General features: G+C 44.7%; 5 protein-coding genes and 1 long non-coding RNA gene across 13 annotated transcripts; 3 read left to right on the top strand and 3 right to left on the bottom strand.

The window, feature by feature from the left end:
• Nucleotides 1-54,042: 54,042 nt before the first annotated feature.
• Nucleotides 54,043-97,739, bottom strand: LOC121004449. Its single transcript, XR_005779714.1, has 3 exons — nucleotides 97,660-97,739; nucleotides 54,423-54,555; nucleotides 54,043-54,109 (listed from the first exon to the last, which is right to left on the bottom strand). It is a non-coding gene; the product is annotated as an uncharacterized LOC121004449 (long non-coding RNA).
• Nucleotides 97,740-130,731: 32,992 nt separating this feature from the next.
• Nucleotides 130,732-155,859, top strand: LOC121005328 (beta-microseminoprotein-like). The gene is made up of 4 exons (XM_040437987.1): nucleotides 130,732-130,818; nucleotides 135,168-135,276; nucleotides 148,109-148,214; nucleotides 155,635-155,859. The coding sequence occupies exons 1-4, from the start codon at nucleotides 130,798-130,800 to the stop codon at nucleotides 155,756-155,758; spliced, it is 360 nt and encodes a 119-aa protein (XP_040293921.1). The 5' UTR covers nucleotides 130,732-130,797; the 3' UTR covers nucleotides 155,759-155,859.
• A 15,232-nt stretch (nucleotides 155,860-171,091) lies between these two features.
• On the bottom strand, nucleotides 171,092-173,687 carry AP5Z1 (adaptor related protein complex 5 subunit zeta 1). Its single transcript, XM_040437174.1, has one exon. It carries the CDS (start codon nucleotides 173,635-173,637, stop codon nucleotides 171,235-171,237), a length of 2,403 nt encoding a protein of 800 aa, XP_040293108.1. The 5' UTR covers nucleotides 173,638-173,687; the 3' UTR covers nucleotides 171,092-171,234.
• Nucleotides 173,688-173,752: 65 nt separating this feature from the next.
• DNAJC9 (DnaJ heat shock protein family (Hsp40) member C9) lies at nucleotides 173,753-190,626 on the top strand. 2 transcript variants are annotated; one of them, XR_005779698.1, is made up of 6 exons: nucleotides 173,753-174,021; nucleotides 182,155-182,295; nucleotides 182,761-183,015; nucleotides 186,269-186,355; nucleotides 186,743-187,796; nucleotides 190,615-190,626. XR_005779698.1 is itself a non-coding variant. In XM_040436546.1 (5 exons), the coding sequence occupies exons 1-5, from the start codon at nucleotides 173,839-173,841 to the stop codon at nucleotides 186,863-186,865; spliced, it is 789 nt and encodes a 262-aa protein (XP_040292480.1). In that variant the 5' UTR covers nucleotides 173,753-173,838; the 3' UTR covers nucleotides 186,866-188,133. The 2 variants fall into 2 exon arrangements, 1 of the variants encoding a protein (XP_040292480.1); XM_040436546.1 differs by lacking the exon at nucleotides 190,615-190,626 and having other exon boundaries at nucleotides 186,743-188,133.
• Nucleotides 190,627-195,388: 4,762 nt separating this feature from the next.
• Nucleotides 195,389-241,243, bottom strand: FAM149B1 (family with sequence similarity 149 member B1). Of its 6 annotated transcripts, none has more exons than XM_040436983.1 (16): nucleotides 241,161-241,243; nucleotides 234,299-234,383; nucleotides 234,100-234,210; nucleotides 231,987-232,110; nucleotides 230,512-230,654; nucleotides 228,540-228,656; nucleotides 227,745-227,909; nucleotides 221,466-221,653; nucleotides 219,519-219,649; nucleotides 217,598-217,651; nucleotides 216,856-216,968; nucleotides 213,834-214,052; nucleotides 209,705-209,825; nucleotides 201,613-201,691; nucleotides 197,024-197,143; nucleotides 195,389-196,901 (listed from the first exon to the last, which is right to left on the bottom strand). In XM_040436983.1, the coding sequence occupies exons 2-16, from the start codon at nucleotides 234,343-234,345 to the stop codon at nucleotides 196,828-196,830; spliced, it is 1,806 nt and encodes a 601-aa protein (XP_040292917.1). In that variant the 5' UTR covers nucleotides 234,346-234,383; nucleotides 241,161-241,243; the 3' UTR covers nucleotides 195,389-196,827. The 6 variants fall into 6 exon arrangements, 5 of the variants coding, with proteins under 5 accessions (XP_040292917.1, XP_040292916.1, XP_040292918.1 ...); XM_040436982.1 differs by having other exon boundaries at nucleotides 241,026-241,215; XM_040436984.1 differs by having other exon boundaries at nucleotides 241,074-241,195.
• Nucleotides 241,244-241,291: 48 nt separating this feature from the next.
• ECD (ecdysoneless cell cycle regulator) lies at nucleotides 241,292-268,620 on the top strand. 2 transcript variants are annotated; one of them, XM_040436535.1, is made up of 14 exons: nucleotides 241,292-241,386; nucleotides 242,906-243,126; nucleotides 246,912-247,029; nucleotides 249,122-249,209; nucleotides 249,384-249,559; nucleotides 250,013-250,205; nucleotides 250,339-250,467; nucleotides 251,943-252,068; nucleotides 253,472-253,557; nucleotides 254,361-254,467; nucleotides 258,579-258,753; nucleotides 266,703-266,770; nucleotides 267,428-267,633; nucleotides 267,745-268,620. In XM_040436535.1, exons 2-14 carry the CDS (start codon nucleotides 242,925-242,927, stop codon nucleotides 267,982-267,984), a joined length of 1,914 nt encoding a protein of 637 aa, XP_040292469.1. In that variant the 5' UTR covers nucleotides 241,292-241,386; nucleotides 242,906-242,924; the 3' UTR covers nucleotides 267,985-268,620. The 2 variants fall into 2 exon arrangements, with proteins under 2 accessions (XP_040292469.1, XP_040292468.1); XM_040436534.1 differs by having other exon boundaries at nucleotides 267,742-268,620.
• Nucleotides 268,621-288,358: the final 19,738 nt, after the last annotated feature.

Below are 288,358 nucleotides of genomic sequence, written 5' to 3'. Positions count from 1 at the left end.
TTTGCTTCTAAACTTCTAAGCCTTGTAACATCTCCAAAAAATAAAATATCATTCCCAAAATGATCCAAACATGAAGTAGACATATGGGGAATGTAAAGTAATACCCAGGCCGTTCTGAGATATAAGGTGTCCTTTATACTGTTAGATAGAGCAGATGATTGTTGGGAAGGAAGCATCCCTTCTTGACAATCACCTGCTCGTCAGTGGAGATGACTGCTGCATTTATATATAGAGAGCTCCTCCACAGTATGGGAAGGAGTGGTCTCTAATGCCATCGCTTGTTCCCATGCAGAATCATTGTTTGACAGAAGCAGAGTACTGTTTAAATGTCATGATAAGCTGTTGGCAAATGATGATTTAGTTGACCGAACAAACGATCTTATTACACGACGATTGTTGATGATCATCGGGTAATCTGTACCTTTACACTGACAAATAATCGCTAATGCGCAATCCTTCAAATGATTGTTAATGATTATCTGGGGAGTGTAAAGGGGCTTAAAGGACTTGGAGAGTTGTAAAGCCCAAGAGCCGGTGCTTGCCATGCAGGAATTAATTCACCAACATCCACTAGGGTAAATTTTTAGGAAGCAAATTTAGGGCTCTTTCACACCTGCGTTATTGTCTTCCGGCATAGAGTTCCGTCGTCGGGGCTCTATGCCGGAAGAATCCTGATCAGGATTATCCTAATGCATTCTGAATGGAGAGTAATCCGTTCAGGATGCATCAGGATGTCTTCAGTTCCGGTACGGAACGTTTGTTGGCCGGAGAAAATACCGCAGCATGCTGCGCTTTTTGCTCCGGCCAAAAATCCGGAACACTTGCCGCAAGGCCGGATCCGGAATTAATGCCCATTGGAAGGCATTGATCCGGATCCGGCCTTAAGCTAACCGTCGTTTCGGCGCATTGCCGGAGCCGACATTTAGCTTTTTCAGAGTGGTTACCATGGCTGCCGGGACGCTAAAGTCCTGACAGCCATGGTAAGTGTAGTGGGGAGCGGGGGAGCAGTATACTTACCGTCCGTGCGGCTCCCCGGGCACTCCAGAGTGACGTCAGGGCGCCCCAAGCGCATGGATCACGTGATCCATGTGATCACGTCATCCATGCGCATGGGGCGCTCTGACGTCATTCTGGAGCGCCCCGGGAGCCGCACGGACTGTAAGTATACTGCTCCCCCGCTCCCCACTACTACTATGGCAGCCAGGACTTTAATAGCGTCCTGGGTGCCATAGTAACACTGAAAGCATTTGGAAGACGGTTCCGTCTTCAAATGCTTTCAGTACACTTGCGTTTTTCCGGATCCGGCAGGCACCTCCGGCAACGGAAGTGCATGCCGGATCCCAACAACGCAAGTGTGAAAGAGGCCTAACCTCTCTGTATTTTTTGGGGGAGAAAACCAAAGAAAACACAGGGAGAACATACAAACTCTATGCAGATTTTTTTTTCTTGGTCAGATTCAAAGCCAGGGCCTTAGTACTGCAGACAACAATGATAACCACTGAGTCACCATGCTATATAGATACAGATGCAGCAACCATCTGTAATCGAATAGATGCTCCCATCTCAGCCTTTCGTGGCACTGAATGGGAGCTACGCAAGCTGTTCCAGGGAACTCTAGACTTCCAATGGCTTTTATTAATAGTTAATTTAAAGGGATAGTCCCATGAAAAATATTCTACCGTTTTCAAACCAGCACCTGGATCTGAATACTTTTGTAATTGCATGTCATTAAAAATTTAGTATAACTGCTGAGTTATTCAATAAAATGTATCTGTATAGCGCCACCTGCTCTTTTTAATTATTTTTTTGACCTGCTCACTAAGAAGACCGCACATGATCAGTTTCATCCTTCAACCTTCTCCTGAACTGTGATAGGGAGAGCTGAGACACGCCCCTTAGCTGTGGCAGAAAAAGACACTCCCCTTGAGCTGTCAGCTGGATATAAATCTAGCAGAGCAATGAATGGGAAGATCTCTGGATCCATGTGAGGTACAGGGCTGGGTCTAACTTTGTTAGATAGAGATTGTCGTGTACTATATGATGTCTGATTTTCATTTTTTACATTAGTCATGGGATTACCCCTTTAAGGCTAGTCAGAGTAGGTTGGGTAAGGTTTGTTCCAGCTTGTAATGCAGCCAATTTTATGTTGTAGGGTTACAATGGGCAGGTACTAGTCAACGAGCGTTTCAGCATGGAGCGCAAGCCATTACTTATGACATTACATCCATTGGCTTGGCCCAGTTGTATGATCTTTATATGTAACAATGGAGAGGCCTTTCATACAAAGGCACAGCTGCGCAGATGTGTAGATGTGCGTTCCACATTGGAATGCATGTCAGGAGATCATAATAGTGCGAACGGCTCAACATGATGATCTGCTGAAATGCCTTTCCGACCTAAATAGCGCAGATGTTCTAGTAATCGGATGAGAGGTGGGTTCCAAATGGATTTAATTGTCTTATAATCAGTGGGGTATAAATACATTTATACCCCACTTAACATTTACATTTCCAAAACGCAATTTGTGACTATTAACCCCTTAGTGACCAGCCTGTTTTGGGCCTTACTGACCAAGCTTTTTTTTCCCTTTTTTTCATCGTCGACTTCCAAGAACTATAGCTTTTTTATCCTTTTGTCTATATTTCTGTATGAGGGCTTGTTTTTTGCGGGACAAGTTGTAGTTTTTAATGGTGCCATTTTGGGGTACAGATAACTTTCTGATTAACTTTAATTAATTATTTTTGGGAGAGAGATGGGAAAAACAGCAACACTGCCACTGAGTTTTTACGTTATAAATTTTGCGCATAAAATAATATCTTTATTCTCTGGGTCAGTACACTTACAATGATACCAAATGCATATATATTTTTTTTAAGTGTTACTACTTTTGTGCCATAAAACCTCCTTTTTAAAAATAAATAAATAAATAAATCTTTTTGCATTTGTGGGGTGCCAATGGGAGTCACATCCCTCTGTCACTACTTACATGTGTCTGGGGCCATTGCCTGCAGCATTTAAGGAATTAAACAGCCCAGATCGTCACTCCTGCTGGTCCAGGCAGTTAGAGCAGGAGTACGGCTCTCATATGAGCCCCCGCACTCTGCTGCATGGGGGACTGGTACAACGCTTAGACCGGGCCGCCGTAAAAAGGCAACGGGCCAGCCTAAGGCCCCTTAGTGACTTCCGTAAAAAGGAGTATGGGTGGTCACTGAGGGGTTAATATCCAAACCGACTTATAATCTTGTTGGAAATGTGCATTAATCCACATAATAAAGCAATCGTACCGATGTACCAATATCCCAAACATGATGCCATCCAATGTAGTCAAATATACTTATAAAGTACATATCATAAATTAAAACAAATATTATATATGTCTTTCAAATATGTCCCTAATTTATATAAGCCTCATTTATATACCCCTGATTCATCCTTTAATCAGAGTGTGAGATATAACATGTATACAAACAGACCAAAGTGAAAGGGCCAGTGCAAAGGGCTCAAGTGCCACACCGTGAAACACAAAACAGACACATATACAAATCATTGATCAATTACTTATTCCATAAACTAGATGACTACATGATTCAATAAATACATCCTCCTCAAATGAATATAAAATGGCTAAAATAATTACCATAACAATTACAAATTCAATCCTATATTATTATACCCCAAAGTGTTTATGTACAAAAATGTCCCATACGATCTTCATCCTATAAAGTGCTACAGGTAAATATACAAGAATAATCCAATCTCATATCTTGTTGATTGGAAATATGTATATACAAAGGGATGTGGATGTTCTTCATTACATAAGGTACTAGAAGTATGTTGGTGTCCAATTCACCATTTATTCCCGAGCTGGATGAGTTCGATGACGTCATTGCGCTTGTTCTCCTGATGTTACCGTCACAAGTGGGGCTGAATGTTGCTAGGAAACATCTACAGTTTACATCAAGCTCTCTACAGTTTATAAAACTGTTACTTGAAGAGGGAAAGGGAAACCTAAACAGTCTTGATACAAGATTGAAAGAACACATTTAAATCACCCAGACATTCTCCCAAGAAACAGATTTCACAAAGAGAAACAATTACAGAACAATGTTGAAAAATGTCAATAGTATGTAACAGAACGCAATCATAGACAATTCTATAGAGATTTAGTGGAATTCAAAGAGGACAAGGTTTATTCAGTCATCAAAGAGAGGCTATCTATCAGGGAGACATACTGAATTGTCCACAACTGAGACATAACTCTTGGACACAGAAAGGAAACAATCTAATAGCTCTCAAAAAAAAATAACTCAAGCAAAAGAGGTAGAGGGAAAGGCACATATATCAGAGGATGATTTTTAGAGCAAGGGATCAATTTTTAGAGCAAGGGATCAATTATCCCCTGAGGAATGGCACGCAGGGTGCCAATGGGAGTCAAATCAAAATCAGAAATAATCTAATCAAAAACGCTGCTTACTCCTAAAGAAATGGCAGTTCTTAGCAAAGATCTTTCATTTGTTCCTACACACAGCTTTGAACTTTTTAATTGGATCAAAGATTTGCATCTCTTTCCATGAAAATGAAGGTGGTACAAGCACCAGAATTTTGAGGAAAGGGAATGCCAGGATTTTGGGATTCCCCATGATATGTTGACAGATGTTAAACTCCTGAAAGACCTTGCGGATAGTGGCAATAAAATAAAGGAAGAAGGGCCATTTACCTCATTACACAATGAAAGCTATAAAATGCCCCCACAAGGAGATGTGTCATATATAGACGTCTTCCTGCAGGTCACATTGGAGGAACTAACACAACTGACAACCTCTAAAATGCACCATAACTAACCAAACAATAATGCGAGGTGATTACCTCCCTTAAACAAGACTCCACAATCACAATCAAACCCTCTGACAAAGGAGGAAATACCATGATCATGGACTCCAGACACTATCACAGTATTTGCGTTAACCTCTCACAAGATTGGGAGTGTTACAATATTCTCACTTTCAACCCAAGACCCAAGTGATATTTACCTGAATGAGCTAAAATGAATTTTATCTGTTGCTATATGTAAGAATTTGATTTCTGAAGAGGAATATCATTTTTTTATATCCTCAATATCTAGCATTAGCATCACTTTACTGTCTTCCCAAAATACATAAACGGCTTAACCAAGTCAAAGAAAGACTAATATAATTGTCTCCGGTATAGGTAGTATAAAAGTCAAAATCTGGGTATTTACATTGACCGTATTCTGGCTACTTTTGTCTCTTCCCTCCCCTTGTACACATGGGATACCATGGATTTGTTGAAGAGATTGGAGGAGATCACAATTGACAAAAAGGCCATACTAGGTAGCACTGACATCAAAGCTCTATTTCCATCAATACCCCATGAGTGGGGCTTGAGGGCAGTTCAATACTATTGCAGCATGTGAGGCCAACGGCACACAATGCATTTGTAATCCGCCTACTTGAGTATATATTAACACATAACTTGTTGCTTTTCAATGGCAAAATATCCCACCATATCAGGGGCACACTGATGGGCTGTTCTTGTGCGCCATCTTACGCTAACCTCTCCTGGGATGGTGGGAAGTCACTATGATATTCAGGGATGTGCCATCTGAAGGTGATAATGCTCTTCCCTTTCTGGACTTGTACACATGTAAAACTGTGTCAGACGAACTGGCCACTACAATATATCACAAGCCCACAGCAACCAACTCCTAAGGTTACTTTAACACTGGGGTTTTGGTTTCCGTTTATGAGATCCATTCAGGGCTCCTCACAAGCGGTCCTAAACGGATCAGTTTTGCCCTTAATGCATTCTGAATGGATAAGGATCCGCTCAGAATGCATCAGTTTGCCTCCGTTCAGCCTCCATTCTGCTTTGGAGGCGGACACCAAAACGCTGCTTGCAGCGTTTTGGTGTCCGTCTGACGAAACTGAGCCAAACTGATCCGTTCTGACACACAATGTAAGTCAATGGGGATGGATCCGTTTTCTATGACACAATAGAAAACGGAGCTGTCCTCCATTGACTTTCAATGGTGTTCAACACGGATCCGTCTTGGCTATGTTAAAGATAATACAAACTGATCCGTTCTGAACGGATGCAGATGTTTGTATTATCTGAACGGATCCGTCTGTGCAGATCCATGACGGATCCGCACCAAACGCGAGTGTGAAAGTAGCCTTACTCTGTTAGGAAAGCAGTCACCCATTGCCACTGAGGAGAGGGATCTCCCATGGACAGTATTTGCGATTATGTCACAAATGTTCAGAGAAAAGGGAATTCATCAAACAAGCAGAGAACCTCAGGGAACAGTTTAGATCTAGGGGATACCCTGACTATACCTTAAAATATGCATTTCAATGGACACTGAGCAGGAACTGCACAGAACTGCTAACAACTAAGGTTAAGGAGATAGGTGATTCTAAAATTCGCCTCATCACCATCTTTCATGGGGCTGCTAACCGGGCTACAGAGATACCCGCTCTATCTAATGGAACATGGTTGGATAGAGAAATTAGGGGTTGCTACAGATGTAGCGTACAGTAAAGATGTACAAAGTGGCAAGTTCTTCCAGAGCACCAATCTCAAAAAGATGTTTGAGATCAAATACTTTATTAGTTGCCGTGCACGAGGACTAGTATACAAGAGAACATGTGACTGTAACTTGGAGTACATAGTGAAGAATCACAATGAAGGATGATTATGGTGATACACGTTTTATATATATATATATATATATATATATACAGTACAGACCAAAAGTTTGGACACACCTTCTCATTCAAAGAGTTTTCTTTATTTTCATGACTATGAAAATTGTAGATTCACACTGAAGGCATCAAAACTATGAATTAACATGTGGAATTATATACATAACAAACAAGTGTGAAACAACTGAAAATATGTCATATTCTAGGTTCTTCAAAGTAGCCACCTTTTGCTTTGATTACTGCTTTGCACACTCTTGGCATTCTCTTGATGAGAATTCAAGGTGTGGACTAAGTCCTGTGATGTGGATCACTAATAATCAAATATCGTGAATAGCAGGGTTAGTGATTTGTTGATTACAATTAAAACATAACTTTTATTATAGATAATTTAGAATAATAGGCCCAAAGATACAATGATAAATAATTAATAATCAGTATAGCGGTATAACGGGTAGTTGTGCACGGCGGCGGCATCCAAAAATAAACCGTACTCCTACCACAGAGTGGTAGGAGTACGGTTTATTTTTGGATGCCGCCGAGCATTTTCTCAATTATATTTTGGGTGCCGCCGTGCACAACTACCCGTTATACCGCCACTCTGATTATTAATTATTTATCATTGTATCTTTGGGCCTATTATTCTAAATTATCTATAATAAAAGTTATGTTTTAATTGTAATCAACAAATCACTAACCCTGCCATTCTCTTGATGAGCTTCAAGAGGTAGTCCCCTGAAATGGTTTTCACTTCATAGGTGTGCTCTGTCAGGTTTAATAAGTGGGATTTCTTGCCTTATAAATGGGGTTGGGACCATCAGTGGCGTTGAGGAGAAGTCAGGTGGATACACAGCTGATAGTTCTACTGAATAGACTGTTATAATTTGTATTATGGCAAGAAAAAAGCAGCTAAGTAAAGAAAAACGAGTGGCCATCATTACTTTAAGAAATGAAGGTCAGTCAATCAGCCTAAAAATTGGGAAAACTTTTAAAGTAAGGGCTATTTGACCATGAAGGAGAGTGATGGGGTGCTGCGCCAGATGACCTGGCCTCCACAGTCACCGGACCTGAACCCAATCGAGATGGTTTGGGGTGAGCTGGACCGCAGAGTGAAGGCAAAAGGGCCAACAAGTGCTAAGCATCTCTGGGAACTCCTTCAAGACTGTTGGAAGACCATTTCAGGTGACTACCTCTTGAAGCTCATCAAGAGAATGCCAAGAGTGTGCAAAGCAGTAATCAAAGCAAAAGGTGGTGTAGGAAGGCGCAAGGGTCCGTCATTGACAGAAGGTACGTGTCACCGAGGTTCCTGGCCTCGGTGAGATAAGAACCGGTTATTTAATGTGTCAGCCGCAGCTAGTGCTTGCTGACACTGTTTATTCTTAGTTTGGCTGAAAAGCCGATCCGGGCCGGTTCTTATTGGGAGCAGCCAAAGAGCAGGGTGGGTGGCTGTTCCCCACGTCCAGGCCAGGTTTTGGGCTGGGGTTTAAAAACCCAGCCAGCAGCTCAGCTGGGTGTGGATTATCCTCCATTGCAGAGGAGCTGAGGAGTCTGTGGTTTGAGACACTGAGACATTTATTTGTGAGAGCCATAGGCTGGGGAAACAGGCCTCTAAAGCCTGCTGCGGACTGTGGGTGAAAATCATCTGCTGACCAGGTGAAGTCTTTTTGCACTGTGAACTTTGTGTGGTGTGAACAGGCACCAAAAAATGAACACTTACTTTTGGCTTGTTTCCTTTCTGTGTGAGAATAAACACTGAACTTTGGTTTACAACCTTGTTTTTGCCTCTGTACTGCGTCCGCTTACCCTGCCTACCAGAGCGAATCCCCACAATTGGTGGAGGATGCGGGCAAGCGCAGTGAGGCTGGCGTGAACGCCGAAATTTTATTTTTTCTCTCACGGTCGTATGTCATTTATCGAACCGGCTAGATTCAAACCGGTGTCAAGAGACGAAATGGAGGCTGTTATGAAGGCCCTTGTGGAGGCTAACCTGCAACAACGCGAGGCTAATAAGCAGCAGCAGGAGACCAACCAGTTGCTGCTACAACATGTAATGGCGTTACAGTCAGCAGGAGCAACCCCAAGCGTACACGATGCCCGGAAAGCAGTACGTGCAGCGATCCCTAAAATGACCCCCGCAGACGACATCGAGACCTACCTGGCGATGTATGAAAAAGTGGCCACCAGAAAAAAGCTGCCCCAAGACCAGTGGGCTGAGATCGTCGCTCCTTTTCTGACATCAGAGTCCCAGCGGGTGTTTTTCGACTTGCCTGATGATTAAGCGGCCGACTACCCAAAGGTAAAGGGGGAGATTTTGGCAAGACTGGGGGTGAATGTGCTGGTCCAGGCCCAGCGGGTGCATCAGTGGGGGTTCAACCCGGCGGAGCCCGTGAGACCCCAGTATTATGACCTGCTAAACCTGTTACAAAAGTGGCTACAACCTGACGTGTTGAGCCCCACGGCTATGTTGGACCGGTTATTAGCAGACAGGTTCTGGAGGGCTCTGCCACCCCCTCTCCAGCAATGGATTGGCCAGGTCTCCCCAGGGAATGCGCTGGAGATGGTCGACCTGGTGGAGCGCTATGAGGCTACCCGGAACTTACAGGGGGGTTCTGTTGGGAGGGGGGCAGTCAGATTCCGTAACTCTCCACCCCGGACCCATCAAACCTGCCCGGGATATAACCCCTGTGGACCCCGCTCCAATAATATGCTGGCGGTGTCGAGAGCCAGGCCATGTTCGAGCGGACTGTCCACGTCAGGGGGAACCCATGGACACAAACTGTGGCTTCCGTCAGTCATTATATGCCAGGAAACTGTGTGCAGTGGGTGCTCCGGAGTCTCTGAACCACCTGTGCCAGGTTGAGGTGGGAGACACTCCAGCGGAGGCTCTGTTGGACTCAGGAAGTTTGGTGACCCTGGTAAGGGCTTCCCTAGTACGCTCCACTGAGTACACCGGCCGTAAGGTTGGAGTCATGTGTATCCATGGGGACTTGAAAGACTATCCTACTGCTATAGTGTCTCTGTCTACGGTTTCCGGCAGGTGGATCCACGAGGTGGCTGTTGCAACCCACCTCCACTATGAACTTATAGTAGGGAGAGACTTCCCGGGTTTCACGGCACTGTGGCCGGTTCCGAGAGTGACTGATACGCATGATACAGGTGTAACCCTAGCAGAATGGCCCGGCTCAGGGGGGAGACCAGAACCCTGGGAACCTGAGTCCGAAGGTCCCGCGGTAGGGGTGACCGCCACTTCGGTGGAAGAGGGGGAAACAACCCCGCTAAGTGTAATGGTGGGAGACATGGAAGACTCGCCACCGGGGCCTGAGCTGGCAGACCTCAATGTCTCAGGGGATAATTTTGGTACCGCACAACACCGGGATCCAACCTTATCCCGAGCCTGGGAAAATGTACTAATAATAGATGGTGAACCACAACAACCAGGGGCAGAATCAGTGTTTCCCCGTTTTGTGGTTCATCAGGATATGTTGTATCGGGTAAATCAGCTGCGAGGTGAATCCGTTGAACAGTTGGTGGTGCCCCAGGCTTATCGCAAACTCGTGTTAGAGTTAGCCCACCAGCATGTTCTTGGGGGTCATCTGGGAATGCAGAAAACACAGGACCGCATACTACAACGGTTTTACTGGCCCAGTGTGTTTAAAGAGGTGGACGAGTTCTGTAAGTCTTGCCCGACCTGCCAGGCAACTAGCCCCCAGCACCTTTTCCGCAGTCCCTTGGTACCCCTCCCGATCATTGAGGTACCGTTTGAGCGAATCGCTATGGACCTAGTAGGTCCTGTACCAAAGTCCGCTAGGGGACACTAACACATCTTGGTTGTCCTTGATTACGCTACTCGGTACCCGGAGGCAGTGCCACTGCGACATACTTCAGCAAAACTTATAGCTAAAGAGCTAATGGAGATGTTCTCCCGAGTGGGGCTACCTAAAGAGGTCCTGACTGATCAGGGGACCCCTTTTATGTCCAAGGTCATGAGGGAACTCTGCAAGTTGCTGTGTATAAAACAGTTACGGACGTCCGTGTATCATCCACAAACGGACGGACTGGTGGAAAGGTTTAATAAAACTCTAAAAACCATGTTAAAAAGGGTGGTGACCAAAGATGGGAAGGATTGGGACCTTCTTCTGCCCTATCTCATGTTCGCAGTGCGAGAGGTGCCCCAGGCCTCTACTGGGTTCTCGCCCTTCGAATTGCTATATGGCAGACATCCTCGTGGCTTGTTGGATGTAGCCAAAGAGGCGTGGGAACAACAACCCACTCCGCATAAAAGCGTCCTGGAATATGTTACTAAGATGCAACAGCGGATAGAGACCGTTTTGCCTCTTGTCAAGGAACATATGGAGGCCGCTCAGCGAGCCCAGAGTCGGATCTATAATCGGCAGGCTCGGGTCCGGAACTTTAACCCGGGTGATCGGGTTTTGGTTCTGGTGCCGACAGTGGACAGTAAGTTCCTAGCCAGGTGGCAGGGGCCCTACGAGGTACGTGAAAAAATAGGAGAAGTAAATTACAAAGTACACCAGCCGGGGAGGCGAAAACCGGAGCAGGTTTACCATGTTAATTTGCTAAAACCTTGGAAGGATAGGGAAACCTGTACGGAAGACAGTCCGCGGCCGGGCTTTCTTGGACAAGAGATTCCGGCTCCTAGGTCTGATGTGAGGGAAGCGGTTGCCAACATAAAAATTGCTGACAGCCTCTCCTCTAAACAGGCTCAGGAAACCAGGGAGTTTGTTAGTCGGAACACGGATGTGTTCTCAGACCTCCCTGGACGCACTTCCTTAATCCAACATGACATTGTCACTGAGCCTCAGGCAAAAATCCGGTTAAAGCCATACCGAGTACCCGAGGCTCGGCGAAAAGCCATCTCGGAGGAAGTGCAACTCATGTTGCGGCTGGATGTCATTGAGGAGTCTAAAAGTGAGTGGGCTAGTCCTATAGTCTTAATTCCCAAGCCAGACGGGTCGTTACGATTTTGTAACGATTTTCGGAAATTAAACGAGATATCAAAGTTCGATGCATATCCAATGCCTCGGGTGGATGAACTAATTGAGAAATTAGGTCAAGCCAGGTATTTTTCTGTTCTGGACCTCACCAAAGGGTACTGGCAGGTACCCTTGACGGAGGCTGCCAAAGAGAAAATCTGCCTTCATTACACCAGAGGGGCTGTACCAGTATAAAGTGTTACCCTTTGGCCTGCATGGCGCCCCCGCCACTTTCCAACGTCTAATGGACATTGTACTTCGTCCACATCGGCGGTACGCCTCGGCTTACCTGGACGATATTATCATCCACAGTACAGACTGGGAAAGTCACCTGCCCAAAGTACAGGCCGTAGTGGACTCCCTTCGAAAGGCGGGGCTAACGGCTAACCCAAAGAAATGTGCGATAGGGTTAGAGGAGACTAAATACCTTGGGTATGTCATTGGGCGCGGAGTCATCAAACCCCAAGTGAGCAAGATAGAGGCGATACGGAATTGGCCCCGACCTGCCACCTCTAGACAAATAAAGTCGTTCCTGGGAATGGTGGGCTATTACATGAGGTTTGTCCCCCATTTTGCCACTTTAGCGGCTCCGTTGACAGGGCTCTTAAAGGGACGTAAGTCCGTGATAGTCCGCTGGAATGACCAGGCGGAAGAGGCTTTCTCCGCTTTGAAGTCGGCACTGTGTGGGTCCCCGGTTTTGGTGACGCCCGACTTCAAGAGGGAATTTGTGGTACAGACTGATGCCTCCGAAGTGGGCCTCGGTGCGGTACTGTCTCAGGAAGTCAATGGGGAGGAGCATCCCGTTGTCTTCCTCAGCCGTAAGCTCACTCCAGCGGAGACCCGGTACAGTATAGTGGAGAGAGAGTGCCTGGCCATCAAGTGGGCACTCGAGTCTCTCCGCTATTATCTGTTGGGGAGGAAATTCCGTCTGGTGACCGATCACTCCCCTCTCAAGTGGATGAGCCAGGCCAAAGAGAGGAATGCTCGGGTCACCAGGTGGTTCTTGTCGCTGCAAAACTTTAAGTTCACAGTAGAACACAGGGCAGGCCGGTTACAGGGAAACGCGGATGCCCTGTCCTGAGTACACTGTCTGGCGTGTGTTCACCCCCTCAGGGTTGAACAAAGGGGGGAGGTATGATGAAAGGCGGAAGGGTCCGTCATTGACGGAAGGTACGTGTCACCGAGGTTCCTGGCCTCGGTGAGATAAGAACCGGTTATTTAATGTGTCAGCCGCAGCTAGTGCTTGCTGACACTGTTTATTCTTAGTGTGGCTGAAAAGCCGATCCGGGCCGGTTCTTATTGGGAGCAGCCAAAGAGCAGGGTGGGTGGCTGTTCCCCACGTCCAGGCCAGGTTTTGGGCTGGGGTTTAAAAACCCAGCCAGCAGCTCAGCTGGGTGTGGATTATCCTCCATGGCAGAGGAGCTGAGGAGTCTGTGGTTTGAGACACTGAGACATTTATTTGTGAGAGCCATAGGCTGGGGAAACAGGCCTCTAAAGCCTGCTGCGGACTGTGGGTGAAAATCATCTGCTGACCAGGTGAAGTCTTTTTGCACTGTGAACTTTGTGTGGTGTGAACAGGCACCAAAAAATGAACACTTACTTTTGGCTTGTTTCCTTTCTGTGTGAGAATAAACACTGAACTTTGGTTTACAACCTTGTTTTTGCCTCTGTACTGCGTCCGCTTACCCTGCCTACCAGAGCGAATCCCCACAGTGGCTACTTTGAAGAACCTAGAATATGACATATTTTCAGTTGTTTCACACTTGTTTGTTATGTATATAATTCCACATGTGTTAATTCATAGTTTTGATGCCTTCATAGTCATGAAAATAAAGAAAACTCTTTGAATGAGAAGGTGTGTCCAAACTTTTGGTCTGTACTGTAGACAAGAAAGGAAGGTTGGGCAGCACAGCTGTATGACATGTACAAGCGGAGTGCCAGCGGCTGTGGAGGCGATCCCCCTCCAAATAATAAGCTGAAGAAATTCCACGGCACTTCCAAGGCATAAAAATTAATTCTCTATACCCCCCTTTTTCAATTGATTCTAATAAAATCTTTATTATTTTCATTTTTAACGTTCTTTCAGGCTGAGATGCAGTACATAGTGAAGACCAAAATTGAACTACGTTGGAGAATAAGTGAGCATTTAGGAGACAGTGAACACCAAAGAGACACAACTGTGTCTAGGCATGTTCAAGATCGGCATAATGGTGATCCCAGATGCTTAAAATTTATGGGCATTGAACTGGTGAAACCCCCGAACAGGGAAGGTGACTGGAATCGTGTCATCTTATAACGCGAAGACTGCTGGATCTTTCAACTCAAAACAGTAGCTCTAATAGGTCTGAATGAACAACTTAATTACAGCTGTTTATTTAAGTGTTACTTTTTGCCCCAGGTGACTTTTTCCACTGAGTTTTATACTGTACTGCTCATAACTACTTTTTACCTTAACTACACCATTGTTTGGTGGCTTACCTGTCCGAAAATATGTTAATGTATCAGGAATTCTATGAGTCTACCGTCAATGTGTTTAGTAGTTTAGCCACATCAATGATCACATCTTTAAGTAAAGCATCTTTAATTAAAGTAATAATACTTTAATTATTGCCCACCCCCCTTTATCTAATTTGCCTATAATGCCCATTTCCTTTCATACACTGTTTTAAATACCATACAGTGCAGCTCATTGTGCTGTAGAAGCGTCCCCGATCTCAGCCCCACTCGCGCTGGTAACATAGTGAGAACAAGCGCAATGACGTCAGTACACTCGTCCAGTGCGGAAATGAGGACTGCAGCCAGTAGGGTTTAAAGACATTGAAACGGTAAGCGTTTGCTGCCAAGTCCACATAGGTTCTACCCAGCCTGTGAAGGAAGGGACTATTCATTAGCTCCCACCTTCAATCCTAGCTAATCTCGCTGACAACTATTACAGCGATATTAAGCTGAGCCCTGGAACAGTGATTATTATGTATATTGGTCTCTGTGCCACTATTTTCATCCACAGATATTGATTGTTTTATTGCAAGATACCCCTGATGAGCAGCAGGAGAAACATGCATGTCTGAATTCAGCAATAGGGCCATACAGGGGGATTTACTATAAGGTCAGGCAGGGCCGGCTCCAGGTTCATGTGGGCCCTTAGGCGATAAATCCCAGTGGGCCCCCATGAGGCATTTTTTTACATGTCACCCTGTGGCTCCCACACGGTATAATGACCCCCAGAGGCCCCTATACAGTATAATGACCACTAATGGCCCTTCACACAGTATAATGAACCCCCAATTCCCCCCCCGACTGTATAATGACCGCCAGTGGCCCTGCATTCAGAATAATAACCCCCAGTCGCCCCCATTCAGAATAATGACCGCCAGTAGCCCCCACACTGGGGGAATACTGTATGGAGGGGGCTCTGGGGTCATTATAATTAATGGAGGGTCATTGGGGATCGTTATACTAAATGGGGGACACTGGGGGTCATTATACTATGTAAAGGGCCCTCACAGTATAATGGCCCCACAGTGGCCGTCCATTCAGAATAATGACCCCCAGTCGCCCCCACACTAGGGGTTATACTGTATGGAGGGGGCACTCGGGGTCATTATATTGAATGGGAGCTCTGGTGGTCATTATACTAAATGGAGGGTCAATGGGGATAATTATACTAAATGGGGTCACTGGGGGTCATTATACTGTGTAAGGGGCCCTCACAGTGTAATGACCCCCCCAGTGGCCCCCTCACATACCTATCATTGCTGGAGTGCAGGGGAGCCGACGGTCCTATCATTCACTAACCGTAGCTCCCTGCGCTCCTTCTCTCCTCCGGCCCGTTGCAGCAGTGGGCCAGGCCTGGAGGAGAGAAGGAGATGTGCAGTGATGTAGCTAGAACTGACTGGGCCCCACAGAAAATTTTAGTACGCGCCCCCCCCCATGTGTGTTCACATCACGTTTTTCCTATCGGTTTGATGTATACAAATGTGCAGCACTCCATGTTTTTGTATCCTGCAGAGTCAAGTAAAAAATGCATACGTTAACGTATATGTTTTTTTACAGTGGAACTGTATGGTGAACGGACGCCACTGTACGGCATCAGTCTGAGGCATCTGTTAACGCATACATTTTTGGTATACATTAAATGGATGGCACAAATGGGATGTGAACCCAGCCCTAGTGTCAGAATAAGCACCAGTACACAGCGGAGCAGCGTGGCGGAGAGGGGAGGCAGCCATGTACTGACAGAGCGCTAACTGGTCCTAATGGTCAGGGATTAGGACTGTGCTTCCCAAGGATCATTTTCTACTGGGAAATACAGGGCACTGTATAATACACTAGAATCTATATAATATAAAGATATTAACCCTACCCCCGAATAATAATACAATTAGGGGGTCATTTATTATATAGAAATACGTCTATATTAGGCGTATTTCTGACACAGATTGTGGCGCAAAGGTCCTTAGCACCGCAATCTGTATCTTTTCTCACTCGTGCCAGGTCTAAAAAAAAGTGGTGTGGGCAGGGAAGGGGATACAGTTATGGCTATGCAGTTATTGGATACCACCGCCATATAGTGATAACACCGCCATACAATGATAAAACCACCATACAGTGACCCGAATAAAAGGGTATAAGAGGGCACAGTACAGGGAATGACTATGGGCACTGCACAGAGTGTGGTAAGAGGGCACAATGCAGGGTATAAAGGGGCACAGTACGGGGTGGGGGGCACAGTACAGGGTGGGGGGCACAGTACAGGGTGGGGGGCACAGTCACATGACCCTGTGACGTTAGAAGGTCCTTATGGTGAATGCGGTTCAGATGCCACCATAATGAGAGGCAGAGGAGTGAGACAGGGGCCCTGGATGGACAAGAGGGGTGGACACAGCAAGTAGGTGGAAGGGGCTCTGAGGGGGATTCATACAAGTAGTGGCAGGAGGTCTGTGCAGGGCAGCAATAGGATATAGGAGGGTGGAACAGGAGCTCTGGATACATGAGGGAGGAAAGGAGACAGCAGGGGCTCCATGAGGATGAGATAGGACAGGATATGGGGGGGGGGCAGGTGTCATGGAGACAAACTGCTTAATGAAATAGTAAAACCACTAAATAGAATGAAGCAGCATCCAGCAGCAGATCGAAGAGTCCCCCCCCTTCTGTCCCACAGAGAAGAGACAGTCAAAGTGCAGACTTACTCACAGACTGTCTTCACACTTCTCTGCTCCAGCCCTGCGGTCTCTCTCCTCAGGCAGCATGTCCTGTGTAGAAGGGGCGTGTCTGAGTCTCTGCAGCAGCCGGACCCATGTGACTCAGAGGGTCCACCAAAGGGGTACTGCGTAAGTGAAATGACAGCAGTGAGAGCTTCCATCTGTATTGATGGAAGTGCTCATAGCAGCTCAGTGGGCCACCCCCCAGGAGCATTGGGCCCTGGCACTTGCCCGGGGATGCCGGGTTATGATGCCGGCCCTGAGGTCAGGTTCTGGACGGGGTCACCCTTCTCAGGGCCGTTGCTCCGTAGTTAGGTCCCTAAGGCCAGCACAGCACCCCCTATTAGGGCAATAACAGGGACCGATTTTATTCCCTGAATGGTGACTCTTCCTTTTTTATAGCAATTGAAGGTACCCATACCAGATCCAGCGGATACCAGATCAACACTACAGTACTTAGGACCCAGTAGGACTTTAAGAAAATGAAAATACTTAAATATTACTTTATTATAAATATATTCCTAAATACCTTTCAGTAGTTACAGTATAATGGCTTGCTTTGTCTAAGGAGCCCTATTAATCACACAGCAGGACAAGTTACTTCACAACACTGAGGTAAAGAGCTGCCTCATCCTCCTCTCTGATCTACTTAATAATAATAATAATAATAATAATAATAATAGTAAAATGTATTTATATAGCGCCACCATATTCCACAGCGCTTTACAAATTCATAGGGTTCATGTAAAAAACAAAAGTAACTGGCTAATATGCAACTGAAACACTAGGAGTCAGGGTCCTCCTCGCAAGAGCTTACAATCTATGAGGAATTCGGGGTGACACATAAGGTAGTTGATTGTAATAAGTAGGATTTGAGCCATTATTGAACTGACAGGAGTGGTGCCGGCCGATCTGCTTCGTGTTTGGGACAACTAGAGGATCGAGTTTAGGCCAGAGGAGTTGGTGGGGGAAAGGTTTAGTCAGGGAAAAGTCGTTTTAGGTAGCTTGATAAGCCTGCCTGAAAAGATGTGTTTTTAAGGCACATTTAAAGGTGGAGAAGTTGTGAATTGACCTAGTATTCCGGGGCAGAGTATTCCAGAGAGTAAGTGCAGCTCGAGAAAAGTCTTGAAGACGGGAGTGAGAGGTACGAATTATAGAGGTTATTAATCTTAGGTCGCTAACAGAACGGATTACTTGTCAGGGATTATGATTCTGAATACAGTTTAACATGATGTGTAGCTGAATCTCTGTAGGAATGGAGTTCATGAGAAGACATGAAGTGCAGAGAGGACGGACAGGACAGACTGTGGTAATGGAGACTGCATACAAGTGCTGCTGCTCATCAGCCACATCCCAACCCTCCTTTCTGTACTTCATGTCTCCTCTTATCAGCTGTATTCAAGATCATAACACCGGACAAGTAGGAGAGTAGGATGAGACAAATCTTTAACTCAGTGTTGTGAAGTAACTTGTCCTGCTGTGTGATTAGGACAGGTTTTTGTGTGTGCTAATAAGACGGCAGGCATTTTATTTCCCTTGATGATTGACAAAAGAGCAAGCCATGAAATTGTCACAAGGGCAGCAGCCCCCTCTAGGGTCATTAGATCCGAAAACCTTTTTGGGTCTGGTCCCTTTATGGTGGCTCAGAACAAGCATGTCTCTCAAATTCCTTGTGCATCTGTACATAATAGATATTGTTTCAAGACACCATCCAGAGAATGTTCCAATGTTTTTTGAGGATATTTGCTACCTCCTGATGTCCCGAATTATAGGAGGTAATAAATCTTACTGTCTTATCCATTTTTTTATCTTTTATTTATGGTTGTAGCAGTCTCTCAAGTCTTGAGTTTTTTTCTCTACAGTAACCTCTCTGCATTGGCTCATCACCATATCCTCTATTCTTAAATCTATTGCCCAAATCCCCAGCTCGTACCTCAAAAACTCTTTCATTGAAGCAGATGCGTCTCATTCATAAAATGTATCCAGTGGGGATGCTTTTAATAAGTTTCTTAAGGTGAGATAACTTGTTAGGAGGAGACTATTCACCAATGTAGTTTTCGGAAGATATCCGTCTGAATAAAACCATCTTGTTCAACCTGTAAAAGAACAACTTAAAAGTCCATGTTGCTTATTCATGCTTTGTATGTCAATGTAACGACTCCACAATTGGACCTTCTTGATCGAATCGACTGGCTCTGTAAGGAAAATGCATCTTTCCCACAGCCCCAGAAACAGACTGTCAAAGATGCCCCCATAGCTGTGCCCTGGAGCTGTAGGTAAAAGGACTCCCTAAAAATTAAACAAAATTATGACTTAATGTAAAATCCAATAACTCCAAAATAAATCAGCCAAACTCACCATCCAGGAATGATGTTCTATTGAAGTGGAGTTCCGCTTCCTTGGCATCTTCATGGTGAATAGATGTATAAAGTGACTCATCACAAGTCACCAAAATCATGTCATCTTCCTGTATACCATCGATTTTTCTCAGGACCTCACCTGTATCCTTTAAATAAGAGTGCAAATTTTCAACCAATTGTCTCAGTACATGGTCAATCAATTTGTATATTGATGCCCATCTCGACAATATATTGACGCCTATCTCGTTTATCACAAAGCCATAGGAGGGGAACACTTGGACCCTTAAGCCCGGAGAAATTAAGTCTTCAAGTACATACTGTTCCATAGAAGCCTTATTCCACCACACTTATAAACTTCTATGAAGTAGATTCTTGAAGGTGGATTTGAGCTGGGACATCAAGAGGTAGCAAATATCCTGAAAAAACATTGGAACATTCTCTGTTTGGATGGTGTGTTGAAACAATATCTACCTATTTATCCATCTATTACGTACAGATGCACAAGGAATTTGAGAGTTATGCTTGTTCACCATGTAGGGACCAGACCTAAAATGGCTTTCAGATCTAATGTCCCTATATGGGGCTGCCACCTTTTTGGCAATTGCGTGGCTTGCCCTAATGTAGTAAGGACCACATCCTTCCCAGATGATATTGGCCAAAGAGAATATCAAATTACCCACTCCAATTACATGTGGAACAGTGGGGGGTGGTGTATGTGACAAGTTGCCCATGTAATTTATTGTACGCAGGTATGACTCACGGGAATTATGGAGGTGAACTAGGGAACATGTATTGGGCATCACTGCCACTAATGAAGAAGAAGCAAACAAAAACTGTTATACATGCAAACAAAAGAACTAGGGATTATTCTGGATTAAAGTAGCACTATACCTACTATACATGAAAAATGGAAGTTCTTTGTGCACATTTTTGATCCTGTTAACCGCTGCTGTCTATGGCAAAGCAGCGGTGAACAGGAAGAGAGAGAAGGGAGACGGCACATGCACACAGGGCGCGCCGTCTCCTCATAAAACTGATTGGCGGGGGTGCCGGGTGTCAGACCCTCGCCGATCTGATATTGATGACCTATCCTGAGGAAAAGTGGAACACAAAAGCAAGTATTGGAAACTTGCTTTTATAATTCTCCAAGTTCTCAGAAATTCAGGATAGCTCTCTAAAAGTGGGTCTTCAGAACTCTACTTCCTACTTGGGGTCGACACAGGTCAAGATATCCTCTTTTGACACGTGTCCTGTGCTGGGTGTACTGGGTGACTTGACTCATTTCAATAGCTATGCCAGTCTGTACATATGTCCTGGGCTGGTGGGAAGATACCATGGTTTTTCGTGGATGAACTTGATCAGTTTACATCTCATGTTGTGGGCGTTATATTGACGACATTTTGATCTTATGGGATGGTGACGTGGAAACTTTTTAAGACCTTTGTTCAATGTTTGAATATTAACACCATTGGCCTTGGATTTACATATGAGATTGAACGACAGAGCATTGCGTTTCTTGACATCCGGATTTCTAAGACCATCCCCAAGGGACAATATTTGAGAACTCGAAGAAATTGTTCATCCAACAAATCTTTACGTATTCAGGCAAGAGATATGTGGGATAGGTTTATCCAAAGAGGTTACCCAACTGAAGTCCTTAGGGATACGTTTCAGCATTCTCTTTATAGAGACAGGCAATCCCTACTTATTCCACATACAGATTCTGCAGCTGGGGATAACACAATGAGGATTGTCAGTACTTTTGATGCCCAGAATCAAAAAATTCTAGGCATTCTGAGAAGGTACTGGGGTATATTTTTGTCAGACCCAGACCTAAGGGATTGTGTTCCTCCTAGACCACTTATCACATATAGTAGAGGTAGGTCCCTTAGGGACCGATTAGTACATAGTCACTATCAAGCACCTTCCCAGACTGGCAGTTGGCTTAATAATAAAAAACCGTGTGGGACTTTTAGGTGTGGTAAAGACTGTATTTGTTGCCCCTTGATTCTTAAATACACTAGTTTTGTGAGCGTATCCACCAATATAACCTATGTGATGAGGGATTTAGCAAATTGCAAAACTGAAGGTGTCGTCTATTTGTGCACCTGCCCATGCCCACTTAATTACGTGGGAAAGACCAAGCGAGAACTAAGGCGGACGGTGGGGGACCACATTGGTGACATAAAGAATCGGAGGGATAAACCTATAGCGAGACATGTTTTAGAATATCATTCTGGTGATTTCAGAGTCTTACGATTCCAGGTTATTGAAGTGGTGCGTGGATCTCCAAGGGGTGGGGACTGGGACAAAAGGATTCTGCGTAAGGAGGCCCAGTGGATTCACAGTCTTAGAACTGTGGATCTGCTAGGTCTCAACGAACAGATCTCCTTCTCTTGCTCTCTGTAGCTATATCTCTAGTCCTGTGTTTTCTACATGATGTTTCTATTGGGGGACCCTAGTAAATGTATAGGCCGGGAACCCTGCCTACATATCATGGCCATTCTATACATGATTATCAGTCTGGACTCCCTGGGCTCCTATAATCTTATTAGGGATATGCCCCGGAGTATATATATTAAGTGTCCCCTTTTTTGAGTGACTCTATATGTATCCTGTTGCGCGCTCCCTTTTGGGAACTGCCCAGCACACCGTGCACTCCGGGGCCGGGTTCCCTCTGCAGCTGCGGGGTACTTCCGGCATTTGGAGCGCATGATACGTTCCACCCTCTGGGCGTTTCACCTGTACGTTCCACGGGACGCCGATATGCCCTTTCCGCTTCGGATCCTCTATGGCCATTATAGGCTTTTTTCGCAAATGGATTACTGCATTGACTTATCGATGCATGTATCTAGGTACATTTAATTTCGATTTGAATATTAAGCACTGAGACTGTGTACCATGTGACCGGAAGTGGCTAAATGATGTCAGACGCCCGCAATTGTTTGAGCTATAAAAGAGGCACCAATTTAAATGTAGGTGCGCTCTTTTTATCTAGGTGCGCACTTGTATCATGTGCTTTTTCCATCAGACCAGCATTCATATTATTTAGCAGTTTAGCAGTTTATCCTGCTCATGCTGCTTGCTGATTCCCCTGATGAACCACGTGGATACCGCCATTTGGGGAACCGCATCGGGAAGTGACTATTTCAGCAGGGACAACCAGGGTGCTTCAGGGTTTAGCCACCGATAAGTGGAGTCACCCCTTTCGGGGCGGGGGGGTGCTCTGCTTTTAGGCCGGGACAGCGGTAGGGTCACCTCAGGGACAGAAGATCTTCCCCGCCCCCTCTCATCCGCTTTTACCCCTGAAGACCGACTGGTTTCAAGTGACTGGTATCAAGTAACCGTGAGTTATTGATTACAACTAACGGTGTGGCTCTGCATGATTACGAGTTATCTTTATATGCAGGTTTTGTCGCCCTATTGTCCTGCTGATCTTTGATTATACAGGTGCACCATATGAACACATATCTCAGTGTGGGCACGAGAAAATGGTTTTATATTATCTATGTACAATTGATTTTGGGGTTTTTATTCTACTCTTAAACGTATTTAGTAAAAGTTAAATTTTAGGGGTATATATTTTTTGCCTTCTGTGATATTATTTTTGATTTCTCCTATTGTGAACATATTTCTATACTCTGTGAGCAGTCTGTACGTCAGCAGACAGAAAAGGGAGCTGGCTTAGCTATTTAAATGATCCGGTCCTCTTCACACACAGCACAGGTCACTCGCTGACAGGAAACAATTTCCTGTGTGAAGCACAAGTAGGAAGTGGAGCTCCCTGGAACTGGGGCTGGAAGTTATACCTGAGGTATACCTGAGAATCAGGGCACCATGGAGAATTCAAATATATTAGTATATTCTATAATTTTATTTTCTTGTTATATTTATGCAGATTTCTTTTCCTAGAAAACCCTGTTTAATAGTTAGATTTTTTGGGGTGGGTAATGCAAAGGAAAATTATTCCAATAGTGTTTTTTCATGCTGATCACCATACAGTACAAATAATATTAAAAAAAACATTTAACTTAAAATTTATGTTGATAAATTGATAAAGGCGCCCAAAGTGTCTTCATGTTCCTGAAACAGTGTTGTAGAAAACCTAACACACAGGTTGATTTCCTGCTTAACCACCTGTTTTGCCAGAGCTCAGCTCAGGCTGTAGAAAAAGTACTTAACTGTTCTGTCCGAACTGGGCTCGGGCAGAAGGGGAAGGTGGGGGGCTGCTTTAGCTGCTGATATCTCCTGGTTGGTAGCTGCTTGGGCCTGGTCTTGTTTGAAAGCTAGCATTTCAGGCTTTCATACAAGACCAAAATGACAGCATTAGCCCAAGATAAGCAGGAGATATCACTGTTAGAAATCAAGTTGTGATTAATTGTGGGTAAAACCTGCTTTTACTTTCACTTTCAGCTGCATTCACTGCATCCCAATTTCAAAAAAGTGATATCTTCCCAAGTACAAAAGATAATGCTGTCATTATGGTATTGTTTGAAAGCTTGGAATGTCAGCTTTCCAACAATGCAAAGTATCTCTAGATGCTAACAAATCAGTGATATGAGCTGCTAAACAGCCGCCCCCTCCTTCAGTCTATTGGAGCAGTTGCAGAGCTGACAGCTGCAGGAGGAAAGGAAAAAAAGTAAAATATATAAAAATTGGGCATTATCAATCATTGTAGTGACCACATAATAAAATTATGTTATCTTTACCACACAGTGAACGCCGTAAATAAATTCCACAAAATAGTGTTAAAATTGCTGTTTTTTTATCTTTCCCCCAAAATAAAATAATAAAAGTTATTTGCAACATGACATATACCCCAATATGGTGCCTAAAAAACCTACAACTAATCTAGCAAAATAAAAACTAAATTAAAAAGTTAAAAATGCTTGCTAGTGACATTTTTGGGAGTGTTTTTACAATTTTAATGTGCCTGTTAGGAGGTTAGATGGGTTGTAAAGGTTCTTATTTTTATACATTTTTCCACAGCCATCTGTACCTGTGGAGAAATCCATAAAAAACCTGGACAATACTTCTATTTCAACTGGTGAACAGGTTAACAATCTTTATATACCACTGTAGACAGGAAAGAGTGTGAGGCTCCTGCTCCAGCCAGTTGCCTCACAGCCTGAACATGGCCGACTTACTGCGACAAATAAAGAATATTTCTTATATATTTCATAATTTTAATTGCAATATGAGACAAAAGAGGATAAAGGGAAAATAAGAAACTAAAGGTTCACAAACTTTTTTTTTTCCTGTAAGAACAAGAAAGGCTGCCAGCTCATTGAAGGATCAGATTACCTGGAGAGGAGAGGGGGAGGAGCAGTGAGCAGAAGAGTGAGACACAGATACACAGGCATGATTCAGCATCTAATATTAAGTGTTACATTTCACTCCAAGTTCTTTATTCACTTCTGTACTGCTCAGTATTTCTCTATTATGTCCTATATGCTGCTCTTGAGTGAGTGACTGCAGAATCTGCTGTCTCGATGTGCAGTCAATGGGCAGACATGATACCAGCTAGTCTTCAGCTATCTGAGAATAAGAGATATAGTATACAGATGGGAAAACTGCAAAGAGATGCTGAATACAAGTCATATAATGGTCTGGAATTGTGCAATCACCATATATATACACATAGCAGCTTATTCTGAAAAGTTATCTGAAGGTGTACGTACAAATTTAAGGAAGAAATTGCTGGATTTTTTAAAATATTTTGTGGATTTACTATTCCTTATTACTATTCAGTACATGCAGTTTTCATTAAAAAAAATTATTTTTGCCTCACTAGGAAACTGTTACTTATGAGCTATGAATTTGGAAGCATTAATCATTCTCACGGTATGGCCTAATAGGCATCTAAAGGTATCAGTCCTTGTTGCCTCTGTTAGGACTTTGCATATCATAGTTTATCATTGCTGTGGTCAGACATCTGTCAGTCACAGCTGTCCTCCCAAGAATCATGACACAGGCATCACAGTGGTTTTACATAGGACTGCAGGTAACATCTACTACATTAGCTATATTCAGAGTTATCACAGTTTTATCTGTGATGTTACATAGGACTGCAGGTGACACTACTACATGATCTGCACTCAGATAGTTACCACTGTGTTACCTATGTGCTATCTGTGGTGTTACATATACTGCAGATGACCTCTACTATATTTGTATTCAGAGAGTTATCACTACAAGCAGTGTTGTTACATAGGTCTGCAGGTGATATTACTATATTATCTGTATTCAGAGTTATCACTGTGTTATCTATGGTGTTACATAGGACTGTTGTTACCATCTACTACATTGTCTGTACTCAGAGAGTTATCACTGTGTTATCTGTGGTGTTACACAGGACTGCAGGTAACATCTACTACATGATCTGTACTTAAAAAGTCATCACTGCGTTACCTATGGTGTTACATAGGACTGCAGGTGACACTACTACATTATATATGCTCAGAGTTATCACTGTGCTATCTGTGGTGTTACATATACTGCAGATGACATCTACTACATTTTGTATTCAGAGAGTTATCACTATCATTGGTGGTGTTACATAGGTCTGCAGGTGATATTACTACATTATCTGTATTTAGAGTTATCACTGTGTTATCTATGGTGTTATATAGGACTGCTGTTACCATCTACTACATTATCTGTACTCGTCTACGCGTTTCAGGGGTGAATTACCCCCTTCATCAGGACATTCATTGTCCTGATGAAGGGGGTAATTCACCCCTGAAACACGTAGACGTAATAAGGCCATTTTAACTACACGCTTCATCTATATGGTATCCTTGGCAGCGCCCGCAGAAGAGGTTCATCCGTTTTTTATCCGGCACAAGTTTTATTTCTACTCCAGCTCCCGTACGTATTTGGGCGCAGGCAGGAACCCAGGCTGCAGCCAAGCACCCGTCCGCTGGTCGGGATATACACCAGCAAGAGCCTATACAGCTGTTGTGACTATCTCACAACAACCTTTGGTAAGCAAATTTTATACGCATATACATCTGTTATTGTCAGCAGTACCACATATGAGGTGCTGTCCTCTCTCTCAGTTTTTCTTTCCTATTTTATTTGTGTTATCTGTGGTGTTACACAGGACTGCAGGTAACATCTACTACATGATCTGTACTTAAAAAGTTATCACTGCGTTACCTATGGTGTTACATAGGACTGCAGGTGACACTACTACATTATATATGCTCAGAGTTATCACTGTGCTATCTGTGGTGTTACATATACTGCAGATGACATCTACTACATTTTGTAGTCAGAGAGTAATCACTATCATCGGTGGTGTTACATAGGTCTGCAGGTGATATTACTACATTATCTGTATTTAGAGTTATCACTATGTTATTTGTGGTGTTACATAGAACTGCAGACTTTTATAGCATATCCACAGGAATGGAGAGAGCCACATATGTGGAGCTACCCCTCCATACACTGCAGTTAGCAAATTAAGTCCGTTTTTCAAGATAGTGTCCACGCCTGTCAGACTTTTATGGCATATTTACAGAAAAGTCAGAGATGAGAATACCCCTTTAAATGATGGTCACACAGTATTGAAGATTTACCCCGTGGTTGCTACATGAGAATGCACCCTTATTAGCAGATTGCCCAGCTTCCACAATGTACAGCAACTGCATAGGCTTAGAGGGAACACTGACAATGGGGTTTATTAAAAGGAAATAGTAGTTTAAATGTCTGTGTAGTGCTAAGCACAGTATGTAAGGAAACACATGGGAGTAGGCATATCTATCATCAACCATAGATAAACAAAAGAGTAATTTATAGATTAAAAGGGTTTATTATGACCTATGTAACAAAGCCTGTATTAACAGAGCAGATTTAGTGTTTATTTTTCAGTGCTCAACCTGGAACAGTAGTTTTCACCAGTAGGATTTCCAAAGATTTTGCTAAAGATCAAGACTGTTGAAGCATTAAGTTAAACAAGAGATTTTTGGCAACAATATGCCAAGAACCTGCATATTCAGTTATATACAATAGGCCATTCAACAAATAAATGTATATACATATACACATACACATAGTGAGTGCCAGTCTTGTATATTTTGTTCATTTTGTATTTTGCACTGATTGGGTGATCAGTTTAGACTAGAGCACCTTTTCCATTCTGAGAACGGTGGTGAGCTATCCACGTGAATCAAATAAATGTGTATGCTTTTATAAACTGTATAATAAAAAGCTTTTGATAAAATGAGGAGAAAGAAGTGCTCAAACAGAGCCCATCCTCGCTGCTGTAGATGGCCTCACTAGAAAGTCCATGAACCCATCTGGAGTTCATATCCAGCAGTGAAGGTAGACAGCATTCTGTGTGAGCTTCTTTCTCCTCATTTTAGTGATCGTTGGGAGACTTAGCGCTCAGACCCCACCGATTAAAACTTTTGATATGTCACTTTGTACTAGGCCAAATCCCTATTAAATCCCTTTCAAATTCCCGACGTGTCACGTTTCTGTCTCAGTCAAAAAAAAAAGAGTCATCGGGGAAAAACCCAAAATTAGGATGATTATAACTCAAGATTAGTAGAGAAAAGAATCCATATAGGACTGAAAAAAGGGGGAGAAAACTATAGGTGCCGGCTCGACAATAGTGGATACTGGCTGGTTATTAGATGCTGACTCCACAGTGGTAGATGACGGCTGGTTATTACCCCAAAAAATTATGAACCCCCTTCCAGTGGGAAAGAGTGGTCATCCAGGCCCTCTAGTTCGCGGGGGTCATCTCACCAGCCTCACCAGCAATTAACCCTTGAAGACTATGGACGTAAAAAGAGTCATGGTTATTCATAATCTCCTGCTCTCCCGCCCATCTGCTGATGATTGGCAGTTCTTTCCTAGATAGAAAAGGAGAAACCTAGGTATTAGACTGTCAATCATCAGCAGGTGGGCAGGAAGAGCAGGAATTCATGAATAACCATGACTCTTCTCAGGTGGCCGTGACTCTTTTCCAGGCCCAGTCTGCAATGATTGTAATGTTGGTTCTCGGCAACCACTTACTTTAAACTTTTAAATGACAGAACACTGAAATCAACTCACCTGTCTCTACATTATACTGCTGTTAGTATGGGCAGCATAAAGTTGATGACAGGTTCCCTGTAATGTCATCTATGGGTTAGCTGTGTGGTGCTCAAGAAGGGCACTATGGGGGTGGGGGAGGAGCAGAGAGAGGAGGACCGAGGACATTATACTAATGAGGGGGCCATTATATTAATAATAAAGAGGGGGCATTATATATACTAATAATACAGAGGGGCCATTATATAATTAATAAAGAGGGGGCCATTATATATACTAATAATACAGAGGGGCCATTATATTAATAATAAAGAGGGGGCCATTATAATATACTAATAATACAGAGGGGCTATTATAATAACAATACAGAGGGGGCATTATAATAATAATACAGAGGTCCATTATAATAATAATAATACAGAGGGGGCCATAATAATAATAATAATACTACAGAGGCGGCCATTAATATTATTAATAATAATACAGAGGGGGCCATAATAATAATACAGAGGGGCTATTAATAATAATAATAATAATAATAATAATAATACAGAGGGGGGCATTATAATAATACAGGGGGCATTATAATATACAGGGGGAATAATATTATGGGGAATGGGGGACTATCTGTATGGCTCTAGCACAGTATTGGGGGGCAGCAGGATGACAGTGTTGCGACACCAGGAAGGAGAGGATGAAAGGAATCTAAATTTTTTTCTGTGAAACTGCAGAGACGAGATAGGTGTCATGGCGGTCTAATCCCTAAATGAAGACGTTGAGGGAAGAGTCTACATCCCTGGAGACATCACTGGATGTAACAGGTATTGTGCTGTATTCTACTGTATATTTAATAGCGATGTATGTAATGTCCATCCAAATATCTGTTTCATGGTAGGGTTGGGGGGAGTAGAATTTGGCCCACACTGCCGCAGACGGCCCCAGACTTCAGGTCACACTGTGTGTGTTCTGAATTCTGGCTCCTCACGCCCATCTACCACATTATCTGTACTCAGAGTTATCACTGTGTTATCTGTGGAGTTACGTAGGACTGCAAGTGATCTACTACATTATCTGCTAAAAGGGGCTTGCTCATAGGCTTGGGGGGAAGGGCGCAATTTTTGTCTTGCCCCGGGTGCTGGCAACCCACGCTACGCCACTGCGTACTATATAATCCAAAAGATTTACTAGATTTCGTCACAGTTGTTTTTTACGACTACTGCAATTTAAATGTCAGCGATGACATGACTATTTACGCAAAAAAAATGTAAAATAATGCCTTGGCAAATATGATTAATTCCGTTTAACAGCAAAGTGCGTTGGTGACAGACATTGGTCTGAACTCCACACGCAAATCCAAGCCTGGATTATTTGTCTACAATGATCTTCATGTTCCTAAAGTTACTCTTTTCCTTTAAAGAGGTACTCCACGTCAAACAAGTTTTCTCTTAACCAGTGGATAAAGGCTAACTGGATTGGTGGGGGTCCTTCTACTCAAATCCCACTGATTAAAAGAACTGTTGACCTGTGTCCCTCTTTTGACACTGGTCGAGCATGCGCTCTACTGTTCCAATCATCTCTATTAGTTAATTAAAGCACTCGGCAATCTCCAGCAGTCCCATAGAGTGAGTGAAGCCATAATGCATACGTCCAACCTGTATTTATTTCAAATGAGGGACATAGGTGCCCTAAGGCCCTATTACACGTTCCATCTGCCCATGTAATAGGGACTCTATTTTCACAAACGGTGGGGATCTGAGTGGTTGGATCCCCACCAATCTAACATTTATTTCCTGTCCAGACATCACCAATTGCAAGAACTTGGGACCCATGTGCTGTGCTTGGCTATTTCATGTAGTCCCTTAGAGATGAATGGAGCAGTTGACAAGCATGCCATACAAACAGGGGGACAGAGGTCCTTTGTTCTCCTCATCAATGGTGGTCTCAGTGGTCGAATCCCAACCGATCTATGGGATTAAACCACTGTATAAGGAATCTTTAGTTCCAAATTCCCTTTTAAGACTTCCATCTAGTAACAAAATTTCATACCAATCAACCTATACATGCTCCTCAAGGTATATCTGGGGGAAGTAAGTGCTGGCTGCAACTCTGAGAACTTCAGAGCCCCATACAATGTATAAAATAGTTCTTCCACCTATTTTTGCAAAAATATAGTTAATCAGGCAAAAGAGCATATCTAACGGTATGGTATATGCATCACCATAGACTATAATAGATAAATGTTCAACAAAGAGTATCTGTTTAGCATACCTTTGTCTATTTATACTGGAATGCCAATAGAAACTCATGGACCCATTATAAGTCAATAGGACCATCATGGTCGTACCCAGCTCATATGTGGATGTACGAAAGTGCAGGCAGGCATGACATACAGATGACAAAGAAGTACAGCATCCAATAAATCCAAAACCAAGGCCACTAACATTGGGGACCCATGATGTCTAGAGGTTAGCAGGCTTAATTATCAACAAGAAGTTTTGATTTTTATACTTGTTCAAGAGCTGTTATATAGTAAGTAACATTATCCAAGCTGAAGCACCAGACACATCAATCGGTATGTATTAGCCGCTGTGCCTCACCTCCATATTCTACAAAAGCACAAGATTGAGGGACAAGTACAGGAATACTGCTAATGAGGTACAGAACATTTCTGGAAGCCCTCAGTGTTCATTAGCTTAGGGTACGACCACACTTTCAGGTTTTTTATGTCGTTTTGGAAGCCAAAAAGAGGAGGGAATACAAAAAAGAGAAGAAGCCGTATCTGTCTTTATACGTTCTCTCCTTTTATGATCCACTTCTGATTTCAGCTTCCAAAACTGCATCAAGAAACTAGAACGAGTGACCTTACCCTAAGAATAATTTATATCATGTGTACATGGAAACCTCAAATAAACCACACATGTCACAGAAAACTGCTAGCAGTATACAAGCTGCTGTCAAAGGAGTCAGGACTACGGACTGTCATAAAATAGCTTGGGTCTTCTGAGGAGCTAATAAGTAGTGGGTTTTTAAAGCCCCTGGTACAGTCCTACTATGCAAACAATTTACATTGCCATCTTGAGATGTTCGCAAGAACACTGAATGCCAGTTATGGAGGGATGGAGGTATCACACACCAATTTACCGTGTCATCTTGTAAAACTGTCAGTACATATTCCTTAGTCTTTTAAGATGCAATGCGGCAAAAAAAAAAAGTGCTGGACAGTTTTAGAACTGTGTTTGCAGAGCTCTGTTGAATGGAGTCACATGGCCACCAGCCAGTATATAAATTAATGAGATGGCAGGAATATCTGGGCATTCAGCTTAGCAGTAATACAGGCAGCAGTTATGGTAAGTCTGATCTCATGCTTTATTATGAAAAATATATGAGTTTCCCCACATTTATCAAGTAAGATAAGACTGTATATTGCATTAGAAAGCTAGCATTGTCTAAATGAAAAGGACCAGAAACTTTGTTTCTGTCCTTCCCTGTTTGTGACTAAATTTCTGCAACATTTACAGATTGGGACATGGCTCTGCGAGACTCTAGATAATTACAAATATTATACATTATTGTGGGGCCCAGTACAATAACATATACAAGAGCTTTAACCCCTTATGGACCGGGCTCATTTTCACCTTAAGTACCAGGCCATTTTTTGCAAATCTGACCAGTGTCATTTTATGTGTGAATAACTTTAAAACACTTTTACTTATCCAGGCCATTCTGAGATTGCTTTTTCGTCACATTTTGTACTTCATGACACTGGTAAAATGGAGTAAAAAAAACAAAAAACATTTTTATTTATAAACAAATGCCAAATTTACAAAATATCTGGAAAAATTAGCAAATTTCCAAGTTTCAATTTCTCTACTTCTATAATACATAGTAATACCTCCAAAAATAGTTATTACTTTACATTCCCCATATGTCTACTTCATGTTTGGATCATTTTGGGAATGCCATTTTATTTTTTGGGGATGTTACAAGGCTTAGAAGTTTAGAAGCAAATCTTGAAATTTTTCTGAAATTTTCAAAAACCCACTTATTAAGGACCAGTTCAGGTCTGAAGTCACTTTGTGAGGCTTACATAATAGAAACCACCCAAAAACTGATTTTACAAATGTCGTTAACCCTTTAGGTGTTCCATGGCAAATGGAGATAAAATTTCAGAATTTTGATTTTTTTGGGGCAAATTTTCCATTTTAATCAATTTTTTCCAGTAACAAAGCAAGGGTTAACAGCCAAACAAAACTCAATATTTATTGCCCTGATTCTGTAGTTTGCAGAAACACCCCATATATGGCTGAAAACTACTGTACGGGCACACGGCAGGGTGTAGAGGGAAAGGAGCACCGTGTGGTTTTTGGAAGGCAGATTTTGCTGGACTGGTTTATTTACATCATGTCCCATTTGAAGCCCCCCTGATGCACCCCTGAGTAGAAACTCCATAAAATTGACCCCATTTTGGAAACTACGGGATAAGGTGGCAGTTTTGTTGGGACTATTTTTAGGGTACATATGATTTTTGGTTGCTCTATATTACATTTTTGTGAGGCAAGGTTACCAAAAATAGAAATTCTGAAATTTCATCTCCATTTGCCATAAACTGTTGAGGAACACCTAAAGGGTTAATAACATTTGTAAAATCAGTTTTGAAAACCTTGAGGGGTGTAGTTTCTTAGATGGGGTCACTTTTATGGAGTTTCTACTCTAGGGGTACATCAGGGGTTCTTCAAATGGGACATGGTGCCCAAAAAAAAGGCCATCAAAATCTGCCTTCCAGAAACCATATGGTGTTCCTTTCCTTCTACGCCCTTCCATTTGGTCATACAGCAGTTTACGACCACATATGAGGTGTTTCTGTAAACTGAACTGAACTTGTTTGGCTGTTAACCCTTGCATTGTTACTGGAAAAAATGGATTAAGATGGAAAATTTGCCCAAAAATAGCTGTTTTTGCACTGTTTTTATAATTTTTTTTGACTGTATTCATCTGAAGGGTTAGGTCATGGGGTATTTGTAGAGAGCAGGTTCTTACGGATGCGGCGATACCTAATATGTCTACTTTTTTTAAATTTATTTAGGTTTTACACTATATTATCCGTTTTTAAACAAAAAAAAAAAAACATTTTAGTATCTCAATAGTCTAAGGCCCCTTTCACACGGGCGAGTTTTCCGCGCGGGTGCGATGCGTGAGGTGAACGCATTGCACCCACACTGAATCCGGACCCATTCATTTCTATGGGGCTGTGCACATGAGCAGTGATTTTCACGCATCACTTGTGCGTTGCGTGAAAATCGCAGCAAGCTCTATTTTGTGCGTTTTTCACGCAACGTAGGCCCCATAGAAGTGAATGGGACTGCGTGAAAATCGCAAGCATCCGCAAACAAGTGTTGATGCGGTGCGATTTTCACGCACTGTTGCTAGGAGACGATCGGAATAGGGACCCGATCATTATTATTTTCCCTTATAACATGGTTATAAGGGAAAATAATAGCATTCTTAATGCAGAATGCATAGTACAATAGGGCTGGAGGGGTTAAAAAAATAATAATAATAATTTAACTCACCTGAATCCACTTGATCGCGCAGCCCGGCTTCTCTTCTGTCTTCTTCTTTGCTGTGTATAGGAAAAGGACCTTTGATGACGTCACTGCGATCATCACATGGTCCGTCACATGATCCATCACCATGGTAAAATATCATGTGATGAACCATGTGAGGAGCACAGTGACGTCATCAAAGGTCCTATTCCTCAAAGAAGAAGACAGATGAGATGCCGGCAGCGCGAACAAGTGGATTAAGGGGAGTTAAATTTATTATTTTTTTTTTAACCCCTCCAGCCCTATTGAACTATGCATTCTGTATTCAGAATGCTATTATTTTCCCTTATAACCATGTTATAAGGGGAAATAATACAATCTACACAACCTTGAACCCAAACCTGAACTTCAATGAAGAAGTTTGGGTCTGGGTACCACATTCAGTTTTTTATCACGCGCGTGCAAAACGCATTGCACCCGCGCGATAAAGACTGAACAACGGAACGCAATCGCAGTCAAAACTGACTGCAATTGGTTACCTACTCGCGCGGGTTTGCCGCAACGCATCCGGACCTTATCCGGACACACTCGTGTGAAAGAGGCCTAAGAGTTAGGCTGGGTTCACACGGGCGTTGCAGGAAAATGTGCGGGTGCGTTGCGGGAACACCCGCAATTTTTCCGCGCGAGTGCAAAACATTGTAATGCGTTTTGCACTCGCGTGAGAAAAATCGCGCATGTTTGGTACCCAAACTCGAACTTCTTCACAGAAGTTCGGGTTTGGGATCGGGGTTGTGTAGATTGTATTATTTTCCCTTATAACATGGTTATAAGGGAAAATAATAGCATTCTGAATACAGAATGCATAGTAAAATAGTGCTGGAGGGGTTAAAAAAAAATAAAAAATAATATAACTCACCTTAGTCCACTTGATAGCGCAGCCCGGCATCTCCTTCTGTCTCCTTTCTTCAGGACCTGGGTAAAGGACCTGTGGTGACGTCACACCGGTCGTCACATGGTCCATCACATGATTCATCACCATGGTAAAAGATCATGTGATGGATCATGTGATGACCGGAGTGACGTCACCACAGGTCCTTTACCCAGGTCCTGAAGAAAGGAGACAGAAGGAGATGCCGGGCAGCGCAAACAAGTGGACTAAGGTGAGTTAAATTACTTTTAATTTTTTTTTAACCCCTCCAGCGCTATTTTACTATGCATTCTGTATTCAGAATGCTATTATTTTCCCTTATAACCATGTGAACGGCCCCATAGAAATGAATGGGTCGGTATTCAGTGCGGGTGCAATGCATTCAACTCACGCATCGCATCCGCGCGGAATACTCGCCCGTGTGAAAGGGGCCTTAGTTTTTTTGTTTTTTTTAGCCGATTGTCTTAATAAGGGGCTAATTTTTTGCGGGATGAGAGGACAGTTTTATTGGCACTATTTTGGGGGGCATATGACCTTTTGATCGCTTGATATTATACTTTTTGTGATGTAAGGAGACAAAAAATACCTTTTTTTGCAGTTTTTATTTTATTTTTTTGACCGTGTTCATCTGAGGGGTTAGGTCATGGGGTATTTTTATAGAGCAGATTCTTACGGACGCGGCGATACCCAACATGTCTACTTTTTAATTTATTTTAGCTGAGAACCATAGTTTTTTTTCGATTGTCAGTGGCTAAATGGAATTAAAATTGGGGAAGGGGATTATAAATTTAGCACTCCATGGAAGTGTGCTACTTCCTGAAGCAACCGTCAATGCACCCGGATGATCGGGGCACGTGTCACACTGAGTGGTGGTGTCCTTCCGTATCCCCCTCCTGTGACACACTCTGCACTTTTTTTGGTACCGTCCCTTCTTTCCAGTATGGGGGACCACACCTGGAAAGTGTTGCCCAGGGACGATCCTGGGGGCTACCAGTTCCCGAGGTACTCTGGCCTGCTCTTTCCTGGTCCGAAAAAGATCAGGGCCTTGAGGACTGCCTCATAGAACTGGAAGAATTTCCCTGTGTTGTCAGCGCTCCGGGACAGCACAAAAGAGTTGTACAAGGCAACCTGTACCAAGTAGACCGCAACTTTTTTGTACCATGCCCGGGTTTTGCACATGGCGTTATATGGCTTGAGGACTTGATCAGAGAGATCAACTCCTCCCATATAACGATTGTAATCAATGATACAATCAGGCTTGAGGACCGTTGCCACGGTACCTCACACAGGGACAGGGGTGATGCTGTTACCGTGAATTGTGGACAGTACAAGGACATCCCTCTTGTCCTTATATCTGGCCAGCAACAGGTTTCCACTGGTAAGGGCACGGGTCTCACCCCTGGGGATAGGTACCTGGAGGGGGTGGGTAGGGAGGCCGCGTTGATTTTTTTGCACGGTCCCACAAGCGGACGTGGATCTGGCGGCGAGAGACTGGAACAAGGGGATACTAGTATAAAAGTTATCCACGTACAGGTGGTAACCCTTATCTAGCAGTGGGTGCATAAGGTCCCACACAAGTTTCCCGCTAACATCCAGTGTGGGGGGACATTCTGGGGGTTCAATACGGTAATCTCGCCCCTCGTACACACGAAACTTGTAAGTGTACCCTGAGGTACTCTCACAAGGTTTGTACAGCTTCACGCCATACCTCGCCCGCTTAGAGGGAACATACTGGCGGAAAATGAGTCTCCCCTTGAAAGCAATGAGAGACTCATCAACCGCGACCTCCCTTCCAGGTACATAGGCCTCCAAAAATTTGGGGGGGACATGCTGCATTATCTGCATAATGCAGGCATTTCCGAATGGCCTCAAACCAGGTACGTGTCATGGCTGTACTGTAAATTGGGGTCTGGTAGAGGACGTCCCCACACCAGTAATCCCCGAAACAGTTTTTTTTGACTAGGCCCATGTGCAGCACGAGGCCCCCAAAACGTCCTCATCTCGGCTGCATTGACCGGAGTCCAGCCACCGGACGTGGCCAAAAAGGAGCCCGGGTGTTGAGCAATGAACTGTTGGGCGTACAAGTTTGTTTGCTCCACCATCAGATTCACAAAGTGGTCACTGAAAAAAAAACTAAAATAGTCATTCAGTGAAGCCCACTGTGGGAATCTGGATTCCTGGTTGGCCAACAAAATCAGGAATCACAGGCTCAAAATCCTCTAGGGTACACCATGTAAGTTCACCGGTAGCGGGCTCAGGTGGACTTATCTGGTGGGCTGGAAAACTAGTACGAGCCCCAGAGCTGCCCGGGTCCCTTGCATGGCAGTCCCCTTGCTCCGCCTGGCGGCGTCTCCGCCGCCTTGGGGGGCTCATCATCATCGCTAGATGATGAGGAGGAGGTGGATGACAAGATGAAAGTGGGGTCATCCTCGTCCTCACTGGGGCTCTCAGATTCGGAGGCAAGCAGGGCGTATGCCTCCTCGGCCGTGAACGTAGGGGAGTATGTGTGTGTGCGTGGAAAACTTTATTCAGTGTGCGTGTGTGTGGGGGACGGGTGTTTGCGTACTTTGCCCTACACCTAACAGAAAAAAAAAAAAAACTAACAAAAAAAATTTAAATTCCCAAAAAGCGTAAAAAAATAATAATATTCAAACGCGCTGATCAGCGGTACGAAGCTGATCAGCGGTACGAAGCTGATCAGCGGTTTTGTGGGCGATGCGCTAACAGTGGCCGGACGCTAAGAATGCCTGCCACATTCAGCGCATGCAAACAAAAAAAAAAAAAACACTTGCGCCCCCAAAAATGTGTGTGGGGGCGGGGGGCAAGCTGCAGCACCCCTGGGGGGTCTAGGATCACACAGCTGAGTGCTGTGGACCCCAGACACCCGATCCGGGTGCTACACCACAGTAAAAAAAAAAAAAAATTTCCCCTAACTCTCCCTCACTGTCCCAAATATGCTGATTTGTTCCTGATGGCACAAAAAACTTACTCTGCAGGCTCTGCAGCCAGAGGCTCCTCTCTCTCCCCGCTCCACGGATTGCCGCTCCGCCCGCCCACCTGCCCAGCCAATCAGAACTGATCCTGAGAGGTGGCGTGACCGCCACCTCTCAGGATCGCAGGACTGTGATTGGTGGTGTATTATCACACCACCAATCACCATCCTATTCCGGGTCACCAAAGACCCGAATAACCCAGAAACGCAGCAAACCGCAGGCCTGCTGTTTGCTGCGATCGCCGACACGGGGGGGACCCCCCTGGGCATTGTACCAAGGTGCCTGCTCAATGATTTGAGCAGGCACCTTGTTCCGATCACCGCCCTGTGTCCTTAAGTACCAGGACATCATGGCGTACAGATACGCCCTGTGTCCGTAAGAGGTTAAAGGAGCTGTCCAAGATATTTTTATAGGTGCCCCAACCTTCTCATGCTGCACACTACTATATAGTATACCACTATACAGAACATCAACAATACCTCAATGACTGCGGTCCAGGGATCCGCTGGTGCTGGATAGGAGGGGGCTGGGAAAGTGAGTTTAAGTAGTTTAGTATTTTATCAAGCTCCTGGCAATTTCCAATAATAACAATATCTTGGACAATGCCTTTAACTTTATATTCCACCATACATGATTTATGTTTTCATGTGGAATAGGATCTATATCTAAAAAAAAGGTCAGGGATTTACTTGTAAAGTGAGACGCTAACTTTAAATAGCGTGATAATACCACAGTGCAATCAGCATGGTATATAGTTGTGTCACCACATTGCCCCCTAGTGGCAGAGCTTTTGTTGCAACTGCTGTTGTAAAACATGCTGAATTTCAGGCCACGTTCACATCACCGCTATTTATTTCCATTCTTCTGTTCCAAAAGACATGTCGAATTTAACCCTTAACTGAAACTAACAGGGCCCATTGAATATAATTGAGTTTGTTTGGTTCCTGTTGGGGTGTCTGCTTTTTAGAGAAAAAAAAACTCTTTATCCTCTCTTTTTGGCAGACTCTGCGATGGAGCCTCTAACGCAGTTGAGATCATGCCCTCACTATATTACTGCCTGCTGCATATTGACAACACTTCAGCTTCTGAATGGAGCAATTCTTATTAATAAAATGAGTAGGGAAACTTTATATTTCATAAGGTTGTTCAGTTATATAAAAAATAACATTGAAACCAAGCAAGGTGTACGACTTAGGCTACTTTCACACCTGCGTTAGGTGCGGATCCGTCTGGTATCTGCACAGACGGATCCGCACCTATAAATGCAAATGCTGGTATCCGTTCAGTACGGATCCGTCTGCATAACTAAGTAAAAAGTGTAAGTCAAACGGATCCGTCGTGACTTACATTGAAAGTCAATGGGGGACTGATCCGTTTACAATTGCACCAATATTGTGTCAATGTAAATGGATCCGTCCCCATTGACTTACATTGTAAGTCAGGACGGATCCGTTTGGCTCCGCACCGCCAGGCGGACACCAAAACGCTCCAAGCAGCTTTTTGGTGTCCGCCTCCAGAGCAGAATGGAGGCTGAACGGAGGCTAACTGATGCATTCTGAACGGATCCTTATCCATTCAGAATGCATTGGGGCTAAACTGATCGGTTTGGGGCCACTTGTGAGAGCCTTGAAATGGATCTCACAGGCGGACCCAGAAACGCCAGTGTGAAAGTAGCCTTAATAAGATATATACAACCCTTGATTATCAGTAATGTTAACTTCTTGCTATCCGCAGGCATACCTGCTGCGTATTCTGGTGGCGGTGACCATGATATCTTTATGCAGCGCTCAGTGTATGATAGAGCCAAAAGGAAAACTTGGTCATAATAATCATAACCGTAACGTATACACTACAAAACAAAATGGTGAGTTGTGATCCCATGCTTGGTTTTAATTCTACGAATGTTAATTGCACTTTCATGTTTTTTTCTTAATTCACAAAAAATATCATTGTACCTAAAAGTATTACACAGGATATCTTTAGCTCCCTGTTATATATTTTTTACCCATTTCTCTTACTCCTTTCTGCCCACCTCCCTTCCTCCACCTCATTCAGATCCATGATTACACACACATGTCACATTTTTGTTAAATCGTTTGGGAAATCAGAACACTCTATTAATTGCTGTTTTTTAGGATTCTCGTTATAATACTGATTTTAGTGATCTCAGGGGAAGTCCAGAAATTCATCATTGTCTTCTTTGCCGGACAACAACACAAACATATTGTATCCTATTGACCTTTCATATTTTCCTTCCCTAATCTTCACACTGGGAAATTAATAACCAAGGATCCTCTGCCACTGATTGTCCTAAAATTTTAAAAATTTATTTATTTGGGGGCGGAGCCTGTGCGCACATGGAGAAGTAAGCGTAGTCCGGAGCTCCTCTCCCACTTGGCGCTTTTTAGCAGCCTTTAGCAGTCTTACCATGGGGAAAATCAGTAGGGATAGAAGTAAGGAGACTCCTGGTACCCCCAGACCCCCGGAGATGGAGAAGTTTTCTAAAAACAAAAAGGATCTTGCTGCTGGAGCTGTGGTGACCAAGATGGCGCCGGCTGCTGATACACTAGACTTGGATGCAGCAGAGGAATCAGACACAGATAGCGCAGCAGGAGGGGTGAGAGATTCTGAGCCCATCACTCGTGCTTTTTTAAAGCAAACCATTTTGCTTGCCAATTATGAAAGAACTAAAGGATATCAGGGTGGACCTCCGTCATTTAGGAGGCCGCGTGGATACACTATAAGACCAGCAAACTGCGATACTTACCTTCGGCTATTCGGTGAGATCCAAGTTCATGGAACAGCAGCGCCAGCTTAATGATGCCTTTAACCAGTTCGAAGATTTAGAAAATCGCAATCGCAGGAATAACCTGCGTTTTAAAGGCATACCGGAAAAGCATGCTGTGGAGGATCTTTATCAGGTAGTTGTCACCATTTTCTCTATAATATTGGGCCAGGAGCGAGCCTCAAACATAACGATTGAGCGTATCCACAGAGCCCTACGTCCGAAACCGGGTCCGGCTGAACCTCCGAGGGATGTAATATGTAAATTACTGAACTTTGCAGACACTTCTGCAATCCTACGTCAAGCATGAGAGAAAGGGGACATCCTGCTAGAGTCTGCTACAGTACATTTATATCAGGACCTCTCTCCTAACACCTTAGCCAAAAGAAGAACCATGAAGCCCTTACTGGAACACCTGACAGCTCATGGCTTAATATATAGGTGGCTTTACCCCTTTGGAATTGTGATCCTGAAAAACAACAAGCAATTGGTCATCCATACACCAGAAGACCTACAGGCTGTTTGGTCTAAACTGGAAATCCCACCAGTACAAGTTCCTTCTTGGATGTCGGTCCCGATGGAGGATGATCTACCGGTTCTTCCTGCACCGACAGATCCATGGTCCACAGAAGGCAAAAAAAAACAACCGCAGCGGACAAAGAGATCCTTCTTGAAGAACTCTGCATCTTGAGCGTATGAGACTGTTGCAAGTATCTCTCTATTTTACGGGACCTGTCTCATTTTAAGAGGGGAAGAATGCCTATTGGGATGAATGGTCACTGGGCCCATCTAGTAAGGTGGAAGTTAGTTAAATCAGTTATAAGTGGGATATACAGTCAGGTCCATAAATATTGGGACATCGACACAATTCTAAGATTTTTGGCTTTATACACCACCACAATGGATTTGAAATGAAACAAACTAGATGTGCTTTAACTGCAGACTGTCAGCTTTAATTTGAGGGTATTTACATCCAAATCAGGTGAACGGTGTAGAAATTACAATAGTTTGCATATATGCCTCCCCACGTGTTAAGGGACCAAAAGTAATGGGCCAATTGGCTTCTCAGCTGTTCCGTGGCCAGGTGTGTGTTATTCCCTCATTATCCCAATTACAATGAGCAGATAAAACAACTGTTTGGAACATTCTTAAAAAGAAGGAACGCACCGGTGAGCTCAGCAACACCAAAAGACCCGGAAGACCACAGAAAACAACGTGGTGGATGACCGAAGAATTCTTTCCCTGGTGAAGAAAACACCCTTCAAAATACACTGCTCAAAAAAATAAAGGGAACACAAAAATAACACATCCTAGATCTGAGTTAATTAAATATTCTTCTGAAATACTTTGTTCTTTACATAGTTGAATGTGCTGACAACAAAATCACACAAAAATAAAAAAAATGGAAATCAAATTTTTCAACCCATGGAGGTCTGGATTTGGAGTCACACTCAAAATTAAAGTGGAAAAACACACTACAGGCTGATCCAACTTTGATGTAATGTCCTTAAAACAAGTCAAAATGAGGCTCAGTAGTGTGTGTGGCCTCCACGTGCTGTCACGGCCATGGCTATGACCGTGACTCCTGAACCGCATGCGGTTGTCAGCGGTTTTCTTTGGTGTTCAATCACAGGTGAGGGCTGTGGTATTTGCCTCACCTGTGGTTGCCGCTGGCAACAGTGTGTATGTGGCAGCGTAGCAGGCTGAGCTGTGCCATTGCAGCTCGCTACGTTGTGCATGCGGTTTTGTGTTATGTGTGTATGTGTGCACTTCCTTTTTATGTTATTGTGTGCACGTCTCCTTTAAGTGGTGTTTTCCCTTCCCTGGTGTTGGAAGGGTTAATCTCCTTCCTAGTGTGTGTGTGCACTGGGTGTGTCCGACTGTGGGGTGTGGCTTCTTGGCCTATAAAGCCTCACTGCTTTTGCAGGCCTGCAGGTTGCTTCAGCCATGCTTAGCTGAGAGCAGCGTCATGTCTTTATTACCTGCCAGTAAGAGCCACCCCTGTGGTCATAACCATAATGTCGCTTTAAGTTATTTCTAGTTATGTGTGATGTCCGTGTGATGTTTTATATGTGATTTTGTGCAGCTATGGATCTGGGTCCCTGTGTGGGGATGCGTTTGTGATCTGCACCCTGCTAACACAGGGATCCAGTCAGCAAGGCTGTGGCAGGTAGGTGGAACTCTTTGTTCACCTGCCATATCCATAGAGCTGTTTATGTTCCCCCTTTTACAGCAGCTTGGCCGTTGAGACTCCTGCTCCTCCGTGTCTAGGAGGAGTGGGCTGTCTTACTCAGCTCCTAGCTTAGGGCCATCTTGAGGGCTAGCAGGGACTTCTAGGTTCCGGAGCATGAGCCCTCCTACCATCAAGGTTGGCTCATGTAGCTAGGAGCCAGGGTCAGGTTAGGGATGCGTTTAGGAGGTGACCTGCTCCCTAATCCTGTCTTCATGGCCAAGCAGCCGTAACATCACCGGGCTCCACACGGCTGAGGATTTCCCCCATCCTCAGCCGTGACACGTGCCTGTATGACCTCCCTACAACGCCTGTGCATGCTCCTGATGAGGTGGCGGACGGTCTCCTGAGGGATCTCCTCCCAGACCTGGACTAAAGCATCTGCCAACTCCTGGACAGTCTGTGGTGCAACGTGACGTTGGTGGATAGAGCGAGACATGATGTCACAGATGTGCTCAATTGGATTCAGGTCTGGGGAACGGCCGGGCCAGTCCATAGCATCAATGCCTTCGTCTTGCAGGAACTGCTGACACACTCCAGCCACATGAGGTCTAGCATTGTCTTGCATTAGGAGGAACCCAGGGCCAACCGCACCAGCATATAGTCTCACAAGGGGTCTGAGGATCTCATCTCGGTACCTAATGGCAGTCAGGCTACCTCTGGCGAGCACATGGAGGGCTGTGCGGCCCTCCAAAGAAATGCCACCCCACACCATTACTGACCCAATGCCAAACCGGTCATGCTGGAGGATGTTGCAGGCAGCAGAACGTTCTCCACCGCGTCTCCAGACTCTGTCATGTCTGTCACATGTGCTCAGTGTGAACCTGCTTTCATCTGTGAAGAGCACAGGGCGCCAGTGGCGAATTTGCCAATCTTGGTGTTCTCTGGCAAATGCCAAACGTCCTGCACGGTGTTGGGTTGAAAGCACAACCCCCACCTGTGGACGTCGGGCCCTCATATCACCCTCATGGAGTCTGTTTCTGACCGTTTGAGCAGACCCATGCACATTTGTGGCCTGCTGGAGGTCATTTTGCAGGGCTCTGGCAGTGCTCCTCCTGTTCCTCCTTGCACAAAAGCGGAGGTAGCGTTCCTGCTGATGGGTTGTTGCCCTCCTACGGCCTCCTCCACGTCTCCTGATGTACTGGCCTGTCTCCTGGTAGCGCCTCCATGCTCTGGACACTACGCTGACAGACACTGCAAACCTTCTTACCACAGCTCGCATTGATGTGCCATCCTGGATAAGCTGCACTACCTGAGCCACTTGTGTGGGTTGTAGACTCCGTCTCATGCTACCACTAAAGTGAAAGCACCACCAGCATTCAAAAGTGACCAAAACATCAGCCAGGAAGCATAGGAACTGAGACGTGGTCTGTGGTCACCACCTGCAGAACCACTCCTTTATTGGGGGTGTCTTGCTAATTGCCTATAATTTCCACCTGTTGTCTATCCCATTTGCACAACAGCATGTGAAATTGATTGTCACTCAGTGTTGCTTCCTAAGTGGACAGTTTGATTTCACAGAAGTGTGATTGACTTGGAGTTACATTGTGTTGTTTAAGTGTTCCCTTTATTTTTTTGAGCAGTGTAGTTGGCCAGATCTAGAACACTCTCCAGGAGGTATGTGTTTGTGTGTCAAAGCCAACAATCAAGACAAGACTTCACCAGAGTTAATACAGAGGGTTCACCACAAGATGTAAACCATTGGTGAGCCTCAAAAACAGGAAGGTCAGATTAGAGTTTGCCAAACGACATCTAAAAAAGCCTTCACAGTTCTGGAACAACATCCTATGGACAGATGAGACCAAGATCAACTTGTACCAGAGTGATGGGAAGAGAATAGTATGGAGAAGGAAAGGAACTGCTCATGATCCTAAGCATACCACCTCATCAGTGAAGCTTGGTGGTGGTAGTGTCATGTCATGGGCATGTATGGCTGCCAAAGGAACTGGTTCTCTTGTATTTATTGATGATGTGGCGGCTGACAAAAGCAGCAGGATTTATTCTGAAGTGTTTCGGGCAATATTATCTGCTCATATTCAGCCAAATGCTTCAGAACTCATTGGACGGCGCTTCACAGTGCAGATGGACAATGACCCAAAGCATACTGCAAAAGCAACCAAAGAGTTTTTTAAGGGAAAGAAGTGGAATGTTATGCAATGGCCAAGTCAATCACCTGACCTGATTCCAATTGAGCATGCATTTCACTTGCTGAAGACAAAACTGAAGGGAAAATGCCCCAAGAACAAGCAGGAACTGAAGACAGTTGCAGTAGAGGCCTGGCAGAGCATCACCAGGGATGAAAGCCAGCCTCTGGTGATGTCTATGCGTTCCAGACTTCAGGCTGTAATTGACTGCAAAGGATTTGCGACCAAGTATTAACCACCTCAGCTCCCCTAGCTTAAACCCCCTTAATGACCAGACCACTTTTTACAATTCTGCACTACACTATTTTCACGGTTTATTGCTCGGTCATACAACTTACCACCCAAATGAATTGTACCTCCTTTTTCTTCTCACAAATACAGCTTTCTTTTGGTGGAATTTGATTGCTGCTAAGATTTTTCCGATATTAATCAAAATAGGCCGCAATTTTCAAAAAAAAAGTGTATTTTTAACTTTCTCTGGTTAAATTGTTCAAATATAATTACATTTCTATACAAGTTTGAGTCATAATTTATTGTGCTACATGTCTTTAATTAAAAAAATCCAATAAGTGTATATTTATTGGTTTGCGCAAAAGTTATAGCATTTACAAACTATGGTACAAAAATGTGAATTTCCGCATTTTGAAGCAGCTCTGACTTTCTGAGCACCTGTCATGTTTCTTGAGGTGCTAGAATGCCAGGATAGTTTAAATACCCCCAAATGACCCCATTTTAGAAAGAAGACACCCCAAAGTATTCGCGGAGGGGCATGGTGAGTTCATGTATGATTTAATTTTTTTTCACAAGTTAGCGGAAAATGACACTTTCTGAGAAAAAAATTAATAATAAAGTTTCCATTTCTGCTAACTTCTGGCAAAAAAAAAAAAAATCTCCCACGGACTCACTATGCCCCTCAGTGAATACCTTGGGGTGTCTACTTTCCGAAATGGGGTCATTTGTGGGGTGTGTTTACTGTTCTGGCATTTTGGGCGGGGCTAAATTGTGAGCAACCCTGTAAAGCCTAAAGGTACTCGTTGGACTTTCGGCCCCTTTACGCACCTAGGCTGCAAAAAAGTGTCACACATGTGGTATCGCTGTACTCAGAAGAAGTAGGGCAATGTGTTTTGTGGTGTATTTTTACATATACCCATGCTGGGTGAGAGAAATATCTCTGTAAATTGACAACTTTGTATAATTTTTTTTTTTAAAGTTGTCATTTACAGAGATATTTCTCACACACAGTATGGGTACATGTAAGAAATACACCCCAAAACACATTGCCCTACTTCTCCTGAGTACGGCGATACCACATGTGTGACACTTTTTTGCAGCCTAGGTGCGCAAAGGGGCCCAAATTCCAATGAGTACCTTTAAAATTTCACAGGGCATTTTTTACGCATTTGGATACCAAACTACTTCTCACGCTTTAGGGCCCCTAAAATACCAGGGCAATATAAATACCCCACAAGTGACCCCATTTTGGAAATAAGACACCCCAAGGTAATCTGTGAGGAGCATGGCGAGTTCCTAGAATATAATTTTTTTTGGCACAAGTTAGCGGAAAATGATTTTTTATATTTTTTTTCTCTTACAAAGTCTGATATTCCACTTCAACTTGTGACAAAAAATAAAATTTTACATGAACTCGCCATACCCCTCACAAAATACCTTGGGGTGTCTTCTTTCCAAAATGGGGTCACTTGTGGGGTATTTATACTGCCCTGGCATTTTAGGGGCCCTAAAGCGTGAGAAGTAGTTTGGAATTCAAATGCGTAAAAAATGCCCTGTGAAATCCTAAAAGTACTCATTGGAATTTGGGCCCCTTTGCGCGCCTAGGCTGCAAAAAAGTGTCACACATGTAGTATCGCTGTACTCAGAAGAAGTAGGGCAATGTGTTTTGGGGTTTATTTTTACATATACCCATTCTGTGTGTGAGAAATATCTCTGTAAATGACTACTTTTCCCATTTTTTTTATACAAAGTTGTCAATTTACAGAGATATTTCTCTCACCCAGCATGGGTATATGTAAAAAGACACCCCAAAACGCATTGCCCTACTTCTCCTGAGTACGGCGATACCACATGTGTGACACTTTTTTTGCAGCCAAGATGCGCAAAGGAGCCAAAAGTCCAACGAGTAGCACTATGACGTCATCGGCGCAGGCGCAGTGGAGATGTCTGAGCAGGGAAGCGGTCAGACATTCACTGCGCATGCGCCGAATACAGCCGCGCACGGCGCATGCGCGAGAATTCGTCCGTTGCGTCACACGGAGGATCGCATTCAGCAGGAGATGGGCGGGCTGGAGGGACGCGCTGGGCGGTGGCTGTGTATGAAGGTAGACGGAGCCTCTAGGTGCTAATGACGCCCACATAGCACCTAGAGGCTCATTAGCATATTTATAAAAGTTATTTTTTTAGCAAAACGGCTGCCCCAAAAGCTGTTATATTAGGATAGTTGGCCAGAGCAGACACTAGCGGATCGCTAGTGTCTGAGAGCTAATTATGTCATACGAAGTGATTGAAACCCTTTAAAGCACATCTTGTTCGTTTCATTTCAAATCCATTGTGGTGCTGTATAGAGCCAAAAATCTTAGAATTGTGTCAATGTCCCAATATTTATGGACCTGACTGTACTTTCTGGTTCAGAAGTTAAGAAAGGGTTTGAGGCCATATGTTTCTGTAGCCACTTGGTGGGTCCAAAATCTATGTTGAGGTTCATGCACCCCCCCCCCTCCCTTTTCCCTCCTCCATCCTTGTTGCTCTACTATAAGACTCCACAGCGTACAATTTCTTGGTCATCTCAATGCTGATGCCCTCCTCTGGCTATTATGCTAGCCAGGTCTGGCTGCCTATGTGGGGCAGGCCTAAGTAATGGTATCACATTTGCACCAACTCCACCCCGAATGTCCTTTCGCATTAGACGAGCTAAATACGGTCGAGTTGGTGGCAACTCTGAGTGTTCTCGTGTGGGCCTCGGAGTCAGCCCGACTTGAGCTTGTCAAAATATTACCTCCTTTGTACCTATTTATGCAATCTTTCAATTATGTTAAGTTTTATTTTGTTTGCTTGCTGGGGCCCGCGGGTGAGACGAGGGGACACACTATCTATGGGGGACCTACCCTTCTCCAATTTGTGACATGACAAGACACACAGTCTACTCCATCAATGTGAAGGGGTTCAATGTACCTCAAAAGAGATCTCAGGTTTTTACTTTGATATGCAAGAGCTCGCCCTTTATATTCTTCTTACAGGAGACACACTTTAAAAATCAAAAAATTCCAAAACTCCAATACTCACCTTTCAACCAATGGTTTCACAGCTGTAATGGTTCTCAGGCATCTAGGGGTGTTAGTATCACTTTTAAAAAAGGTTTGGCCTTCACTTGTCCCTGATCCAAATCTGATCCAGAAGGCAGATTTATATTTGTAAAAGGGAAGTTGGACGACATTGCCACTACCTTAGCAAATGTGTATGCCAGGTGAAATGAAACTAAGATTATCCAACAACTGTGAATTGGTGGTAAGCAGCGGGATCGTTCTCACAGCCCAGAAGGACAGCTACAAAGAAACATCATTCCCTGGAATTACAATTTGAGGGCAACGCATGTCCCAGTACAGCGTCCCTGACAGCAGCAGGATGGAACCAGCAGTGGCATACGATGAGGAAGACCTGGATGGCCGGGATGCATTAAGGAAAGGCATCTGGTACCAGGCCCTGGATAATGTACAATACCAGCGAGGCGAGAGTCTCCCCAGTGAAGAGCAGCGATTGCAGAAGCAAGTGGCCCTGCAGATGCCCTTCCTGGGAGAGCAGCCCCTGGAGGAATGGGTGAAGGAACTAGAGCACCGGGTATGGCAGGAGCTATGGCTGGAGGATGCCTACCAGGCGCTCTGGTGGTATATGCCACAGTATATACCCTGGACAGCTGAGCATGACAAGCCAGAGGGAGAGGAGTTTGATGGTCCTGGCTTGTTATGGGAGTCCTTTGCAGAGCCTGACTTCGGGAGCCCTGCACATTCCAGACTTCAGGACATTTTCTATGAGAGGGAGGCTAGGCAGGATTGGGATGACCCTTATGAGGTAGAGAAAGACCTGGCTCACCTAGCAACCCTGTAGTGGGAACTGGAGCAGGACTACCGAGATCTCTTCCACTCCATTGGGAAGGCTCAGCAGGACAGCAAGATGACAGACCCAAGTCCAGAACCCTTTAGCTGGGAGGATATTGTGGAGGTTTTCTGGGAAGAACCCCAGGTGGTCGGTGGAGATGGGACCGAGGTCTCTCCACCAGTCCTGCAGGGAATTGGTAGTTGTTCCTGCCCCCGAGCAGCAGAGTGATTTTTTGGGAATTGGGAGCCCAGTCTCCATTCCCCAGCGGCAGGCGGAGTTATAGGGGGCAGAGACAGTCGGTCCTGTCCCCCAGCGGCAATGTGATATGCAGGGAATTGGGAGCCCAGTCTCCATTCCCCAGCAGCCGTGTGATGTACAGGGAATTGGGAGCCCAGTCTCCATTCCCCAGCGGCAGTGTGATATGCAGGGAATTGGGAGCCCAGTCTCCATTCCCCAGCGGCCGTGTGATGTACAGGGAATTGGGAGCCCAGTCTCCATTCCCCAGCGGCAGTGTGATATGCAGGGAATTGGGAGCCCAGTCTCCATCCCCCAGCGGCAGTTTAACGCACCAGGGGGAGACAGTAAGCCCCACAACAGTGCAGATGGGACCATGGTCTCTGCACTCATAGCACAGGGGGTAGGGACAGTCGGTCCTGTCCCCCAGCAACAGGGCTATTTAGCCAAAGGGGAGACAGTCGGTCTCCCCCCACAGCAGCATGGTGGTCTATCTAAAGGGGAGACAGTCGGTCTCTCCCTACAACAGCAAAGCGGTGTATCTAAAGGGGAGACAGTCGGTCTCCCCCTCCAACAACCAGGCTCCAACCAGGCTACTTCCGTGGTAGCGCTGGCACCAAGGCAGAGTACCGCTGGTCTCTGCCCACTCAGCAACCCACCAAGGCAGTCTACCAATCCCCCACACAGCTGTGGTGAAGCACCTGGACATGGACACGTTTATCCCTTGCTCAAGTGTAGTAACCATTTATTGTGGGTGGGCTGTACTGCTGTTTCTATTTTGTGGGTGGGCTGCTGGACTAACAAGGGCACTGACTGGCAGAAGGTCAGATACCCTGTTAGTCTGTTTGGAAAAGGGGAGATGTGTGGCGAAACTAACCTCGCCACTGGATTTTGGAGGGGCCTGGTTGTCAGCCTCTTGCCCCAGAATTATGGGCCCTCTTATCAGCCATGCTTCCTTTGTTCACAAAGGACTTTTACTAACCTTTGAACCCCTGGTCTAATTCGTGCCATTTTGGGATATGTTAAATGTGTATGTGTACTGTAAATGGTGGACATTGTACAGTACAGACCAAAAGTTTGGACACACCTTCTCATTCAAAGAGTTTTCTTTATTTTCATGACTATGAAGGCATCAAAACTATGAATTAACACATGAGGAATTATATACATAACAAACAAGTGTGAAACAACTGAAAATATGTCATATTCTAGGTTCTTCAAAGTAGCCACCTTTTGCTTTGATTACTGCTTTGCACACTCTTGGCATTCTCTTGATGAGCTTCAAGAGGTAGTCCCCTGAAATGGTCTTCCAACAGTCTTGAAGGAGTTCCCAGAGATGCTTAGCACTTGTTGGCCCTTTTGCCTTCACTCTGCGGTCCAGCTCACCCCAAACCATCTCGATTGGGTTCAGGTCCGGTGACTGTGGAGGCCAGGTCATCTGGCGCAGCACCCCATCACTCTCCTTCATGGTCAAATAGCCCTTACTTTCAAAGTTTTCCCAATTTTTCGGCTGACTGACTGACCTTCATTTCTTAAAGTAATGATGGCCACTCGTTTTTCTTTACTTAGCTGTTTTTTTCTTGCCATAATACAAATTCTAACAGTCGATTCAGTAGGACTATCAGCTGTGTATCCACCTGACTTCTCCTCAACGCCACTGATGGTCCCAACCCCATTTATAAGGCAAGAAATCCCACTTATTAAACCTGACAGGGCACACCTATGAAGTGAAAACCATTTCAGGGGACTACCTCTTGAAGCTCATCAAGAGACTGCCAAGAATGTGCAAAGCAGTAATCAAAGCAAAAGGTGGCTACTTTGAAGAACCTAGAATATGACATATTTTCAGTTGTTTCACACTTGTTTGTTATGTATATAATTCCACATGTGTTAATTTATAGTTTTGATGCCTTCAGTGTGAATCTACAATTTTCATAGTCATGAAAATAAAGAAAACTCTTTGAATGAGAAGGTGTGTCCAAACTTTTGGTCTGTACTGTATGTTTGAGTGGTGATGTCTGTCCTATTGTCTCCACATGTGTATTGGTGATTTCCCTTTGTCCTGAGAGATAATTAACTTACTCCTCGGTTGTCTCCAGGACAGAGGAGATTGTGTATTCTCCTGCCTGTGATAATTACATCAACCCATTGTACCATAATTATATTACAGGCAGAGGGGAGGATTTTGTGTGGGAGTGTTTTACTGTATTGTACGTGGTTATTGGTTGTTTTTACAATACCCTGTGGGTGGTACTGATGTGTACCAATGTTATATAAGATCAATAAAACGCACAGCTCTGGGTGACCACTGCTTGACCCTCAACACGGAGTCTCGTCTCGTTCTTGGGGGGATTCACTGTATGCTGTTAGAGACTGATTGCTAGGAGTGTAAGCCGCTTGGGTGCGTTTCCTATTCGTCTGCTATTAGCTATTCATGAGGTTCCGTTCGGAGGTTGGAGCATTCCCTTGTATGCCGTTACAAACTGCATTTGTTTGCGGAAGGTATGATTTTGTTGGGAGGAGACTTCAATGTCACTCTTAATCCATTATTAGATTAATCATCCTTACGTTCTGCTGTTTCATTCACAGGTTCACGTACTCTGAAGACTTCTTTAGAGAGTCTCCACTTAGTAGACACATGGAGAACGCTTCATTCAGATGCTAATGATTACTCTTTTTTTTCACTGGTGCACCACTCATACCATCGTATTGATTATCTTTTTATTTCTCAGGCACAATTAGCTGGGGTGAGGTCGGCTGGTATAGAGTTAATCTCAGTCTTAGATCATGCTCCCATTCATGTCACTCTACAGCTTCCATCTCCTGGCTGGAAAGCTTGGTCCTGGAGACTCAACAAAACCCTTTTACAAGATGATACCACAATTTCAGCATTAGGTGAGAAACTTTCCACCTTTTTTCTCACTAATATCACTTCTGATGTCTCATTCCCCATGATATGGGAGGCCCATAAGGCCTACATCAGAGGAGAGTTCATAGCTTTAGGAGCAGCTGTAAAAAAGAAAAGATCAAAAGAGGTTGACTCTCTGCTAGGCCGGATCTCAGCCATAGAGAAAGTACATAAACGTTCCCTAGCAGTCTCACAACTAACGGAGCTATCTCACTTAAGAAGCCAGCTAAAAAATTTACTGGGGGTAAAATTTGTGAAAAACCTAATGTGCTCAAAACAGCGCATATATACTCATGGGGATAAAGGGGGGAAGATGATGAATGCCCTGCTTAAGGGCCCCTCTGCCCACTCTCACATTGTCTCTATACGCTCTTCCACAAACTCTTTGTTGCATCAAACTGAAGAAATAGCTTCTCAATTTGCCAATTTATATGAGCAATTATACAACTTAAACAAAGTGGAGAGTTTGGGGGATATCCAAAAATTTCTGGATTCTCTACATCTTTCTTCTCTTTCCCTTGGGGAAGCCTCCCAACTATTAGCACCAATTTCTATGCTCGAAATCCAACAAGCTTTCTCATTGACACCTGTAGGGAAAAGCCCAGGTCCTGACGGTCATTCCATAAGCTATTACAAGAAATCCCAAAATATTCTGTTACCTCATTTTCATTCCCTTTGTCAGGTGTTACTGAAGGGTGGGGAGCTCCCTAGAAAGGCATTGGAGGCACAGATTGCCATCTTGCCAAAGGAGGGCAAGGATTTGGAGCTATGTGGTAGCTACCACCCCATTTCTCTTTTAAACTGTGATGTCAAGCTGTGGGCAAAAATACTGACTAGACGCATACAGGTATTTCTTCCTTCTTTGATACATAAGGAACAGACAGGCTTTGTCCCTTCCAGAGAAGACAAAGACAACGCTAGTAGAGTTTTAAACGTCATACATTTTGCCAAATCCAAAAAAATACCTATGGTTCTTCTCGGCACGGACGCTGAGAAGGCCTTTGATAGAATAGACTGGATTTTTATGAAGGAGATCCTGCTTAAGTTTGGTTTCCCCTTGCCTTTTCTCAATGCTATTTTTTCGCTATATACATTCCCATCAGCAAGGGTCAAGGTTAACAACTCACTGTCACCAACTTTTAACATTGCCAACGGCATGCAACAGGGATGTCCCCTTTTGCCCAGCCTATTTGTTATGTGTATGGAAACATTGATTCAATCAATAAGACAACACCCGCATATTTGTGGATTACAAGCCCCCTCGGGTATCCACACTGCAGCCACGTATGAAGATGACCTTTTAATATTCCTTACTAACCCAGCACATGCATTCCCACATGTTTTATCCCTATTTCAAGATTTTGGACGGTTATCTCATTTTAAGATAAATCTGGGGAAATCTGAAGTTCTTAATATTACTCTAGGAACAGAGGAAATGGAGAACCTGAAAGCTTCCACTCCCTTTGCCTGGCAAACTACCTCTATAACATATCTGGGAATGAAGGTACCTAATGATCTTTCTAAGGTTTTTGACCTGAATTACCATCCCTTGCTTAACCAAGTACACGTACAATTATCTAGAGATAGAATACCCTTTCTCTCATGGATAGGGAGAATACACTATCTCACTACTTATATACTATATTTTCAAAAAGTCAGACGGTTATTCTCCAAATTTCTTTGGAAAAACTCACATCCTAGACTGAGTAGACAAATCACAGAATTTGAGAAAGCACTATTCTCTGCTCGACCCTTGACGAGGGCAATGTCCAAAATTTACAAATTAATACTAAATGATGCGACAACAGAAATACCAACGTTCTTAAAAGACTGGGAGGTAGAACTACGTACCTCCTTTTCCGACACAGATGACCAGCAGATCCTTTCCAGATCACATGGCTTTTCCAGATGTGTTCGTCTGCAAGAAAATTCATATAAGACATTGTCCAGATGGTACAGGACACCAGCCTACTTATATGAGAGGGGAGTGGTGGATACCGATGTCTGCTGGAGATGTCAATCTAACTTAGGAACAATATCACACATATGGAGGTTCTGTGAAAAGATTAAGCCCTTCTGGACAGGGGTGGAGGAAACAATCAGGAAGGTCTGTCCTGAACCCCTGACTTTAACGCCAAACCTAATATTGTTATGGCAAGACACCACCTCTTTCAGCCCTAACAAAACAGCATTGTCCACTTTCCTTATTCTTGCAGCCAAATTGTCAATACCTTTACATTGGTTGAGTTCCTCCCTTCCTTCTCAACAGGAATGGTTAAATAGGGTTGATCAGATTTTCCGGCTTGAGGAAATTACCTCCTGGATCGACCGCAGACACGAACAGTTTTTACGGATATGGAGGCCCTGGAAGATTTTCCGTAAAATGGGATTAGCTCTTGTGTTACTTTGTTGTTTTTCTAGATGTACCTGTTACTATCTCTACAACAGCATTTATTATACATAGTACCAAATAATCATTAAACAAGTCACAACACTCCTGAACCGAAGTGTGTCGGTTGTACTACCTCGCCCCCCCCCCCCCCCCCCGGGGGGCTCCAGCGGCAATATTATTTTTATGTCATTATTATTTTATTGTTATTTTTATGTTATTAATATATTATTTTATTTTGAATCTATTGAGAGCACTTTTATCTCTAAGTAGGATTTAGGTTCCATATCTGTAGCCCTAATCATTCACAAATATTGGGACACTTAAAGAGGACCTTTCACTAGTTTAAAAACTAAAAACTAACTATATCAGTGGGCAGAGCGGCGCCCAGGGGTCCCCCTGCACTTACTAGTATGTCTGGGCGCCGCTCCGTTCGCCCGGTATAGGCCCCGGTGTGTGCAGCTCCCTCTGTTGTACGGGGCGGAGTTATTGTATTAGGGTTGTCCCTTTGCTGCAGCGCTGGCCAATCGTAGCGCACAGCTCATAGCCTGATGATGCATTCGTGGGCTTATTGCAACAATTAGAAAATAGTGTTTTTATAATCTATGGTTCATAGGCCGCCTGCGTGCGGTTCATTTGTTTTTGAAATTTCAATTGCATTCTGTGGACAATACTTTCAATAAAAAGAGATTTATGAAAAAAAAATTATTCCTTCACCTTGTCCAAAAAGATTCCTCTTCTCTTCAGACATTCCAACGGTGAAATAGTTTAGACTTAGGCAAATTGCATTTTAGACATTCACCTTTATAATCTCTAATAAACGTATGCAAAGGTAAATCAGAGATGCCAATGTACTATTTTCCACTGTAACTCCCTCCATGCTTCTGATACCAAACATTTCCAGACCCTGTTGATGTTTTATTTTTATTGTATATATGCTTAAAATTGTTCCCAAATCCTCCTTCCACTTTCCGGTAAACATATGTGCCCAAACTTGTATTCCCATCATTTATACATTTGAAATATCTATGTGATATTAAAGGGATTCTGTCACCTGGATTTTGCCTATAGAGCTGCGGACATGTGTTTCTAGATCGCCACTAGCACGTCCGCAATATACATTTCCCCATAGCTCTGAGTGCTTTTATTTAGGCAAAAAAAACGATTTTAGATATATGTAAATGAGGCAAGTAAGGTAAGGTAACACAAAGTTAGAGCGCCGTAATCTGGCGCATGTGCGAGTACGCTGCATGTCAGTGCCGGCATAGTGTTCCTTCCCTGTGCTGGCATCAGCCTCAGGGAACGAACTGCGCATACACTAGCTGCGAGATTACGGCGCTCTAACTTTGTGATGTCCGGGAGCAAGGAGGAGATTCGGAGGATGCGGGGCGGTGCTGGGCTCCTTCACAGTGGGCGTGGCTGGGCTCCAGAAACATTAGTAATAGCCCCTAGGGTTCCTTACTTGCCTCATTTACATATATATAAAATATTTTTTTGGGCCTAAACAAAAGCACTCAGAGCTATGGGGAATGCATATTGCAGATGTGCTAGCGGCGATCTAGCAGCCCATGTCCGCAGCTCTATAGGCAAAATCCAGGTGACAGAATCCCTTTAAGAGTAATTTATCTTTTTCCCTTTTTAATAGGCAGCATCAGATTGGACCACTAGTGTACCAGGTGTTCCCAGGCTCTGATACCATAGTGGGCCCCAAAGGTCCAGAGGAAAAATAAAAAAACATTTGAAGCTGCCCTTGGAGACAATAAATTGGCACTAGGGTCTATTTCTTTAGACTTTATTGATGATATGGGGGTTGGGCACCAAGAATAATTTTCTATGGTGGACCCAAGGAGCCCCAGTCTGACCCTGTTAATAGGCCATCAAATTTATTTGGTGATGTAATAACTTTTACTGTAATATGCTCTCACCATCTTTACAGTAGATTTACAGATTTACAGTAGCTGTCGTGTAGCATTTGAAGATGGAAAGCACTGTGCATATTGTTGGTGCTTGCACCCCTTTATTCCTGGTTGAATATGCATTGAGGACATCAGTCAGAAATCTTAGGCCTCATGCACACGACCGTTTCCGCTTTGTGCTCCACAAGCCCATTGACTTCAATGGGTTCACATTTTGCGGACATATACTATATTTTTGTGGAATGGACATAAGGATGTGGAAAGCATACGGATAATACATGTGCTCTTTGCATCTGTATGTCCGTTCCACAATATGACAGAACATGTCCTATACTTGGCCACAATGCAGACCACGAACTCCTTGAAACAAATGGTTCCACAAAAAATGTGAATGTACTTTCAATGAAAAATTAACAGGTTATAGGAAACAGATACACTGTAATGTATCCTACATTTATAGTAAATGATAACGATCAAACTGGTTCTGCTCTCTGCAGTCAGAAATGTTCATAAATGATCACAGCTTTTCCAACACTTGCTAGTTCATAGTATGGCTGAGTTCGCATCAACGTTACTTTTTCGTTCTTCTGATCCGTCAGAAGAACAGAAAAATAATTCTTAAAAAACGGATCCTGTCCATCAGTCATGCACATTTGTCATCTATTTGAGCCATTTCCGTGAGAGATCTGTTATTTTAGGAGGACAAAAAGGCCCTCATGCAGGACTTTTTCCCCCCTCCAAAATAACAGATATCTGACAGAAATGGCTCAAACAGATGCCAAACACACTAAGGCCTCATGCACACGACCGTTTTTTTTTTGCGGTCCGCAAAACAGATTTCCGTTGTTCCGTGATCCGTGACCGTTTTTTCTTCCGTGGGTCTTCCTTGATTTTTAGAGGATCCACGGACATGAAAAGTGAAAAAAAAAACTAAGTCAAGTTTGCATTAAAAATGATAGGAAAAACGGACACGGATCACGGACACGGATCACGGACACGGATGACTATCTTGTGTGCATCCGTGATTTTTCACGGACCCATTGACTTGAATGGGTCCGTGAACCGTTGTCAGTGAAAAAAATAGGACAGGTCATATTTTTTTCACGGACTGGAAAAACGGATCACGGACGCGGAAGCCAAACGGTGCATTTTCCGATTTTTCCACAGACCCATTGAAAGTCAATGGGTCCGCAAAAAAAAACGGAAAACGGAACAACGGCCGCGGATGCACACAACGGTCGTGTGCATGAGGCCTAATGGACAGGATCCATTTTTTTTACAAGATTCGTTTTTTTCTTTATTTTTCTGTTCTTCTGACGTATCAGAAAAACATAAAAGTAACCATGATGTGAACTCGTGCTACACTTCCCCATTGAGATCATTCTGTTGCCAGTGGTACAATGTACGGCGCTGTGCTTGGTGAGCTGCTGAGATCCGGCTGCGCTCATCAAAGCTCCGGTGAGCGCAGTGTCTCCCTGTAACAGCGGATCGGCGGGGGTTCTCTGGATCACCCTCTTTACCAGGATAACCCTTAACTGCAATTGACATTACATGGATATTCACAAACAAATACTGTATATTAGCACAATGTGACTGATGTTCTTTTTCTGCATTTTCAGGATGTTATAAGGACGGAAAATTCTATGATCTGGGACATGAATGGATGGCAGATGACTGCATGAAATGTACTTGTCATAAGGATCACATACAATGCTGCACTACGTATGTCTCTTAATTCTTCCACTAAGCTTAACTAGGGATGTCACAGCTTTTATATCCGATCACAGGTTTTATGTATGGTCAGGGCTGGTTTTAGACAAAATGTGGCCCTGGGCAAAATCTAAAGTGGGGCCCCAAATCTTGTAGTAACGTACTAACAGCACAGTTAGATTCTGTCGATTCTGGCCCTTCCACACAGATTTACACCCCATAACGCTCCTCACATAGATCTTCACCCTCATGGCCCCCAGAATACGCCACATGCCCGCTCAGCTCACAGGAATGAGTTCCTCTCTCTCAGAAAAAACTACAGCAATGGAGCGGGTCGTCATACAGCATGTACCCCAGGACTGCACACCCCTCATCCAGCCGCTCACAGGCATACACAACCCCTCTCTCCCAAAGTACCTCCACAAGCTCCAGTGTCCATGCAGAAAGAAAGCTCCTATACACATTTGGTCATGTGACCATTAACCACTTTCCGACATCCGCCGTAAATGTACATGTTGGGTTTTTAGAGATGATGCCCGCTCTAGAGGCCAATGTCTACGATCTGTGGTAATGCTGACCTGGACATTTAACCACTCAGATGCCGTGGTCAAATGTCACCACGGCATCTGAGAGTGTTAAAAACCGGAAGCACGGGCTTCCTGTTCAGGTGCGCTTTCCCCCGGCAGAAATAGGGGAAAGCATCCCATTTTAATCAGCCTGTACTAGGCATCCAGGCTCATTAATAGTATATCCCAGTTCAGGCCACTAGATGGCAGCATTGAACTATGATATAGTGATTTCTATACAGACTAATGGAGCAATTTACATTATTCTGTATAAGTTGCAATCTGATGATTGCAAGTTGTGGTCCACTTGGGGACCTAACAAAAAGTAAAAAAAAGCTTTGAAAATATAAAAAATATCAATTCAAATCACCCCCTTTCCCCAAAATAAAAATCAAAAAAAAAAAAAGACATCATAGGCATGCAAAAATGCCCATACCATTAAAATATAAAAAGATTAGCCCATATGGTGAATGACATAATAGAAAATATTTAAAAAAAAGTTAATTAGTTTTTTCATCAATTTATCTCCCAAGAAAATTGAGTAAAAAGTGATCAAGTCATATATACCCCATAAAGGTATTGTCAAAAACGTCCTACAAAAAAATGAGTCCACACACATCTCTGTAGAAATAACTATAAAAAAAATTATGAGGGTCAGAAAATAGTGATGAAAAGAAAGTGAGTCCTGAAGTTATAGCGCTGACTGAGGCAGGGCTTGTTGCAGTGAGCGGGCCTATACAGGTCATGAGCGGGGGTGCTTTCCCAACAAAAAATACTGCCCAAGTTTACACAAGTTAAAAAGGTTGGCATGGATTAACACAGGTGTTAATTAATTATATGTTTCGTTTTAGACCCTTTTTTTTTTATAAAATCAAACTTTTCACTGTTGGGGACATCCTGTGTATTTAAGTTTTATATAGCCTCTAATTTTGAAATGTTTCTGTCAGTATTCAAACTCACAACCATCTACATTAAAGGCAAGAACCTTAACCACTGAGTTACAGATAGTAAATGATAGTAAATTTAGAAATCTTAGGCCTCATGCACACGACCGTTTCCGCTTTGTGCTCCACAAGCCCATTGACTTCAATGGGTTCACATTTTGCGGACATATACTATATTTTTGTGGAATGGACATAAGGATGTGGAAAGCATACGGATAATACATGTGCTCTTTGCATCTGTATGTCCGTTCCACAATATGACAGAACATGTCCTATACTTGGCCACAATGCAGACCACGAACTCCTCAAAACAAATGGTTCCACAAAAAATGTGAATGTACTTTCAATGAAAAATTAACAGGTTATAGGAAACAGATACACTGTAATGTATCCTACATTTATAGTAAATGATAACGATCAAACTGGTTCTGCTCTCTGCAGTCAGAAATGTTCATAAATGATCACAGCTTTTCCAACACTTGCTAGTTCATAGTATGGCTGAGTTCGCATCAACGTTACTTTTTCGTTCTTCTGATCCGTCAGAAGAACAGAAAAATAATTCTTAAAAAACGGATCCTGTCCATCAGTCATGCACAGTTGTCATCTATTTGAGCCATTTCCGTGAGAGATCTGTTATTTTAGGAGGACAAAAAGGCCCTCATGCAGGACTTTTTCCCCCCTCCAAAATAACAGATATCTGACAGAAATGGCTCAAACAGATGCCAAACACACTAAGGCCTCATGCACACGACCGTTTTTTTTTTGCGGTCCGCAAAACGGATTTCCGTTGTTCCGTGATCCGTGACCGTTTTTTCTTCCGTGGGTCTTCCTTGATTTTTAGAGGATCCACGGACATGAAAAGTGAAAAAAAAAACTAAGTCAAGTTTGCATTAAAAATGATAGGAAAAACGGACACGGATCACGGACACGGATGACTATCTTGTGTGCATCCGTGATTTTTCACGGACCCATTGACTTGAATGGGTCCGTGAACCGTTGTCAGTGAAAAAAATAGGACAGGTCATATTTTTTTCACGGACTGGAAAAACGGATCACGGACGCGGAAGCCAAACGGTGCATTTTCCGATTTTTCCACGGACCCATTGAAAGTCAATGGGTCCGCGAAAAAAAAACGGAAATCGGAACAACGGCCGCGGATGCACACAACGGTCGTGTGCATGAGGCCTAATGGACAGGATCCATTTTTTTTACAAGATTCGTTTTTTTCTTTATTTTTCTGTTCTTCTGACTCCCAATAATATATTATGGCTAAAAACCTCAGTAGTAGTGTCATTCATATATTTCAGAAGTATCATTTTATAAAAAAATATAAATATATTTCTGCTGTATATAAATACCTAATACATGAGAAACTACTATCAGGTTTTTCTGCAGCAGTTTAACACTGAGCTCTATAGCTCAGTGATTAACATTCAAAACACTGCATAAACTGCCGAGTCTGGAGTCCCAACTCTTCAGCGGTCTGCTGCCCTGAAGTTCAGCAGTACTGAAGCAGGCGGCCCCTTACAGGATTGGGGCCCTGGGCAATTGTCCAGTCCGACCCCCCCTTCCTCCCACAAAGCCTGCCTTGTATATGGTTTTACCAATGAATGTTCTCCCACATTGAAGTTAGTAGAAAGAATATGGCATCTAAATGAATGGGAGACCTTTGGACTGTGATTATCTTTCTGTTTTTTAATACTTTGGTGTCTTGTCAGAGTAGACTAAAGATCCTACCAATGAATCAGGCAATTATTGGGAAAAAATCTAACATTCCTAATAATTGCCTGATTGTCAGCAGAGATGAAGCTGCACTCACATGCAGCAATAACCTCTGCAAGAGGGAGAGATTGCTGCATGTGAACAGAAAATCATTGTTCCTGGGGAGCAGATTGTCATGGACGTTCACGCGACAGGTGGCAGGAGATCGGTGAGACTGGCAACACGTGGTTTGATCTGACATGTTTTCCGTTTGGATCAAATTACGTCTGTGTGGTTTCTGGTAATTGCCACACCTTCTTTCCCCAGGTGTGGCTATTAGGGTCATGTAACCTTCTCTATTTATAGTTGCTTCTCCCACAATACTGTGCGGTTTATAGCTTCTGTTTGGACCTTTTGGATAGATTGTAGTTGGATCTCGGCTGAGTTCCTGGTGCTTCCATTGCTCCTTTGAAGTTAAGTCTTTCCTTTCCCTTTTGTAGTTTGTTTGGGTTCTGTGTGTTGCATTTCCCTATTGTTTGTATTAGGCCTGAAGGAGACTCCTGTTTGTCCTTCCTTTTGGAGGAACAGGTAGTCTCGTCCCTGCCATTAGTACCAGGGTCCTATAGGGCTTGATAGGACTCTAGGTATTCCTGCGTATGAACTCACCTACCTTTGGGGTCTGTTCATACTGGTTGTCAGTCAGGATTTTGGTTAGGTTTTTCACTAGGAGGTGTCCATTTCCCCTTCCCTGCTATGCTCGGTATGGTGTTTCCCTCCCACTCCAAAGCGTGACACAGATCCCTGTTTACACAGCACAATCTGCTGCACAGAACTAATGATTTTAGGTGCTCATCTCGATAATTGGCCTCATTATCGGTCATTGCAAAAGGAGTTGTCATATGCCAGAGCCACTACAAAGAATGGCTGCATATGTAGGAACCCACCCTTATACAGTTTAACAAATGTTTATATTTGCTTTCTTTCAGCTTTGCTAGTCCAAAGCTGGAAAATGAAAAAGATTGTGAAGCAATCCTGAATAAGGATACTTGTAAAATGGAGGCCAAGCGTAAGGACAACTCAGGAGGAATCTGTAATATCGAATCTTGGGTTGCCTAAATTTTGGAATTTGTCAATGATTATGTGAAAATGATATGAATACACTGTAACCTAAGAGCTTCAAGACAATGTGTTATGTAATATGGAATCAAATTAAATTCATATATTATCACAAATGAATCTTACTATATTCAGGATGGCATGCAAGTAAAAGATGGTATGTAGAAAACTTCCACTCTCACCAATAAACGTAAAAACGTACATGACCGTAAAGATTGTTTTGATTTTTTTTAAAAACATAAACACAACAAAATATACAACAAAAAACGAAAAATAAATTTCTTTTTAACTGATTTATGTGCTGAAAATCTGCAGCGTAATACAGTACCAGATAAGTAGATAAGTAGGTTTTCAAAATTTTATGTACATGGTATAGAAATTTTTCACGAGTAAATAGACCAGTGGGGAGGATGTTGAAATCTATTCCATGTCAGTTGTATTTTTTTGTTTTTTCAGCGCACATTTTACCCTTTGCAATGCAAAGCTTGAAATCTGGGGAAAATCTGTGTCAAAGTCCACAACAAAATCCACATGATAGGGTATATTCACAAAGAGTTTTCTTCTAATTAGATATTGCTATGGATTCCACACCTAAAACCTGCACAGAAAACGCATGCAATCCAGGGTCGGACTAGCCCACCACTGGATCCTCCTGATCCTTCTGATACTGTGCTAGCCACCAAAGGTCTAGGAGAAAAAAATATATAATATTTGACTACCTTTGGAGCCAATCACTTTTCACTAGGTTCTATATTTTTTTTAAATTCAAATCCTATTAGACTTTGTTTATGATATAAGAGTTGGGCCTTAAGAATGATATCCTATGGTGGTCCCAAGGAACCTTAGTCCAACACTGATGCAGTCCACCTCACACTGATTTAAATGGGAAAACCGCATAGTAAATTACACACCATGTGAAAATCCATGTGAAAATCTACCAGGCAAATATGCATTAACTACTGCCTTTGTCATGTGCTTGTACCCTTAGAACAAGCCTTTGATAGAGTCTCTGATATATATGGTGCACCAGTTGTACCACTTCTCTACTGCACATGCCACCACTTCCTATGTACACTATGTCAACCACTGGAAACAATAGGATGACTCACAAATGAATCATATGATGTGCAAGATATCTCATCTGCTCCCAGAACAATATGTACTTCATGAGATCTTTAATAAAAAAGTCTTTGGAATTCTGAATCCTGCTGAATAGGAATATTAAAGATGGGTTACCACTTTATTTAAAATACTGAAATAAATGCAGGAAACATATTCAGCTCTATCTTAACATAGAGGTGATGTATCAGGATAAATACATGAAATCAGTGACAGCATACACTGATACATAAAAAGTCGGGTAGGTCGCCAGGAACATAGTGGCCGCAGACCATACCATTCAACTGTATTGCCATCCTCAGGATGATGATACAGTTGAATACTCAACTCAGGCCGCAGGTCACAAGAAGCATGTGCCCTACAAAATGGATAGCGGCGGGGAATGAGAGTGAGGCATTATATATATATTTTTCTTCACTACTTTGGGGATATATAGCACTGGGATACTATGGAGGGAGCATTACAATTACAGGGGTGCACTATAAGTACTGGGGGCACTATAAACACATGGGGCACTATAATTACTGGGGGCACTACATGAGGGCACTAAAAGTACTGGGGACACTCCAGGGGCGGGGCATTATAACTGGGGTGGACTACAATAACCCATTATAACTATTGGGACACTGCAGGGGGTTATAATACGTACTTTGGGTACTATATGGGGCAGTATACCTACTGAAGAGACAATAGGGAGCATTATACCAACTAAGGGAGCTAGAGGAGTGCATTATAACTATACTACAGAGGGGGTATTATAACTACAGGGGGCAATACATTATAACTATTGGAGCACACCCGGGATCCATTATAATTCCTGTGGACACTATAGAGGCATTATACCTATTAGGAGTACTAGAGGGGGCATTTTAACTTCTGGGGGCACTATAAGGGGCATTGTGACTATTGGGGTCTCTATAGGAGGCATTATAACTACTGGGTCTCTACAAGGGGTCAAATGGAGGGGCCTGATTACTACTGGGGGAACTTTGGCCCTATTGGGGTACTATAGGGCATTATTACAACTGGGGGTTATGTGGGGCATTGTTGTCATTGGGTACAATATGGAGGGCACTACTACTAATTGTGGCCCTCTTGGGGAGCATTATCACTGTACAAGACACTATTACTAATAAGGGCAGCCTAGTAAGTAATTATTACTATTGGTGGGGCTGGAGAGCACTATTACTATGGGGGGACTATCTGAATCAGGGGCGTAGCTAAGCTAAAAATGACTGGGCCCCATAGCAAAAAAAAATTATGGGCCCCCCGCTCCCGATTTCCCACCCCCACATACCTCTCGGACCTCACTGCCACATCCGCAGCTTCTCATGCACTTGCGACGGTTACGCGTAGGACTGAGCACAGACAGTTGGTCACTGGCAACGCATTTGTGCCAGTGTAGGAAATGTATGAATCTAAATGTCTGTGTATTAAAGAAGATTGTTAAATTGTACAGGGGTCTGTAACACAAGAAGGTGAAATTACATATCGTGGGGTGTGTATGTGTAATAGACAGAAGGTAGGGATATGTATATTGTGTAGTTTGGGTATTAGGTAGAGTAAGGGGTATATATCTAGTGCTGATACACGTGTAGGTGAAGAGCCGCTCTGACATAATTCGTCTCTTTCATATTATAAGCTCCCCTTATATATAATTTACTTACAGTTCTGAAGATTCAGGGGTGCTGGCTGGCTTATCCTCAGGGGTGCTGGCTGGCTTGGCCTCAGGGGTGCTGGCAGGCTTGGCCTCAGGGGTGCTGGCAGGCTTGGCCTCAGGGGTGCTGGCAGGCTTGGCCTCAGGGGTGCTGACAGGCTTGGCCTCAGGGGTGCTGGCAGGCTTGGCCTCAGGGGTGCTGGCAGGCTTGGCCTCAGGGGTGCTGGCAGGCTTGGCCTCAGGGGTGCTGGCAGGCTTGGCCTCAGGGGTGCTGGCAGGCTTGGCCTCAGGGGTGCTGAAAGGCTTGGCCTCAGGGGTGCTGACAGGCTTGGCCTCACGGGTGCTGGCAGGCTTGGCCTCAGGGGTGCTGACAGGCTTGGCCTCAGGGGTGCTGACAGGCTTGGCCTCAGGGGTGCTGACAGGCTTGGCCTCAGGGGTGCTGACTGGCTTGGCCTCAGGGGTGCTGACTGGCTTGGCCTCAGGGGTGCTGACTGGCTTGGCCTCAGGGGTGCTGACTGGCTTGGCCTCAGGGGTGCTGGCCGGCTTGGCCTCAGGGGTGCTCGCAGGCTTGGCCTCAGGGGTGCTGGCTGGCTTGGCCTCAGGGGTGCTGGCTGGCTTGGCCTCAGGGGTGCTGGCTGGCTTGGCCGGGCAGAAGGAGTGTGGGAGACTGTGAGGCCTTTTTTCTCCAAGCTGCTCCAGAAAAAAAAAGCTAACAGCCCCAATAAGATCCCCAATGTTAATAAGACCCCAATAAGACCTCAGATAACACCTCAGCTCAGACCCCAATATGAATGACCCCCAATCAGACCTTAGATAAGAGCCCCATGCCTCATAGCAGCCCACAGTAGCCTTATAGCAGCTCCCAGTAGCCTCATACCAGCCCCCAGTGCCTCTCACCAGCCCCCAGTGCCTCTCACCAGCCCCCAGTGCCTCTCACCAGTGCCTCTCCATCAGCCCCCAGTGCCTCTCCATCAGCCCCCAGTGCCTCTCCACCAGCCCCCAGTGCCTCTCACCAGCCCCCAGTGCCTCTCCATCAGTCCCCAGTGCCTCTCCATCAGCTCCCAGTGCCTCTCACCAGCCCCCAGTACCCTCTCCATCAGCCCCCAGTGCCTCTCACCAGCCCCCAGTACCCTCTCCATCAGCCCTCATTGCGCCCTCCCCGGTATTAAAATCATTGGTGGGCAGGGAAGTGCACCCTCCCCCCCCCTAGTATTAAAATCATTGGTGGGCAGTGCACCCTCCCCCCAGTATTAAAATCATTGGTGGGCAGTGCACCCTCCCCCCAGTATTAAAATCATTGGAGGGAAGTGCCCCCCCCCCCATCATTGGTGGCAGCGGCAGTTCTGATCGGAGTCCCAGCAGTGTAATGCTGGGGTTCCGATCGGTTGCCATGGCAGCCAGGACGCTACTGAAGTCCTGTCTGCCATGGCCAGTTACTTCCATGCTCTGTGGCCGCCTTGTGCTCCTTCTTCTTGTAGCTCACAGGTCTGTGTGGCGCATTGCTTATGCTTATAGCAATGCGCCGCACAGACCTGTGACAAGTTGTAGCTCACAGGTCTGTGTGGCGCATTGCTTATGCTTATAGCAATGCGCCGCACAGACCTGTGACGAGTTACAAGAAGGAGGAGTGCCCGGCGGCCACAGCGCATGTAAGTATGCTGCAGAGTAATTGGCCATGGCAGACAGGACTTCAGTAGCATCCTGGCTGCCATGGTAACCGATCGGAGCCCCTGGGACTCCGATCAGAACTGTCGCTGCCACTAATGAAGGGGGGGCCCCCCTATCGCACCGCCACTCACTCGCCACTTGAATATATATTTTTTAAAATCCTCAGCCGGCAGCCCGGGCCCCCAGTGGCGTGGGGCCCCATAGCCATTGCTATGGCTGCTATGGCGATCCATACGCCACTGATCTGAATGTTACTATTTTTCTGCAATATGCACTTTGTAGTATTTGGGGGCATTGGTAAGTACAGCGGGCATAGCAGTGGGGGTACCAGCAGAATAACACTGTTGGGGAACCAGAAGAAGAATGACAGAAAAGTGAGGAACCTAAGATGTCTGTGGCAAACTCTGCAGAGATGAGATGTGGCTGAAGAAAGTCGTCATGGCTATCTGGGCTGAATAGAGAAGATCAGAAAAAAGAACTAGATCAGAGGAGGCATAATTGGATGTAATAGGTCTGTAGAGTTGTAGTCTCCTGTATGTGTTATAGAACTGAATGTAATGTTCATCCAAATATGCATTTAGCACTGGGGCTTGGGGGTTGGATCAAGCATTTGACACATATGTTTTTGGGCTTGGGCCACAAATCTTTTGAGAGCCTAGTAATGCCCATGTTACTGACAATTCTAGATATGGGTACAAGCCATACAACTAAATGTACAAATAAATGAGGTGCCAAGGATTACTACTAATCAAGACCAAATGTTAAAATATGTGAAATAAACTGGACATGTAACTATAAAATGGCCAGATCAATAGTGGCATATCTACAGGCTCCTCTGGGACCTGCATCTCAAGAATGTTCTGTCACCCAACCTCTATCTCAAAGCTCCTGTGCATAAAAAGGTCATCTCTCTCCATGTACTTCTATGGGAGTTTTGAAAATAGTTATTAGTTTCCCAGTTTAGGGAGAGGTTGCATTTTGGAGCAGGGACAGGCTGTTAGGAACTTAGGGACACCAAACGCTAGCTAATAGAGCCACAAAAGTTCTTTTAAGGACTGGTAACGTTGTGTTATCGATAGGTGAGATACACAGAGGGGTGTGATATACTTATAATATACTTTCTAACATAGAAAGTATATTATAGTGCATTTATATGCTTCCAGAAAATACTGATTGAGGCCTTCCATATATCAGCTTCCACAAAATAGTGATAGAGGTTTTCTATATACCTGCGTCCACAAAATTACTGCTTGAGGGTGATATACCAGCTTCAACTAACAACTCATTGAGGCCTTCCATATATCAGCTTCCACAAACTAGTGATAGAGGTTTTCCATATACCTGCGTCCACAAAATACAGATTGCAGGTTTTGATACACCTGCTTCAACTAACAACTGATTGAGGCATGCCATATATCAGCTTCCCCGAAATAGTGATAGAGTTTTCCATATACCTGCGTCCACAAAATTACTGCTTGAGGGTGGCATACCAGCTTCAACTAACAACTGATTGAGGCCTGCCATATATCAGCTTCCACAAATACTGCTCTTCTCTAGGGACTTTGGCACAGGGTCATTTTTAAAATGATAGACAGAGGAAGAGGCAGACCGTTCTGCAGGGGTGGTAGGGGTCGGGCAGGTGCACCAGGTCGGAGCCTAAGTGGAAAGTTGGAGAAGGTGTGTAACGGTCACGTACACACACACACACACACACAGGGGGGAGGATAGTGACCACTGCGCTCCACCCTCACCCCTGGCCCTGCCTACTTGCCTCACGAGTCCTGATGACAGGGGACAACTGGACGGCAGTCCCTAACTTAGGACAGGGCTTGACAAATTTCCTTGGAATCTAGGAGCCAGCTAAAAAAGTTAGGAGCCAGGCGGAGCCGCGTCATAAAATCTATATTGCGATATAATTTTAAGCATGTGCGATATGCGATATATATCGCGATATATATCGCGATATATTGTTTTCTATATTTGGGGGGGTGTTTAAACTTTTTTTTTTTTTTACTTTTTATTTAATAACTATTAGCCTCCTTAAGGGCTAGAACCCTTGTCATATTCACCCTAATAGAGCTCTATTAGGGTGAATAGGACTTTACACTCTCCCTGCTGCCCTGTGCTTTGTGCACACAACAGCAGGGAGCTGACCATGGCAGCCAGCCTATCATGTGCCCCCCAGCCTCTGATCAGCCCCTCCAGCCTCTTATCAGCCCCTCCAGCCTCTGATCAGCCCCTCCAGCCTCTGATCAGCCTATCCAGCCTCTGATCAGCCCCTCCAGCCTCTGATCAGCCCCCCCTATGACCAGCCCCTCCAGCCTCTCCCTCTTATCAGCCCCCTCTGGTAACATACCCACCCCCCCCCTCCCTCTCCAGTATTAATCATTGGTGGCAGTGGCCACAGGGTCCCCCTCCTCCTCCCCCCCCATCATTGGTGACAGTGGGCAGTTCCAATCGGAGTCCCAGCAGTGTAATGCTGGGGCTCCGATTGGTTACCATGGCAGCCAGGATGCTACTGAAGTCCTGGCTGCGATGGTCTGTTAGTGAGCGGCATTATATTCAAGTGCGCCGTGATCGCCGGGAGCTCCTTCTTCTCATAGGTCTGTGCGGCTATAAGCATTAGCAATGACCCGCACAGACAGAAGAAGGAACGCCCGGCGGCCACGGCGCACGTGAGTATAATGCTGCTCACTAACATACCATTACACTGCTGGGACTCCGATCGGAACTGCCCACTGCCACCAATGCAGACAAACATTCCCGACACCCGACCTCTGACAGGACGCTGTGATCCGCGCGATTAACCCCTCAACTGAGGGGTTAATCGCGCGGATCACAGCGTGCAGTCATAGGGGCCGGGATATGGCCGGCACATTGGTATTCAGGAATTCATTGGTGGCGCAGTGGCCACAGTCCCTCCCCTCCTCCTCCTACTCTGTTCTTATTGGTGGTAAGCGGCAGCCGCGCACAGTGGGGAGGGAGGGACTCCTCTCCTTCTCCACTGTGCCAGCTCAGGAAACCATGGTGCGTGCCGAGAGCGCATCTTTGAAAACGGGTTGACAAATACCCAAGCGCCAGGACCAAATTCCTGGTCGCCATGGCGACCTGGCGCTTGGGATTTGTCGAGCCCTGACTTAGGATACGTGCGGGAAGGACAGATGAGACAAATAACGGATAGTGAAAGGACCGGGACAAAACCAAGAGGACAACGCAGTACAGAGGGATAAGCAAAGAATGGTCAGGAGAAGCCGGGGTCATATTACCAGGAGGGATGCGCAGTACAGGAGGAGCAGGCAAAGGATCGTCAGGGAACAGGATCAGGTAAGTATACAGGTATCCAACAAACGCCAGGAACCTAAATTAACAGGCAACCTGTGGCCAGCAGGCTGCCTGTATTTATAGTGGGGAGTGAGGGTCATGTGACGTGGCCAGCGTCATATGACTGACAGACCGACCAGTCGAGCACCGAGTGATCAGCTCGGCGCTCAAGGCAGACCTAGGAGCAGGGAGCCTCCCAGCAAGCAAACCCGCCCTAGGAACGAGGTCAAACACAGATCCTCGCTCCCAAAGCGAAGCAGCAGGTCTGTGGCTGATGGGAGACTGAGTACGCCTTCGGCACCCCTGAGCATGAACCTCCCTGGCAGATACCCAAGATCTCTCTTCAGGTCCATACCCCTTCCAGTGAATCAGGTACTGCAAGGAATTACGCACCTTCCTGACATCCACTAATTTAGACACCACATACTCGACAGCATCATTAACAAGAACCAGCAGAGGCGAGGCTTTCGAAGGTACTACCGGTTCAAAATATTTTTTAAGTAGAGATTTATGGAACATATTATGAATGTGGAATGACTCGGGCAGCTCCAACCTAAATGATACTGGATTAATTACCTTCGTGATCTTATATGGTCCAATAAAACGAGGAACAAACTTTTTAGAATCTACCTTAAGAGAGAGATTCTTGGAGGACAACCATACCTTATCCCCAACCTGAAAATTCACCCCCCTTGAACGTCCCCTATCGGCCTTGAGTTTCTGAGAACTTTGAGCCTTTTCTAAGTTCGATTGAACCCGGGCTCAAACTGTGCACAGTTCAGAGGAGAGCCTATCCGCCTCAGGGTTAGAGGAGGAGACGGATGACCCAAAATGAAAACGGGGATGGAAACCATGGTTACAAAAGAAAGGTGAAACCCCAGCAGAAGAATTGACACGGTTATTCAAAGCAAATTCAACTAATGGAAGAAATTTAACCCATAATTGCTGGTCATTAGCAACATACAACCTCAAGAATTGTTCCACAGACTGATTAAGGCGTTCAGTATGCCCATTACTCCCAGGGTGGTAGGCAGAGGAAAAAGACAATGAAATTTTAGATTTTTGACAGAAGGCCCTCCAGAATTTGGACACAAACTGCACACCCCTGTCAGAAACAATATTTTCCGGGATACCATGCAATCGAACAATTTCTTTCACAAAAATAGACACCAGGGTTTTGGCATTCGGGAGTTTAGACAGGGGAATGAAATGGACCATCTTGCTAAACCTATCGACCACTACCCAAACCACAGTCTTATCCTCCGCCGGCGGTAGGCCAGTTATAAAGTCCATCGAGATATGGGACCAGGGTCTACAGGGAATGGGTAGGGGTCGTAGGCTACCAGCAGGGCGAGTTCTAGGTGTCTTGGACCTGGCACAAACCTCACAGGCTGACACGTAGGACTTGACATCCCTAGTTAGAGTGGGCCACCAATAAGATCTAGAAACCAGATCTTTAGTGCCCTCAACACCCGGATGTCCACAAAAGGCAGAATCGTTACACTCACCCAACAGCTGGAGATGAAATTGTACGGGAACAAACAACTTATCTGTTGGGGTGGATACCGGTGCCAGATATTGTTCAGACCTAATGCGAGACGAGATATCCTGGGTTAGAGCTGCTATGAAGTAGGTTGAAAAGCATGGAAGCTCCGAGATAATGCGTCCGCCTTCACATTTTTACTCCCCGGCCTGAACGTAATGGAAAAATCTAAACAAGTAAAAAACAGAGCCCATCTGGCTTGACGGGGGTTCAACCTCTTAGCAGACTCGAGAAACATAAGGTTTTTATGGTCAGTGACAACAGTTACACAATGCCTTGCCCCCTCCAGAAAATGCCTCCACTCCTCAAATGCCCATTTAATGGCCAGCAGATCCCTATTCCCTACGTCGTAGTTTCTCTCCGTGGGAGAGAATTTCCTGGAGAAGAAGGCACACGGTCTCAGGTTAGTGAGGCTAGCAGGACCTTATGAAAGGACTGCTCCTGCGCCGTCCTCGGACGCATCCACCTCCACAATAAAAGGTCTCTGCTGATCAGGCTGGATCAGAATGGGAGCGCTACTGAATGCCTTTTTTAATTTTTCAAATGAAGAAATGGCCTCAGTAAACCAATTCTCCAAATCCGCCCCTTTCTTATTAAGGTCGGTCAACAGTTTAGCAATTACAGAAAAATTCATAATAAATTTACGATAGTAATTGGCGAAACCTAAGAACCGTTGTAAGGCCTTTAAGGATGAAGGTCTTACCCATTCCTTAATTGCTAGTACCTTACCAGGATCCATCTTGAAGGCGTGAGGAGTCAGAACATGCCCTAGAAACAGAATCTCCTGTACACCAAAGACACATTTCTCTTGCTTAGCGGATAGCTGATTCTCCCTCAACACCTCTAATACTTGTTTAACATGAGACACATGGGATTCGAAGTCAGGAGAGAATATCAAAATGTCGTCAAGATAGACAATAACAAATTTACCTAAGAACTCCCTAAGAATGTCATTCATAAAGTTTTGGAACACAGCTGGGGCATTGCAGAGTCCAAAACGCATCACCTGATATTCAAAGTGTCCTGCCGGAGTATTGAACGCCGTCTTCCATTCGTCTCTCTCCTTGATTCGGATTAGATTGTATGCCCCTTTCAGGTCAATCTTGGAAAACCAGGTTGCCCCCAGAACCTGGTTAAATAAATCAGGAATCAATGGGACGGAGTATCTATTCTGGACAGTGAATTTATTTAATCTCCGGTAATCGATACATGGCCTAAGACCACCATCTTTTTACTTAACGAAGAAAAACCCCGCCCCCATAGGAGAGACAGAAGGTCTAATGTGCCCTTTACCGAGGCTCTCCTTAATATAATCTTCCATGGCCTTGCGTTTGGGCTTAGAAAGATTATAAATTCACCCCTTAGGAAACTTGGCCCCCTCTACTAGCTCTATAGTACAATCATAAGGTCTATAGGGGGGTAGAACCTCCGGGGTTGGTGATGAGAATACATCAGAATATTTCCTAACAACAGACCACAGCCTATACCACGGACAAGCACGGACAAGCATGAGTAACACTTAGGCCCCCATCTCACCAACTCCCCCTTGGACCAATCTATAGTGGGGTTATGTAGTCGGAGCCAATGCAACCCTAGTACCACCTCAACCAGTAGGTTCTCCAGGACTAACAGGGAACATCTCTCTGAGTGGCTCACACCCACGGTTAGAGAAATCTCTGAGGTACATGAGCTCACCGTACCACCAATAAGAGGAGTAGCATCAATAGCCATGACATGGATAGGAGTTGGTAAAGCAAACATTGGAATACCCAACCTTACAGCGTACTCAGAGTCAATAAAGCTGGCCGCTGAGCCAGAGTCAATAAAGGCCTTACCCAGCCATTTATCTACCCCCAGAGAAATCGTAATGGGTACCAAAAGCTTACATTTAGAAAAATCAGGGTGTACCTGGTCTTTAGGTTGCCTTGCCTTAGGAGACTTGACAGAGAGGACCTTCTTAGGACACTGGTTGATCCAATGGTCAGGATCTCCACAGTAAAAGCATTCTCCATGTTTGCGGCAAAGATTCCCTCGGGTCATGCCAACCTGCATGGGTTCCTCGGTGGAGACCTCAGCGTTGTCTCTGGGATAGGCCTTTGGCTGGACCACCATCTGGGAAGAGAACTGTCGTTCCTGTCGTCTCTCTCTAACCCGTCGGTCAAGTCGGACAACAAGGGTCATCATCTCCTCTAAGGTCTCTGGAAGTTGATAACTGACCAGAAGATCCTTTAACCCCTTAGGGACACAGCCTTATTTCACCATAAGGACCAGGCCATTTTTTGCAAATCTGACCAGTGTCACTTTAAGTGGTGATAACTTTAAAACGCTTTGACTTATCCAGGCCATTCTGAGATTTTTTTTTCGTCACATATTGTACTTCATGACACTGGTAAAATGAATTTAAAAAAATTCATTTTTATTTTAAAAAAAATACCAAAAATTTGTAAAAAAATTGCAAATTTCCAAGTTTCAATTTCTCTACTTCTATAATACATAGTAATACCTACAAAAATAGTTATTACTTTACATTCCCCATATGTCTACTTCATGTTTGGATCAATTTGGGAATGATATTTTATTTTTGGGGATGTTACAAGGCTTAGAAGTTTAGAAGCAAATCTTGAAATTTTTCCGAAATTTTCAAAAACCCACTTTTTAGGGACCAGTTCAGGTCTGAAGTCACTTTGTGACGCTTACATGATAGAAACCACCCAAAAATGACCCCATTCTAGAAACTACACCCTCAAGGTATTCAAAACTGATTTTACAAACGTTGTTAACCCTTTAGGTGTTCCACAAGAGTTAATGGCAAATGGTGATACAATTTCCGAATTTAGATTTTTTTGGCAAATCTTCAATTTTAATCAATTTTTTCCAGTAACAAAGCAAGGGTTAACAGCAAAACAAAATGCTATTTTTATTGCCCCGATTCTGTAGTTTGCAGAAACACCCCATATGTGGCCGTAAACTACTGTACGGGCACACAGTAGGGCGTAGAGGGAAAGGTGCGCCGTATGGTTTTTGGAAGCCAGATTTTGCTGGACTGGTTTTTTGACACCATGCCCCATTTGAAGCCCCCCTGATGCACCCTTAGAGTAGAAACTCCATAAAAGTGACCCCATCTAAGAAACTACACCCCTCAAGGTATTCAAAACTGATTTTACAAACTTTGTTAACCCTTTAGGTGTTGCACAAGATTTAATGGAAAATAGAGATTCAATTTCAAAATTTCACTTTTTTGGCAGATTTTCTATTTTAATATTTTTTTTCCAGTTACAAAGCAAGGGTTAACAGCCAAACAAAACTCATTATTTATGGCCCTGATTCTTTAGTTTACAGAAACACCCTATATATGGTCGTAAACTGCTGTACGAGCACACGGCAGGGCGCAGAAGGAAAGGAATGCCATACGGTTTTTGGAAGGCAGATTTTGCTGGACTGTTTTTTTTGACACTATGTCCCATTTGAAGCCCTCCTGATGCACCCCTAGAGTAGAAACTCCAAAAAAGTGACCCCATTTTAGAAACTACGGGATAGGGTGGCAGTTTTGTTGGTACTAGCTTAGGGTACATATGATTTTTAGTTGCTCTATATTACACTTTTTGTGCGGCAAGGTAACAAGAAATAGCTTTTTTGGCACAGTTTTTCTTTTTTGTTATTTACAACATTCATCTGACAGGTTAGATCATGTGGTAATTTTATAGAGCAGGTTGTCACGGATGCGGCGATACCTAATATGTATACAATTTTTTTTATTTATGTAAGTTTTACACAATGATTTCATTTTTGAAACAAAAAAAATGTTTTTGTGTCTCCATAGTCTAAGAGCCATAGTTTTTTAAGTTTTTGGGCGATTATCTTAAGTAGGGTCTCATTTTTTGTGGGATGAGATGACGGTTTGATTGGCATTATTTTGGCGTGCATATGACTTTATCGCTTGCTATTACACTTTTTGTGACGTAAGATGACAAAAAATTGCTTTTTTTACACCGTTTTTTTTTTTTTTTTTTTTACTGTGGTCACTTGAGGGGTTAGGTCATGTGACATTTTTATAGAGCCGGTCAATACAGTCGCGGCGATACCTAATATGTATACTTTTTTTTTATTTATGTAAGTTTTACACAATGATTTCATTTTTGAAACAAAAAAATCATGTTTTAGTGTTTCCATAGTCTAAGAGCCATAGTTTTTTCAGTTTTTGGGCGATTATCGAGATGACGGTTTGATTGGTACTATTCTGGCTTACATGCAACTTTTTTGATCACTTTTATTACCTTTTTTGGGAAGTAAGGTGGGCAAAATTTCAATTTCATCATAGTTTTCTTTTTTTTATGGCGTTCACCGTTTGGGTAAAGTAACATGACAGTTTTATAGATCAGGTCGTTACGAACGCGGTGATATCAAACATGTGTAGGGAATTTTTTTTTTTTTTTTTTTAATCAGTGATAAATGTGTTTTTTGATTTTTACTTTTTTTTTCACTTTTTTCACTTTTTTTTTACCCAGACCCACTTGGTTCTTGAAGATCCAGTGGGTCTGATGTCTGTATAATACAGTACAGTACAATATATAGTGTACTGTACTGTATTTTACTTACACTTTGTCTGAACAGATCTATGCCTTTAGCACAGATCTGTTCAGCACCATGGACAGCAGGATGCCTGAGAAGGCGTCCTGTTGCCATGGGAACCTTCCCCGTCTGCTCAGTTGTGGCCACAACTGCGCAGACGGGGAAGAGGAAGGAGGGGGGCTCCCTCCCTCTGTCACCCCATCCTGTCGGGGGGCTGCAAAGGCACAGCAGCCCCTCGATGGGAGAGGGAGGGAGCTCCCGACTGTTAACCTCTGCTATTCCATACCACCATACCACGGTCCGTACGTCACAGATGTCAGCCGTTTATACCAGAGTGTCAGCAATGACACTCTGGTATACCACTGGCCACCAACGATTATTCAAGAGGAGGCGGGCGGGGGATTGCAATCCCGCCTCCCGCACCGCCTGCACCGCCCGCAACCCCCCCCCCTGCACCTCCCGCCGCCATAAAATCATTCAGGGGTGCAGGGGGGGGGTTGAAAAAACTATATTTTAGGCATATAAAGTTTCTGATCCCCGCGGTCAGGGACCACGAGGATCAGAAACTGCTGAAAGCGCAGCAAACCGCAGGTCTGAATTGACCTGTGGTTTGTTGCGATCGCCGACATGGGGGGGTCACGGGGGTTACCAAAGGAGTCCGCAAAGAATAGTCAGGTGGAAGCCGAGGTCAAAATACCAGGAGGGATGCGCAGTACAGGAGAAGCAGGCAAAGGATCGTCAGGGAACAGAATCAGGTAAGTATACAGGTATCCAACAAACGCCAGGAACCTAAATTAACAGGCAACCTGTGGCCAGCAGGCTGCCTGTATTTATAGAGGGGAGTGAGGGTCATGTGACGTGGCCAGCATCACATGACCGACAGATCGACCAGTCGAGCACCGAGTGATCAGCTCGGCGCTCAAGGCAGACCTAGGAGCAGGGAGCCTCCCAGCTAGCAAAGCCGCCCTGGGAACGAGGTCAAACACAGATCCTCGCTCCCGAAGCTAAGCAGCAGGTCTGCGGCTGATGGGACCCGTTACAAGGTGTGTGCTATTATGTCAAAGTACACACCAGAGTTAGTTGAGTGGCTCACTCAGCCTTTTACTTCTGCACCCTCCTCACATTCTGCTGTGTGCACCACCACCTCCATCATAGCCCCTCCATTCGAGTCAGAGGAATTATTTTCCCATCTATTCCCAGACCTTACCGATGCGCAGCCATTCTTGGCATCGGATGAGGAAGAAGCGGTAGCAACGACCGCCACCCAGCGGTCTGACGAGTCCGCTGGGTGGCGGAGTACCCAGATCAACCCAAGGAGGGTGGTCCCTGCTTTTGCTGCCTACTCTGAGATCTCTAATGTCAGTGGTGGTGAAGGTGACGATGATGACGTGTCGATGAACGTTACGTGGGTGCCCACAAGAGAGGAAGAGGAGGGGAGTTAAGAGGGAGAGATGGAGCAGCAGATAGGGAGGAGAAGGAGGAGAAGCAGGAAGAACTCGCAGTGCACAGGAGGCAAAAAGCAGACTGCAAATGTATCTGGAGCGATCCATCCACAATGCACGGTCACATCTTGTGCTCCCGGGATGCCGGCACATGGCTCCGCAGTGTGGGCTTTTTTTATCGTGTCAGCTGCTGACAATAGTGTTGCCATCTGCAGCCTGTGCTGTCAATGCATAAGTCGCGATAAGCCCAACACTAGGGGCGACCACCTTAAGAAGGTACCTGGCCTCCCATCACCGAGCCCAGTGGGAGCAACGCCGTCAGAAGCCACAAAGCCACACTCCCGGCACTCCACGTCCTGCCTCTTCTCCTTCTCCTCTCTCCTCCCATTTGTCCTCCACTTTCCAACTGTGCCATCGTTGCGTTCAACTGGCACAAGGCAGGCTTCCGTGGCCCAAATGTTTGAGCATAAAAAAATGATGACGCCGGATAATCCTCTTGCCCAACGGCTGACCGCTGGCTTGTCGGAACTGCTAGCCCGCAAACTACTGCCATATAAATTGGTGGACTCGGAGGCCTTTAGAAAATTTGTGGCCATGGGCACACCGCAATGGAAGGTCCCCAGAAGGAAATATTTCTCCCAGAAGAGCATCCCTGAAATATATGGCAACATTCAGCGGCAAGTTAATATATCTCTGGCACACAGTGTCGGTGCCAAGATACATCTGACCACAGACACGTGGTCTAGCAAACACGGGCAGGAAAGGTACATAACCTTTTCTTCCCACTGGATGAACCTTCTGACGGCCGTCAAGCATGTAACCTGTGGCATCCATGTGGATTTGGTGTTACCGCCACGGATTGCATGCAGGCCTGCCTCTTCTTCTCCTCCTCCTACTCCATCGTCCGTCTCCTCCTCGGCTGACTCCTCCTTTTCCACTGCTACCGCCTCTTCCGCTGCACCCAGCAAGCACCCCAGAACCTATTCGACATGCCAGGTGAGACGTTGCCATGCGGTGCTGTGGCTGTTGTGCCTGGAAGCCAAGAGCCACACCCGTCCTGCACTGCTTTCAGCTCTGCGGTCACAGGCCGATTGTAAGATAGAGAAACAGCCACTGATTCTTGAATGCTGTTTCTGAAACTGTCATTTGGCATTTTGGGCACTAAAGGCCACTGTTTTGCAGCTATAGCCAGCACACTCTGGGATTTGAATATGCAAAACAGATGATGACTCATGCTGATGACTGATGCTGCTGTGTGTTCCAGAGAGAGAGAAAATGGTGACCTGAGCAGACATGTTTGTGCAGAGGCTGAAGACAGGATCCAGTGCCATCCTCAGGTCTGTGAGACTTGGAGCGGTCAAAGTCACTGTCAGAAGTGACTGATGCCTGTCAGCAATGCAGATGTTGTCAAGGAAGAAAGGATCGGTTCCCGGAAGGTCAATTGGACTGTGGAACGTGGTTACAGACCCTGTGAGGCCTCATGGTGGATGGAAGGACTTGCGAGTTGGTGTAAGTCGCCATCGGATAAGGACCAGGCCAGGGTCAGCGATCCAGAAGGCTTCCCAGAGAGAGAGAGGACCGGGTTCCGGAAAGCTGGAAGAGCCGTAAAAAGGTTGGAGTTTACCATAAGAGGTGGTGTTGCTCAGCTTGGAGAAGAAACAGTCCGTCATTTTGTGAACTGCATGAGAGAACCGTGTGGATCCGGATTCTGTTTGCAGGAATGAGTATCGGCGTCAGGAAGCTGATCGGAACAGAGGGTCATTGTACAGGTTCTGCAGGGTCACATGTTGTGGCAGGGACTTGCTGTCGGTTTGGATCAACCAGTGAATACAAGACATACCCAGGTCAGTGACTCAGCGGCACGGTTATTGACTTGTAGGCTCTGCCGTGTGCGCCATCGGTCAGGTACGTTACCCTGCGGCACAGTATCAACTTGTGGGCTCTGCTGTGTACGCCGCCTTGGGTACGGTTGTTCAGTTGCTTTGAGCCTGGGGTACAGGTGATCTGGACACTCCATTGTTCCTATATACTACAAGGCTACTCCAGCGTCTAGGCTTGGAGTATTCAGGGCACGTGAACAGTGTAGTTTGGGGGCGAGAGAATGGAATGTGACATTGTGTTGTTCATTGTATTTCAAAAGATGTATTTTCCCTTATGGTGTTCGGATGTGGTGTTTTATTCAATAAATCATAACAAATGTCCCTAGGACTACCTTACACCTATTGTCCTACACCTCCTAAATCCTAAAACTTAACCTTTAATGGTATAACTTATAATATCTAACTTATAATATCTGACTATAGTGATAAAATTATCAGTAGTCTCAACCACTCATATATTGTATGCGTTTGCTAGTGCTAGCCTCCTACCTAGGATGGCCTTTCTAGGATAAAACATTGTTGCTTAACTGGCTGCGCGCTGCCAGTATAGGTCCAAGCACAATGTAACAATCATTCCTATGTATGTTGGCTGAATAGCTCTACTGAATTAAAACTTGAGATTCACGCTGCCCCCCGACATGTTTTGCCGTGTTCCGGCGTCTTCAGGGGTTAGGGCAGAGTGTGAGCGTGTCTAAACTCGGCTGGATTATATCACTTCTGTTTGTGATGTCATTAATTAAAGGCCGGCCTGTGGGAGTACTTTCATCCACATACCGAATGTTGATAGGTTGCGTCCCAGCCAGTATTTCCGCCCACATTCGCTTTGCTTTCCGATTGGTGCGCGCCGCATTTTGTTATCAAGCTGCGCTGCGCATGTCTTGTAGACTTAGATATTTCTTACCATGGTCCATCTCACTGCGCATGTCAGCTGACTTAGTCTCCAACGCCTCCACCATCAGATACTAAGTATGCGCGTGTGCTGATACTTCGTTTCTGGACGCTCGTCCAATGACTCAAGCCGTCCCACCGCACATGTCAGAGGACTTGGTTTGCGGCGCTCACCTCATCGGATCCTGCATTGCGCGTGCATGAGTACTTAGCTGCCTGCATGGATTATCAGCGATGGAGCGCATGTCACCGGACTTGATCTGCCCTGTGTTCGGAGTCCATATTTGCGCATGTCCAGGTACTTAGTGGTGGGTTATCAGCACCGGGACGTGTGTCAATAGCCATAGTCGCCTTGTTCTAGACTCTCTCCATAGATTAACTTCACGTCCAGCATGTATAGGGCTAAGGTTCCCAGTGTAGTCCTTCATGATGAATATATCTAGTTATAACCTGGATTCAAAGTAGTGGTTCTAAATCTTCTAGCTCATATTTGCTAGTGCACCTTGGGGCCTTCGTCCCATAGTATATTTTATGGTGGGGATGATGCTGTGTATTTAGCACTTCCCTGATGTCATTATTATTAACCCCATTCCATACTTTTCGCCACTGCATGCATCTTCAGGTCTACACTGTGTCTTCTGCCTGTCTGTTTAGATTCTTTTTATTATTATCTTATCTTTCATAATAGACCTACCTGGTTTGGAGTGTAGATATCAATTTATTAATATCTATTATGTATTAGACCACCGGCCTTGTATTCTGTGGGGCCTTCCCTCCCATTGTAAAGTTAATGGAATTGTTACAGCCTATCTGTTGTTATTAGATTATGACTATATTCTCTTTGGTCCTATGCTTTTTACCCCTCTATATGTCACTAATGGGTCCCTCATGCAGACTCGTTTCCCCACACGTGATGCCTATAGTATGCGTCCTGGCTGTTCCACACTTCACAGGACCTTCTTCTTCTTCGGGTGGGATGATTGTATTCTCACTACTGCCATTATTGCTTGTCATATCTCATTCTCTTTTATTTGATCATTGCCGAGTAAACTTCTCAGTTTTTAAAAATAGCTTATTTCTCATGCTTGATAATGACTTATAATTTCTCTTATTCTCCTAGGAGGGGGTCCAAACTACAGGAAGGGCGAATATGTGAACCCTTCATTAAGACCTCTCGGGGATAAGCTGTTAAGCAGGTAAATCCATTTTGTCTCCCCCTGTTGAAGTTTCCTATCTATGTCTCCTTTACGTGGACCTGATTTCACCTTGCGAGGGTCCTATCTTGGTGGCGCTACATCGACGACATATTCATGATCTGGACTAGTACAGTTGATGAGTTAGAGGATTTCCACTCACACCTGAATGCAGGTGTACCAGGATTACAGTTCACGGTCACGTCCTCTAGAAGTGAACTTCATTTCTTGGACGTACAGGTATTCGTGGTAGAGGGTCAAATTAGAACGGACCTATATCAGAAGCTCACAGATAGAAACACTCTTCTCACACATGACAGTTACCACCCGCGGCGAATGTTGGACTCCCTACCTTGGAGCCAGATATTAAGTGTCAGAAGGATTGTATCTGATGACCCTAATTTTACACAAAGGGTGGATGCCATGTGTGAGCGTTTTATTGAGCGTGGTTATCCCAGGACCCTTCTAAGTAGAACAAAGAATAGGGTGGCTTTTATTGACAGAGAGTCTGCACTCCACAAGCCAGCAAAAGCTAGATCCGTGGCTAGAGTTCCCTTTGTATCTATCTTTGGTCGGGACAGTGGAGACATTGCCCACATCCTTAGGAAGGAGTGGCACATATTACAAAGAGGTCTGCCGGATATTGAAGAGTTCAAGTCCCCACCTATGATGGCCTATAAGAGAAACCCTAGCCTACGTGACAGGCTAGTAAAAACTGATGTCGGCGGTCCAGGCTTGGGTACACAAAGGCTTCTGGCCCCACGCAAAAATGGCACGTTTCCATGTTTGTCTTGCTGTAATTGTGCAATATCCTGAAAGGGGACCACTTTTTTCATCCCTATAATGGGAAAAAGTATAAGATCAATGGCTACTATACATGCAGATCACGTGATGTTGTGTATGTCATACAATGCTCCTGTAGTCTCATCTATGTAGGTGAGACTACTATGGAAATCCGTGAACGGATTAATAAACAAAAGCACAATTCGCAAGGCAAACATGGATAAACCTGTAGCCAAACATTTCTTGGAGGCGGGACACTGTCAATCAACTGCGCTTTAGGGTGATTGACAGTGTGGGCACCCTACGTAGGGGTGGAGATAAGGATGCTGTGCTTAGAAAGAAAGAACTAAAATGGATATATACGCTGAGGCCCTTACAGCCCTTTGGACTCAATTTGGAGTTCAATGTGGCAGGGATCAGCTAGATTTTCATCCGCTATATGTATACTTTTACATGTTTTTATGTTGGAGGTCTCTGTCTGTATAATGTATTAATGTGGTACTGCCTTGTTATAGCAACACAGTGCGGCTCATAATAAGATACACACTGACAGCGGTCATGTGACGAAGCTTCTCCGGTCACGTGACTTGCACGCCGGCTATGACGCCGCCGGTGCGGGCGCATCTGATTAGTTGTTGACGCCGCTAGTCTAATCTCGCGCGATGTTGCTATACCTTGCACAGTCGCGGACAAATCACGTGCGCGGACATGCGCAGTCATTGCAGCGGGACGCTGAGTGTCGCACTACTTGCGATTATGGAATATTTTATACAGGTGAGATAGATAGGCGTATGCATATTAATTAGATATTGCTGTGAGACTTTATTGTTATTGGTTACAATTTGATCTGTGTTTGCCGATCTATTTGCTCATTGGGCTACCAATATTGTGGGTGTGCATAGCTTTTACTATTTATATGTGAGCACTAACATTTGTAATATATGCTTGACAAAGACTAGATATAGCCGAAACATTGCTATTTTGTACACTGTACTTTGGAGTTTTGAACAATAAAGAAGTTATTGGTTGGATATGATGCTGTGGCCTTCGATTTCTACTGCCTATCTTTGGACCGCCTTGGATCTGGGGTCTCCTGCCCAGCTGTTGCATTTATACAACCACAGCTCTGCAAAGCCGAGTGAAGTGCTGCTCCTACCTCCTTTTTTCCTTGCTGATTTCACCTTTGTCACTCCCCAAAACTTGAAGTCTGTACTTTTTCCTCTATGGTTATCTCTCATGTGTCTGGCTAGGCTGGCATCTTCCCCCGTATTTATGCTGCTCAGGTGTCTAGAAATCCTTCTTCTTAGCTCCTGGGTGGTCTTCCCCACGTACAGTTTGGGGCAGTCACATCTGATGACATACACAACCCCTTTTGTTTTACAATTAATATAATCCCTTATTTCATAATACCTCCCATCCACTGGATTCTCAAATGTTTTCGTAGTTTTCATCCGACCACAGAATATGCAGTTCCCACATGGAGATGAACCTTTGTGGTTCAGCCAGGTCATTTTTGTTATTTTGTTAGGTTGATAATGGCTGTGGACTAACATTTCTCTTAGATTCCTTCCTCTTCTATAGGTTATCGCCGGATAACTGGGTATTACTTTCTGTATATCGGCGTCAGCTTTTAATATGTGCCAGTGTCGTCTCAGAATTTGTTTTATGATATTGTGTTCAGTATCATAGGTGCCAATACAACGTATAATTTTTTTCACCTCCTTTCTGAGTTCTGCCCACTAGCAATTCCTGCCTTCCTATCTTTCTTGCTTTGTTATATGCTTTATGTAGGCATTTCTTAGAGTACCCTCTATTGTAAAATCGTGAATAGAGTGTGTTACATTCTTTTTGGAATGCCTCCTCTGTGGAGCAATTCCGCCTGGCTCTTAAATATTGCCCCACAGGGATTTCCTTTTTCAGGGATTCAGGATGGTAGTTTTGCCAGTGTAGCAGATTGTTGGTAGATGTTGGTTTGCTATATATTTCTGTTTGGATACTGCCGTCAGGTTGCAATATTAGTTTGAGATCCAGGAAATTAATAGTGCTCTTGTGTATTTCAGCTGTAAATTTCATTCCAATCTGGTTGTCGTTCAATTGACAAACAAATTAATCAAATTGTGCTTCAGTGTCATCCCAAAAAATCAAGATGTCGTCTATGTAACGACCCCAAAATAAAATGTGCTGTGTATACCTATCGTAAGTGTCTGTGAAAACAATACGATCTTCCCACCACCCTAAAAACAGATTAGCAAAACTTGGTGCACAGATCGTGCCCATAGCGGTGCCAGTTGTCTGTAAATAATATTTCCCATTAAACATAAAATAATTGTGCTCCAACAAAAATTTCAAACGTGCAATAACAAAACAATTGTGCTCGTGGTATTGGATCCCTTTCGTGCTCAAATAATACTCCACTGCCTGTATTCCCAAATGATGCTGGATACTCGTGTACAAAGCCTCCACGTCAAGGCTTGCTATGAAGGTTTGTGGATTTACTTGGATCTCTTGCAACCTGGCGACAGTGTCTTTTGTATCTCTGAGATAGGATGGTAGTGTTTTAACAAATGGGGAGATGACCTGTTCCACATATTCACTGATGCCTTCACAGAGGCTCTGGTTGCCTGAAACAATAGGTCTACCTGGAATCGGTTCTCTTTGCTTGTGAATTTTGGGGATGGCGTAGAATGTAGCTATAGTGGGTCGCAGTCTAAACATCACATTGTACTCTTCCTTTGTAATTAGATTTCTCTCTTTTGCATTTTTTAGCAATTGTTTAAGTTCCAAGACGTATTTCTCGGTGGGGTCAGTGCTTAGCTCCTTATACGTACTGTTCTCATTCAGGAGAGACATAATCATCTGTTCATAATATTTTCTTTCCAATAGCACGATATTTCACCCTTTGTCCGAAGGTTTTATGACTAAATTCTCGTTTTCTATTAGATCTCTCATTGCTCCCTGTTCTTCTATAGTCAAGTTACTATGCATGTTTTGTTTTGGGGCTTTGATTTTCTGCAAGTCCCTAGTTACCACATCCACAAAGGTTTGTATATTTGCATATTTCCCAAAGGGGGGAGTGAATTTTGACTTAGGGGTCAATGTGTAGCATGGGGGGCTGGGGTCTATTATTTCACCTTCTCCTTCCCTCAATAGCAGTTCGAGTGTATGAACTGCTTCTCTCTCCCGTTTCTGTATGCTTTCAATTTCATGTTCCCTAGAATTGAATTCTTCATATAATGCTAGTTTACGGGCAAACAGATTTATATCCTTTACCCACAGGAAGCAATTGAAATGAGGTGCCGGAGTGAATGATAGGCCTTTTTGAGGCTTATACACTCACCTAAAGAATTATTAGGAACACTATACTAATACGGTGTTGGACCCCCTTTTGCCTTCAGAACAGCCTTAATTCTACGTGGCATTGATTCAACAAGGTGCTGATAGCATTCTTTAGAAATGTTGGCCCATATTGATAGGATACCATCTTGCAGTTGATGGAGATTTGAGGGATGCACATCCAGGGCATGGAGCTCCTGTTCAACCACATCCCAAAGATGCTCTATTGGGTTGAGATCTGGTGACTGTGGGGGCCATTTTAGTACAGTGAACTCATTGTCATATTCAAGAAACCAATTTGAAATGATTCGAGCTTTGTGACATGGTGCATTATCCTGCTGGAAGTAGCCATCAGAGGATGGATACATGTTCTCATTCTGTTTACGCCAAATTCGGACTCTACCATTTGAATGTCTCAACAGAAATCGAGACTCATCAGACCAGGCAACATTTATCCAGTCTTCAACAGTCCAATTTTGGTGAGCTCGTGCAAATTGTAGCCTCTTTTTCCTATTTGTAGTGGAGATGAGTGGTACCCGGTGGGGTCTTCTGCTGTTGTAGCCCATCCGCCTCAAGGTTGTGCATGTTGTGGCTTCACAACTGCTTTGCTGCATACCTCGGTTGTAACGAGTGGTTATTTCAGTCAACGTTGCTCCTCTATCAGCTTGAATCAGTCGGCCCATTCTCCTCTGACCTCTAGCATCCACAAGGCATTTTTGCCCACAGGACTGCCGCATACTGGATGTTTTTCCCTTTTCACACCATTCTTTGTAAACCCTAGAAATGGTTGTGCATGAAAATCCCAGTAACTGAGCAGATTGTGAAATACTCAGACCGGCCCGTCTGGCACCAACAACCATGCCACGCTCAAAATTGCTTAAATCACCTTTATTTCACATTCTGACATTCAGTTTGGAGTTCAGGAGATTGTCTTGACCAGGACCACACCCCTAAATGCATTGAAGCAACTGCCATGTGATTGGTTGACTAGATAATTGTATTAATGAGAAATAGAACAGGTGTTCCTAATAATTCTTTAGGTGAGTGTATGCTCGGGTTTCAGTTCTATCTCAGTTTTATTGATAATCTGCATTGTTCGCTCAGTGATTATATCTTGTACTGTATTCATAGCAGTGTGGCCGTCTTTTAACTGGCTTGTATTTAAATTCAGATCTTTTGATTGTAGCCCCATTTCTGCCTGTCTCTCAGCTGTATACTCATTCCTAAAAAACTCTCTGGTGTTACATTTTGAGGTAAAAATGGAGAGAAATAGACCAGGCACTCTATATATGTTGTCAAGGATGAGATTTTTATTTGATACACATAAAATCAATTATTAAAGCAGCATAAACTATTAAACAACAATATTAAAATATAAAATCATATATCATGAAATGTAGCAGCAATGGTATCAAAAGACTAGCAACACTATCCAATGTAGCAACAGTGTAGAATAATCGCGGCAATTAGTAACAATGGTAGAAGTTCAAACAGCAATCCAGCAATAGCGCTAATTAGTCCAACAACAAAAAACGCGAACTGAATGTGCGTTTATACATCCATTTGAATGGTAATAGCAACTGATAGCAGCAGAAAGTCGCAGGAGACTTTATGGGTGATTCCGAATCCAAAGGATTTTAAATGTGCGTAATTCCGCTTTCAGTTCTTTATGTCAGTATAGACAGATGGATTTCCAGTCTTTTCAATATGACCGGGAGACCAGCAGGTAAATACAGTGAGCATTCGTGGTGGCGTCCCACCTATTTGTAGTTGCTAGTACACTGTTACCTTAGTCTGGTCGTTTTGCTTCTCTGGACGCCGACTTGATGGTCTGGCGGGTATCAGCTGACTGTGTCTTGTATCATCAGCGAGTTGTACGCTCCGTGGGACCATGCGTCATCAGAGTTGTTTTATAGTTCCGAAATTTAATTCAAGTCCAGGGGAGACTCTTTGCCAGCATGCCGGTGCAAGGTATAGCCCATACGCGTTTCGGGGGTGTGCCCCTTCATCAGTGGTAACCTTGCAGTATTTCCCCTCCTTCTTTTATATTAGGATGAGTGTCAAAAACCGGACCGGAATCACAATACTCCATGGGTAAATATAAAACCCGGATTTGTTAAGGTGCGATTTTCTATGCGTTTCCCAAGCGGTTTATATTATCAGAATGCGTTTTCTATATAAAAGCTGCTTAAATACAATAAAAAACACAATGTATATTTAAAAATATAAAATATATTGAATACCGCTAAAATAGATATTAAAAACATCAATTTATGCAGTAAAAGTGTATACAATTACACTAGAATATCCATTTCATCTTTAATGAAACCAGAAATGGCACAGCTATCACTCAGTCACAGTTGTAAATGTAGAATCCAAATATTTCATGATGCGACTTATGTGAATTTGCTATACAATTTAATATTATATTTTAACTTTTTTATGTATATATATACACTGCTCAAAAAAATAAAGGGAACACAAAAATAACACATCCTAGATCTGAGTTAATTAAATATTCTTCTGAAATACTTTGTTCTTTACATAGTTGAATGTGCTGACAACAAAATCACACAAAAATTAAAAAATGGAAATCAAATTTTTCAACCCATGGAGGTCTGGATTTGGAGTCACACTCAAAAAGTGGAAAAACACACTACAGGCTGATCCAACTTTGATGTAATGTCCTTAAAACAAGTCAAAATGAGGCTCAGTAGTGTGTGTGGCCTCCACGTGCCTGTATGACCTCCCTACAACGCCTGTGCATGCTCCTGATGAGGTGGCGGACGGTCTCCTGAGGGAGCTACTCACAGACCTGGACTAAAGCATCTGCCAACTCCTGGACAGTCTGTGGTGCAACGTGACGTTGGTGGATAGAGCGAGACATGATGTCCCAGATGTGCTCAATTGGATTCAGGTCTGGGGAACGGGCGGGCCAGTCCATAGCATCAATGCCTTCGTCTTGCAGGAACTGCTGACACACTCCAGCGACATAAGGTCTAGCATTGTCTTGCATTAGGAGGAACCCAGGGCCAACCGCACCAGCATATGGTCTCACAAGGGGTCTGAGGATCTTATCTCGGTACCTAATGGCAGTCAGGCTACCTCTGGCGAGCACATGGAGGGCTGTGCGGCCCTCCAAAGAAATGCCACCCCACACCATTACTGACCCAATGCCAAACCAGTCATGCTGGAGGATGTTGCAGGCAGCAGAACGTTCTCCACAGCGTCTCCAGACTCTGTCACGTCTGTCACATGTGCTCAGTGTGAACCTGCTTTCATCTGTGAAGAGCACAGGGCGCCAGTGGCGAATTTGCCAATCTTGGTGTTCTCTGGCAAATGCCAAACGTCCTGCACGGTGTTGGGCTGTAAGCACAACCCCCACCTGTGGATGTCGGGCCCTCATATCACCCTCATGGAGTCTGTTTCTGACCGTTTGAGCAGACCCATGCACATTTGTGGCCTGCTGGAGGTCATTTTGCAGGGCTCTGGCAGTGCTCCTCCTGTTCCTCCTTGCACAAAGGCGGAGGTAGCGGTCCTGCTGCTGGGTTGTTGCCCTCCTACGGCGTATGTTGGCCACATGTCAATAGCAAGAGTGTCATCTATCTTCTAACATGCCCCTGCAAAAAACAATATGTTGGCCGCACGAAGAGACTCTTAAAGAAAAGGGTCTCTGAACATGTGGCCAACATACGCCGGGGCTATGAGAACCATACCGTATCAAAGCACTTTAAAACATATCACAACAAAGATCCTCCTGGCTTGATATATACAGCCCTAGCCAAAGTAGAACCAGACTGGAGAGGAGGTGATCTGGTAAAAAAGATGTCCAGATTAGAATCAAAATTGATATTTGATTTCGGCTCACTGGCACCAAATGGGTTAAATGCAGATTGGGAACTATTTGGGTTTCTGTGAGTCTCCCACTTCCCGGTACGGTTAGGTTATAATATCACCTCCCCCCCCCCTCCCTCCCCGTACTATTGGGGTCTACAAAGTACATTCATTACAGAACACATTTGTCCCCATATTTAGAGGCCAAACTGAGGAATCATTGCCCTATATGTAGAGATGATATTGTTCACATTTCTGACTTTTTGACTTATTTGGCATTTATTCTATGTATCTGCATCACTTCTATTCATATCGAATCCACATTGAATCTAGAGTGTAGTTTAATGTGAATGGAGGCAATAATATATATATATATACATAAAAAAATTAAAATATAATATAAAATTGTATAGCAAATTCACATAAGTCGCATCATGAAATATTTGGATTCTACATTTACAACTGTGACTGAGTTATAGCTGTGCCATTTCTGGTTTCATTAAAGATGAAATGGATATTCTAGTGTAATTGTATACACTTTTACTGCATAAATTGATGTTTTTAATATCTATTTTAGCGGTATTCAATATATTTTATATTTTTAAATATACATTGTGTTTTTTATTGTATTTAAGCAGCTTTTATATAGAAAACGCATTCTGATAATATAAACTGCTTGGGAAACGCATAGAAAATCGCACCTTAACAAATCCGGGTTTTATATTTACCCATGGAGTATTGTGATTCCGGTCCGGTTTTTGACACTCATCCTAATATAAAAGAAGGAGGGGAAATACTGCAGGGTTACCACTAATGAAGGGGCACACCCCCGAAACGCGTATGGGCTATACCTTGCACCGGCATGCTGGCAAAGAGTCTTCCCTGGACTTGAATTAAATTTCGGAACTATAAAACAACTCTGATGACACATGGTCCCATGGAGCGTACAACTCGCTGATGATACAAGACACAGTCAGCTGATACCCGCCAGACCATCAAGTCGGCGTCCAGAGAAGCGAAACGACCAGACTAAGGTAACAGTGTACTAGCAACTACAAATAGGTGGGACGCCACCACGAATGCTCACTGAATTTATCTGCTGGTCTCCCGGTCATATTGAAAAGACTGGAAATCCATCTGTCTATACTGACATAAAGAACTAAAAGCGGAATTACGCACATTTAAAATCCTTTGGATTCGGAATCACCCATAAAGTCTCCTGCGACTTTCTGCTGCTATCAGTTGCTATTACCATTCAAATGGATGTATAAACGCACATTCAGTTTGCGGTTTTTTGGTTGGACTAATTAGCGCTATCGCTGGATTGCTGTTTGAACTTCTACCATTGTTACTAATTGCCGCGATTATTCTACACTGTTGCTACATTGGATACTGTTGCTAGTCTTTTGATACCATTGCTGCTACATTTCATGATATATGATTTTATATTTAAATATTGTTGTTTAATAGTTTATGCTGCTTTAATAATTGATTTTATGTGTATCAAATAAAAATCTCATCCTTGACAACATATATAGAGTGCCGGGTCTATTTCTCTCCATTTTTATCCATTTATCTGTGGCTGGGTGGGCCACTTAGACCAAGAGCACCTGATCCACATTGTCTAGCTGAAGTGATCCACAGATATTTTTTCCTGTGTTACATTTTGAGGTAGTTGAGTTGTATTTGTTGATGTAGACAAGGAGGATAATTGTGGAAACTGTGATTAGTGTACTGGCATAGTTGGTACCAGTTCGTGATTTGTGACACATGTTGGATTCGCAATGAGATTCTGATTAGTATTAGAGGGGGGATTTTTTGGAGGATTTTTCATCTGTGAGTAGGGCAGTCTGTTTTTTGCTCTCCTGTTTGTATTTCCTTTAGCTTGTGTAGAGCTACTTTCCACCTCAGAGGCTTCTGACTCTGATATGTCTGTATACTCCCTCCAATTTTCCCTTGCCTTGTATGGGAACCGTCCTCCTTGTCTCTTTGAATATATGTTGCCAGTATCGAAATCTTTTTTGTCTCTATTATATTTCCTATGTTTACGTTCTTTGATTTCTCCCTGGAGGCTCTCAACGTTTTTTTGCAATCTCTGTTCGTACTCAACAAACTCAGTTTTGGTTTTAAATATTTGGATCTCCTGAATTTCTTTCTGCAATTGCGATGTTATTTTTGCCAGTGATTTTTGTTCGTAATCTAGGAGATACGCTTGCATGCGTAAGGAGTTTTCTGTTAATAAGGTTTCCCACCCCTTTATAAATTCACTATCCTCCTGATGGGAATTGGGAGTTATATTAATTCGCATTCCTCTATATACAATTTTTTGTTGGATGTATGTATTCAAGCTGGCCGTTTCCCAAACTGCACGAATATATCGCTTATATGTTTTATTGATTTCTTTAACCACCTCAGCTCCCCTACCTTAAACACCCTTAATGACCAGGCCACTTTTTACACTTCTGCACTACACTACTTTCACCGTTTATTGCTCGGTCATGCAACTTACCACCCAAATGAATTTTACCTCCTTTTCTTCTCACTAATAAAGCTTTCATTTGGTGGTATTTCATTGCTGCTAACATTTTAACTTTTTTTATTATTAATCGAAGTTTAACGATTTTTTTGCAAAAAAATGACATTTTTTCACTTTCAGTTGTAAAATTTTGCTAAAAAAACGACATCCATATATAAATTTTTCTCAAAATGTATTGTTCTACATGTCTTTGTTAAAAAAAAGATGTTTGGGTAAAAAAAAAAATGGTTTGGGTAAAAGTTATAGCGTTTACCAACTATGGTACAAAAATGTGAATTTCCGCTTTTTGAAGCAGCTCTGACTTTCTGAGCACCTGTCATGTTTCCTGAGGTTCTACAATGGTCAGACAGTACAAACACCACACAAATGACCCCATTTCGGAAAGTAGACACCCTAAGGTATTCGCTGATGGGCATAGTGAGTTCATAGAACTTTTTATTTTTTGTCACAAGTTAGCGGAAAATGATGATTTTTTTAATTTATTTATTTTTTCTTACAAAGTCTCATATTCCACTAACTTGTGACAAAAAATAGAAACTTCCATGAACTCACTATGCCCATCACAAAATACCTTGGGGTGTCTTCTTTCCAAAATGGGGTCACTTGTGGGGTAGTTATACTGCCCTGGCATTTTAGGGGCCCAAATGTGTGCGAAGTAGTTTGAAATCAAAATCTGTAAAAAATGGGCGGTGAAATCCGAAAGGTGCTCTTTGGAATGTGGGCCCCTTTGCCCACCTAGGCTGCAAAAAAGTGTCACACATCTGGTATTGCCGTACTCAGGAGAAGTTGGGGAATGTGTTTTGGGGTGTCATTTTACATATACCCATGCTGGGTGAGAGAAATATCTTGGCAAAAGACAACTTTTCCCATTTTTTTATACAAAGTTGGCATTTGACCAAGATATTTATCTCACCCAGCATGGGTATATGTAAAATGACACCCCAAAACATATTCCCCAACTTCTCCTGAGTACGGAAATACCAGATGTGTGACACTTTTTTGCAGCCTAGGTGGGCAAAGGGGCCCACATTCCAAAGAGCACCTTTAGGATTTCACAGGTCATTTTTTACACATTTTGATTTCAAACTACTTACCACACATTTGGGCCCTTAGAATGCCAGGGCAGTATAACTACCCCACAAGTGACCCCATTTTGGAAAGAAGACATCCCAAGGTATTTCGTGATGGGAATAGTGAGTTCATGGAAGTTTTTATTTTTGTCACAAGTTAGTGGAATATGAGACTTTGTAAGAAAAAATTAATAAAAATCATCATTTTACGCTAACTTGTGACAAAAAATAATAAATTCTAGGAACTCGCCATGCCCCTCACGGAATACCTTGGGGTGTCTTCTTTCCAAAATTGGGTCACTTGTGGGGTAGTTATACTGCCCTGGCATTCTAGGGGCCCTAATGTGTGGTGAGTTGTTTGAAATCAAAATGTGTAAAAAATGACCTGTGAAATCCTAAAGGTGCTCTTTGGAATATGGGCCCCTTTGCCCACCTAGGCTGCAAAAAAGTGTCACACATCTGGTATTGCCGTACTCAGGAGAAGTTGGGGAATGTGTTTTGGGGTGTCATTTTACATATACCCATGCTGGGTGAGATAAATATCTTGGTCAAATGCAGACTTTGTATAAAAAAATGGGAAAAGTTGTCTTTTGCCAAGATATTTCTCTCACCCAGCATGGGTATATGTAAAATGACAAAATGAGGTGGTGTTGTCGCTAAAGTGCTGGAAACGCAGGATGGTCTCAAAACGTGTCCTGGACATAGCAGCAGAGAACATGGGCATGTGATGAATTGGGTTCGTGGACCAATATGACCGCAATTCATGCTTTTTGGTTAGACCCATGTTCAGGAGAAGGCCCAGAAAAATTTTCATTTCGGAAACTTGGACTGGTTTCCACCGGAAAGGCTGGGCATAAAAGCTTCCCGGGTTGGCGGCTATAAATTGAGTGGCATACCGATTTGTTTCTGCCACGACTAAGTCCAAGAGCTCCGCAGTCAAGAACAGCTCAAAAAATCCCAGTGCCGAACCGATCTGAGCTGTCTCAACCCGAACTCCAGACTGGGCGGTGAAAGGGGGAACTACAGGTGCGGCTGAAGTTGGGGACTACCAATCAGGGTTTGCCAGCACCTCAGGGACTCTAGGGGCTCTACGGGCCTGTCTTTGCGGTGGCTGCGACGGGGTAACTATTGCACGTGCCACCGTACCAGCTTCAACTGCCCTTCTGGTGCTCGCCACTTCACCATGTTGTACGGCAGTGCTGGTACTAGGTCCAGGATGGGCTGCGCTGCTGGTGTATGCCTCACCACGTAATCCGACAGCGCCAGCCCCACTCTGCTGCCCTTGAAACGGATCCTGCACAACCTGTGGTCTAGCGACACGGGGGCGGGTACGCCTGGTGCTATCAGGGACCTCAACCTCCTCGTCCGAACTTTGGGTCAGACTGCCACTGCTTTCTACAGGTTCATATTCTGACCCGCTAGATTCGTCAGATGAGGGTACCCATTCCTCATCCGACTGGGTCAGAATCCTGTAGGCCTCTTCAGAAGAATACCCCCTGTTTGACTTTTGGACTACTAAATTTAGGGGTATTCCCTGAGACTACCCAAGAAAAAAAGCAAGCCTGTCTTACAAATGGGAGGCTAGCGAAGTACCGGAGGCCGCTGCGATTGATCAAAAATATCAAAACTGATTTTTTTATCGCCGCAGCGCTTGTAAAGTGATTGTGCAGTGATCAAAAAATAATAATTTTTTTGGCACTGCAGTGGGGCGGGCGTGGGTGAACGCACGTGTGGGCGACCGATCAGGCCTGATCGGGCAAACACTGCGTTTTGGGTGGAGGGCGAGCTAAGGTGACACTTATACAATTATAGATCTGACTGTGATCAGTTTTGATCACTTACAGATACTATAAAAGTACAAATGCTGATTAGCGATACGCTAATCAGCGAATAAGTGACTGCGGTGCGGTGGGCTGGGCGTTAACTGACGCTAACTACCTAACCAAGGGACCTAAACTATCCTAAAACTATTAGTCAATACCAGTGAAAAAAAAAAAGTGACAGTTTACACTGATCACTTTTTTCCCTTTCACTAGGTGATTGACAGGGGGCGATCAAGGGGTTAATTGGGGTGATGGAGGGTGATCTGGGGGCTAAGTGTGGTGTTGGTGGGTACTCACAGTGATGTCTGCTCCTCTGCTGGAACCAACCGACCAAAAGGACCAGCAGAGGAGCAGAGAAGCCATTTAACACCTTATATTTATAAATATAATTTAGATGGCTTCTGATTCAATTTTTTAAAAATCAGCAACCTGCCACCGATGATCATTGGCTGGCAGGTTGCTGACAAAATACTCCTCAAACTTTTGCCGGCCCGCGATGCGCATGCGCGGGCCGGCTCTGACCGAAATCTCGCGTCTCGCGAGAGGACGCGTATATGCGTCCAGGAGGAATGAATCGACCGCCTGCAGGACGCGTCGCTGCGTTCGGCGGTCCGGAGGCGGTTAAACGCCTGAGCTACATCAAGACAGTCTATTGGTAGACTTTCGGTAGAAAATACTCTCCCAGCCTCAGCCAGAAACATTTGCGTTGTTGTTTGGTTAGAGAGGAATCCTGCCATCATAGATAGCCCATACAATTCTAAATTGTTCCTATACTACTTCTCCTCCTGTAGTTATTTCCCCCAGGTAATAGGGAAAGATGACGGGAGGTTTATCCCTCTTGTTGAACTTCAAAAGCTGTATTTTCCCTTATGGTGTTCGGATGTGGTGTTTTATTCAATAAATCATAACAAATGTCCCTAGGACTACCTTACACCTATTGTCCTACACCTCCTAAATCCTAAAACTTAACCTTTAATGGTATAACTTATAATATCTAACTTATAATATCTGAATATAGTGTTTAAAATTATCAGTAGTCTCAACCACTCATATATTGTATGCGTTTGCTAGTGCTAGCCTCCTACCTAGGATGGCCTATCTAGGATGAAACATTGTTGCTTAACTGGCTGCGCGCTGCCAGTATAGGTGCAAGCACAATGTAACAATCATTCCTGTGTATGTTGGCTGAATAGCTCTACTGAATTAAAACTTGAGTTTCACGCTGCCCCCCGACATGTTTCGCCGTGTTCCAGCGTCTTCAGAGGTTAATGGGAAATATTATTTACAGACAACTGGCACCGCTATGGGCACGATCTGTGCACCAAGTTTTGCTAATCTGTTTTGAGGGTGGTGGGAAGATCGTATTGTTTTCACAGAAACTTATGATAGGTATACACAGCACATTTTATTTTGGGGTCGTTACATAGACGACATCTTGATTTTTTGGGATGACACTGAAGCCCAATTTCATGAATTTGTTTGTCAATTGAACGACAACCAGATTGGAATGAAATTTACAGCTGAAATACACAAGAGCACTATTAATTTCCTGGATCTCAAACTAATATTGCAACCTGACAGCAGTATCCAAACAGAAATATATTGCAAACCAACATCTACAAACAATCTGCTACACTGGCAAAGCTACCATCCTGAATCCCTGAAAAAGAGAATCCCTGTGGGGCAATATTTAAGAGCCAGGCGGAATTGCTCCACAGAGGAGGCATTCCAAAAAGAATGTAACACACTCTATTCATGATTTTACAATAGAGGGTACTCTAAGAAATGCCTACATAAAGCATATAACAAAGCAAGAAAGATAGGAAGGCAGGAATTGCTAGTGGGCAGAACTCAGAAAGGAGGTGAAAAAATCATACGTTGTATTGGCACCTATGATACTGAACACAATGTCATAAAACAAATTCTGAGACGACACTGGCACATATTAAAAGCTGACGCTGATATACAGAAATGAATACCCAGTTATCCGGCGATAACCTATAGAAGAGGAAGGAATCTAAGAGAAATGTTAGTCCACAGCCATTATCAACCTAACAAAATAACGAAAACGACCTGGCTGAACCACAAAGGTTCATCTCCATGTGGGAACTGCATATTCTGTGGTCGGATGAAAACTACGAAAACATTTGAGAATCCAGTGGATGGGAGGAATTATGAAATAAGGGATTATATTAATTGTAAAACAAAAGGGGTTGTGTATGTCATCAGATATGACTGTCCCAAACTGTACGTGGGGAAGACCACCCAGGAGCTAAGAAGAAGGATTTCTAGACACCTGAGCAGCATCAATACGGGGGAAGATACCAGCCTAGCCAGACACATGAGAGATAACCATGGAGGAAAAAGTACAGACTTCAAGTTTTGGGGAGTGACAAAGGTGAAATCAGGTCCACGTAAAGGAGACATAAATAGGAAACTTCAACAGGAGGAGACAAAATGGATTTACCTGCTTAACAGCTTATCCCCGAGAGGTCTTAATAAAGGGTTCACATATTCGTCCTTCCTGTAGTTTGGACCCCCTCCTAGGAGAATAAGAAAAAATATAAGACATTATCAAGCATGAGAAATAAGCTATTTTTAAAAACTGAGAAGTTTACTCGGCAATGATCAAATAAAAGAGAATGAAATATGACAAGCAATAATGGCAGTAGTGAGAATACAATCATCCCACCCGAAGAAGAAGAAGGTCCTGTGAAGTGTGGAACAGCCAGGACGCATACTATAGGCATTACATGTGGGGAAACGAGTCTGCATGAGGGACCCATTAGTGACATAGTGAATATAGAGGGGTAAAAAGCATAGGACCAAAGAGAATATAGTCATAATTTAATAACAACAGATAGGCTGTAACAATTCCATTAACTTCACAATGGGAGGGAAGGCCCCACAGAATACAAGGCCGGTGGTCTAATACATAATAGATATTAATAAGTTGATATCTACACTCCAAACCAGGTAGGTCTATTATGAAAGATAAGATAATAATAAAAAGAATCTAAACAGACAGGCAGAAGACACAGTGTAGACCTGAAGATGCATGCAGTGGCGAAAAGTATGGAATGGGGTTAATAATAATGACATCAGGAAAGTTCTAAATACACAGCATCATCCCCACCATAAAATATACTATGGCACTAAGGCCCCAAGGTACACTAGCATATATGAGCTAGAAGATATAGAACCACTACTTTGAATCCAGGTTCTAACTAGATATATTCATCATGAAGGACTACACTGGGAACCTTAGCCCTATACATGCTGGACGTGAAGTTAACCTATGGAGAGAGTCTAGAACAAGGCGACTATGGCTATTGACACACGTCCCGGTGCTGATAACCCACAACTAAGTACCTGGACATGCGCAAATATGGACTCCGATCACAGGGCAGATCAAGTCCGGTGACATGCGCCCCAGCGCTGATAATCCATGCAGGTAGCTAAGTACTCACGCACGCGCAATGCAGGATCCGATGAGGTGAGCGCCGCAAACCAAGTCCTCTGACATGCGCGGTGGCACGGCTTGAGTCCAGAAACTAAGTATCAGCACACACGCATATGTAGTATCCGATGGTGGAGGCGTTGGAGACTAAGTCAGCTGACATGCGCAGTGAGATGGACCATGGTAGGAAATATCTAAGTCTACAAGATATGCGCAGCGCAGCTTGATGACAAAATGCGGCGCGCACCAATCGGAAAGCAAAGCGAATGTGGGCGGAAATACTAGCTGGGACGCAACCTATCAACATTCGGTATGTGGATAAAAGTACTCCCACAGGCCGGCCTTTAATTAATGACATCACAAACAGAAGTGATATAATCCAGCCGAGTTTAGACACGCTCACACTCTGCCCTAACCCCTGAAGATGCCGGAACACGGCGAAACATGTCGGGTGGGCAGCGTGAATCTCAAGTTTTAATTCAGTAGAGCTATTCAGCCAACATACATAGGAATGATTGTTACATTGTGCTTGCACCTATACTGGCAGCGCACAGCCAGTTAAGCAACAATGTTTCATCCTAGATAGGCCATCCTAGGTGGGAGGCTAGCACTAGCAAACGCATACAATATATGAGTGGTTGAGACTACTGATAATTTTAAACACTATAGTCAGATATTATAAGTTAGATATTATAAGTTATACCATTAAAGGTTAAGTTTTAGGATTTAGGAGGTGTAGGACAATAGGTGTAAGGTAGTCCTAGGGACATTTGTTATGGTTCATTGTATTTGATACTGTATGTGATATACTGTGTTTGTAATTACTGTTAATTCCACTGTTCAGTAAAGTTACTGTTTTTGCATCAAGAGCTGGTGTCCGTGTCGCTTTCCTTATTCCATGACTTCGCTGTATCCTGGGGATCCCTCCCCAGTTCACGGTCTTACACGATCAGTGGCTATCCCCGCTCAATTTGACAGTTGGTAAAGTGGTGTGCGACAATGGTGCCAATCTGCTGAGCACACTGAAACAGGGCAAAACGACACACGTGCCGTGCATGGCACACGTCCTGAACTTAGTCGTGCAGCGATTCATTGCCAAATACCCCGGGGGCCATGGACGTCTTGCGGCAGACCAGGAAAATCTCTGGCAATTTTAGAAGAGCTTACATGCCCATGGCTCGCCTTGCTGACGTTCAGGGGCGACACCACTTGCCCGTCAGACGTCTGATTTGTGACAGCCCGACGCGCTGGAACTCCACCTTGTATATGCTTGATAGGCTGCTCCAGCAGAAACATGCCGTTAACGACTACCTGTACGAACTCTGTGGCAGGACAGGTTCTGGGGAGCTTCGTTTCTTTTCACCACGCCAGTGGCTGCTCATGCACGACGCATGCAGACTTCTGCAGCCATTTGATGAATCACCAAACTGGTCAGTCGCAGACAGGGCACAATCAGTGACATCGTACCTTACACCTTCTTTCTGGAGCGTGCATTGCGTCGTGTCATTGATTAAGCTGACGAGGAGCAGGAGCTGGAAGATGAGGAAGTCGCAATGCTGAATGAATTCCCAGGGGGCTGTAACGGGGTGCCGAAGGTGCACTCGGTCTCCCATCAGCCGCAGACCTGCTGCTTAGCTTCAGGAGCGAGGATCTGTGTTTGACCCCTTTGCTAGCTGGGAGGCTCCCTGCTCCTAGGTCTGCCTTGAGCGCCGAGCTGATCACTCGGTGCTCGACTGGTCGGTCTGACGGTCATGTGACGCTGGCCACGTCACATGACCCTCACTCCCCACTATAAATACAGGCAGCCTGCTGGCCAAAGGTTGCCTGTTAATTTAGGTTCCTGTCGTTTGTTGGATACCTGTGTACTTACCTGATCCTGTTCCCTGACGATCCTTTGCCTGCTCCTCCTGTACTGCGCTTCCACCTGACTATTCTTTGCGGACTCCTTTGGTACTTCTCGACTCTCCTGGTATTTATGATGACGGCTTCTCCTGACCATTCTTTGCTTATCCCTCTGTACTCCGTTGTCCTCTTGGTTTTGACCCGGTCCGTTCACTATCCGTTATTTGTCTTGTCTGTCCTTCCCGCACGTATCCTAAGTTAGGGACTGCCGTCCACTTGTCCCCTGTCATCAGGACTCGTGAGGCAAGTAGGCAGGGCCAGGGGTGAGGGTGGAGCGCAGTGGTCACTATCCTCCCCCCTGTGTGTGTACATGACCGTTACAGATTAACAGGCCCAATAACCACTGTATAATGAATCCTCTGGTGACCCTGACTGACCATGTCTGTAATCTGACGCAGATGGTGCAGGAGCTAGGGGAAAAACTCAGTTCTTTTGAGTTAGGGCAAGGTTCTTCCACTCCTCAGGCCTCCAGTTCGCATTTTGAGCCCCAGATTAAGCTCCCAGAACCCTTTTCTGGAGACTGGAAGAAGTTTCTCTCTTTTAAGGAGAGTTGCAGACTTTACTTCCGTTTGCGCACCGTGTCCTCTGGCCCCGAGAGTCAATGCGTGGGCATTATCATTTCCCGACTACAGGGTGATCCCCAGGACTGGGCGTTCTCTTTACCTGCTGGCGCCAGTTGTTTAACTTCTGTGGAGGGGTTCTTTCAGGCCCTGGGTACCCTCTATGATGAACCAGACAGGGCTCTGGTAGCTGAGACGGCTCTAAAGGCACTGGTTCAGGGCAATCTACCTGCGGAGGATTATTGCACCCAATTCAGATGGTGGTGTGTCCCCTCAGGATGGAACGAACCAGCCCTGAAGAGTCAGTTCAGGTCAGGTCTGTCTGATAATTTAAAGGATCTTCTGGTCAGTTATCAACTTCCAGAGACCTTAGAGGAGATGATGACCCTTGTTGTCCGACTTGACCGACGGATTAGAGAGAGACGACAAGAACGACAGTTCTCTTCCCAGATGGTGGTCCAGACAGAGGCCTATCCCAGAGACAACGCTGAGGGCTCCACTGAGGAACCCATGCAGGTTGGCATGACCCGAGGGAATCTTTGCCGCAGACGTGGAGAATGCTTTTACTGTGCAGATCCTGACCATTGGATCAACCAGTGTCCTAAGAAGGTCCTCTCTGTCAAGTCTCCTAAGGCAAGGCAACCTAAAGACCAGGTACACCCTGATTTTTCTAAATGTAAGCTTTTGGTACCCATTACGATTTCTCTGGGGGTAAATAAATGGCCGGGTAAGGCCTTTATTGATTCTGGCTCAGCGGCCAGCTTTATTGACTCTGAGTACGCTGTAAGATTAAGTATTCCAATGTTTGCTTTACCAACCTCTATCCATGTCATGGCTATTGATGCTACTCCTCTTATTGGTGGTACAGTGAGCTCATGTAACTCAGAGATTTCTCTAACCGTGGGTGTGTGCCACTCAGAGAGATGCTCCCTTTTAGTCCTGGAGAACCTACTGGTTGAGGTGGTACTAGGATTGCCTTGGCTCTGACTACATAACTCCACTATAAATTAGTCCAAGGGGGAGTTGGTGAGATGGGGGCCTTAGTGTGACTCGTGCTTGTCCGTGGTACAGGCTGGGGTCTCAGTAAAGTCTGATACTTTACCCACTGTTGTTATGGAATATTCTGATGTATTCTCATCACCAACCCCGGAGGTTCTACCCCCCTATAGACCTTATGATTGTACTATAGATCTAGTAGAGGGAGCCAAGTTTCCTAAGGGGCGAATTTATAATCTTTCTAAGCCCGAACGCAAGACCATGGAAGATTATATTAAGGAGAGCCTTGGTAAAGGGCATATTAGACCTTCTGTCTCTCCTATGGGGGCGGGGGTTTTCTTCGTTAAGAAAAAAGATGGTGGTCTTAGGCCATGTATCGATTACCGGAGATTAAATAAAATCACTGTCCAGAATAGATACTCCCTCCCATTGATTCCGGATTTATTTAACCAGGTTCTGGGGGCAACCTGGTTTTCCAAGATTGACATGAAAGGGGCATACAATCTAATCCGAATCAAGGAGGGAGACGAATGGAAGACGGCGTTCAATACTCCGGCAGGACACTTTGAATATCAGGTGATGCATTTTGGACTCAGCAATGCCCCAGCTGTATTTCAAAACTTTATGAATGACATTCTTAGGGAGTTCTTAGGTAAATTTGTTATTGTCTATCTTGACGACATTTTGATATTCTCTCCTGACTTCGAATCCCATGTGTCTCATGTTAAACAAGTATTAGAGGTGTTGAGGGAGAATCAGCTATCCGCTAAGCAAGAGAAATATGTCTTTGGTGTACAGGAGATTCTGTTTCTAGGGCATGTTCTGACTCCTCACGCCTTCAAGATGGATCCTGGTAAGGTACTAGCAATTAAGGAATGGGTAAGACCTTCATCCTTAAAGGCCTTAATACGGTTCTTAGGTTTTGCCAATTACTATCGTAAATTTATTATGAATTTTTCTGTAATTGCTAAACCGTTGACCGACCTTACTAAGAAAGGGGCGGATTTGGAGAATTGGTTTACTGAGGCCATTTCTTCATTTGAAAAATTAAAAAAGGCATTCAGTAGCGCTCCCATTCTGATCCAGCCTGATCAGCAGAGACCTTTTATTGTGGAGGTGGATGCGTCCGAGGCCGGCGCAGGAGCAGTCCTTTCATAAGGTCCTGCTAGCCTCACCAACCTGAGACCGTGTGCCTTCTTCTCCAGGAAATTCTCTCCCACGGAGAGAAACTACGACGTAGGGAATAGGGAGCTGCTGGCCATTAAATGGGCATTTGAGGAGTGGAGGCATTTTCAGGAGGGGGCAAGGCATTGTGTAACTGTTGTCACTGACCATAAAAACCTTAAGTTTCTCGAGTCTGCTAAGAGGTTGAATCCCCGTCAAGCCAGATGGGCTCTGTTTTTTACTCGTTTAGATTTTTCCATTACGTTCAGGCCGGGAAGTAAAAATGTGAAGGCGGACGCATTATCTCGGAGCTTCCATGCTTTTCAACCTACTGAGGTACCACCTGAATCCATCCTACCAGCAAAAATCTTCATAGCAGCTCTAACCCAGGATATCTCGTCTCGCATTAGGTCTGAACAATATCTGGCACCGGTATCCACCCCAACAGATAAGTTGTTTGTTCCCGTACAATTTCGTCTCCAGCTGTTGGGTGAGTGTCACGATTCTGCCTTTTGTGAATATCCGGGTGTTGAGGGCACTAAGGATCTGGTTTCTAGATCTTATTTCTGGCCCACTCTAACTAGGGATGTCAAGTCCTACGTGTCAGCCTGTGAGGTTTGTGCCAGGTCTAAGACAGCTAGGACTCGCCCTGCTGGTAACCTACGACCCCTACCCATTCCCTGTAGACCCTGGTCCCATATCTTGATGGACTTTATAACTGACCTACCGCCGGCGGAGGGTAAGACTGTGGTTTGGGTAGTGGTCGATAGGTTTAGCAAGATGGTCCATTTCATTCCCCTGTCTAAACTCCTGAATGCCAAAACCCTGGCGTCTATTTTTGTGAAAGAAATTGTTCGATTGCATGGTATCCCAGAAAATATTGTTTCTGACAGGGGTGTGCAGTTTGTGTCCAAATTCTGGAGGGCCTTCTGTCAAAAATGTCAAATTTCATTGTCTTTTTCCTCTGCTTACCACCCTGAGAGTAAGACTGAACGCCTTAATCAGTCTGTGGAACAATTCTTGAGGTTGTATGTTGCTGATGACCAGCAATTATGGGTTAAATTTCTTCCATTGGCTGAATTTGCTTTGAATAACCGTGTCAATTCTTCTGCTGGGGTTTCACCTTTCTTTTGTAACCATGGTTTCCATCCCCGTTTTCATTCTGGGTCATCCGTCTCCTCCTCTAACCCTGAGGCAGATAGGCTCTCCTCTGAACTGTAAACAGTTTGGGCCCGGGTTCAATCGAACTTAGAAAAGGCTCAAAGTTCTCAGAAACTCAAGGCCGATAGGAGACGTTCAAGGGGGGTGAATTTTCAGGTTGGGGATAAGGTATGGTTGTCCTCCAAGAATCTCTCTCTTAAGGTAGATTCTAAAAAGTTTGCTCCTCGTTTTATTGGACCATATAAAATCACGGAGGTGATTAACTAGGTATCATTTAGGTTGGAGCTGCCCGAGTCATTCCACATTCATAATGTGTTCCATAAATCTCTACTTAAAAAATATTTTGAACTGGTAGTACCATCGAAAGCCTTGCCTCTGTCAGTTCTTGTTAATGATGCTGTCGAGTATGTGGTGTCTAAAATAGTGACTGTCAGGAAGGTGCGTAATTCCTTGCAGTACCTGATTCACTGGAAGGGGTTTGGACCTGAAGAGAGATCTTGGGTACCTGCCAGGGAGGTTCATGCTCCTAGACTTGTTCGAAAATTTCATTTAGAATACCCTGAAAGGCCATCGCCTGAAGTCTTGGGTCCGGTGGCCCCTCGTAAAAGGGGGGGTACTGTAACGGGGTGCCGAAGGTGCACTCGGTCTCCCATCAACCACAGACCTGCTGCTTAGCTTCGGGAGAGAGGATCTGTGTTTGACCTCGTTCCCAGGGTGGCTTTGCTAGCTGGGAGGCTCCCTGCTCCTAGGTCTGCCTTGAGCGCCGAGCTGATCTCTCAGTGCTCGACTAGTCGGTCTGTCGGTCATGTGATGCTGGCCACGTCACATGACCCTCACTCCCCACTATAAATTCAGGCAGCCTGCTGGCCACAGGTTGCCTGTTAATTTAGGTTCCTGTTCCCTGACGATCCTTTGCCTGCTCCTCCTGTACTGCGCATCCCTCCTGGTATTTTGACCTCGGCTTCCACCTGACTATTCTTTGCGGACTCCTTTGGAACTTCTCAATTCTCCTGGTATTTATGACCCCGGCTTCTCCTGACCATTCTTTGCTTATCCATCTATACTGCGTTGTCCTCTTGGTTTTGACCCGGTCCGTTCACTATCCGTTATTTGTCTTGTCTGTCCTTCCCACACGTATCCTAAGTTAGGGACTGCCGTCCAGTTGTCCCCTGTCATCAGGACTCGTGAGGCAAGTAGGCAGGACCAGGGGTGAGGGTGGAGCGCAGTGGTCACTTTTCTTCCCCCCTGTGTGTGTGTGTACGTGACCGTTACAGGGGACTACTCCATCTGAGACAAGTCAGCAGGAGTCTGAAGAGGAGGATGGTGGCTGGGGTGAGGAGGAGGAGGAGAAGGAGCAAGAAGAGTAGGCTTTAAACTTTTCGGGAATCCCTGGTGTTGTCCGTGGCTGGGGGGAGGAGACTGAGGACGACATTCTCCTGGGCGATGAGCAGGAGCCATGGCGCTCCACTGCTTCCACCAATTTAGTGCAAATGGGGGTCTTCATGCTCCAGTGTTTGAAGAGGGACCCCCGTATAAAAAGCATAAAGGTCAAGGACCTGTACTGGGTGGCAACGTACTTAGACCCCCGGTAAAAAAACACAAAATGGCGGACATGTTACCAGCATCACAGAGGGCTGTCAGAATGTAGCATTTCCAGGCCTTGCTGTGAGAGATGCTGCATTCTGCTGTTGCGGGCACTGGCAGAGGAGTTTCCACCCACAGCGAAACAGGTGCAGGTACCAATCCTACCGCACCTGCAAAAAGAGGGCGGTGTGAAGATGCGTTGGTCACTTCGGATAGGAGATCATTCATGCAGCCAACTTATCGACAGTCTCCCTGCGGATCCAGCCTCAGGGAACGCCTAGACCGACAGGTGTCCAATTACATCGGGTTAACGGCCGATGTGGACGCACTGAGAAGTGAGGAACCCCTTGACTACTGGCACAGAGCTGGCACAATTTGCCATGGAACTCTTGGCTTGCCCCTCGTCCAGTGTCCTCTCCGAAAGGACGTTTAGTGCAGCAGGGGGGATCGTGACCGATAAGCGCACTCGCCTAGCTCACGACTACCTCACATTTTTAAAAATGAATGAGGCATGGATGTCGGAGGAATTTAACACCTGTGATGACCACGTGTAATTGAATTTCCTCATGTCAGCCCACATATATCCGCCACCACGTAGAACAAAGAATGGTCCTTGCCTTATGTATATACAGCGGCATGAAAGGCCTTTTATGTGAGGTGACTGCCTAATTTTTGGGGCCTGTACTGGCCAACAGTTACATATTTATCCTGTAACCGCCTAATGCACCTCCAGCCACAGAATCCAAAGTTCTTTGCTGTCAGGTGAATGCCTATTGCCTAATTTTTGGGGCCTGTACTGGCCGACAGTTACATATTTATCCTGTGACCGCCTAATGTACCTCCAGCCACAGAATCCAAAGTTCTTTGCTGTCAGGTGAATGTCTATTGCCTAATTTTTGGGGCCTGTACTGGCCGACAGTTACATATTTATCCTGTGACCGCCTAATGTACCTCCAGCCACAGAATCCAAAGTTCTTTGCTGTCAGGTGAATGTCTATTGCCTAATTTTTGGGGCCTTTACTGGCCGACAGTTACATTTTTTATTTCTAGCCACATAATCACACCCCTGTCTCACTCCTCTGCCTCTCATTATGGTGGCGTATGAACCGCATTCACCATAAGGACCTTCTAATGTCACTGGGTCATGTGACTGTGCCCGCCATCCCGTACTGTGCCCCTCACCCCGTACTGTGCCCCCTTATACCCTGCATTGTGCCCTCTTACCACCCCCTGTGCAGTGCCCCTAGTCATTCCCTGTACTGTGCCGTCTTATACCCTTTTATCCAGGCACAGTATGGCGGTGTTATCCGGTCAATGTATGGTGGTGGTATCCAATAACTGGATGGCCATAAGTGTATCCCTTTCTCTGCCCACACCATCTTTTTTTAGACCTGGCATGAGCGGGAAAAATATGCAGATTGCGGTGCTAAGGACCTGTGCGCCACAATCTGTGTCACAAATACGCCTAACATAGACATATTTCTATATAATAAATGACCACCTAATTGTATTATTATTCGGGGGTAGGGATAATATCTTTATATTATATAGATTCTAGTGCAGGCATCCTCAAACTGCAGCCCTCCAGATGTTGTAAAACTACAACTCCCACAATGCCCTGCTGTAGGCTGATACCCGTAGGCTGTTCGGGCATGCTGGGAGTTGTAGTTTTGCAACAGCTGGAGGGCCGCAGTTTGAGGATGCCTGTTCTAGTGTATTATACTGTGCCCTGTATTTCCCAATAGAAAATGATCTTTGGGAAGCACAGTCCTCATCCCTGACCATTAGGACCAGTTAGCGCTCTGTCAGTACATGGCGGCCTCCCCTCTCCGCCATGCTGCTCCGCTGTGTACTGGTGCTTATTCTGACACTAGGGCTGGGTTCACATCCTATTTTTGCCATCCATTTAATGCATACCAAAAATGTATGCGTTAACAGATGCCTCAGACTGATGTCGTACAGTGGCGTCCGTTCACCATACAGTTCCATGGTAGATTTTTTTTTTTACGTTAACGTATGCATTTTTTTTTTATGGACTCTGCAGGATACAAAAACGTGGAGTGCTGCACATTTGTATACATCAAACCAATAGGAAATACAATTTTTCTAGGCTCCAGCAGGACACATTTTTGAGAGTTTCCCTTTAAGACACATAAAAATGTCCCCTGATTAAAATACATATTTTTTGTGGGAATTTTTGCTAATGATCCCCCTCTGGTATGTCACTGTCCATGTTGTGGGACTATTTGTGCACTCATAGTTTGTATTTGGTGGCTGCAAATATGATCAGAAGGTTTTTCAGGTTCGCTTGCTATTAAAGTCAATGGGCGCGATGCGAACGAGCGGTTTGCGAACATTTGATCTCGAACGCGCATTCGCGTTTGCGAACCGTCCCGGCCGATGTTCGTCCATCACCATTGGGAATAACAATTGTAACGGACCGTTTCAGCAGACAAGGGGTTAAAATCCGTTCAGGCGATAAGCCCCTTTCTGAGAGACAGGCACAGCTACTGCAGGATACACCAAACTCCCGAACTGGATACAAAGTAGCACTCCAAACTGGAACCTCACGAATAGCTGCTAGCAGACGAACATGAATCAGCTTACACTCCTGGCAATCAATCTCTAAACAGCATACAGCGGATCCCCCCAATAACGAGACAAGGCTCCGTGTTGAGGGTCAAGCAGTGGTCTGACTGTACTTCACGTACAGCCTCTTTTATTCATAAACCACAAACATAGTACTGCCCACAGGGGTTTGAAATATAACCAATCAGTAATTTACAACACATACAATGATTCAACATATCCCCACAATGCATCATGGTTTCCTCCCCTCTATCCCGGAGACAACTGAGGCGTAATCCAATTATCTCTCAAGACAAAGAGAAGTCACCAATACACATGTGCAGACAATAGGACAGACATCACCCTTTAAACACACAATGGGACAATGGCACAATAGAAACACACCCAGCATTTTCCTCCCAAGCTGACAAGTTACACTTATTATAAATTGTTACAACTTTGTGAGTTTACATTGGCCATACATATAACTTACATCAATTTAAACAGTATAACTTGGGGACAAACCTATCCAAAATTCACTTGAATAAGTTCAGGGGTTTAAAAGTTAGTATATGGCCCATAATCCAGGGGCAAGAGGCCAGCAGCCAGTCCTCTCCAAAACCCAGTGGCGAGGTTGGTTTCGCCACACATTCCCCCCCCCCAGGGAAGACTAACCAGATACCTGACCTCACGCCGGTCGGTACCTGAGTTAGTCTGGCAGCCCACCCACAACCCAATACTGGACCTGTTGCATTTGGTAGCCTGTCTCTGTCCAGTGAGTCCACCAAGGTTGTGTTGGAAGCTGGTACTCCCGGTCTCTGTGTTGCTCCCTGGCTTGGAGTGGAGGTTGCTTTGTGGGCAGGTATCAGCGGTACTCTGCCCTGGTGCCAGCGTTACCATGGGAGAAGCGTGCCTGGAGCCTGGTTGTTGGAGGGGGAGACCGACTGTCTCTACCCCCTGTGCTGTAAGTGCAGAGACCACGGTCCCATCTGCACTGTTGTGGGGCTTACTGTCTCCCCCTGGTGCGTTAAGCTGCCGCTGGGGAGAGGGGGTAACGAGCTCCTCTCGCATACATACTTCCAGCCGCTGGGGAGGGCGACCGACCGTCTCCGCTCCCAATACAGTGTCCTGCTGCTGGGGAAAGGAGACTGGGCTCTCTATTCCCTGCTGGACACTCTGCCGCTGGGGGACAGGACCGACTGTCTCTGCCCCCTATAACTCCGCCTGCCGCTGGGGAATGGAGACTGGGCTCCCAATTCCCAAAAAATCACTCTGCTGCTGGGGGGCAGGAACAACTACCTCTGCCCCCTGTAACTCAGCCTGCCGCTGGGGAGGGAGGACGCTGCTCTCCTCTCCCTGCACTTCACACTGCCTTCCCGGCACATCACTCTGCTGCTGGGGGGCAGGAACAACTACCTCTGCCCCCTGTAACTCAGCCTGCCGCTGGGGAGGGAGGATGCTGCTCTCCTCTCCCTGCATTTCACACTGCCTTCCCAGCATATCACTCTGCTGCTGGGGGGCAGGAACAACTACCTCTGCCCCCTGTAACTCAGCCTGCCGCTGGGGAGGGAGGATGCTGCTCTCCTCTCCCTGCACTTCACACTGCCTTCCCGGCATATCACTCTGCTGCTGGGGGGCAGGAACAACTACCTAAGCCCCCTGTAACTCAGCCTGCCGCTGGGGAGGGAGGACGCTGCTCTCCTCTCCCTGCACTTCACACTACCGCTGGGGAATGGAGACTGGGCTCCCAATTCCCTGCAGGACCGGTGGAGAGACCTCGGTCCCATCTCTACCGGCCACCTGGGGTCCTTCCCAGTAACACTCTACAATATCTGCCCAGCTGAATGGGTCTGGATCTGGGTCTGTCACCTTACCGTCCTGCTGAGCCTTCTCAATGGAGTGGAAGAGATCTCGGTAGTCCTGCTCCAGTTCCCACTTCAGGGTTGCTAGGTGAGCCAGGTCTTGCTCTACCTCATGGGGGTCATCCCACTCATGCCTAGCCTCCCTCTCATAGAAAATGTCCTGAAGTCTGGACTGTACAGGGCTCCCGAAGTCAGGCTCTGCAAAGGACTCCCATAACAAGCCAGGACCATAAAACTCCTCTCCCTCTGGCTTGTCATGTTCGGCTGTCCAGGGTATATACTGTGCCATATACCACCAAAGCGCCTGGTAGGCATCCTCCAGCCATAGCTCCTGCCATACCCGGTGCTCTAGTTCCTTCACCCATTCCTCCAGGGGCTGCTCTCCCAGGAAGGGCATCCGCAGGGCCACTTGCTTCTGCAACCGCTGCTCTTCACTGGGGAGACTCTCACCCCGCTGGTATTGTAGATTATCCAGGGCCTGGTACCAGATGCCTTTCCTTAATGCATCCCGGCCATCCAGGTCCTCCTCCTCGTATAACACTGCTGGTTCCATCCTGCTGCTGTCAGGGACGCTGTACTGGGACATGCGTTGTCCTTAAATTGTAGAATCCACAAAAATGGTGTCTCCTGTAGCTGTCCTTCTGGCTGTAGGAACGATCCCGCTGCTTGCCACCAATGTAACGGACCGTTTCAGCAGACAAGGGGTTAAAATCCGTTCAGGCGATAAGCCCCTTTCTGAGAGACAGGCACAGCTACTGCAGGATACACCAAACTCCCGAACTGGATACAAAGTAGCACTCCAAACTGGAACCTCACGAATAGCTGCTAGCAGACGAACATGAATCAGCTTACACTCCTGGCAATCAATCTCTAAACAGCATACAGCGGATCCCCCCAATAACGAGACAAGGCTCCGTGTTGAGGGTCAAGCAGTGGTCTGACTGTACTTCACGTACAGCCTCTTTTATTCATAAACCACAAACATAGTACTGCCCACAGGGGTTTGAAATATAACCAATCAGTAATTTACAACACATACAATGATACAACATATCCCCACAATGCATCATGGTTTCCTCTCCTCTGTCCCGGAGACAACCGAGGCGTAATCCAATTATCTCTCAAGACAAAGAGAAGTCACCAATACACATGTGCAGACAATAGGACAGACATCACCCTTTAAACACACAATGGGACAATGGCACAATAGAAACACACCCAGCATTTTCCTCCCAAGCTGACAATTTACACTTATTATAAATTGTTACAACTTTGTGAGTTTACATTGGCCATACATATAACTTACATCAATTTAAACAGTATAACTTGGGGACAAACCTATCCAAAATTCACTTGAATAGGTTCAGGGGTTTAAAAGTTAGTATATGGCCCATAATCCAGGGGCAAGAGGCCAGCAGCCAGTCCTCTCCAAAACCCAGTGGCGAGGTTGGTTTCGCCACAACAATATTTAAGAAAATTGTCAAGAACTGGGAAGGGCCACAGAAAGTTTAGGTTTTATATCAAGTGCCTTAGGCCATGTGCTCCAGATGCTACAAATATAAGTATTTGGAATTATAACATTTTTACATTGTTGTGCCAGTGATCCATGCTCACCATCATCTCTCCTTTGGGCACATCTGCTGGAGTACTCATTTGGCTGCCTGCTCTGCTCCCACAGTGGACCATGCTCACCATCAGGGCCACTGGGATAACACTGTTACCTCTTTCCCCCACAGGCAGAGGCCTGGCTGCATTCTGCCAGCTTTGTCTCTCTCTGTCCATAAGGTACACACACGCACCCTCTCTGGTTCTTAAAAAGCCAGTATGCATGCATTTTAATTTTCCCCAGCCTATGGCTGGTCACCCTACATTGTTTAAAGCAGTGATGCCCAACCTACGGCCCGCAGGCCAAATGCGGCCCGCGAAGCCGTGTCATGCAGCCCGCGCAGTGACCGGACTTTATCAGTGCACTAGCGCAGGACGCGCTGCGAACGGCACAGGCAGCAAAGCGATGCTGCCTGTGCCTGCAATCTCCCCGCCCAGCGCCGCCTCCTAGCTAATTTATTCACTGCACTTGCCTCTGTGAAATTGAAGAGAAGCGCCGTAATCTCGCACAGGCGCACTGGCAGAGGTATCGAAGTGCGCATGCACCGTCTTCCTGGCCTCTGCCAGTGCAAGATTACGGTGCTTCTCTTCAATTTCACTGAGGCAAGTGCAGTGAATAAATTAGCTAGGAAGCAGCTCTGCGTGGGGGGGGATATCTGTGGACGGCACTGAAGGGGGGGATATCTGTGGACGGCACTGAAGGGGGGGGATATCTGTGGACGGCACTGAAGGGGGGATATCTGTTGACGGCACTGAAGGGGGATATCTGTGGACGGCACTGAAGGGGGGATATCTGTGGACGGCACTGAAGGGGGGGATATCTGTGGACGGCACTGAAGGGGGGGATATCTGTGGACGGCACTGCAGGGGGGATATCTGTGGACGGCACTGAAGGGGGGGATATCTGTGGACGGCACTGAAGGGGGGGATATCTGTGGACGGCACTGAAGGGGGGGGTATCTGTGGACGGCACTGAAGGGGGGGATATCTGTGGACGGCACTGAAGGGGGGGATATCTGTGGACGACACTGAATGGGGGGATATCTGTGGACGACACTGAATGGGGGGGATACCTGTGGACGGCACTAAATGGGGGGGATATCTGTGGACGGCACTGAATGGGGGGAAATCTGTGGACGGCACTGAATAGGGGGATATCTGTGGACGGCACTGAAGGGGGGGATATCTGTGGACGGCACTGAAGGGGGGGAAATCTGTGGACGGCACTGAAGGGGGGATATCTGTGGACGGCACTGAAGGGGGGAATATCTGTGGATGACACTGAAGGGAGATCTAGGGAGGGCTGTGGGGATGTTGGGGTGTGAGGTCCTGGAGGGGTGTTTTGGTGGGAGCTCTGGAAGGGGTGGGAGATCCAGGAGGGGGGTCCCATAATTTTTTTTGCTATGGGGCCCAGTCATTTCTAGCTACGCCCCTGATTGTTAAGATTGGGTGGGCACTGCAGAGATAGAGCGCCCTGCTGTAGGAGAAGTAAGCAGGAGATGAAAGGAGGAGGGGCCAGCTCCTGGTGGTGTCAGGCACACGGCACAAGCATGGCGGTGTAGGATCTGACTGAAGCCTAAAGACCAGACATCAAGGTAGACCTGCAGAAGAAGGTGACAGCGCAGTATGTGATGTATACATGTGTGTAATGTATGTAGTGCAGTGTGTGATCATCACATACTGCACTACATACATTACACACATGTATACATCACATGCCCCCTCACAGTAATAATGCCAAGATATGTGCCCTCTTCACAGACGTAATGCTCACACATGCCCCCTCACAGTAGTTATGCCCTGATATGTGCCCTCCTCACAGTAGTTATACCCTGATATGTTGTCACGGATGGTGTTGCAGAAAACAAGAAGTAACAAATAAAGATCCGACTGACTTGATCCCAAACTAAGGAACAAAAGGGTGAGCCCTATTAAAGCCCTAGAGCTCTCCCTGACTGCTCAGCCCATGCAAAGATCTCAATGATAGAAAGTTGCATGTCCACGTACCTCGACTGAGTGACACCTGAAAACCCTATAATAGTGAGGGGACACGACCACCAGGTCCCTGCACTCAATACGGAGGGAGTCAGGGTCACCTAGAATCAAGCCAACAGGAAAACACAAATAAAGGGATAGACTTATCTGAGGAACCAGCAGTAGCAACTTCAAGCAGTGAGCACAATCCAGGAAGTAGTATAAACCGCAAAGTGATGCAGTATGGGAGGGGATATAAAGGGATGCAAACAGTGCAACTAGATGACAGCTGAGAGAGGGAAACGAGATGACAAAACGAAAGCAAAACAAAAGAACCTCAAGCAAGAGGTACTGAAGAACGTCTGTCAGAACTTCTCAGATATCTGGCGGTGACAGTACCCCTCCTTCTACGAGTGGACTCCAGCCACTCAGAGCCCACCTTCTCAGGATGGGACCTATGGAAAGCCCTGATGAGACAAGTGGCCTTAATGTCCGTCACTGGGACCCATATCCTCTCCTCAGGACCATAACCCTCCCAATGAACGAGGTACTGGAGAGAACCGCGGACAATACGAGAATCCACAATCCTAGAGACCTGAAATTCAAGACTACCATCAACCACAATCGGAGGAGGAGGCAAAGAGGAGGGAACAGTGGGTTGGACATAAGGTTTTAATAGGGACTTGTGAAAAACATTATGGATCTTCCAAGTCTGAGGAAGATCAAGACGGTAGGCAACGGGATTGATGACGGACAAGATTTTGTAAGGCCCAATAAACTTAGGACCCAACTTCCAGGAGGGAACCTTCAATTTGATATTCTTAGTAGACAACCACACCAGATCACCAACATTCAGGTCCGGACCAGGCACACATCTCTTATCCGCCACACGCTTTTATCTCTCACTCATGCTCTTTAGATTATCCTGAATCTTTTGCCAAATAGATGACAAAGGCGAGGAGAATCTCTCCTCATCAGGTAAACCAGAAGCCCCCTCTCCAGAGAATGTCCCAAACTGAGGATGAAACCCATATGCACCAAAAAATGGTGACTTATCAGAGGACTCCTGACGACGGTTATTTAAAGCAAACTCAGCAAGGGACAAAAAAGAACACCAATCCTCCTGATTCTCCGCTACAAAACAGCGCAGATATGTCTCCAGATTCTGATTGACCCGCTCTGTCTGGCCGACTGTGGGTGGAAAGCAGAAGAGAATGACATCCGAACCCCCAAGCAAGATTAGAAAGCCTTCCAGAATCTGGAAACAAACTGCGTGCCCCTATCAGAGACTATGTCTGAAGGAATACCATGCAATTTGACAATGTGATCAATAAATGCCTGTGCCAGCATTTTAGCATTGGGCAACCCAGGAAAAGGAATGAAATGCGCCATTTTGCAAAAACGGTCCACCACCACCAGAATCACAGTCTTCTCCGAGGAACGAGGCAGGTCCGTAATAAAGTCCATGGACAGATGTGTCCAAGGACAGGAAGGAATGGGTAACGGGAGGAGAGGACCTGATGGCCGTGAATGAGGGACTTTGGCACGAGCGCAGGTCTCGCAGGCTGCCACAAAACCCTCAACCGACTTACGAAGAGCCGGCCACCAGAATCTCTGAGCAATGAGATCCACTGTGGCTCTACCTCCCGGGTGCCCAGCAAGGACAGTATCGTGGTGCTCCTTAAAAATCTTGTGTCGTAAAGCGAGAGGCACAAAAAACCTCCCAGGAGGACAAAGATCAGGAGCCTCTGCCTGGGCTGCCTGAACCTCTGCCTCCAATTCAGGATAAAGAGCAGAGACAACCACCCCTTCAGCCAAAATAGGACCCGGGTCTTCAAAGTTCCCCCTTCCCGGAAAACAATGTGACAGGGCATCCGCCTTCACATTCTTAACCCCAGGGCGGAACGTGACAACAAAATTAAACCTTGAAAAGAACAAAGACCATCTGGCCTGTCTCGGGTTCAGACGCTTGGCTGACTCCAAGTAGGCCAGATTCTTATGGTCGGTAAACAAAGTAATAGGGTGTCTGGCTCCTTCTAACCAATGACGACATTCCTCAAAAGCTAACTTGATGACCAACAATTCCCTATCTCCCACATCGTAATTTCTCTCTGCGGAGGAGAGTTTCTTCGAGAAAAAGGCACACGGTTGCTATTTGGCAGGAAAGGGACCCTGAGACAAGACCGCACCCACACCCACCTCAGAAGCGTCCACCTCAACAATGAAGGGCAGAGAGACATCAGGTTGTACCAAGATGGGAGCGGAAGCAAAACTCTCTTTGATACTAGAAAAGGCCTTACGCGCCTCTACCGACCAGGAGGAAAAATCTGCCCCCTTTCTAGTCATATCAGTGAGTGGCTTAACAACAGAGGAATAATTCAAAATTAACTTCCTGTAATAATTGGCAAAACCCAAAAAGCGCATCAGCGCCTTCTGATTCTCAGGAAGCTCCCAATCAAGCACAGCGCGGACCTTCTCGGGGTCCATGCGAAAACCAGAAGCGGAGAGAAGAAAACCCAGAAATTGAATTTCTGGAACCGCAAACACACATTTTTCCAGTTTAGCGTACAATTTATTCTCCCGCAGAATGAGCAAGACCTGACATAGGTGGTCCGTATGAGTTTTGAAATCAGGAGAAAAAATCTAAATGTCATCTAGATACACTAGTACAAATTTCCCCATAAAATGGTAAAAAATGCTGTTCGCAAAATGTTGGAAGACGGCTGGAGCATTCATCAAACCAAAAGGCATATCCAAATTCTCAAAATGGCCCTCAGGGGTATTGAAGGCCGTCTTCCATTCGTCCCCTTCTCTGACCCTGACCAGGTTGTATGCCCCTCTTAAATCCAACTTGGAAAAAACTTTAGTCCCAACAATCTGGTTAAACAGGTCCGGGATCAGAGGAAGCGGATAAGGGTCACGAATTGTGATACTGTTCAGCTCCCTGAAATCCAGACATGGTCTTAAAGAACCATCTTTTTTCTTAACAAAACAAAACCCAGCGGCAACAGGTGACTTCGAGGGTCGTATGTGTCCCTTTCTCAGGCTCTCAGAGATATAAGTATGCATAGCGACCCTTTCAGTTTGGGAGAGATTGTATAAACGAGATTTAGGCAGCTTGGCGCCTGGGATGAGATTAATAGGGCAATCGTACTCCCGGTGAGGGGGCAGCTCCTGAACACCGCTCTCAGAAAACACATCCGAAAATTCAGAGAGAAAAGATGTTACAGTCTTAGTAGAAACCTCTGAAAGAGACGTCGAGAGGCAATTCTCTCTGCAAAAATCACTCCAACCATTTATTTGCCTCGCTTGCCAATCAATGGTGGGGTTATGTTTAGTGAGCCAGGGTAGCCCCAACACTAGAGGAGTAGGTAATCCGCTTAGGACGAAACATGACACATCCTCAACATGAGCATCACCCACAGTCAAAGGGATATTGTGAACTATGCCCTTTAACGATTTTTGAGAAAGTGGAGCGGAATCAAAGTGGAGCAGAATCAATAGCAAAAACAGGTATGTCCTTTCCCAAAGTGCATACCTGAAAACCATGTGTTATAGCAAATTGATTATCAATGAGATTGACAGCTGCTCCACTATCTACAAAAATTTCACAAACAATGTTCTTGCTCTCTAGCGCCCCCCTGGCAGGTAGGACAAAACGGGAACTACAAGCAAACAGAAAACCTTCAATTTCCGCATCAACCTTGCGAATAGTAACAGATGTAACGTTTTTAGAGGACTTTTTTCTTTTTGTTTCTTTATTACTTTAAAAAAACTCCCTGAATCTCCTAGGGGGACAAACATTTGCCAAATGATTTATACCTCCACAACAGAAACAAACCCTCCTCTGAGAGCTGAATCCTCTGTTGTTAGAGGCAAGCAAACCCAGCTGCATGGGCTCCTGCTCAGAGGGGATTGAGAGAGACTGAGACCCCTGCGCACTGAATGAGACCGCCCCACTATCCTTGGACTGAGTATGACAGGAAGGAGTGACCTCTCCTCTCTCTCTAAGACGCCTGTCAATACGAACAGCCCGAGACATGGCAGACTCCAAGGAGGTAGGTCACTCATGAAAGGCAAATGCATCTTTCAATCCCTCTGAAAGACCATGGCAAAATTGACTTCGGAGTGCAGCATCAGTCCAACCAGTATCAGCTGCCCATCTCCGAAATTCTGAACAGTATATCTCTGCGGACTGTTTACCCTGGCATAAAAGACGCAGTTTAGATTCAGCCAGAGCAATACGATCCGGATCATCATATATCTGACCCAGGGCTACAAAAAATTCATCCACTGATCGGAGGGGCCGTGCCCCCACCGGCAGCGAAAAGGCCCAAGACTGAGCGTTATCCCTGAGCAGTGAGATGATGATCCCTACCCTCTGCTCCTCATCACTAGTGATGAGCGGGAGGTGCCATATTCGATTTCGCGATATTTCGCGAATATTCGCATGAATATTCGTGTTATATTCGTCGAAATCGAATATTCGCAATTATTCCAATTATCGCGAAATTATTTTTTCGCATATTGCGAAAATTTATCTTGATAGTATAAGGCAACGTTCCTATGCTAATGACTATGGCTAGGCTAATATGTGTATTTTACGAAGATTCGTAATATTGCTCTAACTTCGTCTCTTAGAATATTACGAATATTCTAAAAGACGAAGTTAGAGCAATATTAAGAACATTTGCAAAAGTCGAAATTGCGATGCGAGTAATAGAACACGAAATAGTCGCATGAAGATTTAAACTTAGCACTGCTATATTCCATATTCTAGCCTAATATGGAATATAGCTGTGCTAAATTAGCACTGCTATATTCCATATTAGGCTAGAATATGGAATATAGCTGTGCTAAGTTGAAATCTTCATGCGACTATTTCGTGTTATATTACTCGCATCGCAATTTCGACTTTTGCAAATGTTCTTAATATTGCTCTAACTTCGTCTTTTAGAATATTCGTAATATTCTAAAAGACGAAGTTAGATCAATATTACGAAATTTCGTAAAATACACATAGATTGTATTTAAGCTAATATACTGCTATAGTAATAATTTTTAATAGTGTACATATTTTACAAAACTTAGGTTCAGAAGAGGCAAAAAAAAATTACAGGAAAAAAAAGGGATTATAGCACTATATTAGCTAAATTACAATCTATATGTGTATTTTACGAAATTTCTTAATATTGCTCTAACTTCGTCTTTTAGAATATTCGTAATATTCTAAGAGACGAAGTTAGAGCAATATTACGAAATTTCTAAAAGACGAAGTTAGAGCAATATTAAGAACATTTGAAAAAGTCGAAATTGCGATGCGACTAATATAACACGAAATATTCGCATGAAGATTTCAACTTAGCACTGCTATACTCCATATTCTAGCCTAATATGGAATATAGCAGTGCTAATTTAGCACAGCTATATTCCATATTAGGCTAGAATATGGAGTATAGCAGTGCTAAGTTGAAATCTTCATGCGAATATTTCGTGTTATATTACTCGCATCGCAATTGCGACTATTGCGAAATTTCGTAAAATACACATATAGATTAGATTGTAATTTAGCTAATATGGAATATAGCAGCAAGTTGAAAACGCCACTGACTGGAGCAGCCAGGAAGCCAGGAATCCAAAGGACAGGTAAGAACAATTTTAGGGAAGTGGGAAAGAAAAAAATATAATAAAAAAAAAAAGAAAAAAAACGAATATTCGATTTCGCGAATATATAGAACGATATTCTAAATATTCGCGAAATCTCGAAATTGCGATATTCGAGAAAAAAATTCGCAATTCGAATATTCGCGCTCAACACTACTCATCACCAGAGGAATGGGGAAGTAGGCGAAAATGGAGTTTGCAAGCCTCTCTAAAACAAACAAAATTCTCACTACCCCCAGAGAAGGTATCCGGAAGCGAGATCTTAGGCTCAGAACAAACTCCATGAACGCAAACAGAACCGGTCACCTGAAACTAAGATACAGTTTTACGGAGCTCTGCGATCTCCAGTGAAAGACCCCTCTTGCAGTCTGTCAAGGCTGAAACCGGATCCATGCTTAAGACGGTTTTGGCGGTTTATAATGTCACGGATGGTGTTGCGGAAAACAAGAAGTAACAAATAAAGATCCGACTAACTTGATCCCAAACTAAGGAACAAAAGGGTGAGCCCTATTAAAGCCCTAGAGCTCTCCCTGACTGCTCAGCCCATGCAAAGATCTCAATGATAGAAAGTTGCATGTCCACGTACCTCGACTGAGTGACACCTGAAAACCCTATAATAGTGAGGGGACACGGCCACCGGCTCCCTGCACTTAATACGGAAGGAGTCAGGGTCACCTAGAATCAAGCCAACAGGAAAACACAAATAAAGGGATAGACTTACATAGTAGTAACATAGTAACATAGTACATAAGGCCGAAAAAAGACATTTGTCCATCCAGTTCGGCCTGTTATCCTGCAAGTTGATCCAGAGGAAGGCAAAAAACCCTGTGAGGTAGAAGCCAATTTTCTCCACTTTAGGGGAATAAAAAATTTCTTCCCGACTCCAATCAGAATAACTCCCTGGATCAACGACCCCTCTCTAGTAGCTATAGCCTGTAATATTATTACGCTCTAGAAACACATCCAGGCCCCTCTTGAATTCCTTTATTGTACTCACCATCACCACCTCCTCAGGCAGAGAGTTCCATAGTCTCACTGCTCTTACCGTAAAGAATCCTCTTCTATGTTTGTGTACAAACCTTCTTTCCTCCAGACGCAGAGGATGTCCCCTCGTCACAGTCACAGTCCTGGGGATAAATAGCTGATGGGATAGATCTCTGTACTGACCCCTGATATATTTATACATATTAATTAGATCTCCCCTCAGTCGTCTTTTTTCTAAAGGGAATAACCCTAATTTTGATAATCTTTCAGGGTACTGTAGTTGCCCCATTCCAGTTATTACTTTAGTTGCCCTCCTCTGAACCCTCTCTAGCTCTGCTATGTCTGCCTTGTTTACAGGAGCCCAGAACTGTACACAGTACTCCATGTGTGGTCTGACTAGCGATTTGTAAAGTGGTAGGACTATGTTCATATCACGGGAATCTATGCCCCTTTTGATGCAACCCATTATCTTGTTGGCCTTGGCAGCAGCTGCCTGACACTGGTTTTTGCTGTTTAGTTTGCTGTTTATTAAAATTCCTAGATCCTTTTCCATGTCAGTGTTACCGAGTGTTTTACCATTTAGTATGTACGGGTGACTTGCATTTTTCCTTCCCATGTGCATAACCTTACATTTATCAGTGTTAAACCTCATCTGCCACTTATCTGCCCAAGCCTCCAATCTATCCAGATCCCTCTGTAGTAGTATACTGTCCTCTTCAGTGTAAATTACTTTACACAGTTTAGTGTCATCTGCGAAAATTGATACTTTACTATGCAAGCCTTCTACAAGATCATTAATAAATATATTGAAGAGAATAGGGCCCAATACTGACCCCTGAGGTACCCCACTAGTGACAGTGACCCAATCTGAATGTGTACCGTTAATAACCACCCTCTGTTTTCTATCACTCAGCCAGTTACTTACCCACATACAGATGTTTTCTCCCAGTCCGAGCATTCTCATTTTATATACTAACCTTTTATGCGGTACAGTGTCAAATGCTTTGGAGAAGTCCAGATATACGACATCCATTGATTCGCCGCTGTCAAGTCTAGAACTTACCTCCTCATAGAAACTGATTAAATTAGTTTGACATGACCGATCCCTCACGAAGCCATGCTGATATGGCGTTATTTGCTTATTTCCCATAAGATGCTCTAACATAGCATCTCTCAGAAAACCTTCAAACAGTTTACCCACAACAGATGTTAAACTTACCGGCCTATAGTTTCCAGGCTCTGTTTTTGGACCCTTTTTGAATATTGGCACCACATTTGCCATGCGCCAATCCTGTGGGACATTCCCTGTCAGTACAGAGTCCGCAAATATCAGAAATAAGGGTCTGGCTATGACATTACTTAATTCCTTTAGGATACGGGGGTGTATGCCATCCGGTCCTGGCGATTTGTCTATTTTAATCTTTTTAAGCCGCTGATGTACTTCTTCCTGGGTCAGACAGGACACTTTTAATGGGGAATTTATTTTTGCATTCTGCATGTCATCTGACAATTTATTTTCCTCAGTGAATACATTGGAGAAAAAAATATTTAACAGCTTTGCTTTCTCCTCGTCGCTCTCTGCGACTCCCCCCTCATTACTCTTTAAAGGGCCAACACCTTCAGCTTTATACTTTTTAACATTTATATAATTGAAGAACATTTTAGGGTTGGTTTTACTCTCTTTGGCAATTAATCTCTCGGTCTCTAGTTTGGCCGCTTTTATTTGTTTTTTACATGTTCTATTTTTTTCCTTATAGTTTTTCAGTGCTTCCGTGCAACCCTCCTGTTTTAGTGTTTTATATGCTTTCTTTTTGTCATTTATTGCTTTCTTTACAGTTCTATTTATCCACATTGGTTTCTTTTTGTTCCTTAACCTTTTATTACCATACGGTATGTACCTCTGACAATGAGTTTTTAGGATGTTTTTAAAGATATCCCATTTTGTGTCTGTATTTGTGAGGACTTTGTCCCAGTTAGTTTGGCCTATGGCCTCTCTTAGTTGGCTAAATTTATCTGAGGAACCAGCAGTAAGTAGCAACTTCAAGCAGTGAGCACAATCCAGGAAGTAGTATAAACCACAAAGTGATGCAGTATGGGAGGGGATATAAAGGGAAACAATCAGTGCAACTAGATGACAGCTGAGAGAGGGAAACGAGATGACAAAACGAAAGCAAAACAAAAGAACCTCAAGCAAGAGGTACTAAAGAACGTCTGTTAGAACTTCTCAAATATCTGGCGGTGACATATGTGCCCCCTCACAGTAGTTATGCCCAGATATTTGCCCTCTTCACAGTAGTTATGGCCTGATATGTGCCCCCTCACAGTAGTTATACCCTGATATGTGCCCACTCACAGAAGTTATGCTCACTCGTGCCCCCCTCACAGTAGTTATGCCCGGATATGTGCCCTCCTCACAGCTCACAGTAGTTATACCCTGATATGTGCCCTCCTCACAGTAGTTATACCCTGATATGTGCCCCCTCACAGTGGTTATACCCTGATATGTGCCCTCTTCACAGTAGTAATGCTCACACGTGCCCCTCACAGCGTTTGCATTTCTTTCTGGCAAAGCTACCTGGTTCTGGCCTGCAAAATTTATACCAAGTCTAGTGCGGCCCTCAGACGAAAAAATGGTTGGGCACCACTGGTTTAAAGCATCTTCTCCTGTGGGAGTTAGACTGAGCAATGGGTTTTAGTGGTCTTGTTTCTTGCAAAGGTGCACTACTTGTCTTGTTTGCTCTCTCATATACCTACTTCGGCCTGACTCTGGGTTTGGCCCTTTGCTGCCTGGCTTGACCTTTGCCTAGTTTCCATACTGACCTTGAGTTGCTTTCCTTGACCCTCAGACTGACTTGGATTGCTGGAACTCGGCCTGCCCTTACCTTGGCTTGCCCCTGACTATGGTTTTGCCTGACCCCTTAGTGATCCACATTGATGTCTCTTGACTCCCATGGGTCAACAGTACACTGAGCAAAGACTACTCCAAGAAGTAGCAGCCTGGTGGTTTCTCTGCAGAGGAGTCCAGATACCCATATAGCGGTTAAAGGGTGAAAGCCAGGGGAGCCATTTAGATAATGCCTTTAAGAGTAGCCCAAAGTCATAACTGTTTAGTAGACCCAGTGGGTCCACATACACTTCGCAACACTTTTTTTAAATCTAAAATGCAATAGAAAAATAAACCTTGCACTCTGATTGAACACTAATGTCAACGAGGCTATTTAAAACACATACGCTTCGTTCATGAGGCCCAGATAAGATTATTTATTTAATACAAAAGTCTGGTCTTCTAATTTTTTGGACCAGTTCATAGTTAAAGTGTACCTAAACATTTAAAACTTATGTTTTTCTTTTGTTATAGGCACCTGAAGTTCATGTGCAGATATTGCTTTGGAAACTATACACTCATACACCGCTGACAGATTCCACTGTGGGGAGCAGTGAGCGATGTACAGGCAGGAGCAGGGGCATAGCTAAAGGCTCATGGGCCATGGTGCAAGAGTTCAGCTTGGGCCCCCCTTCCTTCAGTGTTTTGTGGCCAGGGGCCGTGAAGCACATAAGCCTTCATGCTGCAGCAGGCAAAAATTGAAACAGCATCCCCAGCCATGCCAAAATTTTGACCTAACCCCTTCCCTCCAGCCAGAGGTGTAACTTGATCAGCATGCACTTTCTATAATACCAGTATCTTCTTATGTGGCACAAGGGTCTTTGGGCCCCCGCCAAGCTCCTGGGCCCGGTAGCGACTGCTACCTCTGCACCCCCTATAACTACGCCCCTGGGCAGGAACATACATCACTGCTCCTTAATGTGCCAGTATTGCTCTGCTAAAGCCTAGAATAGCAGGTGCTAGGCAGGGCCAGCAATGTGCTATGTGAGCGCCTGCCTGCACTCACTCCGCTCTGCTAAAGGCCTTGAAAACCACATCGATACAGGCTTTTGGCAGAGCAAAGCAAGCGCAGCGCGTTGCTGCTCCTTCCTGTGCCTACTCCACTGTACAACGTTGACATGTCAGTGGTATACAAGTGTACAGATTCCAAAGTGCTATAAACATCTGAAATTCAGGTGCCTGTATTGCAAAGACTGTGTGAAACTTATGCTGAAGAGGGGGAAAGAGAGCAATAGGGTGAGGCAGTAAGAGTGAGAATCACGTACCTCTGGATATCTCTGCTGGTTCCTGCTTCAAGCCAGCAATGGATAAAACTGAATGGCTTACTAATTTGAGTGACAAAATTTGAAGTGATTATATGGTGTTTTTGGTTATTTGGGAATACATGTAATATCCATAGTGGAGATTATGATTACTGTTTGATATCACATTTATATAACCAAGCATGGTATCCATGGATAAAAGACAGGTGTGGCCGACAATCCCAACGCAATTAGTTGTTCCGAATGTCACAAAGAACAATGAGTCACGTCACAACAGACTCCAAGGTGCGTTTGATGTCAGTCAAGCTGGATGAAAGACATTAAAAATATATATGTTAATCTACTAATGGGCAAGTGCTATGTGTTGCAATGTAATGAAGAATTTATATCACTAATGCCAATTAACTGTGTGGTTTCCAGACAAACAAGCATCTCCTCATACGCCATGTTGACCCTCTTCACATTGTCATCCATTGTTTGCTCCAGTTCTTTCTGAGTAATAATGTAGCATGGGTTACTGTAATTAAGAAATGCTTAGGATGAACTATGCCTTTGTAGCCTGAGTACAATGAATAATTACAATAATATGTGTAGGAGCTCATCTCAAATCAGAACTGGCAGTCGTGTTTCCATTAACACACAACTACAGTAATTGCATTTGCTAGAAACAACTCGGACCAATGTAAGGAGCCTCGCCTTTAGCCAGTTGTGCCTGTGTCCAGAGTTGTGTCTGCAAAACACCTAATGGACCTAAAAAAAAAACAACTATGAAAACACACAGTCACCAGGTTGGTCCCCATTCACGATTCCTACCATACTGTAGCAATGGCGGCAAATACCTTTCCAAACTTATGGCTATTGGTCTCCAAGAGACTGAACTCCAGTGGCACCTAACTAAAGTCCTTTGGGCCCCATGACAAATTTTGGACTGGGGTCCCAATAGGCCAAATGGCCGAAGAAGTACTTTAGTGCCCCAGGGAGTAAACATGCCCCCTTTTGTGCCCACATAGTAACAACGCTCTCCAAACAAGACAATGATGGTGTTACCACACATTAATAACGTCCCCTTTTGTGTTCCCTACACAGCAGTGCTTCTCTTTGTGTCCCCATACAACGCTAATGTCTCCCTTTGTGCCCCCACAATATCTGAAGGAGGAGACTGAGTGAGTTGCCTGGTCACATGACCTTCCATCAGCAGCCATTTTCTGGTGCTCACCTTCTCGTGGACAGCACAAAAGACTTGGCTATCAAGGGGATATACCTTATGAAATAAAGCAAATGGCGCAGAATATCAATAAAGGCTGTATGTAAGTGCCATATAATCATCTGACATTCACACCGATCAACAGAGACAAGAGAGTGGCCAACCCTTTTTGCAATAAAAGGATTGGTGTTTCCTACTGAACAATGGTTTCTGTTTAATCTACAATTACATGTTTCCATACAGACTTCTATTGTTCCTCAAGACCGGTTCCACGAGTAGTAAGAAGACTTCCAGCACATGTATATAATGTGTAGCTGTGCCTCAATTAAAGGGGTTGTCTGCTTTCAGCAATTCTTCTCAAATCAGTGGTACCACAGAAATATGCTGATCACAGGAGGCCTCGTGCAGTGCAGTGTTACTTGATGCCCAATTTAACAATTGAATACTTTTTTAAACATTTTTTAACCTCATAGATTGTGTATACTGTATCTATGTGATAAAAACCTATACATGCCTTCATATAAATTGGGAGGCACTCAGGGGTACATAGCAATTTATGGAGACAGTATTACAAATGTCATGGTGGGGAGTGGGGAAAACCCCCCACTGTACAATGTAAAGGGATAAAGGGGAAGCAGCTAGGCCAGGACGCCGGAATCAGGGAGTAGGTCACCTCCTATAGTGTCCCTAATCCTCACCCTAACTTCTCAATGTATGAGCGGACCTGGATGGTAGGACTCATACCAGGATACCTATGGCCCTGAGTCGTCCTGATAATCCCTCACATAGGAGCAGGGGAGAGACGACCTGTTCTTCTTAGACATGGATGAACAGGAGTCTCAAATGGCCTAGCAGCAGGGAAAATGGAAGCACATACACAGCTAGAGGAATGGCAGGTAATAACAACAAGACTACTCACTTACCTGCCGAAGCCTCCACAACTGGAACCCGTGCATAAGTACAACCCGAACACACAGCAGGTCACAGTACAAACTATCACACACGAATCCAGCATACCAACTCTTCCAGAGCCCCCCATGCTCACACAGTGCATGGCAGCCCCAAGCAGCACTGCATACAGGCTTATGGTTCACCCCTCCGGGAAACCAGCCCCCTCGCGGAGATAACACACACAAAGGGAAACGTCTAGCACACATGCAGGGACAAACACCAACAAAATCCCAGACATGCAAAAACAAACAGGACGTACAACAAACCTCCAACTCAAACCCACACCATAAACAACACACCAGGAGGGGAAGGAATACAAGGAGGATACACACAGAAACTGGAAAGACCTTGATGACCACAAGGGTGACCCTCACTGGACAGATGGTAAAGCCAGGAGCATGAACCACCAGCACTCACCAAGCCTGGAGGAAACAAAGAGCTACAGGCTTCCAGCATAATCAGAATATCCCCAAAGCGACTACACCCAATCATGGGGTTAACCCTTACAGCACCAGACTGGGGAAGGCTACAACTTAAAGGGGAAGTGCACACACCAGCCACCATGTTGCCACCGGCAACAGCATTCGTGGCAACTATGTCACGGCGCACACAGCCAAAGAAGAGATACTGCCACCACATGCCACAACAGCAACATGGCACAGGTGTCAGGGCGCACACAGCAAAGGCCGTGACAACAAATTAGCACAACACAAAATGATGTGCTACTTAAAGGGGTTGTCTCATCATGGACAATGGGGGCATATCGCCAGGATATGCCCACATTGTCTTATAGATGCAGGTCCCACCGCTGGGACCCGCACCTATATAGAGAACGGGGCCCCGCAAGTGAAGGAGGGTGCACTGCGCATGCGCAGCCACCCTCCATTCATTTTCTATGGCGCTGGCGTCAGCTCCATAGAAATGAATGGGAGCGGGGGCCGTGCATGCACGGTACGCTCCCATTCACTTCTATGGGGAGCTGGCTTGGTGGTGGCCGGACGGAGTCCTCCAGCCACCAACTTGCAGGGCTCCGTTCTCGATATAGGTGCAGGTCCCAGCATTGGGAGCCGCACCAATAAGACAATGGGGGCATATCCTAGCGATATGCCCCCATTGTTCATGATGAGACAACCCCTTTAATTTCTTTATATTCATTTTATAGAGTTCAGAGATTTGTTTTTTAATACTGTGCATGCCCATTATTTAAAAGATTACATATAGATTAAGCTCCCACGTGCCATCTATAGTGGGAGTTGTTAACAAATAATTCCCTGTAGAAGATATTGTGCATGAAAACAAATTACTGGATCCATTTAGATTAGGTTCTTCATATTCTGTATTGGTAGAATTAAAAACTGGATGAGGGGAAATCCAATTAGTATTACAAAGGTGATAGTAACATATTGTAGGTTAGAATTATTTCATATTTGGCAGCACATATGCTTTCATTAGACAGCATGTCTTCCTTGATGCTATCTAACCTAAAAATAAATTCATAATTTCCTCTTTGTTATCCTGTAATCTACAATGTTTCATAATTTATCACATGGTCAGTTGATTCTGGATTACAGTTTCCTGTACACTGGGGCCTAACAATTGCTAAATTAGGGCTCGGAAACCGCTGTAAAGAAAGTTTAGTTCAGTTTTAGATGATAATATCAGTGAGGCCCTTTTGCAACATCCAATAAGAATACTCGTTCCTGATCGTCAGCCCACCTTAAAACCCAAATGATCAGGCAACAAATGAACACTCGGCCATTGTCAGATTTGATACTTCATGTAAAGTGATTATCCAAGGATAGGCAATCACTAGCTGATTGGTGGGGGTCCGACACCTCCTACCCTTTATGATCAGCTGGGCTATGTAGCTTTGTCAACGAAAATCAGTGCTGGAGCTAAACAGCATCATCAAGATTGTAGAGGTGGGAGCTCACTACTACAGCGCTGCTCCCATTGACTTCCATCAGCAGAGTAACACAGACCAACTGATCGGTGGGGTGTAGAGTGTCGAATCCCACTGATCAGCCAGTGATAGCCTATCCTGAGGATAGGCCATTAAAACACCCTGGACAACCACTGTAACATAAAAAAATATTAATTTGTTGCCAACATATCTCGGGGATATGCAAACTGCATGGTTGAAGAACATCCAAGTACCCCCATACAGTTTGCGTTGGCCTATGTAAAGGGCACTTTATATATGCACCGATCGACTTGTTAGATCATCGATCTCTCCGTGTAAAAAGAGCCTTAAGTCGAATTTCCACATTCAGGTTTTTAGATGCTGTTTTTGAAGCCAAAGAAGGAGCAGATTCAAAAAGTGGGTAGATTCAGTCTTTACTTTGTTTATGATCTTTTCTTGGCTTTGGCTTCTAAAACTGCATAAAAAATTACGTACAAACCGAGCCTTACACTATAAGACTGGGTTTACACCTGGGTCTATTTACTGCCAGCACACTTTCAGCCCACACTTTTGGCCATTTTCCTATATACATATGGGTTCATTAACTATCAGATATACAACAGTCTGTCACAGATTGTGGCGTATAGGTAATTTGCACACGCCAGTTCTAAAAAAAAAAAAGGGGGCGTGATGTGGGCAGGGAAGGGGGCAGGCCAACAGGCCCGTCTCATTTATTATTTTTTATGCCCGTTTTAGGTGTAGAAAATGTTCTAAATCTACGCCAGCAAGAAAGCTGGCTTACATTTAGACCAGTGGTGGATGCGCTAAAGTGATGTATAGGCGTCTCTACATAACCTCGGCGAATCCACTGCCAGGGCAGGGGTTATTAAAACCTGTGTCTAAAACGTTGGTCTTAATATATGACCCCCATAGAATTTTACTTACTGAATATCACCTTCATAGAAAATGATAATGAAAAATTCTTAAAAATAATAGAGTACATAAAAAAACTGTGAAAAGCTGTTCTATGTAAAATGACCTCAAGAGACAATGAGGCACTGCCTCCGACTGGAGAAGAAAAATGTCAGTCTCCAGAAGCGTCAAAGCTTCTTTACTGTGAGAACTGTGAATCTGTGGAATAGACTTCCTCAGGACGTGGTCACAACAGGAACAGTGGACGGTTTTAAAAAGGGTTTAGATGAAGTCTTAGAACTAAAAGTAAAATGAATGCTTGTAAAAAAAAAAAAATGGGTAGAAGTCTGGGTCTCACTCTACTTCTAATTCACATCTCCACCCATCTCCTGGTAGAACTTGAAGAACTTATGCCTTTTTTCAACCGTATTAACTATGTAACTATGCAGTGAAAGTGCAACATTATGATTCAAGTGTCTGTAAGCACCTACACTATAATTTGGCATTATGTGAAATTGTTTTTATGAGGAAAGTACATCAAAGTGTGATCGTGGATGTCCTTTGCCCCTTCAATTTTTATCCAGGATCAGAGGCCAAATGGGTGGCTGAACCTGTTCAACTTCAACTCCTATGCTCTGCTAATAAAAGAGGTTAATCCCCCACCGATCAGACACTGGTCACCTTTCCTAAGGGCAGCCCATCAATGGACTGTATATTCTTGGAAAACCCCTTTAAATTATTTCAGTTTGATTTGATTATACTTTAGTAGACAACAAAGAAAGCACGTCAGGAACTCATAAAAATAGCTTTTTTCGTGAGTAATATGCAAATGATCACCTTCATCTAAGAATAGTAGGAGTGCCACAACTCTGCCTCCTGAAGCCACACCTTTTATAGGTTACTCATAATAACAATATAAAGGTTTCTTACTCATTCAGTTTCAGGTTCACATCAAGAACAGAGACCTGATCCCCTTGTGCACGAAACTTGTGTCGTCTCCTAATCATGTATCAGAAATCCATCGTGGTAAGTCATTTCTTTGGTTCACCTCCTTAAAGTGATCTAAGGTAACATGAGAAAGTAATTTAGATGTTTCTGGCTAGAACTGCTGCTTATCTTTCAGTTGATGAAATTAGTGGATTTTTTTTACATTGTCTTTACTTATTGAAAAGTTTGATCTTTCTAGGATTTAGAGGCATTGCACTAATATGTAAATCCTTAGTGGGATACCAAAGTGCAGCTTACATATAGGAGGGTCCCTACTTCAAAGCGGTTGCCTGTGATTCAATATCCTCTTTACAGAGGACCTGTAACCTCTCTTGACATGCCTTTTTAGCAACTATTTACATACCCCTTATAATAGCAATTCTCATGACTCTATGATGTGAGTGCCTTCCTTTTATTATTCCTGCTAGAAGTTATAAATGAATTGCTAGCAGTTTGCAGTGAAGGTCCAGATGGGTGTTACCAGTTGGGGGTGTCCTTGCACAGTCTGACACTATCCAATCAGTGCTGCCAGTGTCAGACGGTGCAGGTCTTATTAAAACAGACCTGTCAGGAGAGGTTACAGGTCCTCTTTAGGTTTTAGGATGATTATGCTTCCAAATACAGTATATGTTAGATTTATTGGATCCTATGTTGTCTTTAACGAGGCCTATAAGAAGGAAATGAACAGCTGTTCGCCTTTAATGTACTTGTGCCTGGATGTACAGGTTACAATTCTTTTACACATAAGTATTCACATGGGCATTCATGTTTTAAGTGAATATTTCATATTTAACTGTAGTTTTATTAATTAGACATAACAGAAATGTTTGTTCTTCTTTGGTTTTGTAGCTTTTTATTTCTAACTAGCTGAAGGACCCAGCTTCGCCCGGGTATATTTCATCTATTTCATTTAATGTTTGTGTGTGTCGTTAAAAGATATTGACAGTATCCACTATAACAGTGACATCTACAGTACCCTGCCCCTTTATTAGTGAACTTCACAGTCCCCCACCCCTTATCACTGACCCCCCCACACTGGCCAGCTACTTTAAAATGGGACCTCCACAGCAGCCCATCCCCTTAACTTTGACCTTTACAGCAGCCCGCCCCTTTAACAGTGAGTTTCACAGCACCCCACTCCCTTGACAGTGACCTCCTCAGGGGTCCGCCCCCTTAACAGTGACCTCCACAGTACCCCGCTGCCTTAACAGTGACCTCACAGTACCCTGCTGCCTTAACAGTGACCTCCACAGCAGTTGCCCCTTTAATAGTGGCCCCCAGGGGCGTCGTTAGGTCAAAACATTTGGGGCTTGAGCCCCGGATGTTTTGACCAGTGCCCGAATGTTATGCTGGCAGGGTCGGCCGCTCTGACTCTCCTGCGCTGTGCAGCCCCGCCATCCTAATCCGTATCCTGCAGTAACTGAACTTTAAAACAGCGCTCATGATCTCATTACTATCTTACACACTCAGCTCCGGAAACATGCAGTGCGGGCGGCGCTCGCTCACTGACGTCACGCGCCTGCTCCTCCCACTAGGCGGCGCAGGCACGTGACGTCAGTGAGTGAGCGCCGCCCGCACTGCCTGTTACTGGAGCTGAGTGTGTAAGTCAAAATAGTAGTGAGATGAGCGCTGATTTAAAGTTCATTTACTGCAGGATACGGATTACTGAGGGGATGATCTGTGGGGTTGCCCAGGCGGGTAGGCCCTTCACAGTAGTTATTAACCCCTTTCAGCAGTCCTCTATTCACTGAAGGGGGGACTGCTGAAAGTGGTTAATAACTACTGTGAAGGGAGAACTGCTGAAAGGGGTTAATAACTACTGTGAAGGGGGGGACTGCTGAAAGGGTTTAATAACTACTGTGAAGGCCCCCCAGGCGATGGTGGTGTGGTTTCATGGGGTGGGGGCGTGGCTTCACGGGGGCGTGATACAGTGGGCTTGTGCCCCGGATGTTTTCAGACCCTAGCAACGCCCCTGCCCCATTAACAGTGACCTCCACAGTGTCCGCCCCTTTCACAGTGACCTACACAGCGGCCTGCCCCCTTAACAGTGACCTCCACAGTGCTCGCCCCTTTAACAGTGACCTCCACAGTGAACACCTCTTTAACAGTGACCTCCAGAGCACCCTGCCCCCTTAGGTAGGGCTACACGACGACATGTGTTGCGCAACATTTTGTCTCAACAATTTTTATGATAGGCTATGGTGTTGCACTGCGACATGTGACATGCTGCGACTGCGACACGACAGTTGCAAAAAATCCATCTAAGATGGATTTTTCTGTGACTGTCGCGTCGCAGTTGCAGCATGTCACATGTCGCAGTGCAACACCGTAGACTATCATTATAAAAATTGTCGCGTGACATTGGTGCGACATCAATGTCACACGACATTGTAGCAGTGTAGTTGTGCCTTATGTGTCGTGTAACTTATTGTCGCGCGACACATGTCGTTGTGTAGCCCTAGCCTAAAGCTGACCTACAGCAGTGAAGAAAAATGGCTTGGTTGTTATGGAAACCTGGAGTAAAACTGTGTGTATGTGGAGACTAAGGGCCTGCGAGCTTCTATTGGCTGATAAGGGACATGTGACCGTGTGTATAGCAGTTGGGATATAAAGAGAAAGACTTGCAGGCTTGTATTGGCTAATGCAGGTCATTTTTTGGGAATACGTGTATCTCAGGAACGGTACGTCCTAGAGAGCTGTGACACCCACAAGATTTCTTTCCAGGCAGCAAGTGATGTGTATACCAAGTTTTGTTGAAATTGATGACGTCCTTCTTTATATATATAGATTTTAACATCCCTGGAGGTGGCCGATAAGAGACACACTACAGTGTTGTACTGGGATTCCTTGGACTCCTTGGACCCACCAGAGGAAAATTATTCCTGAAATTACCCCTATATCATTAACAATGTTTGAAGGGCTTCTGTCATCAGAAACATGCTTAGTAAACTGGCTGACGTTAAACATGTGCCAATGTCAGCTGAATCTAGCCGTCTTACTCTCTTTATTTCTAGGTGCCTTCTTTCAGAGAAAAAGATAACTTTTAGGAGCCTCTAGCAGCAATAGGGGTGTTGCTCCTACTACTAGAGGCTCCTCCTGCCGTGCCCTGCTCATCTTGATTGACAGGGCCAGGCAGTGTTCACATCATCCTGCCTGGCCCTGACTTCTGGGAAAATCTGCGCCGGCAGTATAGCCGTAAAGAACAGTAAGGAAGTCCGTGGATGGCGAGCATCGTTCCGTTACTATGCCTGCGCCGCACACTGAATGGCACGGCACAGGTATAAGATTTTCGCCAAAGTCAGGGTCAGGCAGGATGACGTGAACACTGCCTGGCCCCACGGCACGGCAGGAGGAGCCTCTAGTAGTAGGAGCAACACCCCCATTGCTCCTAGAGGCTCATTTACATAAAATAAAAGTTACTTTTTCTCTGAAACGGAGGCACCTAGAAAAAAGAGAGTAACTCTGTTAGATTTAGCTGATACATATGTAATGTCAACTAGTTTACTAAGCATGTTTCTGATAACAGAAGCACTTTAATAGATTTTTGAATCAAAGAATGAGACTCTAGTGGCAAGTGATTAGCTCCAAAGGCTGCTCCAAATGGGGAGGGGGGGGGGGGTTCTCCCAAAAGCCTGGGACTACCAGAGGATTCTCTGGTACTCGGGTGGGTCAATCGAACCCTGGACACAGACTTCCTTCTTATATTGCCTTCTTATACATCATGATGTGTGTGCATTATAACAACTGTAATTTATTTGAGTAAATTGATAGAGAGAGGCCATAGTCTATTACAGTCTCCAGGAAGTGGTGAAGTACAACCCCCATTGTACACAGTTTAGTGAGTGACTAAGAGATGCACACAGTGCGTAGCCGTTGCTATTCTACTTTATCTAAACTTACAATTACACAATGGAGCTGTCAATAACTCATCCACTGTCTAATCAGCATGAGATGACTCCGCTCTTCCTGACACAATCTACTCATCAAAGCTGACAAGTGACACACAGAGATAACCTATTGTGTGTACTCTAGTGGCAATTGTAATAACTGGAATATTATACGTTAAAATCTACCTAAAAAATCACCAATTACTATAAAAAATGTAATATGTCATTTTCACATGATACAATCCCTGTAAAGGAATTGACAGGATTGGATAAACTGGAGCTGGCAGAAGAAGCAGGAGGAGCAAAGGTGCACAGTAAGCTCCAGCCAGACGTAGGTAGAATTACAGAAATGGCTGAGAGGCTGGCACTCTGCTGTTTCCGTGAGTGGAAGCTATGCAAACAGCGTTCTATAGACCACCGGTCAGGGCTTATTAAAAGGTGAGATAAGAATGACCCTTTAAATGTCTGTGAATTAACAGTCTTTATGTTTTTGCCTTTCAGGGTAGCTTCGTGGGTTTTCTACTGACTTATAGTCTCCTGGTGTCCTTATGCAATGGTGTCTGTTATAACAGAGATGCAAGACTATCAAGGTCAGGTGAAAAACCTGATGGTAAGTATCAAGGAGATTTATAAAGGGTTAGAGCTATGAATGCTCATCCATAAGAAACAATGTTAGTATCATGGTAAATATTCATATATTGCTATTAGTGTCCTGGAACATGCACTGGATCAGCCTCAAGTTGTGTATGGCCCTTTTCATGGGACAACGTACAAGCAGATTGTCGGGAAGGAAGCGTTCCCAGTGAAGAGTTCCCATTTACCCAGTGAACGAGTGCTTCGTCAGGTCATCTGGTAATCGGCGGTGCATTTACACTACCAGATCATCACTAACGAGCGTTACTATGAACACTCCTTAGTGATGATCTGTTCAATTCTCGGACTGTGTAAAGGGCCCTTTTAGGGGTTGTTATTTTAAGTGTCGGGCGTATCTAAATTCCACTCAGGAACGAGGGGAATAGAGAAAGAGAGAGGGGAGGGGGGCGCACAATAGGGTACTATGTTCAATATAAATGAAATAAAATAAAAAGACAAGGGGGCTCACCTTATAAAGTTGTGCTACTGATGAGCACAACCCTATTGTAGACTTGTGTATTTTAGACCTTTTTACCAGGACTGCAGCCACAGAAGAAATTTATTTGGGATTGGATACCCAGTCCGCCAAATGATACTTGTAGTAGTTCAGGCGCGAATTCACTGGTAGAGACGGTCTTAATGATCAAATAAGATTCTTCTTTATTCGAAGATAGCACATGTACATAAAAACAATGCGTTTCGGGGATACTCAAAGTCCCCTTTGTCAGGATTTTTAGAATCATATCATATCATATTTTAGATATGATTCTAAAAAACCTGACGAAGGGGACCTTGAGTATCCCTGAAATGCGTTTTTTATTTGAAGGAGTTTAACCTCTTAGGGACACATGACGTACCGGTACGTCATGATGTCCTGGTACTTAAGGAAACATGACGCACCAGTACGTCATGTGTATTTCCGATCACCGCTGTGCAGCAGGCGGTGATCGGAACTGGGTGCCTGCTGAAATCAATCAGCAGGCACCCTGGGACAATGCCGAGGGGGATCCTGTTACCCCCCGTATCGGCGATCGCTGCAAACCGCAGGTCAATTCAGACCTGCGGTTTGCAGAGCTTTTGGAAGTTTCAGATCAGAAACTTCAAAATGCCCAAAATTTTCATTTTTAACCCCCTCAGCCCTCATTGTTATCTGCCGGCGGGCTGTGCAGGGGGGGAGGTGCGGCGCTGCTGGGGGGGCGTGTGGGCAAGCTATCATCCGCCCGCCCCCTCTCTCAGGATAGCCGAGCAGTTAGCAGAGTGTCAGCACATTGCTGACACTCTGCTTGAAACGGCTGACATCTGTGCTCACAGATGTCAGCGGTTTAACCCCTTCCATGCCGCGGTCCGTAGAGACCACTGTATGGAAGGGGTTAACAGGGAGGGAGATCCTTCCCTCTCCCATCGGGGGCTGCTGTGCCATTTTAGCCCCCGATTCTTGCTATGGCCTAAAACAACACTGTGAAACAAAACATGCAATGCAACAGCTCTTTGCAAACCAAATAAAGTACAAAAATGCATAATAATTGCTAATGCCATACTTATAAATTAGAGATGCTTGGCAAATACATTTTGTACAAAATTATTTGAGCCCGTCTGCCGCAAGTTTCACAGTGTTGTTTTCAGCCATAGCAACGTGCCCCTGCGCATTGGGATGTGCTGACTGACCCCCTTTTTTCTTTGCAGTTTGTACTGGAGGTGTGGCTGACACGTCAGTCATGCACTCCTGACCAGCCTGTCTGCCCCATAGGCTGATTTTAAGTTAAAATTATGCCCGGATCGGGTCCCCCAGCACCCCGATCGGGGCAATATGGCCCCCAGATGTGTTAAATAAAGTTATTAGGACGCCCCCCCCCCCCCCCCCACATCTAATTAAAAAAATAATAATATGGCGCAGACATGCGCGCTGGTTACTGTGCTGAAGATCTGCCTTCAGCACAGTAACCATCAGGGACCAATAATAGTATGCTCTGTAGGAAAAATATGGAAATATTAAATATATTAAAATTTTATTTTTTTTCACCTTCTTAGCATTAATTTCTTTAAAAAAACTAGTGGGTCAAAAAACTCATTACACCCATAGATAAATACGTTAAGGGGCCTAGTTTTTAAAATGGGTTCACTTTTGGGGGGTTCTATTATTCTGACACTTCCTTTGCCTCTGCAAACTTGGGTTGTTGCAGGAAAAAATATGTACTTCAAAAATTTTCTAAGTCTCCTAAATTAATTTAAAAAAAGTACAAAATTTTTGTAAGTGCAGCCAAAATAAAGTAAAGATGTGGAAATATATTTCTGATAAAAATATTGAATAGTATTTATGTATGTATGTGAAATATTGCAGTTGAAGATAGGAAAATGTGCCAATTTTTAAAAATTTTCATTAATTTTCACTTTTTTTATAAAGATATGCATATTTTATCGGTAGAATTTTACCACCTAAGTAAAGTACAATATGTGACGAGAAAACTGTCAGAATTACTTTGATGTGCAAAACTGTTACAAAGTTATTCTAAGCTAAAATGATTTCCAAAATTTGACTTGGTCATTAAGGCCCAAACAGGCTTGGTCACACTAAGGGGTTAATTAGTGTGAGTATATAGCTTAACCTGCTCTCCCTCATCACCAGGAGAGGTATAGTGTGGACTCTCATTGCATTCTTTGGTGGCCATTTGGCACCAGGAGAGGTGTGGAGTGAGCTTGGCACCAAAGATGACAGAGATGAAAGCAGGCCCAGCATGCATGTGGAACCTACACTCCCTGAATTGTATGGTAGCCGTCATGGCACATAACAGGTAGAATTTAGTGTTAGGACTTAGGACCTGTCTTACAGAGATCGCATTGACGTGCGGAAGACGGGCTCAAATAATTTTGTACAAAATGTATTTGCCAAGCATCTCTAATTTATAAGTATAGCATTAGCAATTATTATGCATTTTTGTACTTTATTTGGTTTGCAGAGAGCTGTTGCATTGCATGTTTTGTTTCACACTATATAGTGTACTGTACTGTATTATACAGACATCAGACCCACTGGATCTTCAAGAAACAAGTGGATCTGGGTAAAAAAAAAGTGGAAAAAAAAAGTGGAAAAAAAAAACATGATTAAAAATTACGCAGCGTCCGTAATAACCGGCTCTATAAAAGTATCACATGATCTAACCTGTCAGATGAATGTTGTTAATAACAAAAAATAAAAACTGTGCCAAAACAGCTATTTCTTGTTACCTTGCCTCACAAAAAATGTAATATAGTACTAACAAAACTGCCACCCTATCCCGTAGTTTCCAAAATTGTGTCACTTTTTTGGAGTTTCTACTCTAGGGGTGCATCAGGGGGGCTTCAAATGGGACATGGTGTCAATAAACCAGTCCAGCAAAATCTGCCTTCCAAAAACTGTATGGCATTCCTTTCCTTCTGCGCCCTGCCGTGTGCCCATACAGCAGTTTACGACCACATATGGGGTGTTTCTGTAAACTACAGAATCAGGGCCATAAATATTGAGTTTTGTTTGGCTGTTAACCCTTGCTTTGTAATTGGAAAAAATGTATTCAAATTGAAAATCTGCCAAAAAAGTGAAATATCTCTATTTTCCATTAATTCTTGTGGAACACCTAAAGGGTTAACAAAGTTTGTAAAATCTGTTTTGAATGCCTTTAGGGTTGTAGTTTGTAAAATTGGGTCATTTTTGGGTGGTTTCTATTATGTAAGCCTCACAAAGTGACTTCAGACCTGGACTGGTCCTGAAAAAGTGGGTTTTAGAAATGTAGAAATTTAGAAAAATTTCAAGATTTGCTTCTAAACTTCTAAGCCTTGTAACGTCCCCAAAAAATAAAATGGCATTCCCAAAATGATCCAAACATGAAGTAGACATATGGGGATTGTAAATTAATAACTATTTTTTGAGGTATTACTATATATTATAGAAGTAGAGAAATTGAAATTTGGAAATTAGCTTTCCAAATTTTTGGTAAATTTTTTCTTTTTTTATAAATAAAAATTTATTATTTTGACTCCATTTTACCAGTGTCATGAAGTACAATATGTGTTTAAAAAACTATTTCAGAATGACCTGGATTAGTAAAAAAGTTTTAAAGTTATTCAGACATAAAGTGACACTGGTTAGATTTGCAAAAAATGGCCTGGTCCTTAAGGTGAAAATGAGCCCGGTCCATAAGGGGTTACTCATACATGGGATAGGCATAAGGCCATCCTTCATATCAGATAGGGCCAGGGGCTATTCATAGTATTCAGTATATTGGGCAGACTAGATGGGCCAAATGCTTCTTATCTGCCGTCACATATTCTATATAAGAAAAAGCGCCGGCCTCTGTAGTCGCCTAGACTGTGGGAGCTAACATAGGCTGGTGCTTTTTTCTACAGTGTGCAAGAACGGCCACCACTGCTGGATTGCGGGGTAGAATGAATGAAGAATGAATCCAGCCAGTGGACAATCACAATATATTAGTAAGTGTCTTGTATTACCTTTCACTACATAATAAATGCTATTTGCTGAAGTAATAAAACCCCTTTAAGGCTGGAATTCCATGCTACAATCTAATTTAATCTGATTTATGATAAGAATTCACTGATCATATTGAACAGTAATAAAACATAACTATAATCTATACTAATAAAAGCCCTGTGTGCGTGCTGAGGGCTGGTGTCCGTACCGATTAATGAAGTGCGCATGCGCAGCGCACCGGCCAATCAACACATGGCGCACCACACACAGCTCGCACCGCCCACACTAAAAGGCAGGAAAAATGACAAAAGGCAGGAACCGAGCTACACAGTGGCGTACTAAGGGGGGGGGGGGGGGTGCAAGGAGCTGATGTCCCGTCACTCACCGCTCAGCTCCCCGTGCTCCTCCCCTCCTTCAAGCCTGCAGCGCTCTGAATGGTGAAGCAGGAAGACTTCTCCCTGCTCGACCATTCGGCCTGCAGGCTAGTGATGTCCGGTTCATGAACGAATCGTTCTTTTGAATCGATTCAGTTCACTGAATCGGAGGAGTCGATTCCTCTGACTGAGCTGATCCATGTGAAACAGCTCAGTCAGATAGCAGAGCAGAGAGACGCCGGCAGCAGGGAGGGAGGAGTGTAATCTGATCCTAGAGTGGAAGCCAGCCCCTCCCCTCCCCGCCCACCCCGGCCTGCAACCAATCAGAGCTCAGGCAAGCAGCTCCGAGTCACACACTGTACAGGAGGGAGTCTAAGAATCGAATGAGTCACAGGTTAAAAGAATCTAAAGATCCGACTTAGTTAGAGACTCATTCGATTCTTTGAGTTAAAAGAACCGTGAGTCACTAGAACAGTTTACACTGAGGCGGATGACCAGGCTGCAGCAGTGATAAGGTTAAGGGACAGATGGGCAGTCAGCAGAGAGATAAGAGAAGTGACAGGACAGAGTTTAGATTATAGGTTGAATTAACCCTTTAGGGTCAAATTGGCTTCTCAAGGAGATATAAATGTTAAAGGCATCCCTTCTTCTGTCTCATTCAGTAGCTATATAACTATTGAGAGAGATGTAATTTTTAAAAATACATTTACACATTTAACCCTCCATTTTAATTATATTATTTACCCCAGTGTTAAATTCACACCCCCTGGATGCTTGTTTTTTCCTACAGTGGGGTAGATAATCACACACAGGGTTTTAAAGAATAAACTTCCTGACTCAGACCAAGAGCCGACTCAGCGAGTCAGCAAGTGAATCGAAGCATCTGCGCATGCGCATTGCGCAACCTAAGCTTCCGTTCACTTGCTTCTTGTCAGCTCAGCGAATGAACCGAAGATTCGATTCATGAATCGGTTCATTTGAATGAACTGATTCAAATGAACCGATTCATGTGAAAGATCCGAACTTCCCATCTCTACTGAACCCATGGATCGCGCTGCCAGCAAGTGTGTGGGCAGAGCCTGCGGCCGGGAAATCTGCATAAGCAATGCCCCCACACAGTGCTGCAGAGCGATCTGTGTCTGCAGGGAAGAAAGGTATGTGAGCTACAGGAACGGGAGAAGGTGAGTTAGTGTGTGTGGTTTTTTTTATATACAGAAGGGGCACAGAGGACTTCAGGGGCGGGCTGGGATGGGGGGCAGGGAGGCAATTGCCCCTCCAGGCCGCCCTAAAAAAACAGCCATCTTTAAAAATTATTATTTATAAATTTTTTATTCCTCAGGCCCGCACCGCCAATCACCACAGGCGGCGCAGCCCTGGATGTAACTGCGGCAGTGGTGGTGGAAGCGCTCATCTCCATATTCATCTGTATTACCGTCCTCAGGACAGCGATAAAGATGCCTGTGCTGCGGCAGGGCAGGGGAGGGAGAGGCGTCTCCCTTCCCTGTTCTTCTGATAGGCCGCAGGCACTAATGCCTGCAGCCTATCAGAGGCCGGCTCAGGCGGCGCGATGACATCATTATCATCGCGCCGCCTGAGCCGGGCAGCACACAGCGGGGGAAACAGGCCGGAAGAGGCCTGAATCGCATCGCTGCTGATGGAGGTAAGTATAAGTGGTTTTTTTTATGTTTGTTTTTTCTTTGCGGGGAGAACTGGCACTATGGGGGGAGCTGGCACTATGGGGGGGAGCTGGCATTTCTTACAGCCCCATTTTTTTGGGGGTGGCATTCTGGGGGCATTTATTTCTTGCCCATTTTGGGGGGGCACTATGGGGGAATTCTTACTGGCACATTATGGGGGGGCACCATGGGGGAGAGGAGCACTATAGGAGCATCTGCTGGGGGCACTAAGAAGGGGCATTTTTTTACTGGCATATTATGGGGGACACTATGGGAAAGGGGGAGAGGAGCACTATGAGGGCATTTACTGGGGCACTATATAGGGGTATTTTATACTGGCATACATTATGGGGACCATAGCTCAACTGCAGGCACTAAGCAGGGGTATTTCATGTACTGTCATATTATAGGGATAATTATTACTACTAGGGGGTATTATGTGGAGCTTTACTACTACTGGGGGGCTAAGTGTGCTCTGGCAGAGAATTATTTCTATTGGTGGGATTTTGGGGAGCACTGTTACTTTGGGGGGGGCACCCTGGCACAGTATCAGCTTAGCACAATTATTTTTGAGGGACATTATCTTTATACTATTATTGTCTCGGCGCAGTTATTTTTTAGAGCACTGTGTGCCAATAATTGTTGAAGGGGGCACTATCTGTGTGGTAGTAGTATTTCCAGGGGGACTGTTTCTGCAGTATACTATTGTGGGTGGCAGGAAAGGGTGTTCAGAAGATGTGAAGATGATGGAAATGTGGGAAACTAACAACAAAGGTGACATCACTGGATGTAAGAGGTATGTGGTGCTATGTAGGAGAGGAGATGCTCCGGCTCCTCCCCCTGCCATTTGCAGAAGGAGGATTCAGAGCTGGGTGAGGATGGCCAAAGGGGGCAGCAGGCCACGGGCGGGTGGCAGATGGTGGGGGAACCACAGGTCTTGAGCAGGATCTGGGGAGGGAGGATAGCGGAGGAGCTTCCTGGCTGTAGCCTGCTGTTGTCTATTGTATAATGTGAAGCAGGCAGTGCAGCCAGGACAGCCCCCCCCCCTCTCCGTATGATGTGTAGAGACAGACCGCAACAATAGAATTTCAGCTGTACAGTGTTTGTTGGGAGTGGCCTATTATATGTAGGAGGGGGCTTTTAATAATGGGCGGGGCTAAAATGGGCCACTTGACTGGATTTGCCCCCAGGACTAAGGCTGCCAGCCCTCCCCTGCAGGACTTTATCAGTATGGAGGGGGCACAGAGGACTTTAACAGTATGGAAGGGGCACAGAGGAATTTATCAGTATGGAGGGGGCACAGAGGACTTTATCCCTATGGAGGGGGCACAGAGGACTTTATCACTATGGAGGGGGCACAGAGAACTTTATCACTAAGGAGGGGGCACAGAGAACTTTATCACTATGGAGGGGGCACAGAGGACTTTATCACTATGGAGGAGGCACAGAGGTCTTTATCACTATGAAGGGGGTACAAAGGACTTTATTACTATGGAGGGGGCACAGAGCCAGAGGGCATTACTACAATGAAGTGGGCATTATTACTGTGAAGGGGCACTATGGAGAATTCTACTATGGAGGGGGCACAGAGGGCATTACTAGCACAGTGGGCATTACTACTATTAAGGGGGCACAATGGGGATTATTACTGTGAAGGGGGCACAAAAGGGCATTACAACTGTGAAAGGGGCACAGAGAGGGCATAACTACTGTGAAGGGGCACACATCTGTACAAAACTACTGTGAGGGGGTACAATTTTTTAAAAGTAGGGAGATGCCAGAGAAAGGACCCGCCCCGGGTGCCAAACACCCTAGGCACGCCACTGTAGCTACAGCCCAACGGAAACATCCTGACAAGTATTCATAAAGGGAGAGTGCAAACAAAACAGTAAAACACGATAATATACCACTAGATGTCAGTATCCTTTGTAATAAAAGCCCTGTGTGCGTGCTCAGGGCTGCGTGTCCATGCGTGTGTGCCGATAATTGAACTGCGCATGCACGGCGCTCTTACCATTCAACACATGACGTTTCACTTGCAACCCTGCTGCCCACACCAGTGCCAGTCAGTGCCAGCAGTCTCAGCCATCAGTCAGTGCCACCAGCCACAGCCACCAGTCACAGTGCCAGCAGTATCAGCCACCAGTCAGTGCCAGTTGTCAGTGCCACCAGCCACAGCCACCAGTTAGTGTCAGCCGTCTCAGCCATGAGTCGCAGCCAGCAGTCTCAGCCACAGTCAACGCTCAGTGCCAGCAGTCTCAGCCACAGCCACCAGTCAGTGCCAGCAGTTGCAGCAGCAGTCTTAGCCACCAGTTTCACCCACCAGTCAGTACCAGCAGTCTCAGCCACAGCCAACAGTCAGTGCCAGCAGTCTCAGCCACAAGCCACAGCCAGCAATCTCAGCCACAGCCACCAGTCTCGGCCACCAGCCACGGCCACCAGTCAGTTCCCTTGTCATTTAATATAGACTGTTCCTACTAATATTTATGCACTACTGTTCTAGCACCCGCTATTGTAACGGGCTTAATGTCTAGTTCTAAAAAAAATGCGCCCCAACACAAAGTGGGTACACATTCATTCTCTGAGAAGTCTCATATTCATGACAGAAGTCCACCTCATTGTTGTATTGGACTGTTAGGTCTTTGAAACCGTCCCTTGACATTCAGCTAGATGACATTGACTAAAAGAAAAACTCTTTGTTGCCCATAGTCACCAATCACAAGCTTCCATTTTTCAAGAGCACAGTAAGCAATACAAGATGCATAGTGAATGTTTTCTAGGGGCAACAAAGACGTGCGGGGAGATTCATCAAAACTGGTGTAAAGGAAAACTGGCTTAGTTGCCCATGGAAACCAATCAGATTCCACCTTTCATTTTTCAGAGCTTTTTCTGGAAAATGAAAGCTGAAATCTGATTGGTTGCTATGGGCAACTAAGCCAGTTTTCCTATGTACCAGTCTTGATAAATCTCCCCCAAGGATTCTTTTAAACTGTTTCATAAATCTCCTATATGACTCAGCAGGGGTTGAGTTCAACCAGTCGAGAGCAGCTTAGCACATGTGGCCAGCCATTAATATGGTTGAACATTAATATGTACTGTACTAGACCTATGTGCAGCTACAATGTGCATAATAATGTGTCTCCCCTGATGAGATTTAGGAAAATGCCTATGCTGAAACACGTATAAGTGAATAGATAAGGTGCGGGAAAGTTATGTGCGATGATCTCCCTATTATCTCTTCTCATCACATAGGAGGTCAGAATCAAATTATGAGCAAGGGATATACTGTACATTTCAAAGAACCCTTTCACTCCTCTGAAGACTTAAAGGGATGTGTCACATATATTTTTTTGGTTACTTAAAACCAGATACTGACACATTTTCTTTTTTTTCTGTTGCCATGTTCCTCCAAACATGACATCTTGTTTTCATTTTCTGATTGTAGATTTTGTTATTCTATATCTTGAACATGATTATGGGGGCCACCATCTTGCCTGAGCTGTTGCTAACAGCATTTAGAGAAATGCTATACAGTAGCTACCCTGGGGCATAGACATAATAGTGTGAAGTGGACTCATTGACATCTATGATAAAGTTTCCTAAGCATGCTCTAAGACCTGTGCAGAGGTCAGGAGGGAGTAGATACAGAGCATTTGGAAAGTCCTCAGACCCTTTAACTTTTTTCACATTTTGTTATGTTTCGGCCTTGTGCTAAAATAAAAAAAAGGTTTACATTTTCCCCATCATTCTGCAACTAGTACCCCATAATGCCAAAGTGAAAACACAATGTTTCAAATCTTTGCTAATTTATTAATTAAAATAAAACTAAAATCGTGCATTGACATAAGTATTCAACTTAGTTGAAGCACCTTTGGCTGCGATTACAGCCTCCAGTCTTAGCCCATCTGGATTTGGGGATTTTATGCCATTCTTCTGTGCAGATCCTCTCAAGCTCTGTCAAGTTGGATGGGGACCCTTAGTGAACAGCTATTTTCAGGTCTCTCCAGAGATGTTCACTTGGGTTCAGGTCAGGGCTCTCGCTGGGCCACTCAAGGATATTCACAAAGCTGTCGCTAAGCCACTCCTCTGTTGTGTTGGCTGTGTCTTGTTGGAAGGTAAACCTTTTGCTCTGTCCGAGCTTCAGAGCACTCGGGATAAGGTTTCCATTAAGAATATCTCTGTACTTTGCTCCATTCTGCTTTCCCTCAACTTTGATCAGTTTCCCTGTTAAGCTGCTGTAAAACACCCCCTCAGCATGATGCTGCCATGACCATGCTGCATTGTAGGGATGGTATTGGACAGTGCCTGGTTTGCTCCAAACATGATGCTTTGAATTCAAGCGAAAAAGTCCATTCTTGGTTTCATCAGACCAGAGAATCTTATTTTCCACAGTCTGAGAGTCCTTTAGATGCTTTTTTGCAAACTGAGGAGAGTATCCTTTCTGGCCACTCTGCCATAAAGCCCAGAGAGGTGGAGTGCTGCAGTGATGGTTGACTTTCTTGAAGTTTTTGCACACAGGATCTTTGGAGTTCAGCCACAGTGACCCTTGCGTTCTTGGTCACCTCTCTTACTAAGGTCCTTTTCCCCTGATGACTTAGATTGATGGGGCAGCCAGCTAAAGGAAGAACCCTGGTTGTTCCGAACGTCTTCCATTTAAGAATTATGGAGGCCACTGAGCTCTTGAGAACTTTCACTGTAGCAGAAATTTTTTGTACACCTCTCCAGATTTGTGCCTCCATACAATCACGTCTCTGATCTCTACAGACAGTTCTTTCCTCCTTATGGCTTTGTTTTTGCTCTCATATGCATTGTCATTTGGAGACCTTCATGTCCAATCAACTGAATTTATCACAGGTGGACTCAAATCAAGGTATAGAAACATCTCAAAGATGATCAAAAGAAATGGGAAGACCCAAGGGTTGTAGCAAGGGGTCTAGATACTTATGCTGTTTTCACTTTCTCATTAGGGAGTGAGTGCAGATTATTGGGGGAAAACTTGATTTTTAAAATTTTAGCACAAGTCCACAACATAACAAGATATAAAAAAGTGAAAGGCTCTGAAGACTTTCCAAATGCACTGTAAGATGTGACCTTCACATATTGTGACTTTTGGGTCTATCTATCTGTTTATCTATCATTGTAATCATGTCTGTGATTATAATGGGATGACTGCTGAAAGACAATCTGTACAGACCAAGACATGGCACCTATTATTAGTGTCACGATCAATGTGGGGGGGAAACTCCACACTGAATACAGGAGGGAAGGGGAACAGTAACTGGGCCTGGAAACTAGGGAAAAAACAGGTCACCTCTTAGACAACCCTAATCCAGGCCCTAACTATCTATCACTATGAATAGACCCTGAAGGTAGGAATATTCATATGCAGGATACCTAGGCTGTCATATCCCTATAAGGCCCTGGAAAAGGTTAGGACCAGAGACAACCCATTCCTCCCCAGATGGACGAATGGAAGTCTCTGTCTCAGCCCAGATACAAACAACAGGGAATATAACAAACGCGACACTTAACTCGTAGAGACGGACGAGCAGGAACACCAGAGACAAACTCACACCAGCTCAGCAAATGAAGCTATCTACCGCCTAGTCAGAGGGGTGGGGTCAGACTACAAAGGGCAGAAGTGATGACCACTGAGCAACAGCTGAGAAAAGGGAAGTGGTCATTAACCCTATCAACACTGAATCAAGATAAATCAAGGAGGCTGTTAGATTCCTCCACGCTCAGACAATTTACTTGATTTCCTGACATCAGTCACCTGAGGGACCGTGACAATGAGGCTTAGTGGCCAGTGTGAAAACTGCAGGATTTTAGGATATTTTTAAAATACAGTGACAAGGAAAATAACCACCAAATATTCTTTAAAAATATGTTTAACATAAAAACTTGGTTTAAACGATAGGTTATTTTCTGATGACGCATTCTCTTTAAAAGTGTTCTTTAGACCAAGAAACCCCTGTGAAATGTCCAGACGGGGTTAAAAAAATCAATGTACTTGTCACCGATGCTCCAGTTCCAGTGCAGAGTTCTCTTCTCTGCTTCTGGTCCACGCTTGACCTGAAGTGTGACGTACTGTCTACAGGTACGTCACCGCTGGGCTGCTGATTGGCCAGCAGGAGTGATGTGCATGTAGGAGGCACATCTCGTTATAACAAGTCAATTTATCCATAAAGAAGATGAATAACAAATAAAAGATGCTCAAGAATAGTAATATCATGGGGATATTTTCATTTAGGATATAACTGGTAAAATATTCCCCTCATACATCTTGGTTTATTATAGGGTGCATGGATGGAGACATCAAAAGAGCTGTCAATTCAACATGGTTTAAAGAAGAATGCATGAAATGCACTTGTGAATCAAATGGCGAGGTTGACTGCTGCAGCAGGTAATTCTTCACAAGGCTGTAAATTTATAAATATGTGAAGATTGGTTTTAGTTGTATGCAAAAGTCACAATGAGGTCTCAGGTTTTATGATGCCCAATAAAGCATCAAAAGGAGTATTCCCATCTGCGATGTTGATAGCATATCTCTAGGATATGCCATCAATGTGAGGTGTGGTTTCCCCTCTCTGGACCTTCAGAACGGGGCCATCAAAAGTGAATGAAGAGAAGCCGCGCATAGGAGTTCTGAAGACAGCTGAGTGCTGGCTCAGTTATTTCCAGCAGTGCCATAGCAGCAAACCAAGTGTGGCCATGCATGTGCGACTGCTCTCCCATCAATGTCCTAGATGGCACTACCCCTTTAAATTCCATGAGAGGGACCACTTACCACACTGCCATCCTAAAATGTGCTGGTAGATCTTTAAGCAATGTTTGTAATATAAACAAGACCCCATTAAAATGTTTGTGTACCTATTGAAAATGACCAGACCGCATGAAATATAAATATAATTTATTGACATAATTCAGAATTGACAATTCATACATAAACACAAGTGCAGGGAAAGAGGCGACATCCACATAGGAGACACAAATGGTGACTCAATTACATACATAACCAATAATAAAGTGCAAGTGCATAGTGCATAAGAATATCAAATAAATAGACGCGTGTTTCGGTGGTTGGCGCCATCCCAGAGGAGACACATAATGGGTAAATAGACTCTTGGTTTTATATGTATTTGATATTCTTATGCACTATGCACTTGCACTTTATTATTGGTTATGTATGTAATTGAGTCACCATTTGTGTCTCCTATGTGGATGTTGCCTCTTTCCCTGCACTTGTGTTTATGTATGAATTGTCAATTCTGAATTATGTCAATAAATTATATTTATATTTCATGCGGTAATTTTTCATAGGTACATGTACAGTACAGACCAAAAGTTTGGACACACCTTCTCATTCAAAGAGTTTTCTTTATTTTCATGACTATGAAGGCATCAAAACTATGAATTAACACATGTGGAATTATATACATAACAAACAAGTGTGAAAACTGAAAATATGTCATATTCTAGGTTCTTCAAAGTAGCCACCTTTTGCTTTGATTACTGCTTTGCACACTCTTGGCATTCTCTTGATGAGCTTCAAGAGGTAGTCCCCTGAAATGGTCTTCCAACAGTCTTGAAGGAGTTCCCAAAGATGCTTAGCACTTGTTGGCCCTTTTGCCTTCACTCTGCGGTCCAGCTCACCCCAAACCATCTCGATTGGGTTCAGGTCCGGTGACTGTGGAGGCCAGGTCATCTGGCGCAGCACCCCATCACTCTCCTTCATGGTCAAATAGCCCTTACTTTCAAAGTTTTCCCAATTTTTCGGCTGACCTTTATTTCTTAAAGTAATGATGGCCACTCGTTTTTCTTTACTTAGCTGCTTTTTTCTTGCCATAATACAAATTCTAACAGTCTATTCAGTAGGACTATCAGCTGTGAATCCACCTGACTTCTCCTCAACGCCACTGATGGTCCCACCCCCATTTATAAGGCAAGAAATCCCACTTATTAAACCTGACAGGGCACACCTGTGAAGTGAAAACCATTTCAGGGGACTACCTCTTGAAGCTCATCAAGAGAATGCCAAGAGTGTGCAAAGCAGTAATCAAAGCAAAAGGTGGCTACTTTGAAGAACCTAGAATATGACATATTTTCAGTTGTTTCACACTTGTTTGTTATGTATATAATTCCACATGTGTTAATTCATAGTTTTGATGCCTTCAGTGTGAATCTACAATTTTCATAGTCATGAAAATAAAGAAAACTCTTTGAATGAGAAGGTGTGTCCAAACTTTTGGTCTGTACTGTATACAGTGGGATGCGAAAGTTTGGGCAACCTTGTTAATCGTCATGATTTTCCTGTATAAATCGTTGATTGTTACGATAAAAAATGTCAGTTAAATATATCATATAGGAGACACACACAGTGATATTTGAGAAGTGAAATGAAGTTTATTGGATTTACAGAAAGTGTGCTATAATTGTTTAAACAAAATTAGGCAGGTGCATAAATGTGGGCACTGTTGTCATTTTATTGATTCCAAAACCTTTAGAACAAATTATTGGAACTCAAATTGGCTTTGTAAGCTCAGTGACCCCTGACCTACATACACAGGTGAATCCAATTATGAGAAAGAGTATTTAAGGGGGTGAATTGTAAGTTTCCCGCCTCTTTTAATTTTCTCTGAAGAGTAGCAACATGGGGGTCTCAAAACAACTCTCAAATGACCTGAAGACAAAGATTGTTCACCATCATGGTTTAGGGGAAGGATACAGAAAGCTGTCTCAGAGATTTCAGCTGTCTGTTTCCACAGTTAGGAACATATTGAGGAAATGGAAGACCACAGGCTCAGTTCAAGTTAAGGCTTGAAGTGGCAGACAAAGAAAAATCTCGGATAGACAGAAGCGACGAATGGTGAGAACAGTCAGAGTCAACCCACAGACCAGCACCAAAGACCTACAACATCATCTTGCTGCAGATGGAGTCACTGTGCATCGTTCACCCATTCGGCGCACTTTACACAAGGAGATGCTGTATGCGAGAGTGATGCAGAGGAAGCCTTTTCTCCGCCCACAGCACAGAAAGTGGCGCTTGAGGTGGGCTAAAGCACATTTGGACAAGCCAGCTTCATTTTGGAATAAGGTGCTGTGGACTGATGAAACTAAAATTGAGTTATTTGGCCATAACAAGGGGCGTTATGCATGGAGGAAAAAGAACACAGCATTCCAAGAAAAACACCTGCTACTTACAGTAAAATATGGTGGTGGTTCCATCATGCTGTGGGGCTGTGTGGCCAGTGCAGGGACTGGGAATCTTGTCAAAGTTGAGGGACGCATGGATTCCACTCAGTATCAGCAGATTCTAGAGACCAATGTCCAGGAATCAGTGACAAAACTGAAGCTGTGCCAGGGCTGGATCTTTCAACAAGACAACGACCCTAAACACTGCTCAAAATCCACTAAGGCATTTATGCAGAGGAACAAGTACAACGTTCTGGAATGGACATCTCAGTCCCCAGACCTGAATATAATTGAAAATCTGTGGTGTGACTTAAAGAGAGCTGTCCATGCTCGGAAGCCATCAAACCTGAATGAACTAAAGATGTTTTGTAAAGAGGAATGGTCCAAAATACCTTCAACCAGAATCCAGACTCTCATTGGAACCTACAGGAAGAGTTTAGAGGCTGTAATTTCTGCAAAAGGAGGATCTACTAAATATTGATTTCATTTCTTTTTTTGTGGTGCCCAAATTTATGCACCTGCCTAATTTTGTTTAAACAATTATAGCACACTTTCTGTAAATCCAATAAACTTAATTTCACTTCTCAAATATCACTGTGTGTGTCTCCTATATGATATATTTAACTGACATTTTTTATCGTAACAACCAACGATTTATACAGGAAAATCATGACGATTAACAAAGTTGCCCAAACTTTCGCACCCCACTGTATGCTCTTGCCATAGGCATGTGCGGATTGCATATTGCATGGTGTTGATATATATGGGCGGCTGATCTATTTTTTGGCTTACATTTTTTTGGGTGCATCCAGTGGCGTGCCCAGGGTGTTTGGCACCCGGGGCGGGTCATTTCTATGGCACCCCCCCCCCCCCAATAATTGACCACATACCTCTTACATCCAGGGACATCTCCTGTCATGTAGACCTTCTCTTTCCTCTTCTCCTCCGTTAGACCGCCATGAGAAATTCTTTCAGACGCATCTCGTCTCTACAGAGTTTGTAACACAGACACTTTAGATTTCTAAATTTTTCTATCAACCTCCCTATCCTGGTGTCCCCAACAGTGTCATCCTGCTGCCACCCCCAATACCTGTGCCCGTTGTGCCCCCCAATGCCCCAGGTACTATACTGCTGAAAAAATAGTGACCCTACTAGACATAATTGGGGTCATTTTTCAAACTGGTGTAAAGTGGATTTCCTAAAGAGTTGTCAAAAATGAAAGGTGGAATCTGATTGGCTGCTATGGGCAACTAATCCATGTTCTACTTTACACCAGTTTGATAAATTACCCCAAATGTTCCTATAGTGTCCACAGCAGTTATAATGTCCCCTAGAGTGCCCCCAGTAATAATAACACCCTATATTGTGCTCCAGGTAATAATCCCTGTATAGTGTCCCCAGAAATAATAGAATGGCCCCTACAGTGCCTCCCCAATAGAAAGGCCCCCATGCTGCCCCCCACACAGTAATTTCCCCCACACTACCCCCCCACAGTAATTTCCCCCACACTACCCCCCCACAGTAATTTCCCCCACACAGTAGTGTCCCCCACACTGCCCCCACACAGTAGTGTCCTCCACACTGCCCCCACACAGTAGTGTCCTCCACACTGCCCCCACACAGTAGTGTCCCCCACACTGCCCGCCACACAGTAGTGTCCCCCACACTGCCTCCATACAGTAGTGTCCCCCACACTGCCCCATACAGTAGTGTCCCCCACACAGTAGTGTCCCCCACACTGCCCCCATACAGTAGTGTCCCCCACACTGCCCCCATACAGTAGTGTCCCCCATGCTGCCCCCATACAGTAGTGTCCCCCACACAGTAGTGTCCCCCACACAGTAGAGTCCCCCACACAGAAGTGTCCCCCACACTGCCCCCACACAATAGTGTCCCCCACACTGCCCCGAAACAGTAGTGTCCCCCACACAGCCCCCCACACAGTAGTGTCACCCACGCTGCCCCCATACAGTAGTGTCCCCCTCACTGCCCCCCACACAGTAGTGTCCCCCATGCTGCCACCACACAGTAGTGTCCCCCCACACTGCACCCATACAGTAGTGTCCCCCACACAGTAGTGTCCCCCACGCTGCCCCTACACAGTAGTGTCCCCCACACTGCCCCCATACAGTAGTGTCCCCCACACAGTAGTGTCCTCCACGCTGCCTCCACACAGTAGTGTCCCCCACACAGTAGTGTCTCCCACACAGTAGTGTCCTCCATACTGCCCCCCACACAGTAGTGTCCCCCACATTGCCCATATAGTAATTTTTCCCCCACATAGTCATCCCTCCCATAATAATTTGCCTCCATACAGTAGTGTCCCCCACACTGCCCCATACAGTAGTGTCCCCCACACTGCCCCCATACAGTAGTGTCCCCCACACTGCCCCCATACAGTAGTGTCCCCCACACAGTAGTGTCCCCCACACAGTAGAGTCCCCCACACAGAAGTGTCCCCCACACTGCCCCCATACAGTAGTGTCCCCCACACTGTCCCATACAGTAGTGTCCCCCACACAGTAGTGTCCCCCACACTGCCCCCACACAATAGTGTCCCCCACACTGCCCCGAAACAGTAGTGTCCCCCACACAGTAGTGTCACCCACGCTGCCCCCATACAGTAGTGTCCCCCTCACTGCCCCCCACACAGTAGTGTCCCCCATGCTGCCACCACACAGTAGTGTCCTCCACGCTGCCTCCACACAGTAGTGTCCCCCACACAGTAGTGTCTCCCACACAGTAGTGTCCCCCACACTGCCCCCATACAGTAGTGTCTCCCACACTGCCCCCACACAGTAGTGTCCTCCACGCTGCCTCCACACAGTAGTGTCCCCCACACAGTAGTGTCTCCCACACAGTAGTGTCCCCCACACTGCCCCCCACACAGTAGTGTCCCCCACATTGCCCATATAGTAATTTTTCCCCCACATAGTCATCCCTCCCATAATAATTTGCCCCCACACAGTTTCCCACCATATTCCCCCCCCCCCCCACGTCCTCCTGTGTGCACCCCCCTCATGTCCCCCAAAGTTGGCACATAAAAGAAAACAAAAAAATAAAAATAAAAATAAAAGCTAAATACTTACCTGCGCTTGCTCGCTAAGTCCCGGCACAGGCGCGCGCGATGGCGTCATCACGTGCGCCTGCGCCGGGATTTCACTACCGCATAGGCTTCAGGCGGCGGGGCAGGGAACTATGCGCTCTGCTCCCTGCCCCTCTGCAGTATGTGGGTGTCAGAGCTTCAGCAATGAGCGCTTCCATCTGTATTGATGGAAGCGCCCATTGCTTCTGGGTCTGCTGCCACTGGGTGCATCCATTAAAATGTTGTAGTTTTTGTCAGAATTACACCAGCCAGTCTTATTATATATGTCCTATCTCTGCTTTGTCTATGACTAAATGACGTGCGGCCAGCACCAGCTCTGCTAGTTTAGCTCTCCTCCCTGCGCTTGTCTCTCAGGCTGGGTTCACACGGGCGAGTTTTCCGCACGGGTGCAATGCATGAGTTCAACACATTGCACCCACACTGAATCCAGACCAATTCATTTCTATGGGGCTGTGCACATAAGCGGTGATTTTCACGCATCACTTGTGCGTTGCGTGAAAATCGCAGCATGCTCTATATTGTGCGTTTTTCACGCAACGCAGGCCCCATAGAAGTGAATGGGGCTGCGTGAAAATCGCAAGCATCCGCAAGCACCTGTGTGGTGCGATTATCACGCATGGTTGCTAGGATGAAAGTCTATTCACTGTATTATTTTCCCTTATAACATGGTTATAATGGAAAATAATAGCATTCTTTAATACAGAATGCTTAGTAGAAGGTCAATTGAGGGTTAAAAAATAAATTAACTCACCTCCTCCAATTGATCGCGTAGCTGCCGTTCTCCTGTTCTTTCTTCAGGAGCTGTGATGACATCACTGTGCTCATCACATGATACATTACATGGTGATGGACCATGTGATGAGCTCAGTGATCTCACCACATGTCTTTTGACAGGTCCTGAAGAAAGAACAGGAGACCGGCAGCTACGCGATCAATTGGAGGGGGTAAGTTAATTTTTATTTTATTTTTTAACCCTCAATTGACCTTCTACTAAGCATTCTGTATTAAATAAAATTTACAGAATACTGAACCCAAACCCGAACTGTGAAGAAGTCCGGGTTCGGATCTGGGTACCAAACATGCAGATTTTTCTCACGCGCGTGCAAAATGCATTAAAACGCTTTGCACTCGCGGGGAAAAATCGTGCATGTTCCCGAAACGCACCCGCAACGCCCGTGTGAACCCAGCCTTAGTAAGAAAGTTAGAACAAGGGACAGGGACTGCCAGCGCTCAGTGTAGTAACACAGCACACTTAAAGGCTATGGACACCTTTGGGGCCAATATTTTAAATGATTGCGTTGTACTCATTTTGACCTAAAAATAATTTTTTCAATTGGTCTTTATTAAAAAATGTCAGCCCCTTTCTCTGTACAGCCTTGATATTCTTTAGTATCAGGATCTGTGTTTATACGGTTACCCGTCAGGCAGCTCAGTTGATGGCTCCTTATCTCTGTTCTCCTGATCATAGAATGTGTTGCCTGTGATTTTACTCTCCAAGAAATACTAACCATATACTTCTCCACAGGATGCTGAAACCACTCGTAAGTGACCAGGCTTGTGAAGTCGTTCTAAATCGAACTTCTTGCACATACGTTATCAGGCGAAAAGATAACTCTAGTGAACCTTGTGAAAGCTGGGCTTTAATGTGACGGGAGCACTCATGTGACACAGCAAAGAGAAGGGACTGAAAGGAGAATCCATTGGACTTTTGTACATATGCATTTGTAATAAATATGATATATTACACATTGATGGGTTCAGCATTGTATTTAACTTCATTGGCACTGTACATGTGAATTGCAACTTTTGGGTGGGTTCGCACATAGGATTTTGTGGCAGTTCTGTAGCAGAAGTAGATCCAGCAGGAAAACGCGTTGTTCCTTTATATTTTTTTCATTTCCTTTCAACCCATTTCTTTCTATGGCTCCTCAAATTGCCACAAAAATCTAAATGTGAAGCCATAGTGATAAAGATAGTAATATTGTCACGGTGGACAGGATACAAGATACGCAGAATACCAACAAACAAGTGGCTAGGCAAGAAGCTGGGGATAAAGGTCACCTCCTGACAAATCCCTACCAGCTCTCCCTAGACTTCTATGCCCACGTTCAGACCCTGAAGGTGGGAATGAACGTGTCCCCGTGCCTAGGCTGAAGATTCCCTAAAATCTCTAAGATGGTAAAAAGGGGAAAGAGGCAGCCTGCTCCCTCAGGACCTGGAGAGGGCAGGCGTCTCTCTAACAGCCTAGACAAACAACCACAAGAAAACAAAAAACAACTTATCTTGATACTGAGCAGGAACAGCAAATCATCCCTTCCTTCCTCTGAGCCAGACAGAAGCTATAACCTGCACAGGACACTGGGAGTGGGCGTAATTTAAACTCAAACCAACGACCACACCCAGTGCACCTGAAGGGAGGCGGATACAGCTCAACTCCAAAACAAAAACAAAAGGCTACACACATGCTGCTAACCTGGCAGACCTCTGCACATAACCTGAGCAGGGCATGACAGTACCCCCCCCCCCCTCTACGGGTGACCTCCGGACACCCCGGCCCAACTTTATCCGGGTGGGATCTGTGAAAAGCCCTAACTAGTCGGCTGGCACTAACATCCACAGCCGGAACCCACATCCTCTCCTCAGGGCCGTATCCCCTCCAGTGTACCAGGTACTGAAGGGAACCCCGAAGAACTCTTGAGTCGAAAACCCTAGAGATCTCGAACTCTAAATTTCCATCAACCAGAACAGGAGGAGGAGGCAATGGCGATGGTTCCACCGGTTTCACATATTTTTTCAGTAAAGACCTTTGGAACACATCATGGATCCTCCAAGTCTGCGGAAGATCCAGACGAAACACTACTGGATTGACCACCGCAGATATTTTGTAAGGTCCAATAAATCTTGGACCCAGTTTCCAAGATGGTACTCTCAGTTTAATATTCTTAGTAGATAACCACACCAGATCACCCACACACAGGTCCAGACCAGTCATACGTCTCTTGTCAACCATTCGCTTATACCTCTCACCCATCTTCTCCAAATTCACTTGGATCCTCAGCCAGATAGAAGACAAGGCAGAAGAAAATCTCTCCTCCTCTGGCATCCCAGAGGAACTAGTCCCGGAAAAGGTACCAACCTGAGGATGAAAACCGTATGCGCCAAAAAATGGTGACTTACCCGTGGACTCTTGCCTACGGTTATTCAAAGCAAACTCTGCTAGGGATAAGAATGAGGACCAGTCCTCCTGATTCTCAGCCACAAAGCACCTCAAGTAGGTCTCCAGGTTTTGATTAGTACGCTCAGTCTGCCCATTCGACTGCGGATGAAAAGCCGAAGAGAACGAAAGTTGAATGCCAAGCCGAGAGCAGAACGCCCTCCAAAACCGGGAGACAAACTGCGTGCCTCTATCAGAAACCACATCCGAGGAAATGCCATGTAATTTCACGATATTATCAACAAAAATCTGAGCAAGAGTCTTGGCATTGGGCAGACTAACTAACGATACAAAGTGAGCCATTTTACTAAAACGGTCAACAACCACCAAAATTACTTTTTTCCCGGAGGAACTCGGCAGATCCGTAATAAAGTCCATAGACAAGTGCGTCCAAGGACGAGACGGAATAGACAAAGCAAGAAGTGAACCAGAAGGTCGAGTGTGAGCAACCTTTGACCGAGCACAGGTTTCACAAGCTGCTACGTAATCCTCAACACTCTTACGTAACCCGGGCCAACAGAACCTCCGGGACACAAGATCAAAGGTGGACTTACCACCAGGATGTCCAGCAAGGACAGTATCGTGATGTTCCTTGAATACCTTGTATCGCAGTCCATCAGGAACAAACAACATCCCTGGGGGACAAGAACCAGGAGCCCCCTCCTGGGCTCCTAAAACCTCCATCTCCAATTCGGGGTACAGAGCGGAGACCACCACCCCATCAGCCAAAATCAGAGCAGGATCCTCTGAATCACATCCCCCAGGAAAACTGCGAGACAACGCATCTGCCTTGACGTTTTTTAACCCCCGGGCGAAAAGTAACCACATAATTGAACCTGGTAAAGAACAGTGACCATCTAGCCTGTCTAGGATTCAGACGCTTGGCAGATTGCAGGTAAGCCAAATTCTTATGATCAGTATATACCGTAACGGGATGAGACGCCCCCTCTAACCAGTGATGCCATTTCTCAAAGGCCAATTTGATGGCCAGCAATTCCCTATCTCCTACATCATAATTCCTCTCGGCGAACGAGAGCTTCTTGGAAAAAAAAGCACACGGAACCCATTTGCCAGGAGATGAACCCTGCGACAGCACTGCTCCAAACCCCACTTCTGATGCATCAACCTCCACCACGAATGGCTGAGACATATCGGGCTGCACCAGAATGGGAGCAGACGCAAAACATTCCTTAATAGCCGAAAAGGCCTGCAATGCCTCATCCGACCAAACAGAGACGTCGACGCCCTTCTTAGTCATATCGGTCAGAGGTTTTACAATGGTAGAACAGTTCAAGATAAATTTTCTATAATAAATTAGTAAACCCCAAAAATCGCATCAACGCTTTCTGATTCTCCGGTCGGTCTTATTCCAGAACCGCCCGGACCTTTTCGGGGTCCATACAAAAACCAGAGTCAGAAAGCAGATATCCCAGAAACGGAAGCTCCTGCACAGAAAACACACATTTCTCCAATTTGGCATATAATTTATTCTCCCGAAGGATCGACAAAACCTGTCTCACGTGATCCTGATGGGTCTTCAGATCAGGAGAGTAAATTAGAATGTCATCAAAGTAAACTACCACGAACCTCCCCACAAAATGATGGAAAATGTCATTGACAAATCGCTGAAATACCACTGGCGCGTTAGTTAACCCAAAAGGCATAACCAGATTCTCGAAATGACCCTCGTGCGTGTTGAAGGCCGTTTTCCACTCATCCCCTTCCTTGATTCTGTTCAGATTGTATGCCCCTCCTAAATCGAACTTGGAGAACACCTTGGCTCCAACAATTTGATCAAAAAGATCGGAGATCAAAGGAAGGGGATACGGATCACGGACCGTAATACGGTTCAATTTCCGGAAACCCAAACAAGGTCTCAGCGATCCATCCTTTTTCTTTACAAAGAATAAGCCAACTGCAACAGGAGACTTAGATGGCCTAATATGACCTTTTGCCAAACTCTCAGCAACATACTTCCGCATGACCTCTCTTTCAGGTTGAGAAAGATTTTAAAGCCGGGACTTTGGCAACTTAGCCCCTGGGATGAGATTAACTGAACAATCATAGTCATGAGGGGGCAATTCCTGAGCCCCACCCTCTGAAAAGACATCCGCAAAATCTGAGAGATACTGAGGTAGTAGACACACCAGAGATAGATGTGCCAAGACAATTGTCCAAACAAAATTCACTCCAACCAGTGATCTGTCTTGCTTGCTAATCTATAATTGGCTTATGTTTTGTCAACCACGGTAAACCTAGGACTATAGGAGCGGGCAAGTCCTTCATGACAAAACAAGACATAATCTCAACATGTGAATCACCCACCCTTAACCGAATACCATGAGCAATATGAGTGAGACTCTTTTGAGAAAGAGGGGAAGAATCAATTGCGAAAACCGGAATCTCTCTTTCTAAAGTGCAAGTACTTAGACCCAGATTTTGAAGAAAAAGAAAATCAATAAGATTTACCCCAGCACCACAGTCAATGAATACTTCAACAATAAATTTTCTTGAGTCTAGCGCCACCATAGCTGGAAGGAGAAAACGAGTATTACAGGGAGCTTGCATACCTGCTTGCTCCACCACCCCATTCACACAACCAAGAGTCAGGGATGTTTTTTATTTTTCTTTAAGTAAACCTCTTTGTGATTCTTTCTCATCAACATACGGTTTAACAAAAGGACAAGCAAAAATAAAATGACCACTTTTTCCACAGTAATAACATAGTTTATGCAACCTCCTAAAGTTCCTACTACCAGAATGGATAGACACCTGACCCAGCTGCATGGGTTCCTCCCCTACCCCAGAGTTACATGTCATATCACCCTGGGGAGCATATGAGACGAAACCACTCACAGAAGGGATCCCTTGCGCGGAGGGAACCTTACACCTCTCTCTAATACGTCTATCTAAGCGTACTGCCAAAGACATAGCATTCTCCAATGTATCCGGGTACTCATGAAAAGCAAGGGCATCTTTCAATCTCTCAGATAACCCCTGACAAAACTGACTACGTAACACCGGGTCATTCCACTCTGACTCAGTAACCCATCTCCTAAACTCAACGCAGTAAGTCTCTGCAGTATGTTCACCTTGTAATAAATTACGCAATTTAGATTCCGCCATCGAGAACCGATCTGGATTATCATAAATTAATCCCAAGGCTTTAAAAAATTCTTCCACCGACCGGAGGGCCAGAGAACCGGACTGCAGGGAAAAGGCCCAGGATTGTGCGTCCCCTTTAAGCAGGGATATCATTATCCCTACCCTCTGACCCTCATCACCAGACGAAGATGGACGCAGCTGAAAATACAGCAAATAAAGTCATCCACACCCCCTGCAAATCTATCAGGGAGAGCGACTTTAGGCTCCCCATAAATTTGACTTCCTCCTATTGCACCTGATGCCAGAGCGTGTGACCAAATTACGCAGATCAGAAACCTCTAGGGATAATCCCTGCATGCGATCAACTAGCGCATCAATTGACTCCATCTCCAAACAGCTGAGAAATGGCAGTCAAAGTATGGGCGGGTTATAATGTCACGGTGGACAGGATACAAGATACACAGAATACCAACAAACAAGTGTCTAGGCAAGAAGCTGGGGATAAAGGTCACCTCCTGACAAATCCCTACCAGCTCTCCCTAGACTTCTAGGCCCACGTTCAGACCCTGAAGGTGGGAATGAACGTGTCCACGTGCCTAGGCTGAAGATTCCCTAAAATCCCTAAGATGGTGAAAAGGGGAAAGAGGCAGCCTGCTCCCTCAGGACCTGGAGAGGGCAGGCGTCTCTCTAACAGCCTAGACAGACAACCACAAGAAAACAAAAACCAACTTATCTTGATACTGAGCAGGAACAGCAAATCCTTCCTTCCTTCCTCTGAGCCAGACAGAAGCTATAACCCGCACAGGACACTGGGAGTGGGCGTAATTTAAACTCAAACCAACGACCACACCCAGTGCACCTGAAGGGAGGCGGATACAGCTTAACTCCAAAACAAAAGGCTACACACGTGCTGCTAACCTGGCAGACCTCCGCACATAACCTGAGCAGGGCATGACAAATATAGGTTACAAGTTGACCAAAACTGTGTGCACCCTTTATAATAAATGTTCCACATTCTGTAAAACTGTACATAAGCAGCTGTAGAGGTATGAGAGAGGTATGTAGCTGCATGAGAGGTATGTGCTTTGTCAGACAAGTTTTAAAGGACACCATTTTGGTGTCATCACACTGACGAACCCCTTGACTAAGGCATAAACATCCAGTATTAGGCCTCATGCACACGGTCCGCAAAAAACTGATCCGCAAAAAATACGGATGACATCCATGTGCATTCCGTATTTTGCGGAACAGAACAGTCCTATCCTTGTCCGTAATGCGGACAATAATAGGACATGTTCTATTTTTCTGCGGAACGGAAATACGGACATACGGAAACGGAATGCACACGGAATACCTTCCGTTTTTATTTATTTTTGCGGACCCATTGAAATGAATGGTTCCGCATACGGTCCGCAAAAAAAAACGGAACGGTCACGAAAAGAAAAAACGTTTGTGTGCATGAGGCCTTAGAGTTATCTCTGATCCCAGCTGTTACAGGGGAACTCAACCATCAATCACCAGCAGGCTCTCTCGGTGATCGTGCGGGTACAATCCTGTCACGTGCGCAACATATATTGGCAAATTGATGTACAGGTACATCAAGTTGTGGGAAGAGGTTTTCTGGGATTTTGATACTAATGACTTATCCTCTGGATAGGTCTCATTATCTGATCGGTCGGGGTCTGACCCCCGAGATCAGCGGCTTGAGAAGGCACCCGTGCGCCTGTGAGCACCGCGGCCTCCTTGCAGCTTACCAAGCACAGCTCTGTACATTGGTATCATGCTCAGCCCCACAAAAGTGAATGGCTTAGGAGCATCTCAGCGCCATCCAAGTGAATGCTGCAATACCAAGCACAGCAGCTATACAATGTACAAGCTGCAAGACGGCTGCAAAACAGCTGATTGGGGGAAGGGGGGGGGGGGTGGAGTCCCGGGTGTTGGACCCCCACTGATCACATACTGATAGGTCACAAGTAAAAAAAAATCTTGGAGAACCCTTTTAAGGACTCTATAATGACAGGGCGCGCTCTACGGATTGGCACTTAGCAAATGTACAATAGCAATATTCAAAAAAGGTTCAAAAGCAGAGCACGGAAACTATAGGCCGGTAAGTTCAACATCCGTCGTGGGTAAACTGAAGGTTTTCTAAGAGATGCTATCTTGGAGCACCTCAATAAAAATAAGCAAATAACGCCATATCAGCATGGCTTCATGAGGGATCGGTCATGTCAAACTAATTTAATCAGTTTTCTATGAGGTGGTAAGTTCTAGACTTGACAGCGGCGAATCAATGGATGTCGTATATTTTTTATGAAGATGACACTAAAATGTGTACACTGCTACAGATGGATCTGGATATATTGGAGAGATGCCAATAGCCCCATAAGATGAGAAAAACTCCATGTAGTAAAAACATAACTTATTTATTAATTATTACATATAACAATACATCATAATTAATAATTGAGACCAGATAGAACAAAGCCCCATAGAACTGCTACAGAGACATATGGGGATGTTTCTCATACTACAGTGTTGGTCCTATTTATCGCATACCAGGGATCATAGATCAGTTTGAATACATCAGAATACCTGACGAGGTCATGCTGCCTTAAGAGGAAATGGGTGTTCCAACAAGACAACGACCCCAAACACACCAGTAAACGTGCAACATCTTGGTTCCAGACCAACAAGATTGACGTTATGGAGTGGTCAGCCCAATCCCCGGATCTTAATCCAATAGAAAACTTGTGGGTGACATCAAAAATGCAGTTTCTGAGGCAAAACCAAGAAATAGAGAAGAACTGTGGAATGTAGTCCAATCATCCTGGCCTGGAATAACTGTTCACAGGTGGTAGAAGTTGGTTGACTCCATGCAACACAGATGTACAGCAGTTCTCAAACCGTGGTTATACATCTAAATATTAGTTAAGTGATTCAAAGGAAAGCAAAATCTTTAAACATTTTTCAGTTTATATAGTGAATGCTTGAGTTTGTAAAGAAGAATACAAACACTGCTATTTTTTTGAACAGTCTAATATTCACTTTTCTTCAAATTTTTTTAGAGGAACAACACAAATTTGATATATTTTTCTTCATGTTTTGATTTGGAATAGAATGTGTAGTGTTCCCAATGCATTTGTGTGTATGGAAATAGAAGCTATTAGAAGGATTTTGAGCTTCATTCACTTTTTTAAACACACTGCTATTATTTTGAACACAACTGTATGTCCCAAGTAAGGGAAATCAACATGACGAAGCTAACTTTGTGGCAAAACGTTCATCGAGTGTGTCTGCTATACAGGGAGATCTGGACCATCGCCATCATGGGTATTTACATAGTTTTATAATCCTTATGTCCTCTTACTTTTGAGCTTATTGTGTTCTCGTGCAGCTGCATTATATTTGGTCCTATAAGCCTTATTTCTAGAATTGTATTGTTATATGCTCAGGACCATTGAATTTTAATGCACTAAGGCCTCATGCACACGACAGTGTTTTTTCACTGTCAGTGATTTGGCTTCAGTGGTCCGTGTCCAATTTTGGTTCAGTTGTGTTTCCTTGTGTCTTCCTTTTTTTTTTGTCTGACGGGGAAAAAAAAGGAAGGTTAATGAAAAGTGTAATTTTATTGCACCAAGGTCTTGTAGAAAAAAAACGGACACGGACGACATACCAGTTGTGCATCCATTTTTTTTGACGGACCCATTGACTTGAATGGGTCCGTCCTCCGTTTTCCACTGACAATAATAGGACAGGTTATATTTTTTGGACGGACTGGAATCACGGATGCGGAGAAAAAACGGAGGACTATCAGTTTTTTTCACAGCTCCATAGAAATGAATGGGACCTCCGCTAAACTGTGAAAAATGACGGAACGGACGCGGATGCACACAACGGTCGTGTGCATGAGGCCTTAGTTTGGCCATATGTAAGGTAATGTAATTTAGGTTGCCCTCTATTAAGGGTATTATACCCTATAATGATTATATGCAGCTGTTCGAGTATCAACCTATTTATCTATTCATGTGTATTTCCATTATTTAATAAATGAATTATATTTTTACTACATGGAGTACTTCTCCTCTTATGGGGTTCTTGGCATCTCTCTATAAGTTGTTAGTCTAGTTAGACTAGACCCCATTCTCAATATATGGTTATAGATTGAGGTGTTGTTGGTAATCCTTAGAGTAGAGGCTTGGGCAGAGAAGTGGCAAATGAGGTTTAACACTGACAAATGTAAAGTTATGCACATGAGAAGATCGATGCCCATGACGAGAACATAGTCCTGCCACCTTACAAATCACTAGTCAGACCACACGTGGAGTACTGTGTACAGCTCTGGGCAGAACAAGGCAGACATAGCAGAGCTGGAGAGGGTTCAGAGGAGGGCAACTAAAGTAATAACTGGAATGGGTGGACTACAGTACCCTGAAAGATTATCAAAATTAGGCTATAGTCACACGACTGTAGTATGCGTTTTGCGGTCTGTCAAAAAAATGGATGACGTCCGTATGGCATGTTTTTTTTGCAGATCCATTGTAGCAATACCTATCATTGTCCGCAAAACGGACTAGAATAGGACATGTTCTATTTTTTTGCGGGGCTATGGAATGGACATACAGATGCGGATAGCACATGGTGTGCTCTCCGCATTTTTTGCGGATCCGTTGAAACAAATGGGTTCTCATCCAATACGGAACAGACATGGAAACAAAATATGTTCGTGTGAATGTAGCCTTGGGGTTATTCAGTTTCGAAGATCTAATAAGGCCCCTTTCACACGTGAACGCATAGCAACTGCACTGAATCCTGACCCATTCATTTCAATGTGTCTGTGTACATGAGCGGTTTTTTTCACGCATCAGTTCTGCGTTGCGTGAAAATCGCAGCATGTTCTATTTTCTGCGTTTTCCACGCAGCCCTGGTCCCATAAAAGTGAATGGGGCTTCAGTGAAAAACGCATTGCATCCGGAAGCAAGTGCGGATGAAATGCGTTTTTCACTGAAGGTTGCTAAGAGATGTTTTTGTAAACCTTCAGTTTTTTATCACGTGTGTGAAAAACGCATCAAAACGCATTGCACTTGTGCGGAAAAAACTGAACGCAATTGCTGACAAAACTAACTGAACTTGCTTGCAAAAGGGTGCGAGTTTCACTGAACGCATTCAGACCTTATCCATCACGCTGGTTTGAAAGGGCCTAACTGTATAAATATATCAGGGGTCAGTACAGAGATCTATCCCATCATCCATTTATCCCCAGGACTGTGACTGTGACGAGGGGACATCCTCTGCGTCTGGAGGAAAGAAGGTTTGTACACAAACATAGAAGAGGATTCTTTACGGTAAGAGCAGTGAGACTATGGAACTCTCTGCCTGAGGAGGTGGTAATGGTGAGTACAATAAAGGAATTCAAGAGGGGCCTGGATGTATTTCTGGAGCTTAATAATATTACAGGATATAGCTACTAGAGAGGGGTCGTTGATCCAGGGAATTAGGGCTCATGCACACAAACTTATTTTCTTTCCATGTCCATTCCGTTTTTTTTTGCGGACCGTATAATACGGAACCATTCATTTTAATGGGTCCACAAAAGAAAAGTGGAAGTTACTCCATGTGCATTCTATTTCTGTATGTCCGTATCATGTCCTATTATTGCCCACATTACGGACAAGGATAGTACTGTTCTATTAGGGGCCAGCTGTTCCGTTCCGCAAAATACGGAATGCACACGGACGTCATCCGTATTTTTTGCAGATCAGTTTTTTGCGGATCGCAAAATACATACGGTCGTGTGCATGAGTCCTTGTTCTAATTGCCTGATTAGAGTTGGGAAGGAATTTTCTCCCCTAAAATGGGGAAAATTGGCTTCTACCTCATGAAGTTTTTTGCCTTCCTCTGGATCAACTTGCAGGATAACAGGCCGAACTGGATGGACAGATGTCTTTTTTCAGCCTTACAAACTATGGGGGTCATTTATGACCAGATATATGCCACTTTTGTAGCATATATCTGGCGCAGATTCTGTCCTACGCCATGGTGCAGCAGAATCTGCGACTTCTTCTCAGCTCATGCCAGTTGCAAAATAGGGGCAGGGAAGGGGGCGGACTGGCAGGCCAGTCTCATTAATCGTTTTCTACGCCTGTTTTAGGCGTAGAAAATGGTCTAAATGTAAGACAGCAAGGAAGATGTCTTACTACATGACTTTGGCAGATCCACCACCAGCTATAGGGGTTATTAAAGACTATGGACACCTTTAGGGCAGTTTGTTCACGATTGCATTATGGGCTAAAAACATTTTTCCAACTGGTCATTATTAGGAGCCGTTCACATGGCGGGTTTTACCATCGTTTTGGCATGGACAGTCGTGCTGAAATTTCGCCAAAATCCCAGCAGCAGCCATGTGGTCTCTGCTTCCCATTTGTTTCAATGGGAAGGAATAGTGAGGATGAAAACTGTCAGACAGCTGCTGTTGGCTGGATATGTAACCCTTATCTCTTTACTCCTGCCAGCTCATAAACCCTCATTTAAGCTGAATTCTTATCAATCTAATCATAATGTAGCTTAAATAAGTGTTTATTTTCATGTCTATATAAGGACTACAGATCGAGCAGCTCTCTGACGGATTTCAGCCAGTAGCAGAAAGAGCAGTCAGTTAAAACCTGAAGGCTGCGAACAGCAAATGGTCAAATTTTGTATAAAGGCCAAATGGAAAATGCATTTAGTCCAACATAAACACATTACAAGAAAAAATGCCTCCAAAAGGTGTCCATACTTTTAAGGAGGGTTTTAGAAGACAACTATAATAGGCTGAAACTTATAATGAGACACACGATAGAAGCATCAAGCCTCCTTACTGCAGAATACAAATACACTGCAAGCTCGCCATACAGCATCCCCTTCCAGATCGCAGCTAGCAGTGTGCCAGTATGCAGAGCTGCCGTATACATTCTTCCCCCTGACAATCGCCACATTTCTGCTACGTGGAGGATCCAGATCTGACTGTAACTAAGTGGCTCTGGTCAATATGCAATCACTGGGACCTGGCTGGTTCATGTCCCAAGATTGACACCCAGACCAGAGGCTGCAAAAGTTTTGCGGTTCGCAAATTGCAGATCCGCAAAACAAGGACACTGGCCATGTGCATTCCGCATTTTACGGACCGCACATGGTCGGCCTGGTGATAGAAATGCCTATTCTTGTCCATGGCTGCGGACAAGAATAGGACATGCTGTATCTTTTTTTGCGGGGCCGCAGAAGTACCGCAACTATGGATGCAGACAGCATTTAGTGTGCTTTCTGCATCTTTGCGGCTCCATTGAAATGGGTGCGGATGCGGACTGGATATGGTCATTTGGTCCTGAACCAAATCAGGTCCCAATTAGGGCAACTAGGCCAGAGAGGTCTATAAAAATACAGTAAAATGTTAAAAATAAAATATATCTCCATATGAATGGAGTGGTGGTCTACAGGACTGCTGCGGATAGCCAAATATAAATTATCCCCGACGGTCCCATGGAGTTTGAATTAAGTAGCAGTGTGTATGTTCATACACTGCTACATTCAAACAGGGGACACAGGTCACCAATTGCGTGGGAGTCCCATTGGTCAGACTCCCACCGATCATAGACTTATCACCTATCCTGTGGACAGTTCCTTTAAAGGCTATGTACACCTTCGTAGGCAAAAAAAATAAAAATATTATTGCATTTTACTCATTTTGGGCTAAAAATCATTTGTTAATTGGTCGTTATTAAAAATACTGAGCCATTCTGTCACAAAGGGTTAACTGTTTGTCTAGTTGTGTGACTGGTACTTTTTATAACCCTTATCTCTAATTTACTAGGAGGTCACAAACACTTATTTAAGCCAATTCTTATCAGTAAGATAAGAGCCAGCTCCCTGACTGATGGAAAAGAGAAAATTAATTTCCCTCTATTTGAGCGTCTCAGCCCTGTACAGAAAAAAGGGTTCCATATTTGTAATAAAGACCAATTTAAGAAATGATTTTAGCTCAAAATAAGTACAATGCAATAATGAAAAAAAATATATTATTGTCCTCAAAAGGTGTACATAGACTTTATGCTCATTCCCTTTGATTGTATCAACATATAAAGGGGTGGTACAGGCTATAGAAATTGATGACCTATCCTTAGGACAGGTCATCAATATCAGATCAGTGGAGGTCTGATACCAGGCACCCCCACAATACAGTGCACAGAATGGAAGCAGAAAGTTCTGTACACTGTGTATTTTCCAGCATACTGCAGCCTAGCTCCCATTTACTTGAGCAGGGGCTGAGCTGCAGTAACCTGGCACAGTCACTATACAGTCTATGGCGCTGTCTGCTTCCGGCTCTGTATACTGTGTAATTGCAGGTCCCTGTCTGAAACTGCATCTTAAAGGGGTATTCCCATCTTGCTTTTTCAATCTTACCAGCAGTAGATGTCCTGATAACTTCCTGGTTTGGCTCAGGCAGTTGAGTGAAGGCCGGCCACGCCTCCTCATGACTCACCCTGAGAGCTCAGTCCTTGCGTGCTCGTTCATGTGGATGAGTCATCCTTCTGGCAGCCTGCAGAGTATGTAAAGCCCATCCCCCTGCTTATGGCACTTATGTGGGGGGGGAAAGCATCTGTGGATTGCCGCCTGGACTCCTTCTGGGCACCAGAGAGCTCGGCGTCCTCGGTTGCTATGACGCCGTGCGCTCCCTCCTGCTGCCGGAAAACAGTAATACACTGCTATGATCTAAGAGTGTATCACTGTATTCAGGCTGCAGGAGGGAGCGCACAGCATCCTAGCAACCGAGGACGCCGTGTGCTCCGGCGCCCAGAAGGAGTCGGCCCGGGACTAATAGGGGAGCATATCAATCACTAAACTCTGCCACTGTGGTCTTCCAGGGCCCTCCTTCCTCCTCTAGCATCTGCAGGACAGCAGCGTGGCAGGCAGACCGTTTCTCTCCCTGGCACTATCTCCAGCATGCAGGGTCAGACACGGCTGTTTTACAAGTGATCTCTTTGGGCATGCGTGCGCGTTCTCGAGCAGCCGGCTGGGGAGAAGGTAGGACATTGTGCGCAGGCGCGGCACATACAAGCCCCGCAAGTATGTGGCCGTAACCAGAGGATACAGGTAGACAACACAGGCACAGATGAAGGGATTTTTCAGGAGAACGGTGCAAGTTAGGAAATAGAAGTTATTTAGAAGGGGGAAAATGATTAACAGCAATTAATGAAATGGGAATACCCCTTTAACTGTGGGGGTGATGGGCGTCAGCTGCCACCAATCTGAAATTGATGACCTATCCTGAGGATAGGTCATCAATTTCTATAGCCTATAACTCTTTAAAGGGTTTCTGTCACCAGATTTAACCCCATTAAGCTAGCTGACATTAGCGATGTGCTAATGTCAGCTGAACCTAGCTAGCCTATTCCTACTTTTATCTATGCCCCCGTTACTCACAGAAATCTAACTTATATAATATGCTAATTAGCCTCCAGGAGCAGGGGGGGGGGGGGGGGGGGTGTTGTTCCTGCTCCTAGAGGCTCTGTTCTCCCACCTCTGGCCACGCCCTGCTACACTAGATTGACAGGGCCAGGCTCCCTTCACCTCCAACTGCCGGCCCCGTGCACTTGGTAAATCTCACGCTGTTCAGTATTCGGCACAGGCGCAATGAGGAAGCAGTCAGCGCCCTTCACTTACTGCGCCGAATACTGAACGGGATGGCGCAGGAGCGAGATTTACATGGCAGACAGGGCCCGGAGTAGGAGACCAACGCTGCCTGGCTCTGTCAATCTAGTGTAGCAGGGCGTGGCCAGAGGTGGGAGAACCGAGCCTCTAGGAGCAGGGGCAACGCCCCCGCTGCACCTAGAGACTAATTAGCATATAATAAAAGTTATGTTTCTGTAAGTAACTGGGGCATAGATAAAAGTAGGAATAGGCTAGTTAGGTTTAGCTGACATTAGCACATCGCTTATGTCAGCTAGCTTAAAGGGAACCTGTCATCACCTTTGTGCTGCCCATACTAACAGCAGTATAAAGTAGAGACAGGTGAGTTGATTTCAGCGGTCTGTCATTTACAAGTTAAAAGTAAGTGGTTGCTGAGAATCAACATCTACAGACTGGGCCTGGAAAAGAGTCCCGGCCACCTGAGAAGAGTCCTGGTTATTCATGAATTCCTGCTCTCCCACCTATCTACTGATGACTGACCGGCTTCTACCTAGTTTTCTCCCTTTGTCTCTAGGAGAGAACTGCCAATCATCAGCAGATGGGCGGGAGAGCAGGAGATTATGAATTACCAGAACTCTTCTCAGGTAGATGTGACTCTTCTCAAGGCCTGGGCTCCAATGATTATGATGCTGGTTCTCAGCAACCACTTACTTTTAGCTCATGAGTGACACATCGCTGACATCAGCATTTCTGTCACTAATTTATTCTGCCCTTAGTGAGGTCAGCATAAAGTTGATGACAGGTTCCCTTTAATAGGGTTAAATCTAGTGACAGAAACCCTTTCATCTGCATTAAATTTCTAGTGCATAGCCAATTTCTACAGACTCTCAACAATTTACAATTACCTTCCATTTCAATTTTTTTAGTTTTTACCAAAAACGACATATTTGTGTCACCCAAAAAAAAAGTAAACCATAAGACAAGACAATCAATAGAGACATATCCTATTTAATACTGATCAAAATTCCAAAAATGGTTTTCATCCTGACAATATAAAATTATTCTGGCAGCGTATTTGCAAAATAAAGATAGAAAGTCCATGTTAAGATTAGTCTGATGGATGGTAGCCATTACTGCTCCAGTCACTCATCCAGGCAGTGTCTTCTCTCTCAGCAGCAAATAACTTGAGGTACGAATAGCAAGTGGCAGAGAGGAAGATGGATCACGGTGAAAATTTGGCTTGGAAACCTCAGGAGGAGGAGTCAGAACAAACTGTGCCACACTAGGCACCTTCAACAGGTTTAGAAGTTCTGTGGCTCGTATAAGAATCTGTTCACTGTCCTCCTCCCCGTATGCAGAGATCATGGCTGAGCTCTGTACACATGACCTCATCTTGGATAAGTATAACGAAACCCTTGGAATGAGATCCTGGCTACGCGACGCCAGTTTGGCAAGTGTAGTCATAAGAGTTGTAATAACACGAGGTGAGGAGATTGGCGTACTGGAAGAACCACGAAGCTGGGTGATCTCAAACAGTAGTGCTTCCAGAACCTCAAAGACCCTATTGATTTGTTCTACGGTACATCTCTTGTCATAGGACACGGCCAGATATTCTCCCAAAGCCCAGACCACATGTGCAAATAATGGTTCCTTGTTCTGGATGTTACCAATCGTACTTACAAAGTGTAGCAACTCTCTAGAAAGTTCTACAACAACAGAGGGGTATTGGTGGCACAGATTAGGTAGCTGAGCACTTAGAATGCCCTGCACCTCAGTCTGGAATGAAAGGGATTCATATAAGAGACCACTGCGCTCAAGGAACGTTAAGATAACTTTATTCACAAGAGGACCTTCAGCAAACTTTGAGATGACATTGACATAGAGCTGAAGGAGGCATGGAACAATCTGAGAACATTGAAGGACACGGGGAGAACTGTTCCTGTCTGCAAGGATCTGGCGAAGTTTAATGAATCCTTCTGGAGGAAGCCCATTCCAGGCCTCATTACGTAACAGATACTGGAACAACGTGCTGTAAATCGGATGGCGATAGGCCTCCGTAGATGATGGTGGCAACACAGAAGGGTCTAGGCCGTGCTTCTCCATTGAGGACACAATAAGATGGACTTCCATTGCTGCTGTAAGGCATGGGAGGTCCAGCAAAGTATGAAGCATCTCAATAGCAGACTCTGGACTAATGAGTATAGGAAGAAGAGCGACAAATTCTGATATCAGTGATGGAGCATTCCATGCCAGAAGCTTCATTATGCTGGGAAAGCTCCCTCTGAAAGCCTCCACATTCTCCACCAGAAAGGAGCCATTGGTCCTGCAAAACCTGACAAACTGAAATGCAAACAGAGGTTGATGAAACATGTCAGAGGGCACTTTGGTGAAGAGATGTCTGTACACCGCCTCCGATTCCACAGCAGCAGCTTCACTGTGGTTGAGATAAAATTGAGCCACTGGAAGAAGCACAAGGGCCAAAGATGGGTCAGAACAAACCCTGGCATGCAGGATCTTCATGAGCGGCAAGGTGCGATACAGGAAGGACACATCCTGCTTACACAGAACATCTATCAGGGACACTGCTTCCACCAGGCATGCCTTCTGTAGGTCTGCGTCGGACTTCTTCAGGGGCTTTCGGTTGCACTGCTCAATGAGTCTCAGGCAGTATTCAAAGGCCTTTTCCCTCAGGCGTTCTCTCGGCGGCAGGAGGCGGCTTGAAGTTGAAGAGGCAGAGACCATGGAGACCACAGAACCTTCCACCTCAGATTTGTCTTCAGAACCAGCATTACCATATGTCCCATAATGGAGGAGCCAATGGCGCAGGGTGGAGAAGCCCTGGATATTCATCCACTGGTCCTCGGTGTAGTTCTGGCTGTGGTTGAGCACAGTGAAGAAGTCTGTTGCGATGGATCCGTCCACCTCAGAGATAAGGCTGGGCTGTTTCACTCGTTGGCTGGAGAAGAAGCCTCCGGGGGCAGGGGTGCCCACCTGTGGGATGGTGGCATAGCGCAGCCAGTCCGTCAGTTTCTTGTGGACGATGTTGACGTGTTCTTCCTGTAGACTTTCAGCACAGACACCAGATACCCTCAGCAGAGCAGGGAGGAATGCTCTAAGGCTGTGGCCCTCCGGGGCCCGCATCTCCAAAGTTTGGCAAATACATTGCCCTAGTTCCATAATGTCACTGGGAGAGGCCTGGGCCAATATGATGGAAAACAGAGGGCCCCGGGGCTGCTGTGTGGGGGCCCATGACACTGTCACCAATGGGGAGGGGCACAGCTGGCACAAGATGGCAGCACACACAGCCTGCACCTGAGCTGGGGTTTGTAGACTGCACACAGCTTCTTGCATTTGCACCACCAGGGCAGGATCCAATTTGCGGCGCCCCCTACCGGCAGAGACGATGAGGTGCAGCCTCCGCAGACTGTCTAAGCGCTCCACGTCCCCGCTGAGCAGCTGACTCCGTGTCCGGGCACAGAATTTCTCCAGCTCCTCATCCCCGAGCTCTCTGGCCTGCCGAAGCAGACTATCCGCTGCCGAACTGAACATGGCCCTGCTTCCAGCAGCGCCGAACTTCTTCCTTGTCAGTATACATAAAGCTTTGAAGTTTGACAGGAAATGACGTTACGCGTGAACAGCCAATGAGCTGGGGAGATCTCTAGACGCGCCAAAACCTGTCACGTGGGGAGTGTTATTACTGTTTGGTCGCCGCTTGTCTGTCATCTTTCTCGGGGTCTGTTCGGCTCCATCATGCCCAAGCTGCTAGAGAGCTGCGAGCGCCACTTCGGCAGCTCTGACCTGTACACCGTCCTGGGGGTGAGGAAGACGGCGGGGGAAGCGGAGGTTCGCCGGGGATATCACAAAACCTCCCTAAAAGTGCATCCCGACCGGGTCGCTGAGGAGGATAAGGAAGAGGCCACCCTCAAGTTCCAGGTAAGTGTGGGAGACCCCGAGCACTGGCAGGACGCGGCCCTGCAGGAGCCCTGAGGACAGGCGGGAGGAGGCTGCACAGATGCGGGATTGTGGTGAATCCACTCCCTGGATGTGAGATGCACGGACTCCCATTGTGTTCTGTGGATGGATGGCTCCCTCATCTCTGTGATCAGTCTGACAGGACATACACTTCCATGATTTCTGAGATAAGGCAAAAAAAAGAGTTTTTTTTTTTTGTTTTTTTTTTAGGGATTTCAATAAAAAGGATGTGCCAGTGTCTGGTCACTGCTGTTAATTATTATCGTACCCCCTAGGGCCTATTGTTTTGATGCCCTCTGAGAACGTCCACCCTAATGTATCCAGTAGTGTTGGGTGAGCATGCTTGGCACATTGCGGTGTTTGGCCGAATATTGCGTGTGCTCGAGTGCGACGCTTGAGTCAGTCTATTCAAATCTAATTTAGCCTCTATTTCTAAAAAGTTTCTGGTGGGATTCGAACTCACAACCTTTAACATTACAGCCAAGAATCTTATCCATTACACCAGTGGTGCCCAACCATTTTTCGTCTGAGGGCCGCACTAGACTTAGTATAAATTTCGCGGGCCAGAACCAGGTAGCTTTGCCAGAAAGAAATGCAAACGCTATGAGGGGGCACGTGTGAGCATAACTACTGTGAGGAGGGCACATATCTGGGCATAACTACTGTGAGGAGGGCACATGTATACATCACATACTGCGCTGTCACCTTCTTCTGCAGGTCTGGTCTTTAGGCTTCAGTCAGATCCTCCACCGCCATGCTTGCGCCGTGTGCCCGACACCACCAGGAGCTGGCCCCTCCTCCTTTCATCTCCCGCCGGCTTCTCCTACAGCAGGGCGCTCTATCGCTCCAGTGCCCGCCCAATCTTAAAGAGGACCTTTCACTAGTTTAAAAACTAACTATATCAGTGGGCAGGCGCCCAGGGGTCCCCCTGCACTTACTAGTATGTCTGGGCGCCGCTCCGTTCGCCCGGTATAGGCTCCGGTGTCTGCAGCTCCCTCTGTTGTACTGGGCAGAGTTTTTGTATTAGGGTTGTCCCTTGCTGCAGCGCTGGCCAATCGTAGCGCACAGCTCATAGCCTGGGACTCCCACTCAGAGCCGCTTCCTAGCTAATTTATTCACTGCACTTGCCTCTGTGAAATTGAAGAGAAGCGCCGTAATGTCGCACTGGCAGAGGCCAGGAAGACGGTGCATGCGCACTTCGATGCGAGATTACGGCGCTTCTCTTCAATTTCACAGAGGCAAGTGCAGTGAATAAATTAGCTAGGAGGCAGCACTGGGCGGGGAGATTGCAAGCACAGGCAGCATCGCTTTGCTGCCTGTGCCGTTCGCAGCGCTCCCTGCGCTGATTAAAGTCCGGTCACTGCGCGGGCCGCATGACACTTCTTCGCAGGCCGCAGGTTGGGCATCACTGCACTGCACTACACTATAGAGCTGCATGGCCAGTTACTTAAAAAAATAAAATAAAATAACTTCTACTGTATAGGAATACTTACTACTAGTATTTCTATACAGCAGAAGTAACTGGCCATGCAGCTCTATAGTGTAGTGGATAAGATTCTTGGCTGTAATGTAAGAAGGTTGTGAGTTTAAATCCCGGCAGAAACTTTTCAGAAATAGAGGCTAAGCTACGTTTCACACTAGCGGCAGGGGACTCCAGCAGCTTTCCGGTGGGTGAACAGCCTGTTGGATCCATCCTGCTGCTAGTTCACGTGTGCCCCCAGACTGCCGCTCTGTCCCCATTAACTACTACTTTTAGTCTGGCTGCCTCTCTGTGTGTGCTGCCGCCGGAACTCCGCCCCCTTTATAGTCTGGGGGCACACGTGAACTAGCAGCAGGACAGATCCGGCAGGCTATTCACCCGCTGGAACAGCCTGCCTGAGTCCCCTGCCGCTAGTGTGAAAGTACCCTAAATTAGATTTAAATACCCTGGGTGTCCCCAAGCACTGACTCCATATGTGGACATAGCTATATATGGAGTCAGAGCAGGGACTCCTAAGCCGAACTAGAGTACCGACACCCTCCCCTCTTCAGAGCAGGGGGTGCCTGGTTTAATGCTCGGGTTCTCCCATTGACTTCCATTGTGCTCGGGCCAGTGCTGGAGTTCACACGTGCTCAGTAGTTAAAGGGGTTCTCTGGAAATTAAGAAAATGAAAATACTTAAATATTACTTTATTATAAATATATTCCCCAATACCTTTCATTAGTTATAATGGCTATTTTTTTCTAGGGAGCAATCAGGGGAAATAAAATGGCTGCCGTCCTATTAGTACACACAACCTGTCCTAATCATACAGCAGGACAAGTTAATTCACAACACTGATCTATAGTCCGTCCTTTCTGTACTTCATGTCTCCTCATGAACTCCATTCCTACAGAGATTCAGCTAACGTTCTTATTAGGGATCAACCGATATTGTTTTTTTTTTTTAGGGCCGATACCGATAATTTGTGAACTTTCAGGCCGACAGCCGATAATTTATACAGATATTCTGTGAATTTTCATTAAAAAAAAAAAAATTCCTACACAAATCTGCTGAAAATGAATACGATATGTTTATTGTTAACGTGTAGTTTTTTTTTTTTTTTTTACTAACTTTTAGCCCCCTTAGGGACTAGAACCCTTGTCCTATTCACCCTGATCTCTATCAGGGTGAATAGGATCTCACACTGTCCCTGCTGCTTTGTGCACACAGCAGCATGGAGCTTACCATGGCAGCCAGGGCTTCAATAGCGTCCTGGCTGCCATGGTAACCGATCGGAGTCCCAGGCTTACACTGCTAGGGCTTGGGTGGGGGGGGCGCACTGCGCCACCAATGTTTTTAATACTATAGGGTGGAGGTGGGGGGCACACTGCGCCACCAATGATTAATACTGGGGTGGAGGTAGGGGGTGCACTGCGCCACCAATAATTAATACTGGGGGGCGCACTGCGCCACCAATGAAGATAAATCTCTCATTAATTCATATACAGGAGGCGGGGACTGGCTGCATTATCACATAGCCGGCTCCCGACCTCCATGAGGTAAAACCGATAATCGGTCGATCCCTAGTTCTTATCAGCTGTATTCAGGATTATAATCCTTGAGAAGTAGGAAAGAGCTGTCTCAGCCTCCTCTATCTGAATGTTCTGAAGTAACTTGTCCTGCTGTATGATTAGGACAGGTTTTGTGTATGATAATAGGGCGGTGGCCATTTTTTCTGCTAATGATTGCTCCCTAAACAAAATAAGCCATTAAAACTGATGAAAGGCATTTGGGAATATATTTATAATGAAGTAATACTTAAGTATTTAAATTTTCTAAATTCCTGGAGAACCCCTTTAAAGGGTTTCTGTCACCCTGCAAAACTCATTTTATTTTTTTTTTTGGATAGTTAGATTGCTCATAGTGCCATATAGCAGAATATAATGCTCTTACTTACTTTCATGCGGCCGATTCTTTATAAAACGAACTTTTAGAATATGTAAATGAGGGCTCTACCAGTAAGTAGGGCGTCTACTTGCTGGTAGCTGCTGCAGAAATCCGCCCCCTCGCCGTGTTGATTGACAGGGCCAGCCGTGATCTCCTCCTCCGGCCGGCCCTGTCAGTAATTCAAAAATCGCGCCCCTCGCTCGTCTCCTCAGCACTCCCTCAGTGCGCCTGCGCCGATGACGTCTTCTCTTTCGGTGATGTCATCGGCGCAGGCGCACTGAGGGAGTGCTGAGGATACGAGCCTCCTCATCTCAGAGCGCCTGCGCCGAATGACGCGAGGCGCGCGATTTTTGAATTACTGACAGGGCCGGCCGGAGGAGGAGATCACGGCTGGCCCTGTCAATCAACACGGCGAGGGGGCGGATTTCTGCAGCAGCTACCAGCAAGTAGACGCCCTACTTGCTGGTAGAGCCCTCATTTACATATTATAAAAGTTTGTTTTATAAAGAATCGGCCGCATGAAAGTAAGTAAGAGCATTATATTCTGCTATATCGCACTATGAGCAATCTAACTATCCAAAAAAAAAAAAAAAGAGTTTTGCAGGGTGACAGAAACCCTTTAACCTCTTGGGGACATAGAGCGTACAGGTACGCCCTGATGTCCCGATACTTAAAGGGGTATTCCCAAAATCAGTTTTCATACTTGCCTGCGTCCAGCGCAACGTTCACTACCTGGATTCGGCTGGGCTTGATTGACGTCTTCTCCCGGCCAGGCCGCGCTTGCGCAGGAGATTGAAGTTTCTCTCCCGGCCGGGCAATGTCCTGAACGAGCACGCCGCTGCGCATGCGCCATGGTGACTTATTCCTGGCCTGTATAGTACAGAGCTGGCGTGCGCGTTCGCGCCTCTGTACTATACTGGCCAGTCATCATGGCGCATGCGCGGCGGCGTGAGCTTTCAGGACATTGCCCGGCCAGGAGAAAATATTCAGTCTTCTGTGCAAGCCCGGCCGGATTTGACAGGAGATGTGGCCGTAATCAGGGGAGACGAAAGACAACAATCAGGTAAGAGGGGACTTATTTTCTCAAAAAGGGTGGGAATTGGGTAATAAAATGTATTTACAAAAATGATCACTGTCAAATCATTAACAGATTTAACAGTGATCATTGTGATGGGAATACCCCTTTTAAGGACACAAAGACACAGGGCTCACCTTGTCCCCCCAAAAAATAAGATTGGGCTGGATGTTCAATAAAATGCGGCATGCACACTGCTTTTTTTTTGGGGGGGGGGGGGGGTTATGGTATCGAAATCAAATCCAAAATTTTGGTATCAACAACCCTAGAACCATTTACTGTTGCATACAATAGCTGGAAATAAATTTCAAATAGGGTAGAATTATAAAAAAGACAAGACACAATTTTTTTTACATTTTTTTTTTTTTTTTAATAATTGAAAAAAAACTTTGGAGAAATTTTAATTTTTTTTTCTTTGCAACAACCATATACGAGCCTCCTCATCTCAGGAGGCTCAACCTTGATGACTTTCTTTTTTTTTTTTATGTTTCTGGAGTTGTGTGAGGGCTCTTTGTGTGAGGGCTTTTTTTTTTTCCGGGATAATCTGTAGTTTTACTCATACCATTTTAGAGTATGTGTGACTTTTTGATGACTTTTTTTAGGTAGGGAAAGTGATAAAAATTTCGAATCAGTGATTTGGATGTTTTTTTCCTATACTCTGTTCAACGTATGGGATTTCAGGGACAGTGATGCCTATTATGTTTATTTTTTTTTAATTTTGGGGGAAAGGGGGGTGAATTTGAACATGCAATCTTTACGATGCTTCTCTCGTAGACTCCTATGCTTCTACGGAGCTCTGGGAGGCATGGTCTCCATTGGAACGTAGCTGTGACAGCCTTGGATCATTAAAGGAGGAACAAGACTGCAGCACATACCATCCGGCTTCCCCGATCCCCGCTAGGGGGAGCCGTTGCAGGCCCAGATGCTCCTGGGTTTTTGAGCCCCTAGATGCCATGGTCACACTTGACCACAGCATCTGAGGGGTTAAATGTGTCACATTGATTTATGTGATCGACGATAATGTCAGTGCTGCCCACTTACCGGTCATGAATACCTATGATGAGTCCTGATGCACTGACACTAAGGGTACTTTCACACTAGCGTTTTTCTTTTCCGACACTGAGTTCCGTCCTAGGGGCTCAATACCGGAAAAGAACTGATCAGTTTTATCCTAATGCATTCTGAATGGAGAGCAATCTGTTCAGGATGCATCAGTTCAGTCCCTCTTACATTTTTTTTTGGCCGGAGGAAATACCGCAGCATGCTGCAGTTTTCTCTGGCCAAAAATCCTGAACACATGCCGGATCCAGCATTAATTTCCATTGAAATGCATTAATGCCGGATCCAGCCCCAAGTGTTCTGGAAAAACGGATCCGGTTTTGCGGTCCGCGCATGCACAGACCTTTAAAAATGTGAAAAAGATAAATGCAGGATCCGTTTTTCCGGATGACAACCGAAAAGACGGATCTGGCATTGCAATGCATTTGTCGGACGGATACGCATCCGGATCCCTCTGACAAATGCATCCGTTTGCGGCTGGATCCGGCAGGCAGTTCCGGCGACGGAACTGCCTGCCGGAATCCACTGCTGCAAGTGTGAAAGTACCTTTACTATATCACCTGCTTAAGGCCTCATGCACACAACCGTTTTTCGGGTCCGCATCCGAGCTGCATTATTGTGGCTCGTGTGTGGACCCATTCACTTCAATGGGGCCGCATCCATTTCTCCGTTCCGAGGCCCCGCAAAAAAATATAGCATGTCCTATTCTTGTCCGTTTTTCAGACAAGAATAGGCATTTCTACTATGGGCCACCCGTTCCGTTCCGCAAATTGCGAAGGCACACGGGCGGCTTCCACTTTTTGCGAATGGCAAAAAAGGCACGGTCGTGTGCATGAGGCCTAATACTAAGCAAATCCTGAAAAGATGACTGGCAGGTGGGCCCTGAGGACCAGAGTTGAGAAACGCTGACATAAATTAGCCTGGGTGTCTGATGTTTAATACAGAAGGCAGCTATTGGCGCCCGCTGCGTTTGCGAGTGGGCGCCATATTTAAATACCTGACATCCGGCGTAGGGGTTAAGGTTACTTCCCACAAACACTGAACCTATAGGTCAGGGATCAGCAACCTCTGGCACTCCAGGTGTTGTGAAACTACATCTCCCAGCATGCACACGCTTGGCTGTTCTCTTGGTTGCTGATCCCTGCTGTAGGTAAGTGTATTGGGAAGGAATCCTAGGCACACCAGGGAGCGTCATTACAAGTAAGCAGCGTAACTGGTTTGGGCACCTGATCTCCGGCTGCTGGCGCTCTCCATCTGCAGCTATCATGAGGCTATCCACTCGATTTCCCTGTATTGTTGCAGCGAGCATAGTCACTATGCTAAACCCTTAGAAAGCTATAATCTGTGTTTGTAATGGACCGCAGGAAAGTAACAGATAATGTGACGTCTCCACGACCCTGCAAACCAGTTACTGTTATTGCTTAGCCTAGCAAATATGATACAATATTAGGGATTGCCTATTAAGCAGTATGGCAGCAGTTTTGGCTAAACTGTTGACATCTCTAGTTAGAAGTTGGGGAGAAAAAGACCAACTTGGCTTGTATGGAGCTTCTATTATCAGGGACAGTATAAATGTATTCCTGCAGATTCTGCTGGGTCCTGGAGGCAGAGCTGCACAATGAAGTGCATCTGCAATAGGCTCCACCCCCAGTGCACCTAAGGAGCAGAAACTGCCTAAATAAAAGTTTATATTCACACTGCTCTTGATGATATCAGCTTCACAAAAGGCATGTTTCTTGCTCTCACTATCCTCAGCCTATAGCCGTCAGCAGTTTTGCATGATCAAAATGGCTGACAAAGTCCCTTTAATATTTAAAGAGGACCTTTCACCATAATAAAACCTCTAAACTAACTATACAGACATGTAGAGCGGCGCCCAGGGATCCCCCTGCACTTACTGTTATCCCCGGGCGCCGCTCCGTTCTCCGGTTATAGCCTCCGGTATATTCATAGTTAGGCTCCACCCAGGGGAACCCGCCGGCGTCTCATTCTTCCATGCTGTAGCGCTGGCCAATCGCAGCGCTCAGCTCATAGCCTGAGAGAAAAAAAAAACTCAGGCTATGAGCTGAGCGCTGCGATTGGCCAGCGCTACAGCATAGGAGAAAGAGACGGCGTCAGGTTCCCCTGGGTGGAGCCTAACTATGAAGATACCGGAGGCTATAACCAGAGAACGGAGCGGCGCCCAGGTATAACAGTAAGTGCAGGGAGATCCCTGGGCGCCGCTCTACATGTCTGTATAGGTAGTTTAGAGGTTTTATTATGGTGAAAGGTCCTCTTTAAGTGCTGCAATCAGGATTTCTGTCAGTATTTACACATTTGTCTATTTGTACAGCCCTATAGAAGTGAGTGGCCCCTTTCCATACACTGCAGTTGGCAGATAGGAGTCTGAGGATCCAGTTTCCAAAATAATTGTCCCATATCAAGTGTAGATGCTGAAGAGCAGAATAACCCTTTACACTGTCCTGATGATGATGGTATATATGGCACCAGCTCATCCATGTTGTATCAGTGTTTTTGGTTTAGTCCCCTAACCTAACATTTTTGTATGAAGGTACTTGGAAAAGTGTATTCTATTCTCAGCGACAAGGAGCAAAGAGCTTTGTATGATGAGCAGGGGATTGTGGATGAAGAGTCCGACACCATCTCCCAAGACCGGAACTGGGAAGAGTACTGGCGCCTGATGTTTAGGAAGGTATTGTTACCCAAAGTTTTTTCTGCTTTGTGTAAAATCATTCCTTTAAAAGGGTTTTCTGAGTTTTTTTTTTTTTTTTTCCCATCAGTATCTGATTGTTGGGGGTCCGACACCTTGGACCCCTGCCGATCAGTTATTTGAGAAGGCAGCGGAGCTCCGGTGAGCGATGTGGCCTTCTCACAGCTTACCAAGCACAATGTGTATAACGCTCTGCCCCATTCACTTGAATGGAGCTGAGCTGCTCCTAGGCCAAGTGATTGATGAACGTGACGTCACTGTCCCAGGAAAAGCACAGAAAAGGCTGCGGCGCTCACAGGAGCAATGCTGATTGGTGGGGTCCTGGGTGTCATACACCCACTAATCAGATACTATTAATCCTTAGGCCAAAGGGACCACAGCTGCAGCTTGGCTTCATGAACATGAGTTAAACAGCGTATCTTATTTTTATATATATATTTTTTTTAGATCACAGTAGAAGACATAAAAGCATATGAAGAAAAGTATAAAGGATCAGAGGAAGAACGAGCTGATATAATACAAGCATATTTGGACTTCGAAGGAGACATGGATAACATCATGGATTCTGTTATACTTGCTGAAATTGATGATGAACCCAGGATCAAGGATATTATTCAGAAAGCTATTAAAAAGAAAGAGGTTCCGGCTTATGACATCTTTGTGAAAGAATCCAAGAAGAAACGTGACCAACGCAAGAAAAGGGTGAGGCCCAGATACCTGGTCACATACATAAAATGTGAATTAAAGAGCTTGGTTACAGCAGTACTTGGGCATCATTTTGTTTTTACAGGATTTGCTGCAGACCTTACTATGAAGTCAGTTTGTGTTTCTTCTATGGAAAGCCTTGATCCTCTTATGACGTCATCTGTGTACCTGCAAAGTGTCCTAGCCTTCACTGTCGTGTTCCTGCTCAGAGACTTGCATTTAGCTGCACAGTATGGGTTACCAAATGTAGTCGGATGCAGCTTTCACAATCTATTGTGTTGTATGATACAACTGGCCTTGTTAATGTCGCCATCCTTCTAAAAGAAGTCCCCGTTTTATTAGCAGGGACTGGGCTTCTGCCTTTTAGCAACCCTGTATGCACACTGGACCTGATTATGCATCCATAGCTATCTAACATCAGAAGACTGCATGTTACGTGACTATGGATGCAACATCACTGAGTGTATATTTGAGCTTTATTTGGAGCACTGGTGCAGGATGGGAACAAACTTGCTGTCCAAATAATAGACAACTGTTAGCTTCAACCCGAACTTACCATAAATGTCTGATTTGGTGAGGGTTTGACCATTGGACCTGCTTGGTCTTGTGTTGTTGCTACCCTAGAGGAAAAACATCCAAAAATATAATAATAATAAAATATAGCACGTGTGGAACCCTAACCAAAATACCCCAATAAACAATGCCACACGTTTCAAAGTACAAAACAGATCTTTATTAATTGGTCCAAAAAGGACACGCATGACACAACATATAACAAAAATAAAATATCCATGCGAGAAGTGCCATGATGTAAAGAAAACCCCCCAGAATAATAAGTCAGGTAAGTAAATGTAATGCTCTAATCTTAACAGTAACTGAAATGGTGTAATACTGTGGGGGATACTGGGTGTTAGGCATGTGCAAATGAGTAATTACCTATAAGCCCCACAAAGAACTCAGGTGTAAAAAAAAAAAACACCATAAAGGATCGTCACAACGTGCAACCAATTGCTGAGGCAGAATACACCCATGTAACCTCCTAAACAATTGCCTGTAGTCCAAAGTGGAGGGAGGGGAAATAGACTGTAATGTGATGGGAATAAAAATTCATCTCAAGTGAGAGCTTTTGCAAAAGAAGTCCCACAGTTAATAAAGTCAAATCCCCAACCACCACTAAGGTACATGCACTAGTGATACAAGAAAGGAGCAAAAAGTAAAAAAGCATAAGATACTGACCAAACTGGGGAGGACAAAAGCACAAAGTGCGTTCAGGGGGCGTGAGGAAGCACGTCTGTGAAACGCACTTTGGGCTTTTGTCCTCCCCAGTTTGGTCAGTATCTTATGCTTTTTTACTTTTTGCTCCTTTCTTGTATCACTAGTGCATGTACCTTAGTGGTGGTTGGGGATTTGACTTTATTAACTGTGGGACTTCTTTTGCAAAAGCTCTCACTTGAGATGAATTTTTATTCCCATCACATTACAGTCTATTTCCCCTCCCTCCACTTTGGACTACAGGCAATTGTTTAGGAGGTTACATGGGTGTATTCTGCCTCAGCAATTGGTTGCACGTTGTGACGATCCTTTTATGGTGTGTGTTTGTTTTTTTTTTTTTGTTTTTTTTTTTACACCTGAGTTCTTTGTGGGGCTTATAGGCATGTGCAAATGAGTAATTACCTAACACCCAGTATCCCCCACAGTATTACACCATTTCAGTTACTGTTAAGATTAGAGCATTACATTTACTTACCTGACTTATTATTCTGGGGGGGTTTTCTTTACATCATGGCACTTCTCGCATGGATATTTTATTTCTGTTATATGTTGTGTCATGCGTGTCCTTTTTGGACCAATTAATAAAGATCTGTTTTGTACTTTGAAATGTGTGGCATTGTTTATTGGGGTATTTTGCTCCCCTAGAGGCTAAATATACACGTGGCCGCTCTTTAGGCCTTAGGCTACTTTTACATCTGCGTTTTTGCTGGATCAGTCATGGATCAGCAAAAAAATGCTTCCCTCATGATAATACAACCAGTTGCATCTGTTATGAACGGATCTGGTTGTATTATCTCTGAAATAGCCATGACCGAACGTCACTAAAAACATTGTAAGTCAATAGAGGACGGATCTGTTTTCTTTTGTGTCAGAGAAAACTGATCTGTCTCTATTGACTTACATTGTGTTTCATGCCTGACCAGTCTTGCTCCACACCCCAGAACGCGCTCAAAAACCCTGCTTGCAGCGCTTTTGTGTGCGTCATGGGAACGCAATGAAACTGAACTGAATGCATTCTGGTGCACTCTATTCCCTTCCGTTCTGTCCCCATTGACAATGAATGGGGACACAACTGAAGCGTTTCCCCCACTATTGAGATCCTATGATAGATCTCAATAGCGGAAAGGGAAAGTGCAGATGTGAAAGTAGCCTAATGTGCAGAGTCAGTGATTGTGAGCCAAAACCAGGAGTGGAGGCTACACAGAGATGAGGTATAAGGGAAAGATCTGCACCTGGTCTCTGTTTAGAGCTGCACCTGGTTTTGGCTAAAAATCGCTGACTGTACGAATAAGGCCTTAGGGCTCATTCAGGCGACCGTATGTTTTGCAGTCCACAAAAGATACCGGCCATTTGCATTCCCCATGTTGTGGAACGAAACGGCCAGCCCTATGATAGAAATGTCTATTCTTGTACACAATTTCGGACAAAAATAGGACATTTTTTATCTTTTTTGCAGGGCCACGGAACAGGAATACGGATGCGGACTCAAATATACGGTTGTCTGAATGAGCCCTTAGACTCACTAACTTTCCATTAACGGTTCACTTGAACAGTGGAGGTCCAGGTCACCTGTTATAGCCATCTGAATGGAGATTCAGAAATGGGTTCTATCCCCCCAATCACTTGTTTGTGGCATATTCAATCTATATGCCATAAATATCTGCAACAGGAAATCTGTAAATGATGCACGAAAGTATTCTGGAAGTGGTTTAGAAACTCAACAATATCTACGGCCATAGCAATTTTTTCTTCTTGACTCAAATATAAAAATTTGACTTTTGCCATGTTGGCACCAGACCATAAGTCATTGTGATGGTTGTTTTGCAAGTTCCTTTTGTATTGTACTTTTGCATTGGATTGCGAGATCGAGCACATTATCCAGAAAAAAAGAGGATTAGCTCTGTAGAAGGCAGGTGTAAAATGTCACATGGAAAGGAGTGATGCTTAAAAAAAAAAAAAAAAATCTTCTTTATTTTAGGCTCATGAAGAAGCTGCAGAAGCTGAAGCAATGAAAAAGGAAATTGGGCTTGGTGATGGAGAGGATGACTTAAAAGCTTTGATTCAAGTAAGACTGCTTCCATATCCTCAGATTACTTATCTCTTTTCTGAATGTTTAATATTGATGGCCTACCTTCAGGGTAGGCCATCAGTATCTGATCGGTGGGGGTACAATTCCTGACACCCTGCTGATCAGCTGTTTTGAAGATGTCACAACGCTCTAGTAAGAGTCCTATTCCAGTGAATGGGCCTGGCCCAACAATGCCAAGCATAGCCATTATACAATGAAAGGCGCTGTGCTTGGTAAGCTCACTAGAGCGTTGTGGCCTCTTTAAACAAATTGACTATGGTGCCAATTGTCAGACCACCACCTATCCTGAGGATACACCATCAATATTAAACTCCCAGAAACCCCTTTTTAACCTCTTCTAACTGAATGTGTTTAAACTTTCAGAAGAGACAGCAGGATCGGGAAAAGGAAGTCGATAGCTTCATGGCAGAACTGGAAGCAAAGTACTGCAACAATACAAAAAAGGGAGGGAAAAAGTCTGCAGCACCAAAGAGGGGAAAAAAGTGACCCGCTGATTGAAGGAGTGAACAAAGACCGTTTCCAGTGTCCTGATTTCAATTATAGCCGTTTGTATTCTGGTGTCCTGCACACCGTCTATGGTCAGCAAACCTGTACCATAGAATAGCTTAGCTGATGTAGGTGATACTCTTCCCAGTAAGCTGAAATGTGGGTGAGACTACAGAATTTAATGGGAAGGGTACTTTCACATAAGGCTAGTTTCACACCTCCGGTGTGCAACTGCGGCATGGCTGTTCCAGCAGACAAGTGGAGAGTCGGCGGGACACAAACCGCAGCATGCAGCAGTTTGTGTCCATCCGGTTCTCTGCTGGAGGTGTAAAAGTAGCCTAAGCAGTTTTTGAAGGCAAAGCAATGAGTGGATAGTAAAAGGACAGTACATAAGGTAGGTTCTGGTCTTTTCAAATACACTCATTTTGGCTTCAAAAACTGCATCAGAATTGCTTGTGTGAAGGCTACTCAGCACATGTTTCTTAAACTGCACTTGTGCTTTTTTATTTTACTGGTGTTCTAATATAGATGTACATGGTCTTTGTGGTGTCTGCAAAAAAAACCTTGGATATTTAAACAATCAAAACTTAACTAAAATCTAAGTAAAGGTGTCAGTTCAGGAGTAGGGAATAATCCCCTGGCAGATGATTCTGCTTATCTCGTATTGAGAACAAAAGATTGGACATGTTGAAATCAAGCTAATTCTGTTCCTTAACATCTAACCAGTCAGTTTGTCTTGTTGAAATTGGTTGACATTCATCTAATGTTTATTGCCACCTTTACGCATAATAAATCCTTTTGCTTTACAGAATTTTCCCTACCTTCATTAACCCAGTGTGAGATCTCAGAGTAGACACTTTATCGGTCACCTGGTGTGACTGCTATGGTCAGGCTAGTGTTGGATGCAATCTATAATTCCAGGGGTCCCAAAGTCTTCATCAGTATGGCTGCTTTCTGCACGTCTTTTCTTTACAGTTATATTAAACTGTGCCATGAACTGCACACTATTTATTTTAAATGGTGAGCTTTAAGTGGTCTTTTTAGGCAGAGGAATCAAGGTAGTAGAAGGGAAACTTCCACACGTGACCCAAAAGGCAGTGCTTACATGGACCAAGGTCATTGATCTTTTTATTATGTGAAAAACAAGTGGTCCCTTCTGATTTTTCTATGGTTCCCTGTATCCCTCCTCCTCTAAATTGTTTGCAATGTAACATTTTGCTTAAAGTTACTTCTGGTTTGTACAGGCTTTTCAATAAAATAATGAAACTGAAAGCTTGTATGTTTTTTTTTTTTTTTTTTTAATCTCCCCACTGTAATTTTAAACTTGGAGACTAGGTGAGAAAAAAGCTGACTGGAAGCCCATCACCACCAGTCAGATTGTAGGTGCTGTTTATAGAGGCTATTTAGAAGCTGAAAGCAGTGACTCCATTGGTATGGAACACATTTTTACTTGTTTTACTTGTACATGGTATGTAACAGTAAGAACTGAGCTGTAGTGTGGTAGAGTATGACTGTGGACACATCCATCTTTTCAAATATAAGTGTATATTACTGTAATCCTAGATCTACAGTAGCTCATTCTGACAGATGCTGCTGATAACCACAATCTTATTATTGGTTTAGTATCATGATCCTTTGGTTAATCCACTGTTGGTCAGATTTGCGCGACCATCTGAGCGTCTTATGTGACCTCAACATGCAGTACCATTACAGAGACGTGCACCTCACTGACTATGAACCTGTGTCAGTGTTTTGAAACGTGTAAGTGACATTCATGGATGTATGTTGTCTTGTATTAATATGATGAACTTTGCTGTCAGACACTGATGGCTCCGCCTCCTTGACTTTAACCACCTCAGCCCCCAGTGCTTAAACACCCTGAAAGACCAGGCCACTTTTTACACTTCTGACCTACACTACTTTCACCGTTTATTGCTCGGTCATGCAACTTACCACCCAAATGAATTTTACCTCCTTTTCTTCTCACTAATAGAGCTTTCATTTGGTGGTATTTCATTGCTGCTGACATTTTTACTTTTTTTGTTATTAATCGTAATTTAACGATTTTTTTGCAAAAAAATGACATTTTTCAGTTGTAAAATTTTGCAAAAAAAACGAGATCCATATAGAAATTTTGCTCTAAATTTATAGTTCTACATGTCTTTGATAAAAAAAAAAAATGTTTGGGTAAAAAAAAAATGGTTTGGGTAAAAGTTATAGCGTTTACAAACTATGGTACAAAAATGTGAATTTCCGCTTTTTGAAGCAGCTCTGACTTTCTGAGCACCTGTCATGTTTCCTGAGGTTCTACAATGGCCAGACAGTACAAACACCCCACAAATGACCCCATTTCGGAAAGTACACACCCTAAGGTATTCGCTGATGGGCATAGTGAGTTCATAGAACTTTTTTTATTTTTTGTCACAAGTTAGCGGAAAATGATGATTTTTTTTTTTTTTTTTTCTTACAAAGTCTCATATTCCACTAACTTGTGACAAAAAATAAAAACTTCTATGAACTCACTATGCCCATCACGAAATACCTTGGGGTCTCTTCTTTCCAAAATGGGGTCACTTGTGGGGTAGTTATACTGCCCTGGCATTTTAGGGGCCCAAATGTGTGGTAAGGAGTTTGAAATCAAATTCTGTAAAAAATGACCTGTGAAATCCGAAAGGTGCTCTTTGGAATATGGGCCCCTTTGCCCACCTAGGCTGCAAAAAAGTGTCACACATCTGGTATCTCCGTACTCAGGAGAAGGTGGGGAATGTGTTTTGGGGTGTCATTTTACATATACCCATGCTGGGTGAGATAAATATCTTGGTCAAATGCCAACTTTGTATAAAAAAATAGGAAAAGTTGTCTTTTGCCAAGATATTTCTCTCACCCAGCATGGGTATATGTAAAATGACACCCCAAAACACATTCCCCACCTTCTCCTGAGTACGGCAATACCAGATGTGTGACACTTTTTTGCAGCCTAGGTGGGCAAAGGGGCCCATATTCCAAAGAGCACCTTTCGGATTTCACAGGTCATTTTTTACAGAATTTGATTTCAAACTCCTTACCACACATTTGGGCCCCTAGAATGCCAGGGCAGTATAACTACCCCACAAGTGACCCCATTTTGGAAAGAAGAGACCCCAAGGTATTCGCTGATGGGCATAGTGAGTTCATGGAAGTTTTTTTATTTTTTCTCACAAGTTAGTGGAATATGAGACTTTGTATGAAAAAAAAAAAAAAAAAAAATCAGCATTTTCCACTAACTTGTGACAAAAAATAAAAAATTCTAGGAACTCGCCATGCCCCTCACGGAATACCTTGGGGTGTCTTCTTTCCAAAATGGGGTCACTTGTGGGGTAGTTATACTGCCCTGGCATTTTCCAGGGGCCCTAATGTGTGGTAAGTAGGTAAATGACCTGTGAAATCCTAAAGGTGCTCTTTGGAATGTGGGCCCCTTTGCCCACCTAGGCTGCAAAAAAGTGTCACACATGTGGTATCGCTGTATTCAGGAGAAGTTGGGGAATGTGTTTTGGGGTGTCATTTTACATATACCCTTGCTGGGTGAGAGAAATATCTTGGCAAAAGACAACTTTTCCCATTTTTTTATACAAAGTTGGCATTTGACCAAGATATTTCTCTCACCCAGCATGGGTATATGTAAAATGACACCCCAAAACACATTCCCCACCTTCTCCTGAGTACGGCGATACCAGATGTGTGACACTTTTTTGCAGCCTAGATGCGCAAAGGGGCCCAAATTCCTTTTAGGAGGGCATTTTTAGACATTTGGATACCAGACTTCTTCTCACGCTTTGGGGCCCCTAGAATGCCAGGGCAGTATAAATACCCCACATGTGACCCCATTTTGGAAAGAAGACACCCCAAGGTATTCAATGAGGGGCATGGCGAGTTCATAGAAATTTTTTTTTTTTTGGCACAAGTTAGCGGAAATTGATATTTTTAATTTTTTTCTCACAAAGTCTCCCGTTCCGCTAACTTGGGACAAAAATTTCAATCTTTCATGGACTCAATATGCCCCTCACGGAATACCTGGGGGTGTCTTCTTTCCGAAATGGGGTCACATGTGGGGTATTTATACTGCCCTGGCATTCTAGGGGCCCTAAAGCGTGAGAAGAAGTCTGGAATATAAATGTCTAAAAAATTTTACGCATTTGGTTTCCGTGAGGGGTATGGGGAGTTCATGTGAGATTTTATTTTTTGACACAAGTTAGTGGAATATGAGACTTTTGTAAGAAAAAAAAAAAATAATTCCGCTAACTTGGGCCAAAAAAATGTCTGAATGGAGCCTTACAGGGGGGTGATCAATGACAAGGGGGGTGATCAATGACAAGGGGGGTGATCAATGACAAGGGGGGTGATCAATGACAAGGGGGGTGATCAGGGAGTCTATATGGGGTGATAACCACAGTCATTGATCACGCCCGTGTAAGGCTTCATTCAGACGTCCGTATGCGTTTTGCGGATCCGATCCATCTATCAGTGGATCCGTAAAAATCATGCGGACGTCTGAATGGAGCTTTACAGGGGGGGTAATCAATGACAGGGGGGTAATCAATGACAGGGGGGTGATCAGGGAGTCTATATGGGGTGATCACCACAGTCATTGATCACGCCCCTGTAAGGCTTCATTCAGACGTCCGGATGCGTTTTGCGGATCCGATCCATCTATCAGTGCATCCGTAAAAATCATGCGGACATTTGAATGGAGCTTTACAGGGGGTTGATCAATGACAGGGGGGTGATCACCACAGTCATTGATCATGCCCCTGTAAGGCTTCATTCAGACGTCCGGATGCGTTTTGCGGATCGGATCCATCTATCAGTGCATCCGTAAAAATCATGCGGACATCTGAATGGAGCTTTACAGGGGGGTGATCAGGGAGTCTATATGGGGTGATCACCACAGTCATTGATCATGCCCCTGTAAGGCTTCATTCAGACGTCCGGATGCGTTTTGCGGATCCGATCCATCTATCAGTGGATCCGTAAAAATCATGCGGACATCTGAATGGAGCTTTACAGGGGGGTGATCAATGACAGGGGGGTAATCAATGACAGGGGGGTGATCAGGGAGTCTATATGGGGTGATCAGGGGCTAATAAGGGGTTAATAAGTGACGGGGGGGGGGGGTGTAGTGTAGTGTAGTGGTGCTTGGTGCTACTTTACTGAGCTACCTGTGTCCTCTGGTGGTCGATCCAAACAAAGGGGACCACCAGAGGACCAGGTAGCAGGTATATTAGACGCTGTTATCAAAACAGCGTCTAATATACCTGTTAGGGGTTAAAAAAAACACATCTCCAGCCTGCCAGCGAACGATCGCCGCTGGCAGGCTGGAGATCAACTCTCTTACCGTCCGTTCCTGTGAGCGCGCGCGCGTTCACAGGAAATCTCGGCCATCGCGAGATGACGCATATATGCGTGACTGTGCGCAGCGCTGCCACCTCCGGAACGCGATCCTGCGTTAGGCGGTCCGGAGGTGGTTAAAGAGGACCTTTCACCGATTCTTACCCTATGAACTAAGTATACATACATGTGGAGCGGCGCCCGGGGATCTCACTGCACTTACTATTATCCCCGGGCGCCGCTCCGTTCTCCTGCTATGCCCTCCGGTATCTCCGTTCCCTAAGTTATGGTAGGCGGAGTCTGCCCTAGCGCTGGCCAATCGCATTGCAGAGCTCACAGTCTGGGAGAAAATAACCTCCCAGGCTGTGAGCTCTGAGCTGCGATTGGCCAGCGCTAGGGCAGACTCCGCCTACCATAACTTAGGGACTGGTATCTCCGCCTACTATAACTTAGTGAGCGGAGATACCGGAGGGCATAGCGGCAGAACGGAGCGGCGCCCGGGGATAATAGTAAGTGCAGTGAGATCCCCGGGCGCCGCTCTATATGTCTGTATAGTTAGTTCATAGGGTAAGAATGGGCTCTTTAAAGCCCAGAATGAGCACAGATATAAATATGCAAATTACAAGTTTTACTGAATCTTTTCCCCACAACACTATATATCAATCTGCTCCGCTCCTCCTGCTCTCTAACATGCTGCCTTCAGTTCAGATACCATGTTCAACGTGACAGGTTTCCTTGAACATATGTTTTTTTTTTTTCTGGCAGTTTGCCTTCCTTCTGAAAACTGCAATTCACACAGAACCTAACTGATTGTTGTAATGGTTTGGTTGTTTTTAAAGGATAAGAGGCCCTAATAATGTGACTAGGTGTAAATCACAACTATTAGCAATGATCCTGTGTATTATAATAAATATAGAACGTATTTATTAAACCGTCATTTAAAAATACATATTTACACAAGTAATGTTACAAATTTTGTCAATGAACAGAATCTGCATAAATTTGCCAAGCTCTTCGTGAGTGTGGCCAGCTCCCACAGTGATGCATAGTGACATCTAAAGCATCAGAAAAGGTTCTGATGACCATGAGTTGTGATCTGAGGGCATGGCTGCTTATACAGGTTCTTCTCAAAAAATTAGCATATTGTGATAAAGTTCATTATTTTCTGTAATGTACTGATAAACATTAGACTTTCATATATTTTAGATTCATTACACACAACTGAAGTAGTTCAAGCCTTTTCTTGTTTTAATATTGATGATTTTGGCATACAGCTCATGAAAACCCAAAATTCCTATCTCAAAAAATTAGCATATTTCATCCGACCAATAAAAGAAAAGTGTTTTTAATACAAAAAAAGTCAACCTTCAAATAATTAAGTTCAGTTATGCACTCAATACTTGGTCGGGAATCCTTTTGCAGAAATGACTGCTTCAATGCGGCGTGGCATGGAGGCAATCAGCCTGTGGCACTGCTGAGGTGTTATGGAGGCCCAGGATGCTTCGATAGCAGCCTTAAGCTCATCCAGAGTGTTGGGTCTTGCGTCTCTCAACTTTCTCTTCCCAATATCCCACAGATTCTCTATGGGGTTCAGGTCAGGAGAGTTGGCAGGCCATTTGAGCACAGTAATACCATGGTCAGTAAACCATTTACCAGTGGTTTTGGCACTGTGAGCAGGTGCCAGGTCGTGCTGAAAAATGAAATCTTCATCTCCATAAAGCTTTTCAGCAGATGGAAGCATGAAGTTCTCCAAAATCTCCTGATAGCTAGCTGCATTGACCCTGCCCTTGATAAAACATAGTGGACCAACACCAGCAGCTGACATGGCACCCCAGACCATCACTGACTGTGGGTACTTGACACTGGACTTCAGGCATTTTCTCTCCCCAGTCTTCCTCCAGACTCTGGCACCTTGATTTCCGAATGACATGCAAAATTTGCTTTCATCTGAAAAAAGTACTTTGGACCACTGAGCAACAGTCCAGTGCTGCTTCTCTGTAGCCCAGGTCAGGCGCTTCTGCCGCTGTTTCTGGTTCAAAAGTGGCTTGACCTGGGGAATGCGGCACCTGTAGCCCATTTCCTGTACACGGTGGCTCTGGATGTTTCTACTCCAGACTCAGTCCACTGCTTCCGCAGGTCCCCCAAGGTCTGGAATCGGTCCTTCTCCACAATCTTCCTCAGGGTCCGGTCACCTCTTCTCGTTGTGCAGTGTTTTCTGCCACACTTTTTCCTTCCCACAGACTTCCCACTGAGGTGCCTTGATAAAGCACTCTGGGAACAGCCTATTCGTTCAGAAATTTCTTTCTGTGTCTTACCCTCTTGCTTGAGGGTGTCAATGATGGCCTTCTGGACAGCAGTCAGGTTGGCAGTCTTACCCATGATTGCGGTTTTGAGTAATGAACCAGGCTGGGAGTTTTTAAAAGCCTCAGGAATCTTTTGCAGGTGTTTAGAGTTAATTAGTTGATTCAGATGATTAGGTTAATAGCTCGTTTAGAGACCCTTTTCATGATATGCTAATTTTTTGAGATGGGAATTTTGGGTTTTCATGAGCTGTATGCCAAAATCATCAATATTAAAACAAGAAAAGGCTTGAACTACTTCAGTTGTGTGTAATGAATCTAAAATATATGAAAGTCTAATGTTTATCAGTACATTACAGAAAATAATGAACTTTATCACAATATGCTAATTTTTTGAGAAGAACCATACTGCAAGGTCTATGGCAGCAGTGCCAGATTGTTGCCCATTTATTTTATGTCACGGGTGAACATGTTTGTACAGGTGTCTCTCATGGGTCTGATTGATTTTGTGTGCACCCTGTTTTCCCAAACTCCTCCTTGGGGGGGGGGGGGGGGGGATGCTGGAGTTGAACCCTATTTCAATTCAGAACATGTCAAACACTTTGGATCATGACTAAGAACACTACTGTTCGAAAAGCGTAGATCTACTGGGATTAAGTGGGGGCCAGTGCCATTGACTGCTGTATCCATTTGGAATATGTTGGTGAATAAAGATCGGGATTGTTGAAACGTCTACGCCTGGTGCTGGAGCCTTTTTTCTATTTTGTGCATTTATTTTATGCTCTAATGCAGTCAATAGGGATGAGCAAATCTACTTTGGATGAAACATCTGAAGTCTATTCGCATAATCCTAAGTTTGAATACTGTACGGAGCGAGTGCTCTTTACAGTATTAGAATGTATTACTTTGCGAAGTCTTGCAAAACTTTGCATATTAACTTCATAAATTAATTACTACATTTCCCAAACTCTGGTTCGGTTCCAAGTGTATTATACGAATCGACTTCGCATGTTTCATCCGAAGTCAAGACCAGCACTTTCTGCGCCAGTCTTTATCTCCTGCGCCACTGGAGGATGCACCTAACTTATGACAAGGCGCATCCTCCTGCAAACTGTGTCTCTAAACAGAAATCTATGACTGCTCAGAGCTGCAATAGATTTCTGGCTTCATTTGTGACATAAAACTGGCATAAATGAAGACACATTTGTTGGGGTGACTGTCGCAGCTTTCCCTAAAGGGTGCATGGACAATTTTTTTTAAATGGTCGCAAATGCCTAGTTTGCAACTTTTTAACACCACTTTTCAGTGGCGCAAGTGAGATAATAAATCTCCCCCTTAGTGTTTAATAGAACTCTTATGGGCACGTCAGATTATCAGTCTTAAGCCCCATTCAGATAAACATGGCCTCCGTGCTGTGGATGTATACAGCGAGTCTGAAATACACAAGCACTAGCCATGTGAACTCTGCTCCATTGACTTGAATGGGTCCGCAACATACCACAAAGAATAGGAAATGTCCTATCTTGTGCGGTGGCACAGATTGAAAGCCCACTGAAACACTCCGAAGCCCTTCCAGGTCTATGCCTCTGCACTGCAAAAGATATGTCATGTCCTATCTGTTGCGGATCGTGGACCCATTCAAGTCAATGGGTCGGCACCGCAGCAAGGAGTTCACACAGGCATGAAAGTGAAAAAAGGGACGTTCCACAGGTAGAATTTTTATGATCCTTGTTTCTCCTTTAGGTAAAGGATCTATGAGGCTGTTAGTTTGATCATTAAACCCATGGTTAGGCCAGGATTTGCAGCTGCAATATAGACTCTAAAATTCACCCACATCATGGCCATCTGAATAAGGCCCTAAGGGGGTTGTCCAGGTTCAGAGCAGGTATAGCGCTGCCCTAGCCCCTTTTTAAAGACCATCCATTAGTACTGGTGACGTCACTGGGCTCACTGCTAGGCGGAAGCCTCTGCCTAGCATACACATAGTGAGACCTGGTACATCACTGGAGGTAAAGAAAAAGCCCTTGCCCTGCGCGATGCAGCACAGTGCAAGAGGGAGCATCAGAGCATGAAATTCATGCTGAATGAGTAAAGAATTGGGTTAGGTCCGGGTTCAGTTCTGAACCCAGACAACCCCTTTAATTGTGAGCACACATCCAGTTCTAGCCAGCTGAGGGTCTCGTCAAATGTTAGAACCAACAAATCATCAATGCCCGACAGTGCTGTGGAAATTTGGCATCCTTTGCATTACAAAACATACACATTAGTCTTTGACACTGTACTCATAGGCTGAACTTCTTAAAGTCCATGTCTGCTTCTGGTAAGAGGTCCTCCTCTGCTATGAGACTTCATGATTAAATGCAGTGGGGTTCCTTAACACAGAAAAAAAAGTGTTATTCAGTACTGCAATGAAGCCCCCTCATAATCCCACCTGTATGTTTAATGGTCCTATGTTCTCAGAACAGTTGCAGTCCAGTGATTATCATTTACTGACCTGAGGGTGGATCCTCTCTGTCCTCTTTCTTCTCATTTATGGATTGGCCCCATTGTAAAGAGTTGGCTGAGGAGCTGGCAATACTTAACCCGATGCCAGTTACTCCAATACTAATGGAATCTGGAGACAGAAGAAGAATCAGAACCACATTATTATTATAATCTAGTTATGTAATGTCCCCTTTAGTGAGCTCCAGCAGACTTAAAAGGGCTTCCCAAGACTTTTATACTGATGACTTATCCTTGGGCCAATCAGCTGTTTGAGAAGGCACTGGCTCTCCTGTGAGCGCTGTGGCCTTCTCTGTGCTTACCAAGCAGAGCGCTGTACGTTGTCTAGCGGCTGTGCTTGGTATCGCGCTCAGCCCCATTCACTTCTATGAGGTTGAGCTGCTCCTAGGCCACGTGACAGATGAACGTGTCATCACTGGCCTAGAGAAAGCTGCCTTCTCTAACAGCTGATCAGCACCGAGTGTCAGACACCCACCGATCAGATAATGATGACCTATCCTGAGCATAGGTCATCAGTATTAAAGTCTCAGAAAACCCCTTTAAGCCATCCATGTATTAAGGGATGGCCATTGATTTAAGTGGCTGATTTGTACTAATACATTTCCTCTACAGACTGGAAATGCCTGGTTGACCACAGTTTCCCCCCACTAAAACCAGCTCTGCTGGAGGAGGCCTATGAGCTGGACCCATGACAATCAGCTAGTCACCACACAAGTGCTCCAATCTGAAAGGTTTTATTAGATGGGCCCACCTCTTTAAAGCAAGAGTACTTACATTTTTCTCTACAAAGTCGAGTGCTGTTAAAGGACCCCTTTTCAAAATAGATCACAAGTATAGTGATAGCATAAAACAGTGATGAGCTTAAAATACATTGTGAGATATCTGCAGCTACTACACTCCTCAACATTGAAACTGCAACACCAAGAAGGACAGGCTGTAAGGTTAAGGGGCTGCTACACGTCCAGGCTTTTTTATGCAGTTTTTGAAGCCAAAACCAAGAGTGGCTTGAAAAAAGTGAAGTAGTAGTATTTGCTCTTAATACTTTCACTCCTGCTTGATACACTTCTGGTTTTGGCTTCAAAAACAGCATAAAAAAAAGGAACATGTGGCACCAGCCTTTTGCAAATCGAGGAAATAGCAGGTGTCGCTATGATCTGCAAGTGACCACATTTTCAAGCTCCAATCTGTGGCATGTGGGAGGGGAATAAAAGCAAATCTTTTTAGCCACATGAAACTTTAAAAATTGGCTCAAGTCATGTAGGATGATGTGTGATGTCTCCTATTCATCAACATTCCAGTTATCATCACTTGTTGCAAACTGAGACAGAATACATGGACTGAGGGACCTTGGTTTATCTCTCTGGCAGCTTGCTACGGCCCTAGGCTAAGATGTCAGCACTGTTCAATGTTGCGTGTCCTAGTGTTTGGGAGAACAACAAACTAGAATGACAGCAAGGGGTGCACAGAGGTGAACCTCTACACGGATGGATTGTCTGATTAGAAGAATGGCACGTAGTGATCCATTCTATACTGCAAGTGAAATTGGATATCACATCCCAAGCCTAGGGAGGCAAACACTCTACACAAACCATTGGAAAGCATTTGCATGACAATAGGCTACGAGCCAGTCATCCAGCTATAGGTGTTCCACTGACTCCACACAACCGCTCTCGAAGGCTATTATGGTTCACAGCAAGATGGCAATTGAGGTCTATCCTTTTCAGTGAATAGGTCTGTTTTTATCTTGGATGCAATGATAAGTGCAGATTGGTCTGGAGACCCCATGAACAAAGCTGAGGCCTTCACAAGGGAACGCCACACTGGTCCTACTTCTGGGATTATGGTTTAGGTTAGCATAATGTACGGTAGCCAGAACTCTCTAGTCTTCATTTCAGGTTCGGTGCTACAAAGATGGTTACATACAGGTCCTTCTCAAAAAATTAGCATATTGTGATAAAGTTAATTTTTTTCTGTAATGTACTGATAAACATTAGACTTTCATATATTTTAGATTCATTACACACAACTGAAGTAGTTCAAGCCTTTTCTTGTTTAAATATTGATGATTTTGGCATACAGCTCATGAAAACCCAAAATTCCTATCTCAAAAAATTAGCATATCATGAAAAGGTTCTCTAAATGAGCTATTAACCTAATCATCTGAATCAACTAATTAACTCTAAACACCTGCAAAAGATTCCTGAGGCTTTTAAAAACTCCCAGCCTGGTTCATTACTCAAAACCGCAATCATGGGTAAGACTGCCGACCTGACTGCTGTCCAGAAGGCAATCATTGACACCCTCAAGCAAGAGGGTAAGACACAGAAAGAAATTTCTGAACGAATAGGCTGTTCCCAGAGTGCTGTATCAAGGCACCTCAGTGGGAAGTCTGTGGGAAGGAAAAAGTGTGGCAGAAAACGCTGCACAACGAGAAGAGATGAAGCAGTCATTTCTGCGAAAGGATTCCCGACCAAGTATTGAGTGCATAACTGAACTTAATTATTTGAAGGTTGACTTTTTTTGTATTAAAAACACTTTTCTTTTATTGGTCGGATGAAATATGCTAATTTTTTGAGATAGGAATTTTGGGTTTTCATGAGCTGTATGCCAAAATCATCAATATTAAAACAAGAAAAGGCTTGAACTACTTCAGTTGTGTGTAATGAATCTAAAATATATGAAAGTCTAATGTTTATCAGTACATTACAGAAAATAATGAACTTTATCACAATATGCTAATTTTTTGAGAAGGACCTGTATAGTCGTGGAACCAGTGGTACGGACATTTCTCCAAAGTGTCCCAGGAGCCATTTTTCAACAAGACAACACCAAGCCACATTTTGCTTGTGCTCTCCAGACTTGTCTTCCATTAAGCACATCTGGCACGTCGTTGCAAAGACAGTTGCCAGGAGTGGATCTTGATGATTTGCATGCCCAAGTGCATTCAGCGTGGCAGAACATTCCCCAGGCAACCATTAAAAATCTCATGCCAAGGCGTGTAAGTAGGTGTATTTCAGAGGCGGCTCTTCCATTAGGCCACCGCCTAAGGCCTCGCGCTGGTGGGGGCTTCGCTCTGGCTCCCACCCGACACCGGCGCAAGTATAAATTGTACTTGTGACGGGTGGGAGCATCCTTAAGTCAAAACATTCGGGGCTTGAGCTCCAGTGCCCCGAATGCTATTCTATTTGGGGATATTGGGGGCACAGCGAGCAGCCGGATCACACTGTGGGGACTCCAGGTTGGGGGATGATGATAGAAATGTGAGGAAGCTAAGATGTCTGTGTGTTACACTCTGCAGAGACGAGGCGGCTGAAAGAAGTTGTACGGACCAAATGGAGAAGATGATGACACAGAAGATCTACATCTGAGGAGACGTCACCTGGAGGCCCTGGATGTGACAGGTATGTGCTGCTGTATAGCAAGTACAGCAAAATGCAGTGTGTGGGGGGAGGGCCGATTTAGAGAACTGGGCCAGGGTTAATTCAAAGTGTTAATATGCACTGTGAATATAAGCCCTGTACTGTGTTGTCACTGTGCATATTAACCCTTTACTGTGATGTCACTGCATATTAAAGGGGTACTCCGGGATAGGAAAATAAATCCCCTATCCAAAGGATAGGAGATAAGTGTCTGATCGGGGGGTCTGGCCGTTGGGATCCCCCACGATCTCCTGCATGGTACTCCGGATCTCCTTGTGCCCGGAGCAGTGGTCAACACTCCCCCTCCATGTATCTATGGGAGAGCCGCAGATACAGCACTTGTGTATCTCCAAGTCTTCCATAGAGATACATGGAGGGGGAGTGTTGACCACACCACTGCTCCATGTGGTGGTTGACACAGCTTATTTCTTGAGGACTGAGCCGGGGTGCCGTACGGGAGAACACGGGCATCCCAACGATCTTCGTGGGGGGCCTCATGTTTGAGTTTCGCCTAAGGCCTCACAAAGTCTAGAGCCACCTCTGGTGTATTTCTACACGTAGCACTCATACTCAATACTGAATAAATCAAGATGTTTTGAGAATTTTGCTTCCATTTTTTCTTATCATTTGCAATGCATATCATTAAACCCGTTTTGACTCGTGGCGTTCATGTACAACGCAAGTTGGAGCTTTTAGATGGTGGCTGTTTTGGTGTTGAACAGACGCCGCAGCTGCCAAGTTCCTGCTGCTTTACACAGTAGAAACCTAGAGTCATTGTCTGTGATCAGTGATAATGCAGATCATGGACATTTAACCTCTCACATACTGCATTCAACTGCGACCTGTGATTCAATTATGAATGTTAGCACCTGCTGTAGAAGAAAGAGAAGCCACATTTCACTTCGAGGTTAGTAAAAATGGAGATGTTTTATCACCCCATCCAAGGTAATGGAACACCTGAAACCTAACTAGGGACCTCTTGGGGATTTCAGTGCTTTCCCCACTGACCGGAGCTGTCTGGAGACAAAGTGGTACAATGCTGACACTTCGCAATCGTTGGGGGCCAAAAGGGAATAGGACCACTCTTGTAAGAGAGTTAACACTAATGTCGATGACAGACATCTTACTGTTACTCCAAGAGCAAAGCGAATTATGACATTACCTATTCCTTCAGAACCTCTTCTGTATCGAAATGGATTTGGGTGTTCAGAAATGACAAAGGACCTCATGGCATCATCTGGCTATGGAAATAAATAGCGTGTTATTGCCTGCTGAATATACAAATGGTTGGCAAAAGTATTAATCCCCTTGGTGTTTTTTCTGTTTTGTTGCATTACAACCTGACGTTAACATGGATTTTCATTTAGATTTTGTGTAATGGACCTGACTAAATAGTCCACGTTGTTACAATGGGATGAAAAAATACCTTGTTTAAAGAATGAATGAATAAAAACAAACGTGAATGCATATGTATACACCACCTTTGCTATAAAATCTCTAAATAAGGTCTGGTGCAACCAATTAATGACACAGTAATAGTGTTGATCGAGCACCAAAGTGCTCGTGTGCTCTGGCCGAACACATCGGTATGCTTGAGTGCTCTACCGAGCACCTGAGCATAATGGAAGTCAATGTGAGAACCTCAGGCACCCCCTGCTCGGAAGAGAAGAGGATGTCTGGTTCACAAAAAAAAGGTTAGAAATTGATGGAAAACCTATCAAAATGGTTTGAAAACAGCATTAAGAGGATGGCTGGATGCGTCTTGGACTCCTATTATCTATGACATACAATAGATAACCACACAAAGGCTAAATGCCAAAAGCCAGGTATGTGGAAGCCAACAATCTATCCATGAGACAGATAACAGTCTGCATACCTTACAATGGCAGCCTTGTGCACCATGAGGCATTCCAAACCAGCTCTCATCCGACTGAGAGCCATTAAGCCTCAAAGTTGCTTCACATCTGTTGGATGGCTTGGGTGGACCTGCGCATCTAGATCAATATCATTAGGGTGACAAAATGTTTTCTGATTGTCCTAACAAAATATTCAATAACCTTTTTATACAGTTTTGTCATGTAAAAACTCATTTGTATAAACATGGGCATATGGGAAAGACATGCAAATGAGCAGAATCTGCCTTGTTTTTCAGCTGAAAAACCATTTGCATGGAAAATTCGCGATCTACACTACTCATGAACGGCGCCATCTTTTGAATTCATAGTCTTATGACAAGATTATTAGTCTTGTCATAAGACTATGAAACCAATAGATGGCACTGTTTATCTTGTTGGGGCGCTAGTAAGTGGGGCACCCTGCTCAACAGAGTCCACACACCGTGGACTCTGACAAGACTATGAATCCAATAGATTGCGCTGTTTATGAGTAGTGTAGATCGCACATTTTCCATGCAAATCGTTTTTCAGCTGAAAAACAAGGCAGATTCTGCTCATTTGCATGTCTTTCCCATATGCCCATGTTTTTGCAAATGAGTTTTTACATGACAAAACTGTATAGAAAGGTTCTTGAATATTATTTTAGCACAAATCAGAATTTTTTTGGTCACCCTAATGATATTGATCTAGGTGCGCAGGTCCACCCAAGCCATCCAACAGATGTGAAGCAATTTTGAGGCTTACTGGCTCTCGGTCAGATGAGAGCTGGTTTGGAAGGGCTGCCATTGTAAGGTATGCTGGCTGTTATCTGTCTCATGGATAGATTGTTGGCTTCCACATACCTGGCTTTTGGCATATAGTCTTTGTGTGGTTGTCTATTGTATGTCATAGATAATAGGAGTCCAAGACGCATCCAGCCATCCTCTTAATGCGGTTTCCATTAATTTCTAACCTTTTTTTGTGAACCAGACACCGTCTCTTCTTTATAGGAGAGGGTGCCTGGTTTGATGCTCGGGTCTTTCATTGACTTTCATTGTATTAAATTGTACTCGAGCACCCGAAGTATTCGGCCAAGCACTGCAATGTGCCGAGCATGCTCGCTCAACACTACACAGTAAACCTGTTATGAAAGATACCTGCATCACTGCTAAGCAAGTAACATGAAGACCAAGGAGCTCTCCAAACGGGTCAGCAACTAATTTGTGAGGAAATAACAGGGTTAGGTAATAAAAAAATTATCTAAAAAGTTTTAAATACTTATGCACATTAAAATTCTCTGTCATAGTAAAACATATTCAAAGTGGTAGACATGTTGTGTACATCAGATGGTACAAACTAACCTAAATCCATTAATTCTAGGTTGTAATGCAACAAAATAGGACAATACCAAGGGGTAAATATGTTCACAAGGCAGTGTATGATCATTCAGAAGGATGGAAACACAGTAGTGACAGAAAATCATAGACACGAAATGCACATGTTTAATACAGGACAACACATTTGTATAGACCAATACTAAATATGTGACCATTGGCCTGTGAAAACGTCATTAAATCTGCCTATAGATATCCAGCTGTCAGACAAGGAATTATCTAGAAAACATCACATTTCATGACTTCAGGCTACTAAAAATATGGCTAAATTGACCTGATATTTGCCGAATTATCAGATATGTAATATTTGTCATGCAAAAAATGTGTCAATTTTACAGCGACCATACATTCATACATCTTCTGTGGATAGGTGTTTTTTTGTGGGATTATCCCTTTAAGGGTAGGGACACACACAACTTTTTGATGCAGTTTTTTGTGCCAAGGAAAGAAGTAGGTTGGAAGAGAATGAAACTAACTTCTACTTCTCTTTTCTGCTGGATCCACTTCTGGCTTTGGCTCAAAAACTGCCACAAAAAGCTGTGTGCGACGCAAGCCTCAGGGTTGTTAAAGGACATCTACTGACAGGTCAGTCACACGGTACATGCGAGAAGACGATTTATCATTTCACCAATGTCTAGCCTGCTCTCCTCAGAGACAGAACTAGGGCCAACTCGTTCAGGCCATGCACTATGTGGTCAAAAGTATGTAGACGCCGGGGTCTTCAAACCTATATGACAAATCCCATTTGAAAGTCATGGCCTTTACAACAGTGTTCGGCCCTTTCTCTTCTGGCAAAGCTTTCCACCAGATTGTTGTTTCTGGCAATTTGTGCCCATTCACCCAAAAAGTATTTGTGAGGAGAGACACAAGATCTAGCTCACTACCAGTATTCCAGTAGTGGTCAGAGCTCTGTGCAGACCACTTGAGTTACTCCACATTAAACTTGCCAAACCTATCAAAAGTGGTGTAAATGAAAACTAGCTTAGTTGCTCATAGCAACCAATCATGTTCCAAAGGAGCTCTGAAAAATGAAAGGTGGAATATGATTGGTTGCTATGGGCAACTAAGCCAGTTTTCCTTTACACCAGTTTTGATAAATCTCTCTCTACGTATTCTGGAAAGTAGCATTCTACGGGCACCCACCGAACTCAGATTCGTCCATTAGCATGTAAGTAATGTGACTAAAAGACAGACTCCCTTACTCATTGCCTGGGTGTCTCTGAATACCTAGGAGTCTCTCTCTTCCCCCCCCCCCCCCTCAAATCAGATTTAGGGAAATTCAAGGTGAGTCAAAAATTATCCACACTCTGGCCGTAGAATTTATTTTAAAGGGATTGACCACTTTCTGGCTACCTTTGACCATAGTGCATGTAAGATGACTATAAGACACTTACTAATATAGTCTTTGTTCATTTTCTGTGCCATTTGCTTTTTTTTTCTGTGCTGTTCACAAGAATGTTCTGTCCATAAGATGGCCGCTGATGAAGGGTCATGTGACCAGGCAAAAATAACTATAGACACATCACTCAGTCTCCTCCACTCAAATACACCACATCTGCCACCTGCACTTGCAATGTTGAGAATTTAGTGCAGGTGCAGTGATTTTCCTGGTCACATGACCCTCCATCAGCAGCCATTTATGGACATGACCTCTGTGAGGAGAGCACAAAAGACTTGGCCAACAAGGGAGAATACTTTATCAAATATAGAAAATGCCACAGAATATCAACAAAGACTATATTAGTAAATGTAATATAATCATCTAACATACACATTCATCAAGAGTAGCCGGAAAGTGGCCAAGCCCTTTAATTAACAAATACATCATTTTTCGACATCATCCCCCTAGTCACTGCTGTGCAGGTTTGAATGGTTACGTCAATTTATTCACTGCAGTTTTGAGAAACAATGGCTGCCCCACTTGCAGGAATCAGCAACTTCCAGCACTCCAGCTGTGGTGAAACTATGACTCCTAGCACGCACACTTGGTTGGCTGTTCCTGGAACTTCCATAGAAATGTATGGTGCATGCTGGGAGTTGTAGTTTCACAACAGCTGGAGTGCTGGAGGTTGCTGCCCCCTGTTGTAAAGACTCAAACAGTGGAAATTTACAAAAATCTACTGAGTAGAGATATGTTTAACTATTTCACTGCTCACTGACATTGCTCCAGAGAGCAGATTTTCGCATCTCCAGTGTGAAGCTGCTCGACCATGGAAACAGAGTTCATGAAGCTCCTGGATTGTATGCTGGGGTGTCCACATCCTTTTGGCTACGTAGTGTATGTGGAGATCCCACAAATTAAATTTGGTGAGCACCATGGTGATCTAACTTAGGTTATTTTAACCCTAGTGTTAAAACTATCAGGCAGAAGAGCAGCCTGCCAGAGGTCATCGTATCTGGCATAGCCAAAAAGGGCTAGAGTACCACCAAACTCCATTGAATATAATGGGTCGCAGCGGGAATCCGATCTGTTTCCAGCATGAGTGCCGGATTCGGCTGGACAGAAAACAGCGTGTTTTTTTTCCCCAGCCAATTCCTGGGGTGATTCCCGGAAAACAGCCACTGAGTACAGTGCTCGGCTATCTCAGGAAGTCGCATTCAAATGGAGGAGCTAATTTTTGTGATCAGTGGTGGTTATGACCACCGGGACCTATCTTACAGACAGGTCATAAGACGTCACTCTGGTACTGCCCCTTTAATAGTGTAGCACGCTGGGTAAATGCTACATCTGTAGACTTGAAGTCGCCTACACAGGAAAGAAAAGTTGGCCCAAGCCACTCATGGACGAGACGTACGACAATGTCATGTGTATGGAAGCCAGATGGTAGTTGTCATGGGAAAGAGGAGGTAGACATGGGTGTCTGGCAGCTGCTCCCCTCTCCTCATTGAAATAAACATGCATGCTCAGCTGAGCTGAACTTGCATGTTTATGGAGTCTGCAGTGATAGCTGCGAGCCATACATATGACTAGCTTCAGTTAACCGTGTTGCTGTGCCTAATGTAAAGATAATAAGGAATTTCCAACTATATATTTGTCGTTAGTGTCACGTAATGATCACAGTTGTTATACAGCAATGAGTAGTGAAAATAGAAGACTCCAGGCAACTTCAAATGCAGATAATGGACAATACTGATGTAAATCATATAACAATAATCACAAATACACAGATGGAATGAGTTTAAAGGCTACATGCACTTCTCGAACCATTTCTATTGCTCTGATGCATCTACATATGCACACCTATGCGTCTCCATGGTAACAGACAACAAACAAAAACTGCTGCAGTCCTGTGTTCTTCCCATGCGCCTCCTCTACTTGACTGCAGGATCAGAATACACTCTGGGCTTGTTTGTAGTCTGTAACCATGGAGACACATAGGTCTGCACAAAATGAATGGATTTCTATTACAATCAGCCTATTTGCATATATATTGTTTTATTTTGGATACACTGGAGCAATACAATATGGGGGCAAAGGTGTACATATCTTTTAAATGAAACAGAATAATGCTGCACATGACCGTATCACACAATGTTGTACTCACATGCCAGTGCAGCATACCTAAGAGGACCTGCTGCTATACTTTGCCTCTGTGTCACAAATTAACTCAAACCATCTGTAGAAGTAAAATATTTCAGGGACTTAACAGAATTGAACTGAGAGAACACAGAGACAGTGACTCTTAACACCAATGGTAATACTAATAACAGAGGATAATAGCTGACAGTTGTAACCGATTACGGTATTTGTTTTATTGCGATATTAGTGTCCATTCACACGTCCGTGTTTTGCAGTCCGCAAAACACGGATACCGGTCGTGTACGCTCCACATTTTGTGGACTGCACATGGCCGGCACTATGATAGAAATGCCTATTCTTGTATGCGATTACGGACAAGAATAGGAAATGCTCTATCTTTTTTGCGGAGCCGTGGAACAGAACTACGGACGCGGACAGCACACGGTGTGCTATCCGCATCTTTTGCGGCCCCATTTAAATGAATAGGTCCTTGTGGAATGGATGCGCACCGAAAAATAAGGACGTGTGAATGGACCCTTAATTGGAAGATATAATGCCCACACATGGTCCTTTTACAAGGATCAAGGCAATTATCAGGCATGAGCATTTGTACAAATGCGTGTTTCCGATAATTGCCCAGTGTAAATGTGCCAGTGATTACCCAACAAATGAGAAAGCACTTTTTCATTGTGTGATTACATCTTTTATGCAGCAAAGGAAACCCTCGCTTGTGGGCAGAACAGTGTCCTGTGTAAACAGGGACGTGCTGCTGGCACACAATGAATGAATGGGGTAGTGATCATTCGTTCTCATACAGTGGGGTAAATGCAGCTATCACCTCCGCTCATGATCAGGCAATTATCAGGAAGATTCAGTTTGTTCCTTATAATTGCCCATACTTTGCTCATGTAAAAGAGCCTTATGGCATCAGTAAAAAAAAATAAACAAAAAAGGTAAAAAAACCCTTCAGTCAGGCGAGAGAAATAAAGCTTCTAGGTGATCTGCATTAATGGGGTTTTCTGGGACTTAGATACCGATGACCTATCCTCAGGTTATCAATATCAGATTGGTGGGAGCCTGACACCTGACATTCCCACCGATCAGCTGTTTCTGGCAGCTGCCGGCGCAAGAAACTATACATAGAACAGAAAGTGTCGTCTACAGTGTAGTTTCCTTCACTGGTTTACTGAAGCTCACCTGAATGGAAGCGGAGCTGCGGTAGCCCGGCAGGGCCACTACACCGTGGACGGGACCTTCTGCTTCCCACTACATCCATTGTATAGTTTCCATTGGCTGCCCTGAAACCGGTGATTGTTGGAGTGCTGGGTGTCAGACCACCACCAATCTGATATTTAGAACCTATCCAGATGATACACCTTCAATATCTAAGCACTAGAAAATCCCTTTAAGGTTTTGCTACTGACAGGTCTATGATGAAACTGAATACGAACACATCTCTATCCTATATTATTTTGCTAACCAGAAAGAAGCCAAGCGATGGCACAAAAATCTCACTTAACAGAAACATGCCAATATTAACATTTTCCTGTAAAATTAAAATTGTAGAAATGCTGGTGAAAACACAACCTTATCCACATTGTCAAATAGTATTGCACCTGACCAGGGGCGGACTGGGAACGTAAAGTGGCCCTGGAAAAAATACTAAAAGTGGGCCCCGGTTTTGTAGTCGGGTCCAAATTGATGGAAGGCAGAGCCAGCAATACCAAATTGTGGCACATTATACCACCCCGACAGAGCCAAATACCACAGTCCATCACAAAATACTGCCAAAGCACAAAATACATCCCCAAAAAATTCCAGTGGCCGGCCGTAAGGAGGGCCCAGGCGGCCCCCTGTGCATTGGTCCACTGGGAAATTTCCCTATAAGGTCTATGGCCAATCCGCCCTTGCACCTGACACTAAGGGGAGATTTTATCATTTGGATTTCCGCTGGTTTCGGCTGTAAAAATGTCAAATATTTCGGCACATTCTAATTTTGTGCAAAACAAGTGCCTTTTATGGAAGTTTATGCCACTGTCACCACTTTTGAAAAGTGGGTGGAAAAGTGTGTGTGGTTAGCTATGTCAATTAGGTGTACACCTAACAGATTTATCAACTGAGTCTTCAAAAAGTCACAAAAAAGGTGCAATCTTACTCCAGTGGTGGGGTGCTTTTCTTTTTAAATTGGAGTAACCTCTCTAAAGAAAAGTGTTATTTGTAAAGTTGTGGCAAATGCATCAAACAGTGTGCAACGTTTTATAAATTTGCTACGAATTACATCAACTATCTTCAAAAAATTTCCCGCATCCCCCATGTGTGACCTACTCATAATAGATGTCCATGTCATTCAGAAGGTACATTGCCCCCCCAAAGATATTATTTCCAGTGTGGTATCAAACCAGCCCGTACTATTAGAATGCAACATTTAAAAAGACCAAATTTACACTAATTATCTCCAGTATTTACAGTTTGTCTCTGTGATCCCGGCAGGTTGTGGTATTCTGTATCCGAAGTTCCAATTGGTGGCAGAAGATTATTTCGGTTAAATGGTACAGGAGAGCAGGGCAGCTGGTCATTGGCAGTCTGGCTGTTCTCACCAAGAGAAACAAGAATCTAGTCTCAGTTAACATGACAAACACCAGGCAACCTCACCAGTAGATACAAGAATAAGACTCGTGGCTGGGCTTTACTTCACATGGGGCAAAGATGCAGTTTACTGCCCTTGACATGTATCTGACCAACTTGGCAAATGCAGAGGTGCACTTGAAGGGGAGAGAGGAAAAGCCTACAAATGGTTTATTCTGCTGCCACTAGGGGGAGCTCTCTGCATATAGATTTATTTTCAAGTGCAGATGTATAAGGGTACTTTCACACTAGTGTTATTCTTTTCCAGCATTGAGTTCCGTCCTAGGGGCTCAATACCGGAAAAGAACTGATCAGTTATATCCTAATGCATTCTGAATGGAGAGCAATCCGTTCAGGATGTCTTCAGTTCAGTCTTTTTGCCTTTTCAAGACAGAGATAATACCGCAGCATGCTGCGGTTTTATCTCCGTCCAAAATTCCGCAACACTTGCCGGAATGCCGGATATGGCATTTTCTCGCTCGTATCATTGGGGGACACAGGACCGTGGGTATAGCTGCTGCTGCCACTAGGAGGCGACACTAGGCTAAAAATTGATAACTCCTCCCCTGCCGGCTATATCCCCTCCAGCCTGGAGAGAGCATATCAGTTTCTAGCTTAGTGTCGTAGGAGGCAGACCTCCCTGCTTGCAGGGCGGCTTCCTTTTGTTATTTTTCCCTTTTTTAGCCTCTCTGTCTTCCCGGGAGCAAGACCGGTGTCTGTTTCCCTCACCGACCGACCTCCCCACAGAAGAAAAGGTGGACCAGGGCAGCTCTCCCTCTTTCCCGCCAGCCAAAGGGTCACCTGGTTCTGTGAAGACCCTCCCGCCATACCAGTCTCCTGCCACTTCGGGTGCCAGCTACTGAAGAGGTGACCCTGCTGGTCCGTTAAGGGAGGGAGAAAAGAAGGAGGATGAAGATGGGATGAGTAATCGGTAAAGGGTGAGTATTTTACCTCACCGTTCTCAGGTTCCACAGGGGTGTCGCCCCCCCCCCACCTTCTTATTCAAGTATGGGCCCCTGCTGGGTCTTCAGTTCCAGCTCGGGCGTCCCCTAAGTGGGTGGGCAGAACATCTGGTGATCTGTCCTCAGAGTGCCACTAGGAGCTCTTACAGTGGATCCCGCGCTCCTCCGGGGCCACCGCTACTCTGGCCGGCCACTGAACCACTTTAGGCCCCGTCTTCTCTCAGGCCTATCTGCGTTTCGGGTCGTGCCCTCTCAGGGCTCGCTATCGGGTCACCGGGGGGTCTCCGCGGCCGTTTCCAACAAGCAGGCTGCCGTCCGCTCCGGTCTGTGTCCTTCCCCCCCCCCCCCCGGTCGACCGGAAGTGCATCGCGGTCGGCCGGTGGTAGCTAAATTAGGCCGCGGCTTCCCAGGAAAAGTAGACCGCAAGCCCTAAAGCCTTTCCCTTACATGACTACATTTCGGTGGTCATTGCAAAGGCGTGGGACCGCCCAGATCGTCGCTTTACCACATCCAAGTGACTTGATCTACTGTATCCCTTTCCGGCGGATTGTGTGTCTAAGTGGTCCTCTCCGCCTAAGGCGGATGCTTCGGTCGCACGTCTCACCAAACACACCGCCATTCCCGTGGCTGACGGCTCATCCCTCCAGGATCCCGTAGATCGCTGTATGTTTTTTTTTTGCTAAGTCGGCGTTTGCAGCAAGTGGCTCAGCACTTCGACCCATTTTTGCTTCTGCCTGGGTGGCTAAGGCAGTCTCAGAATGGGCACTCTGGTTAAATCAAGACTTGGCGGCAGACCTCCCTCTGGCGGAGCTCCAGTCTTTGGCCCTGCAAATCTGACAGGCGGGGAATTATCTCTGTGAGGCCTCCTTGGACGCGGGTGCACTGGTGGCCCGCTCATCAGCTCTCGCGGTAGCCTTATGGCGCGAACTGTGGCTTAAGGTCTGGGCAGCGGATTAGTCCTCAAAGCGTTCCCTGGCAGGCCTCCCTTTTTCCGACTCCCGTTTATTCGAGTCCCGTTTGGATGAAATTATCTCCGAGGCCACAGTTGGTAAAAGTACCCACCTCCCACAGGGCAAATCTAAGCGCACGTTTCGCGCTAAGTTCTCAAATGCCCGGACTCCTTTCGCCGCTTCAAGGGTTACTCGTCCGGCGGCAGGAGCCCCTCCCAAGTCCTCCACGCAAGACCAGCGAAAAAAGCCATTCTTTCGGCCTCAACCAGCCTGGCGCCCACGAACATAGCCCACTCGTCCCTCGGCCAATAAACAGCCTTCTGCATGAAGGGGCGCCCCTCCTTTTTTAGGACATTTGGTGGGCCCAAATTTCAGATGCGTGGACGCTTGAAATTGTAACCTCAGGTTACAAGATCGAGTTTGGAAGGGGAGGAGTTATCACTTTTCAGCCTAGTGTCGCCTCCTAGTGGCAGCAGCAGCTATACCCACGGTCCTGTGTCCCCCAATGAACTAAGCGAGAAAGAGATTTTACAGGTGAGTTCACAAAAATCTAATTTTTTTCCCACTGAAATGCATTAATGCCTGATACGACCCCGAGTGTTTGGCAAAATTGATCCGGCATTGTGGTCTGCGCATGCATAGACTGCAAAAAATGTGAAAAAATAAATAAATGCTGGATCCTCTGCCGCAAGTGTGAAAGTACCCTAAATGGATATATAGTTCTCTCACTGCTAACAATGGCTTCTAGGGAATCAGAATGATCATTTAAAGGGATTCTGTCATCAGAAATGAGCCCTATAAGCTAAACATATGGCGATGTCCCTTGTAAACCACAGAATCCTAAAGTGAGTTTATCAAATGCCCCTGTGGCTCTATATTCATAAAAAAGCGGTTTATATCACCTGTCAATCACTTCAAAATGTGTCCAAGGGGACGTCTCGTGGTGAAAGGTGCCCGGCTGCAGCCATGTCGTTTAGGTGCCCAGCGCCGCCTTCTGAGCTGAAATCGCCGCCCTCCCTTTCATGCGATCCGCCTACCTCACGTCATCACTGCCTCTCTTACCACCGCTCGCTTCATCCAGATCCCGCGCGTGCGCCCTAGGTATATCCTGATGTGCCCGTGCGGACTACTGGCAGCGGCCTCTTATAGCGAAGTGCGCATGCGCCGGCCGATGCACTTCGCTCGAACCTCCTCTGACTGCCCTATTACAGCCCATCCCAGCCATCCAACCTCCTACAGCCTGGTTCAAAGCTTGCGGGATCTGGATGAAGCGAGCGGTGGTTAGAGAGGCAGTGATGACGTGAGGTAGGCGGATCGCATGAAAGAGAGGGCGGCGATTTCAGCTCAGAAGGCGGCGCTGGGCACCTAAACGACATGGCTGCAGCCGGGCACAGGTGATATAAACCGCTTTTTTATGAATATAGAGCCACAGGGGCATTTGATAAACTCACTTTAGGATTCTGTGTTTTACAAGGGACATCGCCATATGTTTAGCTTATAGGGCTCATTTCTGATGACAGAATCCCTTTAAGGGAATTAGGGTATTTCAAACTTTGAAATAGAGCTTTGAAGAATTTTGGACCGATAAAATCCAAATTACATTACAGATGCACAATTCTGTCTTTCTTGACCCATTTACTAGCCTAAACCACCAGGAATATTAGGCGTTAAAGGGTTTTTCCAAGCTCCTGATATTGATGACCTATCCACAGGATAGGTCAGTGATAGGCAAACTGCGGCTCTCCCGCTGTTGCAGAACTACAACTCCCAGCATGCAAAGATAGATCATCACAATGAGAAGCCCAGAAAACCCCTTTAATTCCTAAACCATATTAGCCCATATTCCTAACCATAGTAGAGGTATTAGATATTAACCCATAACTACCCATGAACACCACAGACAATGAATATATTACCTTTCATCTCTTCATCACCAAAGATACTAGGTATTACCTGCTACACCCCCCATGCCCAACCAGGAATACTACCACTAACCACCCTATACAAAAAATATGCTACGTTATGAAAGTTGACACAATAAGTATAAATCGGACTTACAGCCGTGTTCCTCTGATGACTTCTTCCATCTTTGGTGTCCCTGACCTAGAGGGATTGTTATTGATGGGATGGAGTGTACGAGGAGGATTACGTCTTCTAGCAGAAGGAACATTGTGAGACAGTGATGAGGAGCTGTGTTCCAGTGAGCGGCCTGGCCTTGGCTTCCCAGAGATCAATGCAGCGGACATTGGCCTCATGGGTGATTTATCATCTGAATCTCTACAAGACAGTAAAAGTTTTTTGGGGGTCAGGTTAAAACAATATGCAGAGAAGACAGTGGTCTTTCCACATAAAGTCACATGGGTATATTAACAAGCAACAGATTTCTAAAGCCAACTTAATGCCAGCAAGGTACGTTTCTCCCCATGACACTTCCCGATCTGTGCTGTAGTGGTGCAGACATCTCACAGGAAAATTGTGTAGAACCTAATCTTAAAGGGGTATTCTCAACACGCTATTTGATACTTACCTGCTCCCGGCGCGCTGTCCACTTCCTGGTTTCGGCAATCGGCAGGGGGCGGGCTCCATCTTGATTGAAGTCTTCTCCCGGCTCGGCCACGCGCTGTACTGAACGCGCACACCGAGGCCGCGCATGCGCCCTGGTGACTTCTTCCTGGCAAGTATACTATACTGGCCAGGAAGAAATCACCATAGCGCATGCGCGGCCTCGGCATGCGCGTTCAGTACAGCGTGCGGCCAGCCGGAAGAAGAGAAGAAGTCGTCTGCGCACGCGCGGCCACCGCGATTCCTGAGAAGAGCGGTGGCCGTAACCAGGGGAGACGGAAGACAACAGTCAGGTGAGTATATGTTTATTTACTTCTAAGGGGTGGGAATTTGTTAATTAAAGGGCTTCTGTCACTCCACTAAAGTCTTTTTTTGGCTACTTATAATCCCTTTACTGCGATATATCAATACATAATGCTATTAATCATTTTGGTTCAGTATTTAATTAAAAAAACAGACTTTTATCATATGCAAATTACCTGTCTACCAGCAAGTAGGGCGGCTACTTGCTGGTAGCAGCCGCATCCTCCTTTCATAATGACGCCCCCTCCTCATGTTGATTGACAGGGCCAGCGAATGCGCTCGTTCTCTTGCTGGCCCTGTCTGCATTCAAAATCTGGCGCCTGCGCCGTACCTGTCTTCAGTCGGCGCAGGCGCACTGAGAGGAGGATGCTCGCTCGGCCGTTCCATCCTCAATGCGCCTGCGCCGGGTGTAGATGTGACGTCATCGGCGCAGGCGCATTGAGGAAGGAGCGGCCGAGCGAGCATCCTCCTCTCAGTGCGCCTGCGCCAATGACGTCACATCTACACCCGGCGCAGGCGCATTGAGGATGGAACGGCCGAGCGAGCATCCTCCTCTCAGTGCGCCTGCGCCGACTGAAGACAGGTACGGCGCAGGCGCCAGATTTTGAATGCAGACAGGGCCAGCAAAAGAACGAGCGCATTCGCTGGCCCTGTCAATCAACAGGAGGAGGGGGCGTCATTATGAAAGGAGGATGCGGCTGCTACCAGCAAGTAGCCGCCCTACTTGCTGGTAGACAGGTAATTTGCATATGATAAAAGTCAGTTTTTTGAATTAACTACTGAACCAAAATGATTAATAACATTATGTATTGATATATCGCAGTATAGGGATTATAAGTAGCCAAAAAAAAAAAAAGAGACTTTAGTGGGGTGACAGAAGCCCTTTAAACATATTTAGAAAAATGATCACTGTTAAATCATTAACAGATTTAACAGTGATCATTAAGATGAGAATACCCCTTTAAGCTAAATGAATTGGGAGAAATATGCAAGCATAATACACAGTCGAGTCATATTATTATAATGAGCAGCTAATATCCAGAGTAACCACGGTGTGCGGCATGGACAGCAGCTAGATGGGCTGGGAGTGACTTAATAAGGTCCTGGTAGGTTGTCACAGGTATCTGGAGCCATGTTGACTTCAGTGCATCCCACAGCTACTGGAGGGTACATGAGGGGGGGGATCCATAGAAGGAACATGAAGATCAAGGTGGTCCCACAGATGCTTAATTGGATTCAAGTCTGGGGAATTAGATGGCCAGTGTAGTACTTGGAAGTCTTGGTCATGCTCTTCCAACCAGTGTTGATCATTTCTAGCTGTGTAACATGTCACATTGTCTTGCTCCACCCTAGGACTCCGAATCTGCAAGGATGGATTCATACTCAAATCAGTTGAGAGTGCTTTTCACATGGATGACTGGGCCCAAAGAATGCCACGAAAACATTTCCCCGGACCATAACGCTGTCACCACCAGCTTCTGTCCTTCCATTAATGGTTGTTTGATCACTAATGTTTCTCGCCTGACATGCCAACGTCCATCCGTTCGATGAAGCACAAAATGTGACTCAACGGAGAAGGCAACCCTTTGCCAATCAGTGGAGATCCAATTCTGATACTGCAGCGAAAACTGAAGCCTAGCAGAGGTGCAGTGACCATCCATCTGCTTCGGGGCCCAATGCCCAGTAGAGTTCACTGAATCATTGTTTTAGACACACGTCTGGTAGCCCCCCTGGTTCATTTTATCAGTGATCTGCTCCACTGTAGCGTGTCATCCACCCTTGCACACCCTTGTAGACCTCCATCTCTCACATCATTGGCACCTGGTGCTCCGCTGTTTCCACGTCGCTTATTTGCAATAGTGCCATTTGTCAACTAATGATACACTTTCACCACGGCAGCACGTGCACAGTTCACAAACTGCGCAGTTTCAGAAATACTGCCACCCTTGGCCCGATAACCAATCATTATTTTTGGAACTCTGATAAATAGTCCCTTTTACCAATGATAGAAACGATGGATGTGTGTGCAGATGGCCTATTACATACCAAGCCAGCTCATGATGTGTGACTTCCTTCATGAGCTACACGCTGCTGTAGTCAAAAGTAATAAAGTGACTCGACTGTATATTGCTAACAATCGAAAAAAATCTTCAGCTCTGTAGATCCAATCCAAGCCAAGGATATTGGTACTGCGCACATTACAGGTCATACTCACTGAACTTTCTCCATCAGATGTAAATTCCTTTGCTGTAATGGTATCCCATGAATCATCATTAAATCATTCAGGTTGCGCTGATTCATGACGCTTCCCACTTGAGAACGATTGGCCTGCAAAACAAATCCAAATTATATTATGGTTTCTGCTCTTCTAGCGGACTATGTTAGTGCTATTTTAAAGCAAATCTCCACCTTTTATCATCAATGTCATGTTTTAGTCCAAAACTCTGTGCTACTTCATTTCTGTATATATCTTTATAATATATTTTTATGATACAGGCCTCCAAATTCCCTACACGGACCTAGATTTGAAAAGAAAACGTGCTGCTGGCTGCCTGCAGCCGCCACTAGAGGGAGCTCAGACTGCAAAGTATGAAATGGTATGCAATGAGCTCCTAAGCTCCCTCTAGTGGTGGCTGCACACACACAGAATGTAACGCTTTACATCTATCTATGCTCGGGCCACTGTAAAGAATATTGAACAGATTTTGATAAAAAATGAAATATTGAAAAGCAGACATTCACTTTAAAAGTGCCATACTAGAATGGCAGGAATAAAATTAGCCTTGCATTTGTTTTTCAAAGACATCAATGAGGTTTTGAAGCCACTGAGCTATAGGCTTGCATTTGTTTTTGATTTTACTTTTGCTTAGAGAGGTTACATGTCCATCACCGATAGAACGATGATATATAGAACAATGTAAAGCCACTGTTGTGTACTTTTATTGCAGTATACGTACGTGGGTAGATTTTCCGCTCTTTTTATTCTTGGGGAGGTGGTTGCATGTGAAACACTACCAGAGTTAAGATGTGAAAACAGACAGGATAGACAGAAAGAGAACAGAACAGCGTTAAAGAAATTACAGTGAAGATGGAAGGTAGAATAATAATAGACACATGAGCAGGCTCAAAAGGAAACATTCACAGGACAAGAAGCCGGTTTAAAATGGGGGAAGATATATTTCCCATGTTTATCCTGGCGTCTGCATGCCATAGGATCACACCAGCATTATGGTTACTCTTCTACGGCATTATTGACAAGGGAAAAAGATTGCGTAGGTATAATCTCTCACCTAATGAGACATCAGGCATGGAGCGACGCCACTGCGCAACTGCCCAACCAGGGGAGTAGGCAGATCTCTTACTGCCCCATAGCAAAACTTAGTATGGGCCCCCAATATCCAAAACTGTTTTTTCCAGTACTCGTGCATCTTTACTGTTCAACGCAGGTGCAGTAGAATACAGAAGCTCGCCGGCCGAAGGATTCTGCACTGCGGCAAACAGTGAAGCAAATGAGCAATCACAAGACTTTGGGAGACTTTAGGGCCAGGTGCGAGTATGTCTTCACTGCCCTGTCTGTTAAAGTGGTGGGGTGCATCTGGGAAGGTATGGAAGCAGAGATTTGGGTGCAGCATGGTGCAATAGCAACGGCCCCATTGCACCCAGGGGCTAATTAGCGTAAAATAAAAAGCCTAATTCATCCACCAATAGGACCAACACCATTATAATGTATTAACAAGCACACATCTGGCATGTAGGATGGTTTCCATTATTAATTTGCACTTTGCAGACACTAACAAACAAGGGAAATCCAGCTGCATTACAGAATTCCCATTTTAATCAGCTAGGGTAGTTTGATCCACTATGTATCCTATAGATCAGGGATGCTCAACCTGCGGTCCTCCAGCTGTTGTAAAACTACAACTCCCATCATGCCCTGCTGTAAGCTAATAGCTGCAGGCTGTCCGGGCATGCTGGGAGTTGTAGTTTTGCAACAGCTGGAGGGTCGCAGGTTGGGCATCCCTGCTATAGATGAAACTGCTGCAGTTTCTGCAGTGGGATAGTACGGGTACAGTCCCGCTCTCGGTTAAGCTCCGCTGAATGGAACTAAACCACGATCAGGTTCCTGCTGTGGCTTTTCGAGATGTCTGCGGGGTAACTGCACCAAGAATGGATATGAACATTTTTGGCGCAGTCTGCAAACCGCATGGGGAAAAATCCTCTAGCGTATCAAGAATGGGAGGTGGTTTCAACGCAGATTCTGTGCAGTTTTTTGGCTGAAACCCTTGCCAAAAAAAATGTGTGAATCTACCCTAACACTGTATCCTCCAGGTGGAGAGACACTTTTTGTAGCAGAGGAACCTCTCCTCTATTAACTTACAATTTCCTAATTGGAAATTTGAAATAAGCAGGTATTGGAACTCAAAAATATCTGCTTCAACATAAACCTTCTACTTAAGACCTCCTAAGGCTACTTTCACATCTGCATTTTGGATTTCCATTTCCGAGATCCATCATAGGCCCTCAAAAGTAGTCTAAAACTGATCAGTTTGGTTCTAATACATTCTGAATGGAAAAGGATCCGTTCAGTTAAGCTGGACATATAGTGCTTGGACCCCCAGCGATCAGACACTTATCCCCTATATGTCTTCTCAGTTGAACGATTTGGTGGGATTGAATGATGCGTATGGTAGCAGCCCAGCTGTTGGACTGTAATGTGCCTGAGCCTTATTTCCCCTAGGAGATAAGTGATACCAGAGGTATCTGCGAGGGGCTTATCTCCCTTTCCCTATTGAAATAAACATGCATTCTCAGCAGAGTCACCTGACAGCTGTTTCATGTGCACAGCCAATGTCATGCTCAAAGGGTAACTCCTCTTACCAGATTAGGGGAGATGGGGGGGATTTTGGAATGGACCGGAGGTAGAACCAATGGAAGACGCTGAAGTGGAGCATAGGGGTTGAGCGTTTCTACTGTTGTGGTCTTAATGGCTATATCATGTCTGTCGTCATCTGAAAAAAATAATCAAGGCAATGTAAAGTTACTGTGTGGGTATAAAGTACATACGGTATAAAGATGCAATACTAGAATAATATATCTGTATTAAAAAAATCAAGAATAATACATACTCTGAAAATAAACTGCTGACATCCATTCACCCAGCTGCATAGACAATCCTGCTCTCTCCTGCCACATCTGGGAATCCTGGGGACAATGTATCATTGCCTTTGCAGTAGAATTCTGGCAGTAAAAGGTTGCAAATTTTGGCACACACCATTTTTGTACAGAAATGTGTGACTTTGCCGTTCTATGATATTCTAGCCACTTGGAATCTTCGGTAGAGATGTGGGCAGGGTTAGGTATGTCAATTAGTTGCACTCCAAATTTATTACTGCAACTTTTTTTAAAAGTCACAATCTCACTTCTTTAGAGGGGTGGCTTAAAATGGTACCATTTCTAGACAAAACTGTTAGGAGAAAAAGGATTATGCACCTTTAGGGGCTTCTTGGGCAGGATGCCCACTTTCCCCTCTGGTCATGCTTGTCAACATACAGTTTGACACAAATCACGTGTGCCTCTGCAGCCAATGTCTGGCAGCAGTGATGTGTCCCCCATGCGTCACGTGACCTACTGATGTGACCCATGGGGGACATGTCACCACTGCAGCAGCACGTGACCCCAGTCGAACTTGATCTTGACAAGAGGGACCAGAGCACAACAACAGGTGGACTGAAAGAGCCAGAACCCTTCAGCGGAGAGCAGGTATGTATGCTTCCCTCTGCAGGTGCGGTGACATGGTGGGGTCTGGCGGAAAGGCCCCTGCCAAATTCAACAGATGTGTGGTGCTTGAGAAATTTGAAAAATATTTGGCCAATGCAAAACTCAAGGCACGGCATACACCCCCCATAAAGTACGTGCCACTGCCACATGTACTCCATGTGAGCTCCATTGGTGACACAGCAGATGTCTAGGAAGTAGTCCAGGTCTGTCTAGATGGGTGGCAGTATATGCTTGGATATGGACTCCACTTTTTCATGATGCTTCGTCTCAGGTCATTTAGAACCTGCAGCTGGGGGGGGGGGGGGGGGCAGATACACTGAGTTCTTGATGTAGCCCCACAGAAAGAAGTCTCGGGGAGTTAGATATGGTGATCGTAGTGGGGGCCAAAGCAACAAGAGCAGACTTTGCTTACTTTAGGCCTCAAACACATGACTGTATGTATTTTGCACATCTGCCAAATACGGATGGCATCCCTTTTGCATCCGTTTTTTGTTTGTGCAGACCCAACGGCTCTATTGACCGCATTTTGCGGCCAAGAATAGGAAATGATCAATTGCAGAACAAATATACAGATGCGGAAAGGACACAGAACGTCCATATGTCCATTCCGCAAAAAGAACATGTCCAATACTTGGCCACAAAATGTGGACCATGGACCTACTAAAGTCAATGGGTTGTGAGCATGAGACCATCCTTTTTAAATCACCCTGTATAACATACAGTATACAATGTATACATAATGTATGGTTGATTTATGCATGAGCTGGCACACATGACTACACTGCAGTGTAATATACGGTCAACTTAGCAATTTTGCTTTAGGTGGAACTTAGGCTCAGAAACAACCACATGCCAACCCACGTGCACCCTGGAAGCTAGCACTGCAAAATCCACGTTTTTTTGTTTTTATTCCCTTCACTGGCCGGCAAAGTCTTACTAGTGCAGATCTCTTCCAAAAAGTTTAGAAAAATAACTGCTTTATAACATATAAGATCTCCCTCTCAAGTCATTTAGTGTCAGACTTGACTGTTGTCTTGCTGTTCTTACCCGTGATGGATTCCTCCCAGTGGCGACAAATGAGCTCCTCCAAACACGCCACGGTTTCATTCCACACATCATCAAACAGACAAGCCAGCACTGCCTCCTTCTTACAGTACCGTGGGGAAATTGGGGGATACCCCATCTTCAAGCTGTCCAGGGACATTGCTCTGTTCCATTCAAAGAATTCATCGTCCCTAAAGAGAAAGTGATAGCTTTCAGAAGTGTAAGGTTTCTTTTGGAAATGTCCCATTTTCTTTCTTAACCCCTTAAGGACACAGCCTTTTTACACCTTAGGACCAGGCCATTTTTTGAAAATCTGACCAGAGTCCCTTTAAGTGCTGATAACTTTAAAACGGTTTGACTTATCCAGGCCGTTCTGAGATTGTTTTTTCGTCACATATTGTACTTCATGACACTGGTAAAATGGAGTCAAAAAAAAAATTTTTTTTGCACCAAAAAATACCTAATTTAACAAAAATTTGAAAAAAATTAGCAAATTTCAAAGTTTCAGTTTCTCTACTTCTGTAATACATAGTAATACCCCCAAAAATTGTGATGACTTTACATTCCCCATATGTCTACTTCATGTTTGAATTGTTTTGGGAATGATATTTTATTTTTTGGGGATGTTATAAGGCTTAGAAGTTTAGAAGCAAATCTTGAAATTTTTCCGAAATTTTCCGAAATTTACAAAAACTCAATTTCTAGGGACCAGTTCAGGTCTCAAGTCACTTTGCGAGGCTTACATTATAGAAACCACCCAAAAATGACCCCATCTAAGAAACTACACCCCTCAAGGTATTCAAAACTGATTTTGCATACGTTGTTAACCCTTTAGGTGTTGCACAAGAGTTATTGGCAAATAGGGAGGAAATTTGAGAATTTCATTTTTTTGTCTAATTTTTCATTTTAACCCATTTTTTCCACTAACAAACCAAGGGTTAACAGCCAAACAAGACTGTATCTTTATTGCCCTGACTCTGCCATTTACAGAAACACCCAATATGTGTAAACTACTGTACGGCCACACAGCGGGGCGTAGAGTGAAAGGTGCGCCGTTTGGTTTTTGGAAGGCTGATTTTTATGGACTGGTTTATTTACACCATGTCCCATTTGAAGCCCCCTGATGCACCCCTAGAGGAGAAACTCCCTAAAAGTGACCCCATCTAAGAAACTACACCCCTCAAGGTATTCAAAACTGATTTTACATACGTCGTTAACCCTTTAGGTGTTGCACAAGAGTTATTGGCAAATGGCGATGAAATTTGAGAATTTCATTTTTTTGCCTAATTTTCCATTTTAACCCATTTTTTCCACTAACAAAGCAAGGGTTAACAGCCAAACAAGACTGTATCTTTATTGCCCTGACTCTGCTGTTTACAGAAACACCCCATATGTGGCCGTAAACTACTGTACGGGCACACAGCGCGGCGTAGAGTGAAAGGTGCGCCGTTTGGTTTTTGGAGGGCTGATTTTGCTGGACTGTTTTTTTGGCACCATGTCCCATTTGAAGCCCCCCTGATGCACCCCTAGATTATAAACTCCATAAAAGTGACCCCATCTAAGAAACTACACCCCTCAAGGTATTCAAAACTGATTTTACAAACTTTGTTAACCCTTTAGGTGTTGCACAAGATTTAATGGAAAATAGAGATACAATTTCAAAATTTCACTTTTTTGGCAGATTTTCCATTTTAATATTTTTTTTCCAGTTACAAAGCAAGGGTTAACAGCCAAACAAAACTCATTATTTATGGCCCTAATTCTGTAGTTTACAGAAACACCCCATATGTGGTCGTAAACAGCAGTACGGGCACACGGCAGGGCGCAGAAGGAAAGGAACACCATATGGTTTCTGGAAGGCAGATTTTGCTGGACTGGTTTTTTTGACACCATGTCCCATTTGAAGCCCCCCTGATGCACCCCTAGAGTAGAAACTCCAAAAAAGTGACCCCATTTTAGAAACTACGGGATAGGGTGGCAGTTTTGTTGGTACTAGTTTAGGGTACATATGATTTTTGGTTGCTCTATATTACACTTTTTGTCCGGCAAGGTAACAAGAAATAGCTTTTTTGGCACCGTTTTTTTTTTGTTATTTACAACATTCATCTGACAGGTTAGATCATGTGGTAATTTTATAGAGCAGGTTGTCACGGACGCGGAGATACCTAATATGTATACAATTTTTTTTATTTATGTAAGTTTTACACAATGATTTCATTTTTAAAACCAAAAAAATGTTTTAGTGTCTCCATAGTCTAAGAGCCATAGTTTTTTCAGTTTTTGGGCGATTATCTTAAGTAGGGTCTCATTTTTTGCGGGATGAGATGACGGTTTGATTGGCATCTATTTTGGGGTGCATATGACTTTTTGATTGCTTGCTATTACACTTTTTGTGACGTAAGATGACAAAAAATGGCTTTTTTTACACCGTTTTTATTTTTATTTTTTTACGGTGGTCATCTGAGGGGTTAGATCATGTGATATTTTTATAGAGCCGGGCGATACGGACGCGGCGATACCTAATATGTATACTTTTTTTTTATTTATGTAAGTTTTACACAATGATTTCATTTTTGAAACAAAAAAAATCATGTTTTAGTGTTTCCATAGTCTAAGAGCCATAGTTTTTTCAGTTTTTGGGCGATTATCTTGGGTAGGGTATGATTTTTGCGGGATGAGATGACGGTTTGATTGTTACAATTTTGGCGTACATGCGACTTTTTTGATCACTTTTATTACCTTTTTTGGGAAGTAAGGTGGGCAAAATTTCAATTTCATCATAGTTTTTTATTTTTTATTTTTATGGTGTTCACCGTTCGGGTAAAGTAACATGACCGTTTTATAGATCAGGTCGTTACGGACGCGGCGATACCAAACATGTGTAGGGAATTTTTTTTTTTTCATTTTTTATCAGTGATAAATGTGTTTTTTTGATTTTTACTTTTTTTTCACTTTTATTCACTTTTTTTTGACCCAGACCCACTTGGTTCTTGAAGATCCAGTGGGTCTGATGTCTGTATAATACAGTACAGTACAATATATATTGTTCTGTACTGTATTTTACTTACACTGAACAGATCTATGCCTTTCAGCACAGATCTGTTCAGCACCATGGACAGCGGGACGCCTGAGAGGCGTCCTGTTGCCATGGGAACCTTCCCCGTCTGCTCAGTACTGCTCAGAACTTCGCAGACGGGGAAGGGTAAGGAGGGGATCTCTCGGGGGGCTCTCTGGGGGCTCTCTCCCTCCCATCGGGGGGCTGCAAAGGCACAGCAGCCCCCCGATGGGAGAGGGAGGGAGCTCCCTGCGCTGTTAACCTTTTCCATACAGCGGTCCGTACGGACCGCTGTATGGAAAGGGTTAAACGGCTGACATCGCATCGCAGATGTCAGCCGTTTATACCAGGGTGCCAGCAATGTGCTGGCACCCTGGTATCCCCACTAGACACCAACGATTATACAAGGGGAGGCGGGCGGGGGATCGCGATCCCGCCTGCCGCACCGCCCGCCTCCCGCACCGCCCACACCGCCCGCAAACCTCCCCCTGCACCTCCCGCCACCATAAAAATCATTCGGGGGTGCAGGGGGGGGGGTAAATAAAACTTTTTTTTTGGCATATAAAGTTTCTGATCCCTGCGGTCAGGGACTGCGGGGACCAGAAACTTCAGAAATCGCAGCAAACCGCAGGTCTGAATTGACCTGCGCTTTGCCGCGATCGCCGACATGGGGGGGTCACGGGACCCCCCCGCGCATTTAGCCTAGGTGCCTGCTCAATGATTTGAGCAGGCACCGGGTTCCGATCACTGCCAGCCGCACGGCAGTGATCGAAAATACACAGGGCGTACATGTACGCCCTGTGTCCTTAAGTACCAGGGCACAAGGGCGTACCTGTACGCCCTATGTCCTTAAGAGGTTAAAGAAGTCTTTAGTGAATACAGTTAACCCTAAAGACAAGTTATGATATACACCTCTATCATTTAAAGAGACATTGAAGTTATCCCCCATACACTGCATATACTGGTGAGGGTCTGACTGCTCTGACCACCATTAGTCTAACAGTTAATCCCTATCTGGTCCTGTGTCCCCCCTATCTATGTAGCAGCAGTCGAGCATGTAAATTCCCGCCATGGGACTGCCGGAGATAACAAAAGACAGCACTTGACTATCTCCAGCCTTCTCTTAAGTTTGAAAGGAGCAGCAGTAAGCATGCTTGACCACTGCTCCATTCAAGTAGGGTTTATAGGACCGCCTTCGTAATCTAACAGTTATCGCTAGTGATAAGTGAAGTTATGAAAAATTTGATTCGGCTCTTTCGCCGAATTTCACAAAGAAATCACAAAGTGCATTCCTTTGTATGTAGCGGGCGCAATGACGGGAAGCGGCGATCGTGCTGCCCCCTGTCATTGAACCCCACAGATGCCACGTTCATCACTGATCACGGCATCTGTTGCTACAATTGTGGTCTTTCAGGGGTTAATTCGGTTAAAAAAAAAAAAAAAAAAAAAAAAAACTACATACTCACCTTATCCATTTGCTTGCGGAGAGGCCGTCGCGGCCATCTTGATTGAAAACACTGCGTGAAATATCACACAATGACATGATGACATCATCATGCTTGTCGGGGTGCAGTGACGTCCTCACTGATGACATCACCGGGCCCGGCCAGCATGCTGGCGTGGTGACGTCATACAGCAACCCACGCGAGATTTCGCGCAGTATCTTCAATCAAGATGGCCTCTCTGCGAGCAAATGAATGAGGGGAGTATGTTTTGTTTTTGCTTGCCGCCATTTCAGGAAAAATAGATTCGTTATCACGAAGCGCAAAGAAATTCGGCTCTGCGACAAATCAAATTTTTCCTGAAATCGGATCGAAGTCAATTAGTTTGACTTTGATTCTCTCAACACTAGTTATCGCCAATGCAGTGGAAAGGGGGATATACATTTTTGTCATGGACTATTTTTACTAATCTCAGCCCCTACTCTGGGGCAACTCCTGGAGGTTTCTCTGGAGCAGAATGCAAGGGCCACCCAAACTGGGTCTGGGCTACCAGACTGTGAAATTGCTGCCCTGCCATGGTGAAAGAGCATATTCAAGCACTATCTCTGGTACATGTTCCCTAGGGGAGGGGGCATGCTAGTGGTCTAGTGGGGTACATATGATGTCCCTCAGCAATGCTTGTGTTTCAGACTCCTGGTATGTTGCAGTGTGGATCTATTATGAGGGTGCTGCTGAAGACTTGATCAGTTATGGCATGACTGGCTGCCACCAATTAGATTGGCTCTGAACGCAAGGTGACTAGCTGTTTTATGGTAGGTGCCTGAATAAAGTGCCACACTCTGCAAAGCTTAGCGCATCTTTACCACAGCAAAAGATGAACATATGTTCTGACCCTCATAATGATGTGTGAAATACGATGACACCAAACCTCACTGCTCAACTTCAAAGATGAATGACGGTAATGGTAATGCTGTATTTCCAGAGCCGGGAGATATGTGTCAGTGAGCAGTACACGGGGGGAAGATATTCTACTGTATATAGGGATAGTTATAGTATATACTGTCCGTATATACAATAGAACAGCTCGCTATCATGGATCTCCGGGTGGCTGGTTAGTTATTCAGCGCGCCGGGGATACAGCAGAAGCACTCACTGACTGATCAGTGAGAAATAGCAAGGAAGATAAATATATATTTAGTCTACAGATATTAATCCATTGTCCACTATGTGAGAGAGCAGTGAGCGCAGCAGCCCAGCAGCTTCCAGCCCGACTTCCCAGTCATTACTGGAAGACGTATGTACCTGAGCAACGCTCGTTTAAGAGAGCGCTGCGAAGGGACATTTCAGCCCAACTTATCTAGTATAAATTCCTCTAAACAAAGTATATTAGTAAAAATATTCTGTCCCTACACATTACAGTTACACTTTAAATAAACCTGAAAAGCACCTTTAGGGTGGGGAAAGCACATGGATCCTCTGTATCATCCGTATTTTGCGTATTTTATTTTGACCCACCCTCCTCTATTATAGGAGATGACTTACGTATAAAGGAAATGCTAATACCAGATGCACTCCTTCTACACTTACTGGGGAAGATTCATCAGAACTGGTGCAATGGAAACTGGCTTAGTTGTCGATAGCACCCAATCAGATTTATCCTTTCATTTTCCAAAGGAGCTCTGAAAAATGAAAGGTGGAATCTGGTTGCTATGGGAAACGACCAGTTTTTCTTTGCACCAGTTTGGTAAATCTCCCCTACTGTTTTTTTCTTTGGTAATTACTCACTTATCTCTGCTGTCAAAAGCCAAATACTCCTCCATTGTACCGTCTGACATGATTACCCCCGCACCATCTTCATCCTCATCTTCTTCAGTACAGAGAGAAAAAGACACCGGGGCAGTGGTGTCACTAGGCGTGGAGAGGGAAAACCTGGTGCCGAAAATACCTAACCTGGAATACACATGATATATCAGAAGCAGCTAACACACGCAAACTATACAAAGATTTCTATTGAAACTAACCAGATCTATGCGTTATACGCATACATCTAACTTGTACAGTATATTACTGGGCACATTATCTACAATTTACACACATTCAAATATATAGCCAAGATTTTCATTGTATCAGACAAGCATCTGTTTATTAGGGCATCTTCAATAACAATGAACTAAAGTGCAACAGCAAACATTTAATGGCCGACCAAAGTGGCAGCCAGAAGCTGCAATTCTTATAGTTATTCAGTATCACATAGCACGGTACCGAAAACAGCAGAAACCTGTCGGTTACGGCGCCTGCTGCCCTCTGCAGCAAGCGCCATTTTTAAAGAATGGACTTCCACCGTGCATGTACAGATGTCCTTAAGGAGTTAATTAGTACAGAAAACTGGAGCAGCATTTCCAGCCCAAAATGTTTAAAAATGAGCCAAATTTAACAATGTGTGCCATTCTGCATGCCAACGCAGACTCAAGGAAAACTGACTTCAGATATTACCCTCATGATAAATTCCCCCCAAATTGTTTCCATATTCTTCTGCAGATCATGCTCATATGTTACTTGTGTAATGTAATTCGTACTTACTCACTGGACTCCTTTGTATGGGTAGCACCGAAGGGTATGGAAGAAGCAGTTTCAGAATGACTTGAGTGCCAGCTGTATCCATCATCTGCAGGGGGCACTACCTGCTTGCCATGTATTCTGGAATTGGGACAATGAAGCAACAGATATCAACCACACATTTTCAGTAATTCAATTTGAAAAAGAGTGGATCATTTCTAAAAGGAATCCTTAAAGGGGTTATCTGAGATCAGCAAAATTTCACCATAAAATAATGAAAGACCCATGACTCACTTGATAAACTCCCTCACGCTCCAGGGCCCTTGCTATATTGGTCCCTGCTGGTCTTTTTTATACCGTGCTGCAGTGATGACGTGCCCGTCTACCCACTCAATCACTAGCCTCAGCATTCAGAGATGGGCTGCAGCAGTCACATCTCTCTGCAGCCCAGTAAACAGAGACCAGCAGGCCCCATGGGAGCGATGGTGCTGGATTTATCAGGTGACTCATTTTCATTCTTTTATGGCAGTTCACTCTTTGGTCAAATTTTTGCAGATCTCGGGAAACATCTTGAAGACAACTTTAAATTGAAGGTCTGTCTTTGAATGTCACGTTGCTTTTGTCTACATAGGTTAGAGGGGATGTCTCCCTTCATCAAATGGCATTTATCATGTAGAGAAAGTTAATACAAGGAACTTGTACTAATGTACGTACGTCTCCACATGATAAATGCCATTTGAAAATGATGCGCTGATTAATTTCTTAATATATGTTTATTGCAGTCATAGCTCCAAATTCCCTGCATAAACATGGCTTAAAAAGAGAATATTCTGGCTGCCCACTGCCACCATTAGAGGGAGTTTAGGAGCTGCCTGTGTACTGTCTGTTAAACACTGAAGTCTCTAGTAAGACAGTGTGCAGTAAGCTTTAATGCTCCTCTGAAGTGAACCCTCATGTTGTTTTACACCATTGTGCAGGGGAGCCTTTAAGGGCTCTTTCACACTTGCGTTGTCCGGATCCGGCGTGTACTCCATTTGCCGGAATTACACGCCGGAAGTGAACTGAAAGCATTTGAAGACGGATCCATCTTCAAAATGCGTTCAGTGTTACTATGGCAGCCAGGACGCTATTAAAGTCCTGGTTGCCATAGTAGTAGTGGGGAGCGGGGGAGCAGTATACTTACAGTCCGTGCCGCTCCCGGGGCGCTCCAGAATGACGTCAGAGCGCCACATGTGCATGGATGACGTGATCCATGCGACACGTCATCCATGCGTGTGGGGCGCCCTGACGTCACTCTGAAGCGCCCTGGGAGCCACACGGACGTAAGTATACTGCTCCCCACTACACTTTACCATGGCAAACAGGACTTTAGCGTCTTGGCAGCCATGGTAACCATTCAGAAAAAGCTAAACGTCGGATCCGGCAATGCGCCGAAACGACGTTTAGCTTAAGGCCGGATCCGGATTAATGCCTTTCAATGGGCATTAATTCCGGATCCGGCCTTGCGGCAAGTGTTCAGGATTTTTGGCCGGAGCAAAAAGCGCAGCATGCTGCGGTATTTTCTCCGGCCAAGAAACGTTCCGGTCCGGAACTGAAGACATCCTGATGCATCCTGAACGGATTTCTCTCCATTCAGAATGCATTGGGATAATCCTGATCAGGATTCTTCCGGCATAGAGCCCCGACGACGGAACTCTATGCCGGAAGACAAGAACGCAAGTGTGAAAGAGCCCTTATTTTAAAAAAAACAGAGCTCTCCCACAATAAGTATTCATTCCAAAAATTATCGGTACACTGTGTTGTTGAGTTCCACACAATGAAGTCAATGTGGAGAAAAACCATAGTAAAACCAAACCCGACAAGTGTGAGAATTTGGCTTTAAGGGTTTTTTACAGTTTGCACTGGCAAATGAAGTAAGCCACCGGGTCTCCCTTGGAGACATTAAGCACTGATGTCTCTGACCATGTACAGACTATAGCAGGGATAGGTGAAATACCGCAGATGTGGGAAGGATGCTCTCCATTGATGGCACTCTTCTTGCAGACCTTCCACAAGTGTGCTGGCCTTCTGCTCATACAGCAGCTCATCAATCTGCTTGAAAATTTTCTGGACTTGTCTTGTGGCAGCCTGGTCAAACTCCTGCGAGGAACAGAGAAGCATCAGAATTTCATCCCATCTGTATAATTAATCTCCTAAGTGGCCCCTTTGGTATAAACCTCTATAAAGGGATCTGGATTTAGCCGGGAGTCAGACCCCCACCGATCATATATTGATGACTTATTCTGAGGATGGGTCATCAAAATGTACTAGCTGCATAAGTCCTTTAAGTACCTCAAGGTGTGGAGCCATTAGCTGGTGAAGATTAGGGTGCGCTGGCCCTTTAAGAGCCTGAAGGAGCTTGCACTCTATCAGCAGAGTGAGAGAGATCTAACCAGAAAGTAGTAAGCCACAGCTAGATTGACTGCACAATATACTACGGTAATAGGCATCTTACAGCATCTCAATCAGTTTATGCATCCATATAAAATACTGGTAGATTATTTAAGAGACTACACAGTTCATTATTATAGAGGCATCAGGTGGCAGAGAAGTCTTCTAAGCACAGAGACACCAGGGATTCCCAGGGATCTGTCTTCTTGAGGTTGCACCTAGGCCATGACCGATGAACGTGTCTTCACTGGCCTAGAGAAAGCTGTGAGAAGGCCGTGGCGCTACTGCGAGCCCTGCTGCCTTCTTAAACAGCTGATCAGCGGGGTCCAACACCGATCAGATACCGATGACCTATTCTAAGGATAGGTCATCAGTGTAAAAGTCTTGGAAAACCCCTTTAAGTGCACTGAGGGCTGACCCAAGACACTCTGTGCACCCTTGCTCCTGTACATTAGGCTCCATTCACACGTCCGTGGTGTGTTGCGGACCCGCAAATTGCGGATCCGCAACACACCCGCCCGGCACCCCTATAGAAATGCCTATTCTTGTCCGCAGGTTTCGGACAAGAATAGGACATGTTCTATCTTTTGCGGAGCTGCGGACCTGAAGATCGGGGCTTGTGCTCCGGAAATGCGGATGCGGACAGCACACTGTGTGCTGTCCGCATCCATTACGTCCCCATAGAAAATGAATGGGTCCTCACCCGTTCCGCAAAATTGCGGAACGAATGCGGACCCATTTGCGGACGTGTGAATGGAGCCTTAAAGTGCTGCAGATTTGCTGCACACAAACCTGTGCCGGCAAATACGCAGTATTTCCATCTCGTGCGGACATACCCTAAAATGCTTATATGGGTTTTTTAATTCATTTTTACTTATAGTACAATTTGGGGTTTAATGCACTCTGGTTGGTCCGCAGCATGCCTAGCCACAACTAGCATAGTTTTCAAAAATGGTTGACGGTATTTAGGGTGGGGAATATGGGTCAATAAGATAACTTGAAAATCATATACTCTGTACACACAAATCCTTAAGTTCTTACATCAAAGCCCCAAGACAAAACTGAGCTGTTGTCCGTTGACAGGCCGGCGCAACTCTGAACCTCCGACCACGAATCCTCGGTATCATTCCTGGGTAATCCAGAATTTCTGGAAACATCTGATTTGCTGAAAACAAAAATACCACAGATTTTTATTGCCCCTTTATAGCACACATATACGGTTTTGACGTAAGGTGGATTTTACCATCTGCCCGTGTAAAGGTGCAGCAGATAGAGGCGATCCCGCTGACCTCATTGAGTGAGCAAGGGAAACCATCTCAACTGTGTATCATTTATAGAGTGTACAAAACGCCAGTATTTCTGAAGCACAGACGCACAATGCCCAAGGCGCTCTTTTGAGCCAGCTGAGGCGTTCCATATGCTGTGGCAATGTCAGAGCTTAGACAGATATTGGGAAGGTATATTGGAGATAATACATGATAAAATGTCAGTGAGGTTAGACTGTTATACGTAGCCCGAAAACTGATAGCCCTACACTGGATACAGAGAAGTCCTCCAACATTGGAGCAATTCAGGGTTAAAGTTAATAATATGTTGGTCTGTGAAAAAGCTATATTCCTTAAAGGGGTTCTGCAGTTTTTTTAAACTGATCCTCTGGATAGATCATCAGCATCTGGTCGACGGGGGTCCGACACCCGGGACCCCTGCCGATCATCTGTTTGAGAAGACAGTGGCGCTGGCAGTAGCGCCGCTGCCTTCTCGCTGTTTACTGCAGGCCCAGTGACGTCACGACTAGTATCACTGGCCTGGGCGCGGGGCTAGGCTCGATTCAAGTGAACAAGTGTCGGACCTCCGCCGATCAGATGCTGATGATCTATCCAGAGGATAGATCATCAGTTTAAAAAAACTGCAGAACCTCTTTAAAAGAGGATTCCCACAAAAATTTGACAAACTATGGAGTGTTTGGTTGTCCAATAGCGGTATCACGATATAGGGAGTAGGAGCGGAGTTACATGCTGGAGTGAGTGGGGAGGGGGGCTGTTAGAGATAATTATATTTCAAATATCTTAGTGAAAAAGAAACTGACAATGCAAAAAGAATGTATTAAGAGCTTTATTTTTCTTGATATGTTATATTGTACATTTTGTATACATGTAAAATATCTGTCAATAATAATAAAAAAGATTTGATTCAAAAAAAGGTGCAGCAGATCACCGGATCTACGAGCAAAATGCTTGTTCATTGGGTGAAACTGTTGTTCATGCAAGCACACCAATTATCGTCCCTGGGCAGCAGATCCTGCCGTGTGAACTGCACTCTGTTGTATGAGGATGAGCGATTGCTATAGCCATCACTTGTCCTCATACTGTGGAGGAGATCATGCATGTAAGGGCAGAGCTTCACCTCTACTGAGCGGGACACATATCGCTATTGTTCAGCAGCATAATGCTCGCCCACACACAGCAAGGGTTTCCCAGGAATGTCTCCTCAAGATTGTGACACTTCCTTGGGCTGCCCTGTCGCCCGATTTACCAGCAACAAAGCCTTTATAGGACCAGCTGGGACACCAATTTCGGCAGCCTACGAGCATACAGGACCTGTGTCCCAGAATACACGCAGGGCCAATTGTATCTCATCTACAGGTGCCCAACAGGGTCCTCCTTTCAACTGTACAGTTTTCCCCAATATTGTAATCACTTACATGGATCATCATCACAGTCACACATAGAAAGTTTCATTCCATTCACACAACTCTTTGGTTGGTGCATTATTTATTTTTTTGTCAATGAGTGTACATAAATGGCCATTTTCACGCCAACTTATAGCCCCTGTCCCGTACACAGATTACAGACTGCTGTAAAACACAGATTTCAGTCTGATGACAGTTTTGAGGAAATTTTGAAGGGCTTGTCCTACATGTGTTGAAACAACAAGCTATAGAACTTCCTAACATACTTCAATGGTCCAAGGCGCTCGGATCTGAAGATATCCACTCCAGTGGCAGCAGATCCGCTTCCAGCCCTTCTATCAGTGTGTGAGGCTGACGGCTCTATAGCCTCCTGGGTGAAGCCATGCTTTAACATGGCTCGTGTGCCACGTAACATATGCCCCATCCATTCTAAATGGCGAATCACTTGTCCCATACGACATGTACCTTTCACAGTCAGACGCCGCCTCGTATCGTTCACTGCCACGAGAGACGGAAAACCCTTCTCCTTTGTCTGGATGGGGATGATTTTCTGCAGCTTTTGTAAGGGTCTGATTGCTAGAAATGGAGAGAATAGGATTATTATATGTAGATGCTGAGGATTAGTAGAAATCAGACAGGTCCATGTATATGGACGGGGACTTACATTTGTGATGTCTGTGATACTGGTTTCCTTTTGTATCTGGAAATCATCCTAGTGCACAAGTCACTCTGTCATTTCCTCTTGATGCCTGTGGTCAAAAGAAATTGTCTGTGAATATCTTCATATCCTGATTCAACCATTCCCCCATGTATCAATCACCCAGCTTTCTCGATCAATCATTCCCTCATGTATCAATCACCCAGCTTTCCCGATCAACCATTCCCCCATGTATCAATCACCCAGCTTTCCCGATTAAACCATTCCCCCATGTATCAATCACCCAGCTTTCCCGATCAACCATTCCCCCATGTATCAATCACCCAGCTTTCCCGATTAAACCATTCCCCCATGTATCAATCACCCAGCTTTCCCGATTAAACCATTCCCCCATGTATCAATCACCCAGCTTTCCCGATTAAACCATTCCCCCATGTATCAATCACCCAGCTTTCCCGATTCAACCATTCCCCCATGTATCAATCACCCAGCTTTCCCGATTCAACCAATTCCCCCATGTATCAATCACCCAGCTTTCCCAATTCAACCATTCCCCCCATGTATCAATCACTCAGCTTTCCCGATTCCACCATTCCCCCATGTATCAATCACCCAGCTTTCCCGATTCCACCATTCCCCCCATGTATCAATCACTCAGCTTTCCCGATTCCACCATTCCCCCCATGTATGCTATCTAATAAAAATCAAGCACCCAGCTTCCCCACACTCCGGACAGACAATACTGCATAACTATACAGTGATACATAGTGACATGGCGGTGGGGGATGTATCTAGGCGGATTTAGGTTTCTGGACTCTAGGAAAGCTGAGTGACAACCCGTAATGGTGGCCATACTCAAAGTCCCCCAGCTTTCTCAATGGTTAATAACTTGATCTCAACGTGTCTGTCAGTGGTTTCTAGATTAGAATACAAGCCACATCAGGGGCTACAGTAATGCCATAGGGCCCATGTAATAATACATACCACCCATCTTTTTGGACAGTGAAAGAGGGGCTCATTGTGTGAAAGATCCAATCACTGGTTATGGGGAGTGATGGCTGCAGCCAGTGATTGGCTGAGCAGCATTTACAGCCATTTCCTTCCATGTTGAGACAGTGGTATACAGAGGGGTGCTGCGGGGCCCTGGCACCATCAAAATTGCAGAGGCGGGGGTTTGGTGGGTATACGTTCTGTAAATTAGTTATTTTTACAGCATGTGCAGCCTCTAGGACAGTTTTATTCTTGCAGTAGAGTACCCCTTTAAATAGCACAAAAACATCAGATTATAGACAATTTAAGGTCCAAATTGTACCAAATAATACTATATATACAGTACAGACCAAAAGTTTGAACACACCTTCTCATTCAAAGAGTTTTCTTTATTTTCATGACTATGAAAATTGTAGATTCACACTGAAGGTATCAAAACTATGAATTAACACATGTGGGATTATATACATAACAAACAAGTGTGAAACAACAGAAAATATGTCATATTCTAGGTTCTTCAAAGTAGCCACCTTTTGCTTTGATTACTGCTTTGCACACTCTTGGCATTCTCTTCATGAGCTTCAAGAGGTAGTCCCCTGAAATGGTCTTCCAACAGTCTTGAAGGAGTTCCCAGAGATGCTTAGCACTTGTTGGCCCTTTTGCCTTCACTCTGCGGTCCAGCTCACCCCAAACCATCTCGATTGGGTTCAGGTCCGGTGACTGTGGAGGCCAGGTCATCTGGCGCAGCACCCCATCACTCTCCTTCATGGTCAAATAGCCCTTACTTTCAAAGTTTTCCCAATTTTTCGGCTGACTGACCTTCATTTCTTAAAGTAATGATGGCCACTTGTTTTTCTTTACTTTAGCTGCTTTTTTCTTGCCATAATACAAATTCTAACAGTCTATTCAGTAGGACTATCAGCTGTGTATCCACCTGACTTCTCCTCAACGCAACTGATGGTCCCAACCCCATTTATAAGGCAAGAAATCCCACTTATTAAACCTGACAGGGCACACCTGTGAAGTGAAAACCATTTCAGGGGACAACCTCTTGAAGCTCATCAAGAGAATGCCAAGAGTGTGCAAAGCAGTAATCAAAGCAAAAGGTGGCTACTTTGAAGAACCTAGAATATGACATATTTTCAGTTGTTTCACACTTGTTTGTTATGTATATAATTCCACATGTGTTAATTCAGAGTTTTGATGCCTTCATAGTCATGAAAATAAAGAAAACTCTTTGAATGAGAAGGTGTGTCCAAACTTTTGGTCTGTACTGTATATGTAGAGTTGAGCACTAATGTGCAGGTAGGAACCAGGCAGCAGTTTAGTAAGTTTATTAATGCCCATTTATTTCCCAGGTCAAAACAGGGACATTTAAAGAGGACCTGTCACCACTCCTGACATGCCTAGTTTAATAGCTCCACGCTCGATGGACAGGAAAAATCACACTGCTATCCTTCTACGAGCACTATCTACATGGTACACATTGTGGCTGCCACTAATCTACGAGCACTATGTACATGGTACACATTGTGGCTGCCACTAATCTACGAGCACTATGTACATGGTACACATTGTGGCTGCCACTAATCTACGAGCACTATGTACATGGTACACATTGTGGCTGCCACTAATCTACGAGCACTATCTACATGGTACACATTGTGGCTGCCACTAATCTACAAGCACTTTCTACATGGTACACATTGTGGCTGCCACTAATCTACGAGCACTTTCTATATGGTACACATTGTGGCTGCTGTGTGACTGCAGTGATGGGTGTTATCAGGCCTCCCAAGTGTTCCTCTTTTGGACCCAAGTTATTTCTTAAAGAGGACCTGTCACCCCTCCTGACCTGCCTGTTTTAATAGCTACATGTATTCCTCATGTAATAACAGTTCTGGAGCATCTATTATTATGGCTCTGTGATGTGCCATTCCTGTATTATTTCTAGAGTTGTTGCGATACCAAATTTTTGATTCGGTTTCGATACCATGAAAAAGTATTGCGATACTCGATACCATTCGATACCACGCGAAAAAAATAAACAAAAAAAGCCACGTGCATTCCTCATTTTTAAAAATGGCGAATCGCGCAGTTTTTATTTTATTTTTTCTGTTCCGGCATTCACCACCTAGATTTTTTTTTTATATTTTAATAGTTTGGACTTTTCTGACGTGGCGATGTAATATGTTTATTTATATATTTTATATGTGAAATTGGGAAAAGGGGGGTGATTTATACTTCATATTTTAGTGTTTTTTTTTTTTTCACTTTTTATTTAATAACCATTTCCCCCCTTAGGGGCTAGAACCTGGGATCTTTCATCCCTTTTCCTATTCACCCTGATAGATCTCTATCAGGGTGAATAGGACTCCACACTGTCCCTGCTGCTCTGTGCTTTGTGCACACAGCATCAGGGATGTTACCATGGCAACCAGGGCTTCCTGGCTGCCATGGTAACCGATCGGAGCCCCAGGCTTACACAGCTGGGGCTCCGATCAGAAGCTGCCACTGCACCACCAATGAGGGGGAGTGGAGAGGTCCCTGTGGCCACTGCCACCAATGATTTTAATACTGGAGGGTTGAGAGGGGCCGGCGCACTGTGCCACCAATGATTTTAATGGGATGGGGGGATTGAGGGGGGGGGGGGCACACTGCACCACCAATGATTTTACCCCTTTATACAGGAGGCGGGTACTAGCAGATCAGCGGCAGTTAACTGCCGCTGATCGCAGCTCCCTGTCAGGGGCAGGGTGCCGGCAATGCGATTCTGCTGCCGGCACCCGCCTCCTGTATGTGTTAAAGACTGACTACTGTATATGAGTCCAGACTTTCACTATTAGGCCACACAGAGCGGCGCCCAGCGATGTCTCAGCACTCACCATTTAGTCCTGGGCGCCGCTCCGTTCGCCCGCAGTGCCCCATTACTGTCTCCTCTCCTGCTCCACATGCTGCTGATTACTATCGGAGCGATGGGAGGAGACATCAGCTTCACTAGTGGGCGTTCCTTCTCCCTGGCTGTAGCGCTGTCCAATCGCAGCGCAGGGAAAAGGAACGCCCACTAGTGAAGCTGATGTCTCCTCCCATCGCTCCGATAGTAATCCTATCATTGGGGGCGCAGTGCGCCCGCCCCTCCTCCGCCCCTCTCTTCTCATTGCCGCCCCTCCTCCACCCCCTCTCTTCTCATTGCCGCCCCTCCTCCGCCCCTCTCTTCTCATTGCCGCCCCTCCTCCGCCCCTCTCTTCTCATTGGTGGCAGCAGCAGCAGCACAGGGGGAGGGAGGACAGCTTCCTTCTCCCCGTGCTGCTGAGAGAGAACATGAGCGCGCCGATAGCAGCGCGCTCATGTTCAGAGATACTAGACTGCGCAGAAGCGCAGCCCAGTATCGAAAAAACGGAAATCCCGGTATCGTATCGATACCGGGACAAAAGTATCGATTGGGTATCGAAATTTCGATACCCGCAACAACCCTAATTATTTCTACTAGACGTTATAAATGAATTGCTAGCAGTCTGCAGTAAGGGTACAGAGGGGTGGTAACCAGTTGGGGGGTGTACTCACTGCATAGACTCGCTCTAGCCAATCAGTGCTGCCATTGTCAGACTGTGCAGGCACACACCCCAACTTGTTACCACCCCTCTGTACCCTTACTGCAGACTGCTAGCAATTCATTCATAACTTCTAGTAGGAATAATAAAGGAATGGCACAACATAGAGACATAAGAATAGAATATAATAGAAGCTACAGAATTGTTATTACATGGGGAATGTATGAAGCTATTAAAACAGGCGTGTCAGGAGAGGTGACAGGTCCTCTTTAAGAAGCACTTGGGTCCAAAAGAGGGACACTTAGGAGCCCTGATAACACCCATCACTGCACTCAAAGAGCAGCCAAAATGTGTACCATGTACATAGTGCTCGTAGATTAGTGGCAGCCCCAATGTGTACCATGTACATAGTGCTCGTAGATTAATGGCAGCCCCAATGTGTACCATGTACATAGTGCTCGTAGATTAGTGGCAGCCACAATGTGTACCATGTACATAGTGCTCGTAGATTAGTGGCAGCCACAATGTGTACCATGTACATAGTGCTCGTAGATTAGTGGCAGCCACAATGTGTACCATGTACATAGTGCTCGCAGATTAGTGGCAGCCACAATGTGTACCATGTAGATAGTGCTCGCAGATTAGTGGCAGCCACAATGTGTACCATGTACATAGTGCTCGTAGAGTAGTGGCAGCCACAATGTGTACCATGTACATAGTGCTCGTAGAGTAGTGGCAGCCACAATGTGTACCATGTACATAGTGCTCGTAGATTAGTGGCAGCCACAATGTGTACCATGTACATAGTGCTCGTAGATTAGTGGCAGCCACAATGTGTACCATGTACATAGTGCTCGTAGATTAGTGGCAGCCACAATGTGTACCATGTACATAGTGATCGTAGATTAGTGGCAGCCACAATGTGTACCATGTACATAGTGCTCGTAGAGTAGTGGCAGCCACAATGTGTACCATGTAGATAGTGCTCGCAGATTAGTGGCAGCCACAATGTGTACCATGTACATAGTGCTCGTAGAGTAGTGGCAGCCACAATGTGTACCATGTACATAGTGCTCGTAGATTAGTGGCAGACACAATGTGTACCATGTAGATAGTGCTCGCAGATTAGTGGCAGCCACAATGTGTACCATGTACATAGTGCTCGTAGATTAGTGGCAGCCACAATGTGTACCATGTACATAGTGCTCGTAGATTAGTGGCAGCCACAATGTGTACCATGTACATAGTGCTCGTAGATTAGTGGCAGCCACAATGTGTACCATGTAGATAGTGCTCGTAGATTAGTGGCAGCGACAATGTGTACCATGTACATAGTGCTCGTAGATTAGTGGCAGCCACAATGTGTACCATGTACATAGTGCTCGTAGATTAGTGGCAGCCACAATGTGTACCATGTAGATAGTGCTCGTAGATTAGTGGCAGCCACAATGTGTACCATGTACATAGTGCTCGTAGATTAGTGGCAGCCACAATGTGTACCATGTAGATAGTGCTCGTAGATTAGTGGCAGCGACAATGTGTACCATGTACATAGTGCTCGTAGATTAGTGGCAGCCACAATGTGTACCATGTACATAGTGCTCGTAGATTAGTGGCAGCCACAATGTGTACCATGTAGATAGTGCTCGTAGATTAGTGGCAGCCACAATGTGTACCATGTACATAGTGCTCGTAGAGTAGTGGCAGCCACAATGTGTGTACCATGTACATAGTGCTCGTAGAGTAGTGGCAGCCACAATGTGTGTACCATGTACATAGTGCTCGTAGATTAGTGGCAGCCACAATGTGTACCATGTAGATAGTGCTCGTAGATTAGTGGCAGCCACAATGTGTACCATGTACATAGTGCTCGTAGATTAGTGGCAGCCACAATGTGTACCATGTACATAGTGCTCGTAGATTAGTGGCAGCCACAATGTGTACCATGTACATAGTGCTCGTAGATTAGTGGCAGCCACAATGTGTACCATGTACATAGTATTCGTAGATTAGTGGCAGCCCCAGAACAGAGAAAACCGCAGTGATCTGCAGGACAGCAGTGTGATCTCTCCTGTCCATCGAGCGTGGTGATGCCCCCCATGCCCCCAGTTGGGGGAGGCACTTGTGGCTGTCTCTACTGAGGCCCTGTCTGGAAGGACCCCGCAGAATAAAATTTGCCAGGTCCCATGTACCATCTGGAGTCTGAAGACTCTAAAGCTCAGGTCTATTAGTAGAGAAACCTGTGACTTGTGGTTCCACTGGGACTCCAACACTTGACCCTTTCCTCTCCACAGAGACACCGACCACCTCTGCCCTGTCGCGTTCACCTGCGTTGAAGGCTCCCGCAGTTCGCAGCTGTCAGGCCGCCGTAAGGACGCTCCGTAGTCGTCATGACTCCCGGACACGTCACTGCCTGCGACGGCCTCCTGTCACATGTTCCTGCTGGAGGCGCTTGCTGATTACGTCACCGCAGAGCCCGCCTCTTTCCGTTGTATGACAGGAGAGTTTATTTTCTACGGAAAGAAGCGGAGGATTGTGCAGATTGCGGTAACGGTAAGCGCCATACTGACCGTTAACACTCATGTGTTTCATTCTTCACTCAGTGGTGCAGTGACTACTATGGTCCATGATGATGTGGGTGCTGGGTAATTGCCTATGGAGAAATGTTAATGCCACTTCCTTGGTGCCCTGGGTACTGAAGGGGTCAGTGGAAACATCCTTAGTGCCAACATACCAAGTGGACTAGAGCAGTGAAGTTGTTAACCTGTCACCGGGATTTTGGATATATAGAGCTGAGGACATGGGATGCTAGATGGCCGCTAGCACATCCACAATATCCAGTCCCCATAGTTCTGTGTGCTTTTATTGTGTAAAAAAACTGATTTGATACATATGCAAATTAACCTGAGATGAGTCCTGTCCCTGACCCATCTCACATACAGGTCTCATCTCAGGTTAATTTCCATATGTATCAAATCTGTTTTTTTTTTACACAATAAAAGCACACAGAGCTATGGGGACTGGGTATTGCGGATGTGCTAGCGGCCATCTAGCAACCCATGTCCTCAGCTCTATACACAAAATCCCGGTGACAGGTTCCCTTTAATGTCAGCATCCTTGGTTGTGTAGGGCAGTAAGGGGTAATGATGGTATTACTAGTTGTTTAGGGCTGTAAGGGCACCCCTGGTGGTCTGTGTGATGGAAAGGCCTGTGTCTATAGGGTTACATACCTCCCCAGGCTATCATAGTAATAGAGCTCCCTGAATAGAGTGAAGGGCTGCCAGTTTAGGAGGAGATCAACTTTCATCAGCCTCCCCTAATTATTTACAGAACATGCCAGCCATATACTGTCTGGGGTACTGTAATGTATTGGGGAAGGGGGGGGTCCAGGACTGGGGTACAATAATTGTTGCTAGGGAATTGTAAGAAAATGTATTATGAGTATAAGCTCTTCCCCCTAAATTGTATTAAATATACGGAATTTAAAGAGGGTCACCTCTGCTGACTTATCTTTTTTTAATAAATTAATTTTATTCCCCATGAAATAACAATTGTGGAGCAAATTTTCTTTGAAGTCTGCATTGGGCTGTTATTCCTCCTAGAAATTAAAGAATAACTTGACATCTGGATGTTAGGCAAGGGCGACACTGGTCGTGGCCAGGATCGCTGAGCAGCAGTGATACCGTAGAAATTAATGGGATCGCCGCAGCAGTCACAAGAAATCAGGCTGTGTTGGATTTTGTGCGACTGTTGCGGCGATCCCATTCATTTCTATGGGATCACCGCTGCTCAGCGATCCTGGCCACGACAGGTGTAGTCCTTGCCTTACACACTGTGTGATCAGGGCTGACAGTATCAGACTGTGTATGGACACACTGTATAGACGAGAGGAAGGGGTTGTCAATTTATTGATACATTTCTAGAAGGAGTAAAATAGGAAGGGCATGATAAACAGGTCTAAGGATGAGTGCCCCAGAATTTTCCTTTCATGGGGAATGTCAAGAGAAGAGAGAGGTCCTCTTGAAGGAAAATGTGTTATGAAGATTGTCTTAATACCCATCTACTCTTTTAGCTTACAGATTGTACACGTCATGGAGAAGCAGAAGAAAATGATGGTTGTGGATGATTTTGTAGAATATCGCCTTTTCCTGGTGTCCGATGAGCCTGACCCTGCGAAGCTCAAACATATTTTGCAGCAATACATAGAAGAAATACTGGCTAGACTTGCTCCATTACTGGCTGATTACATCTGGCAAAACCAGGCGTTTAATCTGAAGTATAAATCTAAGAAAGGTAACAAGATATCAACAGACAAAGATCAGTATCTGATCGGCAAGGGTCCGACTGCTGGGGTCTCCACCAGTCACTAGAACATGCATGTCCGCCGCTCCATTCAGCCCTATGGGACTGCCAGAGATAGCCAAGAGCTTTCAAACAGGGCAATTGGGCCCCCAATCTAGTTCTCGTCAGTGACCCCAATGGTCAGACCCCTACCAGTTAGACACTTATCCCCTATACTGTGGATACTTTGTTGTTGTGGGACACCCCTTAAAGTGCATCTGTCAGCAGATTTGTACCTATGAACCTTACTGACCTGTTCCATGTGCACTTGGCAGCTGAAGGCATCTGTGTTGGTCCCAGGTTCATATGTGCCCTCATTGCTGAGAAAAATGATGCTTTAATATATGCAAATGACCCTCTAGGAGCAACGGGGGCGTTGCTGTTACACTTATAGGATCTGCTCTCTCTGCAACTCTCCACTTTGAGTGACAGGGACAGGCAGTGAAAACGTGATCCTACCTGGCCCTGTCAAAGTGCAGAGGGCGCGGCAGTTGCAGAGAGAGCTGAGCCTCTAGGTGTAACGCCAACGCCCCTGTTGCTCCTAGAAGCTCATTTGCATATATTAAAACTTCATATTTCTCAGCAATGTGGGCACATATGAAAATGGGACCAACAGAGATGCCTTCAGCTGCCAAGTGCACATGTAACAGGTCAGCCAGTTTCATAGGTGCAAATCTGCTGACAGATGCACTTTAACAAGATTCACACTAAAGGCTTCTCCAGTTTTATGAAGATACAGCTTCGGCATTGTGGGATATAAAAAGATGTGACATTTACTTAACTTCTCATCATTTTCCAGATGTCTTTTTGCCCTGCTCATGTTCATCTGTCATCAGTAAAGGGCTCTCTTGTAATCAGCGGTGTGCCAGTATGAAGGCGATCTGTAGAGGATCTCAGCCCCTACAAGAATGTTCCCATCCACTAGCAGCAGGCAAAGACATTTAAGGCTACTTTCACACTTGCGTTGTTCTTTTCCGGCATAGAGTTCCGTCACAGGGGCTCTATACCGGAAAAGAACTGATCAGGCATATCCCCATGCATTCTGAATGGAGAGTAATCCGTTCAGGATGCATCAGGATTTCTTCAGTTCAGTCGTTTTGACTGATCAGGCAAAAGAGAAAACCGCAGCATGCTACGGTTTTCTCTCCGGCGAAAAAAACTGAAGACTTGACTGAACGCCGGATCCGGCATTTTTTCCCATAGGAATGAATTAGCACTGGATCCGGCATTCAGAATACCGGAATGCCAGATCCGTCGTTCCGGCATGCGCATGCGCAGATCGGTAAAAATGTGAAAAAATGTACAAGACGGATCCGTCGGTCCGCATGACAAGCGGAGAGACGGATCCGTCCTTGCAATGCATTTGTGAGAGGGATCCGCACCCGGATCCGTCTCACAAATGCTTTCAGTCAGCGGCGGTTCCGGCGGGCAGTTCCGACGACGGAACTGCCCGCCGGATCAGACTGCCGCAAGTGTGAAAGTAGCCTAAAATGGTGAAGAGTGGAAACAGAAAGTGGGAAATGTATCCAAACTGGTGCAAAGGAAAACTGGCTAAGGCCTCTTTCACACTTGCGTTGTCCGGATCCGTCGTGTACTCCACTTGCCGGAATTACACGCCGGATCCGGAAAAACGCAAGTGTACTGAAAGCATTTGAAGACGGAACCGTCTTCCAAATGCGTTCAGTGTTACTATGGCACCCAGGACGCTATTAAAGTCCTGGTTGCCATAGTAGGAGCGGGGATCGGGGGAGCGGTATACTTACAGTCCGTGCGGCTCCCGGGGCGCTCCAGAATGACGTCAGAGCGCCCCATGCGCATGGATGACGTGATCCATGTGATCACATGATCCATGCGCTTGGGGCGCCCTGACGTCACTCTGGAGCGCCCGGGGAGCTGCACGGACGGTAAGTATGCTGCTCCCCCGCTCCCCGCTACACTTTACCATGGCTGCCAGGACTTTAGCGTCCCGGCAGCCATGGTAACCACTCTGAAAAAGCTAAATGCCGGCTCCGGCAATGCGCCGAAACGACGTTTAGCTTAAGGCCGGATCCGGATCAATGCCTTTCAATGGGCATTAATTCCGGATCCGGCCTTGCGGCAAGTGTTCCGGATTTTTGGCCGGAGCAAAAAGCGCAGCATGCTGCGGTATTTTCTCCTGCCAAAAAACGTTCCGTTCCGGAACTGAAGACATCCTGATGCATCCTGAACGGATTTCTCTCCATTCAGAATGCATTAGGATAAAACTGATCAGGATTCTTCCGGCATAGAGCCCCGACGACGGAACTCTATGCCGGAAGACAAGAACGCAGGTGTGAAAGAGCCCTTAGTTGCTCATAGCAACCAATCAGATTCCACCTTTTATTTTCTAAAGAGGCTCTGAAAAATGGAAGGTGGAATCTGATGGGTTGCTAGTTTTGATAAATCTCCTCCATAGTGTATTAGAAAGTGGCAGTCACTTTTTATTATACAAACCCTTTAAGGCTGGCTTCACACAGCGTTGAACTTGCAGCGTGTCTGCGAGTGCGAGAGGTCCCGTCCTGACCTACGTAGCACTAATTGGATCGAATAGCATTATATTGATTTATGATGCTATGTAACCCTTAGAGTTCTGGAATGTATTGGATAAGGCCTCTTTCACACGACCGTATGGCTTTTTCTGTGTTTTGCAGTCTGTTTTTCACGGATCCGTTGTTCCGTTTTTTGTTTCCGTTGTGTTTCCGTTTCTGTTCCGTTTTTCCGTATGGCACAGGCATATACAATATACAGTAATTACATAGAAAAAAATTGGGCTGGGCATAACATTTTTCAATAGGTGGTTCCGCAAAAACGGAACGGATACGGAAGACATATGAATGCATTTCCGTATGTGTTCCGTATTTTTTGTGGACCCATTGACTTGAATGGAGCCACGGAACGTGATTTGCGAGCAATAATAGGACATGTTCTATCTTTCAGCGGAACGGAAAAACGGAATGCATACGGAGTACTTTCCTTTTTTTTTTTTTTTTTTTTTTTTGCGGAACCATTGAAATGACTGGTTCCGTACACGGACCGTAAAAAAACGGCCCGTAAACAGAAAAAAAAAAAAAACGGTCGTGTGAAAGAGGCCTAACACTGAAATAAAGCTGTCAGTGTTATTCAATACATTCCAGAACTCTAAGGGTTACATAGCATCATAGATCAATATAATGCTATACGACCCTATCAGTGCTACGTAGGTCAGGACGGGGGCTCTCGCAGACACACGCTGCGAGTTCAACGCATTAAACTCGCTCATGTGAAACCAGCCTAAAGTCTCATTCACACGTCCATATCCGTGACAAGGTGGTCAGTGATGCCTCCGTGAAGATGTCTGTCATGTATCCGTGTTGGGTCCATATATCTGTTTTTTGCTGTCCGTGTGTCACTGCACGGCTGAAAAATATTTTTCAAATAATGTCTAATGATCTGTGAAACACGGATGGCATCCATGCTTTTCACTGACCCATAGACTATAATGGGCGTGATGGATCCGTGAGCACAGACAAAATAGAGCACGGACCGCGCTAAAACACTGAAGTGTGAACACACACATTAAAATGAATGGGTATGTGTGCTTTCCGTGGAGAACACCACACATACCTGGAACGCTGACGTGTGAATGAGGCTTAACACGGAAGACATTTGGGAAACTTGTGATTTACTGTCTTTCTTTGTGGGGATCCCAGACTACATGTAACCTTGTTTCTTTTTATTAGGAGACGTTCCAGCTCATATTGGAGGAATCACACATTTTGGTGATAATCTAGAAGACGAGTGGTTTATAGTTTTCCTAATCCAACAGATCACAAAGGACTTTCCAGAACTAGCTGCCAGGTACGTGATTCCTGCTTCATTTACATAGCAAACACCTGGCACAAAGCAGATTTCACATCGGAGTTATTTCCAAGTATCTGCTCTGTCATAGGAGCTGAAAAACGAAAATGGTGGAAGGCTGGATCTGTCATTGACTTGTAATAGGATTTGTCTGGCTCCGTCATGGCGTCTTCCAGCAAATGTGCTGTGACTGAGGGTCTGAACTGAGCCTCCAGTGCAGATGGGAAAAGAATATTTCAAACACGCTTTGTCATTTTCACATTTCAACTCCATCATAAGAGCAGAAAACCAAAAATAACAGAGGGCCATTGATTTGTAGTCCGTTGGGATCCGATGTGATGTCCATGACAGTTTCATACTGCGCTATTCCCATCAAATATGATGGGGCCCCTGATGGGGCTTCCAGTGCAGATGTGACATAGACTTACTAAGTGTACATTTTGTTCTTTCACAATTTGACATTGTATATTTCTGAAAATACAGTCACTATACAATTGCACCAGTCTTTACCGTTTGTCTTAAATTAAAGGGAACCTGTCACCAGGATTTTGTGTATAGAGCTGAGGACATGGGCTGCTAGATGGCCGCTAGCACATCCGCAATACCCAGTCCCCATAGCTCTGTGTGCTTTTATTGTGTAAAAAAACTGATTTGATGCATATGCAAATTAACCTGAGATGAGTCCTGTCCCTGAGATGAGTCCCGCGTGAAGGAGCCCAGCACCGCCCTGCATCCTCCAAATCTCCTCCTTGGTCCCCGACGTCACAAAGCTAGAGCGCCGGGACCTCTCCTGACATGCCTGTTTTAGTAACTAGTTGCATTCCTCATGCAATAACAATTGTGGAGGATCTATTCTTTTGATTCTATCTTGTGTCATTAGTCTGTTATTCCTACCAGACGTTTCTAAATGAATTAGCAACTGGGTGTTGGGGTGTGTGCACCGTCTGATACTATCCATTCATTCCTGCCAGTGGCAGATTCTGCAGGGACACTCTCCCCATTTGTAACACCCAGTTGGCGATTCATTCATAAGCTTCTAGTAGTAATAATAGAGCTATGGCAAAACAAAGAGTTGTAAGAATAGATGCTCCAGAATTGGCATTTTCACGTGGAGCACAATTATCATGATATCACAATCAAGTTAGTACCTGCTCCATCTGTATAATAGAGTCAGGGACGCAGGGTAAAACTGTAAGGTTACACATTTGTCATGTTGATTGTTGTATTAGTAGGTCATCTTCCTGTAGAATTATTACAGATATTCTTTTTGTAAGTTACTACCATAGAATCATAAGGAAGAGACTTAAAGGGAACCTGTCATCTAGAAAACGCATAATAAAGCGCCAGCATTACCTTACTGAAGTCGGTAGCATGATTCCAAAGTTGTCTTTGCTGTACGGTGCTCCTTAAGTCAGAAAAAAAGAGTTTTATTCAGCTGCACGCTATGTAAATTAGTGCCTTGAAGTCAAGGGGACAGTGGCTTTCTCACTTCCAGTCAAGCTTGCCGCGCGCCCCCTTCCCGCCCCCACCCATTCACTCAGTGCCGGACACCTGAGCGTAGTCTCGCGCAGGCTCTGTGTCCCTGCGCACAGTTTCCTGCCACTGAGCTACTTTTCAGCAGCGCAGGCACAGCCTTAGGCGTGCGAGCGCGCCACTACACAATAGCGTGCATCTGCGCCACCTCTTGGAGCAGGAGCGCGTGATTGTGTAGTGGCGCGCTCGCACACCTAGTCCGGTGCCTGCGCATCGAGCCGCTGAAAAATAGCTCACAGTGGCAGGAAACCTGCGCGACACTACATTCAGGTGTCTGGCATTGAGTAAATGGCTAATTCTGTCAATCAAATGCTAAGCGAGCGTGGTGAGTTTGACTTGAAGCAAGAAAGCTGCTGCCCCCTTGACTTCAAGACACTAATTTACATAGCGCAGGCAGCTGATTAAAACTCATTTTTTTCTGACCTTAGGCGCAATGTACAGCAAAGAATCATGCTACAGACTTCAGTATGGTAATGCTGGCGCTTTATTATGCGTCTTCGAGGTTCAGGTTCCCTTTAATTGTCTGAGGTTCTTATGCGGCACCCGATATGTATTGCAGGGTTGAGGACAACGATGGCGAGTTCCTGCTGATAGAAGCAGCCGATTTCTTGCCCAAATGGCTGAAGCCAGAGAATAGCTCTAATCGGGTAAGTACATTTCTTTACGGTCGACCCCCTTTAAGGCTATGTTCAGACACTAAACCCCTAACCGAGTCTGTAAGCACAGCATATAGTAATCTATAGACCTGTGAGAAAACAGATCCCACAAGTCGTATTCCACTGCTGAGATTCTGCTGATTGCTTGTGATTTTGCCCGGCCAGGTTTTTTTTCACCATGGAAAGCTGTGCATCATACCTCTGCAGCAAGATGGGGGCGATCTGCAAGACCCAGCTTCAAGTATAGACCTATCCCAAGCCCTGAGGTTACTCTGTGCTCATCCAGGGGCCTGTGCAGCGACAGCATCCATTGCTAATGCTATCAAGAGGCGAATTAAAGGGTATTTTATTCTTCTTTCTCATTTTACACCTTAGGGACTTTTAGAAGGGTGTATTTACTCGATTTTATTCACTTGAATTAACGAGGTTGGTCCCCAAATAACATTTCTCACCTAGCCACATGTATGATCAGTGGAGATCCAACAGCTGGAACCCCCACTGATCATGAGAACGAGTGTCCCTGACTCTCCCAAATGAGTGAGATTACCATCGCTCCATTGATTATTTATGAGTCAGCAGTCTCCAGTAGGCACATAGGAATGAATGGAGGGCGGCCATGCGTGCACACTACTGCTCAGTGGTGATCATCAAGCAGGTCCTCGTTTAGAGGATTGTATTTTAGTACATTATTGGTAAAGCAGTTCAGATTTGTTTGTAAACTACAGTAATAATTCAATGGCATGTACACAGTTGATTTGTTTTAGTAGTTGTCCTCATTTGAAAATATTCTGCAGGTACCCTGAAAGCATTAAGGACTCCTTCCATCGAGCCCACTGTTTGGTTCCAGCTGAGATTGCAGCTATATTAAAGGAGCGCCCACAGTTGGTATCAGCCGCAGTGCAAGCGTTTTACCTCCGGGACCCTATTGACCTGAAAGCATGTCGCACATTTCATCATTTCAAACCCGAAAGGCTCGTGTTCACATCTGTAAGAGCATTTTCTTCATTCTCTATTCCACTCCATTGAGTCCTCTGATCGCCCATCATGCCCCATGCTCCTGTATATTATTACTAGTTCACTGTACATATGTTTCATGGATTCTGCAATCTGTCATCCACAGGTGACATTTACAAAGTGTCTATACGCTCAGCTCAGCCAACAGAGGTTCCATCCTGACAAACGCAGCGCATACACCCTTCCCGCCCTCTCGCATCCCAAGTACAAAGCGCATGAGCTGGGAATGAAACTGGTAAACAGTGTTAGATTGGTTTTAATGTCCAGTAGGGAAAATAACGAGTATACCTCTATCTGATCTAATTGATGGAACTGTTTATCACCTCACTGTTCTTATCTCCTATGTAGTTGTGTGGAGGAGGAGCGTGCATGGAGCTCAATTTAGCAATAAGTAGCGCCCATGTCAGTTTACATTTTTTATTTCAATTACATATATGTTAGATTTAAAGGGGTATTCCCATAAAAGACAATGGGGGCATATCGCTAGGATATGCCCCCATTGTCTGATAGGTGAGGGTCCCACCTCTGGGACTCACACCTACGCCGAGAACGGAGCAGGAAGAGTGGTGGCTGGAGGGCCCCAGCCACCGCCAAGCGCTCTCTCTATACAAGTGAATAGGAGTGCACCGCGCTTGAGTGGCCACCGCTTCCATTCATTTCTATGGGGGCTGACGGAAAACGACCGAGCCAGCGCTTGGGTTTTTTCGGCGGCCCCATAGAAATGAATAGAGGGTGGCTGTGAATGTGCAGTGCGCCCTCCACCACCTTTCCCCACTCTGTTCTCGGCGTAGGGCGCATCCTAGCGATATGCCTCCAATGTCTGTGATTGGAATACCCCTTTAAAAGCTTATACCCCTCTGGCGCCACCTGTTGGAGTTTTTATTTATTTTTTTCGTTTTTTTTTAAGAGAGCTTATTTGCATACCTTTTCTCAGCAATGCATGGCCTATAAGGCCTAGTACAGGGATGTCCAACCTGTGGCCCTTCAGCAATTACTAAACTTCATCTCCCATCATGCCCAGATAGCCTGCAGCTATCAAGGCATGCTGTGAGTCGTAGTTTTGCAACAGCTGGAGGGCCGCAGGTTCGACATCCCTGGCCGAATACAAACGTCAGTGTTTGGCGACTGATTTCCATCAGATGCAAGTCAGAACCTTGTCTCTGTGTAGCCCCACCAGATACATGTGAGATGATATTGCTATTTCTAATGGTGTCCTGCATTAGATGTTGACAGCACTTTAATAAAAAGGCTACTTTGCTTTACAAATAACCATTTGTAATAATAATAAGGTCTTGGAATTGTCTTTCAAATTTGCTGTTTTTAAGAGGGGTCATGAAAGTGATTAGCATAAAGAAAGAAAAGGCCACTTACCTCTTTACCGATGCTCTGTTCCATCACTGAGGGTCTTGTCTCCACTGCTTCAAGTACCTTGTGGACCGGAAGTGTGATGTCCTGCACATCATCAGGTGCACTGCTTTAACCATTCACTGGTCTCAGCCTGCTACTTGGGGACACATCACTGCTGAAGCCAGTGAATGGGTCCCACAGTGCACGTGACAACGTACAACAGCGGGAACAAGACCATCGGCACTGGAACAGAGTGCGGTGAATAGATGAGTGCCTTTTTTCTTCATGCTAATCACTTTCAGGACCCCCTTTAGGTGGACTGCATGCTCAAACATCTTTATCATTAACTTGGTTTTCCATTAGGCGCACGGTTTTGAAATCTTGTGTTCCACATGTGCTGGGTCCACTGGATCGGCCACAAAACATCCTTCACAGAGCCCACTCTGGACTGGGTTTTTAAACAACTTGAAAAAGAATGATTTCTTCAAGGTATGATGAGTTTAATTATTCACCTAGATTATATCATAGGAGATATGTCTGCTCAGATTTATCTGCACCTGAAGGAAGGATGGAAAATAATATAATGAATGTGGTCTGTGTTCTGTAGCCTAGGTTTTGATGAATTATATTCATGATGCTCAGGTACCTTACAGTCGTATCCAGGAGCTGGTTTGAAAACTGTAGAATATTTTTGTGGGACAACCCCTTTAAAAAAAAAAAAAAAAAAAACACTTGCTCATTCATCTTGTCATACTATCGCTGGAGGCGGGCTACTTTTTTGTGGGCCACCCGGTATAACACATTTAGATAGGTAATGTTAGCTCAGAAAAGCTCTTAAGCTACAGTAAGTGGTGTAAAGTGTAAAAGACACTTATTCTGATTATATATAGTTTGTATCTTGATACTTGGACGCTTTCCACCATTGTGCTCCTGCAAACCAGCCGCATCTCCTCCCTGGCTCCTCTCCATGATCTGTGCACTTGGAGGTTCTCTATACAGGATCACAGCCTCACAATGCCAATAAGTAATCATCATCAGCCTACTTTACACTATACAGTACTGTGGTTTTGGGGTTGCTTTCTTGCTGACACTGTTTTCCATTTATAGGCATTAAAAAGGTTATGATATTTACTTATATAATATGGCACTATCTGGTGTATAGCAATGTGCACATCTAGCACAACATGCCCAGTCAGTCTCCCAGCTGCCGGTCCTCTTTCCTAATTTTGGCATAAAGATTGTCTGCCAACCTAAATAAATTGCATCTACCCTGCATGACAGTAACAGCAGTAACACAGCAATATACAGCAAAGCTGAGAAGACTGTTTCTGAAGGAATAACTTGTGAGCAAGCAAGTACTATTTCTTTTCATTGCTTCAGATGTATAAAATTATAAATCTAGAGGGGAACTTACTGTGGTCTACTATAGGGGACTATATTTACAGCTGCCAGAGGGGAAAGAAAACCAACTGAGAAGGTACCTGAGACTACATTTACTGCTACCAGAGGGGGAAGGTGACTGACTAGGGAATTTACCAGAGACTATATTTACAGCTGCCGGGAGGAAGGTGACTGACTAGGGAATTTAGTGGGAACTATATTTAACAGCTCCCATAAGGGGAAGGAGACTGACTTTGTGATGTGGAGCAGGGTGTAATAAAAGATGTATAGAGTTCATGCAAAGGGTTTGGGGAGTTGTAGAAGAAAACAGAGAAATGAGTCAAGCAGGGTACCCTCAATAGAACAGATTAGCAGTAGTGCTGAGCGGGACATGGAGAGAGTATAAAGTAGCTTAAAATAGTGGTTAATAGCCTTTTGGTTTAATAAAGACATTTTTATTATATGATATTTCTGTTGTTAGACTTTTATTGATGACTCTGCGTCACGTTTAGGGTGAAATGGAGGGATCAGCGCAGTATTGTGAATTAATGAAGAAAGCAGGAATTTACTTCCAGCAATCCGTATTCAAGCCAGACAGGTAAGAAAAACAAAATAATACAAGGCAAAAATCTAATAATCTGGAATCTTGGGACTGGTGGCCAGATTATCAACCATCAGACAGAAAGCGGCATGGCACAAAGACACACAGGGGGAGATTTATTAAAACCGGGGGAAAGGAAAATTGGCTTAGTTGCCCATAGCAACCAAAGATTCCAACTTTGATTTTTCATAGCTCTTTTAGGAAAATGAAAGTATTAATCTGATTGGTTGCTATGGGCAACTAAGCCAGTTTTACTTTACACCAGTTTTGATAAATCTCCCCCACAGAGTACAACTACTAGCTTGCCCCAATAACTGCACTGGCTGTGGTAGATCATAGGAAAGTCCCTGGTGCACCCATCTTCCTCAGTGTGCAAACACATCACGTCAGCTCTGACATGTGCTCTTGGGAATTCCCACTAATCCTTGGGACCAGTAGTGGACCACTGTGTATCCAACAAGTGGGGAGAGACTTGAAAGAATATCCCTTTCTGGGGTATGGGCACATCTGCACTTAGATTTCATTAAAAATCATGTAGCTTCATTTCACCTATGGTGGCATTACAGTGGAATTGGACACTGGCTGCCAAACTCCCCACAGATAACAGCTGATTGCAGTGGGTCCCAGCCGCAGGACACCCTGTGATCAGGTGATTTTTTTTGGGACCTTTCTAAGAGATTGTCCAAAGCTTTCCTCTACCTCTCATGTTATGCGGGCTCCACACCTGGGCATAGTAGACGAGAGTGTTTTAAAACGCATGATGTGACAGTGATTTTACCCGGTCTTATCGATTTTACCAGTTCAGCGAACCTGAGTCCTGGTGAAGAAGTTCTTAAGTTACTGAGCACCCTGAAAGTTAACATGGAAGAGCTGAAAAAAGAAGAGTCCCATCTTCCTCCAGAAGAAGGTAAAGTTTAATGATATCTCAAGCTAAAAATCAGCAGCATGGTTACATTCTTTGAGATAAGTAGAGATGTCAAAAAAGCACCACACAGAATGGCATTTGAAGGTAGTTTAAGCTTTAAAGGGCTTCTGTCACCCCACTAAACTTTTTTTTTTTTTTGTGTACTTATAATCCCTGCGATATAGCTATACATTATTTTATTAATCATTTTCGTTCAGTAGATATGCCAAAAAATGTACTTTTATAATATGCTAATTACCTGTCTACCAGCAAGTAGGGCGTCTACTTGCTGGTAGCAGCCGCAATAAACCGACCCCTCCTCTTTCGGTGACGTCATCGGCGCAGGTGCACTGAGGGAGTGCTGAGGAGGCGAGCCACCTTATCTCAGAGCGCCTGCGCCGAATGAACACAGGCGCGCGATTTTTGAAATGCTGACAGAGCTGGCCGGAGGAGGAGTTCGCAGCTGGCCCTGTCAATCAACAAGAGTAGGGTGTCTACTTGCTGGTAGACAGGTAATTAGCATATTATAAAAGTAAATTTTTTGGCATATCTACAGAACGAAAATGATTAATAAAATGATGTATAGCTATATCGCAGGATAGGAATTCTAAGTACCCAAAAAAAAAAAAAAATGAGTTTAGTGGGGTGACAGAAGCCCTTTAATGAACCCATTTTTATAGATGAGGGAACTACATTTATTATATCTCCATTTATCTGGAGTAGTTGCAGCCTGCATTCTGCAAATGTAGTTGTCTTTCCTGTAGCCCTGCAAGCTTACTATTGCACAACTATCACTTACCATATACAAGCTTGCACTTATCGACCATATCTTTCGCTTTATAAGATGCACTTTTTTCCCCCTACAAGTGGGGAAAACGGCAGTGCGTTTTATAAAGTGAATACTAGTGAGTACTTCCTTTATGGAAGCGTACACTAGTATGCATTAGATGCAGAGAGTGGAGCGCTGGGCCAGTACTCACCCTCCCTGGTCTTCTTTACCTGGGGCCGCACTGCACTGTTCTGACTGCGTACAGTGTCCGAAAACAAGACAAGGGAGCGTGACTGCAGGGGAGACCACCGGACTTTGAGTGGAGTGGCAGAGCAGGAAAGGTAAGTGAAGTTATTTATTTCTCGCCCAATTTCCTTGGGGTACACAGAAGACCTTGGGTATAGGTCAGCTCCCTAGGAGGCGGGACACTAAGTGAAAACTGTTAAGCCCCTCCTCCATCAGCTATACCCTCAGCCTGGAGAGAGAGACTGCCAGTTTTTGCTTAGTGTCCAAGGAGGTCTAGACACTCCCTGCTCTGCAGGGCTGTTTTTCTCCTTGTTGTTTAAATTTTGATTTTTACTTTTGCTCTCTACTGCAGCGAGCTGGGTGGTATCCATTCTCTGTTTGGAATGTATATTGCGTTTCCGTTGTGACGGTATCCACCATGTTCGTCGGCCCTTCCGCCTGGGGAGTGTTCGGGGTTCCTAGATGCGTACCCATTCGTCCCCCCACGGCATTGCTTTCCTGCGCAAGCGGTCACATGGTCGAGAGTGCTGTCTGCAGCGCCCCTCGAAATCTACGGTGGCTCTGGCGGGATTACGGTTCCCTCACCTATTACTATTCCTCCTCTTCGGATGCATTTTGGTATGAATCCTTCCTGTTGGCACCCTCTGTGCTTCAGTCTGTTCTGCTACCAGGTTCGAGCCGCTCTTCTCGAGCAGGTCGCCCAACTTCTCTTGGGTGCTCGATTACCCAGGTCGCAGGGACCTCCACTTTGGGTTCATTAGGGTATTCGCCTTCTGCGAGGCGGTGAGCCGGACGTCTCAGAGTAGCGGGGTTCTGCTTTTGAGCGGTCCTATGGCTTCCCTGTTGCCCACTCCTCCTTTCTGTTGGAGGGTGTCATCCGGTCTCTGTCTCGACTGATTTTTCTCGCCGGCTCTGTTTTGGGCTTCCGCTGGGACAGATTTACTCCGATGTGGCTTCTGCCCCGGCCAGGCTTCAGAGGCTGTTTCTTCACTGCCCTCCCCTCTGGGGAGAACATGGTTGTTCACATGGTTGGTTCCGGTGTTCCTTATGGCCTCGTACTGTCTCCATCGTTCACACTGGCTGTACTAGCTGTGTGCCTATTTACCGGGTTTGCCGCGTTCTGTCCTCCCGCTGGGTGCAGATTACTTTTTCCATTCTGGGCAATGGTCCTGCTGTGGACTTACCTTCTCGGTAACTTGGGAGGACTACTTCTTCTGTCAAGATTATCCTTAAATCCCCCACACCGGGACTGTAGAACACCTTCCTGTGGTGGCTACATCGACATGGACTTTAGCCTGACTTGTCCTGGCATCTGTCGGATGCTGGGCGGGCCCTTTTCGGTTCCTTCCGTTTGTCCTTCTGCTCCCCCACTCCGGGTGGATACGGGACGACGTTGCTCGGAGGCCGACGGGACCAGTTTTACCAACCTTTTTGCCCGTGTCACTGATCTGCCCCTGCTCACATTGGGTTTTCTCACGCCTGCCCAGGCGATTCCAGCGGGCACGCCAGTGTTCGCTTCCGGCCGTGCTTCGTCCAGGTTCTGTTGTCTGACTTAGGATCTTACCTGGGGTTCTGTAGGAAGCTGGGCATTCCCCCACTCTGCCTTTCTCTTCCCATGATTCTGTCTTCTCCAGTCTGGCCTGGGACTGGGACTCTGTTACTTGAAGTGTCAAGTGTCGGCGCTGTCCTTCCTCTTCCAGCGTTCCCTGGCCCTCTGGGCCTGTTAAGACCTACTTCCACGGAGTGGCTCTTTGGTTCCTCTGTGCCGTCCCCCGGTACCGCCCTGGGAACTACATACTGAGCTCTTGGCGCCTCACTCTTTCCCTTGGAGCCGTTACAGAAGTTCTCTCTCTACTCCTTCTGTCCTGTACGGTTGTGTTTCTGTAGCCATCGTGTCTCTGCAGTTTTTACTTGGACATCTCTGACTCTTGTCGACGCTCGGTCTCTTGTGTTTCCAGGAGGCCCGTGCAAAGGTTGACGGCTCCAGGGTGGCTTTCCTCCGCTTTAACAGAATGGCTATTGCTGAGGTTACCGCATCAAGGGCAGGGTTCTGTCTTTGGTGTCACCGTTCATTTCACCAGAGCGGTTGGTGCCTCCTGGGCCGGAGGCATTGGGCTTCGGCCATGCAATTGTGCAGGGTGGCCACGGTCTTCCTTGCACACCTTACCAAGTTCTACAGGGTGCGTACTCTGGCTTCGGCGGCTGCTGCTGCCTTGGGCCGCCTGGGTTTGCCGGCGGCATTTCCTTGATGCCTTCGGGTGCTTTGCCTTGGTGCTGTGGTCCCTCCCCTCTTGGACTGCTTTTGAACGTCCCAAGGTCTTCTGTGTCCCCCAAGGAAATTGGGCGAGAAAACAAGATTTTTGTATAACTTACCAGTAAAATCTCTTTCTCGCTCTTTCCTTGGGGGACACAGCACCCACCCATTCATTGTTTTTTTTTCTGCACGGTTTCAGAGTTTTGTTTTACCCGTTGGGTAGTTGGCTTGTTGTTTCCACTTGTTGGACTTTGCCTTTTCTCACTACTTGGACACGCAACTGGCAGTCTCTCTCTCCAGGCTGAGGGTATAGCTGATGGAGGAGGGGCTTAACAGTTTTCACTTAGTGTCACGCCTCCTAGGGAGCTGAGCTATACCCAAGGTCTTCTGTGTCCCCCAAGGAAAGAGCGAGAAAGAGATTTTACTGGTAAGTTATTCAAAAATCTCGTTTTTATCTCTGATCTGAGATCTGATGGGGGTCTGGCATGGAAGTCTGATCTGAGGTCTGATGGGAGTCTGATCTGAGGTCTAATGGGGGTCTGACATGGAGGTATTGAAATGATGTGAGGTCTTGATATGGGCATCTGATGTTAGGTCTTGCTATGGGCGTCTGATGTTAGGTCTTGCTATGGGCGTCTGATGTGAGGTCTTGATATAGGGGCCTGATAGGCCTGCTGAAAAATATTTTTTCTTATTTACCTCCTCTAAAACCTGGGGTGCGTCTTATCAGGTGCATCTTATAAAGCGAAAAATACAGTACTTCTTCAGACCACTCAGTGGTTAAGAGTATAGTGATTATAATAAGATCATCCCCCTAACCTTGTAACATGCTTGTTTGCTTGAAGATGACAGCTGGTTGGACTTGTCACCAGAGAAGTTGGAACAAATCTTACAGAATGCTGTAGGTTTAAAGGAAGTTACCACTGAATCTGAGGAGCAATACAATTTGTCTGAAGTGACTAATAGCATGAAGGCATTTATCTCAAAAGTGTCTTCACATGAAGGAGTAGAACTGCCCTGGTATGTATATTCATCAATATGCTACAGTGTTGTGTTTTCTTTCATACAAGATAATTAACGTCCCATGCCGTACATTTCTCTACATGTGTTTGAGATGACATTTACTATAGTGGTTTAATCATGTAGCTCCTGAGAAAGACAAGCAGAGACGAAGTGACACAGCATGTTCCCAGTGTTGATGCAACTTTATTCTTGCATTTGGAAACAGGGTTGTGGAGTTAGATCATTGAATCAAAGCTAATTTTGAATGGATTTGAGTCCGTAGAAATGTACCTACTCCAGCTTAAAAAAGTATTCTGTTATTAATTAGGTGTAATTAATGTATTAACTTTTATATAAATTTAGAAGCGTTTAGTAATTTTAATCCTAAATATATTTTATGTTCTATTAATCTAAGGCCCTTATTTATCAAAACCAAGGATAATCAGGGTGTTCTAGTGGTGATAGAAAATAAGTTCTCGTCTCTCCTTATACTATAAACAGTGATAAGCAGGGTGTTTTAGTGGTGATAGATAATCGGTTCTCACCTCTCCTATGTTCTCTTCTGTCCTTATACTATAATCAGTGATAAACAGGGTGTTCTAGTGGTGATAGAAAATCAGTCCTCACCTCTCCTGTGTTTTCCCCTGTCCTTATACTATAATCAGTGACAAGCAGGGTGTTCTAGTGGTGATAGAAAATCAGTTCCCCTCTCTCCTGTGTTCTCTCCTGCCCTTATACTATAAACAGTGACAAGCAGGGTGTTCTTGTGGAGATAGATAATCAGTTCTCACCTCTCCTGTGTTTTCCCCTGTCCTTATACTATAATCAGTGACAAGCAGGGTGTTCTAGTGGTGATAATCAGTCCTCACCTCTCCTGTGTTCTCCCCTGTCCTTATACTATAATCAGTGATAATTAGGGTGTTTTAGTGGTGATAGAAAATCAGTTCTCACCTCTTCTGTGTTCTCTCCTGTCCCTTATATTATAACAGGTGACAAGCAGGGTGATTAAGTGGTGATGGAAAATCCGTTCTTACCTCTACAGTGATAAGCAGGGTGTTCTAGTGGTGAAAGAAAATCAGTTATCACCTCTCCTGTCCTTTTATTCTAGTTATCTTCATGCTCCAAGGTCCTTAGTTACAATGCCTGTGCTTAATTAATTCCTTGGCATTGCTGCAGTCATCTCAGAACTGCTAGACAGAACAGGAAAGGGTTGTCCAGGGCTAAGTAACTTTTCACAAGTGCTCCCAGCCTGTCTCTGCTAAGAACATAATCCCCGCTGCTCTAGTCCTTAGTGCCAGCTCCCGTGTCCATTTTCCAGTCCGCGGCTTGTTTAATTCATCTCTAGCACAGGCATGATCATCTGCTCCACTGCAGCCGGCTTCAACGGGGATATGTCTCTTGTGGATATACAGTTGAAACCAGAAGTTTACATACACTATATAAAAAGACACATCTGCATGTTTTTCTCAATATCTGACATGAAATCAGAATAAACCTTTCCTGTTTTTGGTCGATTGGGATTACCATAATTATTATTATTTGCCAAATGCCAGAATAATGAGAGAGAGAGAGAGAGAATGTTTAAGGCATTTTTATTACTTTCTGCAAAGTCAAAAGTTTACATACATTTCATTAACCACCTCAGCCCCCCTACCTTAAACACCCTTAATGACCAGGCCACTTTTTACACTTCTGACCTACACTACTTTCACCGTATATTGCTCGGTCATGCAACTTACCACCCAAATGAATTTTACCTCCTTTTCTTCTCACTAATAGAGCTTTCATTTGGTGGTATTTCATTGCTGCTGATATTTTTACTTTTTTTGTTATTAATCGAAATTTAACGATTTTTTTGCAAAAAAATGACATTTTTCACTTTCAGTTGTAAAATTTTGCAAAAAAAAACGACATCCATATATAAATTTTGCTCTAAATTTATTGTTCTACATGTCTTTGATAAAAAAAAAAATGTTTGGGTAAAAAAAAAAAAAATGGTTTGGGTAAAAGTTATAGCGTTTACAAACTATGGTACAAAAATGTGAATTTCCGCTTTTTGAAGCAGCTCTGACTTTCTGAGCACCTGTCATGTTTCCTGAGGTTCTACAATGGCCAGACAGTAGAAAAACCCCACAAATGACCCCATTTCGGAAAGTAGACACCCTAAGGTATTTGCTGATGGGCATAGTGAGTTCATAGAACTTTTTATTTTTTGTCACAAGTTAGCGGAAAATGATGTTTTTTTTTTTCTTACAAAGTCTCATATTCCACTAACTTGTGACAAAAAATAAAAACTTCCATGAACTCACTAAGCGGAAAAAATGTCTGAATGGAGCCTTACAGGGGGGTGATCAATGACAGGGGGGTGATCAGGGAGTCTATATGGGGTGATCACCCCCCTGTAAGGCTCCATTCAGAAGTCTGTATGTGTTTTGCGGATCCGATCCATGTATCCGTAAAAATCATACGGACGTCTGAATGGAGCCTTACAGGGGGGTGATCAATGAGAGGGGGGTGATCAGAGAGTCTATATGGGGTGATCACCCCTGTCATTGATCACCCCCCTGTAAGGCTCCATTCAGACGTCCGTATGTGTTTTGCGGATCCGATCCATGTATCCGTGGATCCGTAAAAATCATACGGACGTCTGAATGGAGCCTTACAGGGGGGTGATCAATGACTGGGGGGTGATCAGGGAGTCTATATGGGGTGATCAGGGGGTTAATAAGGGGTTAATAAGTGATAGGGGGGGGGGTGTAGTGTAGTGGTGCTACTTATTACTGAGCTGCCTGTGTCCTCTGGTGGTCGATCCAAACAAAAGGGACCACCAGAGGACCAGGTAGCAGGTATATTAGACGCTGTTATCAAAACAGCGTCTAATATACCTGTTAGGAGTTAAAAAAAATCGCATCTCCAGCCTGCCAGCGAACGATCGCCGCTGGCAGGCTGGAGATCCACTCGCTTACCTACCGATCCTGTGAACGCGCGCGCCTGTGTGCGCGCGTTCACAGGAAATCTCGCGTCTCGCGAGAGGACGCGTATATGCGTCCACCCAGAAGAGCAGGGCTGCCGCCAGGACGCAATCCTGCGTACGGCGGTCCTGAGGCGGTTATTATTTGGTACCATTGGCCTTAAAGGGGTATTCTCCACACGCTATTTCATACTTACCTGCTCCCGGCGCGCTGTCCACTTCCTGGTTTCGGCAGGGGGCGGGCTTCATCTTGATTGAAGTCTTCTCCCGGCCGGGCCACGCGCTTGACTGAACGCGCACGCCGAGGCCGCGCATGCGCCCTGGTGACTTCTTGGCGTGCGCTTTCGGGACTGCGTGTGGCCGGCCGGGAGAAGAGAAGTCGTCTGCGCAAGCGCGGCCACCGCGATTCCTGAGAAGAGCGGTGGCCGTAACCAGGGGAGACGGAAGACTACAGTCAGGTAGTATGTTTATTTCCTTCTAAGGGGTGGGAATTAGTTAATTAAATATTTAGAAAAATGATCACTGTTAAATCATTAACAGATTTAACAGTGATCATTAAGATGGGAATACCCCTTTAAACTGTTTGACTTGGGTCAAACATTTTGGATATCCTTCCACAAGCTTCTCACAATAGTTGGTTGAAATTTGGGCCCATTCCTCCTGACAAAACTGGTGTAACTGAGCCATGTTTGTTGGTTGCCTTTCTTACCCCTGCCTTTTCAGCTTTGCCCATAAATTTTCAATAGGATTGAGATCAGGGCTTTCTGATGGCCACTCCAAAACATTGACTTTGTTATCCTTAAGCGACTTTGTAACCAGTTTGGCAGTATGCTTCGGGTTATTTTCCATTTGGAGGACCCATTTCCGCCCGAACTTAACCTTTCTGGCTGATGTCTTGAGATGTTGCTTCAGTATTTCCACATAACCTTCTTTCCATGTGATGCCAATTTTGTGAAGTGCACCAGTCCCTCCTGCAGCAAAACAACCTCACAACATGATGCTGCCACCCCCGTATTTCACAGTTGGGATGGTGTTCTTAGGCTTCCAAGCTTCTCCCTTTTTTTCCAAACGTAAAGATGGTCATTATGGCCCAAAAGTTCAAGTTTAGTTTCGTCAGACCACAGGACATGTCTCCAAAAATGTAGGTCTTTGTTCCTGTGTGCATTTGCAAACATCATTCTGGCTTTTTTATATTTCTTTTGGAGTAATGGCTTCTTCCTGGCAGAGTGGCCTTTCATCTTCACAAGGTCTTTTGCTTTTGTTCTTGGGTTGATATGCACATGTCACACCAAAGCACGTTCATCTCTGGGACACAGAACCCGTCTCCTTCCTGAGCGGTATGATGGCTGGACATTCCCATCTTGTTTGTACTTGCGTATAATTGTTTGTACAGATGAACGAGGCACCTTCAGGTATCTTGAAATTGCACCCAAGGTTGAGCCAGACTTGTGCAAGTCCACAATTCTCTTCCTGATATCTTAGCTGATTTCTTTAGACGATACACAAAGAAGCAGTGTGTTTCAGGTGTGCATTTAATTTACTTAGATGTTGCCAACAAACCTAACAGAAGCTTCCAAACACATGATGACATCATGTGGGCAGTCCAGAATTGTTTAAAGGCATAGTCATCTTAGTGTATGTAAACTTTTTACATTGCAGAAAATAATAAAAATGCCTTGAAACATTCTCTATCTCTATCATCTCTATCTCTCTATTATTCTGGCATTTGGCAAATAATAATAATGATGGTAATCCTAATTGACCAAAAACAGGAAAGGTTTATTCTGATTTCATGTCAGATATTGAGAAAAACATGCAGATGTGTCTTTTTATATAGTGTATGTAAACCTCTGGTTTCAACTGTATCACCACTGAATCCAGTCATTGGCTGCAGTGGCGCAGATGATCTTGGGCATGGTGGAGAGGACGTAAACAAGCTGCAAACCATGAGATAGACACATGGGAAAAAGTCTGCAGGACTGGAAGATGAACACACGGGAGCCAGTGCACGGGACGAGATGATGGACACGGCAAGCCAGTGTGCAGGACGTGAAGATGGACACACGGGAGCCAGTGCACAGGACGAGAAGATGGACACGGCAAGCCAGTGTGCAGGACGTGAAGATGGACACACGGGAGCCAGTGCACAGGACGAGAAGATGGACACGGCAAGCCAGTGTGCAGGACGTGAAGATGGACACACGGGAGCCAGTGCACAGAAGCAGAGCTGCAGGGAGCAGGTAAGTATGAATCTTTCCATAGTGGAGGCAGGCTGCGGCTCCTGTGAAAAGTTAGTTATTCCCAGACAACCCTTATATGACAATTAGTGAATACAGCAGCTGCACTTTTTACATGTTTCTTTTACTCCTGTTTCGACTTTTACACAATTCTCTGCATTTCCAGGACATAAATATAGAGTTTTTCTAACTTTCTCTGAGGACAAATTCATAGATTTCCTGAAATTAAGTGTATAACAGTGTTTTCCAGTTATTAAATACATAGAACATAAACCATATTTATATGAAATGCACTATCTAAGTAACCTGATTACTTAGGCTACTTTCACACTTGCGGCAGCAAGGTCCAGCAGGCTGTTCCAGCGGGGGAACAGCCTACCGGAGCCGTGCTGACGCTAGCCCACCGTGCAGCCGTAAGTCCACTCCGGGCCCCATTCACAATAACAATATCTGGCGGACACATTCCTGGGAAATCCTCGGTGTGTGTGAGCATTATACTGTTGAAAAATGCATGGGTGTGTAATGAAGGTGCCACCTGCTCATGCTTGTCAGCAGATGAAATGATCTTCTCTACTGGTGTTCTTTCTGGGCTATGCGGAGCCTGTTCGGCGTGTGGGTGTGCCACTGCTGCCAACACCACTTAACAGCTAGAGATCTAGATGGTGGGTAATTTGCCAAAACGACCATCTTGCTTCTCTCGGTCCAATAATGCGCCCCCCGCAAAGTTTGTCAACTGGGCAAAATGTCTTTGAGTGTGTCATAGAGGCATGTCTAGCAGTTATTGAAAAGTTACACTACCCAAAAGTAGCCTCTGAGAGCCTTTTTATAGGGCAGCTGGGGACCACTCTTTTATGCACTCTTGTGGCAAGTCCCAGTGTCTAGGGACCACACATGTAATCATTTACATATCTGCCTGAGATGTAACTGCATGCCCATTTTTGCAGCAATGCGACATTTCTATCTGGGTGTGTTTTTATTTTTATTTATTAATGAGTGTGTATATATGATCAATAATAGAGAAACCCCAAAAAAACACCACTTTTCAAGTTATAAGATAACTGCAATATCCATGAAATGGATAGAGGATCTGTCACTGAATGGACTTTTAAATTATGTCTGCTTAAGCAGTCCCTCTCAGCTCCCACATCACTTCTAAAATAAGCATATGGCCTTGTTGGGCACATTCACCTGATCATAAGCATTCCTTTCCTTTGCAAATCCATGATTGAAATAACCTCTTGCCGACCCTGGACGAGAATGCTCGTCCTAACTGGCCGGTACTTAATGCCTTAGGACGAGCATTCTCGTCATAGGGTTAACCGGCTGCCCCACATGCGCTTCCGCGAACAGCAGCAGGGGCCCGGCTTATACTGACAGATGTATTGTGCTGTATTAAAATAGGGATCAGACCCTGAAATGTTGAAGTCCCATAGTGGGACAAAAATAAAACATAATAAAAGCAAAATAAGTGTTTTTAACAATAAAAATAAATTAAAGTTTCAATTTAAAAAAAAGGAGACACGTAAAAAAAAAAAAAAAAACACACATATTGGGTATCGCCACATCCGTAACAACCTGTTCTATAAAAATATCACATGAGCCACCGTGTCCAGTCAACACCGTAAAAAAAAAAAAACTGTGCTAAAAAAAAGCAATTTTTGTCACCTTTCATCACAAAAAGTGTAATACCAAGCAATCAAAAGTCATATGTACCCAAAAATAATAAATACCAATCAAACTGTCATCTCATCCTGCAAAAAATGAGATCCTACATAAGACAATCTGTAAAAATGTAAAAAAGATATGGCTTTCAGAAAATGGAGACATAAAAACATAATTTTTCAAAAATGCTTTTATTGTTTAAAACCAAAATATATTTAAAAAAAACAGACATATTAGGTATCGCCTATCGTTTACTTTGCCAGACCAATTGTGAATATGAACAATGGCCATATGATTAGTCATGAGGTCATACAGACGTATTCCAGTCCCATTTATTAAGGCTACATAAAGATGTGTGTAAGTAAAGGTAGGTCTGTGTTAAATATCCACAATAAGTGCCGACAAGGAGGTGAAAATCTGGAAATGGCCGAGTGTCTGGCGCTCCACTGTTTCCTTAAAGGATACATAGCAGTCTAACAAACTTAGAACCAGCCCTGTACCTCACATGGATCCAGAGATCTCCACATTCATTGCTCCAATTGCTCTGCTAGATTTATTTCAGACTGACAGCTCAGGGGGTATGCACTTTTTCGGGCGGGGGGGTCCTTTCTGCTGCAGCTGGTGCCAGTGCAAGGATGGTACTGAGCATGTACGTCAACCTTGGTGAGCTGGACAGAGAATTTAGAAAAAGGGTGAACAGCAGGTGGCGCTATACATATAGTTTTCTGTGACTACGGTAACTCAGTTGCTATCCAAAATCTTTAATTATATGCCATTACAAAACTTTTTAGATCCAGGTGCTTGTTTGAAAAGTGTAGAATAATTTCAGTGGGGCAACCCCTTTAACCCCCATAGCAGGGAATGGAGCTATGGAGACAGCATAGCTTACTGTGCTATGTTGTTTGAGTAACATCCATTCACTGCTATGCAATGTTATGAAACAGCGGAGCTTTGGCCACTTGGGTGTTTCCACAATTCTGGCCACCCTCAGCCAGCGCTTACTGTGGTTATTCCCATCTCGGCCATTAAAATCCATTAAGTGTCAGGTTTTGAGTCGCTGTTTCTAATGTTAATACATGATTTTGTTTTATATGCAGGAATCCTGCAGAAGCGCCAGTCACATTCGATGTAGATTCTTTCACAAACGCTTTGGAAAGGATTCTTGGTGAGTTTCATTTTGTTGGGTTATGGTTATATCATTTGTGTGTGCATAAATGTATACCACAGGCTAAATAAAACTCAATTTGCTATTGAAATTTCACGACTGCGCCATACGTTCTGGATCCAGCACATACATGTATGCTACACATGTGCCGCGCTCCGCCACGTTGGCAGAAAATGGCACCTGTGCAGTACGTTGCGCAGACCATTGTCCACAGCAGAGAAAATCACTGGGCATGTACCGGTTCTAGAAGGAATGGCACAGGACATTACAATCATGTACGGGTGAAACTCAAAAAATTAGAATATGGTGCAAAAGTCCATTTATTTCAGTAACACAAATTAAAAGGAATTGCATTAATGCAGCCTAAAATTAAAATTTTGTGAAAAGGTTCAATATTCTAGGCTCAAAGTGTCACACTGTAGTCAGCTAATTAATCCATACCCCCTGAGCAAAGGGTACCTCAAAATTGTGACTTTGGGGTTTCATAAGCTATAAGCCATAATCATCCAAATTATAACAAATAAAGGCTTGAAATATCTCGCTTTGCATGTAATGAGTCCATCTCATATGTTAGTTTCACCTTTTAAGTTGCATTACTGAAATAAATGAACTTTGCACAATATTCAAATTTTTCGAGTTTCACCTGAAATTCTACAGGTCCAAGTCCAGAGGAACTCGATTCTGATGATTTAGAGTCTGAAGAAGACTTTGAGTTACTGAACAGCGATGAAGACTTGGATGATGATCAAGCCACTCCACTGAATGCAGATGCCCTGCAAAGCCTACACTCTTACATGGACGTTATGGACAGGGAACTGGCACACACAAACATTGGGAAAAGCTTTACCAAGAAGACTAATGTGGTAAGGAATTATTCAGGTCCAATTAAGTAGCTAACGTGTTTATGATCATTGCTTTCAAGTGTGATTTTCGCCATTACAGATTAGTCCTGATTGTCCTTTCTTTTTAAGCAGGGAGCAGTCAATCCCAAGACCGCTAAAGCTAATGAGAGTAACTCTGAGGAAGAGGTGAATGCCGACGAGTCAGACTTGGCCCCAGTTGACTTGGACTTAAATTTGGTCACAAATATCCTTGAATCATTTAGCTCTCAGTCTGGACTAGCTGGGCCAGCTTCTAATTTATTACAAAGCATGGGTGTCCACCTTCCTGATAATACTGACCAGGAGACAGCTGGCACAAGTTTACCACGCTGAAATAACCCAAGGACGCCTATATTAACATTCTGGTACTTTCTTGTGTTTTACATATCTGCTAGTAACTTCAGGATCTATAGGGGATTGGAGCATATCCAAAATGTGATCTAATCATTGGGACCCTCACCAATGATAAAGAGCTACCTTCATTCATGCACTGTATTGCAGCATAGCCCCAACCAGGACAGTGGAGTTAGACTGATCTCACATGGATATGCCAGTGAAAGGCACCAATTTGTATATTCTAACAGTATTTAGCTAAGCAGAATTCCAAAGCTAGAATAATGTGCTTCCTCCATATTGAGCTGCATTTACTGGTACCACAATCATCTGCCCAGTAAGGTAGTAAGGCTAGCGCTTCATGGCGACTTTTGGCCACACCGCTAGTTGCTGCTAGTGAATCTACACAAAAATCCAGTAGGGCTGACGTCCTGGAACCTTTTGGTTTACAATGTGATGTGATCACCTTCAATAACAGATGCAATGTAGTAACATGATACTATGATCTGCATGTCTCTGTGTAGCCCTAGCCTTAAAGACGTTGTTGTCTCACTTCAACAAATAGCATTTATCATGTAGACAAGGTTAATACAAGGCACTTACTAATGTATTTTTATTATCCATATTGCTTTCTTTGCTGGCTTCATTCATTTTTCTATCACATTATACACTGCTCGTTTCCATGGTACAGACCACCCTGCAATCCATCAGTGGTGGACATGCTTGCACACTATAGGAAAAAGCGTCAGCCTCTCTGGTGGCCTGGACCTTGGGAGCACATATAGGCTGGTGCTTTTTCCTATAGTGTGCAAGCATGACCACCAGTGATGGATTGCAGGGTGGTAGTAACCATGGAAACGAGCAGTGTATAATGTGATGGAAAAATGAATCCAGCCAGCAAAGGAGGCAATATGGACAATAACAAAATTTGATCGTTATATAAAAATTGGGTGGGATGTACAAGTGAGTCAGATGCAGCACGCTTTGCTGTCTGTAGTATACATGTTTTGTAGAGTTGTATATTTTCTTAGAATGTAAACGTTCTTTTTAAATAAAGAAGAAAACTTTAGTACAATGTAATATAATAAACTGAAGATATTACTTGCGCAAATAAACTATTTTCTATGAACCTGAGTGCTGTTTGTTTGCATGAAACTATACTAGACAAAGCACTTACACTGAGTCTTTTAATCTTAAATTTTGGTTAAAAAAAAAAACTGGTTACTTTTAACACTTGCCAGGTCTCCACTTCTTCATCCCCTTTCAACACACAGAAAAGCACCGTCAGCAAATCACTGGCCACAGCGGTGACCGCCTCCGCTGGTGATTGACTCAGTGGGTGTCTCTAGCCATTGCCTGTGTATTAAGACTGAGCGAGGAAGCAGAGATCAACAGGAATTTGGTTAAGGGCTTGTTCACACGACCGCTGCCCCTCCGTGCCCGTGCTGTGGACCGCAAATTGCTGTCCGCAATGCGCGGGCACTGGCCTTGGGGCTGCCGCATGCAGATCGCGACCCCATTCACTTCCGCAAAAAGATAGAGCAAGTTCTATCTTTTTGCGGTGCAGAGGCACGGAACCCACGGAAGCACTCTGTAGGGTTCCGTTCCGCACAGCATCTCCGGATTTGCGGACCCATTCAAGTGAATGGGTCCGTATCCGTGATGCGGAATGCACACGGCCGGTGCCCCGTGTATTGTGGGCCGCAATACGGCAACGGTCGTGTGCATGAGCCCTAAGTGTCAGAACGGCCATGGCGGAGTGGGGGATAGGGTGGGATCATTTAGGTGCTTTTTTTTTTTTTTTTTTAATAACTAGTTCTACCCCTTTTCTATAAAATGTCATCTCTTCTGGATTACTAGATGGCCATAACAGTATACAAAATGTACTTATAGAGATGGGTGAATGTTCACCTTCAACATTTTCCCAGTGCTGTAGAAACAGTGCTAACCACTGATCCACCAGGCTGATAAAAAAGGCAGAAATAGGGATCTGTATAAGGCCCCTTGCACCCAGCCTGAACTCCCAGCACTGCTGGGGTCACATAGCATTATATTGATTTATGATGCTATGTAACCCTTAGGCCCCTTTCACACGGGCGTTGCAGGAAAATGTGCGGGTGCGTTACGCGAACACCCGCGATTTTTCCGCACGAGTGCAAAACATTGTAATGCGTTTTGCACTCGCGTGAGAAAAATTGCGCGTGTTTGGTACCCAAACCCGAACTTTATCACAGAAGTTCGGGCTTGGAATCTGTGTTCTGTAAATAGTATTATTTTCCCTTATAACATGGTTATAAGGGAAAATAATAGCATTCTGAATACAGAATGCATAGTAAAACATCGCTGGAGGGGTTAAAAAAAAATTAAAAAAATTTTTTACTCACCTTAGTCCACTTGATCGCAGCCCGGCATCTCCTTCTGGCTTCATCTGATCTCTGTGCAGCAACAGGACCTTTGGTGACGTCATTCTGGTCATCACATGATCCATCACATGATCTTTTACCATGGTAATGGATCATGTGATGACCGGAATGACGTCACCAAAGGTCCTGTTGCTGCACAGAGATCAGATGAAGCCTGAAGGAGATGCCGGGCTACGCGAACAAGTGGACTAAGGTGAGTTAAAAATGTATTTTATGTTTTTTTTAACCCCTCCAGCGATGTTTTTCTATGCATTCTGTATTCAGAATGCTATTATTTTCCCTTATAACCATGTTATAAGGGAAAATAATAATGATCGGGTCCCCATCCCGATCGTCTCCTAGCAACCGTGCGTGAAAATCACACCGCATCCGCACTTGCTTGCGGATGCTTGCGATTTTCACGCAACCCCATTCATTTCTATGGGGCCTGCGTTACGTGAAAAACGCACAAAGAGGAGCATGCTGCGATTTTCACGCAACGCACAAGTGATGCGTGAAAATCACCTCTCATGTGAACAGCCCCATAGAAATGAATGGGTCGGTATTCAGTGCGGGTGCAATGCGTTCAACTCATGCATCGCATCCGCGCGGAATACTCGCTCATGTGAAAGGGGCCTTGCAGTTCTGAAATGTATTGAATAACACAGTGTCATCTAATACATTCCAGAACTGTAAGGGTTACATAGCATCATAAATCAATATAATGCTATGTGACCCCGTTAGTGCTGGGAGTTCAGGCTGGGTGCCTCGCTGCAAGTCCACAGTGAGACACTCGCTCTTCTGCAAGGGGCCTAAAGCTCCCTTCTCTCATACACACTTAGCCTTTTTTTGGCCTGTAAAAAAATGCAGTGAATTTCATGTGCACTTTACAATGTTTTTACATTTCTTTTTTATTCATACAAATGTTTGCATACATTTGGTAAGTTCTATATTGAAACCTAAGGCTAGTTTCACACTAGCGTTAAAATCTTCTGGCAGGCTGTCATCGTATCTGTCATAGCCAGAAAGGGTCGGAGCACCACCTGGCCCCATTGACTATAATGGTACCACGCTGGGATTTGGCCTATTTCCGGTATTAGTGCCAGGAATCGGCCAGGCAAAAAACAGGGCCTGTAGCGGTTTTTATCTGGCTGAATCCCAGCACTAATGCCAGAAATAGGCCAGATCCCCACCGGGTTCCATTATAGTAAATGGGCTCCGGGGTTGCAGGCAGTATCCGGCAATGCCTACAGGCTGTTTCGCTGCCAGAAGATTTTAACGCTAGTGTGAAACTAGCCTAAGAGAAACCACATGAAAACACACCTACAGCTTGCTGGTTCTGGAAAAACAACAGTCCTATAATTCGATTCAACTTTATTGTCATTACACATGTAAATGTGTAACTAAATACAGTTTGCATCTAATCAGCAGTGCAATAAAAACAAGTTACATACAGATAAGGATAGTGTAGAAAGTAGGAATAGTTAAGTATACCGGTGTTTATATTGCTATATAGAGAGCAAATATACAGATGTACTGATGTATACATATATACAGATAAACTGTTCTATTGCTATTCAGACGGCGAATACACAGGTGTACTATGAACAAGTTATACAGATGTGCTACGTATATATACAAATTTACAGATGTATAGTAAACAGATCTGCAGAATAGGGTTGTTTCGATACCAAAATTTTGATTCGTTTTGAATACCATCAAAAAAGTATTGCGATACTCTATACCATGCGAAAAAAATAAAACACCTAAAAAAATTGCGTGCATTCTGCATTTTATGGAACGTCAGGCCCATAATAGAACAATCTGATCCTATTTTTTGGGGGGACAAGGTTTTTTTTTTTCTGTTACAGTGACAGGTCTCACGCAGGTTGGAGGCAAGGAAGGGGTGGATAGTGCGGTTCACACCCCTGTTCCACCACAGGTGAGACAAGCTGGATGTAATCAGGCTGGCATAAAGCACCTCCCAGGGTGTCAGCAAGGGGGGAGTGTGTTACCTCTGGACAGAGGCCTGGAGGCTCTGTCTGTGTGGTCTCAGCTGGGCAAGGCTGAGGGACCACAAGGCTGGGAGATAGCCTGGAGTTGGGTGACGAAGCGACGCCTGGGAGGGTCGCAGGGCTATAGTCAGGCAGACTACTAAGCCCCAATCCCCCCCAAGAAATACTGAACTGGAGACAGTGGGCGTACTGTGCTCTGTACAGCCAGGAGGATGTGGGACATTGGCTGACAAAGCCGCATGGGTTCACAGGGTGTGAACTGTGACTTAGGTGAGTCAGGAAACTTTGTGCTTAGAGCCTGGACGGGCGAGTGTTTATTATTTTGTCATTTTGTTTTTGCTGGTGTTGCACAATAAATGCAGTTTGGACCTGAAACCTGGTGTCCTAAAGCCGTATCTGTGAGAATGACCCCCGGAGAAGGTCTATTTTTATAAGTATCCGCAATTTCCTTATCATCCACCATGACGGCTACCATGGAGAGATGACCCTTGACCTCTATAGGGGCAGGAACACAGAGTTTACAAGGCCACCACCCACTCTCACCCTCAGTGTTTTCCTGTCCCTATAGAGCACCTACACAGAGCACCTCCGGAAGGAGGTATCGTTAAGGGTACCTGTATACACCTGAGGATTTTATCCTGAACTCCCTCGGCCCTTCTGCGGTTCATTCCAATGCTGGGCAGAGGTGGAGCAACGGGAGGGAACTCGTCCTCAGCTTGGGGGCCTGCTTTCCCTCCACAGAGAACCTTCCTTCCATACGAAGAAGCTGACCACAGATCAAGCGCTGCACGCCGGCATCACTATTGCCGCTGGCCGCGCGCTTGGATACTTCCGGGTGGGGGCGGAGTTAGATGTCAGTGGAGCGTGTGCATGCCGGGCGCGCTGTGATGACGTCAGACGCCGCTCGGCTTGATAAAAAGCGGCACTTTCAAATTATGCGGCCTCCACTGTGAGTCCTCCCTGTTGGAGAACATGTCTACTCCGGACACCCCAGCAAGCACCATGGATCAGGCGGAACCCCCCTTGGCCACTCCAACTGTGAGTTACCCTGTGGGGGACATGAAACAAATAAATCCTGTCTTTTATATGCAAATACTGGGCTAATGTATAGCTGCTCCTCTTTTATAGGGAGCAAAGGCAAAGATCAAAGCCAGAAAAACAAGATGTGCTACTTGTGCTAAAAGGCTGCAAGAAGGTTACACTAAAAAACTCTGCCAGCCATGTATTTATGCCCTAATGAAAGAGGAACAGCCGTCCATCCTAATGGAGGTTAAATCGATGATACAAAATGAAATCAAATCCTCGCTAGCCTCTCTTAAATCTGTTTCCGTACCTCTGCCAAAAAAAACTAAAATTTCAATTCCATCCTCCTCTGATCCAGAGGACATGGACTTGGGCCCTTCCGAACCTAGACCAATTGATGGTGATGAAAGTCTGTCGGAAGGTGAAATTGTTGAGGATGATAGAAAATTTTTCTTCTCATCCACAGAAATTGACGAACTATTGGCAGCTGTACGGTCTACTATGGGCATAGAGGACGTCCAGAAACCTAAATCGGTTCAGGACGAGATGTTCGGGGGGCTCAGAGCAAAAAGATCAAAAGTTTTCCCTGTGAACAAGAACATTAGACATATGATCTTAGACGAATGGAGTGATCCTGAAAGAAGACTAGGAGTCTCCAGGGAATTTAAACAAAGGTTACTGTTTGACCCAACAGAAACAAAAATATTTAATGAGACACCAAAAATCGACGTACAAGTCGCTAAAGTGGTAAAAAAGACTTCCTTGCCATTCGAGGACTCCTCTCAATTGTCCGATCCTATGGAAAGGAAAGCCGATGCCCTGCTACACAAATGTTGGGAGGCTTCTATGTATGGTATCAAGACCAACATTGCTGCCACATCTGTCGCCAGAACTATGTATATCTGGCTAAATGAGCTCGAAAACCACATAAAAAATAAAACCCCTAGGGAGGAAATTTTAGGTTCAATTCCCTTACTGAGGTCTGCCACTGCCTTTTTTAGCAGACGCCTCCGCAGAATCCGTCCGTTTTGCTGCCAAGGATGCAGCTCTATCTAACGCCGCACGTCGCGCCTTATGGGTTAAATCCTGGGGAGGAGATAGAACATCTAAAGCAAAACTTTGCTCTATTGCCTTCTCCGGTGAATATGTGTTTGGTCCTGTGTTGGACACAATACAGGAAAAGGCAGCAGACACAAAAAAGGTTTTTCCTGAAGAGAAAAAGAAAAAACCCTTTCGTCCCTATTCCTCTCAGTCTAAGTCATATAGAGGCAAAGGTAAAATGGGTCGGTGGAGTTATCCCAAAGGGGGCAAAGGCAGAGGGTTCCTCCTCAACCCACAGAATAAACAAACCGACAAACAATGACGCCAAAGTAGGGTACAGATTGAGGAAATTTCTGTTACCTTGGCAGGAAGTGACCCAGAATCACTAACTTAATCCAGAACGGATATCGTATAGAGCTTTCCTCAATCCCCTTCCCCCCCCAAGAAGGTTACAGCTAACTTCTCACAACCCCAAAACCTGGCAGGGAGTCCTAGATTTAAAATCAGCAGGCGTGATAGCGGAGGTCCCCACCCCAGAAAGAGGGAGGGGGTTTTACTCAAGTTTATTTCTGGTCCAAAAACCAGACGGATCCTCCCGTACTATAATAAATCTAAAAGGGTTAAATCAACACATATTATACCGGAAATTCAAAATGGAGTCCATTTCCTCCATCATTCCTCTAATCAAAAAAGGTTCATACATGACGTCCATAGACCTAAAAGACGCGTATTATCACGTCCCCATACATCAACAGTCTCAGGCCTACTTAAGATTCGCTCTGCCACTTTCAGTTTACAGCTTTACCCTTCGGCATCTCCTCCGCCCCCAGGGTATTTACGAAAAGGGTGGTAGAAATGACCTCTTTTCTCAGACTAAAGAAAGTAAAAAAATTTGCCTACCTAGACGAATTTCTCATCGTAGGAGACTCATTAACAGAGACACAGAATGTAACGGACCGTTTCAGCAGACAAGGGGTTAAAATCCGTTTAGGCGATAAGCCCCTTTCTGAGAGACAGGCACAGCTACTGCAGAACACCAACTCCCGAACTGGATACAAAACAACACTCCAAACTGGAACCTCACGAATAGCTGCTAGCAGACGAACAGGAATCAGCTTACACTCCTAGCAATCAGTCTGTAACAGCATACAGTGAATCCCCCCCAATAACGAGATAAGGCTCCGTGTTGAGGGTCAAACAGTGGTCTAAATGTACTTCACGTACAGCCTCTTTTATTCATAAACCACAAACATAGTACTGCCCACAGGGGTTTGAAATATAACCAATCAGTAATTTACAACACATACAATGTAAGTACAGCCCATCTGGTGTACACGCCCCTAAGGGGACCAGAATGAAGACTGTGACGTAGGACAGATAAACAGCACTTAGGACACACAGACACACCACATCCCCACAATGCATCATGGTTTCCTCCTCTCTGCCCTCGAGACACCCGAGGCGTAATCCAATTATCTCTCAAGACAAAGAGAAGTCACCAATACACATGTGCAGACAATAGGACAGACATCACCCTTTAAACACACAATGGGACAATGGCACAATAGAAACACACCCAGCATTTCCTCCCAAGCTGACAAGTTACACTTATTATAAATTGTTACAACTTTGTGAGTTTACATTGGCCATACATATAACTTACATTAATTCAAACAGTATAACGTGGGGACAAACCTATCCAAAATTCACTTGAATCGGTTCAGGGGTTCAAAAGTTAGTATATGGCCCATAATCCTGGGGCAAGAGGCCAGCAGCCAGTCCTCTCCAAAACCCAGTGGCGAGGTCGGTTTCGCCACACATCTCCCCCCCCCCCCCAGGTAAGACTAACCAGATACCTGACCTCACGCCGGTCGGTACCTGAGTTAGTCTGGCAGCCCACCCACAACCAAATACTGGACCTGTTGACTTTAGTAGCCTGACTCTGTCCAGTGAGTCCACCAAGGTTATGTTGGAAGCTGGTACTCTCAGTCTCTGTGTTGCTTCCTGGCTTGGAGTGGAGGTTGCTTTGTGGGCAGGTATCAGCGGTACTCTGCCCTGGTGCCAGCGCTAACACGGAAGAAGCCTGGTTGGAGCCTGGTTGTTGGAGGGGGAGACCGACTGTCTCTACCCCCTGTGCTGTAAGTGCAGAGACCACGGTCCCATCTGCACTGTTGTGGGGCTTACTTTGTCCCCCTGGTGCGTTAAGCTGCCGCTGGGGAGAGGGGGTAATGAGCTCCTCTCCCATACATACTTCCAGCCGCTGGGGAGGGTGACCGACCGTCTCCGCTCCCAATACAGTGTCCTGCTGCTGGGGAAAGGAGACTGGGCTCTCTATTCCCTGCTGGACACTCTGCCGCTGGGGGACAGGACCGACTGTCTCTGCCCCCTGTAACTCCGCCTGCCGCTCGGGACTGGAGACTGGGCTCCCAATTCCCAAAAAATCATGCTGCTGCTGGGGGGCAGGAACAACTACCTCTGCCCCCTGTAACTCCGCCTGCCGCTGAGGAGGGAGGACGCTGCTCTCCTCTCCCTGCACTTCACACTGCCGCTGGGGAATGGAGACTGGGCTCCCAATTCCCTGCAATTCACACTGCCGCTGGGGAATGGAGACTGGGTCTGTCACCTTACTGTCCTGCTGAGCCTTCTCACTGGCGTGGAACAGCTGCTGGTAGCCCTGTTCCAGCTCCATCTCCCGGGTCACCAGGTGGACCAGGTCCTGCTCAATCTCATGAGTGTCGTCCCAGTCATACCTGCTCTCCCTCCATTCCAAGAGATCATGGAACCGGGCTTGTGTAGGGCTCCCAAACTCCAGCTCTGAAAAGGTCTCCCATAACAAGCCAGGACCATCAAACTCCTCTCCCTCCGGCTTGTCATGCTCAGCTGTCCTGGGTAGGTACTGTGCCCCATACCACCAGAGCGCCTGGTAGGCATCTTCCAGCCACAGCTCCCGCCATGCTAGGAGTTCCAATTCCTTTACCCATTCCTCCCGGGGCTGCTCTCCCAGGAAGGGCATCCGCAGGGCAACTCGCTTCTGCAACCGCTGGTCTTCCGTGGGGAGTCTCTCGTCCTGCATATACTCCACAATACCCAGTACCTGGTACCAGATGCCTTTGCGGACTGCATCTCGGTCATCCATGACACCCTCATCGTACTCCACTGCTGTTTCCATTCTGGTGCTGTCAGGGTCGCTGTACTGGGACAAACGTTGCCCTCAAATTGTAATTCCAGAGAATGATGTTTCTTTGTAGCTGTCCTTCTGGCTGTAGGAACGATCCCGCTGCTTGCCACCAATGTAACGGACCGTTTCAGCAGACAAGGGGTTAAAATCCGTTTAGGCGATAAGCCCCTTTCTGAGAGACAGGCACAGCTACTGCAGAACACCAACTCCCAAACTGGATACAAAACAACACTCCAAACTGGAACCTCACGAATAGCTGCTAGCAGACGAACAGGAATCAGCTTACACTCCTAGCAATCAGTCTGTAACAGCATACAGTGAATCCCCCCAATAACGAGACAAGGCTCCGTGTTGAGGGTCAAACAGTAGTCTGACTGTACTTCACGTACAGCCTCTTTTATTCATAAACCACAAACATAGTACTGCCCACAGGGGTTTGAAATATAACCAATCAGTAATTTACAACACATACAATGTAAGTACAGCCCATCTGGTGTACACGCCCCTAGGGGACCAGAATGAAGACTGTGACGTAGGACAGATAAACAGCACTTAGGACACACAGACACACCACATCCCCACAATGCATCATGGTTTCCTCCTCTCTGCCCTCGAGACACCCGAGGCGTAATCCAATTATCTCTCAAGACAAAGAGAAGTCACCAATACACATGTGCAGACAATAGAAACATAGAAACATAGAATGTGTCGGCAGATAAGAACCATTTGGCCCATCTAGTCTGCCCAATATACTGAATACTATGGATAGCCCCCGGCCCTATCTTATATGAAGGATGGCCTTATGCCTATCCCATGCATGCTTAAACCCCTTCACTGTATTTGCAGCTACCACTTCTGCAGGAAGGCTATTCCATGCATCCACTACTCTCTCAGTAAAGTAATACTTCCTTATATTACTTTTAAACCTTTGCCCCTCTAATTTAAAACTGTGTCCTCTTGTGGTAGTTTTTCTTCTTTTAAATATGCTCTCTTCCTTTACCGAGTTGATTCCCTTTATGTATTTAAAAGTTTCTATCATATCCCCTCTGTCTCTTCTTTCTTCCAAGCTATACATATTAAGGTCCTTTAACCTTTCCTGGTAAGTTTTATCCTGCAATCCATGTACTAGTTTAGTAGCTCTTCTCTGAACTCTCTCTAGAGTATCTATAAGATTTGTTTGACATGATCTCCCTGAAGTAAACCCATGTTGTTTTTCATCTTGCAATCCATGGGATTTTAGATGTTCCACAATCCTATCCTTTAATAGGGTTTCCATTAATTTGCCTACTATTGATGTCAGACTCACTGGTCTATAGTTGCTCGATTCCTCCCTACTACCTTTCTTGTGAATGGGCACGACATTTGCCAATTTCCAATCTTCCGGGACGACTCCTGTTACTAATGATTGGTTAAATAAATCTGTTAACGGTTTTGCCAGCTCACCACTAAGCTCTTTTAATAATTTTGGGTGTATCTCATCAGGCCCCTGTGACTTATCCGTCTTCACCTTAGACAGCAAACTTAGGACATCTTCCTCTGTAAAGATACATGCATCAAACGATTTAATAGTCATTCTTTCTAGTGGAGGTCCTTCTCCTTTTTCTTTTGTAAAAACTGAACAGAAGTATTCATTAAGGCAGTCGGCTAGCCCTTTATTCTCTTCTACATACCTTCCGTCCTTTGTTTTTAATTTAGTTATTCCTTGTTTTAATTTCCTTTTTTCATTTATATATCTGAAGAATGTCTTATCCCCTTTTTTCATAGACTGAGCTAGTTTTTCTTCTGCCTGCGCTTTAGAAGTTCTTATAACTTGCTTGGCCTCTCTCTGCCTAATCTTGTAGATTTCCTTATCTTCATTGCTCTGGGTTTTTTTATAATTACAAAATGCTAGCTTTTTATTTTTAATGATTTGGGCCACTTCTGCTGAGTACCACATTGGTCTCCTCCTTTTTTTGCTTTTACTGACAAGTCTAATGCAATTTTCTGTTGCCTTCAATAATGCACCTTTTAAGTAGTCCCATTTCTCCTGGACTCCATGTAATCCGTTCCAGTCTGATAAGGACTCATTTATGACTAATTTCATTTTTGAAAAGTCTGTTTTTCTAAAATCTAAAACTTTTGTTTTTGTGTGGTGGGACTCTTTCACAGTTCTTATATTAAACCACACTGACTGGTGATCACTAGATCCCAAGGTTTCGCCTACAATGACATCATATACCGAATCCCCGTTTGTGAATACCAAATCCAAAATGGCCTCCCTCCGGGTTGGCTCCTCAACCACTTGTTGTAGAGATAACCCCAGTAGGGAATTTAGAATATCTGTACTCCTGGTAGAACTTGCTATTTTGGTTTTCCAGTTTATATCTGGAAGATTGAAATCTCCCATAATGATAACTTCTCCTTTTATTGTCATTTTAGCTATTTCTTCAACTAGTAGATCATCTAGTTCTTTAACTTGACCAGGTGGTCTATATATCACACCTACACGAGTTACTGCATGGTTAGCAAACTGCAACGTAACCCAAACTGACTCTATGTTGGCCTCACCAACTTGTATTAGGTTAGATTTAATGCTATCTTTCACATACAGGGCCACTCCTCCTCCTTTCTTGCCTTCTCTGTCTCTTCTGTATAAAGAGTACCCTGGTATGGTTATGTCCCAGTCATTTCTTTCATTAAACCATGTCTCCGTAACAGCCACTAAATCTACATTCTCAGATGCCATTATTGACCCAAGTTCATTGATTTTTTTACCTAAACTGCGAGCATTTGTAGACAGGACTCTGAGCTTATCATTTCTTAACCTCTGTGCTTCTGACCTGTTCTGGCATTGTTTCGGGGGGCAATTGGACTCTTTTATTTTCACTCTTTTGCCCCCCCTTCCTAGTTTAAATACTCTTTTGCAAATTCTTGGAGTTGTTCACTAAGTACATTTGTTCCTTTGAGAGAAAGATGCAAACCATCTTTTTTGTACAGTTCCTTTCTATTCCAAGTAGAGCTATCATGAGAAACAAAGCCAAATCCTTGCTCTTGACACCATTTACCAAGCCATATGTTGAACTCCTTTATGCGCCTCTGCCTATCATTCTGAACATTATGCACAGGCAGAACTTCAGAAAATGAAATGGTGGATGCAAAATCCTGTACGTCATTACCAAGTGTGATAAAAGATTTTTTCACCTCTGACACTTCATTGCAAGCCAGGTCATTTGTCCCTAGATGGACAAGAACATCCACGTCCCCTTCCTGCTTTGCTTGCTTAACAATATTAATAATACGTCTTCTATCTCTTCTAGCAGTAGCCCCAGGGAGACATCTCACAAAACCATTTTCTTTAAGCTCCACACTTCTTATGATTGAATCACCCAGCAGCAGCTGCTTCCTTTGAGACTTCACTTTATCTTTTTTGTTGCATACATTAGACATAGGAGTCGATGGTTTCTCACCCTCTGTGCTTGAGTCCATATCCATGTTGTCCTTACATTCTGAGAGTGCTGCAAATGAATTATGGAGAACCACCGACTGTGGGACATGTCTTCTATCCACCACTCTAAGACTTCCAGAACCTACATTAACCCATCTGCCATTTCTGGGGGTCCTCTGTGGCAGTGGCATTGCAGCAGTCCTAGCTGGAGTTTGTTTAACAGATAATTTAAATATTTCAGCTTTCAAAAATGCAATTTCCTGCTGCAGTAAGGAGAACTGTCTACAGATCTGACAGCATCCAAATCTCCAAAGAGTGGAACATGAAATAAATGCACAACAATTCCTGCACTGAACCAAGTCTGCCATTTTAAAGAGGAGAAAAAAATAAAAAAATAAATTTGTAACTTTAAATCAAACAAATCTTACCTTTTTTTTTGTATTGTTTCCACCTTCCAGCCTACCTCCTGACTATCTCCTGCAATATCTCTTTACTAGTACTTAATGTAGTACTTGAAGCTAATGAATTAGGCCAGCTAATGAGTCTGTCTCTATATATACACACACTCCTTCCCAAACTCCTCCCCCAGCAACAAATGTAACACCTTAGTGAGCTAGGCTCATTAGCAAACGCACAATAGCAAACAGCTGACCGAATTCCTTACCTCTTCTCAAGCAATGATCAGCAAAAACAACACAGATGAGCCAGTTGGAGACTCTAAGCCAATCTCTTGCAGTATCTCTTGAATCTCTTCAGTCTGCTGCAATATCTCTTTACTAGTACTTAATGTAGTACTTGAAGCTAGTACTTGCAGCTAATGAATAGGACAGACATCACCCTTTAAACACACAATGGGACAATGGCACAATAGAAACACACCCAGCATTTCCTCCCAAGCTGACAAGTTACACTTATTATAAATTGTTACAACTTTGTGAGTTTACATTGGCCATACATATAACTTACATTAATTCAAACAGTATAACGTGGGGACAAACCTATCCAAAATTCACTTGAATCGGTTCAGGGGTTCAAAAGTTAGTATATGGCCCATAATCCTGGGGCAAGAGGCCAGCAGCCAGTCCTCTCCAAAACCCAGTGGCGAGGTCGGTTTCGCCACACAGAATATAACCGACTACGTCTTACAAGAAATGTCAAAACTGGGCTGGATAATAAACATAAAAAAATCATGTTTAGCTCCAAACACCCAAATAAAATTTCTAGGAGTACTTTTGGACTCTGTGACCCAGTCATCATCCCTCCCCATAGAAAAGCTGGTGGCTTTCAGGGAGAGAGTACAAAAATTTCAGGCTCAGAAAAAGTGCTCGATAAGAGAAGCCATGAGCATTCTGGGATCCATGACATCCTGTATCACTACGGTGGCTTGGGCCCAAGCCCACTCCAGAACAATGCAGGCTTGGATCTTAAGAAATTGGGACGGAAAACAGTCCTCACTGGACAGGAAAATATTAATTCCACACCACGTAAAATTAGATCTAAACTGGTGGAATGTAAGGAAAAAACTTGTTAAAACATCTAACCTGGGAAACAACCCCAGAGGTCCAAATCATAACGGATGCAAGCAGGTCAGGGATGGGGTGCCAAAGTAGACTCCTCAAATTGGCAAGGCAAATGGTCAGACGCAGTAAGTACGAAATCTTCAAATTACAGAGAACTGCGTGCAGTGTGGGAAACCTTAAAAGTAGCCCAAAGCCAACTTTTAAAGAAACACCTAAAAGTATTTTCGGACAATACGACAACAGTAGCCTACTTAAAACACCAGGGCGGCACAAAATCCCAAGGTTTAATCCGACTGGCAGAACTAATTTTCCAGTGGGCAGAAGAACATGTCCTATCAATAACGGCAGTCCACTTAAAGGGCTCAGAAAACCTAGAAGCAGGCTACCTGAGCAGGAAAACTATAGATCAGATAGAGTGGTCCCTGTGCCAGGATGCTTTCCTAAAAATTTGCGAAAAGTGGGGAACTCCTCAAATAGATTTGTTCTATTTTGTTGGCATACGCTTTTCCTCCCTGGTCCATAATCCCCAGGGTACTTCAAAAAATCGAGAGGGATCCAACAACAGTAATTCTGGTGGTCCCATTCTGGCCGAAAAGAAGCTGGTTCTCCATCCTGAAAGACCTAGCCTTAGAGGAACCTTGGGAAATCCCATACCATCCGAACCTGCTGTCACAGGGCCCAATCAGTCGAGCCTATACCAGGCGAACGGAGCGGCGCCCAGACATACTAGTAAGTGCAGGGGGACCCCTGGGCGCCGCTCTACCCACTGATCTAGTTAGTTTTTATTTTGTACAGTTGTGAAAGGTCCTCTTTAACTGACATTTTTTATCGTAACAACCAACGATTTATACAGGAAAATCATGACGATTAACAAGGTTGCCCAAACTTTCGCATCCCACTGTATATGAAAATTTGGAAAAGGTACTGTTCCTGGCTAGGGGATACCTGCCCTAACAAATCACCACCCTGCATCCAGAAAATTCTAGATTTTCTCCAAAAGGGCCTAGACATGGGGCTTAAACCTAACACATTAAAGGTGCAAATATCGGCCCTAGCAGCATTCTATGATTCTGACCTATCAAACCACAGGTGTATTAAACGATTCATGAGAGCGGCTTCCAGAATAAGACCATCCCTTACGAATAAAGTACCACAATGGGACTGAAATCTGGTATTAAGAGGACTGACAAAACCCCCGTTCACTCCTTTGTCAGACATCTCATTTAAAACATCTATCATACAAAGCGGCTTTTCTGATCGCCATTACATCAGCCAGACGCCTAGGGGAAATCCAGGCCCTCTCATGTAAAGAACCTTACCTCTCAGTTTTTCCAGATAGGATAGTTCTAAAATTAGATCCCGGTTTTCTCCCCAAGGTCGTATCAAACTTCCACAGGGATCAAGAAATTATTTTACCATCTTTTCCTCCAGATGTCCTTCAGCCGGAAGAATCTCAATTCCATCTCCTTGATGTACGAGACACCATTGTGTTATACTTGGCCGCTATGAAAGAATTTAGGAAAGACAATAACCTCCTAGTCCAGTTCGCCGGTCAGAACAAAGGAAAAAGTGTCAAAGGCCTCCATCGGTAGATGGATTAAATCTACCATCTCATGCTGCTACTCCATGGAGGGCCTGAATAGCCCAACCAACATTAGAGTCCATTCCACTAGGGCTATGGCAACACTGGATACTATATGCAAAGCGGCCACTTGGTCTAATATAAATACTTTTATAAAACACTATCGTCTGGATGTTTCAGCCAGTGCAGACCTGACCTTTCGGTCGTAAAATTCTGCAGGCAGCGTCCACCCCCTCTACCTAGTAATCTGGTAGTTCTCCATGGTAGCCGTCATGGTGGATTATAAGGAAAACCGTAATTAGTCTTACCGGTAATTTTGTTTCCTTGAATCCACCATGATGGCTCAGATATTCCCACCCTGGGTAAACTTTGTCAGAGTATGAAGTAATACTCTTAAAAAAAAATGTATATATATTTTTTTATATATATATACTATTGTCACTGGTGGTTGAATATGCTATTATAACATTCATTAGGCTGCACCCACTTTGGTAATCTGTAAACACTGAGGGTGAGAGTGGGTGGTGGCCTTTTAAACTCTGTGTTCCTGCCCCTATAGAGGTCAAGGGTCCTCTCTCCATGGTAGCCGTCATGGTGAATTCAAGGAAAGAAAATTACCGGTAAGTCTAATTACGTTTTTTTGATGTCTTATTTATGATGTCATATTTATGTATTATGCACTATTCTGGCGGTGTCTATGCGTTTCTATTTTGAAACTGGTGGTTGTAGGTATGTGTGCTGGACCTATGTTTAGTCCACACACAGTTTTGTAATTGTATACAATAATTTTATCCTGTGGGTTTTGTGTTTTCTAAATAAATTTATATTTTTATAACAAGAGGTACAGTCTTGTAAGCGGTATTTCTTTCTGTTTATTTTGCATGTAGTTAACTAAGTTAATGAGTTTTCACTCTCAATGAGACTTTAAAAAGGTCACAAAAATAGTCGCAATCTCACTCCAGTAGGCGGGTGGAGTAGGGTAACTGGTAGTTTTTCTAGAGAAAAGTTTTGGGTTTAAAATGTCACAAATTTATCAAAGAACATGAGACACTGGATAAATGTGGCGTAAAGTACACCATCACAGACTCGAGCAAAACGGACTTCAGATATTCCCCTCATGATAAATTCCCCCCTTAGGACTCGTTCACACGGCCGTTAGTGTCCCATTCCCGTATTGCGGACCACATTTGCGGATCCGCAATACACGGGCACAGTTCTGTTGCTATTCCGCATCACGGATGTGGACCAATTCATTTCAATGGGTCCGCAAATCCGGAGATGCGGAACGGAAGCACGGAACGGAACACTACGGAAGCACTACGGAGTGCTTTCTGGGGTTCCGTTCCATGCCTCCGCACCGCAAAAAGATATAACATGCTCTATATTTTTGCGGAACAGAGGTATCGCGGACCCATTCAAGTGAATGGGTCTGTGATCCCCATGCGCCTGCCCTACGGAAGGTGCCAGAGCATTGCGGACCGCAATTTGCAGTCCACAGCACAGGCTTCACACGTTCCTGTGAACGAGCCCTTAGTGTCAAAATTTCATCACCGTTCTAGCATAAAATATTGTCTCAAAGTAAGCCAACCAATGGTTGGTACAGTGTTATCCATACACCAGATTTATTATCTCATCTGAGACATTTGTGGCATATCGCTAGGACTATGGGACTGCTAAAAATAGCCAAGGCATTCCCATAGAGTGAATGGAGTGGTGGCCAGGTTTGCAAGGTATGCTCTCCATCAGTGATGGTCAGTTCGCAGTGTTCGCCAGCGAACACATGCGGGCTGCCATCTTGACTCAAGTCCGGCGATGCACAGGTAAGCCCTTACCTGTGTCTGTGCCGGGAGCCGGTCTGAAATCAAATGCGGTCACTGGGAGCAGGCAGTTCCGAGAACAGCCGCCGGGGGCCTTCATCGGGCTGTTCTCGGAACTGCCTGCTCCCGGTGACCGCATTTGATTTCAGACTGGCTCCCGGCACAGGTAAGGGCTTACCTGTGCATCGCCGGACTTGTGAGTCAAGATGGCAGCCTGCATGTGTTCGCTGGCGAACACTGCAAACTGACCATCACTGCTCTCCATTCATTTTTATGGGACTGCCAAAAACAACCGAGCACGCTTGCTTAGCCATTTTGGAACTCCAATAGAAATGACTGGAAAGCACACCATGCATGTGCAGTGCACTCTCCTTCACTTTCAGGGGCCCATTTTACACATAGGTGCTGGTTTCAAAGGTGGAACCCGCATCTATCTGACTTTGATGGCATAGCCTAGTGATATGCCATTAAAATCCCAGCTGAAACAACCACTTTAAACCAATGTCTCAGTATCATTAGAGAAAATTGGTGGTGGAGGAGGATGCAGGCCACCACAGAGGGGCAGCTTGTAGTTAGGTATTTTGTACTGCTGGGGCAGTATTTGGTTCTGATGGTGTGATATTTTGTGATGCACTGGAGTGTTTGGTTCTGCTGGGGGGATATTTTATGCTGCACTATGGTGTGTGGTTCCTGTTGGGCAGTATATCAGGGTACACTGTGGTATTTGGTTCTGCTGGGGTGATGTTTTGTGATGCACTGTGGTATTTGGTTCTATTCAGGCAGTATATTTTACTGCACTATAGTATTTGGTTCTGCTAGGGCAGTATTTTGTGCTGAACTGTGGTATTTGGTGTTTCTGTGCACAACTATGGTACTGCTGGCCCCACCTATTTGTGTTGGCTCTGCCTACAACATGGCACTACTTTTAGTTGTTTTTCAGGGCACTTCCTAGTCCACCCCTAAGCACAAGTCAGCAAAAATCACATAAAAAGAAAAACTGTGATCTTCACCTTAAAGGGGTTATGCCATGATTGATGTACAAAATGAAAATCGGACATCATACAGCACATGACAGTATCTTTCTCACAAAGCTAGAACCAGCCCTGTACCTCACATGGATCCAGAGATCTTCCCACTCATTGCTCCAATTGCTCTGCTAGATTGTTTTCAGACTTGCAGCTCAGTGGGTGTGTCCTTTATGTTGTAGCTCTTTCCCTGTAACTGCCATAGCTTCCAACAGAAGATATGGCTGGTGGCAATTGAAGATTGAAACTGAGCGTGTGCAACCACCTCAGTGAGGTGGACAGAGAAATAGGGAAAAGAACAAACAGCAGGTGGCGCTATACATATACATTTTATTGAATAACTCAGTAGCTATAGTAAATTATTTACATGCAATTACAAAAGTATTTAGATCCAGGTGCTGTTTTTTTTGTGTGGCACAACTGCAAGGGGATGTAATCCCATCAGGGCAATGTAAGTTAGTCCTTGAGAAAAGTTGATATTTCTGATGGGTTGCAGCCCTTTTCTTACCACTTAATATACTGCTCTTGTATACACCCGGATTACATATGCCTGAATTCAGCCTTGCAAAAATCATCTGACCTCTAAAAATTCAACAGTTCACCCTTCCTCCATACAATTCCTTCACTTCTAATCATTGATTTGCTGGAATGATTAAAGCAATCTACTAGACCAAGTCACAATAAAATAATTAGCGCTAATAGATGTGAATGATTTCGGTGGATTCCTGCTAGTAATTAATCAGTCTTCCTGATTCATTCTACTACAGTAAATTGCCAGTTCTGCTGTTTAAGCTTTGGATTGTAGGCATCAGCTGAATTTCTACTGCTGAGCTTATATAGTGTGCTCACTCCTCTATAATGAAGAACCTTCCGTAATTACCTAAATAACGAGAGGTATAACTATAAGGCAGCGGCGCACAAGCTTTTCTGGTCCAAGGGCCACAATGTAAGAGTAAACGAATCCCAAGGTGCCGATTCTTCTTCCAGGACACATATGGGGAAATGAGGGTTACCTTCTTTCCCACTTGTACTCCAGGAAGTAAGAAACCATACATTCATGGCCACCTCAGCTACTACTTTCTGTAGTAGTTCAAGAGACCACCCTTCTGCCGATACATGGACGTTCCAGAGATGGCCACATACTGCACCATTAGTACTTGCCTGTCCCTGCTCCTGCACTACGCATCACTCCTCTCTGACAAGGAAAATAAATGGAAGCAACCAACAATCACAGACGGGCATGCCTTTGACCAGGTGTTTGTGGGCAAGACAGAACAGTGTTCTGAGCCGCTGGGCCGCAGGCTGTGCAAATAGGAGATGCAAAGTATGGCACTACACCCAGGCCCC

The sequence above is a fragment of the Bufo bufo genome, chromosome 6 (genome assembly GCF_905171765.1).
Source record: "Bufo bufo chromosome 6, aBufBuf1.1, whole genome shotgun sequence".
NCBI classification, from domain to species: domain Eukaryota; kingdom Metazoa; phylum Chordata; class Amphibia; order Anura; family Bufonidae; genus Bufo; species Bufo bufo.
This window is presented reverse-complemented; position numbering and strand designations above follow the sequence as displayed.

Coding starts and splice junctions, on each gene's coding strand:
- FAM149B1 (XM_040436983.1), bottom strand. CDS start 234,345: ATGATTTCCAGATACAAAAGGAAACCAGTATCACAGACATCACAAAT. Junction 232,111..234,099: donor GCGGCGTCTGACTGTGAAAG/GTACATGTCGTA, acceptor TTTTGTTTTCAG/CAAATCAGATGTTTCCAGAA. Junction 196,902..197,023: donor CAGAGAGGATCCACCCTCAG/GTCAGTAAATGA, acceptor TTCTGTGTTAAG/GAACCCCACTGCATTTAATC.
- DNAJC9 (XM_040436546.1), top strand. CDS start 173,839: ATGCCCAAGCTGCTAGAGAGCTGCGAGCGCCACTTCGGCAGCTCTGAC. Junction 182,296..182,760: donor GGCGCCTGATGTTTAGGAAG/GTATTGTTACCC, acceptor TATTTTTTTTAG/ATCACAGTAGAAGACATAAA. Junction 186,356..186,742: donor ACTTAAAAGCTTTGATTCAA/GTAAGACTGCTT, acceptor TTAAACTTTCAG/AAGAGACAGCAGGATCGGGA.
- AP5Z1 (XM_040437174.1), bottom strand. CDS start 173,637: ATGTTCAGTTCGGCAGCGGATAGTCTGCTTCGGCAGGCCAGAGAGCTC.
- LOC121005328 (XM_040437987.1), top strand. CDS start 130,798: ATGTATCAGAAATCCATCGTG. Junction 135,277..148,108: donor GTCAGGTGAAAAACCTGATG/GTAAGTATCAAG, acceptor GGTTTATTATAG/GGTGCATGGATGGAGACATC. Junction 148,215..155,634: donor GAGGTTGACTGCTGCAGCAG/GTAATTCTTCAC, acceptor ACTTCTCCACAG/GATGCTGAAACCACTCGTAA.
- ECD (XM_040436534.1), top strand. CDS start 242,925: ATGGAGAAGCAGAAGAAAATGATGGTTGTGGATGATTTTGTAGAATAT. Junction 249,210..249,383: donor CAGAGAATAGCTCTAATCGG/GTAAGTACATTT, acceptor TTGCCCGGCCAG/GTTTTTTTTCACCATGGAAA. Junction 253,558..254,360: donor TCCGTATTCAAGCCAGACAG/GTAAGAAAAACA, acceptor CGATTTTACCAG/TTCAGCGAACCTGAGTCCTG.